The sequence below is a fragment of the Trichosurus vulpecula genome, chromosome 1 (assembly GCF_011100635.1).
Source record: "Trichosurus vulpecula isolate mTriVul1 chromosome 1, mTriVul1.pri, whole genome shotgun sequence".
Lineage (NCBI taxonomy): Eukaryota > Metazoa > Chordata > Mammalia > Diprotodontia > Phalangeridae > Trichosurus > Trichosurus vulpecula.
In genome coordinates this window covers 432,014,004-432,302,361 of record NC_050573.1, presented here as the reverse complement: position 1 = coordinate 432,302,361, position 288,358 = coordinate 432,014,004, and the positions used below count along the sequence as shown (strand labels likewise).

Here is a 288,358-nt window from a genome sequence, read left to right as displayed (position 1 = left end):
CAGTTACCTACCACATTTACTCAAAGAGAAGTTATTTCCCCCATAACAGATTCAATTAGCAATTTTATGCTGATGATTCCCAGATCTACTTATCCATCCCTAAAATTTCTCCTAACCCTCCAATCTCACATTTCCAATTGCCTGTCGGACATTTTGACCTGGATGTCCTTTGGACATCTGAAACTCAGCATGTCCAAAACTGAACTCATTATCGTTCTCTCCAAGTTCTCCTCTCTTCTTAATGTTCCTATCACTGTGAAGGACACCACCTTCCTTCCAGTCACCAAGGATCCTGAGCCAGCTGTCATCCTTAATTGCTTAATCTCCCCTATCCCATCTGGCACTGAGTCTTGTTGACTCTACTCTCTGAACGTCTATTGCATGTGCCCCCTTCTCTCCTTTGTCACTGGCACCACCATGGCTTAGGCCCCCTCATCACCCCATACCTGGATTGTTGTGTAATGGCCTTCTGGTTAGTATCTCTGCCTCAAGTTTCTCCTCACTCCAGTCTATCTTCACTTCACTTGTCAAATTGATCTTCCTAAAGTCAGACCAGCATCCAGGCGGTGCAGTGGGTAGAGTGCCAGGCCTGAAGTCAGGAAGTCTCCTCTTCTGAGTTCAAATCTGGCCTCAGATACTGACTGGCTGGGCAAGTCACTTAACCCTGTTTGCCTCAGTTTCCTCATCCATAAAGTGAGCTGGAGAAGGAAATGGCAAACCACTCCAGTTTCTTTGCCAAGAAAACCCCAAAGGGGATCATGAAGAGTTAGACATAACTGAAAAATGACTAAACAAACAAAGTTCATATGACATCATCCTCTGCCCTTCTCATTAAGTAAACTCCAGGACTCCCTGGATCAATTATAAAGTCCTCTATTTTGCATTTGAAGTTCTTAATACCCAATCCCTTCAGACCTTCCCATTCTTCCTACACCTTTCTCCCTTCCACGTACTCTTTGATCCAGAGACCCTGGCTTGCTATCCCTCACACAAGATACTCCACCTCCCAACTCTGGCCATTTTCACTGCCTGTCCTCATCGTCTTCAATTGTCTTCCTCCTCATTTCCATCTTCTGACCTCCTTGGCTTCCTTCAAGTCTCAGCTAAAATTTCACCTTCTACAATAAGCCTTTCCTGATCTCTCTTAATACTAGTGACTTCACTCTGTCCGATTTTTCCCGTACACATCTTGTTCACACATGGTGGTTTACCTGTCGTCTCCACCATTAGACTGTGAGCTTCTTGCAAGTATGGACTAGTTTTTTTTGTTTGTTTGTTTTAGGGTTGAGTTGTTTGTTTTGGTTTTTTTTGTTTTGGGTTTTGTTTTTGTTTTTTTTTTGCTTGGGAGGTGCTTTTTATTGTATCCCTTTCACTTAGCACAGTGCCTGGTATATTAATACACACTTAACAAATGCTTGCCAACTGAGTTCCTGACTATAGGAATCCAGGAGACAGAGAGAGGAAGGAGTAGTATTCCAGGCATGGGGGACAGTCAGTGAAAATGAAAGGAGATGGGAGACAGAATGTCTCATTTAGGGAACAGCATGAGGCCAGGAAAACTGGATTGCAGAGTACATGGAGAAGAGTATGATGCAAGAAGGCTGGAAAAGTAGAAAGGGACCAGGTTATGAATGGCTCTAACTACCAAACAGAGGAGTTTTGATTTGATCATGGGGTAATAGGGAGTAACTGGAGTTTACTTAATGGGTGAGGTGAGGGCAGGTGACTTAGCAAGGCCTGAACTTTAGGAAGATCAACTTGACAAATGAGTTAAGGATGGACTAGAAGGAGGAGAGACCTGGGGCAGGGAGACCAGCCAGAAGGCTACCACAACAGTCCAAGTGTGAGGTGATAAGGACCAGGTGGCAGCAGGGTCTGAGAAGGTTGCATGTGTGAGAGATGTTCAGAAGATTGACAACAGATGCGCATGACCCTACTCCCTTGCCACACCTAGTGTCCCATCAGTCCCTTTTCTGGAATAACAGCTACTACAAACTCCGTGGGGCCATGGTTTAAACTCTTTTGAACACTGTTCCATTGCAACAATTACACACACACACACACACACACACACACACACACACACACAGAGTCCTTTTGCTCCAGGTAAAAGAATTCCTAGTTACAGCTCTAGAAAAGAGTCAAAAATCACTGAATAAAGAAAAATCCACAAATTTCCTCAGTCTTCTTCCAGTCATCAGCTAGTCTTTGCTGATTGGGCATTAAGCACTCTCCTTCCCCTACACCCTCCAAAACCTATCCCCTCTTCCTCAAGCTCTTGACCTCCATTTCCCTCATTGCAGTTGAGAATACTAACACGGTTGGCTCACTGCCATCTTCGTATTGAGTTTTCCTGAAAATAATGACCTGGAGTCCTACTTGGCTTTCACCCATCCCTTGGGATATTAGGCTGACCTTGTGTAGCAGGACCAGTAACTAGGTCATTTCAAAGACCTGTTTTCTTTTGCTTTGGTTTTTCTTCCAAGCTCAAGAAATGAATTCAAAATGAGGAAAAATAAACAAACAGAACAAATAGAAAAAAAGATAGGCTTGGCAAGCAAAGGACCTTGGCTGAAGCTAATTTAGAAAGCTCAGCCTGGTTTCAGCTCACGAACTCTGCTCACATTCAAAAACAAAAACAACAAATTGGCCCAACTACGTACAGGAGCTCACAGGTACACACGTGCCATCTTTGGCACAAAGATAAAGAATCTCATCTTTTGGAGAAAGGATGGAAAGTTCCATGATATTTATGTCAGTAATTTTGTTGTTATTCAGCCATTTTTCAGTCATGTCCAACTCTTCCTGACCCCGTCTGGGGTTTTCTTGGTAGAGATGCTGGAGTGGTTTGCTATTTCCTTCTCCAGTTCATTTTACAGACAGGGTTAAGTGACTTGCCCAGGGTCACACAGCCAATAAGTTAACATTTATATAGTGCTTACTATGTGCCAGGCACTGTGCTAAGCACTTTATCATTTGGTCCTTACAACAACCTCCCACTTGATCTTCACAGCTATCCTGGGGTGGGGGGGGGTAGGAAACTGAGACAAACAGGGATAAGTGACTTGCCCAGGCTCATACAGCTAGTACATATCTGAGGCCAGATTTGAACTCAGGTCCTCCTGACTCCAGGCCCAGAACTCCATCACTACAATACCTAGCTGCCCCTAATAATAATAATAGCTTGCGTTTATATAGCACTTCAAGATTTGCAAAGCACTTTGATGATGTTACGTCATGCTATCCTCACAATAACTCTAAGAGACAGGAGCTATTATTATCCCCATTTTACAGCTGAGAAAAAAAATGAGACAGAGGTTAAGTGACTTGTTCAGGGTCATACAGCTAGAAAATATCTAAGGCCAGATCTTGGACTCAGGTCTTCCTGACTACAGGTCTGATGCTCTATCTGCTGAGCCACCTAGCTTCCTCAGTAGTTGACAGAATACTGGACTTGGAATCTGAGATTCCAACTTCAAGTCATGCTTTGACACGTAGCACCCACGTGACTTTGGACAAGTCATTTCATTTCACTGCATCTATTTCCTCATTGGTAAAATTAGTGTCTTGGATTTGATCTATAATTCCCAAGCTGTGGGCTATAGAGTTACTTCAAAGGGTCTGCAAATCCATAATTAATCAACTGTACCTTCTGCAACTGAATGTCCCATACATATGTATGAATGTATGTAAATTTTATGAATAATAAAATACAAATTCATCTAAAAGTTTCACTGAATTCGTAGTTTCTTTTTGTTATTGTATATTTTCTCAGCCGAAATGACAGCTCTATTGTGGAGGTCCATGACAATTTTCTATATTAGAAAAGGGTCTTCAGACTCAAAAAGGTAGAGGACCACTCTACCTGCTGATCTCTAAGGGCCCTTGCTGGGTCTAGATTCTGTCATCCTCTTGAATCACAACCAACTCATCAAGAACCAGTGGATGGCAATTTTCCCACCTGATTGGCCAAATTGTGACTACGGAGTCCCTTCTTTTCCCTCTCTCCTCTTCATTATTTATGTCAGGCATATCAGTGTGGTATAATGAAAAGAGAGCCAGATTTGACCCCAGAAGGCCTGGGTTTGAATGCTCGTCTTGCCACTACATGACTTGGCCAATTCGCTTCTGTCTGGATTGCAGTTTCTTCACCTTTAAATAGAGGGGCTTGACTCCTAAGATCCTTTCCAATCTTAGGAGCTTGTCCATTACACAAAGGACATACCAGTACATTCAGGCGAAACTCTGTTGCATTCTAATATCTAAAAATGCTATGCAAGATGTTCTTGCTTATGTCTAGCCTAAATTCTTGTGTAATACAAACCCGTTTCCCCTTTTCTCCAGTGATGAAGAACAACCGGTCATTGTCTTTTGTACAACGTCCCTCTGTTGTACTGAGCCTGGGGAGTTCAGCCCCCGTGAAACTTATTTACTCTCAGAACTCTAATCTCTTAATCTGCAGAAACTAGAGCATTTCTCCCCCTGGATTAATCATAATGATGTAGATGCTATAATAGGAGGAACCATGACCTAGAAGAATAAACTGAACTTGGAGTAATGGGGTCTTGACTCAAATCACACCTTAGATATATAACCTCTCAGAGACTCAATGCCCTCATCTGTAAAACTGGGATAATATATACACTACCTAACTCACAGAGTTGTTTTTTTCTTTTCTTTTTTTTAAGAAAGTTTTTTTTTCCCAATTACATGTAAAAAACAATCTTTAACATTCTTTTTTTAAATTTTGAGTTTCAAATTTTCTTCTCTCCCTTCCCCTCCCCGCTCCCTGAGAGAGTAAGCAATATAATATAGTATACATGTACAATCATCTAAAATATATTTTTATATTAGTCATTTTGTGGAAGAAACTTGAACCAAAAAAGGAGAGAGAGGAAGGAAGGAAGGAAGAAGGGAAGGAAGGAAGGAAGCAAGGAAAGAAGGAAGGAGGGAGGGAGGGGGGAGAAAAGGGAGGGAGGAAGAGAAGAAGGAAAGGAGAAAGAAAGAAAAAGAAAGGAAGGAAGGAAGGAAGGAAGGAAGGAACGAAGGAAGGAAGGGAGGGAGGGAGGGAGAAAAATAGTATGCCTCAGCCTGTATTCAGATGCCATCAGTTCTTTCTCTAGAGGTGGATAGCATTTTTCATCGTGAGTCCTTTGGAATAATGTCTTAGACCATTGTATTGCTGAGAATAGCTAAGTCATTTCCAGCTGATCATCACTGATGTTACTGTATACAGTGTTCTCCTGGTTCTGCTCACTTCACTCTCAAAGGCTTGTTTTTGTGAGGGAAGCACAGCACCAACCTGGAAGGGTTGTTCTATTACTGTTGAAGACCCAGAGTTCTTGAAGGGTCCCCTCCCTCTGCCATCCAAATACTAGCACTGGGGTTTTTTTTGTTGTTGTTGTTTGACCTAGTTTTTGATCCTTATTCATTGGCCCAGAGCACATGGTCCATGAGACCTCAGAAAAGATGACAGAAAAAAAGATCTTCCTTGAAAGGGAAGTCTGGGGGTCTAATCCTCGAAAATTCATCAGATGGAAGGAATAAATTTTTAGTTGGATACAAATGAACAACAACAAATCATCCTTTCAGTTCAGTTGAATTTAGTTCGACAAGTTTCATCAAGTGCCTTCTGTGTGCAAGGCATGGCCCTGGGTGGACTGGAGATACAAAGCCAAAAAACAGAATCACAAATCGCTTTACAATAGTATAACCATGCCTTGTCCTCCTCACCTCATGATACATCGAGAGGGCTAGCACTGTTGTTTCAGTGGAACGGAGAGTGGGGAAGTAATAGGGAATTAGGGAAGATGACACAACCCACAGTGTTCAAAACAAATTAACCCAGTAATCTGTCTGGCTTTTTGCCCTCATCAACTAACAGTGTCTGGAATCTACTTGAACCCAGGGTGGTACTCAGATCGGCTGAATTTCTCAGACCATGTTTAATGGTTATCAGGATCACACGGTGCCATGAAGCAATAGGGAGCAAAAAGCAGTAAGAAACTCACCTGTATGGGCAGGGCTCTCCCCGGAAGGATGACATCGTTATGGGCAGATGTCATTATAGGTCAAATTGAAAGTTGTCATGGATGTTCAAGTCTTCTTTTCTGTGTCCCTTTTCCCTCCGAAGCACTCCCTTCCTCTTCCTCCTCTAAATGGCTAAGGTCTTCATATTCTTCATATTTTCTTTTCTAATAAAGCCTGTCCTTGGCTGGTGCCTAGTGATTGGGGAATGGCCAAACTGTGATACATGAATGCAGTGGATGCTCATACGATAAGAAATGACCAATAAGAGGAATTCAGATAAACATGGGAAGTCATATGAAATTGATGCAGTGTTATGTAAGCAGAATCAGAAAACCGGCACGCACAACTATGACAAGAAAATGAAATGCTCACCAATGGGAAATCTAACTCAATGTGTTGCAGAACCAATGAAGGTCCCATAGAAGAGATAATGAAACATACCTCCCTCTCAGCTGAGGGGCTGGGGACTTCTATGGCAGAATATTGCACATAGTCTTAGTATCAATCATATGTTAACTGATCTTAGTTAAAAGCAAAGGTTCAATTCCAGGAGTGATGATGGGATAGGTAGGCAGAGATACGTCCAAATTGACTTCAGCGTAAAATCAAAAGGTATTAGTAAACAATTTTTTTAAAAAACCCTATTCTGAAGAAATGGTCTAACAAACTTATTTCTACTAAGCTATGACTCTGAGATCAGATTCTGCTCAAACCTCGACGTACCTTTCCAGACTGATCCTTCATTGTTTCTCTACCAGTACTTTGTGTTTCAGCCAAATTGAAGCATTTATTACTCACCATTCCCAAAACATAGTCTTGTATTTTCCTGTTTTTACATCTTTGCTTTCTCACTGGATTATTCTCCTGAAACCTGTGCTTTTGAAAACTCTGCCTACGGGGCGGTTGGGTGGAAAAGTGTATTGAACACCAGCCCTGAGTTCAAAATCTGGTCTGTGTGACCCTGGGCAAGTCGCTTAACCCTGATTGCCTCCAAAAAAAAAGAAAAAAGAATACTGCCCATCCTCCTAGGTGCTACTCAAAAGCCACCTCTCCTATGAAAAATAAACAATTCGCATTTCTATGACATTTTAACTGTATGAGATGGGTGCCGCAAGTGTTGTTACCCCACTTTACAGATAGGAAGACTGAGGTTCTGAGAAGTTACTTTCACAAGATGATACAAATAGTAAGCAATGGAGCTGTGCTTTGAACCTCGGTCTTGGCTATAAGCGCAGTTCTCCTTCCACTAAACCAATGCTGCTCCCGGTCCATGAGATAATACAAACAATCTTCTGACTCGACATCCTGCTCGTGACTACCAGCATCTTCCTCTCGCTGGGCTCTGTTTTCTCATCTCTAAAATGGGAGCACCAGCCTTTGTGATCCCTTCCTGTTCTAAAGGTATATGAGCTCCGCTGAGTTTTGTGGCCGGGAAGCTCCCTAGCCCACGAAAGAAGGAATGATAAATGATGCACCTGAACTCACCTGGCGCACAGCTCCTCAGAAGAGGAGCAAGAGAGGAACTGTTAAAGGTGCTGATAGCTGCGAAGAAATGGCTCCCTTCAGTTAGGGGAGGGCAGCATGTACTGGTGAATGTTTAACAACTGGCTCTCCTTTAGTTAGGAGAGGGCAGGGGTATAGTTGTGTTTAACAACTGGCTCTCCAGAAAGAAAATTTAAAAGTGCCCAAGAAACATTTTTTAAGCTTAATCTGCATAATTAACATTTTCTCTATCACTTTCTTAAGCCTAGATCACATGTTGTCTGACTGTGTCAAACATGACCAGCATGAGGACCATAACACTCCTGAGTATGGCTCAAACCAGATTAAAATGTAGTTCTTATTTGAATTTAATATGTTGCTGTGTTAATAGAAAGAGGCAGTTAGGTGGCCGGGTAGATAGAGTGCTGGGCCTGGACTCAGGAAGACTCATCTTTCTGAGTTCAAATTTGACCTTAGACAGTTACTAGCTATATGACCCTGGGCAAGTCACTTAACCCTGTTTGCCTCAGTTTATTCATCTATAAAATGAGCTGGAGAAGGAAATGGCAAAGCACTCCAGTTATCTTTACCAAGAAAACCCCAAACGTAGAGTAGGACATGACTGAATGACAATAATAAAATGTTGGAATTGAAAGGACCTTGTGGATCATCTAATCTAATGCCCTCATTAGAAACTGAGGAAACTTGAGGCCCAGAAAGGCAAGGAATTTACCCAAGGTCTTTAGGTGCTAGGGTTCAAATCAATATCTGGCTCAGGGAGCAAAGCATGCCAGGCTGCCTCCACAGGGCTGCTGTTGCTTTTCAGAGATGCCACTACAGTTCTGCTTTGTTTTTAAAGAAAAGGATAAATGGAGACGGATTTTGCCCATATGCAGCCTACATCCTAACCCATCACTAAAACCTGGAAGAAAAGGTAAATTCGATAATTCAGCAGAAACAGTTCAAGCCTCCAAGCACCAATGATGTGGTCCATGGAAAAGTACAGCCTTCATTTCCACAGAAATCAGTGCCCCTGGCAGCCAACATACTTTCATTCCTCTTGAGAAATCAGCTGACACCACATGGGTAATGTGATTTGTGGTGAGAGAAGTTATCCATAAAGAGTTAAGGTAAATTCATTAGAACTTAACCATTAAACTTATTAAAAAGACAAGTCTAATTTCTGGAATCACCATATTAAGGGTCATTTAATTGTATGATGAATTGACAGCAATGAAGCTTTCCTTTGCCTGATTGTAGGTTGCTCTGGTGGTTGAGAAACAATCCCTCAGCTGAAATAATTGAGGTTTGGGTTAAAGTCAGAGGATCTTGATTTTTCCTGGGGGTGAGGGGGGCCCCCCTGGGTTTGATTTCTTCTGATTTCATTGGTGTAAGAAAATCCTATCAATGCAACTTACTGACTACGCATATTCATATAACCAGTATGTGTAATAGCCAGAACTTGAACTCAGGTCTTCGTAAGCCAGAGGCCACTTCTTTATTGAGGTCACCGCGTTGTCTCTGTTAGTTGCTTTACAAAGTCCCTTATATGTATGACTTCCTTTGATCGCCTTATGACTTGTTCAAGTACACGAAGCCAGTAAGCAAAACCGGACCAGGTCCAGTAACCTCCAGCCCAGGGCCTTTTCTACTACAATAGATACACACTCACACAAAGTGACAAGGGACATTCTTAACCATCTAGCTCTAGCTAGCCTCTACTTCCTCTCACTTTTCATTTTCCTGGTGTAGAAAAAGATTAGGTCTATTTCATATGCATATTTCCTTCCACCACCACCACCACGAATCTGAGACGTAAAACAAATATTCACCACAGTATTCTCCCCACCCATCTTTCCCGGGAATGACCCGTTGGAGTGATTGCCAGTTCTTCAGCTAAGTGTCTCAATAATCGGAGATTAGAAATATTGAGAGGACCTCAGCCTCTCTTTATGCATTCAGTGCATGTGGACTTAATAGAAATCCTCAAAGCCACTCACCTCCAGGGACCTCCTGCCATCACTTCACTAACATGTAGCCTGTGTACATAACACTGACGATAGCTAAACTGACAATTCAATCCACAGGGTTTTTGCATATATATTTGAAAACCACACACATAAAAATTCAGCCACTGCTCCCCTCAGTGGATGATCTTGCTCGTGGGAGATACACACTCTCCAGGGGCCTCAAATGTGAAGAAGCAACCACCTGGGCCCCAGCCCTTGGACCAGGTGTCTGGCAGAATTCCCTTTGCTGGAAACGCCCCACGGAGCTCTCCCTTCAGGGCTCAGGTGGTCGTAGACATTCTGATTTGGATTATAAAAGCTGCTGCTATGCAGGCAGAGTAATAATACCTGCCCCCAATTCTCTGAAGGACGGTTACAGAGAGAAAATGAAACAAAGAAGTGAAATACTTTGGAAAAAACATTATACACACCTAAGATATTTTCTCCCTCATGATAGTGTCATATTCTCCAGAAATTTTTGTTGACCCTAATGACTAACAAGCATTCCAAACTTGTGCTGCCTTGGCAGAGGAAGATACTTTCAATATGTCAGTGAACTAAGGTATACAAAGTGCCCTGCAAACCCTAAAAAGCTACGTGAACTGTTGTTACCAATGCAGCTGGCATGGAAGTTTCATGCGAGTTCATGATCAGAGTTGTCGCTTTAGGGAACAGTTCATTCTAATTTGTACTAGAATCATAAATGTCAGAGCTGGAAGCGATTACACAGCCCTCTCCTCTACCTCCCCACCTCATTTCATAGCCAAGGAAATTTCAAGGCCAGAGAGTGGAAGTGATTTGCTCTGAGTCACAGAGCTGGTAAATGCAAAGGCCAAGATTAGGCAGATGGCCTCCCATTTCCTGGTTAGCATTTTTTTCTACTATGCCATGATGACTCCCCTTCTGTCTCAGGATTCTCTGGGACAGCGAAAATACTATGACCAGACTTCTAGGTAAAATGGTAATGTCAAAGCTGATAGAAGACCCCAGCTCTCCCATATATACTCCAGTAGAGATGTTAAAAAAAAAAAAAAGCATTGAATGAGGAGGGGAAGGCAGGAAGGCAGGAAAGGAGGGAGGAAGGAAGGAAAGAAGGAAGGAGGAAACAGAGGGAAGGAAGCAAGGAAGGGAGGGAAGGAGGAAAGACGGGAGGAAGAAAGGAGGGAGGGAAGGAGGAAAGAAGGAAGGATTTATTAAGTGTCTACTATGTGCCAGGAAACTGAATCGCTTTCATTTGAATTGTCTTAGGAAGATTCTGAAGATCACCTGGCAGGATAAGGTACTGCCAGACACTGAGGTCCTTACTCGAACTAAACTGCCAAGCATTCAAACTCTGCTTCAGAGAGAGCACAACTCTGATGGGTTAGCCACGTCACTCAAATGCAAAATGTCTGCTTGCCAAAAAGACTACTTTATGGAGAACTCACACAGGGCAAGCATTCACATGGAGGTCAGAAGAAGCGATACAAGGACACTCTAAAGGTCTCTCTTGAGAACTTTGGAATTGATTGTGTGACATGGGAGACACTGGCACAAGACCGCTCAGCATGGCGTGCCCATAACAGAGGTGTTGTGCTCTATAAGCACAGAATTGCAACAGCTCAAAGGAAATGCAGGATGCACAAATTTAGAGAATCCACCCCAAATGTTTATAGGGAGTATTTGTGCCCAACCTGTGGTAGAGCATTCTGAGCTCCTATTGGTCTGATCAGCCACAGTTGGACACATTGAACCGTGACTCTAGCATAGTGATGTCATTTTGGTCCTCCTCCAGAATGAAGGACAACCAACCAACCAACCATGTGCCAGGTACTATGCTAAGTGCTTTGAAAATATCTCATTTGAGCCTCACAACAACCCTAGGAGGTAGATGGTATTATCATCGTCTTTTACAGTAAAGTTGAGGACACTGAGGCAGACGGAGATTAAATTACTTCCTTAGGGTCACACAGCTAGTTAAGTGTCTGAAGCCAGATTTAAGTTCGGTTCCTTCTGACTCCAGGCCCAGCTCTCCATCCATCGTACCATCTAGCTGCCTCTAGAGAAAGAACAGTAATAGAAACAATGATAAGTACCTTTATCCAGCCTGAGACTGACAGAAAGTCAGCCAGGAACCATGGATTCCAGGGTACTGCTAGGGAAGATGGCAAGAAAGAAAAGGCCCTAAACCTCATCCTCTGACTGGGGACAACCAGAGGGGTCAGAAGACTGTAGCACTGGGTCTCACATAATGCTAGTACTCTGAGATAAACACAGATTAAGAGAAGAATTTCACAAGTGCTACCTAGCATCTGAAGAGATGGACACTGAATGTTAACCCTCTTTCAAATGGCTTTGCAAGTAGTGGTAATGAACTTGTATTGTCACTGTACCTAGTGGTCAGCCACACAAAAGGGTTGTTATATACCTTCTCTCTTATCTCAAGTCTCAGGGTTCAAGTAACATTTATGTATGAAAATGACCCATGTATCTACATCTAACTCTCTGTTCTCATCTAATCTCCATTCTATTATCACCCAATGACTGCTAACTAGCTTAGATATGGATCATTGCTTTTCCTCCCAATATCAATCATCCTTTCAGTCACCCAAGTTTACAACTTACTGTCTTTGGTTTTTCACTCTGCCACATCCTTCAATTTCCAAGACATGTCAATTCTACCTTCACAATCTCTTGCATCACTCCTGGTTCTCTCCTAGTACATGGTCACCATACTAGTTTAAGAGTTTTATCACTTAGGCCACGGACTATTGCAGTGATTTCATAGTAGTCCCTCTCATGTATTCTATTCCAAACTGGTCTATTTGCTGGTCCCCATAATATTGTCTCCTCTGTGCTTTTGCAGAATAGGATAGGATCCCATCCTCTACTCTGCCCCTGGGAACTTCTAATTCCACCTCTGAAGTTCAACTCAAGTGCTACTTCCTAAACGAGGCCTTTCTTGATCCCCCCGTTAGTGCTGTCCCCATTTCAGACTTATCTGTGTACATGTTGTTGCCCTCTCAGTAGAACAAAGACTCTTCGTTTTTATCTTTATACTCCCAGCACTGAGCATAGTCCCTGGCACATAGTAGATACGATACTTGTTGAATTGAAAATAAGTAAGGGTGAGGGGGTGAGGTAGGGAAGAGGTTTAGGTTCAACTTCTAACCATGGAACAATGAGAAAAGAATTAAGGTGGAGAAATTTGTAACACTGACTTCATTAATGCCATCCCTTGGCCAACTGCCCAAATGTCTAAATTTAAAACCATAAACTGAAATCATAACTAAATGTGCAACTTGAATTAATAACTGAGACAGAAAATTAAGAGTACTATACTGATTAACTAGTACTCCATCAGCCACTGCAAAAAATAAATGCTCTTTTCATCATAAAAATATGCCGTTTAGTAGTAGAGTTTAGTCAAAGCAACAAAGAGATTCTGTTAGTTGGATAATGGGTGTAGTTCTTACTTGTAAAAACTAAGTTTAATGTGGCAAATCACTGTTGTGCAAAATATCAACACTTGTAATGGAACTACTAAAATACATCCATCATGAAATAAAGATGGTCCAACATTCAACAGCATCAAAAGTAATTTCATACAAGAGCTATTCCCTTCATGCGGCAAGATGACCCATGGACCATGGGAAGTATGAATAAATGTCACAAAGTGATAAGATTTTTAAGAGTTTAATTTTATTAAAAATATAGCAACATAATAGCAGCATCATTGGACATAGCTTTACTAGTACCATTTAATATTGGCTCTACCCACAAATATATACCACCCATGTAGCACATTTATTTCTTTAGATGTTTAAATGTTAATCTCTCTGCTTTATAACCAAGAGAATCATGTAACAAGCATTATTTGATAAAACTAAATGAGATCAAAATGTGGGATGTTATTTAACTGTTAAACTGAACTGAATAAGCTACATAGTAAGGTCTAACCAAAAATAAACCGCTATGAAAATTAAGGAATTCTTGAGCAAATCCTTCTCTGCTTTATCCCCTAGCAATTCATTACTCACTGGTAAACTAAAACTGGCACAAACCAACTTCATTAGTTCTAGATTCTCCAAGTGATTTCCAAAAGTTTGAATTTACATCCAAAGCTGGAAGTAATTGTTTATGCTTTAAAGTTGCCTTAGAGCTAGCCTGGAGGGACCTAAAAACAATAAAGAATATGTTCTTCCATTCTTCTGTAAGTGCCTCTGAGGTGAAATGCATGCAAGGTCATTCAAAATTTGGCAGTTTTTAATTTGAAAAGTTATCAAAGCAAGGCGACATTTAATAATAAGAGACCAGAAGCCAAAATTTAAGTCATAAAAGTATCATATTTAAGACTGCTATAAATTGATAATAGAAATAAAATTTTAGGGCAGAGAATTGAATCAGAATAAAATGGGAATAGATTTATTATGAGTTAATAAATCCAACTTAACTGACCATGGTCAAAAAGTATAGCTGATTTAGTGGCTTTTGCCTTAGGAATTATTTTTATTCCAGAGCAAGGGCACTTCACCAATGAAAATATTTTTTGAAGATAACTCACTGAGCAGTCCAAGATTAAGAGGGCCCATTTCTGCCCTGAAAAGGACCTGTAAGGCAGGTAGAGGCACATTTGTTTAATATGTAAGGAATATTTAGACTTCAGTTATTCATGATGAAGGTGCCCAGAGCTGTCAATTCAGCACCTTTTGAGAGCATTTCATTTTTTTTGAAGTGTGAAAACAATCTGATGTTAAATTTTCAAATGTCATCAGCAGATGGGTATAAAATAATCCACTTTGAACTGGCTCAACAGAATATAAGAACCTACTGAATGCAGGGGTAGTGCAAAATAAAACTATGGAAACCTAGAAGGAACATTTGACACTCAATCCTACTTGAGATCCCACAGAATTAGAATCTTAAGTTAATGGTACTGAATGGTACCAAATTTATGAAAGATGAAATTATTCAAATTTATGGTTTCAATTTTTTAAAACACACCATAAAATGGCTTAGTTTCTACTACTAATTCAGCTGCTAATAATCAATCCATACACACAAATACTTCAATAGGCTAAAAAACAAACAAAAACCCTTGCTATTTGATTTCCACAGAAATAATTCATTAATTTATAAGTTCCTTCATTTGAAGACTAAACCCTAGATTTGTGTCAACGACTGTTGTTTATTCTAATCTAAAAAGATAGGTAACAGTCTGAAAAAAAAACATTAGATACTGATAGATCTGGAAATGGTTAGCACCATAGAAGAAAATCTCTTAATATCAAAAAGTATCTTAGATTGTTTGTTATTTTAAAATACATGTTGAAATCCAAGTCTATAATATTCCTGACAATAGCAAAGTACTCTAGCTTCTCCAAGAAATTAATTCCATAACATGGGGGGAAAAATGTAAACTACACAGAAAGTATTTACTATGAATTTAATTTGCATCAGATAAAAAAAATTGTACTGGTTGAAACTAGATACACATTTTTTAAAGTTAAGAAACCCAGTTTATTTATTAAACCAAACTAAGGATAGACTGATTTGTTGCTTATCTGTTCAGTATGTAAAACTGTTGAATAACAAGACTTGCCAGAAGGCAAGGCATATGTGTTATCTACTGTGGTCCCAGAAAAGAAGAATAAACTGGTTGTTTAATTAAGCTATAAGAAAACCTACAAATTAGAGAGGTATCAAATCTCAAAATGGTTGTCTCTAAACTCTTAATTCAAAATATTCCTGTCAAATGGGAAGCAAGAGACTGAGGTGATAAAATGGAAAACCAAGTCTTCAAGAAAAGTAAATTAAAAAGTAATAGAGCAGTAATGCTGAAACAGAAAATACATGCTTTTTAGGGCAATAGTGCTATCTCTGAATCTGGAAATCATTGCTATCAATCAGACTTTCTCACATCATTTAGGAAAATTATAATTTAATTTAACTTCCTGGAGCTCTTTGTTTAGGTTTGTAAATCATTTGCTATTCATTTTCCAATTTAAAAAAAAATCAGTACCTTTGATTATGAAGATTATTTTTAAAGGTGAATACCAAGAAAAACCAGCAGCAGCAGCAGCAGAAACCAAATTAATTTTAACTAACACAAGGTTCACTTACTTGAGATCAGAGTTCAACCAAAAAACAGAGCCTTAAGTGACTGTTTTATAGACAGTCTATAAGCATGCACTTTTCAAATGAAAGGTCTCTACTAAACCAAGTAGAATTAGGGCAGGATTATATTAAAATGCTTTTCTGAAATGCATAAACAAAAACTTCCCTCTGAAACACTTGGTTTTATTAGTGAAATGGTATTAAGGATAACAAACAATGTTTGCTCTACACTACTTACATATCATAAATAAGACAGTTGTTGCAAAATACACAATCCTCTGGTCTTTCCATCCACACAAGTTACTCTTTTATGAGAATAAGCTGTTTTACCAGCCAACTGAATGTGGCTGAAGCATTAAAAATGACCATCTATACTTTACACAGTAAAGCATTTTACAAAGTTTTAATGTACACAGTGGCAAAAAACTATAATTCTGAACATGTGAAGAGTGATTAAGCAGCTTCATAATCAAACCAGGATTCATTACTTGAAATACGGGCAACTTTCCATTCTCCACAAAACTTTAGTTTCAACAGTATTAACCATTAAAGGAAAATCAAATGAAAAGCAGGTAAGGAGCACACTATTCAGCTTTCTAAATTTACAGAAGTAACTTCCCATGAGGTAAGGCAACTGAGTAAATTTGATTGTATTATGTTGCATTAAAATAATTATACTTGATTTAATATTAAGAGCTAATTAAAAGGTATGACTTCTTGGGAAAATATAACAATGATGTAAGGAATTCTGAAAGCATGAGTTGAGCTTTTTGGAAAAAAATTTTCATAAATGTCATTCTCTTACGTAAGTGCTTTCTTACAAAAAGCTGACCCCAAGAATGACTAATGAGTTGTAGTTTAAACTCAAGTAAATTTAACCCTTTGGGGGAAAAAAAAGAAAAAGCCATACATACCTTTACCCCTTTCAGGTACAGTTTTTGCACATCACATAACCAGCATTAGAGAAAATGATTGCGAGGTAATGATTAAGGCCATCCAATGTAGAGAATTAAAGGGCTTCCTTTGATTTAGGCAAAATAAGAACATGCTTCACTTTCAGCTACAAGAGTATAAAACCAATGGTCCCTAAACTGTATTTTTGCTTCATGCTATAGACCTGTCCTTAAAGACCTAACCTCTTTCTTGTATTAGGTGAACTAAGAAGCTGTTCTTCCATACTATTTGCACGTTTCTCTATGGGGGTGGGTGGAATAGCTATCTAGGTTCAGTATGAACTGAGAATGACTAGCACATATAAAATACTAGAAAACACTAGAAGGCACTAAAGCTTCAGCTTGTGCTCCCATAGCCTGTTTTGAAAACCAGGTTTCCTTTTGTTAAGAACACCTATGCCATTTGCAGCTGACCAGACACAAAAATAAACTTCAAAATATTAACAAAGGTTAAAAGATACGCTCACTTTGGGAGGAAAAAAATTTAAGCATATTAGTATTCAACATGGTTGCTTTTCCTTTTTTGGAATAGAACAGTTAGCATGCACCACTAAACTACTTTTTAAAAAATCCACACATTTAAGCAATTTTAATCTGAAAAAATATTTTAGATAAAGAACTGGTGTCCCCAAATTGTGAGCAAATGAAAACCTATTAGTAGGCATTTAACACGATCACTGTAAAACCGTGAAGTAATGTCTTATTTCATTTACAGGGGTGTATTTATATATTTTGCACCATTTTCAAGCACATCATCAAACAATATATATTGAAATTAAAACAAAAAAGCAAAATACAAAATTCAATAACTAGCAGTATTTGAACAGCCTCCAATGCGTTATCTTCCGTTTTTCTGAGCATTGCAGATTTAGATCTTTGTAATGGTCCGTGGCAAACACTTAACAAATCATTTCAAAAGTAGGTCAGCCATCATGGAAATGCATGGATTTTAGATAAGTCAGTTTGGGCAATGTCCCTCGTTTTCATAATGTCCATGCTTGGTTTCCTTTCTCTATAATAAGATGACCATAAAGTCATCTGACAACTATAAGAGCTGTTCATACACATCGATATTTGACTGGACTGCTTTATTGTTGGCTTCTTAATGAGAGAATTAAAACCTTTGGATTCCACTATACAGCTGAGTTTAGTGGGACATATCTATTGGCCCTATACCGTTTCTGCCTTGGCAGTAAGGTTTTCTTCATTTGGTTGGCAATTCCCATTCTGCTGTACTTTGTTTTCTTCAGTCTTTGGAGCTTCTTTGTCATCGTCTATTTTTTCACTTCCTATATCTGGTACTTCCTTACTGTGTTCTTTCTCCTAGAATGTTAAAGACACATACATGTATTTTCAAGATTATCTATTTTTATCATTTTAACACATACATTAAGTTTTCACAAACTAACTAAAAATGGATTTTTCAACCAACTTCAAAAAAATTACAATACATTTTTAAAGTTGCTGGACAAACAAATCACGCAGTGGGGAGAAATGGTTAGTACCGGGATAGAAAAACTTAGTTAAGTGCTGCTAATCAACTAGAAGGGTAAGCCAGGTTTCAACTGCTTCAAGGAATCCAGACAGAATATGCAATCCAGAAACCAAAGGAAAGAAACTAATATATTGGGAAAGGGAGCTAGTAATTCTCATGATGAAGCCTGCTCTGGGCAAAAGAGGAGAGAAAAGAGAGAAATGAAAAAGTAAGGGAAGGGGATGCCATAAATTACTTTTACCCAGAACTACTGCAAGCATTTTAGTTTCCTACCTGTATCAGCATGAGCCTATGAGATAAAAAACCTTATCACTGACATGATTTTAAAATGCAATCATATTTTACCAACATTTTCAGAGTTAATATATTATTTCCAAAATACCTACCTTACAAACTGGGAAAAGCTCAGTCAATAGGCAGAATGTGGCCTAACACTAAATGATGTTTCTAATCCAACTAATTGGATTTTTATTTTACATTACTAAATCAATTATGTCCTGATTTTTCATCAGAATGACTACTAAAGTTTACTGAAACAAATATACTTTTAAACAGAACTGAGTATAAATAAGATAGACGCAAGATCAAAATTTTTTTCTCATTTGTATGTGCCCCAAAAATGTTTTATTTTTTTATCTACTATGTTCTTAAAAATGAGGAAGCTAGGTGGCTCAGTTGCTAGAGTGCCAGGCCTGAGTCAGAAAGACTCTAATTTGGCATCAGACACTTATTAGCTACGTGACCTTGGGCAAGTTACTTAACCCTGTTTGCCTCAGTTTCCTCATCAACAAGCTGAAAAAGGAAATGGCAAACTACTCCAGTATCTTTGTCAAGAAAGCTCAAAAAGGAATCATGAAGGATTGGACACTACTGAAAACAAATAAACAACAACAGTCTTTTTAAAATACAGTTTGCAAATTTCACTTCAGATGTCATTCAAACATTTATTAAGCAACTACAGCGTGTAAAGTTCATTTTATCTGCTTCCTTCAGAAGTCTATTTTAAAACTGACAATAAAACATTTTTGTGTACTAAATTATAAAGACATTATTGGCCATCATTAATTTAACTCTAAGTATTGGATGACTATGTTTACCTTCAATGTACTTGTGTTCTTTTCCAATTTGTCTTTTGCATCTTTGTCTTTAAAGCTCTTTTTCTTAGATGTTGAACGTTCTCTCTCTTTTCTTTCTATGTTTTGGTCCTTTTCTTTTTCCTTCTTTTTATCCTTCTTATTTCTGCTTAAGAACATTGATCAAAACCATTAAGTTCTAAAACTGCTGAAATGATGTTTTTTGTCACACTGCTATTCTTAGTCTTACTAACACAAAAATTTCATAAAATAATACCAACTGCTCCCATATGGTCATTATTTTTTTTAAAAAACCATTTTACAATGTCCTACTTTCTGTAGGTCATACACTGAGTGTTTAAAATAAAATAATTTTATTATTAATTTTAGTAAGTCTACAAAAATAAGATAATCACTTTTCTAGATTTGTGAAAAAAGGATACTCAATCACTTTTTGTTCCCCTGGGGGGGAAAACGCTCAGATAAGAAAACAATAATATAGGATCAGGCAGAAGCTATGAAAACAACTTTCAGGACTCAAGCATTATCATCATAATCCTGAAACTTCAGAAAGAGTAGGCCCAGAAGCCACCTCCCTACCATTCACTAAAGAAAAAACTCATCACTACCAGACATGCTTCTAAGGACAAATCAATAACAATGGGAAAAAAATTAAAAACTAAACTACCTGTGTGAGATCTTTAACGTAACCATATGCTTCAGAAACACTGTTCCTTTTCTAAGTAGTTTGTTATTACTATTGGTTCTAATGTTTCCATTCACTTGACTTTAAACAGAAAAATGTTTTTTTAAATTAATATCCTGTCTTTCTTTAGAAATAATAATCTTTTGGGGACGACTTCCTAATTTTCATAGCTTAATTCATACGGCATATAGTTAACAAATCTAAGTAAAATAACAAGGTAAAAATAAGAAACAGCAGCCCAAAAGAGGAATCTATATATTTGAGAATGCTCTTTGTCAGTTAAGTACAAGTACAAATCAAAGAAATAAACAAATATTTCCTACACATCAACAAAAATTTAACCAAAACATGCAAAGTATTTTTAAACAGTCCAGAGTTCAAAATGAAATGGACTACCTGAAGATTAGCAAATAAGTTATCTGCAGCACTGATATACTCCAATCAATGTAATGACCTATCTTGACCCTAAGAGACTGGTAGATAGGAAAAATATACCTCCCCTTCCCTCAGCAGGGAGGTACATAGACTATCCGAGGAAAGAGGTGTATGCATCATCAGACATGGCCAATTAGTGGGTTTATTTTGCTTTAAAATACTTCTTTTGTTATGAGAGGGACTTTAGTGGTAAGGTCACTGTGAAGTGATAAGGGGAAAACAAAAAGCAGCAACAAAACATTTTTAAAGCAGTCATAAGTAAAAGATTGTGAGTCATTAGGCTGGAATTCTATTCCTGAACCTGCCACTAATGTCTCTGAATTCATATTCTATCAGTCTATTTATTAACCTTGTAATGACACCATTAGACTAAAACGAGAAAGAATGTGAAAGCACCAAGATAGACATATAATGATTTCATTAGAGAAAAAAGTGAATCTTATGTTGTTGCTGGGTCAGTGAATTCCCTCAAAGAAAGATTCCTATTCTCCTTAATTTCCTTCAAGTCCCAGTTAAAATCCCACCTTCAATGAGAAGCTTTTCTCAATTTCCTTTAATGTTAGTGCCTCCCCTCCCCACAAATACACACACACACACATACACACACACACATCTCTTCTTTCTACCTAGTTGTCTGCAGTCCTCTATTAGACTATGACTTCCTTGAAAACAAGGGCTGCTTGTTTGTTTTTACCTTTCTTTTTTATTTCCAGAGCTTAGCAGACTGCCTTAAATACTTAATAGGGATATGTTGACTATTCACTGACTAACAAAGATGGACCAAAAAATGTAAGTCAATGCTGGAAGGGCTGTGGGGGAAAAAGAAGCATAGTAAAACAATGTTGGTAGAGAAAGTTGTGAATTGTTCCATCTTTCCTGGATGACAATCTGAAATTAGGCAAGAAAAGAGACTGAACCTTTGATTCATTACTGGGTCCCCAGCGAGGTCAGAGACAGAAACAAAGTTCCAAAATTTACAAATAGGAGCAAAGAACTGGAAACAAAGTAGGTGCGCAGTGGCGAATGGCTGAACTTGAAATATCAATGTAACCGAACATTTAGTGTGTAGTAAGATATGATATAGAAGTAGCATTGAAGAACAGTTTTGAAGTCAAGGGGTCTGGGTTCAATTCCTGCCTCTGACACATACCAACTAAATGACCATGGCAAGTCCTTAAACCTCTCAATGTCCCAGACAACTTTCTAACTACCCAAGTTAGAAATGAGTTGCTGATCTGTATCAATGATACAACAATCACAGTTTCTCTACATTCAGAGAAACACAGAAGTTCTAAATGAACTAGTATTACTTGTTGCAAAGTGGAATGAGAACCAGAAGAATTATGTATACTATTATTACAACAATGTAAATTACAATATCACTAAAAAAGAGGCCAAACTTTGAGTCTTACATAAGTCAAAACTCCCTTTAGGACTCAAAATAAAAATCATCTAGAGAACAGAAAACTAAACACATTTCCCTCCTCCTTGACACAAAAGCAAGGTAGAATCTTGTCCACAATATCTGACATGGTTACTATGAGCTATTTGTGCTTAACTGTTTTTCTTTGTTACAAGAGAGGTTTCAAACTGGGGGTGGAGGAAATATCCAGAAGTGACTACTGTTAAAAGTAAATGATATTACTAAAACTTACTTTTTTAACCCAATTAAATCTACAGATTTCCCCCTTACAAGTATAAGTACATGCTATTATATAAACTTACCTCCGGGGTGATGGAGACCGAGAAGACTTTCTTTTTAGGGTTTTTGATGTTTTTGGTGATTTAGAAGGACTTCTACTCTTCCTCCTACGTCTTTCTCTGAAAATTCCAAGATTTGGGTATTTTAAAACTAGAAATAACAAATACCATTTAAAATACCAAATTAAAAAAAAAACAAACTTGATCTGAGGATGCTGTATGGTTTCTAATTTGCTACATATGTAATAAATTAAACAGATTTATGCCACAATGAGAACAACGGAAGTAAGAAAACCCAATTTCTCTAAGTTAACGTTAAGAAAAGAAGAAAAATTATCTTTTTTTCTTGGTCTCCATTTGGGCTACTGAAGTAACAGCAGCTATTTTATATATTCTCTCATAATAATTTCTTGCCTAGAATGTGTGACTACTAAATCATCTCTTACATAAACTTTTAGCTTCTTGCTGCTCCCACCATGGAATAGTAACTTGTAAGAGACAAGGTAAGCTTTAATGAACTTAAGCTCATTGGGGAAAAAATTACAAGTTGAACTGAAATTTTTTCTTAACCAGAAGAATTAAAAAAATCTGTTTCTTTTTTGCTTGTTTTACAGAAAAACTTCCCTTTTTCACCCAAAGAGATATATCTGACCATCTTTATCCCTCCTTACAACTATTCTAGCAATAATCCAAAATTAATTATTTTTAAAAGCATATGTTATTAAAACATGGTAAAATCTTAATTTTGAATTGTGACACAAACTCAAAACAACATTTTGGAGTAACAATGTGTATTACTGTTTTAAAAATAAACAAATAATAGCATAATGAAGATCTTCAAAACTAAAGCAAAAAGAATCCACAACAATTTTAACAAGATTACACAAAGGAAAAAAAATTGCATAATCTAACCTTGACCAGCAGGAGTTATTAATTTGGGAAGCAGTGAATATTTGTGAAATTGTGTATGTGTATGTGTGTGTGTGTGTGTGTGTGTGTGTGTGTATAGTGTGTGTGTATATATATATACACACACACTATATATGTCTTAAGACAGATTCTAAAAAACATACTTTAAAAGTCTGAAAGATTCACATACAAAAGTAGAACTCAAATGACAAAACTGAACAGAAGCTTTTTTTTCCTACGTATTTAACTTCACATTGAACTTATTTAGAATTATGACCAATGGAATGAATCATGAGAAAGAAGAAACAGAACAAAAAAAAACCCCAAAAACAAAAAAGAGAGAATAAAAGGGAAAAACAAAGGCGAGCATAAAGTGTGCCCCAATCTGCATTCATACTTCGTAGTTCTTTCTCTGGATGTACATAGCATTCTCCATTGTGAGTCCTCTGGAGTTGTCTTTGCACCTTGTGTTGCTGAGAAGAGCAAAGTCTATGTGGGTTAGCCCTCACAGAATCCATACATCTGTGGTTGTGTGTAGTATTCCCCTGGTTCTGCTCTACTCACTCAGCATTATATCGTACAGGTTCTTCCAGGTTGTTATGAAGTCTGTATCATCCCCATATCTTATAGCACAATAGTATTCCATTACCTTCATATGCCACAGGTTGTTCAGCCATTCCCCAATTCATGGGCATCCCCCTGATTTCCAATCCTTAGCTACTATAAAAAGAGCTGCTATAAATATGTTTGTACATATGGGTCCTTTTCCCACTTGTGTGATCTCTTTGGGATACAACCCTAGAAGTGGTATTGCTGGGTCAAAGGGAATGAACATTTTTATAGCCCTTTGGGCATACAAACAGAAGCTTTTGACTTCCCTGAGCTTCTCCAAAACTAGCAAGAATCTTTCATTTACAAATAACAGGAATAAGATATAACAATCAAGTACTCTAGAATGTTAAATCACACACAAATAATTTCAAAAGTTGAGAACTTCAAATCTATTGTGACAGATCACTTCTAATTTCACTGCAGACTCTATTCTCCTTAACTATTTTTTTAAAAGCTCTTCTAATACCATACACTTCCTCTCTGAAGCACAGAAGCAAGGGTGCTATTTTAACAGCATGAATATTCATGAAATGTCACTGCAGACCCAAATTTTAAATTTGTTTTCTAGTTCTGCTTTGCTTAGATCAGTAGGAAGCATACTGGTCCATGGGACAAGAAACATGTCTATTACAGTTGCATGTGTGGAATCATGCACAGGATGAATAAATATTATTTGTTGATGGTAGTAAACAAAATTATTTATACTCAATGGAGTTGATGAGTCTTACTGCTATCAATTACACTTCCTTTACTGCACCTTTAATGTCAGTAAATTACATATCAAATGAATCACAACTTAATTATTTTTACATCTTCTCCATTGTCTAATCAACAAAGGAAGAAAAGAGAAGGGCTCAGAAGAAAAAAAGATACTTAATTTGGTTAGAAGGAACATGGAAGGAAAAAAATCAGGAAAGGTTTCATAAAGTAGGTGGTCTATTTATCCTTGGCCCTGAAAGTCAGTCAGAATTTCCAAAGAGACAGAAGGGGCAGTGAGGAGAGGATACTCCAAGTCAGAACACGAATAAAAGGGGAAAGAGTCAGAAAATACAAGACTTTGTTTAAACAATACTTTCAAATGGATGCTAAGGTAATATAGTAAGTACTAGGAACTAAGGCTAGAAAGTGTGCTGGAGCCAAAGACTAGAAAACCTTCAATGTTAAGCTAAGTAATTTTAAATTTATTATGTAGGTAATAAGGAATCATAAGAAGTTTCTGAACATAGCAGTGAAATAAGAGTTTCGCTTTATGAAGATTAAACTTCACCCAAAATAAGGCTATCTTATGATGTATTTGGAATGAAGAAAGTCTAAAAGTTGAGAAAACAGAGCAAAAGACTTAAAAAAAGTAGTGAGTAGCCTAGGATTTTTGAAGTATTCTTTAGAATGAGAACCAGCAAGGCTAGTTTATGGGAGAAGAAAGATGTTAAATATGACTGAGCCCAGTGATTAGAAATTGTTGACGATATAAATAAAAAAGACATCAGGAAAATATGGGTTTTAGTAAAAAGAAGACAAGTTTGAGATTTGAGGTGTCACAGGGACAGTTAGAAATGTGAGACTAGTTCTCAGGAGACATTTGAACTAAACACATAAGGATGACTAGGGAGTTATCTATATAGAAGGTATATGTGGGAGGTGTTTAAGGCTGCTGGAGAAAACAGAATGAAACCAGCAGACTGTTAGGGACAGGACCTTGATTAATTCTTACATTTCTAGGAAGAAAAAGTAAACACAGAAACAACAGTAAGAAAAAAGGACCAGGATTAAGCAGTGTCACAGAAGGCAAGGGAAAAGACTATTTCAAAAAGTGATTAACCGACAAGCAAAGGAGAACAGTAATAATTCCAACTATGTACTTCCCTCCATCCTATTTTCCCCATTTATCCTACTCTCCCTTCTCATTTTACCTCATCCACTCTCAAGTGTTTTGCTTCAGACTTTTACCTCCCCCAGACTGCCCTGCCTTCTATCAGCTACCACCCACTTTCTCTTATCCCCTTCCCACTATCTTGTAAGATAGATTTCTATACCCAAGTGAGTGTGTATACTATTCCCTCTTTGAGCCGATTCTGATGACGGTAAGGTTCATGTGCTCCGCTCCCTGCTTCCCTCATTTCCCCTTCCACTGTAAAATCTTTCAGCCACTTCTATGTAAGATAATTTATCCCATTCTACCTCTCTCTTTCTCCTTCTCCCAGTGCCTTTTTTTAATCCTTTATTCTTTTGGATAATCGTATCATCACATTCAACTCACACCTCTGCTTTCTACGTATACTCCTTCTAACTGCCCTAATAATGAGAAAGTTTTTAGGAGTTGTAAATCATTTTCCCATGTAGGAATATAAGTAGTTTAACCTCATCAAATCCCTATCCTTAAGATCTTTCTTTCCAATTTACCTTTTTTATGCTTCTTTTATATCTTGCATTTGAAAGATTTCCTATTCAGCTCTGGTGTTTTCATCAAGACTGCTTGAAAGTCTTCTATTTCATTGAATTTCCTTTTTTTTCCCCTGAAGTTTTGCAGGGTAAGTCATTACTCAGTTTTGCTGGGTAAGTGATTCTTTGTTGTAATCCTAGCTTTTTTGCCCTCCAGAATATCATATTCCAAGCCCTCTAATCTTTTAATGCAGATGCTGCTAAATCTTGCGTTAACCTGACTGTGGCTTCTCGGTTATTGAATTGTTTCTTTTTGGCTGCTTGCAGTACTTTCTCCTTAATCTGGGTCTGGAATTTGGCTATAATATTCCTAGACATTTTCATTTTGGGATCTCTTTCAGAAGGTGATTGGTGAATTCTTTCAATTTCTATTTTACCCTCTAGTTCTAGAATATCAGCGCAATTTTCCTTGATAATTTCTTGAAAGATGATGTCTAGGCTTTTTCTGGTCATGACTTTCAAGTAATCCAACAGTTCTTAAATTATCTCTCCCGGCTCTATTTTCCAGGTTAGTTATTTTTTTCCAATGAGATAGTTCACTTTTTCTTCTGTTTCTTCATTCTTTTGATTTTGATTGTTTCTTTACGTTATTAAATTATTGGTTTCCACTTGCCCAATTCTAACTTTTAAGGAATTATTTTCATCGGTGAGCTTTTGTACCTCTTTTCCAATTGGTCAATTCTATTTTTTAAAAGAGTTCTTCTCTTCAGAGAATTTTTTGTATACCTTTCTCCATTTCGCCAATTCAGCCTTTCAAGGCATTCTTCTCTTCATGGGATTTTTGTGCCTCTTTTACCATTTGACCTATTCTATTTTTTAAGGTGTTATTTTCTTCAGGTTTTTTTGGTGCCTCCTTTACCAAGCTGTTGATTTATTTTTCATGATTTTCTTGCATCACTCATTTCTCTTCCCAATTTTCTTCTCTACCTCTCTTACCTGATTTTTAAAATCCTTTTTGAGCTTTTCCATGGCTGAGACCAATTCATTTTTTTCTTGGAGGCTTTGGATGCAGGAATTTTGACTTTGTTGTCTTCTTCCAAGTGTATTTTGATCTTCCTCGTCACCATAGTAACTTTCTATGGTCAGAAGTTCTGTTGTTTGCTCATTCCACAGTCTATTTATTGACTTTTAACTCTATGCTAAAGTGAGGCTCTGCTTCCCAAGTGGAGGGGACACCCAAGCTTTAGGTTTTTTTGTGCAGCTGTTTTCAGAGGTAATTCTGGGGACTTGAAAGTTTTTGGCTCTTCCAAGGTGGCATCTTCTGGGGAAAGTGTTTATTACTCTTCTGTAGTGGGCACTGTGTTGTGAGCAAGCACCAGCATTCTTTTCAGCCCTGGAATTGTGACCAGGGTCCTTGTTCCCGTGCAGCCACAAACTCTGCTGTGCTAGTGCTCCTCCTCACACTGGGACTCAGACCTAGGACTGTGATCCACATCTAAGCATAGGCAATGCGACAGAGTCCTGCCCCTGTTGCCAGCAAAAGGAACCCTGTAAATCTGTTGTCTGATCCCCTGACTGTCTGTGGGCCAAGAGGTCTGGAAACCACCAATACTGCCACTGATTCAGTTACCTCGAGGCCTGCTCCTGGTTTGATGGGGTGAGCTGGTGTGACCTGCACTGAACTGCGCTCCTTTCTCACCCTAGCGCAACAGACCTTTCTGCCGATCTTCTAAATTGTCTTGGGCTGGAAAATTGTTTCACCCCGTCCTTTTGTGGATTCTCCCATTCTAAAATTTGTTTAGAGTAATTATTTAAAGGTATTTGAAGGGGTTCAGGGGAGAGCTCAGGAGAGTCCCCTGCTTTTACTCTGCCACCTTGGCTCTGCCTCTCCTATTTATTTTTTTTATTAGAAGGTCACTATTCATATTTAAGACAGCATCTTCAGTAGACAGAAACAAAAATCAGATTAAAATTTGGTTGAGGATGCAGACATTGAGACGATACAAGTATAAAAATGTCTTGCTTGATTTTCTGTTCTAGGACACCCTATCACTTTAAAAGAGGCAGTTTGGCACAATGGATAGCAAACTAGCTGTGAAACCAAGAAGATATGGGTTTAAATCCTGCCTAATTTATATGACTACAACATAGACCAGTAAGAGGACTTTCCTATACCAATGAAATCACAGGACACTGCAACACTCCCTTTCTGTACTAAGGGATTCTGTCGCTTTAAACTTTCTGTATCTGAGAGTTTTCAAAAGCCAAATGCTGAGAATTGCTATGGAAACCTGGATAGAAGTGTATTAATTAACCTTAAAATTATGTAAAGATAAGTCAAATAAGAAGGATAGGAGCTCTTTCTTTTCACTTGAAAGTAGATGGAAAAAGACTTCTTTCTGCGTAATGAAAAAAGTATCATGGGCAGAAAGGAAATAATGAGACCATAACACTTTCTTCCCAAATCCTCTCTGACCCTGCTCCTAAGTAGTTCCACCTTGTGGTCTCCAAGACAGGATGAAGTAGGAATAAGAAAGAAGAGGAAAAGAGATGCTCCACACACCGCTACCAAAAAAAAAATCCTAGATTTCAAATAAACTTAAAGAGCAATGAGGTGGTTAATGAATTAAAATTTCAGAATTCTAATATTAGTTCCAATCACTATAAGAATGTGTCAGAATAAACCCTAACTTTAGTGTTTTACAGTTTACAAAGTACCTTGAATGGTCTTCCTTATAATATCTATTACACAATGTTGTCTTTCCTTAGGAAATGATTGTTACTTTTAAGAAAATTCTCCACTATAAACAAAACATTAGCTAAACTCAGATTAAATGCATTGACTAATACTAGTACAAGCAGATGATCAAACATCCTTTGCTCCCCTCCTTCTCTCTAGAGTATGAAATGCTGCATGACATCAACATCACTTTGAACTGTTTTTTCTTTGTTATGGGGGGGGGGAGGAAATAGAATATCAGGAAACTACTGAGGAGTAAAAAAGAAGGCATTAGTAAAACGTGTCCTTTTTCAATCTAGTGTTTAACTAAATAAAGGAACTGTCACCTAAAATGTTATCCTTTATCTTTATTCCTTTCTAGTTCATATCTGTGACTGTGGCACCATGTTGCCACCTGGTGGCAGCAAACCTAAACAGCAGCAATTCTCAATAAGTAAATGAAGTCATCCTTTGACCCTGCAATACTACTAGGTCTGTATACAAAAGAGATCACAGGAAAAGGACCTATATATACAGAAATATTTCAAGCGGCTCTTTTTGTTGGGGCAAAGAATTAGAAATTGGAGGGTATGCCCAGCAACTGGGGAATGAGTGAACAAGTTGCAGTATACGATTGTGAAGGAATACTACTGTGCTATAAGAAATGACAAGCAGGATTTTCAGAAAAGACTTACATGAACTGATACAATGTGAAGTGAGCAGAACCAGGAGAATAATATACACAGTAACAAATATTGCACGACTGATCAACTGTGAATGACTTAGCTGTTCTCAGCAATACAATAATCCAAGACAATTTTGAAGGACCTATGATGAAAAATGCTTTTCACCTCTAGAGAAGAACTGACAGTCTGAATGTAGATTGAAGCATATTTTTGTTTTACTTTCTTTTTCTTGGTTTTGGATTTTTTTTTGGTCTGTATTTTCTTTCACAACATGGCTAATATGGAAATACATTTTGCATGACTGCACATGTATAGTCTATATCAAATTGCTTGCCTTTTCAGGGAGAGGGTAGGGAAAGGAGAGAAGGAAAGATTTTGGAATTTAATTTTAAAAAACAGACGTTAAATATCATTTTTACATGTGATTGGAAAAAAATTTTTTTAAGTAAATGATGCCTTAATGCTCAAAGGGCAAAAGCAACATAATGAAATAATACGTGGTTCTTCCCAAAGAAATTCTGAATAACCAAGTAAGTTTCAAAAATCCTATCTATGATTCTAATAATATATCCATGGAAAATTCAACTGACTTCTAAGAGCATCAACCATAAAATGACAGGGCTTCACTAGATGAACTTCTGACATTCCTCCTATCTCTAGTATTTTATAACTTTATGAAATTTATGAGGAAGATGGACCAGAATTATCTATTCTATTTTGATCTATACCAGAAACCATTTTGAAAAGCAAATACCATTCAATTTTTTAGGGGAAAAAGCAATCTAAGCAATAATAATCTCATCACAAAATCAACTCTGCATTCTATGTCTAATAAAAATAAGTAGTAAGAACAAATTTTCATAGAGCAGTTAAGACTCTAAAACTAATTTGTTTAAATTACCTCTTTCATTGGTCTAAATATACCACAGAGGTAGGATTATCTGCTACTATAGATCTCATCAAAGAATAAACAGTAAAAGAGGCCACTTTTCTGAGATTCTTTTTTGGAATTAAATTTATACTACTGTTTTCTACTTGTGCAGAATTAACTCCATTCTCCTGAAGTAAAAATTATGTTTCAATTGGCATCAACACAACTGAGAAAAATCCCAGCAAAAATTTTAAATATTAGCAAACCTGCTGGAACTACGAGATCTTCTTGATGCATTATAACTTCTGGGAGGTGTTCTGGATTTCTTATCCTTCTTTCTTTTTTCATCTATCTCTCTGGCTCTGTCCTTTTCTCGTTCTCTCTCTCTGTCCTGCTCCTTTTCTTTGTCTCGCTCCTTTTCCTGCTCTTTTTCTTGATCTTTTTCCCGATCTCTCTCTCTGTCCTTTTCTCGATCTCTTTCTTTATTTTTACTCCGTTCCTTTTCCCTTTCTCTGTCTCTATCCCTTTCTTTTTCTCTCAGTCTTTCTTTTTCTTTGATCTTTTCTCGATTTTCTTTTTCTTTTTTCTTGTCCCTGTTATTAAAAAAAAAAAGCAGAAAAGAAAGAAAAATCACCACAGAAATGCCTAACAAAAGGTACCTGGTACTCCCTCCTCTAACCAGACTAATAAAAAAAAAAGTCAATAATTGACCTACAATATTACGTAACTGGACATGCAATAATTATTAAAATGCAACATAATCCATGACTCTAGAAAACTACTGAACAAAAACTAAGTTTGGCAGGAGACAATTTTGGCAGTCTCTTGAGTGACACCGAATTAAGTTAAAATAGGATAAGGACTTTTGGACAGGGGATGTTTTTTGGAATAGAATCTCAAACCTTGGGGAGAAATAGGGATTTTCAATGTGAATTAATTATCAAGCTTAATAAAGACAACAGATGAGCAAGTAGTATGTGCTGAGTGGGAACTGCCTATTTACAGAAGATCAATCTAAAGAATGTCATTTTATTTAAAAGTACTTGACCCTAAGATCCTGGTGAGGAAATGAGATCTGGCCAGGACAAACACAAAGGGGAGGGAGAGAGAATGAGCATGTGTGCTTGGGGCAATGATCTCAAGAAGGATGACTGGCCATACCAGGCGCTTACATTAAAAAGCTGTTTTGTTACCTGGGGGCTATTTTGTGGGTGGGAGCAGATAGAGCTAACAAAATAATCAAGGCCAAATCAATCACTGCAATCTATATCAAACCTAGGTATCCAAACTTATCAAAATGAATACTTGTGTTTCACTTCAAAAAGGACAAGAAAGCTTGTTACTATTTTTAATTATACAATTTATTATGTGGTAAAATCATGTGGTCAAGGAAAACTAACTAAGGCCCAATGCCATCGGTGTAAACCCATTTATAAGCCAGAGAACACATATTCTTGTTGGTAGCAGAAAAGGTAAATGCAATTTTAGTGTGGAATTGCTATTTCAATTTTCACTTAAGGAAAAAAAACAAGACTAATTTCAGTCAAGAGTCTATTAGTTTGCTATATGAGATGTTTCTCTGGGAGGAGGACTGGGGTGAATTCTAAGGAAAACTATAATGATGCAAAAAACAAGACAGCAATAGAAACTTTTGGGGGGGGCGGGGGCTGGGCAGGGCAATTGGGGTTAAGTGACTTGCCCAAGGTCACACAGCTAGTACATGTGTCAAGTGTCTGAGGCTGCATTTGAACTCAGGTCCTCCTGACTCACTGCGCCACCTAGCTGCCCCAAAACTTTTCTTTTTTTTTTAAAGGAGGCTATTAATTAAAAATGTAATAGAAGGATTTCATGTAATTTTTTATTACTCAAAATCTGCCTAACGTAACCTTATAAAGTTTAAGTAAATTGAGTCTTTTCAAAATATTCATTAAGGCTATCATATACCTTCTAGAAAATAAAATGTGATTCGCAATTTCCTCTATACTCACCGTGACCGTGAACGAGTCCTTGACTTCCGTCTCTCCTTAGACTTAGAACGTTTTTTGTAGGGACTCTTGGATCTACGCCTATCTTTTTGTCTCGAACGTGACCTGTTATGGGATCTGCTCCTACAGTGAAAAAATACCAGATGATACTTGGACCCAATTCATGGCAACTCAAGCAGTTGGGAAAGGAAGCTTCTATTACTCTCCTTATTCCTAAAAAATATTTACTCTCAGGAAATGAAATATCTGTCGCCAAATTTTCTACTCATAGACAAAACATTGATTATTACTTTGGTTTAACAAATATAAAAATTGGCTAAAAAGTTCTTTTAAAATAAAGCTATAAATTTAAATAAAACCTTTGACTTAAAATTTTTTTCTGAAGTTTTACAATTAAGAATTTAAAGAGAGGGAAAAAAATCAAGCTATGTTTGCAAAAGATGATTTTATTAGTACAATATCTCAGTGTTTAATTTACTACTCAATCTTATATAAAATTAATGATTTTGAAGATATTTAAAATTTCAAACTACAGTTCCATATAAGTACATACGAGGTAAATATGTAAAGTGCTTTGCAAACCTTAAATCACTATGTAGTGTCGACTATTTTTAGCTATTATATATAACGCAGTAAATGTTGATGCTTTCAGAAATACATTGATATTCAATATATATCTCATATGTTTAATTTATGACTTCTGAGTGAACTTGAAATTGAACTCTGATTAATGGTAAATTAGTTAAAAAAAAAATTTGTGCAAATTTTCCAGTTAGTCAAAATGACTTCAAAAATCTTTGAGTGTCTTCATATCACTTCATCATCAATATTTAACGTTTAAAACAAATTATTCCAAGGCTATTTTCATGTTATTACTAACAACTGTCCACCATGTTGATTTCTTTTGAAGTTCCAGCTACCAGTAACTACTAATACTGTGATAATAGGCATTAAGACAGAGCTGTAGCTTTTGGTTAGTTTGCAATTATCCTTGAAAATCACAAGGAAGCAGACTAGATATGTATTTCATTCAATTTACATGTCACTGAATGTTAAACCTATTTATGAAAACCTCAAAAAAAATTAATCATTTAAAGTATTTTTTTTACTACATCTTAAATTTGACTAATTGGTTCTAACTTAGTCCTTGTCAAATGACTCTGATATTAATAAAATGAAAGGCATCAACAAAATTTAAAAGATAACTAATTTCAAAGACGAAAGTCCCCCTTAAGTTATCTTTGCTTCTAATGAATATTTTAATATAAAAATCCTTTAACATGACTTTTTTTTAAAGAACAGCCACTGCATTTTCTGGTTAGAAAGAAATTATTTAAACATCTCTCTACTTAGCAACAAAGTAACAGGTAAATACTATAATTTTCTGATTAGCTTCAAAAAAGCTAAAATCAAGAATAATTTCATCTAGAGACAATAAAGGAAAATCATAGTGAGATTTACATGTATTTTAAAAGTAAGCCCTCTAAACATTACTGAAAAGTTAATGTTTAAATAAAGACAAGTTCCTAACAACTTCTTAACAGGTTGTAATTAACCCTGCCGCTTACTAGGTCCTAACATCTCATCTCATCCCCACAGTGCTGTTCTAGGATGAGAGCAATTATGGCAGTTTTAGGACAGAGGGGAAAAGTATGCTGCCCCGTTTGACCCTATCACTTCTGCTGTCTTTCCTTTAAGAGTCTAAGTGAAAGGGTGGCATTCTGTTGCTACAGAAAAACTCAGAAAACCTTTAAAGATGTATTTCCCAGCAGGTGGTAGGAAAAAGAAACCATGGTTTCATACTGTAATAGCAGTGTAAAAGAAAATATTAAGAACAGATGGACTCAGAGAATAGAACTGAGACATATACCTTTTAGAAATGGCCAATGTGGTATTTGTTTTGCTTGACTATCTATGCATACTTGTTACAGGGATCTCAATCCTCCACACCCCCACCCCATCCCCTGCCCATTGGGAGTAGGGAGCAGAGAGAAGGAGCAAGAAAGAAATTTTTTTGTTAATTGGAAAAAAGAAAATAGTAAGAACAATTCCTACCCAATGCAATAAGCAATTCAGAAATGCCTGCTGTGTGAAAGACAAAGAGAACAAAGGCAAAAACAAAAACAAAAAACAGGACTTAAAAGAAAAGAAAGTACGTGAACTGATACAAAGTGAAGTGAGCAGAACCAGAAAAACATTGTACACAGTAAATGCAATACTATATGATTAACAACTGCGAGTGATTTAGCTATTCTCAGCAATACAATGACCCAAGAAAATCCCAAAGAACTCATGACAAAAAATGCTATCCCACTTTCAAAGAAAAAATTGATGGGAGTCTGAATACAGACCAAAGCATACTATTTTTCACCTTCTTTTTTTTCTGGTTGAGTTTTCTTCCACAAAATGACTAATGTGGAAATTATGTCCTACATGATTGCACATGTATAACCTATATCAGATTGCTTACCTGTTTCAGGGGCAAGAGATGGGAGGAAGAAATAGATAGAATTTGGAACTCAAAAAAAAAAAAAAAAAAAAAAAAAGAAAGGGGGCAAGATGGGAAGGCAGTAGAAATTCCAAAAGGAACTCATTCTCTATCTCCTTCCTTAACAAAAGAGAAAATTGAGCTACTGAATTTTAGAAGGTGTTCTCACAATTTTTCCCTTTGTTATATAATAGTTATGTTCTTTTAATTTCTATGACACGACCCACCTCAAGATATAAAATAACAGTATTTATCACTTAGGCTAGGTTTAGATCAAACAATTTAAACCATATCATTCATTTTAAATTACTTCTCATTCAGAACAGAGAAGGCGGTTTTGAAAATGAGTCATCTATTTACATTCACAAAAGCATCCTCGGGGCTGCATTTTCACATTTCCTTACTTAATGTGGCTCCATTTTCAAAAGGAAATAGACTTAAGTGGCTGACTGAAATTAAGAGAAACCACTATGATCTCTTGCAAGGAAAATTGTGCTTTAAAATTGCCCACTTTAATTAAAACTTTAAAAAGTAATATTAGTTTAGAATTAGAGTAAAATAAATACAGGTACAATTTTATCTGTTAACCGCAGTAGTAGCTACAATAATTAAATGGCATCTGAACATCAATCTGAGTATTTAGACTGTTCAACTTTGATACTTGGACCAAAATAACCTGAGTTTTAAATTTAGAACTGAAATTCTTCTCACCTGTGTTTTGATGGTGATCTTTTCCTTCTAGAATGTGATTTTGAGCTAGACCTGGATTTTGAACGAGTATGGGAACGAGATCTGCCTCCTTTTCTTTCATTGCTCTTTCCAGACTCTGAGAGGAAAAAACCACTTTGCAGTGTAAGCTCAGAACAACTAAAGATCCCAGTTAATACTCAGACACAAGTGGAATGTACCACACATAATGCAAGGGGCCTACTCTCTGTACATCCTCCTTCTTTGCAATTATCCTTCAGAAACATCCAAGAAAGTCATTGCATATACTCGTTGAGTGCAGCCATCCTGCAGCAGTACATATAAACCAGATGATTATAAACAGCTGTGCATAAGGAATGATCTGATGCTGCCATAATGCACATGATTACAACATGTCAATTTCACTATCTCAAAAGGAATGCTGAAGCCTTTTCTGATGTTTTTTTCTTTTGCTACAGTAGGAGACACAATTTGCAGAGCATTTGAAAATATGTTCAAATTGAACATTTTCAGAATGCTTCCCCCTCCCCCCCCCCAGTTAGCAGAGCACAGGTTTTAAAATGGGTAGTGTTTTTCTTAATAAGATTAAATACCTGAGTCTGTCAGGATCGTTGACTATTATGCTCTATATTTTCAGTTTAAATTTGAAAGAATGTTAATCTGCTTAATGACAAACAGGTGTAAAAACATTTACCTTTTGTAACTTCAAAATAACTTCTTTAATATTGTTTTAAACCAACTATTTAGCGAGCACTAACTTTACTAGTTTTATGTACCTTAATGCTGAAGAGAAAAAATAACATTCATTAAAAGTAACTGATCCTGAAAACCATGTCACTGAGTATCAATTTCCTCACCTACACGAAGGCTTTAGACTTCTAAGGTCCCTTTCAGCTCTAAGATTCTACCACTTCTGACATATAAGCTAAGTAACCATTCAATGAACCTACCTGGTTCAATAGCTGCTGAGATAAATGACTGCGCTTCTCGCACTCTCTTCATAACTTCTTCTAGTTCCTTAGCAGCAGCCTGAGGAGTCATCTCAGGGGGCTTTACTATTGCATTGTTGGAATGATTTATTCTAAATTTAAAAATATCAGAACGTACACACTTAAAAACACAAAACAAACTACTTTTTATGTGGTACACATACACAACAAAAAATACTTAAGCCCAATAAATAATACAACCAAACCCTTCTAACACCCAACTAATATAAGTCATCTTTGTTCAGTCACTTGTTGTTGATGAAGCCAGAATGATGAAAAGATCTACACAGTTTTAAAGGATGGGGATAGTGAACTACAAATGTTAAGTCAATATAAAGATGAACTGGTTTTGATCCTAGAGTTTAAGATTTGGCTTTTTTCCTACACCCTCTTGTACACAATCAGCTCTGAAAAACTTTGAAAGGTCAGAACACCTAATAAACAGACCTTCAGTTAGAATTCTCCTAAGAGAAACTCCCTTACTATGGAAAACAGCATTTTTACTTCCCCTCAAATCTGCCCCTCTCCTCCCAACTTCCCTCCTTCTGTTGAACCACCATGCTCTCAGTCATCTATATTCACAAACTTCAATTACCTGATTTGCCCTTTCCCCAATCCCCAAATCCAGTCCATTACCAACTCCTCTTGGTCCTACCCTTTCACAGTCTCTCACATCCACCCTCTCCTCTCCAGTCATAGTGCCACCACCCTTAGTACAAACCCTCATTACTGCTCATCAGTACTACAGGGTGTCTCTAAAGTCTGGACACATAGGCAAAGGTGAAATTTTCAACAGTTTATTTAATTGGAATATTAACAGACCTTAGCCCTCTTGACTTCTTTTTCTGGGATATGCTAAAGGAGAAGGTGTACTCAATGAAAATCACAGATGCAACACACTTGACTGAACGCATAAAGAGTGAAATGTGCTAAAATTGACTGCAAGGTGGAGTTACTGCATCAAGTTCACGTGAATCTTGCAAAGTGCATCAACCTTTGCATCACAAATGATGGAAATCATACTGAAGATGTTATTTGTTAATATTCCAACTCAATGCTGCTGAAAATTTTATTCATTTCTTGAAAATATGCATTTTTGCCTATGTGTCCAGACTTTAGGAACATCCTGTATAATAACCCCCAACTCATATCTCTACCTCTCATCTCCCCTAACCCATCCTCCATAAAGCCACCAAACTAACCTTTCTAATGTTGAGTTCAAAACACATCACACCCCTGTTCAAAAATAACAGCAGTTCCTCACTGCCAGTAGAATAAATAACAAACACCTATTCCTAACATCAGTAACACTAAAAATCTGGCTCAAATCTTCTAATCTTATTTCACACTATTTGCCTTCAAACATTCTATCTTTAACAGTCACACTCTTCAGAATTGTCAGACTGATCTTCTCAATCTCTTCTGCAGGTTCATCATCAATGTCCCACACTCTATGCCTAGACATATTCCAGGGCTCTTCCCTGAGCCCTATTCTTTCTCCATCTTCTCTTAGTGTGCACAATTTTGGCACACAGAAGTTGCTTAATAAATGGTCATTTGATTGAGCTCATTGGGTCTCACAGATTCAAATATCTTCTCTATCCAGAACTTCCAAATCTACATATCCAGGCCACAGCTCTCTCATGAGTTCTAGACCTGAATTTTCAACTGCCTACAGACATCTTCCACCTGGATGTCCCATAAGAATCTCAAACCCAGCATGTCAGAATCAGAAGTCATTGTCTTTTCCCCTAAACACTCCTCTAACTTCTCTATTTCTGTCAAGGGCACTACCACCCTTCCAGTCATCCACGTTCTCAAAATATGGGCCATCCTAGACTCTGATGTCCAATCAGTTGCCAAATCTACCTTGCCAATGTCTCTCACTTCTGTTGCCTTCTCTTCTCTCACATCAACATAGGTATCCTAGTCCAGGCTCTCATCCCTCTCACCTGACCTCATATTAGTCTCCAATCCCTTTGTTAAGTCTCTCTCTTCTACTATCTCTCCTTTCACACAAACTATCAAATTGATATTTCCACAGCTGAGGTCTGAATACGTCATACAGCAACTCAAAAGGCTTCAGTAGTTCCCCAGTGCCTTTAAGATAAAGCACAAACTCCCCTTTGGTATTTAAAGACCTTCATAATCAATCTCCAGCCTATCTTTATAGGCTGACTGTACATTCCTCTGGTCATATAATCTACATTCCAATTAAAGTTGCTACCCATTTGCTGTTCCTATGTATGCATCATTCCATCTACCACCTCCATGCCTTTTCATAGGCAGTCCTCCATGCTTGCAAGGCACTCCTCTTTTATTTTTTGACTCATAATCCCCAGGTCCCTTTAAATTACAGCTCAAGTGCTGACACCAAGGCCTTTCCATGTTCCCCCGAATATGCCCTCCTTCCTTCAACTACTGAGCCTGCTCCTTCCAGCCATCTTCATGCCCTGACTCCTTGCATTTCACCAGGCCAGAGGTGGGAAACCCGCGGATTTCTTCTGTTAAGTTTGGATTTAGTCAAAGGGCTACCCTTGAAGACCTAGAGGGCCACATGTGGCCTTGAGGCCATAGGTTACTCACCCCTGGACCAGGCTCTTCAGCCCCTAATCTACGGTCCTACTTGCTCCTAACTCATAAGAGTTCTCCGTAAGTAGACTCAGAGCCACCATACTAAATGCTGCTCTCTAGCCATCTTCTTGTACCTGATTGCTCTGCCCTGCCCTCCCTTTCCACCTCTACCTCATGGATCAATAATCAAAAGGACACTGTTATTTCTGTTAAGGACATGGGTAATCATAGGCCCTATGGTTCCATTCACCATCCCTATGACTTGCCACTCCAAAATGTCCCTCCTTCCAATGTGCTGCCCTCGAGGGCAGAAAGTCTTTTTATACTTGTAGAGCAGAGAATCTGGTACATAATAAACACCTGATAAATGTTTTTTCATTCATTCATATTTTGTATTTATCCGTGAACATGTTGCACTCCCTATCAGAATGTAAATTCTTCAAGGGCAGGTACTGTCTCACCTTTATATTTATAACCCCAGCAGCTGGCACAGTGCCTTGACTGAACAGATCCAGTAGCACCAACTATTTATCTGTTAATCTAGCAGGAACTGGGACAAATGGATAATTAAGCAAGCACCTAAGCAATTCAATAATATGTGTAATAACTTTTGGTCTGAATAACCTAAGTGACAGTGAATAAGACAGTTATCATCTGCTTGTGATACAAACTGTTAAATTTGACCTAAAAAAACTCCTGTAATTACCTGATATGCAACCAGGAGGCAGAGTGGATAGAGTGCTGGGCCTAGAGTCAGCAAGACTCACCTTCCTGAGTTCAAATCTGGCCTCAGACACTTACTAGATACGTGACGCTAAGCAAGTCACTTAACCCTGTTTGCCTCAGTTTCCTCATCTATAAAATAAGCTGAAGAAAGGAAAATGCAAATCACTCCAGTATCTTTGCCAAGAAAACTCCAAATGGGGTCACAAAGAGTCAGACGCGACTGAAACAACTGAACGGCAACAATTACTTGATATTGTACCTCTTTTATGCACTCCAAAGCAATTGAATTTAGCCAAGGTCCTAGAAGTAATCTTAAATGATTCCCCCAGGCCTCCCAAATGGCTCATATGCTTTCTTAATAGTAGGACACAAAAAATATCTGTAAAATGTGATGAAAATGCTGTGTGTGGTCAGTATTTCCATGTTAACACTAAATAAGGTCTGTAATATAAACAATGGCAACACAGACTTGGCAACTGACTGGACATCAAAGTCTAGGATGACCCCTATTTTGAGAACCTGGATGACTGAAAGGGTGTTGTGCCTTTGGCAGAAACAGAAAAGTTAGCAGGAGTGTGTAACAAGTAAATATAAGTTTCATTCCCCCTTAAATGTCAATTGCTAGAAAAAGGCACGCATTTAACAAAACCAAGAGTAATAATTAATTTTTCCAAGACCATTACAATTTCTTTTTTTAGAATTTCTTACTTCAGTGGCCTGTCTCCAAACATCACTCCATTAAAAGCAAGAGCTCGTGGTACAGAGTTCTGATCTGCAAATTCCACAAAAGCAAATCGAGTTGGCTGAGTCTCATCACCTGCCATACGAACAAACTTCACTTCTCCAACTTGTTTAAAAAATTCAAGTAGCTGATCAGCTGTGGTAGTCTAAAAAGATACAAATAAATCATAATAAATCTGTGATCTAAAGAATCAGATAGACATCAACCAATGGCAATTAAAGTAAAATGGTCATGAAGAAAAAAAAGAAAACTATTCAGTTTCTTCTTTAATTTATTACCTGGGAATTCAAGTTTCCAACGTAGACAGTCCTTCTAATCTCATCAATTTTGGAAGGATCCACATTTCCCATAAGTGGTGGCTGTGGTATCTCTCCGAGTGTTGCAAGGTTGGGGTCTAGTGCTGCTGCTGGTATAGCTCCCAAGCTGCTAAGTGAGACACTAAGCTATTTAAAAAAAAGAAAGAAAAGCACATATGTTTTTATTATTAAATGTGAGTCGACAAGTGATGAGGATACAAAGAAAAGTTTTTGTCTTCAAGTTGCTCATACTCTAGTGGGGAGACTGTGCAAATAGCATATATTAAAGATATATACAATATAAATGGAAGAGAAACTCAAAGGGATGGCATAAGTAGCAAAGAGAGTTGGAAAAGATTTTCTGGTAAAGGTGGAATTTGAGCTGAGTCTAAAAGAAGGCAGGGAAATGAGGCACTAGAGGGAGGAGAGTAGTGGAGACACACAGAACATAATACAAAGACAAAGAATCCTGCATGAAGAACTATTAAGTAGGCAGATCTAACTGAACCACAGAATACATGGAGGGTTGTAAAGAGTAAAAAGCCTGAAAGGGGCCATGTTTTAAATGTCAAAGAGAAGATTTTCTATTTGATCTTGGAATATTTCCTTATGCTAGAAAAAAGTGAGCAACACCAAGACGTCTTAACTTTAGTGCACAAATATTGTTGAATAAATACTTGTGGTCAATTAGGAGAATCACAATATGAGACTTCTCCAATAAAATAATTACTTATGACTTTGCTGGTGTGTATATTCCCCCCACCAATGAAAATCAAAAATTATCTCCTACTTATTATTTTTGAGAGCTACCTTAGTAGAGTCTCTAAGGCCTCTTGGCCTCTCTACCAAGAGCTCAGCAGAAAAATTCATCACCTAATATGAGCCTTTCTGATCCTCAGAAGAGTCTAGTTATGGAGAACTCTTATGAGTTAGAAGCAAGTAGGACCCTAGATTAGGTGCTGAAGAGCCTGGTCCAGGGGTGAGTAACCTATGGCCTCAAGGCCACATGTGGCCCTCAAGGTCTTCAAGGGTGGCCCTTTGACTAAATCCAAACTTTAACAGAACAAATCCACAGGTTTCCCACTTCTGGCCTGGTGAAATGCAAGGAGGCAGGGCATGAAGATGGCTGGAAGGAGCAGGCTGTATGACACAGTCAGACTTTGGAAATATCAATTTGATAGTTTGTGTGAAAGGAGAGATAGTAGAAGAGAGAAACTTAACAAAAGGGATTGGAGACTGATATGAGATCAGGTGAGAGGGATGAGAGCCTGGACTAGGATACCTATGTTGATGTGAGAGAAGAGAAGGCAACAGAAGTAAGAGACATTGGCAAGGTAGATTTGGCAACTGATTGGACATCAGAGTCTAGGATGGCCCATATTTTGAGAACGTGGATGACTGGAAGGGTGGTAGTGCCCTTGACAGAAATAGAGAAGTTAGAAAGAACCGAATCTGTTCACAATATAATAGTGTTTTTAAAAGGTAAATATGTCTATTATTTACTATTTTTCTCATTACTGACAGCTTGTTAGGGCTTCACACACTTTAAAAAAAAACCTATCAACCAACCAACAATTATTTATAAAAACACCTACCGTGTGCAAAAGGCACTATGGTAGACACAGGGGATACAAATACAAGGAATCAAGCTGTGCCTATGCAATAAACGTATTCTACTGGAAAGAAAACAAATATGAAAAACCGTACAGCACAAATAAGACTACACAAAGTGGTTAAATACAATGTAATTTAGTGGGAAGTGTACTATCAGTTAGCGGGGATCAGGGAAGACTCCATTAGAACAATCATGTGAGCATCCATGAGGCAGAAGTTAAGGAGGGAGGACATATTTAGGTCATGTGGAATGGAGAGTACGAAGGTGTGCTCATGGGACATGGCATACAGTAAGGGATAGAAAGAACACCAGGTTAGTGGGCATGCAGAGTGCAAGAGGAAGAGTAATGACAAATGAAGCTGGAAAAGTACTTTGGGAGCAGGGTGCATTATGGCTTTAAAAAGCAAAAAAAAAGAGGGAGTTTATGTTTAACACTAGGGCAAAAAGGGAGCCAATGGAGTTGACTGAATAAGAAAGTGATGAATTCGGATCCGTACTTAAGGAAAATCACTCTGGCAGTTATATGTAGAATGAAGTGGAATGGGAAGAAACTTAGGACAAGGAAATTAATTAGGAGGCTGCTGAAGTCAAGAGGTAATGAGGGCCTGAACTAAGTTAACAGCTATGTGCATCAGATTCAAAAAAAATTGTAGAACTAGTAAGTAGTTTACATACAGTAGTGGAAAATAATGAACACAGGATGCCAAGATTACAAATCTGAGACACTAGATAAGATAGTGGAACTCCAATCAAAACAGAAAAATTTGGAAGAGGGGAGAGTTTAGAGGAATGATAATGAATTGAGTTTTAGACATGCTGAGTTTCAGGACATCCAGCTGGAAATGTCCAATATGCAGTCTGTGACAAGGGGCCAAAGATAAGGGAGAGACAGGAGCAGGATGTGTAGACTTAGGAGATGTAGGATCTAGTCATCTGCATAGAGATGATAACTAAAGAATATAACTGAATTGTATAAGACCCAGGACTCAAACGTTGAGGAATACCTACCCCTACAGGGCATGAGCTATAGGGGGTGTGATGTGAACAAATGAGCCAGCAAAGGAGACCCTAAGGAATGGTCAGACAGGTAGGAGGTGAACCAGGGGAGAATAGCATCATAAAAACCAAGAGACAAAGGATTACCCAGGAAGAGAAAGTGGTCAGCACTGTCAAAGGCCATTGGATCTGACAATTAAGAGGTCATTGGTAACTTGGGAGAGAGCACTTTCAGTCAAGTGATGAGGATGAAAGTCAGACTGCAAAAGGATAAAGAATGAGTTGGAGGAAACAAAGTGGGACAGTGAGTGTAGACAACTTTTTCGAAGAGTTAGGCTGAGAAGTGAAGGAGAGATATAGGACAATAACTTAAGGGGATGGTTGGATATAGGGAAGGCTTTTTAAAGATACGGAGAAGACAAGCATATTTGATAAGGGAAGGAAGCATCTAAGAGGGAAAGGTTAAATTTTGGAGAAGGATTACTGAGGCTACAACTAGCTGAAGAAGACAGACAGGACTGGGATAAAGTGTATGTATACATAGAGGGGTTTTCCTTGGTAAAGATAAGGTCTATTCTTTTATCAAAGACTGGGGGTAAAGAGGAGAGAGTGGGAGATGATAATACAGGATTTAATTTTTCCTTGATTCATTCCCTATCTCACTCCCTCAGAAATAATTCCAAACCTTCCTTTGTTCTTAAAGCCTCCTTATCTTCTCCTTCTTCCTCTGAGGCTGAGGAAATTGCCTCTTACTTTCCTAAAAAACTTCACTTCTTTGTTCCCACAAGGGCCCAATTGTGGTTGGATAACATGAATATGCAGTCAACACAATTGTGGGATTTTCTCTAGCTTCATTCATCAGTTCCTGAGTAGAAGCGGAAGAGACCTCCATTCCCTCTACCCTTCAGCACTTTCTCAAGCCATTTACACTTGCTCCAACCTCAATTCAATAATTAGCCATTTCAACTCAACTTCCACCCTAGATTACTCCCACTGTCTTATATATTTTATATGATGGGCAAACTGTGATTTGAATTCACAAAGTGACCTTTAATCAAAGGATATAAACAGGGAGTTTTCAGATGAAGAAATTAAACTTATCTATAGTCATATGAAAAAATGCTCTAAATCACTATTGATTAGATAAATGCATATTAAAACAAGCCTGAGATATCATCTCACACCTATAAGATTGGCTAACATGACAAAACAGGAAAATGATAAATACTGAAGATGTGGGAAAATTGGAACACTAATACATTGTTGGTGGAGTTGTGAAATGATTCAACCATTCTGGAGAGTAATTTGGAACTATGTCCAAAGGACTATAAAAGTATGCATAGCCTTTGACCCAGCAATATCACTACTAAGTCTGTATCCCAAAGAGATTTTTTTAAAAGGATAAAAAACCTGTATGTACTATGTATACATATGTATATGCATGCATACATACATACACACACACACACACACACACACACACACATATATATTTGTAGCACTCTTTTTGTGGTGACCAAGAATTGGAAACTGAGGGGATGCCCATCAATTGAGGAATGGCTGAACAAGTTGTGGTATATGAATGTAATGGAATACTATTATTCTATAAAAAATGCGCAGGTGGATTTCAGAAAAACCTGGAAAGACATGAACTGATGCTGAGTGAAGTGAGCAGAACGAGGAGAGTGTGCAGTGACCAACTCTGATAGACCTGGCTCTTCTCAGCAATAAAATGATTTAAGACAATTCCACAAGACTCTTGATGGAAAATGCTATCCACAGCCAAAGAAAGAACTATGGAGTCTGAATGCAAATTGAAGCACACTATTTTCTCTCTTTTTTTTTCTTTCTAGTGGTTTTTACCTTTTTTTTTATGATTCTTCTTTCATAACATGACTAATGTGGAAACATGTTTAATATGATTGTATATGTATAGTCTATATCAGATTGCATGCCATCTTGGGGAGGAGGGGAAAAGAGGGAAAGAATTTTGGAACTCAAAATCTTATACAAGTGAATGCTGAAAACTAAAAATAAATAAATGAATATATGAATTTTAAGAAAGAAAGAAAGTGACCCTTAAGAATTGGTAAGGTTTTTAAAAGATCATAGAATTTGAGTTGGAACATTTCTTAGTGATCATCTAATTCAACCCAATCACTCATTTTACTGAGGTAAAAACAGGCTCAGTGGTGTTAAGTGACTTGTTAACTAAGAAGAAGATCCAAGATATGAACACAGGTCTGAGAATTACAGAATTGTAAAAGACTTCATTATAGTCAATATGTAATTATACTTCAACCCATACCCAAAAAGAAAATCCAACCCCTACTATAACATACCCAACAAGTAGCAACCAGCCTCTCTTTAAAGGCTTCTATTGAGAAGGAACCTACCTCTAAGGCAATAGGCCTCACTTTTAGATAGCTCCGTTCAGCTTTTCCTAACATAAAAGCCTAACTTCCTCCTTTTGCATTTTCTACCTATTGTTCCTGATTCTCTTCTATGAGGCCACACAGAGCAAGTATAATTCCACCTTTATGACAGCCCTTCAAATACCTGGAAGACATTAACCACATTCTCAGTATTTTCCAGGCCAAACATTCCAAATTCAAAATTTAAATCGACAGGTACCTAGACATCATTTTGTTCAATCCTCTCATTTTACAGATTATGAAATTTAGGCTGAGTGTGCTGCCCGTGGTCCTAGAACATATAAGCATCTAAAGCAGAATTTGAACTCAGGTCCTCTGAAACCAGAGCCAAGGTTCTCCACTATACTATGCTGACTCTCCTAATTTCTTCAACTAATCCTCATATCGTATGCAAGATCTTTCACTATCTGGACTGCCCTCCTCTGGATATTCTCTAGTTTATCAATATCCATCAATCCTGAAGACATTACTTTGGATATGGTCTAACCAGAAACTGTTATTCTTTTTACTATAATAAATACAGTGATTTAAGGAGATATAAGTTATTTTAAGAAATCAATCTCACACAGAATATACAAAAAGTTCCTAAACCTTGATAATTTTCTCAGACTTGAAATTCCATTGTAGCAAAATACAACCCAGTCTCCAATCGTCCCAAAATTATTATGGAGATCATCCAGCAGGGTCTAAGCTTCCTTTCTAAACTATGATCTCATATTTAAATTTTATTACAAAATGTGGTTACACTTCAGAGTTATGACTACAACAGAGGACTTGGACCAATGCTGTATGGGGAAGGAAAGAGCTGAAAGAGGTAGTCTGACCATGACTGGGGTTAAAATGGAAGGAAAGAGATCTCTTTGCTTTTGTTATCATGCCTGGTAACCAAAGGGCATTAGAACCACTTGTATAAAGCCCGAGTCACATGTTCAAAGAGAAAGGCGGACCTACCCAGATTCCTAGGTCAGAAATCAAAACAAGTATATATGCCTGGGATCTAAATATGAAAAACTTTGCTCCTTTCAAAACCAGAAGGTGACAGGTAGAAGGATTAACAAGCAAAGACAAAAGGACAAATCCCATCTTTTTCCCCTCAAGCTTAAATCAGAAAAATCTCTACTGATCTACATGGAGTCATAAATGATTTCATTCTGTAGCTTTTTGGGGAAAAAGTATACCTAAGGTATGGTGTTTTAATCATTTCCAACTTGTTGCCTTTGGGGGGGGAGGGGAAAGTTTAAATAAATTTAGACGATATCTCGCTAACTGGATGGAAGAAAAAGGGGAGAGGAGAAGATGAAGAGTGGAGACTCTATTTAACCAGAAAATTCAACCAACCAGAATTTCCATTCCATGCTATGAAACTTAGGTTCTTACTATGAAAGTGTCATAAATTATTACTTGATTTTCTAATGAATGAACATTTAAAGTAATAGTTTTCAGTATTATTTAGATGCTTCAATAATGGATAATCCTGAGAGCATTCTGCTCAGATATTAAGAAAGAAGAAAAGAAAATTTCAACAGGAGAACTTACTGATAGTATATCTTTCAAATTTGCATTTAAAAAAATGTTTGACTGAAAGACAATTTTTTTTAATAAGTCAAAGTTGGCTATTTACACATTTGAGCCATTAAATCATTTATAAATAGTTTCATCAGCTCAAAATCCTAAGAGGATTAATACTACTTACTGTAGTCAAAGGATTTGGAGTTGGTATAGGAAGCAATCCTGCACCAGGCATCAGACTTGTCATAGTTGGAGCAGGAGCCAGTAAAGAAAGGGCTTTGGATTCTTCTGGAATTTTACCTGGAGAGGCAAGTTCCACACATTACAGAGAGCAGAAACACCACATAAACTTTAGTCTATGATTTTACAATTACCCTTGCACTTAAAAAATAATAATAATAAATGAATCTATCTATCAGATCCTTAAAAAGAAATAAATAAGAACTTAAGTCTTTCCTTTACCCTGCTCTACTAGGAAAAATAAAAGTGATCAAAACTTCAAAGACTAGCAATCTCATTAATGGAATATTATTTTAAAAACTGAACAATGTAGACAATTATTTAACACTTTGAGCTATGGGTCACCTGTACTGGAAACTTAATGTTCATGAACCAAACGATATCAAGCATGGACGCTTTCCCAGGACGGTGTTTTCGCGGTGATCGAAAGTTGTGTTACACATGACAACCGTTCGTGTTGGCTGCATCACTAATAGCACACAGAACATCAGATACAGAAAAGAAGAACATTTTTTAAAGTTTAATCCCCAGAAATGGCAAATAACCAAATTAGTAAAAAAAAGAAAAAAAAAAGAAAAAAAAGAAAACAAATGTGCGAATTGAAATCTGTTCCTAAACCAATGCCCCTTTCCTATCACTGAAACTCCCTGTGATGCAAACAATACTGATGATGCCCAGATAGACTCCCTGTTTACTTCAAGTAATTAGGAGGGGGAAAAAGTGTTCCATACATGATATTTTGTCAACTTTAATTTAAATGGAGGGCATGGGAGGGAGGTGTCCTCATACATTTACTAATACAAACATGACTTCTGTGACATATTGAGATGCCTCAGAGAATCAATTTCTAGATGTTCCCCTTGAATAATTTTGCTCATAACTATGGAAGTGGAGTAATTAAACAAGAAAATGTATCTGACCCTCAAGTAATCCCTTAATGCTTGTATATTTAAAACTAATTTAAACTACACTTGCTTGAAAAGGGACAGCTGTGTCTTGTTACAAATAGCCCCAAGAAGTACTATCAATAACAGAAGTAAAAACTAATTTCCTATAAATTTAGAGGGGAGGGAAAAAACCTCAATAACTTGGTTTTAAAACTCGAAACTTCCTTTTAATCAATATCTAGCAAATGTCTAAAACCAATCACAATTTAAGGACAATGATTCATTTATGATACTGTATTCCATCTAATTCAATGTTGTTCATTTTACTGAATAAAACTGCTAACCCAAAAATTATTTCACTTTAAAAGTCTGAAACTAAGACTTAAAAAGTCTGTAAACTATTCATACCCATGGTGGCACAGAGTGGATATGTACTTAACTCCATTATAAGCTTTGAGTGACTCTTAATTCAGAGTATATAAAACCAACCCAGGGTGAAAAGTAACTGGTGTAACAAATTTTCAAAAGCACCATGCTGGGTTTTAATAGGAATAATTCTACTCAAAATAATCAAATGTACAAGGAAAATCTGAGTAATATCACCAGAACCTAGATACTCTCTCTAACCTCAGTTGGGATTGAAGATGTAAGGTTGAAACAAAAAAAAAATTGTTGTGTCTAATTCATAGGAATTGAACAGAAGTTACAGCTTCCTAGATTTATGTGTGTTGAGTTACAGCCAAGTCAACAGTGAAATATTAGTTTCCTAAATTTTGAAGCAAATTATACTAGTTAATTTGACTAGTGTAATAAAAATTACACCTAATGCTACATTATTTGAACATATGCTCATACACATGCAGTTTTAACATGCACAAAATTAAAATATAAGAGGTGGCCTTATTGATGACTTCAATTATTTATAGTCTACATTTATTAGCCACTAATGTTAGCAAATTTATCTATGCCAAATAACTACATTCCTTCTGTAGCATCTGACTGTGGACTATATATTTCATAAAAGAGACAGCATGATTTTTAAAAGTCATGAAATTTGAATAGCTCCTGAAGAGTTAATCTTCATCCTTGAATTCAGAACTTACTGTTAACATCTTCTCATTGCTACAGTAGTTATAAAAAAACAAATTTTAATTCCTATATTGTCCATTTAGTGCCTCAAATATGACACTTATTTAATAAAAAAAGGTCCATAGAAGAAAGTATGCTTAAGTTGTTGGGGGAAGGGGGAGGGAGAACGACAATAACTATCAAAAAATACATATCAAAAAGTGAATTAGTTAAGTTTTAGAAAATCTTTCATTTATACTTTGAATGCTGCCTCTCAGTAATAAATCAGAATGCACAGAAGTCAAATTGTATGCTTGGAAGTATTTTTCTTACTCTAACTGCCAAAGATGATACTTGAAAATTTAAGTTTCACTGCTTAATTCCTAAAATACAGTCCTATCAAATTATCTTCAAAATTCTTAGGTGTGTAAGAGTGCAACATAAATGGACATCTCTCTTAATCTGTGTTTATTAAAGACAATAGTTAGGAAAGACAATATGTACTTCTCTTCCTATGCCTCAGCATCCATTTACACAAACTAAAACAATGAAGATCTCAGGAATTTTCAACAAACGAACCAAGTGTGCTCGTACATACACATGCGCGCGCGCGCGCGCACACACACACACACACACACATACAGAGCAAAAAAGCCAACAGCTTTCCCCCCTCCAAGAAGCATTCCCCAAGTAGACAGCTAAAAGGCTTCCTAGTTAGAGAAAATAAGAATTTTTCTGTAATGGTTAAGTATTAAAAGTGAAAGTCTCTTCACCCCAGCCTTCATATATAATATATAGGTGCTATCTTATAAAAATGTTCTATATTACAAAAAATGGGTTGCTATATCCTTGATGCTTCTGATATGCCTAAAATTCCAGGAAAATGAAAGCAGAAACTACAAATTAGCTTTTTTCTGAAAGATGTGGTTAGTCTTAGAAAGCAGTCTGTAGAAAAAAGTTTCACTGAGATTAGAAAGTATATCAAAAGTATATTATTTATCACTGTTTTAGTACAGAATTTACTAAAACAGTTTATAAACACCAATTAAGGTCTAAGCTAAGTTTCACAACACTAAAACTGAGTTTCTGACACAAAATTTATTTGGCCTTAATATTTTAAGTTGAAAACTGCAAATATACTACCTTCCTTTCATATACAACTTTGAAACAAAATGTTATGAACTTTTAATGGAATACCATTTACAAAGAACTGGAATACCAGTTCACAAGTCAAAGTGAAAGAGATTTAACAAAACAAAAACAAAAACAAAAAGGGACAAAATAAAGAAAAAGAAATTAAAGTAAAACAATAAAAAACAGAGACAGGGCGTCCATCTTCAGCGGGTCAGACTCCGATCTCATTTCCCCCATGTAGGATTCACTTGACGGCAGGTTTAGTGGCATGGCAAACAATGCCTAACTCAGGCAAGTGTAAACAGGTCTGCCTTGGCCAGTCTAGTCATCTAATAATGCACAAATATCACATAGAGAAAACATACAAAACCAAATTAATAGTCAAAATCCATCTACCAGAAAATGTGGACATAAAGTTATGACTGATGGTTATGTGGCACCTTTATGTTTCAACCTTTTCTTTTTCTAAGTGTAACATTTAAAGAGAAATCTGGGGATGCACGCAAGGAGAAAAAAAAATCACATTTGGACAGGATAATGAAAGCTATATTTTAAAATGGCATTTTATGACTAGCAATAGCTAATGGTTAATGTGTAATGTTACACAATGAACATTATTTCCATTTAACTGAGGTTCCTCTCACATAATGCCTACACTAAAGCATCAAGTTAAAATAAACTGAAAAACACTTTCCATAAGCTTCTACAAGTTTCTCTCTTTTCTGTCACAATGCTGTTTCTAAAGTATGTAAAAACAAATGCTAGCAGTATTGACTGTTGCTTAATCATGTACAGAATCTCTCATTTTACAGTATTCAATGAGAATTCTTTCCTTTGATTTATTCTGAAGTAACATGCTATTTTTCACACAACAGTAAAGCATTACTCAGTTTGCAGTGCAAAATCTGATACATAATGTCCACTGTAAACTTCTAGATGTTTTGTATATAAACCAATCTCCTGCATATTAAACCTTTAGTTTAATTACTCTTTGAAATAAAAAATGTATCTTACTATTTTCTAATGTTCCATGGGGTAGTTTACTATCTTAAAAAAATTCATACTTACTTGTAACTAAAATGCAATAAAAATGCTGTTTTTATATTAAAATACTGTGAAAGCTTTTATCTCAAAATGGCAAAAAGTACTCAACTGTAATTAAAATTTTACTTTTAGTCTTTACTGAATACTACCCCCCCCCTCAAAAAAAAAGGAATTAGACAACTCAAAGTTAAAGCTGCTCAGGTACTAAGTTATATGCTCTCCAAGGAAGATATATACAATATACCAAAGTAAGACTGGTAATGCAATAGGTGAAATGTTTTCCTCCGATTCAGTAATGAATTAATGTAAGACCTTCTGCTACCAATGGTACAAAGAGTAGCTGTGGGTAAGGTCTGCATATTTAATCTTATTTGCTTGTTGGCCAAATTCCAGTGAGAAATATCGTCTATGGGAATTCCTCACCAAGCAATTTCTACTCGGTATAGTGCATTTGTTACCTCACTCCCAGCCTCGCAAAAACAAAAAATTATTGTTCCCTTCCCCAACTATTATAGGCTGAATACCCCTCACTGATCAGACTAAAACAGATATTACACAAATAATTAATTGCATTCCTTTCTTTGTGGAGAACACCTATTTTCAAACTCATTTGAAAAAAATTCAGAATGTTCTAACGTGGGACATACCAGATCTGTCCTCACTGCACTGGACTTTAAAAGTTTATAACATCCTGAAATAATGAATCCTGAATCATACACAAAAATCTCAAAGTATAATCTAGTCATTATCTTACAAGTAACTTTCTTTTTTTAGCAAGTTAAATTTATCTATGTAATATGAGTCCTCTAATGAAAGTATTCATTAAATATTTTAGGAATTTAATTTAAAATATTCAAACATTCCTAGATACTATAAGGCAAAATCTTCCATCAAAGGAATTATTTTAAAATGACAGCTATAGTTTTGTGCAACTATTAATAGCATAATCCTAAAGTTCTTGTATATACACCAACATGGCCTATTATAAGTGATTTAAGGAGATTAAGATATGCTACTACTTAAAAATCAATACTGATAATTACTTGTTCTTAAGATAATGGAAGGCACTTAACCTTAATGAATAGTAACCTTAAGGCCTTTGGCCTCTTTCTGATGGATTTCTTAGAAAATATTTTTTAACTTCAAAAAAAGCCTGTGAAAGTAAAAAATAAATTTGTTTTATATGAAATCAGTATCAAGAATGTCAAATTAATATCAATAACTTTAATGAAATTAATTATATTTTTATCATTAACACAGACACCATTACTTAGATAACCCCAAATTGGCAAACTGTGTCCACTCTGTTTTGTCTCAATGAAAAAATTATTAGAACTGGATGTTCTGGAGTACAAACTCCTATACAATGAAGTATTTAAATAAATACATCCCTTGTTAAGATCATAATCCTTTTAGGATACACTCTGTAATTTCTAATTACTACAAATTTTTTAATAAATATTTAGATGCATAATAAAAAACAGACAAATCAATGATTTAAATATGTATTTTACTACTAAAATGAAAACTTTTTTTTCTGTTTCCAAATTTTGTTTTTGCTTTTAAAACACACAAAACAGAGTACCAGCTACTTGCCAATTTCTGGGAAAACTAAAAGCCATCAACAAAAAAGACAGACTGACATTACAGAAAAACATCTAAAATACCAACCTTCTGCACAGGGTACAACTATCAGAGCTCTGTCAATAAAAACCGTGTTAGTTAGATGCTGGGCCACACCAACACTCGATGGGTCACGAAACTTAACATAACATACTTTGGAGGAAAAAGCAAGAGGTGCGTTGCTGCAAGATAAAAAGAAAAACAATCAGTCTTATAAACTTATTTAGATCTTTCATTGTTTCTCCTTTAAAAGCAAAATTATAAAATCTTAAATCACTGAAATTTTCACCCACTTAAGATGAGTTATTATAACATGTTTGACCAAACTGTTTATTTGCAGGCTGTTCAACACACACACACACACACACACACACACACACTTATTTTAATATGTTAATGACCAGATCCACTAGCTAGTCTGCAATGGCCACTGCCCAGTTCTTGATCAGAATGATGTTTGATCTAGAGCTAGTCAAGCTCAGTACTTAAGCACGTGTGGTCTCCTTATAATGACATTTAAAGTTTCTTTAAAAACCAGAGATGTCAAACATGACCCACACCATTCTCCAATGCAACCTGAACCACAGTAAAACATAAATGGGGGAGGGGGCAGAGCCAAGATGGTGGCTGGAAAGCAGGGACTCCCCTAAAGCTCTCCCCCAGGACCCTCCAAATACCCATAAAAATGGCTCTGAACAAATTCTAGAGCTGCAGAACCCATGAAATAGCGGAGGGAAGCAGGGTTCCAGCCCAGGATAGCGTGGATGGTTGCTGGGTAAGGTCTATCACACGGAGCTGGGAGCAGAGCTGTGAGCAGAGCCCAGTGTGGGCCACGCCCTGACCAACCAGACCAGGAGCCAGGCAGAACAGGCCCTAGCACCCTGAATCAGTGAGCTGTGGCAGTTACCAGACTTCTCAACCCACGACAGAGAAGGTTAGTGGGAAAAATTGCTGGAACTGAAAGGAGTTCGCAGTCAGCCTCTACCCCCAGGACAGCAGAGGTAATGCAGCTCTGAGGCTGCTTACAGAACTACAGCTGCAGTTGCTTCCAGCCCCACGCCCACCTGGTGGGAGGAATTAAGTGGCAGATCAGAGCAGAAGTACAGAGCCAGTTTAGATCTGAGTCACAGTCAGGGTTGGTGGTTCTTGGGGGAGGAGGAGCGCTGGGGTGGCAGAGCTTGCTGTGTAGAAATAGCTCTGAAAACAACAGCGCAGCTCCCCAAGCTTGGGACAAAGTACTCTTTACTGTACAAGCAGTCATACCCCAATGAAAAACTCAAGGGTCAAGTAGTTGGCTGGGAACATGAACAGGCAGCGAAAACGGTCTCAGATTCAGACTCTGGAATCTTTTTTGGTGATGAAGACAACCAAAACATACATCCGGAAGAAGTCAACAAAGTCACAGAGCCTACATTAAAAGCCTCCAAGAAAAACATGAACTGGTCTCAGGCCATGGAAGAGCTCCAAAAGGATTTGGAAAAGCAAGTAAGAGAAGTAGGGGAAAAATTGGGAAGAGAAATGAGAGTGATGCAAGAAAAACATGAAAAACAAGTCAACAACTTGCTAAAGGAGACCCCCCTAAAAAATACTGAAGAAAATAACACCTTAAAAAACAGACTAACTCAAATGGCAAAAGAGCTCCAAAAAGCCAATGAGGAGAAGAATGCCTTGAAAAACAGAATCAGCCAAATGGAAAAGGAGGTCCAAAAGACCACTGAAGAAACTATTACCTGAAAAATTAGAATGGAGCAAGTGGAAGCTAGTGACTTTATGAGAAATCAAGATATTATAAAACAGAACCAAAGGAATGAAAAAATGGAAGACAATGAGAAATATCTCATTGGAAAAACCACTGACCTGGAAAATAGATCCAGGAGAGATAATTTAAAAATTATTGGACTACCTGAAAGCCATGATCAAAAAGAGCCTAGATATCATCTTTCAAGAAATTATCAAGGAGAACTGCCCTGATATTCTACAGCCAGAGGGCAAAATAGAAATGGAAAGAATCCACAGATTGCCTCCTCAAAAAAATCCCAAAAAGAAACCTCCTAGGAATGTTGTCACCAAATTCCAGAGCTCCCAAATCAAGGAGAAAATATGGCAAGCAGCCAGAAAGAAACAATTTGAGTACTGTGGAAACACAATCAGGATAACACAAGATCTAGCAGCTTCTACATTAAGGGATTGAAGGACTTGGAATATGATATTCCAGAGGTCAATGCAGCTAGGATTAAAAACAAGAATCACCTACCCAGCAAAACTGAGTATCATGCTCCAAGGCAAAATATAGACTTTCAATAAAATAGAGAACTTTCAAGCTTTCTCAGTGAAAAGACCAGAACTGAATAGAAAATTTGACTTTCAAACACAAGAATCAAGAGAAGCATGAAAAGGTAAACAAGAAAGAGAAATCATAAGGGACTTACTAAAGTTGAACTGTTTTGTTTACATTCCTACATGGAAAGATGTGTATAATTCATGAGACCTCAGTATTAGGGTAGCTGAAGGGAATATACATACATACACACATACACATATACATACACACACACACAGAGGGCACAGGGTGAGTTGAATATGAAGGGATGATATCTAAAAAAAAAAATCAAATTAAGGGATGAGAGGAATATATTGAGAGAGGGAGAAAGGGAGAGATAGAATGGGGTAAATTATCTCACATAAAAGTGGCAAGAAAAACCAGTTCGGTAGGAAGGGAAGAGGGGGCAGGTGAGGAGGAATGAGTGAATCTTGCTCTCATCGGATTTGAGCTGAGGAGGGAATAACATACACACTCAATTGGGTATCTTACCCCACAGGAAAGAAGGAGGAAGAAGATAAAAAAGGGGGACCATAGAAGGGAGGGCAGATAGGGAGAAGAGGTAATCAAAAGCAAACACTTTCAAAAAGGGACAGGGTCAAGGGAGAAAATTGAACAAAGGGGGACTGGCTAGAAAGGAGCAAAATATAGTTAAGTCTTTCACAACATGAGTATTGTGGAAGGGTTTTACATAATGATACATACGTGGCTGATGTTGAATTGCTTGCCTTCTTAGGGAGGGTGGGTGGGGAGGGAAGAGGGGAGAAAATTTGGAACTCAAAGTTTTAAAAGAAGATGTTCAAAAAAAAAAGTTTTTGCATAAAACTAGGAAATAAGGTATACAGGCAATGGGGCATAGAAATCTATCTTGCCCTACAAGAAAGTAAGGGAAAAGGGGATGGGGGGAGTGGGGTGACAGAAGGGAGGGATAACTGGGGAACAGGGCAATCAGAACATATGTCATCTTGGAGTGGGGGGACAGTAGAAATGGGGAGAAAATTTGTAATTCAAACTCTTGTGGAAATCAATGCTGAAAACTAAAAATATTAAATAAATGAATAATTTTTAAGAAGTCAACAGAAAGTCATAAAAAGAGTCTTGACCCCTGAAGGGTATGCTGGAAGGGAGGGGGTTTATTTATTATTTATTCATCTGTATGTTACCCTTGTATTCTCCTCTTTTTATTTTATTTTTATAAGTTTATTTATTTTTAGTTTTCAACATTCACTTCCATAAGTTTTCTTCCCCTTCCTCTCCCTCCCCAAAATGGCATGCAATCTCATATAGGCTCTATACACACATTTCTATTAAACATATTGTCACATTAGTCATATAGAAGAATTATAATGAATGAGAAAGAAAATCATGAAAAAAAACCAAAACAAAACAAAATAAAAAAAGGAAATAATAGTCTGCTTTGATCTGCATTCAGACTTCATATGTCTTTTTCTGGATGTGGATGGCATTTTTCATCATGAGTCTTTTGGAATTATTTTAGTTCCTTGCATTGCTGAAAAGAGCTAAGTCTATTAAAGTCAGTCATTGCAAAAAAAAACATAAATAGGAAAAATTTAACAAAATAAACAAAAATACAATAAAACAAAGATACCATATTAATATATTTTAAAATTAAATCAATATGCCACTTGAAAGAAACCTCATTTAGGGATTAGAGGTCCTCTTTTCCATTTGAATTTGACACCACTACTTTATAATCCCAAAATCATTCTTACCCCCGCCCCTCCTCCCTGACATTCAGATGCCAAATATTTTTTATTATACTTTCTTCTGACCCCTTCTTTCTATTCATAAGGTCACCTCTTTAGACCTTCACTCTCTCCTTCCTATGCTATTATAATAACCTTCAAAAGGTTTCCTATATGTGCTCTCTACAACTACCCAAACAAAATTATTAAAATACTAGTCTGACCACTTCTTTGCTCAAAAATCTCCAATGCTTAGCCACTACCGGTATAGAACAAAATATAAATGAATCCATCTGGCCTTTTAAGGCTCTCTACCTGCAATTTAGCTTTCCTTGCGTAGGGATACACCCTTATTTCATGATTCCTCTTTATGGACTTTATATTCTAGCCAAACTGGTCTATTAGCTATTTCTCCAACTCACATTCCATCATCATACCTGAGTATACTTTCCTCCTAACTCTTAGTTCCTAATTTCCTTAAAGGCTTTGTTCAGGGTACCTCCCTCTAAGAGTAACCTTTCCCAACAATCTCATTTAGTGCTTTTGCTCCACAAACAAACTTGCATTTATTTATCTCTGCACAATCCTTCAATCTCCCTGGCCCCACCCCACCCTCCAAACACTTAGAAAGTAAGGGCCTTGACAGCAGGGAGTGTTTCATTTCATTGTTTTATTCCAGGCACTGAACAGAGTGCTTTGCATATCATGGGCCCTAATAAACATTTCAATGCGTCCTCAATCATAGCCAAAGGAAATCAGGGGGTCTTTTATACATGTCGGGACATGTTCTAAAGCCTATTTTGCTAAATCATCTTATAAGCAAGCAGACCACAGATACAAGAGAGGGCGGGGATGCAATTACTCTGTCACTTGATTTGGAGTAGCCACAACCATATGGATGGGTCAGCAGATTGCATGTGGGCAACAGTTCCACACTATCAACCTGTTGGGTTTCTTTTGGGGGGGGGGGGGAGGCAGGGCAATTGGGGTTAAGTGACCTGCCCAAGGTCACACAGCCAGTACATGTGTCAAGTGTCTGAGGCTAGATTTGAACTCAGGTCCTCCTGACTCCAGGGCTGGTGCTCTACTCACTGCACCACCTAGCTGCCCCAACCTATCTGGCTATACATAAAAGTCACCATCCACAAGTTGGTGACAATTTTTAAAGTCTGTGCACATAGTTTAAAGTTCAAAAATTCTTGTTAATACATGATACTTTCACCCAAAGAAAACATACTGCAAGCCACATGGGTCAAGAGAAGTCTTACAAACAGATGACTTATAAACATCATTTTAGAGTTTAAGACCTTTGAGATAATTTTATACAACATATAATAAAGCCATTCAGAAGTTTTGAAGAAAAAAAAACATTTTGGCTCAAGCCCTCCACTCTAAAAAGCAGTAAATGCCACGATGTTGATGAAAGTTAAAATTCATGTTTATTATTACAGAATAAAGTATGTTATATGAGATGGCTCAGTGGAAGCAGGATACCTGGGGTAACCATGATTATGTAAGAAACAGAAGATATAAAAAACTTACTTTAAAAAAGGAATAAGCAAAAGCTAAATTACTTTTACCAACATCAAAATTACTTATCTAGCTAGTAAGGCACACATATACTAGCAAAATAGTGGTCCTTTAGAACAGAGATATATACCCAGCCCACCACAAAACTCCCAAGTGGGTCAAGAATAAGATTAAAATGTAACTGGGAAAGGCTTAACAAAATAAAGATACAACATAATATTAATTTGTGGTTTTCTAAGTCAACAGGCAGCCAGGTATTGATTTTGATTTAACACCACTATCCCACAACAACTGCCCCTCTGTCCCACTTAACCCAACCCCAAATCAATTCTTTTTAGGCTATCCTTCTTTAAAACTCCACCTTAGCATCCCCGCCTAAGACTCCACCTTAGCATCCATCTTACTCCCTTCACCCTTCTCCCAACCCATAAAATAATTCAGACATCTATCCTGACTTTACTTCTAGTCTCTAAGAGGTTAAGGGACAAAATAGTCAAGATGCCTTTGCTGCTGCTATACTTTGTCGTCCTAAAGCCTTTCAATGAAGTATTCAGAATACAGTGCTGATGTCAACCCGAGTGTCCTCTGTTTAAATTGGAAATTTGTCCAAATTTGACAAAAAAATTTGACACACATCAGGGGCTTACCATCACGGCATATCATTGAATTAACTTATGCATTACAAATACATACAATGAAAATCACTGGTTCAATAGGAGTATTGGTTTGGATGCTGCTTTGCCAGTCTATCTGCCAAAGGTATGTCACATAATCCTCATCTATTTGCTTTATAAAGTTATCAGGTAAAAGTATACAGGCAAGTAATTGAAATTTTCAAAGAATATAAATCTAACTTTTAACATTTAGAAAAGAAATTTTAAATGCCAACAGTGGACAAAAATTTATATGAACAAATATACACTGTAATTTTTAAAAATTAGTCCAAGAAAAACATCCAAACTTCTTTTCTTTCCAAATGTATCTGACCTGTTCAATATATTTATTCTTATAATCTAAAGGGACTATAATTTTCAACTATATTTCAAACAATAAGGAATATAGCTCATTTTAAAAATTAACCTTAAATCTTAAACAGCATTTGGCAATAATTTTTTCAAAAGAAATACCTTGGGTTCCCTAGAAGAAAATGTATTAAAACAGAAAATTTTTAACACTTAGATGTCTCATTCAATAGAGATATTCAAGGCAAGAGAAAAAAAATTAGTGTAGAAATTACATAAAGATATAAATGACTGACAGCAATAAAAAATGAAAAATAACTACACATTCTCTGGAACTTAAATTAAGATATTATCTGGAACTCCCGAAAAGTGATCAGTGAAAACTCATAACATAAAATTCGAATTTTTCATCTGAGTTCAATTTTGTAAGACAACCAAATTTTTTAAAAGGATCAAAATTTTACTTTAAAAGCTTAACAGCAAAAATCATAGGACCAATTCTTTGAGTATTAACAACAACTTCTGAGTACTATGAAAAAAATTTATTTTAACAGAATGTTAAAAAGTTAAGTTTTTTCCACATTTAAACAAAACTGAAATATGTTAAATAATGTTGAAGATAGATATAAAGCAAAGACCAATAATAATTTATGGAACTCAATACAATACTGGTTTCACTTCTGGTGTTACCTGAACAAGAAGAACCAGCAGGTAAAAACAAATACAACTATGCCATGGAGTTTTTGATATAATTTTTTGTTAGATTTAAAATGTTACGGAAATTACTTTTTAAAAATAAAAATAGGAGCATCCTGTTCAATAAGGCCTGAGACTTTTTTAAAGGTTAATTAAAATGACAAAACAAAGAGTTAGAAGTTCCTTTAAAACTTTCTTGAAAAACAAAAAAATCTGAATCTCTTGACCTGTTATGAGAAAAATCTGGATGTTTACATTGCTGAAAGAAAACATGCTGTAATTTTCAACTTTATTAAAATATATTTGTCAACTCAGAGCTAAATTAATAGCTCCGTCAAGTCATATATAATCAGAAAATATAGTTTATTGATGTTCTAAATCAGAGGCTCTGGTCCTCAATATAATATTTAAAGTATCACTATGAAAATATTTATCCATCCCAGCAGGCAAAACCCCAATTTACCAAAAACAACTACTGGCTGTTAAATTCTTTTCTGAAGTCCAACTTGTATATTTTATTTAAGAATGGAAAACACTGAAGCACATCTTTCCAAAAAAAAAAAAAAAACCCAACCAGGTCTACCTCAATTTGGACAAAATATTTCAGAACTTTTTGAACTGATCCAACCAATTTGGAGAACAATTTGGAACTGTGCCCAAAGAGCTATAAAATTGTGCATACCCTTTGATCCAACAATACCACTGCTAGGTCTATATCCTAAAGACATCCAAAAAAAGGGGAAAGGACCTATTTGTACAGAAATATTTATAGCAGTTCTTTTTATGGTGGTTAAAAATTGGAAATTAAAGGGATGCCCTTCAATTGGGGAATGGCTACACAAGCTGTGGCATGACTGTAAATGGAATATTATTGTGCTGTATTAACAAATGACAAACAGGATGATCTCAGAAAAACTTGGACTTACATGAACACACAGTATAATGAAGTGAACAGAACCAACAGAACGTTGTACACATTAACAGCAATATTGCTTAATAAAGAATATGAACGACTTAGCTATTCTCAGCAACACAATGATCCAAGATAATCCCAAAGGACTAATGATGAAACATGTGATTCGCCTCCAGAGAAAGAACTTATATTGTTTGAATACAGACTGAAACATGCTATTATTCCACTTTCTTTCATTTTTTTTCTTTTATTCAAATCTCCTCGTACAAAATGAGTAACATGGAAATGTTTTACATGAAAAAAAATTTCAAACTTTAAGCTTTATGATGATTTGTTTATAATGATTTATTTTTAATGGGCAGGGGAATTTCAGCTTTTGCTTCCATGGACTTAGGTTACTTTTATTCTTACGTTTTTACAGAAGACATACTTTCAAAAGACCAGATTTTTGCTGGAATATGCTCATTACCTCTTTTAGTATGAAACCATAAGCACTAATAAATTGGTTTAATATTTACAATAAGAAAGCTTTATTTCTGGATACCTATGTTCTCCATGACACACATACACCCCATTCCTCACCCCCAGCCCATGATTCACCTAATTTAATTCAAATATTTATCAAGCGCCTTCTATTCTTACTACGCCATATATACATATGTGCATATAGTCTGCAAATTTTATATATCATACATTTATATCCATCTAAGCAGCTTGTGACACAGTGGATAGAACCTGGGCCTAGACTCAGGAAGAGCTGAGTTCAAATTCAGCCCCAGACACTGATTAGGTAAGGTTTGCATATTTCTTCAAGTATAAAACTGGGATGATAATAATAGCATCTATTCCACAGAGTTATTTTGAAGACCAAATGAATCAGTACTTGTAAAAAAGTGTTTAGCATAGTGCTTGGCATATAGTAAATGCCCTTCACCTAAGAGGGAGCTGGAAAGTCATGGTTTAAAATAATGATTTAATAGTTTCTTCAAGGAGCTTTTAATCAAATAGGGACATAAGTAAAATAGATAACTGTAACACATTATAATGGGTTGAGTATATAAAGTAGCTGTAAGATAGTATTGCGGGTTTTCTAAGAATTAATTTATGTACTAGAAGGCTATTAATATTCATATAATTAATTCATAAGCAGTGGTTTCCATCTTACAAACTTGTTAGAAATATGAAATTTTTTCTATTCATTTTAGGGGTATCAAAATGCTTTTGTACGTACAATAAAGAGCAAGAACATGTTAACCTCATCTTATAGTGTCCATTTCAAGACAAATTTTTCTATATAAGTTTTTCCTAATATGGTCATTTCTGCCCCCACTGTAAAGCCATTATGAGTTCCCAGGTCAACTTCTTCCTTCATTGTACATTTTGTGGAATTCTGTAGTGTTAGATCTACATACATTAGTGACAAATATTAGATGTAAATATGAATAAAGTATTTGTACAGGAGCATCGGGTAACTTTAAATATTAGAAGTATGTAAAAGAGATCAATGAATAAGTATGAAAGATTTTCAAGAGAAGCAGTGTGATGATGAATTCCAATAATGGCTTTACCATTTACTCCCTGAGCTAATCACTTCTCTTCCCTGGGTTCCCCGTTTCCTCATCTGTAAAATAGAGTGCTGGACAAGATGCCTCCGAAGGTCCTTTACAATTCTACATTTAAAATCCTGTAACTTCCATCAGTACCAGTGGTGTATACAAAGGGCTAAGAAGTTACTTTGTGTAGTTTTCTGTGTTCATGTTGTATTTCTCTCGTGTCCTTGATGACAGAGATTGTTTCTTTTTCTCTTTTTTTGGTCCATATACGGTTATTATTGGCAACATGTTTGCTGACTTGGTCAGAAAGGGACAAAGTAGAAACACGAACATGAGTTACAAGTCTGCTACTATAGTCCACCACCTTCAATTAAAAAAAAAAAAGTGTGGGGTTTTCCCCCCTTCCTTTGGCAACTTTCTACCAGGGAAAAATAGGTCTCCTTCCACAAAGTTAATGCCTAGGGAGCAGCCAAAGGCACAGACAAGTTAAGTAATTAGCCTAGGGTCACAAATAAAGAGATGGGATTTAAACCCAGGTCTTCAAGACCTCCAAGAACTCTAACCAATTTTAAAATATTTAAGTAAAAACACTTAAGTGTTTATGTAGTACCTAAGAGATCCTCCAAGGCCGCTATTACAAAATAATATATTAATAAGGCATCAGATTGCCTTTTCCATGAATGGGAAGAGAGGGGGAGGGGGAGAATTTGGAACTCAAAAAAAATTTTAAATGTTAAAAACAAATAAATGGACTTCTACGGGGGAGGGGGAAATAATATCTTATGTTTAAGTGGACTGGCCTGTTTTGCAAGACCAACCATAATATCAAAAACTGCAAGGAAGGACATGCTGTCAGACGACAGACTCATTAGTTGTTTTTTGTTTTAACTACTTCCTCCCCCACCTTTTTATAGACACAAGGAACTGCTAACTGAATAAAAGAAAGCTTTGTATGGAAATTAAGATTTTTTTTTAAAGAGAAAGGAATAAAAGTCATGGCTTTGAGTGAAATATACCATATAATGACCCCCAATTTTTTTTAAAGTTTCCTGTTACTAATCATAGCCCCAACCCCATTTCTGAAGACATAGGACAAAGAATGTGGGGGTCAGAGCATCCCGTTGGGCCAACCCCCCAAAACAACCAAGCCAAAGCGTAGAGGGCTCCCGACATGGGACAGAAAACAAAGTTGGGGTTTCCCGGGCGGAAATGGGAAGGGGCGGCCAAAGACGAGGAGCCCAGGTCACAAGACCGGGAAGACGCCCACCCGGGGCTGACGGCCGACCTAAGCCGAGGCAGGGGTAACGACAGGGGGGCCCGGGTTAGCCTGCCACCGGTCCGAAAGCTAACCCCAGGCTCTCGCCAAGAGTGCTCGGCCTAGGCCCGTCCGCGGCCATCTTAGATTCAGGCGAAAAAAAAAAAACCCACACACAAACCCCCACCACCATCCCCCGGAAGGGAATGAACATAGGCTTAAGGACAAAGCCCTTCTTCTGACACTATCGCGAAATGTTTCTAGTCGGACCAACATCACGATGCCCTCAATTCCGCTACAATGCCTCAACTCGAGGGAATGGAATAGAAGGCGAAAGAGGGAATCCAAGATAAAGGGAAGCCACCGACTGACGAGGGTCCCCCTTGCCCTGATCCAACATGGCCGCGGCGGCAGCCGGGAGGTCACGTGGCCCGACGCGAGCCCAGGGCGCCCCCCCCCCACCCCAGCCCGCGGTCTCTATGGCGCCCGCGCCCCGCGCCCCTCCCCCCAGCAGAGCCCAGGCACTTACTCCGGGGGGTAGAGACGCAGCTCTTCGATTTCTCCCAGGAAAGTGAACAAGGTCCGCATCTGCTCGCTGGTCACCGCCGACGACAGGTTAGTCACCTGAATCACAGCCGTGTTGGTCAGGCCGAAGCCCAGGCCCAAGGTGAAACCGCCGCCGCTATTCATCCTGATCTGGTGCTCGTTGCCTTCCCGCAGCCTCAACGTCTACTACGCCGCGTCGTCGCCGCCGACGAGAGGCGAGGAAGAGCGGAGAGCAGGCGCGGCTGTGAGCGCGCTCCCGACCGCGGAGTGGTGGCGCCGGGCAGGTCTAGCCACCCTGCTCACAACTCCCCTGCTCCTCCGGGCTGCGCGCGCCCTGGGCTCACCGCCCCCTCCGCGCTTGCGGAAGCGTCGCCCCGGCAACCCGGCGGGGGGGGGGGGCCTCACCTGGGGCGCACCTCCCCCGCGAGCCCGAGAAGTGCGTCACGGCCGCGTGCACTCCGCCTCCTACCCGGGGCTTTGAGGCAGGGCTTTTAATGCAAAGTAAACCCAACCCTCGGGGTGCCTTGGGAACGTGCGGGCCTCCGCTGGCCTCCTTTAGCCCCCGCTTTATTCTTACTGGCTGATTTTCGGATCAAATCAATAATCACTATTTTAAGGAGCTCCCAGTGGTAGGCCCTGAGCTGCAGCTGGGTACAATACGAAGACTAAAGGCGAAGAGACCCTGCCCTCAAAGAGCTTACGTTCTGTTGGTGGGGGAAGGGCCACACGTACGCGAAGATGAACAGCCTAGAAATACAAGATAACACTGCGGAAGGAGAGCAAGTAGCAGCGGGATTAGGGAAAGCTTCGTGTAGAATACGCTTCTGACCCTGGATCCGTGGACTTGTTAATGAAGGAAATTTTTACATTCAACGTAATTGGGCTCCTCTCTAATCCTACGTATTTTAGCGCTCTCTCTCTCTCTTTTGCATAGAAGGTACTAGAGTAGAGCTTTTAAGGGAACCATAAAGATAGTAGCTGACATTTGTCAAGCAATTTATGCATTATTTCATGCCCACAATAACCCTGCGAGGCGGGTGCTATTACTATCTCCACCTTACGTATAAAGAAACTGAGGCTTAGAGATGCTCATGGTCACATAGACAATAAATGTCTGCCTGACTTCAAGTCCAGCACCTAGCAGGCTGGGCGAGTAAGAGGTGGAGGTGAGGAGAATGCATTCCATGAAGGGAAAGGGGTCTTGTGAGGAAAAGCAAGGGCAAGTGGATGGTAAGGCTGAAGCTGGTGTAGGAATACTCTTAAGAATAGGCAGAAAAGCACAGAAAGGAGGAAACATTTCTTCCCACGAGGAAGAATTCCCAGATCACCAGATTCACATTATGGGTTGTATAGACTTTCGTTGGCTGGTCTAGCAATCTAGTAAGTCTATAACATTTTTATGGGGATGTTTTTGAGGTCCAAAACCAAATTAAAAATGAACTTTTGGAAAATGATCTCTTTTTAAGTGCTGGGCACTAACCAATCCTTATCAAATAACATTTAATGTTACTATATTCACAGGGTACAAGGCTGGGTCAAGTACAGGGAAAATTAAAGTGGCAGATTTTTATCTAAGACTTGACTAAATAAGATACTTTATAACTCAAGCATTTTGTTTGGTGGGGTAGTGCAGGAAGGAAGGTAAGAGGTGTTCCAAATGACACTCCCTTGTGGCTGTTGTTTTTGGCTGCAATGCTTGATTCCCAGTTCTCAGCTTCAAATTCCATAGATGGTTTCTAACAATCCCTTAGCATTCATGTGCATAGTTCCTGGGGCAAGCAGAGCCAAAAAAGAGCCCATGAGCAGGCACAAGAGAAAAAAAGCAGAGGATAAGGAATATTAAAAGGAACTAATGAACATGGGGAATAGGATTGGAGAAATGCTAGTCCGCTTGCAGGAACCCTTCCATTTCCTCTTTCCTACTGTCCTGGCAGGATTGCAATTCAGGCAGCTGATATCTTGTAGCAGAGGAAACTTATTTGCCTAGCATTAAAGACAGACACAATTAAATATCTGTACTTGGCCAGGGAAGAAGAAAAAATGGAATGTGGCATTGCAATCACCTGTGAGTGAAGCCAGTGTTGAAGGGGAGAGCTGCAGAGCATTGAAACTTTAGCCCATTCTGGCTAGAGTAATAGGGGCTACCCTTCTGGAGCTTTTGTTCTGCCTGCCACTGTGGAGTTGAGGCAAGAACTGGACAGGTCACAGGCTGGGAAAACACACCCAGTGCATGGATAACAACCTGCTTTAGTTAATTGCTGTCATTTGGATTAAAGTTCTGGTGAGTTAAGTTAATTGAAACAAAACGGGTACAAGGCAAAAGGGGGCTATTTTCCCCAGCAGTATGGTGGCTGAGTCATGCTATTTGATTGCACAGTCCAGACCTGTCATCGAGGCTGATGTAAGAACAGCCACATTAGGCACAGAGTGGAAGAAGAAAAGCGTAATGATCAGCTATTCTGTCTGAAAGCCTAGTCCCAGAGTACCCTGTGGTGCTAGATGGTGTGAATGACACTGGTGAGGCTGAGTGCTTGAACGATTTCCCCCATTCACTCAAGGCACTGACTGCTCTGCTGTAGGAGACCAAACACCCACTGGTCCCAGCACTCTGTACCAGTCACATCTCAGTTATCCCCTCTGTTACCTTCAGTCACCCCCTCCACTGAAGCCTTCCCCTTTACTTTCAAAGACAGGTATCTATATTGATAAAGATTTGTATTTGACCTATTCCATCCCTCTCACTACCAAAAGCTTTAAACTCTTAATTGCTATGATTCTGTGACTCTAATTAAGCAAAATTAAAGAGCTGTGGGGTGTATTTTAAAGAACAAGGGAAAGAGAGTAGTTAGACTATACAAACCATTCTCTGCTTAATTCAAAAAGACTACACATGAACAAGTCTTTGGAGAAGAGTAGGGAGAAGGGAGATGGCATGGCAAATTCAGACAGCCAGTTTGTTTTTCACCTGAAGTTTTAGGAAGCTGGTAAGTAGCAGTTACTATAGAAAGAGCCAGTAAGGGTAAGTACTCACATCTAAATGCTGGATCTTTAAGTTCATACAAGAATATATGATATGTTTATTAAAAAGGTAATAAAAATTTGGCAAATATTGGAGTCTGTCTTTAAGAGAACTCAACAAATCCTAACTTACCAAACTGATAAGAGCAATTTTCATATTATAACAGAATGCTTCACTATACTGTGGGATTCCCTTAAATACTAAGCTTATCACATGGAGTTAAAATGAGATTTATTTGCAAATCACTTCTATACAGTTATAGGTAATTATATTTAAATTTTAATGACCTAGCAGAACAAGGAGAACAATTTAGATGATGACCACAATAATGTGAAGAAAAGCGGCTACAAAAAGACTATGATACTGTTCAATACAATGACTATTCATGACTTCAAAAGGTGAAGGATGAAGCATATTACCTGCTTTCTTTCAGAGAAAAGGGACTAGCAGTATAGTACTGAAGGAGATATGCATTTTTGTACATAACCAATGTGGCGTCCATATTGGGGAAAAGCTGTAATACACAGTAAGAAGTGAAAGCCATTAACTTAAACTCTGTGAAAGGTGGAAGCCCAGACATAGTGACCTGTTGAAAATATAACATAGACACAAAAATTGTAATACAGACACTGTCATAACTTAGATATTGTGACCGGTACATGACAGTACATGACCAGTACCCAACCTTGAGTGCCTGGGCATTTACCCAACCAAGCTGGGTAAATGCCTGAATGTCTGGTAATCAGGTTCAATACTAAGTATGAGCTAAAATATTAGCCAAAATATTAACTAAACAGAAAAACTCAAAATATCCATCAATTCGCAGTGAAGCACTCAGTGGCTCTCCCTCCCTTTGTCTCATTTCTATAATTACCACAGGGGTGTTGGGGGTTCTTTGCGGGGAGGCACTGAATTGTCTGGCAGCAACCCCAGATTGCCCCTGTTTGTAAGTATTCATGATTGATTAAACTCCTATAATCAATCCTTTGGTATCAAACTCACCTCATGGTTATGAGGGAGGTACAGGGTTCCCTAGTCATAGGGAATTCCAGACCTTAAAACCAGTGTGTTGACTTTTTCTTTTTTTGTCTGATTATATTTGTTACAAGGTGGCACATCTATTTGGGACTGGTAATGGGCAGTGATAGAAATGCAACACAAGAAAGAAAAGGCCATCACTGAAATATTTAAAACACATCGAAGAAAACTAAAAATTCAAAAGGGAACACAATCAGAGCAGTTTTGTTTTACCATGTTACCTTTAATAAACACTTTCAAAAAACAGTAAAAGAAATTCACAATTTCATTCATAATTTCCTTTTTTTAGGTTTTATGCATTGAAATGTTCATTTTAAAATGATTCCTTATAAATTCTTAATAGAATTTATTTCAAAAACAAGAAAAATGTTTTTAGCAATATGTAAACAGCAGGATGTACTTTTGAAACTAAGAATTATAGAATATTAGATAGTTCAGTCCCCTACTTGCACATCCCCTTCCCAGAATGCCCAGCAAGTAGGTCATCCATTGATGGACCGGTTCTCATTTCATTTTCAGGTAGGTCCAATTGTTACAAAGTTCTTCCTTTGATAACAATAATAATAGCTGGCATTTGTATAATACTTGAAGTTTCACAAAAAGCTTTACAGAGATCTCATCTTATCCTCACAATAAGCCTTGGGAGATTGGTACTATTATTATCCCCATTTTATAGATGAGAAAACTCAGATTGAGAGAAGTTAAGTGAATTGCGCAGGGTCATAAAGTAAGTATCTGAGGCAGGATTTGAACTCTGATCTTCCTGACTTCAGGTAGAAATCTATCAACTTCACTACCTAGTTTCCAAAAGCTCCTTAAAGTGAGCCTCCCTGAATTCTATTTGCATAATTTCTACCCAATGGTACTACTTCTGCCCTCTGGAGCTACACAGACATGTAGCATGTCTTTCACATGACACTTCTGGAGTTTTTGAAGACAGCTATCAAACACTGTCATTCCTCACCACACCCCAGTCTTCTCCAGAATTTGCATTCCCACTTCTTTCAACCATTGATCTTAAGATTTTAAGTTTTTCAAAAGGCAAAAATGAAAAACTTAAATTTCAATGAAAAGGAATTAAGAATTTTCAATTAAACTTTTCTCTTTATATTCTAGGAAGAGGTAAATTATTTTGTAAGTCTGTTTGAAATTCAGTTGAATAGACATTTATTAAGCATCTACTACATTGTGCAAGGGAAGCCCTGTTCTGGATCATCAGGGAGAATGCACTGACTGGAAGAATTAGGAAAAACATCACAAAGATAGCCCTTGGGCTGAAACAAAGGAGGGAGGGAGAGAACAAGCATATACTAAGCTCCTACTATGTGCCAGCCACAGTGCTGAACACTTTACAGATATCTCACTTCTCAGGAAGAGAAGCAAGAAGCAAAGTAAGGAGGGAGTGTACTCCTGGCATAACGGGGTACCTTGTGTTAATACACAGGAATAGAGGAGATAGAATTTTGAGTTGGAGAAACTAGTGGTCCATTTTGGCTGGAATATGCCATGAGTGAAGGGAAAATGGTGCAGTGCATAGAGATATAGAACACTGGACCTGGAATCAGGAAGACCTGAGTTCAAATTCAACCTCAGATACTACCTGTTCGACCTTGGGCAGATCATTAACTTCCCTCAAACTGTACTCTCTGTAAAGGGAGGATAGTAATAGTACCTACCTCCCAAGGATGTTGTGAGGACAAAATGAGAGAATATTTTTAAAACATTTTGCAAATATTAAAGTGATATGGAGGAGTGGTTGTACACCCAAGGGAGTGAGAAGAAGAAGAAGAAAATGCACAAGGTGACTGGAGATTGTACTGTGCTCAAGAAGTTCCTGCTGAAAGAAATGTACTTGAAATTGCTTGTCACTGTAGCAGCCTGAGATGAAGGACTTCCATGCTTGTTCTCAGTGTCAATAAAATCCTCATAAACCTTTGGCATGGATGCAGAGAACAGGCCCACACAAAGAATGTTGGGAGAACTGCAGCAAATAAAATCAAAGAGCAATGTCCACTGCAAGCAGGATTGCATAGTAGCAGTATGTATGATACATGCATGTGGTGAAGGATCAGAACCATTGGGATTCTGGGATGCATTAGGAAGGAAAGATTGGAAAGTCCATGATTGCATGCTACAAGATCCCAGAAAGTTTAATTTTGCACCCCACCTGTTCATCCCCAGTAGTTCATCTGGAGATTTCTCAGCTACCTAATTCATGTATCTTGCACAGGATCTTTCTCTGGTCAATTCCATGCCCTTCTTACAAGACCTATACAGTGTCCCATAACCAGCACTTTTCCTTGTTGACAACCACCATGAAGTGTATCTCTGGCAAAGCTGATGGCCAGTTGAGAACAAGATAACAGGTTTTGCCAGGATTTGCTGGGCAATGACCAAAAGTGTGCCATGGAAATGGTGCTTCAGTACAGCAAAGGAAAAAAATGTCAAGAAACTCCCCCAAGTCCTACCTTCTTCATGCTGGTTTAGAGCTTCTGACCATCACCAATATGTTTCACAGTTGGAAACATAGAAAAGACATCACTGAAATCACAGAAATGGATGCAGAAGTTTCTAATCAGATAATCCTTGGGGAAGACGTGTAGCCAAGCTTTGTAAAAAACCATTTATCCACTAGCTGATCTCTTAGCCAGGCCCCTGAAGGAGTCGATCTTTTGAAGCTTGAAATTTACCTTACTGACAAAGACTTTGAAGTTGCACTAAACACGACCAGAGATAGCATGCTGCCATCTTGGAGACAGGTGAACCTTAAGAAAGCGAAAGGGCTTTTCTAAGCATCAGTGCTGCCAGTGGAAGATAAGACCATAGAAATCTTTGTTGTCACTTTCAATACCATTGGGAGAGGAAGATGGACATCTATTTGGACTGGTCTTCAAATTTTTAAAAGTCAAAGTAGAAATGATCTGAAGTTATTAGATGCTGCCTGAGTTGGAATAGTGTAATTTTGTAAATATGTAAGAGAACTCTCTGGAAACTTTCTCCCTCCTGACTCAGAGGGTACTTCCTGTTTCTAAATTTGGTCTCCTGTGCACTGAAAGCAGTAGCCACTCACAGCTGCCACCTAACCCTCCTCTAGCTCCATCCAGCCTTTGCCCATTCATCTTTGAAGATACTCTCTTTGGAAAGTATTGTTTTGTTAGCTTGTGGATTATTAAAAATAAATATTTATATAAATAGTGTATATTTCAAGCACATACTTAACAAAGAAAGTATGTATTCACTTAAAATTTTTTTTGTTGTCAAAACAATACCATGTAGATGGAGTTGCTTCTACTGAATTATCTCTCTCACCAGTATATGTATGTTATACACATTCTGACGCGTTTCCTTTGGCAAGGAGCTGTTCTAAGGACTGCTGCCAGTGCTAAAAGGAACAAAACCTTTGTACTTATGTTTGGGACTCTTGAGAAAGTCTGCAAGCTTCATACCTTAATATCTAAAAACAAATAAAAATGTGTAGTGCCTTATTAAAGAAATTATTATTAAAATGCCTTATTAAAGAAAAGTTTGGGTCTGCATTTTTGAAAATGATTTGGAACAGTATATACAATTTTCCTTTACAATGATAGAAGTTTTTTTTTAAAATTTCAGCTTATAATACTTGTAAACATGTCTTTTTGTGATATAAGATTCCAAAGTAAGAGCTTCAGAATAAAACTTTGGCAATAAATATATACTTCATATATATACTTAATGTGTAATATATATTATAAACACATATGTGGCATAACATAATATTATATCATATACAAGTATATAATAAATATGTTCACATACAATAATATGCTATAAAAAATACATAATATAAATATAAAGCTGTAAAGGTAGATTTCAGCAAGATTGTAGAAAGCCTTAAATGTCAGACTGAAAAGGTTGTATTTTATTTGTTTGTATTTGTTTTTGTGGAGTTCTTAATCTGGGATCTGTGAATTTGTTTGGTTTTTTTTTTTTGATGCTTTAAAAATACATATGTGTTTATAACTGCATTATAATGTAAATGATTTCCTTTACACTGCTATTTTTAAAAAATTTTATGAATTTAAAAACATGCTGAGGAGTCCATAGAGTTCACCAGACTGCCAAAGGGGCCTTATTAGACAAAAAAAACAAAAGGTTAAGACCCCTAACCTAGAGATTATGGAGCACAAAAGAGATGTGATCAGATCTGTATTTTAAGAACATTAATTTGGCATCTAAGTGTTAGATGGATTGAAAAAGGTAAGGACTAGAAAGAGGAAGAACAATTTGGAAAATATTGTCACCACCACCCCCCCATTAGAAGATGAATAGAGCCTGAACTAGATTTGCTGCAGTGTGAGTAAAGACAGATGTAGAAGAGACTGTGATAATCAATAACATTTAACAACTGATCAAGGCATAAATCAATAAACATTTATTAAGCTCCTACTTAGTAGGGAGGCCTATCAAATACTGACACTTAATATGCCAGGCACTATTACTGATTAGAAATGAGAAACAATAGATAAATGTTCAAAGGAAGAAATCTAAGCTAATAATCATATGAAAAGGGGCTCCAAATAATTAATAGGGAAATTCAAATGAAAGCAACCCTAAGGTTCTAAATCACAGCCATCAGACTGGCAGAGATGACAAAAGAGGGAATGGTCAATGATGGAGGGGCAGTGAATTGGTCCAGTCATTCTGGAAACCAATTTGAAACTATGCCCAGAAAAGATCCTGGATTGTTCATTCCCTTTGATAACACTTTGATATCACTTTGGTACCCAGTGATACCTCTGTAAGATATGTACCGAAAAGATATCAAAAAGAGAGGAAAAGGACTCATATGCACAAAAATGTTTATAGCATCATACATACATACATATATATATATGTGTGTGTGTGTATATATATACATAGCAAATAACTGGAAACTACATAGCGAAGAAGGGTTAAAAATGTGGTATATGAATGCAGTAGAATATCACTGCTTCATAAAGAAATTATAGTTTCAGAGAGAACTAAGAAGACCTCTTATGAAGCAATACCTAGTGAAGTGAGCAGAATTCAGAGAACAAGTTATAGAATGATAGCAGTTATAAAGAAAAACAACTTTGAAAGATGGAATGACATGCTATTATTCCAAAGGAATATGAAATGAACCACTGCAGCCTCCTCCTGACAAAGAGATTATGTACTTAAAATGCAGAATGAGGCATACATTTTTGAATATGATCAATGTGTGTTTTGCTTGTCAATGCATATTTGTTATGAAAGTTTTCTCTTTTTTATTGTTCATTGGGGGGTTAGGAGGAGAAAATAAATGCTTGTTAATTGGGGGGAAATTATAAAATTAATTTTTAAAAAGATTTGAAAGAGAAAGAAAAGTCAAGGATGACTCCAAAGTTAACTGTGGGAGGATGGCGATGCCCTCAACAGAAATCAGAAATTTGGGAGGAAAAGACATTTTCAGAGGGTAAGATAATGTGAGCTACTGATAGGACATCCAGATATCTAGTCGGTAGCAAAGGATACAGAATGAAAGTTCAAGAGAAAGATTAGAGTTAGATCTACAGATTTGGATATAATAGATTCCTATTCTTAAGGCTGAAAGAGACCTTCAGAATCATCTAGTTAAATCCCCAAATTGTACAAATGAGGAGACTGAGGCTCAGAGAGGTAGACTAACTTGTCTAAGATCACATAGGTAGTAAATGGAAGAGCTCAGACTTAAAACAAAGTCTTTTGACTCTAAATCCAGTGCTCTTTTTACTATCCCCTAAATAGAAATGATTATTGAGTCCATAAAAACTGATATCACCAAGCAATGGCTGTAGAGCAGAAGTATCAAACCGCCCATAAAAAGTTCTGGGTCTCAGAGCCAGGGGCAGGAAGGTATTCTTGTGCTTGTGGCTGCAGTAGAGCAGGGGGCCTAGTCACAGTTTCAGGTATAAGAGGAGTGGTAGCACTTGTGGCTACAGAGGACCAGGAGCCCTACTTAGGTAAAAACCAGGAGAGCAGTGACTTCACCTCTTCCTGGATTACATCATCTTGGAAGCTTGCAGACCCCCAGAACTAGCTCTGAAAAGAGTAGCATGAAAAAGCCTGAAACTTGAAACAGTGCCTCCCTGCCCCAAGGGTAGCAGAGCCCAACTTGAACATAAAGTCAAGAAATAGACTGGAAAAATTAGCAAAAAACAACAACAACAAAATAACACTTAACCATAAAAAGCTATTATGGTTTCAGGGAAGACCAAAACATAAACTCAGAAGAAGATAACAGTGTGAAAACAAATATAAGCAAAGCTTCAAAGAAAAATCCTAATTGGTCCCAAACTTAATAAGAATTCCTCCAAGAGTTAAAGAAAGAGATAAGAGTGGCAGAGGGAAAATCAGGGAAAGAAATGAGAATGATGCAAGAAAATTATGAAAAGAAAATTAACATCTTGGTAAAAGAGGCACAAAAATACTGAAGAAAATGACACCTTAAAAAACAGAATTGGTATAATGATAAAAGAGATGCAAAAATTCACAGAATTGGCCAAATGGAAAAAGAGGTGCAAAGGCTCACTGAAAAAGCAAATTCCTTAAAAATTAGAATTGGGCAAGTGGAAGTTAATGACTTCATGAGACATCAAGAAACAATAAAACAAAGTCAAAAGAATGAAAGAAAATAAAAGAAAATGGGAAATATCTCATCGGAAAAACAACTGACCTGGAAAATAGATTGAGAAAAGATAATTTAAGGATTATTGGACTATCTGAAAGCCTTAATTAAAAAAAAAAAGAACCTAAACATCACCTTTCAAGAAGGAAAACTTCCCTGATATCCAGATCCAATGGGTAAAATAGAAATTGAAAGAATCTACCAATCACCTCCTAAAAGAGATCCCCAAATGAAAACTCCCAAGAATATTATAGCTAAACTCCAAAGCTCCTAGGTCAAGGAGAAAATACTACAAGCTGCCAGGAAAAAACAATTCAAATATTGTGGAGCCACAGTCAGGATCACACAAAATTTAGCAGCTTCCATGTTAAAGGATCAGTGTCTTGGAAAATGATATTTCAGAGGGCAAAGGAACTAGGATTACAACCAAAAATAACCCACCCAGCAAAAATGAGTATGATCCTTCTGAGGGAAAATGGATATTTAATGAAATAGATGACTTTTGTGCATTCCTGAGGAAAAAACCAGACCTGAATAGAAAATTTGACTTTCAAATACAAGACTCAAGAGAAGCATAAAAAGGTAAGCATAAAAGACTAGTCATAAGGAATTCAATAAAGTTAAACAGCTTACATTCCTATATGAGAAGATGGTACATGTAACTACTAAGGACTTTATCATTATCAGGGTAGTTAGAAGGAGTCTACATAGACAGAGGCCGTGAATGTAAGTTGATTATTTTGAGATGATCTCAAAAAAAAAAAATGAAGTGGTGAGAAAGAGAGCTGCACTGAGAGAGAAAGAAGGGAAGAGAACCTTGGCCTTTTCAAGATAATGAATTTCCCAGTCTCACTTTGTCTGAGGCAATGCAGACATCATGACTACAAATTCTAGTCATCTAGCTGTCCCTTATTTTTTAAAAATAATTTAAAATGTTTTAATTTAGATTAATATTTTATTCCCCCCACCCCCAATTGCATGTAAAACAATTTTTAACATGCGTTGTTTTTTTTTTAACTTTTGAGTTCCAACCTGTATACCAAGAAAATGTCAAAAAGGATACATGATTTAGGCATAAGGGATGATACCATAAGCAAATAAGGAGAGCAAGGAATAGTTTACCTGTCAGATCTATGGAGAAGGGAAGAATTTATGACCAAACAAGAGATAGAAAGCATTACAAGATGTAAAATGGATAGTTTTGATTACATTAAAAAGGTTTTGCACAATCAAAATCAATGCAACCAAGATTAGAAGGAAAGCAGAAAGCTAGGAAACATTTTTTACAGCAAGTGTCTCTGATAAAGGCCTCATTTTTCAAACACATAGTCTAATTTATAAGGATACAAGTAATTCCCCTATCAACAAATGGTCAAAGGATATAAACAGGCAGTTTTCAGATGAAATCAAACCTTTCTATAATTTTATGAATAAATGCTCTAAATAGCTATTGATTAGAGAAATGCCAATCAAAACAATTCTAAGGTACCACCTCACATCTATCAGATTGGCTAATGTGACAGAAAAGGAAAATGATTAATGTGGGGAAACTGGGACATTAATGCATTGTTGATGGAATTGTGAACTGATAGAACCATTCTGGAGAGCAATTTGGAACCATATACACTCAAAGGGCAATCAAACTGTGCATACCTTTAGATCCAACAATACCACTTCTAAGTCTGTATCCCAAAAAGATTTTTTTTAAAAAGGGAAAAGAACCTATTTGTACGAAAATATTTATAATAGCTCTTTTAGTTGTGGCAAAGAATTGGAAATTGAGGGGATGTCCATCAACTGAGGAATGGCTGAACAAGTTGTGGTATATAAATGTAATGAAATATTATTGTGCTATAAGAAAATAATGGACAGGCAGATTTCAGAAAAACCTGAAAGACTTATATGAACTGATACAAAGTGCAATGAGTAGAACCAGGAGACCATGGTACACAGTCACAGCAACATTTTGCAATGATCATCTATAAATGACTTGTCTCTTCTCAGCAATACAGTGATCCAAGACAATTCCAAAGGGTTCATGATGGAAAATGCTATCCACATCCAGAGAAAGAGCTGTTAAAGCAGACCTGCACAACTTTGCAGTAGGTGGGGGCCAAAATTAAAATAGGCTAAATTTCTTTGGGCCACAGATAGGTTTTTAGCAGCTCACTTCCCAGGTAAAGGTATAATTAATGATTAAATGGTTTTGCAAATAAACCATATTTTAAAAGGGGAAATTTCAATTAATATACATTAATTACACTTATTACTTAAGATTTTTATTTATCATGAAACCTCTCCTCTCAGACTAGAGACAGACTGATGATGGTTGGTTACTTCAAGGTCACGTGACAAACAGGAGAGAGTGTGCAGTGGCACCCCCCACCTTGGCCCCCCATTAAATTACATGATGAGCACAATAGTGACTAGAGGAAGGTGGGTTAAATAGGGCACAGACAAAACACTCGTTACATCTTTACTTCCTTTTACGTCCTCTACTTTTTTGGCAGGCCACCTGAAATCCTTTGGCAGGCTGCAAGCAGTGTACTGGCCATATACTGTACAGGCCTGTGATAGAATCTGAATGCACATCAAGGTATACTATTTTCACTTTTGTGGTTTTCTTTTCTTTTTTTTGTTTCTTCTTTTATGACATAACTAATATGGAAATATGTTTTATATGATTGCACAGACATAACCTATTTCAAATTGCTTACCATTTTTGGGAGAGAGTAAGGGAAAAAATTTGGAACTCAAGTTTTTTTAAATTAATGCTAAAAATTGTCTTTACTGGTAATTGGAAAAAATTAAATACTATTAAAAATGTTTAGAGTTCCAAATTCTGTCCCTCCTTCCTTCCCTTTTCCCCTTCCTGATCTGATAGATGTGAAGTGGTATCTCAGAGTTCTTTTAATTTGCATTTCTCTAATTGATGGTGATTTAGAGTATTTATTCATATAATAATAGATAGCTTTGATTTCCTCAGCTTCATCTATCAGAGACGCTTGCTATAAAAATTATTTCTCAGCTTTCTGCTTTCCTATTAATCTTGGTTGCATTGATTTTGTTTGTGCAAAAACTTTTTAATTTAATATAATCAAAATTATTTATTTTACATCTTTTAATGCTCTGTATTTCATTTGGTCCTAAATTCTTCACTTCTATTCCATGTTCTTCTACTTTTTTTTAATGGTATCACCCTTTACGTCTAAATTACTTATCCATTTTAACCTTACGTTGGTACGTGGTGTGAGATGTTAGTCTATACTAAGTCTGTACCGTACAGAGGAGGCTGAGGGAGACAGTATCAGTAGAGCCTTGAGTTATCAGCCTGGTGAAATTAGAAGGTTAGCTTAACCTGGGAGGGGTATCTTGTTCTGTGGAGTAGAAACAGGCAGCACAGCAGATAATAGAGGCAGATGAAGAGTAGAGTGAGCCTATAAAAAGTCTAGTTTCTGGCCTCTATAATAGAAGGTATTAGGAGGAGTTTGGCACTCCACTCTCCATCCTTCCTGTCAGAGGGGAGAGGAGGCTGAGGGAGTGTTGTCAGTCAAGGCTCCAAAAAAAGTAATTAGACATTTAGAATTGTAGGTGTAGCCTTGGTATGGTGCCAACCCACTGATACTGACAGGGTAGCATATGGAAAGGCCTGGCAGACTGCCAACTCTCCTCAAGCTCTCTCTATTCCTGGCCTAGAGCTGATTCATTTTTTCCACCTGTACCTACAGGCCAAGGTAGTGTCACCACAGGGGCAGCCATGTAGCTAAAATTCAGAGTACTGCAAATAACAGGCAGCTAGGAGGCTCAGTGTATAGAATGGTGACCCAGCGTTGGGAAGATCTGAGTTCAAATTTGGCCTCAGATACTTACTAGTTGTGTGACCTTGGGCATGTCACTGAATCCCTATTTGCCTCAGTTTCTCAACTGTAAAATGGGGAAACACTGGAGAAGGAAATGGTAAGCCACTTTAGTATCTTTGCCAAGAAAACCCCATGACTTGTCCATGGGATCATGGGGAGTCAGACACCACTGAACAACACCTAGAGACAACCCTGATGTGGAGGGATATACTCTTATTCCTTCCCACTGTCATTCCCAAGCCCCTACTTGTGTGCTTCCTTTTCACAAAAATTCAGCCACACACAATACCATTGACTTTTAAACATCAGACATTTATTAAATGGGAAATCAAAATTAATATTAATGATAATAATAATGGCATATGATAATGACAATGATGACGATGATGATAATGATAGCATATTTTTTCAATAGAGAAGTATCTTTGTTAAGAAAACTCCAAATGGGGTCACAAAGAGTGAGATACGACTGAAACGACTGAATAATCACAATTTACTCAATAGAAGGAAAAAGCAGGAATAATAAAAATCTACTAGTCTGTACAATAATCCTGAATTACACTCTCTCACCAATGAGGCATGTATGTAAGCAAACCCATGTGCCTGGGGCAACTCATAACTGTGTAATGTGGACTGGGAAGCCAGTGGTGGATCTTCAGGAACAATAGGCATCAGGAGTCACTTGCTCCTCCTCTAAGTCTCTATTCTCCTTGTGGATGAATCTGCTTCTCTCTTTTCAACCTTTAGAGAGTTCCAAGATGCTGGCTGTTCCATGATCATTCCAGGATCTTCTTTAATTGGGTGATTTCGGTTCATTTTCCTTCATAGTTTTAATGGGTATATTCAGGTGCCTGATGGTCAGCCTTCCACTTAACTGATCTCCTAGGGAGATCCTTGACCCTGAAACTTACAGGATTGAGTCTTGACTGACATGCTAGCCCCTCCCATCCTAAGAGTTTGGGAGAGTGGAAGCCAAATGCCAGAAGAGCAGTAGCAGTAAGGGGAGAGTATGCAGGAAAGTCAGAGGGCAGCAGCCACAAGGGAGGTAGAAAAGTTGAAAAAGGAGAAACTACAAGGGGCTGCAAGAGTGGAGCTGTGGAAAGCAGTCACATAAGGAGAATGGGCTTCAGTGATGAGATCTTCAGCACTGGATTCTGGAGCTACACAGCATAATTGCACAGATCCTGATTTATTTTATTTTTATTTTGAGGTAATCAGGGTTAAATGACTTGTCCAGGGTCACATAGCTAGTAACTGTCAGAGGTCACATTTGAACTCAGGTCCTCCTGACTCCAAGGCCGGTGCTCCATCTATTGCACCACCTAGCTGCCCCCAGGGCCTCATTTATTGAAGCCTCTGTTCCTTTTGTCTTTTAAGTTGGCGTTATGATAGACATGGTTAACTATTGTGTTATAAAACTATCTATAGATGTCTTTGCTCAACTGAAATGGAGAGAGGTCACAAAGGAGTACATAGGATAAGAAAGAAAAAGATTTGAGAATGCAGTATTTGGCCAGTGATTATTTGGATGGAGGCCAAGAGCTGTAGAAATGAGAATTATTGATTCATTTTTTGGGAAGAGTCCTATTTTTTCCAGAGGTGGAAATCCTTCAGGCTCATGTGCCAGAAGTAACACCTGTCTGATTTCATTCATGGGGGCAGAAGAGAGCAAGGTGAGAGTCTTCCCAAAACTTTTGGATTAAATAATCCCAGCATCACTTCACTGCTACATGAGAATGGTCAATGTTTCTCTTAGTTTTCAGCGGTCCAGTAGTCATTTGCAAGGGATTGGTGTGTGGGATAATGTTCTATGGAGTTGAAACTGAGCAGGACCGCACATGCGAAGTGGCATTGTTTTCATTACTCTCGATAGAAAACTCTCTAAAATATATTACCCACTTCCTTGCCTTCTCAAACAGAATTTGGGCATACTCCACCTACCGTACATTCTACGTACTTGAGCCAACATTATTTTGCAGCAACGAAGTTGATGGCTTGTGGCTACATCCTTCACTAACTTTAGACAACATCTTGCTATAATGTCACTCTGGTTGGTGACTTTCTCATTCAGTAGTACAAAAGAAGTCCCTCTACCCTCTGATTGGAGGGACCTACTGAATCAGAAAATGATTCCTGTGCAAATCTCAAAGGGAACTTCCATTTTTCCTTACAGGGTGAAGAGAAAAATATTTCTAGCCTGATACAGTCCAATTTTATGTCTCCACTCTCCTTCTCTTTTAAGCTTTTATATAGTTCACATTTTGGCTGCCCAGGAAGTCATGTACCATTTAGAACAGGGCTGTCCAACCTTAGGTTATCTTAGAGCCACATTAAAATAAAATACCTATTTGAGGACCACACCCAGAATAAAAAATACAGTACACTAATAGAAAGTGGGGGAATGCACGTCATCAATACGACAGGCAAAGGCGTGTAGCACAAAAGCAAACACAAAACAACAAAGCGACAACACCACAGTATAAAGGTAGGTGCATACTGACTAACCTGCAATATACAGATGGAACGCATCCCACAGATAGATTGAAAATTCCGTGCGATATGTCTCATCCATAATACTGCTTAAAAACACCAAAGAAAATCAACATCAGCGAGATTATTTATTAGTGATGGAATTTAAAAATCTAATACACATTCCATGCAAATTATTATTTTATTTTTTCACTCATGAAAATTAAAACCCACAGGCGGGCTGCAAAAAATCTCACTGCAGGCCGTATGTGGCCCATGGGCCATATTTTGGACAGCCGTGATTTAGAACATTATTCGTATGTTACTGATTGTGCTCTATAATGCTAGTTTTTTATAAAACTAACTCAAATACGACCACCTTGCGAAGGCTTTTTACCCTGTGTAGGTGATGATGGACAGCATTTGTATAATACTTTAAGGTTTACAAAGTGGGTAAGTAGATGAGGAAACTGACACTGAGAGAGTTTGAGTGACTTGCCCACAATCACATAATAATAATTGTTAACATTTATCTAGTGCTTATTATATGCCAGGCACTGTGCTAAGCACTTTACAATTTGATCCTTACAACAATCCTGGGAGGTGGGAAAGTGAGTCAAACAGAGGTCAAGTGACTTGCCCAGGGTCACACAGCTAGTAAGTGTCTGAGGTCACATTTGAACTCAGGTCTACCTGACTCTAGGTCCAGAATTCTTCTGCTCAGCCACCTAGTTTGCCCTTAGGTGATGACCTTCCTTGAAAGCTACAATCCATAGTTACCATCACCCTTGAGTTTCACATTGCATACTGTGTTGTATCTCTTTAATGTAATTCACACACAAGTCAAGACATCGCCCTTGCGATGTCATTGGCCCTCTTTGAGAAAGAAGGACAAACAACAACAACAATTTAGCGTGCATTCTTTTATGTGATTGTCATCTGTGTATGTGTCTTACCCTCTGAGGCAGCTAGGTGGTGTAGTGGATAGCAAACTGGGCCTGGAATTAGCAAGATCCGAGTTCAAATTTAGCATCAGATACATACTAGCTGCATGACCTGGGGCAAGTCACCTAACCTCTGTTTCTTCAACCATAAAATGGGGATGATAACAGCATCTACCTCCCAGAGATAATATTTTTTTGTTTGTCTGTTTTTAAAGTGCTTAGCAGAATGTTTGGCATATGGTAGGTGTCACATAAATGTTTATTTGCTTGCTTCATTCTCCTTCTCCTCCAAACCCTATCCCTCCTTCTATACTATGAATTCCAGTTAGGCAAAGACCATGTTTTATCTCCCTCAGGCCCTAGGACAAAACATGGTGAATACTTAATAAATGTTTGAATCAGATCGATTAATGACATTAGGAATAATGTGCCTCTATGGTAAACATTGCAGGGAGCCAGCTATATCCTGTTTAGGCCTCTTAGACCTCTGCAAGGCAATTGAGAATGGGTCTATGCATGGCAAGGCCAGTTTTAGGATGAGAAGACTTGGCAAAGAAAACCCACATTCATAGCTGATTACCCACATGGGAGATGACAGAAATGTTTCAGCCTGGTTATCTATATAGGAGAGAACATAAATGTTTCAATTTGGTTAGCCTTGAGGAAAAGTAGTGTCTCACTCCCAGGAACAAGGAGATAAAAAACTTAACCAATGCTTTATTGTACTCTTCTTCGAAGTCTGGACGACTCAACAATTAACCTGTATAAAGTACTGTCAGTAACTCCATTAAAATCAGTCTATAGCTTGACTATACAACTCGCCTAGCCCCATGTCTTTGTCTTTTTGTGTCAATTACTTCATCATATATTCATGCCACTGCGGGCACAAAATATAATTTAGGTTTTTTTCCCTGGTAGTTCAGTTATCATCCATTTGGATCTACAATTTCATAATCATTATGAAGAAAAATGATTATACTCTGCTGTACTGCAGGCACGGTTTCACAAGTCATTGAGGAAGGTAGGGCTATGTCGCCCATTCAAAATGGACCCAAACTGGCACCAATCAATCAATCACTGAGAATTTATTAATCAACTGTTGTGTTCCAGACTCTGGGCTGGGTGCTGAGGATATAAAGTATTATTCATGAGAACAAACCCCAGAATCTGAAAGAAATCTATTAGGTCATTTGGTAGAGGAGTGTGAGCAGGAAAGAAGGTATGGCTTCCTCCTGTCCAGGCTCTGCAACGTTTATACTGTGTAGGATTTACACAAGGGTGCTGAGAGAGCAACTTGAAAGCAACATAGAGTGAGATAAATGTGAGTAATTGTAAATACCTAATAAAATTGGGCAAAGCCAAGATTACACTCAGCATCAGTTCATGTAAGTCTTTTCAGGTTTTTCTGAAACCATCCTGCTTATCACATCTAATAGCATAATAGTATTCCATCACAATCATATACCATATAGCATAACTTGTCCAGCCATTCCCTAATTATGGTCCATCCCCTCAATTTCCAATTCTTTGCCTCTACAAAAAGAGACATTATAGATATTTTTGTACATATTTTCTTTTTCTTTGATCTCCTTTGGGATACAGACCTAGAAGTAGTATTGCTGGGTCAAAAAGTACAAACAGTTTTATAGCCCTTTGGGCATAGTTCCAAATTGTTCTCCAAAAATGGTTGGACCAGTTCACAACTCCACCAACAATGCATTAGTGTTCCAGTTTTCTCACATCTTCTCCAACATTTATCATTTTCCTTTTCTGTTGTATCAGCCAATATGATAGGTGTGGGGTGGTACCTCAGAGTTGTTTTGATTTGAATTTCTCTAATCAATAATGATTTAGAGCATTTTTTCATATGACTATAGATAGCTTTAATTTCTTCCTCTGAAAAATACCTGTTCATATCCTTTGACCATTTATCAATTGGGTAATGGCTTGTATTCTTCTAAATTTGACTCAGTTCTCCATTTATTTGAGAAATGAGGCCTTTATCAGAAACAGTACCTTAAAAGTTGCTTTCCTTCTAATCTTGGTTGCATTGGTTTGTTTGTGCAAAACCTTTTTAATTTAATATAATCAAAATTACCCATTTTGCATTTTGTAATGTTCTCTATCTCTTGTTTGGTCATAAATTCTTCCCTTCCCCATAGATCTGACAGGCAAACTATTCTTTGCTCTCCTTGTTTGCTTATGATATCATCTCTTATGTCTAAATCATTTACCCATTTTGACCTTATCTTGGTATAGGGTGTGAGATGTTGGTCTATGCCTAGTTTCTGTCATACTGTTTTCCAGTAGTTTTTGTCAAATAAATAGTGAGTTCTTATTCCAGAAGTTGGAGTCTTTGGATTTATCAAACAGTATATTACTATAGTCATTTACTACTGTATCTTGTATATCTAATCTTTTCTACCACTCTATTTCTTAGCCAGTACCAAATAGTTTTTATGATTGCTGCTTTATAATATAGTTTTACTTCTGGAACAGCTAGGCCACCTTCCTTGGCATTTTTTTTTTCATTAATTCCCTTGATGTTCTTGAACTTTTGCTCTAACAGATGAATTTCTTAAATTATTTTTTCTAGTTCTACAAAATAATTTTTGATAGTCTGGTTGGTATGGCACTGAATTAAGCAAATTAATTTAGGTAGAATTGTCATTTTTATTATATTAGCTTGGCCTACCAATAAGCAATTCATATTTTTTCAATCGTTTAGATCTGACTTTGTGTGAACAGTGTTTTGTAATTGTGTTCCTGTAGTTCCTGGGTTTGTCCTGGCAGGTAGACTCCCAAATATTTTAGATTGTTTACAGTTATTTTAAATGGAATTTCTCTATGTCTTGTTACTGAGCTTCGTGGGTACTACATAGGAATACTGATGATTTATATGGGTTTATTGTATATCCTTCAGCTTTGCTGAAGTTTTTTAGTTGATTCTTTAGGATTCTCTGATTATACCATCAAATCCTCTTTGAAGAGTGATAGCTTTGTCTCCTCATTGCCTATTCTAAATTCCTTCAGTTTCTTTCTCTTCTTTTATGGTTAACGCTAACTTTTCTAGTATAATGTTGAATAATAGTGGTGATAATGTGCATCCTTGTTTCACCCCTGATCTTATTGGGAAGGCTTCTAGCTTAACTTTGTAAAGTCTTTAGGAGAATTAGCTATACACATGTCAAGGTTATCTTTATGAAAATATAAGATGGGAATAGGCAAATTGTTACTAGCAAAGCATATCTCTATAGTCTCAAAAATGATAGCTTCAGAGAATACAGATCACAGCTGTCTCCCTTAAACAAAGGCCCACTTTCTTACCACCAATATTCTTCTGGTGGTTTTGTATATCAGCCAGCCATTGTACTCTGACAGCAAACGACAGCTCCAATGCTCTCCTGTCTCTCTATAGGGAGAAGGGATGTGTTTCATCTTCTGTTTCCCAGGACCAAGAGTGCTGTAGGTAATCCGAATTTAGTTGCCCTTCAATGTTGTTTCCATTTACATTGTTGTAGTCATTGTGTGCGTTGTCTTTTTGGTTTTGTTTGTTGTTGCTTGCTCCGTTTCCCTTTCTCTAAGTTTCTTGTTTGTTGTTTCTGGGGCATATTAATATTCCCCATTTTACAGATGGGGAAACTGAGACCCAGAGAAGTAGATGACTTTCACACATTCAATTAAGTGGTGGGATCAGGAAATGAATTCAGATATCCTGACTCCAAGTTAAGCCCTCTTTTCACTATACCATCTTGCTTGGCTAACAAATAGGAATAGACTCTGTTTGCTGATTAATTTTGTACTCAATATTCTAAATTACCATATCTTTTAATGTAGCATTTTTGAAAAGAATGTAACAAAATGTTTTTTACATCAATTTTTCCAGAGATTATTTCTCATTGTTCTATAAACCCCTTTCCAGGGATGGAGAAATTCGTTGGCCTGTTTTGTTGCCCGCCAAAATGGAATATTTGGCTCACCCGTTGTTAAATGAAAATGCATGTGTATTTTATTTAGTCTTGCAGTTCTCCAATGAAGTCTAACTTTAATGTCTTAGTGTTACATATAGGTGACCCTGAGCTCTTGACACCTGTGCTGACAGAGGAAAAGCTCTGGACTGAGCTTTGAGCCTAACCTGATGACTTATTATTTAACCCTATGCATATTTTGGGGGTAATTTCTTTGAATTTTTTTAACAGATTATCCAAAGCAGCAGCACAGGCTTATGATTTTTAAAAACAAAATAAAACAAAAAACAAGATGGTGTTATTTTTCTCTACAAAATCTTTCCTAAAACAATTTCTATAGAAAAGGTTTCTATATGCCTCTGATTGCATACATATGTTTGGTAGAAGTAGCAAGTGTTGCTTGCTAAACTAGCAAAACTTAGTTTATTTTAAGGTCTTAAACTGAGGGGACCCAAAGTAAAGATGTTTGCTGTTATTGTAAAAAGATAATGAACATATAGTAGAACTGTGCAGAAACTCAGGGAAGAGAACAGATGGGATTTTTGGCAAATGAGTGGGAAGTCTGACGGCTGGCAGCATCAGTTGGGCTGATGCCATGGCATATGGTGCTGATAATATTTCATTCAGTTAAAGGAAGTGCCGTTAGTTATTGCCAGTCCCAAGATATCTTAACCACATTACAAAGAAAATGTAACCAGCCAGGGCAGCCGTGTCACCAAACATCTCTTCTGACAGTTTTCTGATGTCAATTTCTGATGTCCAAAGAGCGTGTTCTTTTCCAAAATCTTTGCTAATGTGAGAAGTTGCTCTTTTCTGTACTATTATGTCTGGGCTCATAGAACACACACAATACAAAGATGGTAATATTGATAGTGATTATGATCTTCAGGCATGCCTGTGGCTAAAAGTTGTGAGAACAAATAGCCCTTTACCACATTGAGCAGAGCATTCAATCCGTAACTATCATTATTCAGTGCTTACAATGTGTATAGCACAGTGCTAGGCACCATGAGAAACCACACCCAAAATTGCCTTCCTAGAGCTTACCATCCAGTGTCAGAGGAAAGACTAACACACATGAAACAGTAAACAACACAGCTTCCATACTTCAAAAGACCCATGATTTGACTGTAGTAGACACTCCCACTGTTGATATAGATTGCAACCTTTCTACACTTCAGTCGTTTCGTGAGTTTCTGAGGCCAGATATAAAAATCATGGTGGCTAACCTCCTTGTGCGAAACCTCTCTGACCTTAGGCTGATCCTCAGATGACAGACATACCATCTGTCACCAGGATCATACCTGAAAGCTTTCCAACTGGCCAGAGCTTGGTCTTGGAACTGCCTCTGAGAATCCAAGTCAATACCATGAAGCATCAAAATAGAACATTAGTGAGGAATACAAGGATATAATTACGTGCCAAGTCATATGGCAAGGAGGTGTGAGGGAAGTAAAAGGAGAGATTCAAAGTTAGGGTGAGGGGCAGTGCAGTATTATCTATTCACTCTATTCTGAGTGAGTTTTAGTTATAATGATGATGAAAAAGGAAGTAATTTAAAATTCATTTTCTTCTGAGCTAGAATCTCTGATTCCATTGCCTCAAGCTTCTTAAGAGCAATGACCATGTCTTTCTTTTATATCATCCAGAGTAGCTCATGTAGTTTTTTCCAGAAGCCAATTAGTCAGTCATTTCGGAAGCAGTGCTTGAAGCCTATCCGCAAGGTGAGCTTTCCATTCACTATTCCCTACTTTTTGCATATTTTTGAACTACAAATCCATCAACACCAAATGGCTCAAAAGACATGGTCAATACCCATAAGAAACTTAAGACAATGCAAACTTGTAAACATGGGACATAAGTGACACTCTAAAACTATTTTATATGGACTATTGGTCCCGTGACCCTAAGTAATAGTGTTTAAAATAGGTTGTCAAAGTCTACATAGGCAAGATATTTGCTATCTATAGAATTAACTATAGAGTCCTCATGGGAAACTGTACTAACATGACTCAATACAAGCCAGCTTTTTCTTCTGAGATGAAGTGAGATAGTTGTGGTCAGAGTAGCCAATAATAAACAAAATACTAATCCATACATATGATCATCTATCTAGGTATGGAAGGCCTATATGAGAGATCATATAGTCCAACCCCCTCGTTTTATACTTGAGGCCCATTGAGGTTGAGTGACACAGATGAAGTAGAACAGCCAGGATTCATTCAAGTCCCATGATTCCAAGCTCAGCATTTCTTCCACTAGACTAATATCAAGCTTAAAACATGCGAAGTGATGTGACTTCAATGCCGCACAGCTATGTATTAAAATCCAACATGGTGGTTTGGGAATTAGATACTGTGGCAAGTTTAAGTGGCTTATTCACATGTCTGTATAATATTGTTTTTATCAGAGAAAGATAATACACAATGACTTGATCCTAGGTTTGCAAATATCAAACTGAAACTTCTATTGTTTCCAGCCACATGGCTACCTCATTTGATTTAATCAAGGAGCATAAAGCCAAAATTTAAAAAAAATTGTAAAAGCTAGTTCTTGTATTCTGCTCCACATAGCATCACAATAGGACCACCAGGCTTGGTCTGTCTTCTAATTTAGAGAGGCAACTTAGGGAACTGCTGGCGGCCTTCTTGTATGGTTCATTATATGTACTACTTCCTTCTTTTCTTTTTAAAATTATTTTTTGCCTTCATTTTTAAAAAATTTTGAGCTCCAAATTCTCTCCCTACCCCCAGCTCCTCCACCACCCATCGAGAAGGCAAGCAATATAGTATCAATCATACATGAGTCGTGCATGCATGCAAAAACAAACACGAAAAGCAAGAACCTTTTTTTTTTTAAATTCTTAGCTATGGCTAGGTAAGAGAGAAAGAACTATGGGCTAGTGACACTCGGGATCAAAAGATTGATGACTGAATCTATTTATTGCGTGCAATGTCCATAAACACACTGTGCATGGTGTTTTGATAGCATTATAAAGGATTGTTGCAAGTAAAACCCTATGTAAAATCTAAAAATAATTATCATCAGCTTCTAGTGAAGCCAGCCTATCCAGAATAGCAGTATGCCCTAAGGGAAGGGTAGGAGGCTGCATGTGCCACCATAACCACCTTGAACATCACTCACCTTCCTTTAGACTCCAGATGGAAGCAGTCCAAGATCCCTCTAGACCACAGCTTTGACCATTGCGAAAGGTAGCAATCTTTGTAGAGACTGGAACTGGCATTGCTTCTGCAGGTGCTGCAATCCCACCCTTCCCCACCCCCTCCTCAGCAGCCAGTTTCTGAAGATCCAGAAAAATTTCTCACCACTGCAGTCTTTGGTACTGTCAAATGGTTCAACATTAGAAATGGTTATGGATCTATTAATGGGAATCAAACTATAGATGCATTATCATGTGCCTTGGTGCTGCACCCCAAGATCCAGGAGCCTTTCAACCTGACCTGAAGCTGAAACCTGTATCTGTTGTTTGTACAACCAGACTGAGTGTTCTTTGAGAGCAGGGACTACCTTACTTTTCTATTGGTATGCCCCGAACTTAACAGAAGCATAACCTTCCATCCATCCATCCATCCACACATCCAATCACTTCTTAGTCCTTATATAGAAGACCTCTCAAGTTCTCTTCCCCATGATGCAGAAACATCACCTTATTCAACTGATCCTTTAGGTCTGGATTTCTCAAATTCAAGACTCCCTTTCCCTCTTGGAGGATGTTATTTTTTACATAGTGGTGGATCCCATTACCTACTTTCAAATAATCTTCAATGCTTAAATACGCTCAAGGATTCAAACAACTTTTGATTTTCCCTTACCCATGTCCATTTCTCCAAAACTGAGGCTGAAGCCAGGTCTGTGGGCTACAAATAAGGTTATCTTTGCCTTCAATATAAAGGCTCTATTTTTTTTTTTGGTAATTCACAAATATTACGCTTCCCCACAGTGAGGAGGTTTAATAAAGCTGCTTTTAGTTAAAATGCTTTAGTAAAACACTACTTTTAAATTAAAAAAATAATTATGTTCCAGTCACACATCCTAGAAGTGTTATGTCAAGAATTTATTGAGGTAGTGCTGCTGCTGTCCTGCTTCTCCTCTTTCTCCTAGGCTGTGGATGGTGTCGTTGTGGATGGTGTCGTTGCTTCATTTTGCCAAGAGATTACACTTGTAGTTCTGTGCTATGTGGATAGGACAAAAGCGTGATACCTGTGTTGTACACAGGCTTCTTCTCCTGTCATCTCTTTTCTTGTTTTTCCATCCTTTATACCTTCTCCGTTTCTTATGGCTATTTCCTTCAGTATCATCAAGCATCTCAATAATTTGTACTTGTTGGTGCTTTGGTGGATCTAGAAAATACTATTATAAAGAAACTTACTCTTCAATCTTTTTTTCTTGTTATAGTTTGATATATTTCATTGAAGGTATACAGGGAAAGAATTGAGTATTTAAATGCCAGCAACATGTCAACAAGGAATTTATTTCCTAAATTTAACTTTCTTCTCTTAGTTGGTTCAGAAAAAAAACAACCCACAAACACTAATTTGTAACTCAGCCAATTGCCCTTTTCCTTGCCATGAGGAAGATAAAATTTGAAATTAAGGGTTCTGAATGTAAGAAAGAAAAAAGTTCCGTATTTCCTTTCTTTCTTGAGAATGCTACTAAGTTGATTCAGCTGACTCAGTATTAGGATATCTAATCAGGAGGATATATAAAACTTAAAAAATAAACCACACGGCTTTAAAGATCATTAGTTTATTATCTATTCTTCAGGTGTTACCTCAGAAACAATCTAGTTATATACAAAAATTTGGAATGTTGAATAAATGCTGATTGATAAAAACATTACATAGCTGCTGACACGGGAAAATTTGGGGAAAAATTACAGCAAATTAATATTAAAGGCTCAATTCTGTGTTGCTTATTGCTATGATTGTGTTCAGAAGATGCTTTCAAGTATATATAACATATATATATATATATACACACACACACACACACATACAGACACACACATATACACACATCACCACTCATACTCATTCATATCCACACCCATGCTTTTCAAAACTCCAGTCCAAAAAGGTCAGAAAAATATTTACAAAATAAATACTAGGGAAATTTCAAAATTTTTCTATCCCATTCAAACCAATTCTTTAATGAGCTGTCACAAAATATGAAGATATCTTGGGTTTGTTGAATAAATTATTGTTTTATTTTTATTAGTTTAGTAAGTCCCAGATAAGAAAAATGAACCACCGCTATTGAAAAATATTAATTCTGGTTTAAGATTTTCTATCATATATTCATTAAAATGAAATTAAGTAATTTGGGGGTGATGGTCCTTACATGGACTGGATTTTAAACTAAGAATGACTTTACAACTTTCTTAAACTACTTATACCTATAGGTTTCCTTTCTCTTTCCAAATGGAAACAATCATCAGAACACTATAATTATATAAAAATCTTTACTTGCTAAGCAAAATAACATTTTATGTTAAGATTTTTAATATTTTGGGAATGAGTTTGGGGTTGAACAATAAATAATGTGGAAGCTGTGCAGTTTTTCATCTCATTGCACATTTCTGGTAAGAAAAACTGGGGTACTCTATGAATTATTGGTTAAATTGAAATAAAAAGTTTAGAAACCATTAATTTAATACAGAATAATAATGTATAACTGCTTGCACTTATAGTATTTAAATCAGTCATATGGTATATGGAAAATTAATTTAAGGCCAGCTCAGCAAAGAATCATTTCTTTTGGACTTTCTTTCACTCTCTAACATTATAGGCTGCGTAGATGATCAAATTAAATTAGCAGATGCAGAAAAAAACCACACATATTCTGTGTATTCCCTTTTCAAAGGCAGAATGTGATTTAAAGTAATGAAATGTGAAGATTTTAGGCAAATGCCAAAATAAAGAAAAGTCAGAAAAGAAATCTGAGAATAAAGGGAACACTGAGGCTTGTATTATAGAAGCTCTGTCATTCTTTTCTTTAGAGAGATTACAACACACATACAATAAGTGAATTTTATCAAAATACAGCACATTTCTTCTAATATATCCAAAAAATCAATTCCTATGTAAATATTACTGAAAATCAACTAAAATGAGTTAAAATATACAAAGAGTTGTTAAAGGGTTTCAATTAAAATTTTTAAAACTATACAGTACAATAAGCCATAACAACTTGAAAGAAGTGCAATAATATTTGAGTTCATGTATTTAAAAAGTACTGCCTATTTACTTTATTTTGACTAGCAAAGAAGGAACATTTCTTTCCAACTCACTTTTCCGAAAAAACAAAGTAGGTTGGTTTTTTTTTTTCACTAGCCCTATATAAAAAGTCTTCATTACATTTGGGTTGAAGAACAATGTGTATCAGTTTAAAATCATCAACTTACATTTCTTAATAATTAAAAATGAATTGCAATAACTGAATATTGCTCTCATGAAAGGCTAATGATTAGCCTTGGTTAAAAACAGTTATTGGTCTTCTATGGCACTTTTCCCTGGTCCAAACAACCATGCATTAATTCTTACCACTGCACATTATTCAATCTCTACTCAATTACAAAGGAGAAATGATAAAATAAAATAATTCTGGTGAACAAAATTAATAAACATACCATCAAATATTTTATACAGTAATAAGGAACAAAGGCAGCCGGTGGTAAATCACAATTACATTAATAGTTAGAAACCCTTTAATGACTCTGAAGTGTCTAGTTCACATTTAATGTTACCTGTAGGAACAGCCCTTAATTGAAGATCATTACAAACCGGTAGGTCTAAGGGACCCATCCCTTTGCTAAATAACTTTCCACAGCAATTCTCCATCACTGTGCCACTGTTTCACAAACTTGCTTTGGTTACCTAGCTCCATGCGTATTGTTTCTTTTTAATTTAACAAGGCAATGCAAGGCCAAACAAAATCAAGATGGCTTTCCTAACCCTTTCTGCATCATGCATTCCATGAGTGTTACAGGTAACACGTCTTAAAAACTGGCCATTTCAGTTTCATTTAAAAACAAAAACAAAACAAAACAAAACAAATCTATAAATAAGCTTAAAATGGAGTACTGATTACAGATCAGATTAAAAAGTACCACCATTTGCACAAATCAGGGGATTTTCATGGCAAAGAAAAATGTATGAGGATATAGATAATAAGAGGTAAAAAATTTTATGTGACTAAAAAAATAAAACTTCAATCACCAATAGCAGATGAATAGTCAATGGCTACGGCAAGAACAGATCCTGTAGAGCTCATAAAATGTAATTACAGTCTTTTTATTTTTTTTTTAAAAAGACATCACATGTTTTATTGCATTATTCTTTTGGTAGACAAGCATTTTTTTTTTCATTCTCTGCTTCCAGACTGTGACAGGAAATAACTTTTATCTAGCCTTGGAAATGAACCCAACCAGCACCACCTTCATCTACCCATTCATCTTTACAATGTGCACGTAGCAAAAACCAACATTTCAAATCTCTTGCCCACATTTACATAAGTGGTTTCAGCAGAAAATATTAATACCAGGTGAGGTGAATAAAAATAAAGGCATAAACAGCTACAGGACAGACAGCCTTGCCATCAGTCCAAAGCCTTGCAAAAAGTTTAGTAATGTGTATGCGTTATCAAAAAATAAATCTACAATCTATACAAGAACACAGGTTTGTTCTTGTAACCTTGATTGTTATAATGTTTAAAAATCTAATGAGATTTATTCACCAGATGATTCTCCGAACAGTTTTCCTGTATGTTCCATACAGTGGTTCTTGCCCTCTAAACACAAGTTCAGAATTTCATTAATGTACAAATTTTTCACATAATCTTTCAAGTTCCTTTTCATATATAAAAATAGTCTATTCAGTTCCCCCACAGATGTCTTGCAATGAATCTTGCTGACTTTTCCTTTAGTCCACAGTGCTTATGAAGAAACCTCTCGAATAATGATGAGTTCAACTGTGTTCTGGAAAGTTTTTAGCAAGGATACTGCTTGTCCATGATCAATATTGATAAAACTGTAGCCATTAGCCTAAAATGAGAAAGAAAATTTGTTTCTGAAAAACACTCCCACTGTAACTTATTTGCATATATTCTGCCAATAAATACCTCTAGATGGTTCATCCTGCTAACAGATACTTCTAGATGGTTTATCACATGAGAAGAAATGAATGACAAGCTAGAACACTAACTACTCAGTCATTTTTTACGCAACACTGATTTTCTAAGGAATCACCTATTGTCAGGATTCACTACAGTATTCCCAGTAATCTTTTCAATAAAGATGTATAGTTCTTATCTGGTTCCACCCATGTTTCATTCAGAAGATTACAACTGAGACTGTACTTAGAATGCCTGTTCTTGGGACAGGGATGGGAAATACAAGAAGCAGTTTGCTTGTTTTTTCCCTAGCAGGAATCAAAAGTGGGTTATCCAGGTTGCGTACTTTTTTCTCCCACTTTCCCCCACTTGGTGAAACCGTACAAAGTGCCCTGGCAATAGTGGCCAAATCTCAGCCTCCCTTCTGGTGTGCCAAGAACACCTGGGAGCAACAGAAGGATTTCCCAGGGGTTTTTTCCTTCATTTTGGCTTTGTAAATTTACTTACCTTAAAGTCATTAGAAGAAACAATGGATTTAAGGGAATCCATCTGTAATCTCTACTCCTGCCTAACTGTGAGCCCCATTTCTGTTTCCGATCACCCAGAGGGGGGGGGGAGATGCCTTTCCACAGCTAGAAATGGATGTAAGACTTTCCAAGATATGTGTCTCCCTCCCCCTTTTTTTTACTTTGCTCAGCTCTGATCAGATAATATAGCCCAGACCTATTTGAACCCTAATCGTCATTTCCTTTAGACAGTGTTCAGTTTTGAGCCTTAGCAAAATCCCAGAAAAAAAATCCAAGCACCTGTTTGTTATACAAATTGTTATAAGTAATTTTCCAAAGTATGGGAAAGAATTTCAAACTTGAAAATATTAAATCAATCAGTTAAAACACCAGTAAATACAGGAAATACTACTTTCCTGACTCTGCTTATTAACTATATTAAATGACTATTTTCAGGCTGATACATAATATGCAACTCCATAAGAAATTTTAGGACAGAAACATGAAAAAAATGATAAAAGATGTATAATAATTACCTGGATAATTTTATCTCCAGGTTGCAATAGTTTTGATGCTGGTCCTTCAGGCTGTACCCTGGTAACAAATATGCCCTTTAACCAAGAAAAAAAGATAAGGAAAATTTAACTGAAAACATAAATAACAAGGTAGTGAGAAGTGCTCTTTTCTTTCTCTTGAGTTAACGTAATGTTTAATAACTTTTCTATTTCTACATTAGCATCTTATCTCTATATCATTACAGTTGTTGTCCATCCTTTTTTAAAGAGGCCCAATGACATCACAGGGTGATATCTTGACTTGTGCATGAATTAGATTTGAGTGAGGCAGAGTTGCACAAAGTTATCAGCCTCATTCTCTCTTTCTGAGTCATCAAAGTCTAGTGGCAGGTAGCGATAGCCCGGGACCAAGTGGACAACCGTGGTGGCTTTAATGTCTGACCAAGCCCTGAGTACTCCAGAGTGCCTATTTCACCTACCGTCATGTCACAGATGAGAGCTGGGTGACAGGTGGACACCAAAGGTGGATGAACAGCCCTGAAAAGGGCTAAGCAAGCCCTCATACCAGAGGGGCTAGTCCTCCACCCTATCATAATAGTGACTGGTAAGCAGAATGGCAGAATGGTAGAATGAATAGAAGACTGGCCTAAAGAGGCAAGAACTGAGTCTAAGACCTATCTGTAACACACACTAGATCTGTGTGTTGCCATGGACCAAGTTGCTTAATCTTTCTGTGTTCTAGGAAATTCTCAAAGACTACAAGTTATAGATAAATTTTAATCTATATAAATGGAGGGAGTTTGTCCACGAGGAATTCCCTACACAAATTAAATCACTGTAGATAAAAAGAGAATGAGTGTTTGTGTTGTTTATCTAACTTAAAACAAATGTCTCTGTCTCTTTAGAACAGAGGGTGTACCTTATACGTTATGGTATCTCACAGGGAGCCTTGTACTCACAGCTGCTCCTTAAATACTTGTAGAGCTGAACTGAAGGAACTGGGGTTTCTGAGTCTAGAGAAGCCTTGGAGGAGATCTCCGCAGCTGCCTACAAACCAGGCCTGACCAATATCAGAAGCAGGGGGACCTCTGAAAGGCTGAACATCTCCTTGTCTTGTGAAAGCAGAGATGACTTGCCAAAGCCATGCACCTAATTATCAGCAGAACCAAGGTCATTGGGGACTAAGTCACCATTTTTGAGGGAATGTTACAAATAAGAGAGAACAGACCTGATTTTGTCTATCCCAGAAGGCAGAACTAAGACCAAAGGGTAGAAATTACAAGTGAGGCTGAAGAGTCTCAGGGCTATTCAGAAATTCTTTGATTAAATTCAAATTAGCGCCTTATTAAGTTATGCATAGCAACTTTTTCTCAGTCCTCCTTAGCTCTCCTTCCTACCAGCAGGGATCTTTTAGCGCCTACTTTACTGAAAACATCAAGGCCTTCTAACATAAGTTCCCTCAGCAACTCAAAATTTCTCTACATCTTGATAAAGTTTACTTCCTTCCCTTTTGAGGTGTATCCCTCCTTTTCCCTAAGGCTGACAATTCTGCTTATGTCTGTTCATATTCAAATCTACTCCACTTAAAACCCCTTTTCTTTTACTCTGCAGCCCCTTGAATTACCACTCAATGTTTTATTGTCAAACTTCTAATAAAATTAGCCTCTATTCAATCAATCCATAAGTATTTATTTAGTGCCTACTTCAGGGAGGTGCTAGGGATACAAAGAATGAAATCATCTCCCCATGCAAGGAGCTTACATGCGGTCAGCAAAGACAGGTATATATAGAAAAATATAAAGAGAAAAAGAGAAGTACTCTGGGAAGGAAAGTACTAGCAATCAGGGAATCAGGGAAGCTTCACGTGGTGGTGCAGACTCAAGGGGGTGGGGGTGAGTGAGGAGGGCACCACGGGCAGAGGGAATGACAAGTGCAAAGGCAGAAAGGTGGGAGAAGCAGAGGTGTAGTGAAGCACCAAGAGAAAGTCAGTGGGGCTGAACTCCAGAATATAGGAATAATGTGCAACAGGGATGGAGAGACTGGTTGGGGCCAGGGTATGATAAGGTTATATTTGATATTAGAGGCCACCGGGAGCCACTGAAGTTGAAAGAGTAGGGAACTAAGGTGGAAAGAAGGGGATTCCAGAGAGACATGGTGGAGAGACAAGATGACCTGATGTGTGGGTGAGGGTGAGGAAGCAGAGTCAATAATTCTGGGGTTGGGAACCTGGGAGACTGAAGTAGTGGTGGGGCTTTTGGGAGAGATGGGGCAATCAGGGAGAGAAGCGGGTGTGAGGTGTGTGGGTAGGAGAATAAGCTCAGTTTTGCACATGCTGAGTTTGGGATTTCTCTAGCACAGCCAGCTGGAATTGGCTTTTATTCCTCATCCTTTTGGACTTCTCTGCACCCTCTTGGAACTGTGTCATTTCTCACACCATAAGAGAAAGAGTGCTGTACCCCTGAGTACTATTCTTGATTCTTCAAATAAGGATGACTTGAGAAAGGATGATGGATGAGATAATTTCTTAGGTCTTCTCCAGCTCAGAATTTCTAGGATTCTATGAATTATCCTGACTCTTTTAATGACTGCATTTCCAGTATGCTTTCCTGGTTCTTTTTTTCTGTCCTTGACTTTCTTCTCTTCTTCACACTCTCTCCTGTGGTGGTCCCATTGGCTTCAAATATCCAGATAATTCACCAATGTGTTACATTAGCCCAACCATCATCTCAAGTTCCAGACTTGAGCTAAAATCTTTCCTGGATGTCACGTCAGCACCTGAATCTGAACATGTCTAATACTGAACTTCTTATCTTTTCTCCCAAACCTGCTTACTGCTTGCATTTCCTTAATTTTACATGAAATTTATTATACATTCAATCAATTATCAAGGCTCAAAATCTCAGAATCCAATCATTATTCCTTCTTCTTTAACCAATGCCCTCCCAAATCGAGTCCCCAAATTCTGCCAGTTCTGCCCTGCAAAAGTCTTTCACAAAAAGTCTTTCATCTAATTCTTCTTTTTTATTCCCACTGCCCTAGTTCAGGTGCTTACTACCTCTTGGCTACTGCAATAGCTTCCTAATTTGTTTCTCTGCCTTGAGTCTCTCCCCCACCTGTCTGAGTCACTTTGTAAAAAGCATTAAGCTTTATCATGTTCTTATAATCTTCAATGTCTTTTTCATTGCCTATAGAATAATGGATCCAGACTGCTAAGCGTATTATTCAAGGTCTTCCATTATTTGGTATAGACCTCCATTAATTTTCCACTATTCTTCCACTATATACCCAGTAGTTCAATGATACATGACAACTCATTATTTCTCAAACACACCTCACATTTTTCCCATACTTATATTTTTAGTCAAAAGTATTTTTTGCCTGGAATGATCTTATACATCAAAATTCTACCTATCCTTTTAAGGAATAGCTTATTTGTACCTTTACACATGAAACCTTCCCTGAGTGAATGAGCCAGGGATAGTCTCTCCTTTCTCTATGAACTTGAGTTGTTCCTTTCATTCTACTTATTACAATCCATATATCATTATAGTTGTTACATACATATCTCTTTTGCTCTAGTTTAAGCTTTTTGGTCTTCTTCCTCTCTTCCATACAGTCTAATACAATACAATCCTTTGCATATAACAAACATTCAATAACTGTTTAAAAACTGAAATAACATAAAGGGCTTTCTTAAAGGAGTAATGAAGCTCATCGCCACAGCAAAGGCTAGACTGCTGGTCAGAGATGGCATAAGAGAGGATTCTAAACCTTAAGACCCTTTTGAATCTGACCTTCAGAAAATCACTTTCCTTCTTCAAGACTAGCTTCTTGAAAGTGAGAAGGTTAGAATGGATACCCTCGAAGGTCCCTACTAGCCTCCAATTTATAAACCTTTTAATCAAAGACTTTATGATTCTAATATACAACTCTTATGGCCAATGGTATCAAAACAACTTGCCAAAACTCATTATCTGATATATGTAAATTTGGACAAATTTTCAAAAACATTTTTAAAATTAAGGTTTTCAATATTTTAAAATTCTCATTCCATTAAAATTAACTTCCCACCAAAATATCACCATTAATAATAATGATTATTATTATTATATTGGTGGTATTAAATTTAAAATATTCTTTATAAAATAAAACCAAGGGTAATGATGATAGAATCTAAAAGATAAAATCTTTCCTGTTAGTTCACACCTTAGAGGCATGATGATGTAGTGGAAAGCTCACTAGATTTAATTACATAAGACTTGAGTTCAAGTGCTAGTTCTGTTATTTTTTAAATGTGTTCTTGTAAACAAGTTATTTAACCTGAGTTCCAGGTTCCTCATCTGTAAAAAAGAATCTCAGATCACATATTTGTGAATGGAAGATACACCTAATCTAGAAGTAGTCATCCAGTATATAACTCCCTCATTTTATAAATGAGGAAACTGAGACTCGAGATGTTAAATGATTTGCCTAAGGTCACCTATGCAGTGATCAGCAGAACCAGGATATGATCTCAGGTTTTCTGACTCCAAATTCAGAAATCACTTCACTGTACAATGATAATAATACTTGCATAACTTAGCTCATAAAGTTGTTACAAACTTTTAGAGATAATTAAGTCATTTTTTAAAAAGACATGTATGTAGATGGTGAAGATACACAGGATATTTTGAAAACAAATACACATAAAACTTACATCATCATCAGGTCTGAAAGGATTTCCTCTCCCCCCAACTCCTCCTGATATGCTAAATCCAAGCTCAGGATCCTTTTCAACTCTTACACGAATCTGAGTTAATGAAAATAAAACAAGCTCTTATTAATTGTTTTGTTTCAAAGAGACTCACAGAAAACTGAATACTTACCATCTAACACACCTTTAACTTCTGTAAAATTCCAAATTTAAAATTTGTCTGAAAATGACAGTATCTATAGATGCTTTTAAATTGAATAATTAGGTCACTGACAATGTGAAACTAAGGCATACAATAAATTAAATAATATGCTGTTAGTTAGTGAGTTAATAGCATTGCTGGGATTATAAAGCATGGCTTCTAAATTTGTCTACTGCTTAGAGTTCATAAAAATATGCTATCAGTTAATAGTAGCCCTATTATATTTTTTACATTTAATGGACTTAGATTAAAAGCAATAGACTTTCATTATATGAGCATTCAGGGTATCAGATACAGAACATGGAAGTATACATGCACATGGCCATTTTCTACTTATTATGGAACTAATGTGTCATACTCTGTTTGCTGTTTTGCGAAATGTCCACTTAAAGATCCCTAGGTGGTTTTTGAAGAGTTCATTTTTGGGGGGATTTGAATATGTGCTTTCAAAGAGTTGGGTGTTTTGAACTTAATAAGCTGATAATTATTCCCATAAACTAGCTAGCTATGTTAATTAGATGATGAGTTGAACTTTTATGTTGCTGGAGAAGAATCAAACAAAAAGCCAACAGCATTTTTTTTTCTTTCCTGAATTTCCAATGACAGTGATAGCTCACCATCACTCCAGGATACAAAAGAATGACTGAGAACATTTTTTTAAAATTTTGTTCTCAGGGAGGGTGTGGAAAACATAATGAAATCCCCAAATCTAACAAACAAATCTAACAAAATCTACCAATTTTTAAAAAATAGCCCACAATGCTCAATATTCTGCTATTCAGTTTGAATTTAGCAGGTCAAATCACTGTTATAAGCAGGTCAGAACTTGAAAACATCTGCCTTCTAAGACACAGATTGATGCCTAAGATTCTAAACTCCCTGAGTAAATCAGAGAGTAATAAAGGGAAAATAGGGGGAAACTTATCTTCCAGAGAAGCCTATGGACTCATGTACAAAATTTAACATATGAAAACACTTTATGTGTCCAGACAAATACAGTTAACTATGCTAATGAGAATCCTATACGGATTTATTTACAATAACATTAATAAGTTATCAATGTTTATAATTCCTAGGTGAAATATACATTAAAGGCTCATTCTAATATTTGAAATGTTTTTTTTAAATTGTTCTTACCTCTTGTTTTGCCAGTTCATGAACTTGTCTAGGAGAACATTGGGACTGTATATATGGAGGCTGGTGGGCCACCTTCAGCATCAAGTAATCAATTAGTTGTTCTCTAGAGGGATGCCTTGCCACAGATGCCTGAGGAGGGGGGTGATGGACTTGACTATAATTTGCCTGAGGCCTGGGAGGCTGGCACATCTGTCCATTACTCAAAGGCATCTAAGGAAAACATGGAAGTGTCTTCAAATGACCAATAATAATGTTTAACACATTCTTTGGAATTTCTTCTTAGAATAATGAAAATATTTGTGTTTAGCATCATACAAACACAAGATGTCATTTAGTAACACTTTTAGTATAATTTTAAGCATTAAAATATTAAGAAAAAAACTAAATTGTTTTCCCTATTATCTTAACATAAAAATATCAACCCCTTAGCCTAAAATAAGCACTCAATAAATACTTGATTGTTAATTGCAGAAAGGTAAAATTTCTCCCCACATGTAACTTCTCTTAGCCTCCTACTAACAAGGATTAATTTTATGGAAACAGGCTTGCCTTAGAATCACTATATTTTCTAATTCAATTAATATCTTCAAAACACCTCTATTTCCCCATCACAGAAAAATCTTTGATTCAGCCAACTAGGTAATTTGAAATTGACTTACTTTTCCCAAACATGATTAATCAGTGATTCTAAATTCCTCAAGTTCTAATGGACAATAACTACATTCTTTAAATTGGTGAAGCTTTCAGGAGATTACTTTATTTTACAGAATAAGTTGGAAAGAAAAGAACAACCCTTACCATATAGCAATCCCTACTTTGTGGACTGAATGAATTCTGTACTCAATTTTTAGAAATGACTGAAAACTGCCTTTGTAAGAAGTGACACTAACAATTTACACAGGCTAGTGGAAGAAAGCCATAATTTTGAAACATCATTCACATATTCTTTGTTAAATATAACTAACCTTTTCTATATGAGAGGAAACAAAATGGCTTGGGTATTCTTAGAGATCTAAGGTTTTCTTAATGATCAGGAACAACAGCAATACCTCTTCCATATGAAGACAAAGCCAGAATAAAGATAATATAATAAGCCCCTTCCCCCTAAGTGAGTAGAGGTAGACAAAATTTATCATGGAAATCTCAGAGAAGCATGCTCCTTCGAAGTGAATTTCCTTCTCCTCTAAAGAGCAAAAGTTAATGGGGAGGTTAACTCAGGACTAGGGTTATGAAAGAAAAACTGCTATTTTGTAAAAAGGGCATAGAAAGAATAATACCCCTTTTCCTACTTCATAACTATAAGATATAGGGGATATTTCTTATGTCTATGAGAAAAAAAAACTGTACTGGCTGGTTTTAATATGCCTACTATAGATTTAATGTAATTTATCTGTACTGGTACAACTTTGAATTTTCCTATTTATTATAAATTTTCAGTATATGACAATTACTTTCTAGCCAAGATTGTTCCTGTAAATATTAGATATTGATCCTATGTCTCTTGTTGATATACTATTTTTTTGCCAAAAAATTTTATATATATGAACTCATTTGATCCTCACTAAATTTCTACTTAGTAGATGGTAAAACAATTATTCCTTTTTTTAAAAGATAAAGAAATTGGTGTTCTGAGAAGCTGAGGAGCACAGACCTAATACTCTCAAACCTGGGACTTAACTAGGTCCTACAACTACAAATTCTGAGTTCTGTCCACTGCACCATTTAGGAGAGAAGTTATGCTCACACAGGAAGAGAAAACTAACCCTGTAAGAGAGAACATAGGTATTCACCAAATGAGTGGTCTAGAGAGCTATAGAAGCTCACAGGAGGAAGGGATCCTTGAAGTGATGAAGGACTGATGGAAGTGTCAGATATAACTGCGGATCCCTCTGTCAGTAAGGAAAGTGATTGTAGAGAATGAGAAGAGTCTATCAGAGTCTGTGGATGGAAGTTAATTTCAGTTCATGGCAATATGGTTGTAATATGATGAAAGGAATGCTTGACAAACATTTAGAAAAGGAAGCTACGATCATTAGAGAGCACAGTTTCATCAAAAACAGGTCATGACAAAGTAACCTAAAGTTTGCTTTTTCTTGACAGGGTCATTATACTGGTAGATGGGGGAATCCAACTGACAGAATTTACCTAAATTTCAGTGTAATGGAGAGCTCTAGTCAAAGAAGGGTTTGTCCTTAAGAGTATGCTCAATATCCTCTGTCTACTGCCAATTCACATGAAGGCTTGGTGAATTGGCTTTCAATAAGGAGTGGTAGAGGGCACCTTCCCCTCTTAAACAGGTATTCTCTGTTTCTTGTTAGCTTACTATAGGAGATGAGAACACTGTCTAGGTGGCAAATGAGGCAACAATTGCTAAGCCCAACCCTGCCACTCCAAGCTGATTGGCACCCCCCTCACGTCCCCCAGCCCCTGCTGCTGGCTGCCTGATCTCCCCACCCAGTGGCCATGTACCCTGAATGCATAATTATTGATTAGATGCAAATTAAAACAACTCTGAGCTACTTACCTCACACCTATCAGACTGGCTAAAATGATGTAAAGGGAAATGACAAATATTGGAAGAGATGTGGAAAAACTGGGACACTAATACACTGCTGGTGGAATTGTGAAATAATCCAACCAAACTGGAGAGCAATTTGGTGTTATGTGCAAAATGTTATAAAAGTGTGTATACCTTTTGACCCAGCAATACTACTATTAGGCCTATTGCCACGGTGATCAGGAAAAAAGGAAAAGAACCTATATGTTCTAAAATATTTATAGTAGCTCTACCTTTGTCTTGGCAAAGAACTGGAAATTGGGGGATGCTCATCAATTGGGGAATGGCTGAATAAACTGTGGTATATGGTTGTGATGCAATACTATTACGTTGTAAGAAATGACAAGCAGGTTGGTTTTAGAAAGAAATGTTAAGACTTGCATGAAATAATGCAGTGAAACAAGGAGAACAAAAAAACATTGTATACAGTAAGAACAATATTGTTCGAGGAGTATCTGTGAATGACTAAGCTATTCTGAGTAACATGATCATTCATGTCAACTATAAAGCACTTATGAAGGAAAATGCTACCCACCTCCAGAGAAAGAACTGATGTATAGAAGTATGTATTTTATGGTTCTACATATATATCTATATAAAATGTTGGCCTTCTCTAATGTGAGGCTGGGAGACAGACAACTCAGAAATCAAAATGTAACCAAAAAGAAAATAACTGTAATTTTAAATGAAAAATTAAGATATGAAAGAAGATGGATCATAGAATTTAACTATTAACCAAGAATGATGGAGGCTAAGGGGGGGAGGGAAGCAGATAGAAAAACACTTAAACATCTAAGCTGGTTAGGTAACTATTTTCAAAATGAATGCTCCTGGTTTTACATTAAGTATATTACATTAAATATTAAACATGTATGTACTAGCATTTCAGAAACACTGAATGTTTAAGATTCTTTGGGAACATAATTAAGGAAAAACAACCTGACCACATACATTCTATGCTCAAGATCCTTCAGAGGTTCCTGAATTACCTAGAGAATAAAATGGAAACTCCAAGACCTTCCTACCTTGTATCCAAATCTATTTGTTCATCTTTCTCCCTTATTAGACTGTGAGCTCCTTGGAGGCAAGGAGTCGGTCATTTTTCATCTCCAATGCCTAGCATAGTGCTTTGCTCCAAGCAAGATTTACCCTAGAAATACTACCATCTATACGACTAAAAGAAAAACCAAATCAATCCAGAAAGTTGAAGAATAATGAGTGGGAAACTCAAATTTACTGCTTCAAATTTACAAAAGCCTTCAAATTTACTCAAATTTCGAAACAGTTTATAAATTAAGGTAACTTGAAAATACAGAAATATCTTAAACCCAGTTTCATGGGACCAAAGATTCATCTACTCCAGCCCCCTCATTACACAGATGGGGGCTGCATCCCAGAGACATGAAGTGATTTGTTCAAGGTAACAAATCTAGTAAGAGCTAAAATTCAAACCCACCTCCTTTGATTAAATCTTAGCAGTCTTCCATTGTATCGAGCTGCCTTAGGAACACTGATCTAATCAGGTATGTAAAGTAGGACTCTATTCAAGGGGATTTAGCTACATAAGTAGGAAAAGGACTTCATCAAGATGACTCTGGCAATACCCAGGACACAGGCTCCAAAGAGAACACTACTTACGTCTATCATATTAACACCTGAAGTCTTTGAAGACATTGGGAAGCAGCACTGCAGTAAAATCAAAATCCTACTTTAACTTTTCAATTATGAAAGATATGTCCACTATTTAGAAAATCTTAAATAGCTAATTTCAATGTCAAATTCTACAGTATTTTTATGGCTTATAACCTAAGAAGTATAAGCTTACAGATACTATACTGTTTATTTCCTGAACACCTACTTTCTTCAAGCTGTCTGGAGGAACATCTTTGTGACTATGTGTAGCAGATGAGTAGTTCTGCTGTCCTGAAAGGAATACATCATCTTGGCATGGATCTCCAGGACTATCGCATGTCTGGGGATGCTTGAAATGAGGGGGAAAAATAAAAAAAAATTAAATAAACGTGCCTTTAAAATGTTAAAGCGGTAAGATGATTCTGAAGAAAAAGTTAGAAAATGATGGGTGATTAATCAATAAGGTGGTATGGATCCAAATCAAATATTCAATCACTTCTACACTGATAAAGTTATTACTATACTTTCAAAATTACATGACAAGGTTTATTCTAACAAAGCATACCTGTTCGGCAAATAGGTATATACATATATAGATTAAAACAGATTTCTTTGTAATATTATTTTTGGTTCGATTGGTTGGTTGAATGAGTGGTTGAAAGGTTTGAAAAGAGCTTATATCCTATTAAATTAAGTGGTCTTATGAACTTTTTTGGGTGGGGAGGTGTCCCACAATAGTTTATTATTTAACTATTATCTGATTATTTCCATACAACACAAGAATAACAAAACCTGGGTGATAACAGAATTTAAAAAAAATTATGACCTAGGTAGTTCTGAAGATAAATAGCTACAAAATATATACATATAAAAAATATATATATATACATATATATGGTTTTAGATAAGTGAGCAGATTCTGTTGTTCTTTCAAGAAAAGTATAAAACCAACTTTGTACAATTCAATATTACAGTTAACATTTTAGGAAATCCACTTCATATTAAAATCCCACAGGTTATTTATAAACCCTTATGTGTTTGGTTTGATTTAGAAACTACGTACCAACCCTGCCCACTGTGGCTGCTAGTTTAAACTCTGGCACTAATGTTCAAGTTGAAGTTTCAACGAGTTTTAACAGTCCTTGTTAACACTGCTTCTCCCTGTTCTAAGAATGATTAATTTAAATCACCAGCATAAATTTCAAGTTCAAATTCAAACTTTGTAACTATTTTCTTACCCTTCAAAGAGGCAGAAAGATCATCTAAAAGCAAAACAAGAAATTGGGCTCAAAGCTCCAGAGTAAAAAAGGGCATAAACATGGCTGATGGCAGAGGTTCAGTAAATCTAAACCAGCTGTTTTAGGATTTTCATTTCCCCCTCTGTCTTTTTTTCCCATATTTGAAATTTTTAACCTCAGGTAGACACTTGTGGTCAAGGAAATTAAGAAAGAGTGAATTCTACCCAAGATAGAATGAATCCAGGAACCATACTGTGGAGGGTGGACAGAGGAAGCCACCAGGAAGAGAAAATCAAAAAGGAAATGCTGGACCCATCCTAGCACGGGGGCTGAGTAGGTCAATCCCTTAAAGTGGGACAAAGGTGAGATTACAAAGTCTCATTGTAGGACAGATTAAGAAAAGGAAAGGTCCTATCACATAGGAGAGAAGTTCTTTCAGAAACTTGTTTGCAGACCTCAAATTCTTGCTATGCCACTAGCTGTTTGAAGGTTGATAGAGAGAACATTAAAATGGACCTTGGTTTATGTGCCTCTAACCTTTCTCCAACTCAGGATAGCCAAGAATTATGGGTTAGAGATAATGAGGATGGGCACCATGGGCTGTAGTCTTTCCATAGTACGTAAGATTTACCTTATCCAGTCTCATATTTAACCATATTTAGAAACTTCTAAGGTTTTTTGACATTCACTTATTAATTCTCGAAAACTCTGGGTACTAGGTCATACTTTTACTACCTTAAATTCTAGACAGGTTTTTCTTTACTGCTAAGTATATTCCTGGAAAGTAGACAGGGAATGAAAATAAATTTTAAAATTAGAAGACAGAAATACTGCCAAAATAAAAAAATTTCCAAGTTAAAAAGAATTTTCAAAGAAATTTTACTAGTCTTTGCATATACCAGTGTGGATAAGTGATAGCTCTCTTATAACTGAAATTGAAAGCTAAGGAGTTTAAATAAAGCTTGAATGTTCAGTGCTGAGCAACAGCATAACTGGTAGGACATTAGGATTCCTAACTAAAAGAAGAAAAAGTCACTTTATTAGTGATGAACAGAACACTTTAAACTTCTTTTTCTTCTATGTATAGAAAAGACTGATCTACTATAGGTACTCACACGAAAAATGTGCCCACCAGAACCTCTTCCGTCTGCAACACTCAAGGCAAGACTGCCTTGGCTGCCGTGCAGATCCCTAGAGCTGCCATAGTGAAAGCTGCTTACTGCAGCAAAATTGGAATTAAAGGACCTAGACAGCATGCTCTGAATAAAGAGGGGACAGATTTAACAGAGATTAGTGCAGCATGCAAAAACCACAGGACATGTTATATACACAGACTTATACACAAATATACTCAATGTCATGCAGAAGTAATACCATGCAAATAAGTTAACTGTCAATGCCATTGTGACATATAACTTTGGTGCCTATTACAAATTAAGACATACAAAGTACACAGAAATTACATGTAAATAAAATAATTTACATATTTGAACATTAAAGGAGACAATACATGAAATAGTGCTTATTTACTTAATAATGATAATTTATTTATTCCCAACATGTCTTATACATAAGTATTAGGAAGCAGAAACTGAAGCCACATCTGAAAGACATTCATCCAGCCGTATTTATAGCTATAAACATTTAAATATATACTCCCCACCCCAGGGCACACAATATAGTTTTGAAAGTTACTTGGTTCTTACTTACTTCAGTTACTTTTTAAAAAATGTTTCTACCCAAGAAAAATATCTTGAGGTGGAAACAAGTTTTGACAAACATACTGTTATACGATGATTAAAATGAGATTTTTCTGTGCTTTGACCACCAAGGCTAAAAGAAATAGAAATCTGATGAATAGGAACAATTTTTCCTTCTACATAAGTTTTTTACATGAAAGAAAATAATGATAAATAGCTTTGTCTTTTATAAATCACACATTATTACCACTTAAAGAATCTGGGAATCATTTTTTTTCTCAAAGGGACAAGAATAGTGTAGAGATAAGAGTTGATCTGAAAAGAATAGGTTTATAGGAATGAAGTAACCCGTTTCACAATCAGAAATGGTTTTATCAATGTGAGAAGGGAACTAAAGGTATACTAATATAATGTACATGATTGCTTACTGTTTCTTTCTGATTAAAATTATGGTATTCAAAAGAAAACTTTCAAGAAGCAAAGAAAAGACGGACAGCTCTCAATACAATGTGCAGTATTTATTACATAGGCTTTCTTGAAATGGAAATTTATTGTTGTATATTTTGAATCCTCTTTCACATTCTGCTGTGCACATGGTAATGCATTTTAAATTTTTTTTTATTTTGTATTATTTATATTTTGGTATTTAAGTTTGTTTCTTTTTTCTTTTCTTATTTTGTGTTTAAGTTTAAAATAAAAAAAATTACAAATAAAAAAATTTTAAAAAGTAAAATTATGGCAGTGAATAAGCTGCTTATTTAACTGGCCTTTCACATAGATTTGTCTAGAAGAAAAAAGAATACTGGTGGTCAAGATGCTGTTCGTAATGAGCTCGGTTACCAAAGAGAGGACGGCCAGATTTGTGGCCTATTTAATATATATAACTATCACTTCAAGAATGTACTAAGTTAGTATGCAAGAACTTCTCAATTTAGTGGGGGTGGTTATGCAACTTCTAGAATATTTTAATATCAAACTCAAGTACTGTGAAAAATTAATCTTGACACTCCTCTCTTAGTTTTTAGAAAAAAATTGGGTAAATTATCATTTGACTTTGAAAAACAAATCAAAGAAAATATTTACATAAAAGACTAGCTCTATTTTATTCTCAGTTACTTGTCTGTTACTCTAATAACATTAAACTCCTAGGACGGATAGCTATTTTTGTTTTTAGGAAGCAAAAAGATAAAATATAAAGCAGTTTAACAGTAACATAACACTGAAGCCATGAAATATCATTTTGATCAATACATTCAACCATAGAACAGGTATGTGGTTTAGAAGGATTGTAAGGGCAGTTATGCTACCAAAAAAGTATTATTAAAAGTACTATTATGTTATTGTACAACGTTTTTGAACCTTTTAAATAATATATTTAAGTGATAGAACCTTTCAGTCAATCAAAAGTATGTTCTAAAGTTTTCCAAGTTCTATTTAATAGCAGGCAAGAGGTCTTTTGAGAAATAAAATGTGCCAACTTTACATGCACATCATCAAGCATATTCCAATATGCTACAAATGTGTTGCTGATCAAAATTATTATTTCTTTTTAAAGTAGCTGGCAAAGAAAGGGGGGGATGGATTAATCTCTGGCCCATATTCCATGTCATTTTGAGGACAGAACTTTAAAAACTAATATAAGAAAAAAACTTTTTAAAGTTAAAAAAATTGCTACATGTAAAGTTTCTCTTTTATCTAAGCCCCTTTCTCTTCTCTTGATACACTTACTTTCATGCAGACTTCATCTAATTATATGTATTTGATTTATATTTCTAGGTATCTGATTCTAACATCTATACTTGCACATATACTCAAATCCTTTATTTTCAATCCATCACTTTAAACAACATATTTCCACAGTCAATTCATTATATGTCCTCCTGTTCTCTTCTTAGTTTATATCTATAGTGTACCAGTATCAGCCCAATAGGTTGGAAAGATTTGGAACACTTCCTTTGCCCTTCAATCTCTATAACTAAGTATCACCTATTGTTTACACAGTTGTTTCTTAGCTGATTTCTGAGTTCAGTCTTTCTATATACTAATCCAACTCCTTCTGATTGCCAGACAAATATTTCAAAAACCTATGCATATGCCCTAACCTTCCTCTCAGTCCCCAAAAGCCTCTGACTTCAGCCATGCTTGTCACTTTTGTACATATGGTGCTCCCTTGGCCTGGAATTCTCTTTTTTGTCTCCATCTCCCCATATTCTACCTATTCTTACAGGCTTTGTTCAAGTTCCATCTCCTGAATGAAATAAACCTATCTCCAAGTACTTGTATTGGCAACTAAAAATGGGCTCCTTAGCACTTAGTCAACAAGTGCCCTTGACTAGTTTGGCTTTTTCCCCTGAACTGAATGCTGTTTGTATGTTGGACTGGAGTAAGCTTGTCGGCCCCTTCACCTTGCTTCCCTTGCTTAAGCTGATGGAAAGAACCTGTGCTTTCCCGGTCAACCCCTTCACCTTGCTTAAGCAGATTGAAAGAACCTGTGCTTTCCCCGGCGTACCTTACACCCCCGCAGAAGCTGGATGGTTAAAAGCAGCTCCCGTTGGAGCCAGAGGCTGTCACAGCCACAGCCACAGCCACAGCCACAGCCACAGCCGAGGAGCTGCCAGTAGCAGAGCTGACCTACAGGAGGAAGCTGAACAAAGACTTCAGGCCAGTGGGTAATCTTTTTACCATAGAAGGGGAAGCATGATTTTGCTTTACGCAATCATGCTTCTCTGTAGCCACCTGGTTACTCTTTCAAGGCGTACTTATTGGGCCTGGAAGCTTTTGATCAATATATCAAAATGGGGTTGCTGGTTCATGGGTTGGTTACTGTGGAGCCTAAATATATGTTTTGATTCTTCTACCTTCTACTTTGAGAGTTTCTTATATCCGGCGGTTCCGAACCTTTCAGACATGTTTATGATCCTCTTTGAGATTATAAACTCTGCCCTCCTAATACAGTACTCTATCCTACCTGTGATCACTCCCTTCTCTGAACATTTAGTATCTGTATTCCTATCACTTTTAGTACTTGATCTTAATTGGCCATTAATGCAAACTGAATAGAGACAAAACAATAAATTTGCTTCTTATAAATTCTCACCTTTAGACTTATATTATTTTGAATCAATTTACAAGTACAAATTTAAAGTAACAGCAGTGCCTAGGCCAACTGATAAACAAGAATTTTGCTAAATGATAGATGTTAAATTTTGACAAAGTTAAAAGTTTATTTGCGTAGTTTTAGAGGTAGTGAAATTTTTGGCAGCAATTAACCTATCTACAATTTTTCCCTGAATTTTACCTCAGGTAGTGAACATTAACAAGTATAAATATATGGAGAAAAATGTAAAATGATTTTGTGTGGGATGAAAGACCCTCACCAATTAAAAAGTTAATTTATAATAAGGAGCCATCTCAGGGTAGGAACAGAAATAAATTTTACTCAATTCTCGAGAATAGGGCATCCTCTGCTAGCACAGAACAGAACCAGCAAAGGAAGCAGAGTACAAGGGGCAAAGCACCAATAATTATACCTAAGGCAAGAGAATTCCCGCCCATCTCTGACCCTTCTCACCACTGGCTGGGAGGCGGGCTTACAATCTGAGCACGAAAAACTAGACAAAGAACCGGGAAATCGAGGTACAGAAACTCCAATTCCCATTCCCTTAGTTAATGATTACAACTGAGGTGACATCTATAAATCTAAAGAAGGAGAACAGGATAAGGGGAGGGGGAGACCCTCTCCATTCTTCTGCAGTACTTTTTCAGTAAAGGAAAGCAGGTCACAGTGACCCTATTCTTACTGAGAAAATCTTTAAACCAGAACCAGAAGAAAGAACAAAAAGTTTCAGGGTAAACTCTCCCAGAGGCTGAGCCATCAGACTCTCACAGCCTCAGAATTTTTCCACTTCCCTATTTCTTGATTTTTAAACATTTTTTAGTATAGATGTAGATATATTTCTACTTATCTTCCCTATGAAGTCTTCACATTTTATTTACCTCACACAATTTAACTATTATTGTTAAACAATTGAGATAAATTTAAGGTGACTAACCAAGGATCACAACACTTCACAAGCTCCACTGAATCAAAAGTCAAATAAGGAGAAAACATATCAGAAAAAACAGACAACTAGTTCCCAGAATTGTTATTCTACAATGTGGAACGTCTACAACCATCGTCTAGATATATGTTGTTACTTAGTCTATGAAGTTGTACCCTGGGGTCGTTGTTCCCCTTAAAACTATAACTGTCTAAAAGCAGAAGCATTAGCAAGAAAAAAATAATCAAATACTACATCTTGACACTCTTTTTACAAAATTTGTATACTTTCATAATCCTTTAAACTGCAGTTTAAAATGTTGAGTTTTTTGCAATTGGTAAGTTCAGTTCAGGAAGATACACACACACACACACAGATCAAGTATTTTAGACTGTGTATGTGTGTAGATAGAGAGAAAGATAGATAGATATGGATAACCACTTTCACTACTATAAGGTCTTTTAGAGTATAAAATATAATAGTGTATAATGTAGTATATCATAGGAGTTGAAAAATAGGTGTGTGTGTGTATGTACACAACAGGGTCCTCTCTTCACAAGTTACAATTAAATCCACTCCAAAAGACAAAATTTAAAAGAACAGAAGTGGAGAGATTACAGTACTTGAATATTCTTCCTGAAGCAAGGAGCCAGATCACAGTATGTTGAATTTATGAGTGATCCTTTACTTTCTAGCAGTCATGAAGAAGAAAGGGAGTTCTGGCATGTATTAAGAGAACTAATATTAACATTGATTATTGAGGCTAAGTGACCCCTTGAAATTCATATGCATTGCCAGCTTTCACAAGCTAGGAAGGCAGTAGGAAGACAAAACTCTCTCCCTTGTAGTCTACAGTGTGCACATTCAGTCTTCTCTTCTCTCCAAGTTTCTACATCCTACTTCCAAATCATCAATATTTATCAGAAGGGTGTGAGGACAATTCTAATCACATCTTTTCCGGACACTTGAAATAGCCTCAGTTTTAGTCTCTTTGCTTCAGGTCTCTCCCCATTCTAATCCATTTCCCACACAGCTACCAAAGTGATTTTCCTAAAACAAAGGTCTGATCATGTTAAACAATCCCTCAAATAAGAACTGGACTGTTTGGCATTTAAAATCACTTAACAATCTGGCCTGATTCTACCCTTCTAGTCTCAAACAATGCAACATCCTCCACCTCTGTGCTGCTGAAAGTCATGTTCCTCATGCTTGAATGCCTTCTCTCTTCACCTCTGCCTCTTCAAATCCCTGCTTTCCTTCAAGACACAAGACAAGAAGCCTTTAATGGTCCCCTTATAGCAACAGTGCTCCTTCCCCAAACCTTATATTCATTCTATAGCTATACATGGTGTCTGTTGCCTTTCTCATTACAATGAGTTTCTTGAGCGATTAAAGCCACTGTGCCATGCATATATTAAGCACTTAATAAATGCTTACTAACTGATCTTGTGCCCTCTGTGTAGTCTATGATAAATTTTAAAACTTCATAAACAGGTCACTGGAATAAAAAAAAAAGGCAGAAAAACACTGCCCATACAGAGTAACAGGATTGGGGGCAGCTAGTTGGCACTGTGAGTAGAACACCGGCCCTGGAGTCAGGAGGACCTCAGTTCAAATCTGGCCTCAGACATCTGACACACTTACTAGCTCTATGACCTTGGGCAAGTCACTTAACCCCAATTGCCCTGCCTTCCTCCCTCCAAAAAACAAAACAAATATGCGATTGTTATGTGTAACAACAATGCTGCTAGCAGCTGTTGTGGGGGTGAAAGATCAACAACAACAGCCCACAGAAGGGCTACTAGCACAGGTTCTTCGATCTGCTTTTCTAAGGAGAGCAACTTTAAGGAGTTAACAATCTTACTTTAATTAAACATACATATATCATTCACTTAGTTCAGGGGAAAAAACCAGCACCCTGAACTTCAGAAAGAAATTACAAGCACACAACATATAAACAGAACAAACACAAATCAGTATATAGGCTTCTATCCGTCCAGAGCAATACATAGTTACTAGAGAGAGATGCACCAACATCCGGGGGGGAGGGACGGCTTTCAACAGCTACCCAGAGTCTCCTCACCAACACTCTTTCAATGAGTGTACCCCCAAAGGCAAAATGCTAACCTCTGAGTATATATATATATATGTATATATATATATATGTATACACACACACACACACACACACACACACACACACACACACACACACACACACACTTCTTCAGGGTCAAAAGGCATCACAACCATTCGACTCAAACCCATGAGAACTAGCCTTCCCTTGCTGTAAGCAGGTCATCAAAGACTCCCTATTCAATCTAAGATTCCTTAGTGCTGAGCACTTCAAAACAAAGGCAACAAAAGGTCCTACTTTACCTGCCCTATACAAACAAAGGCAAGACTCAAAGGTGCTTGACTGCCTTAGTATTCCAAAAGAGAACACAACAAAAAAGTCCTAATTACCATAAAATTATGTTCACCACATTAAAATATATAAAACTCATTTAAAAACACTGCTCAAGAAGCTGCCAATTATTTATAGATAAAATCAGTACACAAATGTCGTGAGTTTTGAGCTTTCACAATGTTCCCTGGAAGGAAGGCTATATAAGGAACTTAGAGGTTATTTCCCCTGCTCCCTCTATCACACTCCCAGGTTACTGATGTTACCCATGCTGGAGGGAAGGCAGTGGCCTTCTAATGCTGGGTGTGGGTGGCCATATACCTTTTAGGCTCATGGCTACAGAACCCCACCGTCTCACAAGTTAGCAGCAGCAGCACAATAGAATACACAGGAATGACATAAAATGTCATTTATGACAACTGTCTGTATTGTACTATTTCTCTACTTCCTCTATAGTTCTCTTTTGATGCTTCACTGTGAAATGAAAGTGATCTTTAATTCCTGAAGGCTGTAATAGCACAGTTATAACAGGAGCAGCTAGGTGGTGGAATGGATAGAGCTCTAGGCCTGGCGTTCGGAAGATCTGGGTTCAAATCTGGCCTCAGACACTTACTAGCTGTGTGACCCTAGGCAAGTCACTCTACTGTTTGCCTCAGTTTCCTCATCTGTAAAATGAGCTGGAGAAGGAAATGGCAAATTATTCTAGTATCTTTGTCACTAAAACTCCAAATGGTGTCATGGAGAGTTGGATATGACTGAAACAACTCAACAACATTATAGCACGGTGTATACTCTGGCAAATCCTACTAAACTAGAAATCCTTCAGATACATATCTGGTGGTGAATTCTATGTTTGTTGTCTAAACATTGGCCTAGTTAAGTGCAAAGAGGTCTGTCACACTGTCCTGCCATAACATTCTTGAAATATCAGCAATTAGGTTAAATAAGGAATTATGATCAATATCAATGATACAACCAAGCTGAAAAAAATCACAGATCTTCAAAGGATTTAGGTACTCTTCTGAATTTTTTGATATGTATAAATCTTGTCTTCTGAACAAGATAGGAAGAGAATTTGAGGTTGAAAACCTGGTACTATATTTCTTTTGTTTATCTCATAGTACTCAATTAACATTCTAAAGGGGGAGACAATATGTAAATATTTAGGTACGTACAAGATATATGGAGAATATATGAGGGTAATCTGAAAGGATATAATACACTTAATAAGTTATTTTCAAAGCTGTTCTGCTTAGCTGGGTTTTTGACTTACCTTCATTTTGTCTTCTCCTCTGTATTTCTGAAATGCCTTGATGACCCATTTTTTTTCTTTTTTTAAATTCTAGTAACCCTTGCTCCTTCCAAACAGTCTCTTCCCCCTAATTCTTAAAACTTTCACCTTTATTCTCACTCTGCCAAGGGTGGTCACACCTTAAACTTCCCTCAAACTTCTATTATAAAAATCCCAAACTCAGAACTTTCTTTCTGATCATAATCTCTTTTCCTTTCCCACTCCACCTCTACATGTACTCTTCAGTTTTATTGTGACTGCTGGTGCTCTTTTGATTCCTCCCTTTTCCCCCAGTTCATTAATGGTGTTATGGTTTCACTTCTCTCTCAACAACGATATCGTGACCGTGTCATGAAATCATGTTGACTAGGTCAACTACAGAATTCATTCTTTCCCCACAACTGTCTCCTCATAGCTTCATCTCTTACAAGTTTCACAAGTGCATCCCTCACTTACTCCAAGCTCTCTTTATTTTACTCAAATCTGTAAACCAATCTGTCAGCATGAGTTTTCCTCTTATTTGATTGAAAAGATCTTTACATAAAAAATTACATGACTAATTTTTTTTCTTTTTCTCTCCTATTGAGGCAAGTGAAGTGGTCTTCTTCCTTGTCAAAGCTAATCTGTGCTCTTGATGCCATCCATAATCTAATGTCTCATCTAGGATCGTATTCCTTCAGTCATCCTCCCTTTCATCTTTCTTCATCTTCAATCTCTCTATTGGCTCCTTTCCTTCTTATCTATCATTGATCACCTCTCTTCTGAACACTCCCTCTGCTTGAGCTATCCTTTCTAGGATTCCATGGTGTTTCTTAGCTCACTTTTCTTCCGCTTGTTTTGTAAATGTGGGCATTCTCCCCATCCCTCCCCCTAAATCTGTCCTTTCTGATTTCTTTAAACTCTTACATTTAGAAACCAATTCAATCATAGCTTTAATGATCACATCTATTAAGATGATTACCAAATCTATATCTCCAGCTCTTTGTTGGATATCTTACTGTCACCTCAAACTCAACATACAGAAAACTAAAATCATTTTGCCTCCTTAACTCTACTGATCTCGTAATCTGACTTTTTCATGGACAATTGACTCTTTTCCCTCAACCTCCATATCCATTTTGTTGCTAAGTCTCATAATTTTTATCTTTACAATATCTTTTACTTCTTCCTGTCCTTCCTTCCCTTTCCTCCTCTTCTTTTTACTTCCCATTGCTGTCACTCTAGTTCAGGTCCTCATTACTTCTTACCTGAAGTACTGTAATAAGCCTCTTAGCTGATCTCCTTCCCTCTGGTTTTTCAGTCTTTCCAATGTACTCTACATACAACTGACAGCGTAATTTTTCTAATGTGCAGGTCTCACTACATCCCTTCTCTTTTCAAAAACCTTCAATAGTTGTTTATTTTTTTTTAATCAAAAAGAATCACAAACTCTTCACTTGACAAGGGCCACTCATCCTTCACACCTTCCAAAAAAAAAATTGGCTCCAAACTATCTTTCCATACTCTACATCCCAGCCAAACTTGACTGCATGCTATTCCCTTGATCTCACCCTGCCCCATCTTGACCCTGTGCCTGTGTTTAAGCCATTGCTCATTCTTTGCATATTTTTCCTCTTGAAATTCTTCCTTTCTAACAATACCTAGCTTGGAAGCCATCTCTTCCATGAAACCTTCCCTGTTTCCCCAAAATGATTTCTCTCTCCTTGATGTTCTCACTATGCCTGGATCCCTCCTATGCTCTTTAACACAGTATAATCTGTTTAACAGTAATAAATGCATATGTCTCATCTATACTACTAGGCAGGTATTATCCTTTATTTCAACTCTGAATAATTAAATGATTGTAATTGTGCAATTAATAGATGTTTGTTAAACTGGGGGCACTAACTGTGGCAGATGCTATGCAAAGAACAGGCTGTGCTCTCTCCTCTGAGACAGGATCATTGCTGTTGTGGTTTCATTTTTCAACTGTAATACTCTGTTTTGACTTAGTGATGAACCACTTCCACAAAGCCCTCTCCCCCCCTCAACTTTCTACTACTTCCATTCTGTTAATGGTTGACCCTACCTAATCCTACCCAACTTGCACTGCTACTCCCAAGTGCCTGGGCAGTGCTGGAGGAAGTAAAGGTAACATGCTAACCAGGATGAATACAAATGTCTTGCTTTCAACCCTAATTGGACCATCATTGCTTCATCTTATAGAGTCCTTATCTCATTCTGCAGTGGCTACTCAAGATCTCTTCTCTTACTACTTCAATTTCCTAACTCCATCACCTAAAGAAGTCCCTGTCTTGATGAAACCCACCTTTATTGGAAGTACTCTGGTCAAAGATGGAAAGAAGGAGGGTGCAGTTGGATTGTTCTATTGAAATTGTAATAATAGTTTTGAATGAGGAAAAGCCTATAAAAAGGTTTTAATACTTTTATTAGCAGAAAATCCCTATTTCTCTCTTTTTTCAGAGTAGGGAAAAGAACCAAGGTTTCCATGGAGTCTGAAAAGCTTTAAGGACATCCCTGTCCTAACTCAAATAACCTGCAAAATGTGTATTTACCACTTTTCACTAAGAGAAAGAAACTGGCTCATGTTGAAAGATCAAAGATGCTTTGAAACTGAGCTAACTCCAAAGCTAAGGCCTTCCTGATGACAAATCTCTGTTTTTAAGATAAGACTTAAGCTGGTAAAGAAAAACTAAGGGTTAGTGAAGAAAATATTCAGTTATACTACAGGTTTTCATAAAATTTAGCTAAAATATAATTTTAAGCATGATTGTTTAAGGTTACTTAGGCATTCAGCTGCTTTTACAGTTTTATTTTAGATGGGTTAGCTATAGAAAATAAACAGTTTTAAATCAGTAGGTATTTGAATCAACTACAGGCAAAGTATTTGACATCTTGCACTTTGGATTTTGTAAATGACACATTCTCTCCACTTGATGGCAGCACAGCAGAGTTGCATTTCTACGGTTGTTTTCTAGGAAGTGAATGTCTTTTAAAGATTGAACTCATAAATTCATAGATATAGTGTCCACAAACATCCCACTGGCCATAAAGTTAGGTGAAATAAAATAAGCTAGGATTACGGTCTAATGAATTGAAGTCCCTACAAGTTTTTAATAGGCACAAAACCACAGAGGTGTCAGCAAGAGGGTTAGTTTGTATAACATGAAAGAGGCAACATGAAAATAATTATAAAAGCTATTTGCATTTGTGATAATTTTTTTGTTTTGTTAACTGGTATTTTTGACTTTCAGCATTAAAATCCTACATCATCTTATAATGTAATATATTGATCAACTCCCCTTTATATTCATTTTGATGGAAAACAGTAGGCAAATGTTAATGCAAAACAGAAAATTCATAACTCCCTGACCCATTAGCATGTGCTAAGAAAAATGAGGGATGAAAGGACTAGGAAGGAAAATCTGTTCTGAACCTACCTTAACAGATGTAACCCACATGAATGTGCCTTAATGGTCAAATGAATCAGAGTTGATGGAATCTTAGAATTTGAAAGTTGGAAGTAACCTCTGGGGTCAATCCACACACAAAAGGAATTCCCAATGTTATATCTCAATCCAGAATAAATAAGTTTAACTACCGTTTTACTTTGTCTTAACACACAGATGTACACCTGTGCATGCAGTGCAAAATCATTTTGATTAGGAGAAAACAAAAAATAAGTTCATGAAGAAAATGAGTAATTAAGTTACCTTTTCTAGTTTTTTAGCCTCAATGTGTCGCAGTACTTGTTCTCTCCAATCATGAGGGACTTTACTTTTTCCTGGAGGTTCTAACAAAGAATGCTCAGAGCTGACTCTTGGATTTGGTCTTCTTGAAGGACTAGTCCGTGAATAATTAAAATCACTAATTGACATAGTTCTTTCTGGTATTTCATTAACAGAGGGTCGAGCACTCTGAGGCCGAGGTACATTTGGACCATCTATGCTATAGGCTCTTGCAGAAAGGGGTCTCTGTGATCCTGACATCATGAGTGGAGCTCTTCCTACCGAATGCAATTCTCGATATGTTAAATAGTCTCCCTCAGGAATCTGGGGTCTCCTGGTGGGACCTGGCTCACCAAGATTTACAGAGGCTGTAGAGGAGATGCTACTTTGTCTCTGAAGCGTATTTCGGCCTGCTCCAGGAACAAGTCTGTCACTTGGTGGGACTGCCCACATCTCCATGTGCCTTGCTGGTCCCATTCTTTGATGTAAGTTGTATGAAGCATTAGCTCGAACATTGTTATGGTTAGAGAAATTCATATTTGCAGAATGTTTAGCATAATTAGGGTTTTCTGTGCTTTCTGATCTAAGAAGACGTGGAGGAGGTAAACTGCCTTGATCAACTTGGGCATTCTGTTTGGAGTGCCACAAAGTATCTTTGCCTGCAGCATTGCTACTGTACTGGACGTTATATTGTGGGGGACCATACATGTGAGGTGCAAACTGTGTACCAGATGTTCCAGAACTCCTTCCTACATTAACATCTTCTGGGTTGTGATTTGAATCAAACTTGTATATGGCTTTTGTACACGACATTAAGTCAGAAGATGAGGAGGAGCCAGCAAACACTTGCAAAGGCTGATCATAGAGAAGCGTAGCTGACTTACTCCGGACTATGTTTTTTCCATCAATGCTGGATGACACTGCTTTTACTGCTGAGTTTGGCTGCTGTGGGCCATTATCACTCAAAATTTCATATATTTTCAGTCCTCCAGTCTCCATATTTGTTATGCTATGAGATTTTATAACAGCTCCTACTGGTCCACTTCGTTGGGGGGACAAATCTTCACTACTTTTGGAAACACATATATCCACAGAAGGCTCAGAATCGATGGCAGGGTCCTTTAGCTGTTCAGTCCTCTGAGGAGACTCTGCAAGGTCTACAGAATGTCCATTAAGCTTATTTATAGTATCTAAATTTGGATATTTATTTCCATTTTCCAAGTGCTCAGTTTCCTCTTTAGCATTATTAATTAAAAGGCCTTTCCCTGATCCTAGTTCTTGCGTTATCTTTGATCTTTCCATTGTATCTGACTGAAATGTATTATTAATTGTGAGTTTATTAAGATTACTGTTGATTTGGTCTAACTTTTGAGAATCTTCAGTAGTGGTTTTTAAATCAACATCCTTCTCTAATAGAGCCAATCTTTCTTCAATGTTCAAATCATATTCAGTCAAATTGAAAATTTTTTTCTCATGGACTTTGCATTTTTCTTCTGTTGAGTTGCTTAAATCACTACCATTTTGCAAAAGGTTATTAAAGTTTTCATCTTCTTGCCTAAAACAAAGAACAATGTTTTGAAATGACAAAACAGTTTTTATAAAATGATGGCAATTAAGATCTAGTAATCTGTCTTTAGTTTTTAAAAATCAAAACTATAGAGTCAGATTAAAGCAACAGTATAAATCTAAGAGATATTATCAATAAGCTTTTGTCACATAAGAAACAAAAAGGACTTAATTTCTTCTGTTTTTACTGCATTCATGAATGTACTAAAGCCAAGAAATACTATAAAATGAGACAGTTTAAAATAGGGAGAGAAAAGGGGCAAATGCCTTCATGAGGTTAAGAGACTGCTATCTGATACTTTTATGATATTAAAGAGGAAAAACATCATGGAAAATTGCTGGATCCTCAAATTATTCATGTCAAATAGTTTTTAATTATGCCAATATGCGGATGATGAAATTAGCAATTAATAGCCTAGATAATTTTCTAAACACCTATAATAAGGAATAGAAGGGAACTTAAGTCTTTTAATTCCATATTACTATGCTGTACTTAACTGCCCACAAATGTTGTTCCAAAATTATACAAGATATATACTTACATAATGAAACAAATAAAATACCTGTACAGTCTTAACATGAATATTTAAATTATTGATCTTCAAAACATCCTTTGGTAGCTTATCTTCCCCTTTGGCAGCACGGAATAAAACAAATATTCTTTAGTGATAAGCCACCAGGGAACTAGCACCACAGAAATATAGTAGTGAGCTCTCTTACTTCACTATACGAATAACATGATTCATAGAAGAGTATAAACATTTGCATGTCAAACAGTTAACTTAACAGAAAAATTCATAGGTCAGTTACACTGTTGCTGAATCAAAATCCCTATTTTGTGGCAAACAAAATGAACAATTTCTACCTCTGCTTAAATAATAGTACAGGACAAGAGTCAATATGTGAAATGTATACAGATATGCTTCTCCCTAGATAAGGTTTTTAACCTGTGGCCTAGCTACAAAAGGGGCTGTTTTGGGGGCTCTCTATTCCTAAGGATGGAAAAATATCACATCTTTATTTTCATTAACTGCTTATGTCTCTTTTAAAACTATTCAAATCAAAGGATTCAAAATAGTTTTCCTTCAGAATGCCTGAAAAAATAAGAATATAATTTAGTAGTAAAATACTGCATAATATTAACTTGATATAAACTTTTAGTTCAATAGTTATTAGACTTTGGTGTTTAAATTAAACAGCTATTTCTCCCTTGCTTCAGAGTGTTTAACTGGCACATTAATTAATGCGGCCTTAAAATTATTATCATTATTAACTGTTACTAGGTCAAAATTACGAATTTCCTCTATGCTTTAGTTTGTTTTTAAAAGGTCACATTTAATAAACACCAACATAAAGGAATTATTGATCACATAATAATCAATCTTTAAAGGAGGAGTTTGACTAACAAATTCTTCCCCTTAATCATACTGATTACGAAGCTCAACAAGTAATGATGGCCAATCGTGACATGAGCTTGAATTAATAGTCCATGATACTTCCCCTTCCCCCAAATTTTTTTAAATTCGAAAATTAAAAAAAAATTTCTGTCAGGATTTGCCAGACTGGCTATTAATAGCACACCAGGCAGATGCACTAGCTAACTATTTAACTGTCTGTTCCATTTTGGCTATCTATACCTAGTTTAAGAGGAACATATACCAAAAATCTGTTTTTAGTTTTTAGTCATTTAGAAGGCACTAAAGACTAAAAACTTATAAGTACAGTTACGATAAAATAAAGAAATCATACAAGTAATTGTTTGAAAAACTTTATAGCATTTAACAGTAGTGGGCCTTAATTTTTGAGCATTATTTTTATTTACCACCTTATGACATATAAGCCATTTTATTCTAAAGACGTCCACAGACCTTATTTTGGAAATAACAGCAATATGTGTTTCTTTCAATGGAGAGCACAATGAAATGTCTTGGCTACTATCAGTATTAAGAGAAACTGAATCTGACATTCGAGACGGAGAGGAGCAATTGCTGTTATTTTGGTTGCTGTTGTGTGTGGCTTCATCTGATAAAGAATCAGTATCCTTATCATCTGGAAGAAAAATTTATAACATCAGTACAACATACCACCATGTGATTTTAGGCAGTGCATTTTACAGAAAAATACAATTAAATTCATGTTTCTCTAATTTGTGGGGAAAAAAATCTTCATAGATAAGGGCAAGTACTTTATAAAAGGAAACCTTAAAAACTATTATATCTTATTCATACAAAGATAAAGAAATAATAAGTCATTGACCATACTTACTTGTTAAAGAAAACATTCCAATTGTTACTAATCAAATAATAAAGCTATTGTATGGTACATTTCCAAAATGTCACGAAATATATTATGACATCTATTACACATTTTTTCTAATTCTGCTTATAAATCATATTGGGGGAGAAAGAAAACTTTTAACATACAACTAATATAGAGAGTATGAAGTAAGGCAGTTGGAAATAACAATGGGAATGATCAGTACAAGTCACATGATACAATACTGGGGACTGGGGCACTCATGGCCTATGCTATCATACAACTTATGAAGCCTATGATAATGAATACTGTGAAATAGAGAGCTTAACTAAAGGAGATAAAATGGACTTTAATACCACTGAGCTCGCAAACAAATATGCACAATACCATCCTCTGAGTCACCCAGGTTCACAACTTTAGTATCAGGCTCAACTCCTCACTCAATTTCATCCCTACACATCCAAATCTGTTGTCAAATATTATCATGGATATTTTTACGTCTACTATCATATGGCCTCATTCCACCTTTAAATAGTTTAGGCCTATAATTAAATTACATAAGGACTCTTTGTGTGCTTTATAATCTTGTTTATAAACTTATAATCCTTCTTACTATGCAATCTGTAGGTCACAGTATTACTCTTCTTCCTCCCTCAAATAATCTCAACCATGTTCCCCCTCTCTGGTTCATGGATTTCCACAATGGAGTACATATTCTCAATATATTGGCTATTTCACTTCCCTTTTATCTGGTCTGTTAGCTTTCATCCAGATAGATGCTTATATTTGCTAACTCAGCTATGAGTGAGGGGTGAGGAGGGCATAACCTCATATGGCAGCTGTACGTGGAGGAAAAGGACCATAGATAAGGGATGTTGCAGAAGTAGTAAAGGTAAGAACTGGCAATAGGCCAAATATGTGCAAGGATCTGAACTGAAACCAAGACTTCAAGCCAAAGTGTTAAACCTCCTAAGATAATAACTGTACTAAAGAGCTCAACTGATATTCAAAATAATTACTCTCAATTTATCTAGTTAGGGTTAAATTATAAACAATTTAATGTGCTGGGGAATTGCATATAAATAGCTTTTATAAAAGTTCCCATGTAAAATGGTTAAAAATAAAAGCCTTGGTATTTAAAAGAGTAAACTCTCAACTATCTGGGAAGAAAAAGAAAAAAAAAACTTACTGAAAAATGTCTATCAGGTATGGGTTCGCAATATTTGAAGTAATTTTTCTTTTAATATAATTTGAAGTTTAAGTCAAGATGACTTACTCCTGGTAAGTAACCTAGTAAAATAGGATACTTTCTAGCTATATACACCATCGTTTTCTAGCTAGTGATCCTAGGTCAAGTCACTAAAACTCCCTATGTGCCACAGACACCTCTCTAGGTATCATTAACTAAGACATTATTTTTGGAGTTTCTTAATACTGACTAAATTATAGGTCTTTCAAATATATTTTTAAGAGGATATGACATTGTTATTAGTTACAACATTAACTTGCAAAATTGATACAAGGAGAATTACTAGACATCATTTTATAAAATTTTCTTCTTTACATATCTAATGAATCATATAAGAGAAAGGATAGGAAGTTAAGAAAAACTTAATAAAATTAAATAAATTTCCTGGAAATGAACTGACATAACCTTTCTTTAAAGTGAGGAAGGCAAAGAATCAAAACTTTTAGAGAAGCAAATCCTAGCTAAATCAAGTTTTTAAAGTAATGCCATTACTTTAAAATACATTATACTCATAAAATCCCAATGGTACATAACCTCAATCATTTACTGTTGGTATTTTGTTTCAACATCTAACCTTTTTTGTTATTGCTAAGTGCCACCACTTTGGGCTGATTGATGGAAGTTTCAATTAATGGCGGTCGCATCTCTGCCATTTTCATCTCTTCATCAGAAGAAAGTTCTTCAGACTCCTGTTTTAAAAAGGAAAAATATCTAATTAAACTTCTACTTGAGTTTCTTAAGAACTTTTCAAATTAAATGTATGGTTATCAAGGTAAAAGAACTACCAAAATAGAGAGATAGAATGCCTATGACATGATTTGAGTTTTTGGGATATATGATACAACTACAAGCATCTTTAGCACACATGGCAAAAGGCTGGCTACTTCTCATTGTATACTAAACAGCTGGTGACAACAGGTCCTAAGCCAAATTAGGTGGTCACTGAAATCTATCTTTAGTGCTTTCTTACTTCTTCTATACCTGACTTTCCTATTTTTTTTCTAGCCCTCCCTCTCCACTTTGCTCAATGCTCTTTCAGGTTATTTATGCTACCTAAAGGTCCCTCTATAGACCTGCCTTTCCTCAAACTCCAAAATTACCCTTTTCCTTACTCTTGTATGGATAATCAAAGCTACATGTTATGGATTCTAATTAGCTGATTAAAACTGTTCACATTACAGAGTCTATAACATATATCTTAAAGGCTTATTATTAGCCCAAATGAATCTTTAATCGGAAGAATGTGTCAGTGAGATATTTCTGATTAGGGCACAACTCTTCAGGTGCCCCTTGTCTATTATGTTACTATTAATACTTGAGCATCTATACAGCATCATGAAATTTACCAATAATTTGAGTTTTTTTGTTGCTAAACTCTATCCAGAGGTGCTCCAACTTCTCATTTTTGGTGATGTTTTAGTTTGAATCTAAATATCCCTAATCATCTAATAAACTCCTGTCCAATTCAATATTTGGATGCTCTACCAAAACCCGTAATAAAATAAAAAATCTTTTTCTTCTACCTAATGCACAAAGACTGATTCTATGAGGAAAGAAACCAGGATTTGAACCCACATCCTCTGACTCCAATGTCCAATTTCCATTAGAGTTTGCTGCCTCCTAGATGCCTGAAGTAAAAGTGGGACTCATTAGAATGTCAGCAGGTTGCCTTTCTGTCAGGCCCAAAGTTGGTTTCCTTTGTTGGAGAAGTGTAAACTCTTTATCTAGTACTGTATGGCTAGAGGCTGATACTGAGGCGAATGCAGGGCTAACCAGAAAGGGGAGAAAACTGAATGTTTATGGGCTACTCTCAGTCTTTCTGCAAAAGGCCCTGCTGGTCCCCCTAATTGTTAGTGACCTTCCTCCTAAGATTTTATTGGTGTGTCCCCCCCCCCTTTCTCCTTCCATGCGTGTATGTGAACAAGCGCGCGTGCATACACACGCATGCATGTGCATACACACACACACACACACTAGTTTATTTGTACCCCCAATGCTTAGCATAGTGTCTGGCACACAGCACGTGCTTAATAAATGTTTACTGACTATATGTAAAGCCTAAATATAAAGATAAAACTTCTAATGGTGGATTTTTATTTAAATTTTTTGGGGGAGGATACCCCACCCCAGCAAGCATGAAAGACTTCCAGTATTTCTTAAAGCACATACCATGGGAAACTGATGATACCTAAGACCAGCCTTACAAATGGAGATATAAATCAGTATTTCTTCTTCGGGCACAATGCAATCTATTTCGAAGCCAACTCCTCTCCTCTGTTTTTTGCACTACTAGGTGACAGATCCCTAGGTCTAGCTTGAGTTGGGCAGTGGGATACAAAGAGGAAACTCCCTTGAGATTAGGGAAGCTCTAGTATCCTAGCACAAGTCAGAGAATAGAAAGGGAAGACAAAGTATAGTTTCATCCCACACCCTCCTATGGCTCTAGAACTGAAGCCCCAGCAGATCAGATGAGACTAGAAACACACCATCCCCTCTATACAATAGCAATGCTCCATTCATCATGCATTCTATTAAGATCCTCTTAAATAAAAAAAAAAAGCACTGAAGTAGTCACTGAGAATAATCTCATGGAGCTCATTTGTAATAATTAGGGGACAAAACTGGAATGTACTTAAATGAAGTGGTGTTACAGGTTTACTATATGCTTAAATTTGAAGGGATGGGATCTGACATAACACACAGACAAAATTCATGTAATAAAGACCATTTTAACAGAGATCTATAAATATCACTTCCTATCTCACAAATTAGCAGAGAATCAGAAAGTCCTGGGTTCAATTCTAGTTTCAGACAGAGACTAATTGTGTGACCAGAGGCAAGACATGTAATTTCTCAGTTCAGGGCAACTTTAAAGACTGCAAATTACAGAAAGGAGGTCAGTCAGCATTTGTGGAGACATCTACACTCGAAGTCCTCATACCAATTAAATTGAAAGTCTCCTTTCTCTCTCCACCTTCCCTCTCCCTAATCTCACAGGTACTATAAAGATAAATGAAAAGTTTCTGAAAGCACTCTGAAACTCCCAGATTCACAGGAACAAAGGTATACTTGTAAGTCCCCAGCATTATTGTAAACAAAAATATGCTTAAAGACTCCAAAATGGAAAAAAGCATAATGACTTATGTTCGTCTTTCAGGAAAAACTCCCTTTTAAATAAACTGCGGAAATATTTTTAAAAAAATGAACTTCATATTTTGGTGATTGCAAGAAAGGGCACTTAATTGCGAAATATGTTGCATCATACTGATATTATTTTTCCTTGCTTTCAGTTGAAATAGGTGAAATAAAAACTATACTGGTTGTCCAGTATTTTAGAAAGTTAGATGATTAAACTTCTGTCAAATTGCTTATCTTCTGTATTTTCAAGTACAAGAATAAAATCTGAGTTCAAAACTACTAAGTTTAAAGCAATACAATGATACATTAGCAGTCATGTTAATTCTCATATACTGTTGGTTCTATAATATTAATACTTCTGTGCTTAAGGGCAACAAATGCAATATGACACTAAAGGGACTCCCCTTATCATTACCGCAGAAAAGTGAACACAGACAGTGTCATACCTCAAGTAAGTCCTCTTGGTTGACAATTTTCTTTGTGTTCTCAGAAGTTTTACCCTGGGGGATCATTTGTGGACTTCCAGCACTGTTCTCACCTTCAGGCTCACTGATCTTTTGTACACAATTTCCCATTATATACTTTTCTCTGTCTTCTGCTTTGCTTTTTATTGGAGTAGTTTCTGAAGTCTAATAAAAGAAAACACAAACACAAACAATTTTGGTTCAAAATTCAATTAAGAATTTTAAAATTAATTTAATATCTCATTCTGGGAGGAAAATGTCACCAATATTAAAATGGATTTCTTTATGCTTCAATAAGCAAAAATATATTGTATGAAAACTAAAAAATTAGTGGTCCAAAGTTACTTGTCATGCACGCTTTCCTCCAGGATGTAAAAAAGGCTCCATGTAGCATTACCTCTTGGTCTTTTGGGTTATCAGTTATTCTGAAACCAAACAACTTTTTCTTTCTGAAATGCATATTCCCTCCAAGTAAACTATTTAGGTTGTATAATCCTTCCTGGCAAAGCTGATAAGGGATCTGTTAATCTCATTAGAAAAGCAAAGAGCTCTGAATGTGTAGAACTGCCCTGACTTCAGTCAAGAATGTTTCATCAAGACTATATTTGACATGGTTGATTAGTAAGAATTAGGGTGAAATAACTAGCTTTTTGTAAAAACTATATCCCATGTTCCTGAAAAGTATAAATATTTTTTCTTTTTAGATCTAATTTAAATGTATTAAATGAATTTACAATTTCAAAAGGAAACCTAGAGAACTAAGAGTTGCTCTTTAATTTGAATTTAAAAACAGATATCAGGTTCGCTTAAAGTGAACAACAAAATTTATTGCCACAAAATAAAATTCTACAACTATTTTCCTACAAATATGAAACTACATATTAAATTATTAAGTGTAGTGTTTTTACTTTTAAGCTGCTCAAAACAATAGTTATACTGAAATAATTAAATAGTTGTATAAGCACCTATTGAGAATGGTGTATGTCCAGGAAGATGGGAAAAAGTACATATGGATGGGTGAGTGGGAGATTTAAATAGTGAGTAAATACAACTACATCAAGACAGAATCAGATCTACGAAGAAAGCTGGGTTCCCACAGGTCTCATAAGACATGTTAAATAGCTACCTATATCACATCAGGGAGTTCTTGAGGATGGCATCATTAAAACATCAGCAAATTAAGTTACTGAAATTTAGCACAGGAGTGCACCTGGCATATATTTTTCAGATGGGTAATTCAGGATAAGCAGATAACAATGTTAGAAAAAAGCTACCACAGCAGGCATTGGTAATCACTGGAATGAGAGCTTATTACTATTAACTTTTCCTCTTCTTTACCCCAACACTCACTATTCCTTATCACAATTTTTGTTGATCACCCCACTATCAGAGTGAGTTGCTTTACTCAGGCACACCAGTTGACGCATCTTTGGCATATTTCTTTTCAAAAGTTATTAATTTCTGAAATACTGTATTTCTACAGGTGGTTGTTATAGCACCCCTCCCCACAAGTCCCACCCCAACCCCAACAACATTTTCCCTTTTTGCTCATGCCCTTCTTTCAGATGAGCAGTTGCAGGAGCAGACTTGGGAGCCCTGAAGAGTAAAGGTGAAATTTAGTTTAATGAAGGATAATTATACCAACTGTCGTTTCTTTAAAAAAAGATTAAGCAGGTTTTTGTTTCTCATTCAGAATTTCAAGGTGACATTTCTCTAACCTTCACACCAACATCTCTTATGGCATTTTGTTGATCGTCATGTGGCTGTGAATCTTTCCCAGAGTTCTCAGTCATTTCTTCCTCTTTTAATCTATGGACAATTGTTTGAACTGTTTTGACCATGTTTTTAAGTTCATCTGGATATGGTGTTGGATATCTCTTCAGATTTCCCTCCTACATGTATAAGGAAATAAAAACAAAACAAAGGAAAGTAAAAACACCAACAGTTTTACTGTGATAAAATGAAATTTATCTTTTATGTATTACAAAGATTATGCTTCAAAATGTTAAAGTTGAATTAGCTAGTACTCAAAAATTAATCTCATCACAAGACAGTAAATCATTTCAAAAGACATTAAAATGCAACTTCATAGTTTCTTAAAAAAAAAGCAAGCATAATTGACTTTCGATTGTCCATTTCTTTCTGGAGGGAAGTGAATGAAGTTAGACTTGACTCCAAGTTACACACAGACAACTTTACGTTTCAAAGATTAATATGCATACATTCTTTGTGCCAGTGCCCAAATACTTTCCGACTTAGTTTTTATTAGCGTTGACTGGGATCTGGGTTAGTTCACGATGGGCAAAAAATTAAAATTTTCCTCTAAAATTTTTAAGTATATCAATAATAGTTTTTGGTAATACACATATAAAATATCACTTCTGCTACTTATATTCTATTACTTCTATTCTATTGCTCAACAACTAAAACAGAAGAGTACAGAGAAAGAAAATTCAGGGTGAAAATAACAACCCTAGGGGCAGCTAGGTGGTGCAGTGAGTAGAGCACTGGCTCTGGAGGCAGGAGGACCTGAGTTCAAATCCAGCCTCAGACCTATGACATACTTACTAGCTGTGTGACCTTGGGCAAGTCACTTAACCCCAACTGCCCTGCCTTCCCCCCTCCAAAAAAAAAGCATCAATAAAAAAAAGAAAATAACAACCCTAGTTCATACTAATTTCTCTCTTCTTTTAACTCATGATAGTTGTCTATACAATCCCTTTGCTTTTCACTCACTTCAGTTGTGCAAGGGCTTCCAACAAGAGTAGATGTTCCCTGAGGGATTCTCTTTTTCAATCTCCTAACTACTCAGGACAGTGTTAGGCACATGGTATTGACTAAATGTTTGCTGATTTAACTTCACATTTGGAAAGAGAAGAGGAAATACTAACCCTGGGAGGTGCTTCCCTTTCATCTTTGTCTTCATCACATTCAAAAGCCACTTGGGCCCGCTGCTTCCTTTGTTCCTCCCACAAAGAAGGATTAAAACTTTCATTATCTGATATGAACGTAACTAAAGAGAAAGGAGAGAAAACAGTAATTATTATTTACTATGATCATAGGAAGTCATTTCTTACTTATTATTTTGAGTAATTCACGTAAATATACGTCTAGGCCAGTCAAAGCTAAGCCAGGCCAGAAGCCTTAGGCCATCAGCACCTACACTGCACAATGTCTTTCATAATAATGTAGACACAAATTCTGATTGAGAGAAAATCCTCCCTAAAGCTGTACTTGTGTCAGTGCTCTGTCATCATATTCCTGAATGGAAATGGTCAACTGTAACAAATTACATATGCTGCTTTCATACTGCAGCTTGTTAAAGAGAATATGACAGCATTTAAGCTATTTTGCTCAGGTTTTGGGACATTGGAAATCCTAATATTGTTATATAAATATAAGACACATAGAGAATACGACAACGTGCCATATAATAAGTAGGAAAGTTTTATGAAGATGAGAAGTCATAGGAATTGGAAATGACCTCAGAGATCACAGTATCACAGATTTAGAATTGGAAGTCCTGAGAGATGGAAGAGGGCAGCACTTAGGAGTAAGATGACCTGGAATGGATTCCTGACTTTCCCACCTATTACTTTGTGATGTTAGGCAAAACTCTGTTTCCTCAATCGTATAACGAGGATTGGATGACCACCATGGCGCCTTCCCATTATAAATCTATGATTCTCAAAGGTCATGTTGTCTAGTACTTTTGTTAAAGTACATAGTAACATAAATATAAACAGATTATATTGTGTCTAACTACATCTTGAAATCATATATACAGAATAAAGATTTCAATTAATGCAGACTTTTCACAGCTTTCCATTTATAATTTATTAGAATATCTTTTAGATTTGCTGTGTCCTAAGATTTCATCAGTTTGAAGCCAACCTGGTGATATATTTCTCTGAACTTAGTTACATTTGTCCATGGATGGTAGATATATTTATTATCTGTCACCAGACTCGCAGTTAAAATAAGTAATTCTATGTTTCATATTAGCAGCTAAACTACCCATTAAAAAAGTCAAGTAAAAAATAAAAATCAATACAAAATGTAAATATGTATTATAGGTTTTGTTATTTAACACGACACGGAGATAGCATAGAGCTAAGTAACGGGATTTTCTTGGTAAAAGCAAAGCAAAAAGAGATGCTAAAAATTTGGAAAGAAAAAAAGGGAAGAGGAATTCCTAAGGATTAATTAACATCATTAATTAATATCACTTCCTCTTAGTACTGTAAAATTAGGTCCAAGCTTGTCTTTTAAATACAAAACAAATTATTCATGCAGATAAAACTAAAAGACATTACTATACTTTAAAGAAGTTAATATAAAATCTTTAGTTCCTTTATCGTTAAACATAGTCAAATCCAATCTAAATTATTATTGTCAATAGTTTAAAGAATCCAAATCATCAGATAATACAATTGGTTGTGTATTTTAGACATACATTCATCTTTTCCATCCCTTCTTATTTTCAAATTCATACCAAGAGGGGCCTTCTGACAAAGTATTGGAAAGGCTATAGAATTGGGGGTAGGAGGAAATTGGTTCTAATTATTTTGCTTAAGGTTTTTTTTTTCCTTTTCAGTCATTTTATATTCTTGGTTTCTTTCTCATGTTACCTTTGCACTAGTGGAAATGCCTTTAAAGGTGAGACCTCTGTCATGTACCTTACTAATAGCAGTTTAAAATTTGGATATATATATATATATAGAGAGAGAGAGAGAGAGAGCAACCAAATATCAATTTCTTTCACCCTGATGTAATATGTCGGTCTAGGAACTATTTTATAACTCAAGTATTTCTAAGATACAGGGGAAGCATGTTCAGGATTAAAGTGTTTGGGATTGAAAGGGTTTTTCTAAGAGTTAAAAAGAACATCATTGTTGAACTGGAATTTAACAAGAAATAAAGAGCCAACTTTTACCTCACACGTTAATAATAAAAGATGATATTTATAGTGAGATGTTGCTTTTGATCATCAGAACAACCAGTTATGTTGATAAGTTATCATCATTTTATAGGTGAAGAAACTGAGACCATTTGATTGGTTATGTGTCTTGCCTAAGATCACATAGCTGATGTCAGGCTTGAACCCAGGTCTTTCAACTTGAAAACCAGTGAGTGCTTTTTCCCACTATACTACCCACCCCAGCATGATAGCTGTTGTCAACTACCATAAAGGCTGTCAAAAGGACAGAACTAAGAATAATGGGAAGAAGTAGCAAAGAAAAAATTTAGGCTTGGCAGGCTGCCTTGGAAGGTAGTAGTAGATTTCCTCTCATTGAAAGTATTAAAAAAGGAATCATCAACAGGCAATCACAACATCAGGAGACTTATGTGAAAACCAGATTTATTACAAGAAAAATGAACATGCATGTGGAACCCAAAGGGTTCCCAGTCTTTATTGAACTTTACATTTGTGTAATAGCAGGACAAAAGGAGGAAGGCATACCAAGAAGGGGCATGACCTTGGCAGGGGAACTGTACAGCAAAGGTGGGAAAAAAGGCAAGATCACTTTCCACCGGAAGGAGTAAGGTGATGGCAAAAGCCTCATTCTCTTCCCTTGGGAACTGCTAGACTCTGAAGATAGGAGGGTCCAATCATCTGCAAAAGACCCCAGCTGCACAAGCATTATCCTAGCCTGGCACAGACTAGCTGTTACCTATCTTGCCGCCCAAGGACACCCAAGGAGTCCAGCTTGAGATGCAACAACGAATTATGTCAGTTCAGGGGGAGCTTTGTCCTTGGTATGTTCAGGACCCTCTGCATGCTTTGGGTTCAATGTTTCTGGAAAACAGGGCAACTCAAAAAGACAAGTTCAGGGAACCCCTTAACAGCTCTTAACAGAATCATTTCATTCTTTGTACTTGTAACATTTCACCCAAGGGATGCATGTGCTAAGAACTGACATATGTAAGACATTTAAATGTTAGTTGATTGACTAAAATATAAGCTTCCTGATTATGTTGCAGAGGGCATTTTTTGTGCACGTACAGGTTATATTAGATGGATTCTGAAGGCATTTCCAGTTGTGAAATTCTGTGATTTGAACTATCTTCACAGGCTTGCTAAGCACAAAGTCATGGAAAAAAAAAATCAAGCTGTGTAGGATAAATTCACAGCATGATATGCAAAACTTTCTCATTTTTGATATATGTAAATATTTGTGTTTGTTGATGACGGTGAAGTTTGTAATTTTAAAAAACATATTTAAAAAAATTTTTTAAAGAAAGAGTATTGCCTAATTGCTTTTGCTGTTACTAGATGGCTAGATAGGGGAATATTAAATTAATATACCTGGATTTTAAGAAGGCTTTTTACAAGATCCTGGCAAAAAAGATGGAGAGGTAGGGTGGGACAAGAGGAAAGTCAGATGCATTTGGTATTAATTCAATTATTGAACTGAAAAGAATAATTACTAAGATCAATGTGGAGTGCTACAGGGCACAGTCTTTGACTTTAGTTCTGTCATTATTTTCATTAATGCTTTGGATGATATAGATATGGCATGTTTATAAAACTTTCTAATTACATAAATCTGGGAAAGATGGAGAATAAACTGGATGACTCAGAATCCAAAAAGAATTCGAGGGGTACATGACTTTTAAGATATTTGAAGGGTCATAATACGTAAGAGGTATTGGATTTTTACTACTCAGTAACAGAGGGAAAATTGAGACCAGAGGGGACAAGTTAACAAGAACAGAGATTTCAAATAAAGTTAAGAAAACTTCCTAAAAATCAGAACTGACTAAATATGTAATGTGCAACCTAGACAAACGGGATCTCAAGTTAAGGTTGGCTAGATTAGCACTGATCTACAGGATGCTTTCTCAGTCAGTCAGTCAATAAGCACCAATTAAGCATGAGCCAGGTACTGTGCCAAGTCCTGGAAATCCAAAGAAAGGCAAAAACAGCCCTTGCCCTTAAGAAGCTCACACTCTAACAGACAAGATGGCACTGGGAACAACCAGGTAAGGAAACCCCTTCTATTAAGGTAGGTCTGTAATGTCTCTTCCTCTAGAGAGGGGTTGGGGGAGTCCAACTCAAACAGAAACAGAGGCCACTAAATGTACATAAGGATCCTTGGGGGCATACGTGGACTTAGGAAATCATATATTAACACTACCTATGTTCTATGGTATTTTCATTTATTTTGTTGAACACTTCCCCATTACATTTTAATCTATGTTGGGCTGCAACACTGAGTAATGTAGACCACACATGTGTTTGATACCTCTGACCTAGAGCCATGACAGGTTAAGTAACTTGCCAGAGTGATGCAGACAATGTGTGTCAAAGGCAGAAACTGAACATGGGTCTTCCTGGCTTCAAGGCTAGCTTTACTTATCTAACAATTGTTGACTTTTAGTGAGAGAGACAACATGAAAATGAATACATAGAAAATTTGTAAACAATCAATGGAAGGTAACCCTAGAGAGAAAGGACCCAACAGCCAGACAGAGAGCCTGGCAAAGGTGGGAAAATCTTGAAGATTTCTGGGAATTCTACCAGTCAGGGTGAGGGGGAAAGCATTTCACGCATGGGGAACACACAGGGACAAAACATGGATTGCTATGTACAAGGAACAGCAAGGAAGCCTGCGTAGGCTGCAGGGAACAACTACAAAAAGCCAGCAAAGGGAAGGAGAAAAAGGACATGAAGGGCTTTAAATGCTAAATAGAGTAAAGAGAATTTATTGCCATCACATGAACAAGACTTTTATATCCACAGGGATAGAAAAATAGTTTTATTATTTAAATACCTTTGTTTAGAACAGAATCTTATCCATATTCAATCCTCTCTAGTTCCTTTGTATTTTAAACCTGAAACTATGATGTGGCTACAATGGTGACAAGACAGAAACAGATGGCAAAAAGGCAAAGAAACATGTCCTTGTTCTGAATACACCACTGAAGAGTCCTTTATTCTACTAAAGTGAATGGGTATTTGTGTCCAAGTAGGAGACCTCTGATGGATTTTGTTTTCCATTTCTTGAAATTTTCTAATTGTGTGCAACAGGGAACAAAACTGAGTAAAAGAAGATACTAATAACCTGTTAATGAACTCTTTACTTGCACATTATTTAGCCAGGCATTTCTGATGAACTCCCCAAATTCCCTTTAAAAGATCTTAGGTCTTAGACTGGAAAAAAAAAAAAACTTTATAAGCTTGCTTTTAAATGGTCAAGCATGTAAAAAAATTAAACTCCTACCATCCTCAGTCCTTGGCTGCTGAGGGAACATGTAGTTTGTAAGCACCATTTTCTGTGTCTCTGGATCAGTCTCTTTTTGAAGAGGTATCAGGGGTTTGGACTAGAAAAAGAAAATAGGTGATTAAATATTAATTTTCCAATAATGTTCCTACTCAGATTTTTCCAAGTAACTAACTACCCTCCAACTCTCCCAAGGTGCCTACACATGCTACTTTTTAGTAACTTTTTTTTAGCAATATTTATAAAAATCTGTTAGATAAAATCTGAATTAGTTTTCTAAAAAAGCAAGCACACGTTAATACATCATCTTCAATGAAGTAATAATACATTTATAGCTAATATTCATTCAGCAAATATTATGCACATAGCATTATTACTAAACCCTGGGGAAGATAAAAGGTTTAGATAAAGACATAGCTTATAGTCTAACAGGGCATATCTAATAGTAAGAAAAATAAAAGCAGCTTTATGGTTCAAAGCACTTTCAGATGCACTGTATCATCTGTGACACAAAACAAGCCTATGAGAAAGAGTGCATTATCCTTATTTTATAAATCAGGAAACTGAGGCTCGAAAGTGAAGATACTCAGTTATCTCTCAACTCTCTTTAACTATGAATTCTACGACCTACCAATCACAATGGGTGGGAGACAATCTCACCAATTTACACACAGAAAAGTACACCATCTCCAAGATCCAAATGTTACAATCCGAATTCAATCTCTTCTATTTTTTGCCTCACTCGTTTTCTTATCAACATTAAAACTGCTTTTTTTCTTCACCAGGATGTCAAAAATCACTGTCCTTCCTCATTACCCTGATCCATCTCCCCAGTCTCCCTTCACCTCCCATGCACAGGCTTGATCTACCCAGGCTGCCATGTAGGCATTTCACTGGAAACTGTCATGGAATTTTAAACCCTGAATATTCCCAATGAGTGATTAAAATGCACATCCCTAAGCAACTCCCACCATGAGATTTCTCCACTTCTACTCTAGGGCTGGTGAACATTGCTAGATAAAGTCAGGCTGCTCTTTCTCTGAATATGGCTCAACAACAAGATACCTTTATTCATATAAATCCCCATATCAACCACTGGAAACCTTTCTTCTCAAGCTTGAACTTATCCTCTCCCCACATCCCAAACCATGACGGAAGATGAGCTTCCTACTTGACCGACAAATCTTAAGAAATCTAAAACTAACCCTTCTAACTCTCCTCCTCCAATCTTCAGAATTCCTCAGGTACATCACCTACTCTCTCTTCCTCTGTTGTTTCAGAGGAAGAGCTTCCCCTACTGCTTGATACGGAGAATGCCTCTAATCTATCCCCTTGATACCCACTCACCTCTACCTCCTGTAAGATCTTCCTTCGGCACTGTCTTCTCCTTGTATTTTCACACACATGCATGCACGCACGCATGCGCGCATCCCTCTACAAAGATGCCCAGGCCTACCATCCTCCCTGCTCTTCCCTTTCCAAAATACTAGGAAAAATTTTCAACACTTGGTCTTAACTTTTTCCCATCTCTCCTCTCCTCAACTCCTAGCAGTTCTTCCACCACCATTCTATGAAAATGGCTCCACACAGATCATCAATGACCACTAATGACCAAATTCAAAATGAGCTTTTTTTCAGTAGTTAACAGAAGTTCATGCTCATAAAGATTTAAAAATATATAACAAATTTTAAAATTATAAATAAATTTACAAATAAAATGTTTAAAAAGATATAAAACTGGATAAAGAGGGAGAAGAACCAAAAAAGGAGTATCTCTGAAGCCAAGTTTTCTTCTTGGTCCTCTTCTCCTTCCTGATATTTACTCCCTTGACAGTCTCATTCACTTGACAGCTTCAACTAGTATTTCTACATAATTAACTCCAAAATCTCTTTCTCTAGCCAAGATTTGTCTAAGGTACCAAACTTGCATCTCCAATTACTTAAAGAATACTTTCTTGATGTCCTAATGATAACTCAAACTCAACATGGCCAAAGGGAGACATGAGAGCTTTCCCTTTAAACTTATTATTCTTAACTTGTAGCAATTTTCTTTTTTGGCCCATCTTCCCTAATCTAATTAACAAAACTGAATAGTAGTAGCAACTGGTAACCTTAGCCACTAATTTTAAAGCCCTTCTCAAAATAAAACTTTTAAGATCCTCAAAAGAAGTAAGATTTTCAGTGTTCTATTTCAGGCTAAAATGAAATCTATTTATCATTAACCCTCTCCTACCTTGGAAAGTAACCAAAAAGAACAAATCTTACTTTTAAAGAACTAGAGAAAGAAAACGATGCTGTTTGCTTAAAATTTATAATGTGCTCATATTGACGCTCAATAACATAATTCAAAAATGGCACAGTTAGTAAACATTCATTCCCCTCCTTTTTAATGCAAATGTTTTGCTAATAAAATTGTAAAGAAAAAAGAGAAGACACAAAATATAGCTTTTACATGTAAAATACTCCTGAATGTTTCATTGCTTAGTGAGATCCCTGAGTTTATAACTGCTGGGAAAATAATTACTATCTTCCTTCTCTCTCAATTCTTACTTTGACACTCCTACCTGCTCCTAAAAAGACTTAATCACAGCAAGTAACCACAGTTAACAACATTTTTGCTTTTGCTTGAGGTAACTATACCCATATCTCTTCAGTGGCTCAAACTAAGCCTTCAGAATTGTGACTATTGACAACTAATACTGCAATTCAAGGAGAAAATACGACAGAAAAGTGAAAAACCCCAATTTTCTTAAAATTAAGAGAGGGGGCAGTAGCTAGGGTAAACAAATGAGTGACAACATGTAAGAAAATGTTTCATTATCTTCTCTGACTTTTGCCCTAAGAGTATGCAACAGAAAATTCTGTTATATGAATGCCACAATGAAAATAAAACTTAAAAATAGTAAATATGCAGGTAATATTTTCAACATTTTTCAAGGTGAATATATTCACACATATTAATTGTGGAGAACACAGAGTAACTGAACTCTTCATGACCATGAATGCACTATTTACTATGTGGCAATGAGCCATCCAGTATATTCCTTTCTACTATTAAGAAAAATGTGTATTCACTATAATCCTAAAGTTTCAATTGTAAGTAAATTAATTCAAAAATATTTTCAAAATTGAAGGAATTAATAAAAATTACAAAATGCTGTAGTGTGAATATGCATGTAATATGGACTTCAGTACCATGGACCTATGCTCTACTGCCATCCCCCATATGCCATAGTAAACAGATAATTGAGCTGCTGTGGCTAAAAATATTCTTCACCAACTGGCTAACCTTTTAATGGATAAGCATTTCAAAAAGCTGGCTTTTGGATCAAGTTCACTGCTAGGCTAGTTTTCTAATGCTTACACTCTGGGTCTTAAAGAGGTCTTCACCAGCTGTGGGTCACATCTACACCAGAATATACTAGTAAATTTATATACAGCTTTAAAGATTAAAAAAAAAAAACTTAACCTACATTATATCTCACTTGAGCACACATTATCTTAGTGAGGCATCTGAGTAAAACTTTAGTAGAAGATACTTGTAATACACATTTACAACGGTGCAGTGGAAAGAGTACCAGGCCTAGAATCAGGAAGACTCATCTTCTTGAGTTCAAATCCAGCTTCAGACACTTACTGTGTGACCCTAGGCAAGAAATTTAATCCTGTTTGCTTCAGTTTCCTTATCTATAAAATGAGTTGGCGAAGGAAATGGCAAAGCACTTCTGTACCTTTGCCAAGAAAACTCCAAATAGGGTCACAGAGACGACTGAACAAACAAAACATGAATAATAACTATAAGAAAATTACTTTCCAGTTTCATGATTGGGAAAGCATATATTCCAGATATAATACAGTATCAAATTAATATGCTAGCAAAATGAAAGAAACGTATCAACATCTGCCAAAGAGAAATATTCTATTGTAAGTCCTTTTTTGTATCTCACATGTTAAGTAAACTGACAATAATAGTAGTGTGAATCATAAAAAATTAATGCTTGTAATCCACCCTAACTATATAAATGTTAATATAATCATTAACTCAGATAATTTAAATGAATCATTAAAATGATACCTGTGATTCTCAGCCCCCACAAAACACTCTGGAGATTAATTCAATTCTATAGTTGGGAAATCTAAATATACTACATTTAACTGATGTACCTAAGGCACAGAATGAATCAGAAAGGTGAAAAAAAATTTAAAGATGACTTTGGAGATTATATTTGGTCAAAATAATGATGCTTCTCACAAGTTAAAAAAACAAACTTTACCAAAAGTGACATTCTAAGGAACTGAACAGTAAGAAAATATGTAATTATACAAATTAAAATCTAGCTAGAATAGCATAGGTATTTTTAGCTATAGGAAAACTACGATGAGACTTTAAGAGATTGAATTCTCCTGCCAAGGTTGGCTGCCACAGTAGTACACTATATCCCAACATACTGATAAAAATCTAACCTAATTTTGTCTCAAAAATAACACTGATATTGGCAATCACTAACGTAACTTTTTCAGAATGAAGATCTCTTGTCACTTATTATTTCTGTCAATTTCACCACTCTGACCCTCAGTTTCTTCATCTGTAAAATGAGGATCTTGGACTGGATGACATTTAAGTTTTCTCTTCTAGCTCTAAATCTCAAGATATGATGGTCCTAAATTTGCCATCACTAGAAAGACTTTCCCTGCTTAATTTACAAGTTATATAAGAAGATGGTTCACTTTTGAAAAGTTTTAAGTATTATTCAAATGTAATAAGGTGAATAATAGTATACTGGTCTGCAGTTCTGAACTTTTTCCCTCGTGCAATATGGCTTATATGAAACCTGAGTATAGCCTACAATAGTATTCTAAGGACATAATACAGCTTAAGCTTCTCTTGTCTCTGTAGTTTCCCAAATGAACTGCATACATATTCTAAGTGCCTTTGTCAAATGTCCTTGATGGTACTACAAGGTCCTTCCTACCTACCAACTCCAAGGGGTTACCTGTATCTCTGATCCAAGTCCCTTAAAGACAAGGGTGTCACTCATCAACATAACTCTTCCTTTTCACACCCCTAACGCTAGAGGGGACTGCTGAGAATAGATTATTAGGATCATCTCCTTCCCAAAGGGTTTACATTTTGTGCAACAGTCTTTACCATCACTCCCCAATAAATAACTTCAGAAATGCTACCTGATGATGTAAAGATGGCTCCATGGAGTTCTAAGTCAGAGTGGAAAAGCAGACAGAGGAGTGGATCCCACAGAACAAAATGGAGCTAAAATCTAGTACAATTCTATCATTTTAAAGAAGAGGAAACTGAGGCCTAGGGAAATTAAATGGCTTGCCCAAAGTCACACAGGATTGGAGTAGCAGAGCAGGGATGCAAACCAAAGTATTCTCAACTCCATATTCACTGCTCTTTCCACTCTGTCATATTTCAGTTGAGCAATGGACTGTCCTGAGAGTATCATGAGAAGAAGGCATGTGGGAAGGACCCATTGTGTTTGGTCTTGGTTGAAAAAACATTAAGTTCAGAGGTCCAAGTACACTGTCTGAAAAACTGGAGAGCTGTGGAAAATAATAATGTTTCATATATCTATTTGTGGATTCTTTTTTCTATCCAAGAGACTTGATGTTAGGGAAAGAGCCTATTTTATTAATTACCAAAGAATCACAGGGCCAAAATGGTATCTTTGTCTACTACAGATCGTTTAAAAAGATGCTAAGCCTGCTATGATGACATCACAAGCAAGCTTATTATATATCTGCATGGTGACTTGAGATACCATCTGTAAAGCATTTAGCAGAATGCCTGTCACAGAGCAGGCATTTAATGCTTATTCCCTCCTGCTCTCCCCTGTCCTTCATCGTCAGATGCCAGACTGCTCAATAGGTTCAGACTAAAAGTGTAATACAGAGAATCCTCACCTTAATTCTCTTTCAGGAAGAACAAACTGTTCTTAAAAGTTCTGTACCTACCCAATAGCAAAATAGTTTAAACCACATGTTCTCAGTTACTTGAAGGGTAGGAAGATCACAGAACCTCAGTAAAGGCCTATACCAAGGCCAGTGTTTCCCTCACAATCCATGTATCAGATCACTCTTAAAGAAAAGACTTAGGTTACTCTAATATGATGTGCCTTTCACAAAACCCTGTATCCCTTTAATTCATACTATGGCAGAACTACTCTTAAATACCTTCTTTATAAAATAATTAGAATAATAATATACTAGTGAAGTAGCAAAACTGGTTCTCCTACCTGGTTATCTGAGAGCCACATAGCAGTCAGCTGTTGTAGCTTTGTAAAACTAAAGGGCAAATTCTTCATCCTGTCAAAGAAGAAAAAGAAAACTGAACACAAATGTGGGAATGTCCTTCAATATTTTAATACACAACAATGCTGCACTTGCAGTATATAAAAAGCTTGGAAAACATTAATTAACAATAATATAGGATCTTACTACTGCTTTAAAGGTGTGCAAAACACTTTATATATATTGTCTCATTTGAGCATATTCACAACCTTGTGAGATAAACTTCACAAGTATTACTATCTTCATTTTGCAAACAAGAAAACAGTGGCTCAATGGGACCAAGTGACTTGACAAGAGTCACACCGCTAATAACGGTAAGGAACATGATTAAAACTCAGATTTCTTCTGACTCCAAATTTAGGAATCTTTCCATTACACCAATGTTTTAAGGCACAAATTACACTGGAATGTTCAATAGACATGTGAATCATGCACAGCTGGGTCATAATATAACTATGGATAGTGCCTAGACAAAACAGTATCTAATATCTAATAGTCTTTAGAAAAGCTATTATTTTTTACTGTTGTACTAATTCAAGTATAGCTAAGAAAGCGATGGTGGTGTTTTATAAAATTAGCCAATGTTGATTCAGAGTGAAGACAAACAAAATATTACGTGTAGTAACATAAAAGGTGCAATGGAAGATTTTTTAAAAAATAAATATTTTTTGCTTAGAGATGTCCATACTTGCTGCTGAGCACTGCCTAAAGCTATTTACATTTCTTTATATCATAGAATTGTACAAAGGTGACATTATTTAGGTGAATAGGTATTTTATACTTATGACTAATTTCCAGACTGATACTGAACCAGAGTAAAATGAAAAGGTTCAATAAAATCTCCTAAGCTAAAATGTCAACACCTAAGCATTCTTTGAAATATTCCTATCTAGTAAGTGTGAGATTAATTCAAAGTTCTAGTTCTTACACAGGAAATCTGGATTAAAGCTGGATAGAACTGAATAATGATTACTAGGGGTATGGGATAGACAGTATTTCTTTACTAATCTGTCATCCCATCTGGTAAATTTGTTGTCACTGCTATACAGAGAAATGCCAAATCTCATCTATGGCCAGAAATATCTTGGATTCAAGAGCAGTACTGTTCAATAGAGTAACAATGTGATATTTTCTGTCACAATGTGTCACAAAAATAACCTCATACAACGAAATTTCCACAATATATTCCAGGAAAAGAGTGGCAAGTAAAACTGCTTGTAATATGGTAAATAACCAATATCAGGTAAACCAGGATAGTTCTTTCATATGAAAACCAAATCTACCAAGCAGAGTAAAAACACTATTCAAGAAACTACAAGGATTACATTTCATTTCATTTAGGTTCTAATAAAGTTTTAAAAAAATTGATAGTAATACTTATTTCTATTCAGTATTTATACCATCATAAGGCATATAGAACCACAAACCTGTTGTCACTCAAATTGATGACTTTTAATTTTTGCATATCACCCATTTCTTCTGGAAGAGTCTCAAGTTTATTAGAATGGAGAAAAAGCACAGTAACATGCTTCCAGCTGCCAATCTGAAACAGCAAAATGATGAATTTTTCAATGGCAGAGATAAAGAATTTAGAGTTATATTTTATATTCAATAATATTTTAATTAATAACAATTTAATGACTTTTAAATTAAAAGAATACTATCTAGTTTCTTAAAAAGCATGTTTCCTTTTCAAAGTTATTTTGTTTATGAAGAAAAATATTTTTAACTTTCTACTAAATAACTCATGGTTAATTAGTTTAGAAGACAAACTAATAAAGGTTTATTTAAAAATATTCATGAATCATTCACATTTCAGTATATTTCAGTAATTTCTCTAGACAAACAGTAAAATAAAAATTACAAGCTGACCAAAATTGCATTTTTCTAGTTAAATATTAAACACAAGGTATTATAAAAAGGTGAATAAGCTCTAAAATATATAAATCTACTTCAAGAAATATTTATTGTACCTCTGGTGGTAACTGCTGTAAGTAATTATGATCTGCAGCAAAAGTTCTGATGTTAGAAAGCTGCCCAATGGAGGAGGGCAAAGCTTCTATTTCATTGAAACTACAGTCCAATTCTTCTACTGATACAAGTCTGGAATAAGAAAATTAAAAGTTTGAATTTTTCAAACATGCATAATCCAAATTCTAATATTCTTACACATATAAGAATCCTTTGACTCTTTATCTTGTTCTTAACCTAACGTGTCAATCCTATGTTTTCAAACTGTAGGCTGGCCCAATATTGACAAAAAATAACAAAGCCTCATTACTACACATATCCATTTATCTTAGTAATTCCTGTACTTCTATGGCTCTGCAATTTCATCAATTTATCACAGATTCAGACTGTAACCTCTCTATTCCATCTCATCCTGTGCAATTTCTTTTCCTGATTTTCCATGAATCCTCCACACAGAACTTACCCCATACCATGGAGATCTCTTATCTCCATTGTATCAATATACTACTCCTGCTGTCTAGTTTCTTCAATGTTTCCCAAGCACATCTATTTTATTCAAATACATGCTAATGGTGCTTTGCCTTTATATCAGTCATTTCCAAACATAACTGACAAACTGAAGTCTCTTTCAGACAAAGGAAAACAATGAAGGTAAAGACTCTTGATGCAGAAACCTTTGTATAACAGTATATAAAATATCATGTTCTAGTAGTCTTTCACCTTTGTGCTGTGAATGAAGAGGATTACATCATCTCTTCAGTACTTTGTTGGTTTTTAACTATTCAAAGTTAAACTTCTTTTTAATGTTATAGTTACATTGTTTAATTGTAACATATACTGGTTTTTTTGCTTCTACTCATTTTGTTCTGTATCACTTTGCATATACTTGTCATTTCTTAAAATACAATGATATTCTACTACTCATCTACCTTAGCTTTTTTTTAAAGTCATTCCTACACTGAAGGGCACTTTATTTCCAATTCTGTTATCAAAAAGTGCTGCAATGGTGTGTGTCTATGTGTGTATGTGCACACGTGCATCTACACACCCCTTTTCTATATTTGACTTCCTTGGGTCAGTGGGATAGCTGAGTTGAAATGTAAAGGGAGTTTAGTCACTCTTCTTCTAGAATTCCAAACTCAGAGCTCCAAGAGTTGTACTACGCAAACTTAACAAACAATAGAGTTCCAAAATAAGGATGACAAACGGGGGAAGAGAGGCTCTTGGGAAACAGATCTTGTATTTAATGCTAGATGGCCCACAGACAAGGACTCTTAAGTGTCTAATGATGAGAAAAAGAGCCCTAGGATAGGCTCCAAATAACATGTATCTCTACAGACCAGAGGCATCAATTCACATGTAGCCTGGACCAGATTAAAATGTTACTTGGGGAATGTTCAACAGAATAAGTAAAAATACAATACATAGATAACGTTAAGTTGTGGTTTTCTAAATCCCCATGTGGCCACAACTCTGAGTTTGACACCACTGCTCTAGACCACAGTGCTTTGTGTTAGAGGGATGGGCCAAATGACTGCTGTGGACTCATCTTTGCACAGCTGATTTTGCATGCCACCAGTCTAGATTCCAAGGAAGTTCTCTGCTGTAGAGAAAAGATTTCTCTATACATATCTACACATTGCTGCTAAAAAGGAAATAAGCCCAAGTCTTCCTACTTTTCCCCAAAGAATGTAGTCCCAAGGTATCAAGGTGAGAGATAGGAGGTCTCATAACTCATGATATAAGAAATCATGAAAAAAAAAAGGGGGGGGGGAAGGGAGGCTGCTGTACTCCTATGATATTCTAACTAAGATGTTCCTTCTTCCTGTTCCTCATTCAGTTTCCAACAGTATTAAAGCACCTGGTTTCCCATCAGTAACTTCAGGACAGGACCAAATCCTACCAATTATTCTATTCTCAAATCACCAGTTATTTACAAAGTGAGATGAGGAGCTAGAATATGCTAACTCATGAAAAAATGACAGTGATTGCATGGCTTAGAAGAGCATCCAAATCCACACCCAGTGTGACTGTCAGTTAGCAACCCCACTTAAGTATCTTCAGGAATTTGGGGTTAAAGGTTCAGCAGAATGGAAAAGGAATGCTTATGGAGTCCAAATGGAAAGGAGCAGCTCTGGAGGATAATGGCTAAGAGAAGAGGGTTCAGTGTCTATGCAACACCTTCTCTTTAACCTGATTCTCCTCATCCTTCAGAACTGAGTATTTTTACACATCGAGAGAGAATTGTTATTCAGTCATTTCAGTCATGTCTGATTTTTTGTGACCTCATTTAGGGTTTTCTTGGCAAAGACACTGGAGTGATTTGCCATTTCCTTCTCCAGCTCATTTTACAGATAAGGAAACTGAGGCAAAATTAGATGACTTGCCCAGGGTCACACAGCTAGTAAGTGTCTGAGGCCATATTTGAACTTAGGAGGTTGAACCCTGCTGACTCTAGGACTGGCTTTCTATCCACTGTGCCACCTAGCTTAGCCCTCCCTGCCACCCCAGCAAAAAGTCGTAACATGGAATATCATGCTCCCTCTTTTTGTGACTAATGCTATTTGTAGAGTATGAAATTATTTTGTAGAAAGCAAATTTTTTTTTTACTTTAAATTTCTCCTATTGAGTAAATTGAGAAACAAAACAAAAAATAAAGTACTTAATACATAGATGCACATTACCACAAAATAAATTCCCACAGTGGCCATGTGCAAAAAAATATCTCTTTCTGCATTTTAAATTTGTCACCTCTTTGGCAGAAGGTGATGTCATCTTCATCCTTTTGAATTCATGGTTTATCACTGCACCAATCAGTGTTCTCACTGTATAAAGTGATCTTCTACTTCAGTTCAGAGTTCTTCAGTTCCCTCTTAAACTTCACGTTGTCATTTCTTATGATACAATAATATTCTGTTACATTGACATGCCATAAGTTTTTTTGGCCATTCCTAACAGAAGACAGCATCTTAGTCTCCAACTTTTGGCTACAATAAAAATAGCTGTGTAATGACAAGCAAAGTGGGACTTTTTGTTTTGCTCTTTTTTTCTTTTGGAGTTTCAGTTCTTCTCAGCATGAAGATAATCAAGTGCCTCTGATTGAGACTTGCTTTTGTTTGAATCAAGAGTCTGATTAATCAAGAATCTTGGCTGACCTGCTTAAGTCACAAGAAAGCCTAAGTCACATGAATTTGCATCACATTTTCATGTGAAGCCCTCAGTGGGCTGACCCTGAAGAAGTGTATATATACTCTGACGTTAGCATTTTGCTTTGGGGGCTCACTCATTGGAAGACTGTTCCTGTGATTTGACCAGACTCTGGGTAGCCATACAGGAACACTCCCGACCCTGGCTTTGAAAACCTAGATGTTGGTACTTCTCTCTCTGGTAACTATGTATGTGTTGCTATGCACAGACAGAAGGCCTGTCTGCTGATTTGTGTTATTTGTTCTGTTTATATAATTTCTGTGCGTTTTCTCTGAAGTTCAGGGTGCTGACTTTTTCCCCTGAGCTAAATGAATGATATATGTATGTTTAATTAAAGTGAGATTGTAAACCCTGCCCCCCCCAAGTTGTTTTCCTTAGAAAAGCAGATCAAAGAATCTGTGCTAGCAGCCCTCCTGTGTGCTGGTGTTGTTGGTCCTACACCTCCACAAGAGCTGCTAGCAGTATGGTTGTTACAAGCTGCTGTAGGTATCTTTGTGTACATAAATCCTTTTCCTCTTTCTTTGATTTCTTGTAGCATAGGCCTAAGTAGTGACATAAGCTGGGTATTCCAAATTGCTTTACAAAATTGCTGGATCAGACTTGTGCACATTCAAACTTTCATCATTTTTGTCTTTTGTCTTCTTTGCCAGGTTTATGGGAATGAGCTAGAATATCAAAATTCTTTGAATTTGCACTTCTCTATTAGTTATTTAGAGCATTTTTTGGCATAAATTTGTTGATAGCTTGGATTTCTTCCTTTGAAAACTGCCTGTTCACAGCCTTCGATTGTTTAATCTATTGGGGAATGGCTATTAGTCTTATGAATTTGAATTAGTACCTCGTACATCTTGAATAGTTGGATCTAGAGATATGCAACTAGCTATAAGGATTTTTTTCCTCAATTACCTTTCTCCTCTCATTTTAACTATATTAAATTTCTTTGTGCAAAAACTTAAATTACTTTAAATTATTATTATTATAAATTATTATAAAATGATAATCAAAGTGTCCATTTTATTTTGCGATCCACTGTCACTTGTTTAGTCATGATCCACACATGTTACAATATTAAATTAAGTTAATGGGAAAAGGTGCACAGTTCAACTCAATTCAGCAAACTTTGCCCATCTTAGGTGTGGAGGGCTAGCAAGACAAAAATGAAACCTTCCCTATCCTTGTGGAATTTATATTCTACTTTTGTGTTTTTATACTTAAACAAAGAGATTTCCAGCATCGAATATATTAGAATCTTATGTAATTTTTAACATATGCATGAAGTCATTTTTTTTTAAGGAAAGATTTCAATGACTATAGTGAATCAACTGCTTTTTTAAACAACAGTTAATATTTATATAGCATTTCAAGTTTTGCAAAGCGCTTTATATATATTATCTCATTTTATCCTCACAACAACTTTGTAAGGTAGGTGGTATTATTACCCCTATTTTACAGATGAGGAAACTGAGGCTTAGAGAAGTGACCACCCAAGATTACATAGCTAGTTAAGTGTCGGTGGCAAGATTCAAACAGGTCTTAATTGACTTTTAATGCTCTATTCATTGCTCTGAACTGTCTCAAAATTTAATAGACCAACAATTCTCAAACTTTTTTTCAACTTAGGAATTCTTATACTCAATTCATTTAAAAAGTAATAACTAAAAAACCATTACTAGCAAACATAACATATTTTTTAATATATTTTCAAAACATATAACTATATATACTTTAAAAAAATAGTGAGAACAGTGGCTTTGCTTTACATATTTCTGCCAATCTCTGCATTCAATCTGTTGTAACAACAATCTGTTGCTGTTTTGGTTGAAAATGTGCCCTGACACAGGCATGGAGTTGGAAAAGAAGTGAATATTTTAATAGACAGATAACATCTCAGAATTTCTTTGAAGTTCGTTTTGACATCTTGAACTGTTGTGAAAGGTTCCGGGGGTGCTCCCAAGGATATGGACCATGCTTTAAGAACCAGTGCAACAGCTAAGAGACATAGTGGGATCATGCCTTTTCCATTAATTCTTTCAGATGCCCAGAATGCTGTGGTTTGCTGTAGAAAACCACCTACCAAAAACCTGCCTGTTCCCTTCTTAAAAATCAAGTATATTCATAAAGCAGGCCTGTACAATTCTCAAAGATTTTAGAGATGAGAAAACAAGAATATGGGGTCAGCAATTGCTGATGTCACCTTTTTCCTCCCAGTGGCAACTTCATCTGTCAACTTTTCCATTCTTAATGCCTTGAAAATTAATCTCTAAGGGTTTTTTAATTTGTGCCTCCTTCAGCATAGACTGTCAAGTTGAACTATTACTCTCGATTACACCTTTTTAAGTGTTGCTTTCACTACTGTACATAAAGTATCAGGAAATTAGTTCAGTGTTGAGTAGCATGAAAGCTAATATTGACTATCATCATTTTAAGATCAGATTAGAAGATGCAAAACTTCAATACAAGAAAGCCTAAAGAGTTAAAAAAAAAAAAGCTAAAAAAAAAACCCCAAAGAACAAACTAAGTGAGCTATCTATTTTCTAAATGTAAAAGCATGGCAAACAAAAGTCATACTGCTTTAGAGTACATATTTATTTATATGTAAAATGTATGTGAGATGAGGGTGTTAAGACTATGAACATGAAAAGTACTCGTGAAACATTAAAAAGCAATTAGGAAGAAAGTAAGTCTGAAAAGAGCTAAAGAAAACAGCTAAACCAGTTCATCCTGAGGTCATTTGCAAATGACAACATAAGAAAAATAAACAGGCATGAAATGGAAAAGACCTACTGGCTCTCTTATACTAATTTATTTTCATAAGAGAATTAGAACCAACGTCTTTGTCCAATGTACTGTATATGAAGAAGTGTCTATGGCATTCAAGAAGGTGAAGAACACCTATCAATCAATCAATCATTTTAATATGTATGGAATCTCCTTTGATGATTCATTATAAAAACAAATAAATGCTGATCTAAAAATATTTAGGGCCTGCTGGATTGAATGAAAGTTCTTTCTAACCCTGGTATTTCATGAAAAACTTACCCTCCTATTGAGTCTGGTAAATACATTAACTGGTTTTCATCTATTTTAAGTGTTGTTAATTTCTTTAATGATCCTGTTGAAAAAAGACAGAGAATACTATATAAAATAAAGTTAAATGTGCTTTCTTTGCATAAAAAGCACCTTCTAGATAGCAGTAGTTATTTTATATTGGATTTCTATAACTTGGTCAAAACAGGCAACTAGAACTAAAAACACTCTATTAGCATTAAGTTCTAACATTCAACACTAAAATTTAAAAAAATCTGTGGTACATCCCTATAGAAAGTAGGGCAATTCAAAGACAACACATGTGAAAGAAGTTATTAACATTTTAATTGCCAATAAGTGATAAGACTTAGGCAGTAAACTGGAAATAATAAAGTTTTCCATCTGTGAAGGAATGAATTCTAATTCATGGAGAGAATGGAAAAAGTCTAGTGTTGAGAACGGTAAATAATGACATCTCCAAAGAAAGTTAAAATCGATACTCTTAAACTCTTACTTTGAACTCCATGTATACCAAGAATGAAAATTTTAAAAATGGATTTTTAGTGAGAAGATAAGTGTTCGTTAGATTGGATTAGAAGAAAATTCTCAATAAAACTATACTTGTAGGCTACAAGGAAAGAGGAAATGACTTACATTACGAAATTCAAATGATAAATTCCTAAATTCTTTTTGCTTTAGTAAAAGAAAGATGAAATTGATGATGCTGTAGATTTTGATCATTTCACCAACATAATTCAGTCCAAGAATTAAATTTAATTCAAATACATTATAAGAGCAACTATTGTGTCCAAGATAAATTCTCCATCTTCCAGATTTATAAGAGTTACTAGATTGGGTTATGTTCTCTTACCAGAATCTTTTGGTAAGTTAATGTTTTAAAAATGAGCTATGAAATAAAAGGGAATTAGGCTTTACATCAAAGTCCTCAGAAATCACTTTCTGTAGGGGAAAACTGTATTTAATATAGCTCAGATATAAAAACAATTTACTTATATTAGAGTAAAAACATTTTATTTCAGGAAAGCCTAGAGAGGAAATGGGTTTCACTGAAAGAGGCATTAGAATCAAGGAACACAATTTAATTGGTACACTATGTTTTAAACTTTTGAATATATAGCAATGGAAATTTGTACTAACATAATTCAAAAAAAGGTTAACAAGAAGACTAAAAAAATCAGATTACATCTTAAATACACCTTGTATTTAGATTTTTATATGGAAATACTTAATGTTCTAAGAATCAACCACACTTCTAAATAATTAAATGATGCTTTTAAAATCATTTTGGAGAACTAGTAAGGTGCCAAACTTTTCTATTCTGGGGAGGAAGAGATAGATCTCTAAAGAGAGATGGCAAAGCATTAAGTACTAAAAAGATCAATGGAAATAAATGTGTGTAAAGTGCTTTGCAAAATTTAAAATGCTATATTAAAGCTAATAATTACTATTATTACTAATATACACTCTTCTTTTAGATTGTGATTTTTTCCCCCCTGGTTTGCCCAGTAAACTCTTTTCCTTGGGAATGGGAAAGTCCATTATGTGATCTGGTTTTCAGTTATTTTCATGGTAACTACACAAGGACAGTGAGGAAACATGGCCTAAACGACTTTTTCCCCCTCAGTTCCTGAAGGAATGATACTACCACAGAAAGTAAAACTACCATGGAAAGTAAAGGAAACCAACCAATGATGGTAAATGTCAACAAAGTAGTTAAATAATGAATGGGAGCGGAAAATGTCACACAAAAAAATTAAAGCAAAATTTCCTGCTATGAAATATAAATGATTCACCTTAAAAAACAATGAGACTTTAGATTTAGTACAGGTATAGCAGCTAAATGTATATGTCTTTATTTTAGTAAAGGATGAATATATTAATTAGTAGGCAATACAAACCAATAGACTCTGGCAGTTGTTGAAGTGAATTGCTAGACAGCAGCAGGTCTTCAAGACTTTCACATCCTGAAATTCCTTCTTCAACTATTTCAATGTTGTTCTTTGAAACATCCAAATAAGTTAACTGCTTCAAACTACCCATCAACTATGAGTGAAAAAGAATTGATTAACTTGAAATAATTTGATCCACAACAAAAGCAGTGAGAAAAGTTTAGGTATCAAGAAGAACACTAACTTAAAACCCAAAATTAAGTTCAAAAGAGAAATTTAAGTAATTTTTAAAACATATAACCATGAGAGGACTATTAACAATTTTTTTAAAAAGTCAAAGACTTTCACATCCCGAAATTCCTTCAACAATTTCAATGTTGTTCTTTAAAACATCCAAATAAGTTAACTGCTTCAAACTACCTGCTTCAAAATAATATACAAAGGACAAAAAAGAGGACTGTATATAGAATTGTGAATCTGTTATATTCAGCTTGCATTTAAATACAAACACATATCCTCTTATCCATCTCCTTTTCATCTTCCTACTCTTTTCTGTGTATTTCTTAATGTTTCAATAAGTGTTGTTTTTTTTTCTGCATCATTATCCCAAAATCTTCCCCCACAAATTTTCTCCTTCCTTCCTGCCATTACAAAGTCCTTCCTTGTGAAAAATAAGTGCCTATTTTTAACATTTCAAGTAACAGTAAGGAAGACTCAGAATTTTCAGCCAATGTAATGAGGGCAAATGTTTGTCCAGAAATTAGGCTAAGGGTACCTGTTACTGTCAGTCCATTTGTGGGCAAAGAACATACTCTTTTGAACCTTCTGCAAAAATTAGGCTTTGGGCAGGCAGGCTGCTGCATACTTGGAAAAAAAAATATATATATATATGTGGCCTTTTTGGTTCTGTGAATTTATTAGCCTGTCAATTGAGAGGCAGCACAATGAGAAAAGTACAAACCTAATCACTCCAGGGTAAATGTCCTTAGGACTAGTTCTGAGTCATCTTGAGTGCATCTTTTTAGCAGTTAGGACAATGGTGAGACTCACAGGCTACCAATACTGATAGTATCCATCTTACTCCCTGGAAAATGGATATGGTGCAAGGGGACATGGCATGGCTAGTACACTCCATCTAGGCTAGCTTAAACATTTGGAAACCAGAAGTACTATTTGAAACACCCCGTGAATGACAAAACTAGGAAAAATTAGGCAAATGTTGTTAATTACACATCAAACTAGTATGGTTCATATGGAAAGAAGGGGCTGGGAGTAAAGAAATCTGAATTCTAGTTCCAATTTGGCAGAATCATAGTCATTTAGAGCAAGTCATTTAAATTTTCTGGGTTTTACTTATCTGTAAAACAAAAACGTTGTACTAGATGATGCCAGAGATCTTTTGCAGCTCTAAGAGTCTATGACAAAATTATTAATATCAATTCTCAAACTATATATACATTACGTGAATTAAAAAATCAATAGAACTTATGGTTGTTACTACAGACAGAGTAGCACTGAAAACTACCATGTCATTTATAAGGTTTGTTGGGGGTAGTTTAAGATTTCATTATTACTTTATAAAGTAGAATTATTTTCCAACAGATAAAGTAACTGAAAATTAACTAAAAATTTCCAATTATGTGGAGGAAAATTCTCAATGTACTAGAAACATGTTCTACGAAAAATTTATAGTAATGCATGGACAAGAATCAGACAGGATAAGAAAATCTGGAGGCACTGTGATCTGTGTTGTCAAAAGGAATATCTAAACCAGGGAAATCAAAGATCACTTAAAGTATAATGATAACTACTAAAAGAGTAGAGGAAGAACATTTATAGAAACAAGTTGAGAAAGATAAAATAAAAAGCTGATTGGAAAGATTAGGACAAGTATAAAATAGTTAAACTTATCTTGCTTTACTATTTTATAACTTGCCTTTTTATGTCTTAAAATTTTTTTATTCATTCATTTAGTTTTAGCATTCATTTTTTAAAATTTCAAGTTCCAAGTTTTCTCCCTACCTGTTACTCCACCCCCATCCACTGAGAGGACAAGCAATATACCGATTATACATGTAAAGTCATACAAAACATATTTCCATACTGGCCAACAAACCAAACCTCCCTCCACACCCTCCCACCACAAAGGTGAAAAGTAATGAATAAAAAAAGTATGTTTCAATTTGTACTGAGTTAATCAGTTTTCTCTATGTGTGGACAGATTTCTCATCATGGATCCTCTAGAACTGTCTTGGATCTTTGTCTTGATCAGAGTAGTTTACATCTTTCACAGTTGATTATCATTACAATATTGCTGCTACTGTGTACAACGTTCTTCTGGTTCTGCTTATTCACTTCACAACAGTTCATATAAGTCTTTCCAGATTTATCTGAAACCATCTGGCTCATCATTTCTTACAGCACCACAGTATCCTATCACAATCATATACAATAACTTGTTCATCCATTCCCCAACTGATAGGCATCCTTTAATTCAGCAAGTTTTACATTCAAATAATTTATTAAAGACAAATGCAGGTTAACGCACCTGTAAAGGTAAGCTAATGACAAAAAGGAGAGCGTTCAACAATGAAATGAACTACGGAAGAAAAATCACTATCCTGGGTTACATAGATATAAGCCTATCTCCTCACTTGGGTATAATTTGCTTTTGATACACAGCCCATATAATTGGTAAAAATAACTAGTATAAAATAGGACATTCATAACTTCAGATACATACCCCTGGAATAAAAGTCAGTCTATTACCATCCATCCAAAATTCTTTTAATCCATTAAGTTGTTCAAGTACTTCAGGCTGTTTGGAAAGAAAAGTATAAATAACAATATAGTCAAATATACATAAGAAATATCTGGGAAATTTGTTTAGAACATTTCAGGGGCAATGTGGCATAGTGAATAGCGAATCAGCATTGTAGCTAGTAACACTGGTCCTTTATTGGTAGAAATGTATGGTAGGGCATTCCAAGGGGGAATAATGTACATCAAAATTTGGGTACAGGGTGCAAGCATATGTCATATTCAATTTGGCTCGATATAAGGTACATAAGGGGAAATGGCTGATAAGGCTAGAATGGTAGCTTGGCATCAAATTGTAGACCATGATGCTTGTTAAACTGAAGAGTTTGAATTTTAGTATATATCCCAGAGGAATCAAACAGGTCCAGGACACTTTCAAGCAAGAACTAGAAAAAAATATAATATGGTAATATCTAACAAAATAAACAAAAATACAATAGAACACAGATACTCTTAAATGTGTGGTTTCTGAAGTCAGTTAGTGGTTCCCTTTTCTGAGTTTGACCCTGCTGCTCTAAGCAATTGAGAGCCATTAAACTAGGTGTTTGAGCTATTGCATGGTGACAGGAATAGAGCTATCCTTTAGGAAATTATTTTGACAACAGCATCAAGGAAAAGTTGGCAGGGGCAGAGACTAGAGGAAGTGATATCATAAAAGATTTCTGCCATAGTCAAGTTTGAATTGGGGTAGTAGGAATGAAATAAAATAGCATGGTGCACCAGAAAGAACACTGGATCAGCAGTCAGGGGATCTGAGTTCAAATTCTAGTCCTACTACTTAACAGTAAGACCATGTGGGAGTAATTTTATCTCTGTAGGCCTTGATTTCCTCATCTGTGAAATGAAGGTGTTAGACTAGGATCATGTCTCTAACCCTATGATCTTGTGGAGGATGACTGGATATGAAAGCCACTGCTGAATTAAAACTGAAAGGATTTGGCAAATGCCTGGATGTAAGAAACAAGGGAGAGACAGCAAGGGATTCTTAGATTTTTGAGCCTCAGTGATGTGAAGAATGGTGACATCATTGACAAAATTAGAGAAGTCAGGAGAATCAGCTGATTCAGGGACAAAAATGAAATCAATTTTGTACATATTAACCGAGTTGCAAAATGGACACACTTGTAGATCCTAAGATCACAGATTTAGAACTTGAAGGCACAGGCTAGAGTCCAACTCATCGTTTTATAGATGAGATAACAGAGGTCCTGAGGTTGAGTGGTCTGCCCAAGATCATAAATGGAGTAAATGGAGGATAACTACAAATGTTAAATCTTAGACTAGCCAGAATCTGAATCCAGGTTCTCTGCTTCCAATCCTAGTCTTCTTTCCACTGCAATATGGTAGGGAAACCGACTTATATTTGACCACAATTTTTTTTTTTAATTTATTTTTTATTTATTTTTAGTTTACCACACACAGTTCTACATAGTTTTGAGTTCCAGTTTTTCTCCCCTCCCTCCCCCCTCCCTCCCCAAGACGGCATGAAGTCTCATATAACTGTCATGTATAACTTCGCATTGAATTAATTTATGCTCTAGTCAAGTCGTGGAGAAGAATTTTGACCCAATGGAATGAATCATGAGAAAGAAGAAACAGAACCAAAAAAAAAAAATAAAAAAAAACCCCAAAACCAAAAACAAAAGAGAAGCAGAAAAGGCGAGCACGTAGTAGTGTGCCTCAGTCTGTATTCAAACTTCGCAGTTCTTTCTCTGAATGAAGATAGCATTCTCCATCGTGAGTCCCCTGGAGTTTTGACCACAATTTTAATGCCTCTCGACAGCGACTTCATTTACATTGTGGGAAATATTGTGTATGTTGTTCTCTTGCCTAAGGCAGACGTGGTACACTAGAAAGAAGCTGTAACAGACTGAAGGATCATATAGAACGTGGACAACAGATCTTTGGGGAAAACCTATGGTCAGGAGGTAGATTCTACAAAACTGATTTATACTCAATCATTTTGCTTAAGGTGACATTAAATTTAATGTAATTGCTGGCAAATTTATGAAATAATGGCCTGAGTTTTTGGCTCAGAGGGCCTGCTACATGGCAGAGAAGCTAATCTAGAATTTTAAATTTGCAACAGACATTTCCACTAAGTAGGTATTCAAGTGTTGTTTTTTCAAAAAAAATGTCAAATGCCTAAAATCAGATTTTGTACCACACTGAAGAATTTTCTTTAATTATGGCTACTTGTTCTTGATGATTTCTTTTTGTCTCATCTGTAACTCAAACAGACCCATTCTTTATCTGTCTTCTCAGATTCCAGAGGAATGCATACCTTCTTATCACTGAATGAGAGTAAAAGGGGAGAGAGTGTGAAGAAGAAATAATTTTGGTTTGTAGTTGTGCTGTCCCAAGACACTGAATTAGACATAAATTTGAATGCTTTAACTTTTACCATCTTTTCCCAAATCTTCCTTCTTTTAATTTCTAAATAAGAAAGTCCAGTTCTTGGTCATCCTTTAAATGGAACTTCCTTTTTTATTCTTATTTTTAGGTCCTAGATCCTTGTTCATAGTTTTCCATTTTCCCTATAAGATATTTTATCTTTAGTCTTTTGGTAAATCTATGAATACATTTATTTAAATTTGCAAGTCTTATTAAGTCTAAAAGCTTTACAATAGGGAAAAGGGGGAACAAAGAAGACAATGTAATCATTTTAAAGACATCTGAAAAAGCTTTACAAACAACATTTATTTAGTCAAGTATTTGCTTATATGGTAATTTTAATATCGTATTTTTTATTATAAAATATATTTTTAGTACTATTTAGTTTAACTTACCACTTCTGTGAATTCATTACTTCCCAAATCCAGTCTCTCTAGCTGAGTCAGTCTATTCATGGTTCTGTGTGAACAGATTAAAAAGGAATTATTTTAAATGTTCAGCATCTAATGGATTATTGAAGTCAGCAGTATTCTGTAATGAACAGATAATTTCAGAGTCAGAGAACCTGGGTTCAATACTTATTTCTAACACTTAATGGGCAAATCGCTTCACTTGTCAATTCCCCAGGCAGTTCACCAAGACTAAAAGAAATGGATCTTAATGTTCAGTTTATATAAAGTTGGTTCAACTTTGGTTGATTCAAAATTGAATTAAAATAAATTTAGTACTATTGTCTCTAATTTTGGTCTTTTAAAATTTCTCTCAAACGAAATCAAGTAACAATAAGAAAAACCAGCCACAGCCATTATACTTAAATATATTTAGAATGAAATTTTCAGAGAACGGATTATTTTAATTCCACAGTCCAGCCAACAGATGCTCAAAAGTTTGGGGTAAATACTATAGTCCTTTTCAAGGTGGCTAATAATCTTTTACTTATGCATGTTCCTTTGAAAATCCACAATCTCAAGAAAAAGAAGTGATTACCTCCCTAAATATTAGAGGCAGTGTGGTACAAAGCATACAATGTGTTGACAAAGGATTTATAACTGAATCCTATCTCTTTCACTCAGTATACCTTTATGCCTGGGCAAAATATTTCATCTTTCTAGCTTCAGTTTCCTCATTGGCAAAAAACGAGAAACTAGGTACCCTCTAAGATTCTTCTAAGATCTAAATCCACAATTCTCTGGGATTCTAAAGTATTATCCAATAATTTTTTAAGTCATTCAAAAGAAAACTAGTAAAGAGCAAGTATGTTTAGCTGACAATAAGGTCTAACTAATTCAAAACTATAATAAGCACATCTTTCTTTCCTCTAACAACACCCACATTTTCTCTGTAACTACCTGAACTTGAACAATGCAAAAGTATCCAAATGGTTTCATAACAGAATAATTCAAGAGTTGTACTTTAATGTCTCCTTATTTGGAAGGTATCTATTTCATCTAAACTCACTTAAATAAGTTGGCTGCTTATGCTACTGAAGTATTATTTTATGTGAAAACTATCATGTAACATACTGACTATACTAAAAACCACTTGCCAATAGGAAGTGCTATTTTTTAAAGAAGTTTTTCCCCTCTATTTTCTAGGTTGTATCAAATTGATAACTTTATAGGAAATACAAATACATGGCAGCAATATCACACTACCACAAATAACATAAAAATATCAATGAGACTTGACCCATTGAGTTGCCATGTAGACAAAGTTTATGAATTGGAATAACTAAAAGATTCACTAAAAATTATTTTAGCATTTTGAGGGTAAAAGTATAAGAAAATAAACTGTAACAAAGTATGTTATGACCCTATAGATGCAAATGAATCTACTTTCCTCCCTAACCTTTTACTTTCATCCATACCATTTTATTTATAGCTCTTTTCCAACTTAAATTTCCTCATCATTCTTGTACTCAATTCTTTTTCTATTTTCTTTCTATAGGAGATGACAAGATGACTGTAAGAATGTTGATGTTAGTAAATGAAATGGGTAAATCAGAAATACCAACTTGATTGAGGGCAATTTGTAAACAAGCATTTACAAAGCACCTACCATGTGTTAAGCTAAGTGCTGGGGATAGAATGACATGCAAAACATTCCCTGCTCTCAAGGAACTTACATTCTAATGGGAAAGACCATGTGTACATATATGTATATATAAGATGCATACAAAGTAGATACAAGTGAACATGAGAGAAGAAAGGCATTAGCAAAGACTTCATGAAGATAGTGTATTATCTGAGCCTAGAAGAAAACCAGGGATCATTGTCAGATATTAGGGTTTTTGTAAGCCCTAATGCATCTTATAAATGTGAATTATCAAAAGATGTTGACCAAATGAGAAAGACATGATTTCATGCAAGCCTTTGCAAGAATAAGGGAGGGGGAACTAGTACTGGTAGAATGAGTAAAAATACAATTAGAATATAGTATTCTACCCTGCTGTTTGGAGGTAGGAAAGAAATGAAGCAGCAAACCAAGTTCCCCCTTGAAAAAGTCCTTTGCCCTTGGTGCTTCCAACTGAGTCATGCTCCTCATTATCTTCTAAAATGTAGCAATATGGCTTCCAAGCTCATTCCCTCAAATAAACCTCCCATCTCCAAAGTTACCAGTCCTCTCTTAATTGCCAAATATAATGGTCTTTTCTTAATCCTCATCCTGCCTGACCTTCCTTTCAGCATTTACATTCTCCAGGGTTCAATTACTATCTGGATACAGATAATCCTACATCCTGAACTATGTCTCATAAGTAGTTTTTTTTTTAAAAAAACATGTCAAATACAAAACTTAGTTTCTCTCAAACCTACCCCATTTCCAAACTTCTCTGTTCCTTTCACAGGCACTACCATGCTTCTAGCCCCTCAGGTTTGCAACCCTGGTTTCATCCTCAACTCCTAATTCACACTTATCCCACATATCCAATCAGGTGTCAAATTTCATCTCTACAACATCTTTCATGTGCTCCTTTTTTCCTATTCATGTAGCAACCACTCTAGTTTAAGTCCTCATCACCAGTAACCAGGATTACTGGCAATAATCTTTCCAATTGTTCTACTTGCCTCATCTCAATCCAGTCCAAGCTATTCTCCACCTAGCTACCCAAATGATTTTCCAGTGGCACAGGTCTGACCTTGTCAATCACTCCTCTACTACCTTAGAGACAATAAGATAGTGCAGTATATAAGCACGCTAGGTCTGGAGGAAGATCTGAATTCAAATCTGGCCTCAGACTCTTAACCAACTATAACCCCAGGCAAGGCAATGAACCCCTATCTGCCTCAGTTTCCTCAACTGTAAAATGGTGATAGTAACAGCACCTACCCTCACAGGGCTGTTGTGAGGATCAATAATACTAATAAAGTGTACAGCACAGTGCCTGGCACATGGTAGGTCCTTAATAAATATTAGTTGACTATCATGGCCTCCATCCCAATTTCATGTTATACAAAATCTGGAGATCATTATTAATGACTTTGGGGTTTCAGTTACATCATTTCATTGTGCAAATTGGCATAAAAAAATGAATGAAATATTTATTGACCATCAAGGCAAAAGATAAAACTACAACAAGTTTGATAAAAATCAAAAGTGAGATAACAGATAATTGCAACAATCAGAGCAACCAAAAATTCTTCTTATATGAAACTTACAATTTACTGCTCTGTAATACAATTATACATACAGTGGACCTTACCTCTGGACTACAGAGTAAACTCCTTTAGAGTAAGGGCTTTATGTCTTTAAATCCACGTGCAAAATAAGCACTAAAAAATATGTGAAGAATGAATGAAAATTAAGTGCTATCCAGGTTAAAAAAGAGTAGGTACTGAGAAGCAGAAGTATAGATTGCAGACAACTGGGGATGCAAATACACTGAAGTGAAAGAAAATCTGGAATTAGAGAAGCAAAAAGCAACAACGTTAAAAGATAATATGATCTCAATATAAGCTAAATATGTTGACCCTGAAGACAGATGTGTAGGTACAACCTAAGGATTACAAAACTCCCAGAAGAACATAACAAATCCAAAAATCTGAACACCATAATACAAAAAAGAAAACTGCCCCAAACTTCTCAACAAAATAAACAAAGTACCAACCAAAAGAATACACAGGTCACCTCCAGAAAAAAAAAAAATCCTATGCTGCAAATTCCAAGATATCTATGGTTAAATTTAATAATTCCAGTGAGGAGCAAAAAAATTCTGCAAGCAACCAAGAGAAAGACCTTTGAATATAAAAGAAAGAAAATTCAAATGATACAAAACTATTCTGTCCCCACTAGAAACAATATGAGGGATCCAAGGAGGAAAGGGGCTCAAAATGTAATCCAAGGTGAACCACCCTGCATAACCATTAATGAAAAGAGATGGACATTAAACAGTAACAGACATATTTGAAACATTCCTAGAAAGAAATCAGGCCTGAAGAAATTATTTGCTTCCCAAATACCGGAGAAAAAAGAAACACAAGAAAGATATAAAAACAGTAACTCTCTTTTAAATGCACACCAGGAGACAAGGGTAAAAAGAATCAAAAAGAAGTGATAGTACAGAAACAGGCCTGAAACATTATGGATAAACCTCACAACATACCGCCTACAAGTGAAATCACTATTTTTTGTGGGAATAAATTACAGCATGGGAGGGGTACATAAAAGGAGGGACAGGAGTAAGATGATAGAGGAAAATATGAGAGAAACTCTAATCAAGGAAAAACCTAATGACAAAGGGAAAATAATTCCTGTAGTCTCTCAGGATGAAGAGAAATGTGTGAGGAAACAAAGAAAGGGATAAAAAGGGGGGAAGAAATGGGGTGGCATCTTCCTTCAGTTGTGAGAATGGGTACCACTGACAAATGTTCCCATGGGAGATGTTCTAGAAAGTGAGATCAGGGCTTTACAATGGCTATAATCTACAGAGATTGGTGCTCAAAGAGGTCATTCATCCTACCTGAGGAAAGGAGGAATCAGAGCTCTGTAGGGTATGTGTGTATACACAACCCACATACACATGCACAAATGACATCCAGAAGGGTGGGAGGACATGAATGCAGGGAGGAGATTGTATGGCAAAGGGGGAAAATGACCATGGAGAGGGCAATAATGAACTGCACAGTCAAGGGACATAGGACAATTCCTACCATGAGGAAACATTCATTCTATCACCTGAGAAATTGGCATTCTAAAAAGGGAACCTAGAGACAAAATCTACAAGGTAAAAACACAGAAATTGTTAGGAAGAAAAAATTCCAAATGTGCATCTTAGAAGTTTTAATTACATAAGGAATATAGAGAATGAAGGACTAAACAAATACAAATGCCACAAATCAAAAAATGAAAGTTTAGAATTAACAGAAAAGGTAAGAGAAATAATGAAGAGAAAGAGGGAAAGAAATGCTTTTTAGAAAAAGGAGCAAAAATTAAAGTTTAAAAGCTAACAAAACAAGTTGAAGGAAAGGAGAAGAAATGAAGATTTTACTTGACTACTTAACTGAGAGGGGGAAAAAAGAGGAAAAATTAAATAACTACGTGAAATGAAGAAAGCAAAAGGAACTAGAAAGCAAAACTGAAAAACTAGGGAAAGAAGTAACAAGTGGGAGAGGTGGGAGACTTGAGGGTAAGGGTAATTAGAGTGGAAGTAGGGTTAATTTATAAGAGCTTAAGCCAAAAAAACTAAAGAGACACAGAAGTGTGTATACAGATGTATAGGGATATGAATATAAAGGAAGAGATAATCGCAACTTGCAAGAAGCTTCCATTTCAATATAGGTAACAACATATACACATATCACACATACACATAGCATTTAAGTATAACGTAATTTGGGAGGGGAGCAGCAGGAGTTGGGGGGGAGAGAGGGAAGATTAGTTCCCTATCGCTTAGAAAAGGTTCAAGCAAAGGTCTTCAAAGAGAAGATGGATGGTCACCTAATGGTACTGTTGGAGTAAGGAGTGATTCTTTGTTTAAGAGCTACATTATATGACTTTTGATGTACTCTGTAATTCTATAATTCAATTATATCTGTGCAGCAGTGCCATTCCTCCCTTTTAATTTTTTGCTTCTGACCTGCTATAAGGCCTGGAAATCAAATAGTTAAATTCCTTTTAAAATTGTGTATATAAAACAGTGACTACTAAATGAAGTTGATGAGAAAAAGGTACATAAGATTCGGGGCATGGAATTTGTGACCCTAAGTTGCTTGGAAATCTTTTTTGCTTCCTTCCTGGTTCACGTTGTCTATTATGGATGGATCAGGTTTCTGGTAGCTGAATTACAAATAATACATACATAATATAATATGTACTATTCATACTGAAGCATGAAATTTTTAAATTATAACATCACTAGTGACCACAAACAACAAATTAATATTCACTGAAATACATAATTTTTTCCCTTAAATAATGTATATTTTTACTTGGATAAAAAGCCATAATCTTATAACATGACCAAATATAACCACAAATTTCATTGAAAATTTTTTAAGGGAATCATACATTAGTATCAAATTACCAAAGGATTACTTTACAGAAGTAGAAAAAATAATAACTAAATTCATCTAAAGGAAAAGGACAAGATTCTTAAGGGAAGTAAGAGGGGGGGAAAGTGGGAAGGAAAGGGACCTGGCAGAATTAAATGGCAAATATACTACAAACAACAAGAAGCAAAACAATCTAGTACTGATTAAAAAATAAGAAAGTTCAATCAACCTAACAGATTAAGTACACAACTACAGAAACATACAAATCTAATAGATCAATGTTTGACAAACTCAAAGATCCCAGCTACTGGACAAAAATATAGTATTTGACAAAAACTGCTGGAAAAACCAGATCACATTTGGAAAGAAATTAGATTTAGAATAATACCTCACACCATATAGAAAGAGAATCTCCAAATGGATACATGACCTAGATATAAGAGGTTACACTATAAATATATTAAAGGAACAGGGATGAATTTACCTTTGGGATGTATGGATAGGAGAACAGTACATGACCGAATAAATAATAGAGAGGATAACAGAATATAAAATGGACAATTTTGATTATATAAAATTTTAAAGTGTTTGCATAAACAGATCCAATGCAGTTAAGAAAACAAGTAAAAGGTAAAAACTCATATGCAGCAAATTTCTCTGAAAAAAAAGTCTCATTTCAAAGATATAAGGAATGATTCAAATTTATGAAAATAAAAACCATTTGTCAATTGATAAATGATCAAAGAATATGAAGTTCTTAAGGAAATATATTATCAAAGCTATCTATAGCTGTTTGGAAAAATGTTTCAAGTCACTAGTAATTAAAGAAATACACATTAAACAACTCTGAGGTTCTACTTAAACTTAAGATTAACAAAGATTAACAAAGATGACAAAAAAAGAAAATGAAAACTGTTGGAAGAGGCATTCCTGGTAGAGGTGCAAACTGATCCAGCCACTGTGCAAAGCAATTTGAAACTATGCTAGCAAGGTTACTAGCATAGGCATACTCTTTGACGCACAGATACAACTACTATGCCTGTTAAACATCAAAGAAAGGGGGAAAAATTCTACGAAATCTTGTATAAAAATTGTGTACAAAAATTTTAATAGCTGATCCTTTCATAATAGCAAATATGTGGAAATTAAGAGGGTGCTCACTGGTTAGGGAATTATAGTACAAACTATAAGAATGTGATGGAATATTAATGTGCTAGAAGAAATGGAGAATCTGTTTCAGAGAAACCTGTGAAGATTTGTATAAACTGATACATTATGCAGTGAGCAGAAGTAGGGAAAAAAATTACATTGTAACATAAAAAAGAACAATTCTGAAAAATTTAAGAACTCTGACCAATGAAATGATTAACCATGATTCCAAAGAAATCAAAGATGAAGCTCAATATTCAAAATGTGACACATTTTGGGATATAGCCAGTAAGAATTGTTTTGCTTGACAATGTTTGTTTGTTACAAAGGTTCTGTTTTACTTTGCTTTGCCCACAGTGTGATAGGGAATGGGGGGAAAACAGAATGAAAAAAAAAGTTTTACAATTTAAAAGAAAGTTAATTTAAAAAGGAAATCACATAAATTTAATGGTATATCTTTACTTACTTTGGTAACATTTTTAACTGGTTTTCTCTAAGTTCCAAAATCTGAAGTTTTGTTAATCTGTTAAATTAAAACAGTGAGAGAGAGAGATTAAAACCAAAATCTGGTTATTTTTATAGAACAATGGCCAACAAAGGGACTAAATTAAGGCTATGCTATAATATAAATAGATTTAAATAAAGCATTTATTATGTATTCACTAAGTGCCGCCATACACTTCCTAAGTAAAAAGTTTTTGTTGTATAACTACAAGATACATATATAATACAGTGACAGAAACTTACAACCCTTAAAAGCTGAGGAGCAAAAATATACTTAATATAATTAAGAATACTTTCAAAGATATCTTTTTGAGGGCCTCCTTTTCTCACTGCTCATTCATGTTTAACTTTTTATGTTTCTTTCATTCCTTTGAACTTCAAAGTTTCTACACAGTTCTGGTCTTTTCATCAGGACTAGTAGGAAGTCCTCTACCTCATTAAATGTCCATTTTTTCCTCCTGTAGTATTACACTCAATTTTGATAGGTAAGTTATTTTTGGCCATTAAGTACTCTACTCCTTTAAAGTGGTGGTTGCTAAATTGTGTACAGTCTTGACTGTGGCTCCTTAGTACTTGAATTCCTTTTCTTGTTGCAGTATTTTTTTCTGAACAGGATGGTCTGGATTTTAACTATGATGTTCCTGGGACTTTTCATTTGGAAACTTCTTTCAGGAGGTGACTGCTTGATTCTATTTCCATGTTCCCACTGGTTCTAAAAGATTTGTTGAAATATTATGCCTAGGCTCTTTTTTTTTGTTCATGACAATCAGATAGTCCAATGATTCTTGACTGTTTTTCTCCTCAACCTATTTTCCAGGTCAGTTGTTTCTACTACTATGAAATCTATTTTTTTCTCTTTTTCAGCCTTTTTATTTTGTTTTATTATCTTCTGTTGCTTCACAGATTGACAATTTGGGTTTAGAGATAAGTCTCCTCTTTGGAAATGAGACCACTGAACCAGAGATGTCCTTTGAAATCCCTTTTAACTCAAGATCTAAAAATTCTACTCTAAATAACTATAAGTAACAATCTCAAACCAAAAGAACTGATGAGAAAACACAGCTTCCTTTCAGGAGAGGGGTAAGAGCCTATGTAAGTAGAATATGGTATAAATTGTCAGACCTAGTCTCCATGTGGGTTGGTTGTCTTAAGAGGAAGATATTGTATGCAATTACAAAGCAATTTATAAATACAAGGAAGAGTTAAAGGAAAATGACTAGTATAAAAAACAAAAGGTAACTATAACACTTAAAAATATGCTGATTCAAAATAACTGATTAATAATATGGAAGTCATTTCCAAATCAGCTGTCTTTGTACACTCAACTTATTAAAGCAAAGTCAAAAGCAATACCAAATTAGAATAAAAATGAGATAAATATAGGGTATGTGCAATTGAGGCAACTCCAAACTGAACTATTTAAATGGAGAAAAACTATTTAAATGGAGTAAAAATGGGAAACAGAAAAATGGACAGACATTGATATATGCTATCATAATTTGTTTAGGAAATTTAACTTATATAAGTCAATGGGAACAATGAGTACAATTAAAGAACCTAGAAACTGCCTTAGTCAGGAAACATTTTTATGTCACTGCTAAGTAGAGAAACATGAATTTAAAACCTTTGTAAAACGTTGCAAAGAAGAATGATCTAAGATCATACAGGGCAATATCTTACAAAACAGCAAGAAAGAGTGAAAGGAATAAATACGTGAAAGTGAAAGAAAGCTGGGCAAGATATCCAATTAAGCCAGCTCATGAGTATTCAAAACCAGCAAGTGAAAAACAAAAGAAAATCTGTCAATACTTATATATAATTATATTCTGAATCAATGACAGTGGAGTAAATACATTTGAAGGAAGAGGAAGTAGAAATTCAAGCATGTAGAGAGTAAGAGAAGTTCCAACAGAACCAATACACAAAGAGTACCACGCTGAAGGACAATTTTGAAACTGTTGGGAAATAAATTCGCTAAGAATAATTTATTAAGCACTGATTATGTGCCAAGCAAGACACCTGAAAGAGGGAAAAATATCAAATACTTGAAAAAAAACAGAGAACTTATTACCAACAAGAACAAAAAAGCAACTGAGAAAACATCCAGTTTTTCCTTTCATACACAGATAAGCATAATACAAGGTAAACTGAAGAGAAAGATGACTGACAATTTGGGGGTTGGCAACAAGTTTTCAGAGAACTATCATTTGACTTAAATAGTAAAGGAAGACACAAACTTTGAGAGGCAGAGAAGAGTTAGGAAGGCATTTAAGTCAATCTGTTAATAGTCAATGGAGGAGACAACATGAAAATAACTAGGTATATGAAAGATACACAGAGTAGATGGAAGACAGTCTCAGAGAGGAAGGTACTAGTTGGGGGACTGGGAAAAGCCTCCTGAAAGTGGAATATGAGCTGAGTCTTAAGGAAGCTGAGGAAACTACAAGTTGGCAGTAAGGCAGTACAGCTCTCCAGGGATGGAGGGGCAGCCAGTGCAAGGGAAGTGAAAAAAGAGAGGGAGTGTTCTGTTTGACGAACATGAAGCAGGCCAATATGGATGGAATGCCAAGGAAACAGAGGTAAGACAGGAATAAAGGCAGGAAGAGGCCAGGTAATGGAGAGTTTTAAATGCCAAAGTTAGGAGTTTATATTTGACCCTGGAGTTAAAAAAGAGCCAACAGAGTTATTAAATAGGAGGGAGTGACATAGTTAGACCCACACTTTATAAAAAACACGTTAGCAGCTGTGTGGAGGACAGATGAGAGAAGGAAGAGACTTGAGGCACAGAGACCAATTAGAAACCGACAAAGATTATTATCCAGGAGAGAAGTAAGGAGGGCTTGAACTAGGATGCTAACTGTGTTAAGTAGAGAAAAGGAGCTATAAATAAGTGATGGTGTATACATAACAAGGTTTGACAAAAGACACCAAATGCAAGCCTGGGTGACTGGAGGACCCTTGACGGTAACAGGAAAGCTGGGAAGAATTGAGAGGTTTGGGGTTGGGGAAGAAATAATGAGTTCTGTTTTAGTTATTTTGATTATAAAAAGCCTACAGGCTATCTAAGTGGAGATGTTGTTAATGCGGAACGGAACTAAGGAAAGAAATTAGAAGGCTGAATATAGATCTGTGAAACTTTTGTAAAGAGGTGATAACGAAACCCACAGGAGCTAATGTATATGCATAATGTATACATAATGTATAATGTATATAGTACAAAAACAGAAGAGGGCCCAATAAAGAAGCTGGAGTGACACACACCTAAAGTTAGCGAGACTGACCTGAAGAACCAACAAAGGGTACTAGGAAGGAGTATCTGGAGAATAGTGTCACAAGAACCTCAAGAAGGAGAGTATACTGGATAAGCAAATTATCATCAGTGTCAAGTGCTGAACAGAGGTCAAGAAGGGTAAGAACTGAGGAAAAGCCATGAGATATAATGAATAAAAGTTGCTTGATAAATTTGGAGATGAGAGTTTCAGCTGAAAGGTGAGGGCAGAAGCCCAACTACAGGCTGTTTAAAAGAGTGAGAGGAAGTGGAGATATAGGGAACCATCTTTCTCAAGGAGCTTAGGCAAGAAGGAAGAACAGTATGATCAAATAAAGGCTTCATAAGATAGGGTAGACATGTGGATTCCGTGAGGACCAACCCTGACATACTGCGCTTCTCTCAGCAACCTAAAGGGGCAAGGACAACTCCAGGGGACTCACGATGGAGAATGCTATCTTCATTCAGAGAAAGAACTGCGAAGTTTGAATACAGACTGAGGCACACTACATGCTCGCCTCTTCTGCTTCTCTTTTGTTTTTGTTTTTGGGTTTTTTTTTTTTTTGGTTCTGTTTCTTCTTTCTCATGATTCATTCCATTGGTCAAAATTCTTCTCCACGACTTGACTAGAGCATAAATTAATTCAATGCGAAGTTATACATGACAGTTATATGAGACTTCATGCCGTCTTGGGGAGGGAGGGGAGAAAAACTGGAACTCAAAACTATGTAGAACCGTGTGTGGTAAACTAAAAAAAAAATAAAGGAAAAAAAAAAAGATAGGGTAGACACAGAAGTGTCTGCAGGCACCTGGGAATAAGTCAGAGCTGGAGAGACTGAAGAGAAAAAACAGGGAATACAGAGGGGGTGATGTGTGGAAAAAGAGGGGAGAGGTTTGAATCAATAGCGCATGTAGAGGGGGGGGCCTGTGCAAGGAGAATGGCCTAAGACCAGAAAGAAAGGAGAGATACTGGGGGGGCAATGTCTGAGTGATGTAAGATGACAATGACAGAAGAGCGAGCCCTTAGCCTCAATTTTGTATGAGGCAAAGTCCTCAGCAAAGACACCAAAGGGAGTGGTGATGTTGGAACTTGGGGACAGAAATCTGGTACAGTCCCTGTGAAGAGTGGTATAATGACTCAATTAAGGAAAAGTCGAATGAGTACCTGGCACTAGTGAGGGCCCAGCTATGATTAGATAACATAAATTTGTAATGGAGTCAATGAACATGGTTTCATTTCTTCCAGGTCCAATTAGAATATGAACATGAATAGGATTGAAGGAGGAAGACACAAGAAATTCAGAGCTGGATTTTGGCAAGGTGTATTCAGTGATAAGACAAGAAAGCAAGGCATTTGAGAAGATGATACTGTAGAACTGAACTGTTTGACCAAAGGTCCAGGATAATGAAAAGATAAGGGAACAGCCAATGTTGGAGTGAAGGCCTAAAAAAGAGCTATGGGCTGGAAGGAAATGAAGTCATGGTGCTGAGGAAGAACAAGGCCACTCCTATAGAAAGTATGCTAACCACCAACGAATGAGGAGAGACAGAATACTGGTGGCTGAAGAGAAGTCTGTTGACTGTAACATGTACAAGTACCTTTCTCAAGATTTAACCTCATGGCAGGTGGTAATGGCTAAGTCCACCAGGAAGTCTGCCTCAGATGAGGTGAGAACAGGAGAGATCACAACCAGGAAGTAATTACCCACGGTTAAGTGGATGGAAGTCAGCAATTAAGTTCTTCTCTGAGAAAAGACCTCAAGGGCCAACCATGGAAGAAGACTCTAGGGCAGAGCCAAACGAAGCAGGGAACTTGCCTGGGGGATGGCTGCAGGGACCAGGTTTTGTACAAAGTCCTGAGAAAGAGCCCAGCGAAACTAAGTGGTAAAATCTGTGCAAATCTACAGAAGTAAGAGACAGTGAGTCAAGTTTAAGAAATATTGAGTTGTCTAGTTTGGCTAGCACACAGAAATAAGAATGTAGAGGTACAAGTCAGACTGTGACATCCCTTAAAAGCCTGAGGCGTTTGAATTTTAATCTAAGAACATTGTAGAGACATTGAAAAGTTTAGAGAAGAGAAGAGAAATGAAGGAACACTCAAACTTATACATTAGGAAGAAGAGAACATTTTCCACTAATGATCACTTTCTATTTCACATTCAACCACAAATTTGCTGGAGGCCAGGCCAGGGGAGCTCTGTTTTCCAATTCTTGGTTGTTGGGGGTTTTGGTGGTTTCATTTTGTTGTGGAAGAAGGACAGGTAGAGAAAAAGAAAGACATTCATGTTTCTCGTCAATTAAGCAATATGGTTTAGTAGAGGCCCCTCATTTCTAGTCCCAACTTGATTCCTGATTCAATAGGTAAACTTCATTGCCTAATTGGGCCTCAGTTTTCCCATCTGTGAAATAAGAACAAGAGGATAAAATGAGAATACATGGCAAATTGTAATGATTATAATGAAATAGGAACCAATGGAAATCACCAACAATAGCTATGTTGGGATGACTGTTGGGGAGAGAAGAACAATGTGCAAAGAAATGATTAGAAAAATACTGTATCTGCTATTTGAAAAAACACTTTGTGGGAAGCCTGATAACACCCTTTGGTGTAGATAGGAAATGAAATTTACTATGTTTTTTTTTTAAAAAAGGAAAAATCTATTATTACAAGCCGAAAAGCAAGATGACACAGTGGAAAGAGCACTGAAATTGGAGTAAGTCCTGCTGCCCACCCAGAACCTCTGTGGGCCCGGATAAGTCATTTGCATCCTATGGGCCTCACTTTGTCCATCTGTAAAAGGATGACATAGTTGGATCTTACAATCTATGAAGTCCTTTTTAAACTCTAGCATCCCGCAATCTAACTATTCAGAGCATACAGTGCAATAATACACATATCAAAAGTAACCACTCAGCTGGGTTTTTTCTGCATTACAATTTACTTAGGAAAATGGACAAAAGAATAACAGTGCAGGCAAACTAAAGGAAAAAAAAAAAGAAAAATATAAAAATAATAACATCAAAAATATAATTGGAAAAATGACATTAATTTTAATAAACTAAAACCTTTGAAAAGTTAATTAAAAGAATTAACAGACATACTTCTGTTATTATATGTATCTGAAAAAATAAAATGTATATATAAATGCAACCTACCTGCCAAAATTGGCTGGCAAGAACTCAAGGAAAGCATCATTCAGATACAGCTGAGTTAGGTTTAACAGTTGAGAAAATCCATCAGGAAGTCTGTATGAAAAACAATATCTTCAATTTGATTCATGTGCAGTATTTTAATGTGAATTTTTTGTAGCATTAAAATCATCAAGATTTTTTAAGCATACATGATACTGGTATGCATCTCCTTTAATTCTTTTATCTGTGCTTCTCCAGTTGAGATTCCTTTTTGTTGTGATTTAATAATAAAACAGATACATTTAAACAACATTTGAAAATTTATGACAAACTTTCTTCTTCGTCTTTAGGATACTAAAATTATACCAAGTAGCCATCTGTGGCAATTCAGGGCAAATTTAAGACAAATCCCACAAATAAACTCCAAACTTCTTTCAAAGATCAATGACTTACTTCATTGGTACTTTATTGGCATCTATCAATACAGATGAGAATCATTCCATAATCTGACAGGTGGTTTAACAAAAATAATTACCCAAGTACAGCAAATATAGTTCAGCTGAAAAGCAGTGTGGCATGGCAGATAAAGGGCCAGCCTTCATGGAGTAAGGAAGGCCTGCATTCAAAGTCCTCCAACTGACACATATTAGCTCATAACATTTCAGAGTCCCTTCAGCTATCAATCGAACAATATGCATTTATTAAGCACCTATTATACACACTAGGTGCTAGAGATATACTAGATGCCAGAGATACAAATGAAAAGAAAGAATCCCTACTTATAAGAACCTTATAATTTGGTGAAGATGACAAGGAGACAAATACATACAAAACGTATAGACAACAAATAAAAGGTGTTTAGAAAAGGAAGGCCTGAGCAGTTGAGGGGATAGGGAAAGGGTTCACATGCAGGAGGTGTTACTTGAACCATGGCTGAAAAAGAGAGGTATTCAATAAAGTGGAGGTGGGGAGGGAGAACCTTCTAAACAAAGGGGATAGAAAATGAAGTTCTATGTGGGAGGAAGAGAGATAAGGCCAATATGGCTGGGGAAGGGGAAGGAGAGGGAGAGGGAGAGCAAAAGCAAAATCTGGGGAATTATTAGATATGCAGGGTGAGTGGAAGAGGAGTCAAAAAGAAAGCAAAAGTTGAAAACTTTTGAGATTGGAAGGATGGTAGTGTCCTCAACAGAAACAGGAAACTTTGGAAGAGAGGTACATTTCAGGGGAAGGAGTTTTGTTTCGGACATGTTAACCTTGAGATGTCTCTAGGACATCCACTCTGAAATAGCCAGTAGGTAGTTGGTGACCAAGAACTAAAGTTCAGGGGATAGACTGCAGTTGGATACAGAGATCTTTTTAGTTGATCTTTACTTTATCTTCAGTTGTCTGGAGATAATAATTAAACCATAAAAGATGATAAGTCACCAAGAGAGTGGCATGCAGGGACAGAAGAGGGTAATATCCATAGCCAGAGGGCATGATATAAATAAGCCAGTAAAGGATACTAAGCCATTATATAGGGAGAAAGATAATCAAGAGACAGTAGTGCCATGAAAACCCAGAAAGGAGAGAAGATCTAGGAGAATGTGATCAATAGTGTTAAATGGGGCAAAGCAGTCCAAAAGAATGAGGACTGAGAAAAGACAACCAGATTTGATAACTAAAAGATCATTGATAACCCTGGAGAAAACAATTTCAGCTGGGTAATGGGTCAGAGCCAGATAAGAGAGGAGGTAGAGGCAATGAGTACAGACAATTTCAAAGAATTTAGAAAAGAAACGATGAAAAATAGAGTGATAGCTTAAAAAAATGCTAGGGTCTAAGGATATATCTGAAGGCAGCTGGGAAAGAATCAATAGATAGATGGTTGAAAATTAAGGATGGAAGAAGTATGTAAGAAGAATGACTTCAGAGGAAATCAACTGAAGAAGATAGGATGGTTCTAGATAAATTGCCCATGTGCATAGGTAAAGAAGCTCACTCGGAATTCCTCACATTGAGGGATTACCACATTTGGATTGCCCCCTAACTCCTTCTCCAAAGTGTTGCCACTTTGTAGTATGTCCCAAGTACAAAGAAAGATTACTAAGAAACATACTCAATACACAATGATTAAAAATATCTAAGCAGATAGGAAAAATAACAATGAGATTTAGCAATTAATTTTAATGTAAAATTGATTGGTGCTAGTCAAAAAGCTGATAAATCATAATACAAAATTAACTTTGGTTATAACATTTAAAATTAAATTTAATTGGACTTAAGAGCACAAATTTTATTGGTTTCTAATAATTATTGTTGGTTCTATATAAAAACCAGAGAGGCAAGATAGTGCAGAGGCTAGAGTCAGTATCATGAGTCAGAAATGAATGAAAATAAATGAAAAAGCAATCATTAAATACTACGTGCTAAACACTGGGAATATAAATAGAAAAACAGATGCCTCTAATATATGCAATCTCTAACACTGGGCAAATGGTTTAACCTTTTCAGTATGCCCTGAGGCAATGCTCTAAGACAGAGCACACTGCAAAAATAAGTGAAGTACAATGGCAGATGGAAGTTTCTTCTTCAGCAGCTCCCCTATACCAATGAAATAACAAGTCTAGTCCAGCAAATAAAAATGCTAATGCTTGTAGCCTATAAGTTTACTAAGAAGACAAGGTAACAATCATATAATAGCTAAATAGTTAAAAAATAGTCTGTTAAAAGTTCTGCAGGTGAATTCTGATAAAGATAAACTGAATAAAAAGTAATTTTATCAGTACAAATACTCATAAACTGTTGTTAAAAGCAAAAGATAAAGTCCTATGTAAAAAATCCTAAGTTGAATCATAATTCTTATTTTAAATAGTACTATGTGAAATATGAATATTTTTAACCCAACATGCAATGTCAACGTCCTGCAGATATCTCAAACTCAGCATGGTCAAAAAAGAACTAATAATCTTTCCCCATAAATCTACACCCTCTATTGACCTTCCCTATTTCTGCTGAAGGAACCATCTGACTTCCAGTCACTCAGATTCATAATCTTGCCATCACTATTAACTCCTCATGTTTCTTCACCCCACAGTGATTTCTAGCCCTATGACAGCTACATCTATCCCTTCTTCTCTACTGACAAGGCGACAATTCTAATTTTCAAGCTTCCATTATCTCTAGCCTAAACAATTTCAATGGCCTCTAATTTACCTCTATACCTCAAGTCTATGCCCATGCAAATGATCCTCCACATAGCTGCTAAAGAGATTTTCAAGTGCTGGACTGCCCAAGCCACTCTCCTTTTCAAACTCCAGGGATTCTCTGCTGCCTTTAAGATCAGATATGAATTATGGTTTGGCTTTTAAAGTCCTTCACATCTTGGCCCTAATATGCCTTCTCAACTTTCCTACACTCATTGGTCAAGTCAGACGGGCCTTTTTGCTATTATTCATCATATGTTCTACCCTATCTCCCATCATTGTGCGTTTGCTCAGTGGCTTTTCTTCATGTCTAGAATGCAGTCCCAACTAATCTCTGCCTTTTCAAAGCCCTTGTTGCCTTTGAAACTGAGATCAAGTACCACTTCTATATGAAGCTTTTTCCCTGATCTCCCACAGATGCTACTGCCATCGTTGTGATATTTTTATGTACATGTTGTTTACTCCTATAGAATGTAAGCTTCTTGAGGCAGCTAGGTGCCGCAGTGAGTAAAGCACTGGCCCTGGAGTCAGGAGGACCTGAGTTCAAATCCAACCTCTTGACGCACTAGCTGTGTGACCTTGGGCAAGTCACTTAGCTCCAATTGCCCTGCCTTCCTCCCTCCAAAAAAAAAAAAAGTAAGCTTCTTGAGGACAGGGTTAATTTCACTTCTGTGTTTGTATCCCCTCTGCCTTAGCACAGTATCTGGCACATAATAAGCATTTAACAAATGCTTGTTTATGCACATATAAATATCCCTCTGTGTATACAAACAGACAGACATTTATAATACCTTTGACTACATAGTAAATGAAGCAGAATTACTGCACAGCTGCTGTTGAGTTTTGATAAAATGTTTAAAATGGGGCTGGGGGGGCTTCACACTCAATTTTGATCCTAATAGATAAGGATTTGATTATTAAAACTTATTAGAGTAAATGAGCTTTGTCTTGCTTTCATATTTTTACTGACACTTTCACCCACATAGTAGGAGTAACAGAAGAACTTTTAAGTGAAAACAATTCTGAAGATAAAAACCTATATATTTATAAAGAAAGGGTACAGTTCTGGAAAGGTGAGGCAATCTATACTCATGAAGTAGGCAACCAAAGAAGGTTGTAAAAGAGGGAGAGGAAAAGGACAGACCATAAGCTAGTGGGTCAAGATCTTCACTATTTCAATTAAATGCAATTTCATTCCATCTAAACATTTATAAGACAAATACACAATGTGAAGGGAACCATACTAGGTATACAACAAATACTACTACTACTACAACTACTATGACAGCTACCACCACTAGCCATTAACATTTGAAGGTTTGTAAAGGTCTTCACATTATCATATGTTTATGTTAGTATTATCTCATTTGTTCCTCAAAACAAACCTGTAAATAGTTGTTATTGTTATCTCTGTTTACAAGAGGAACGTGAAAGTGGGAGAGCTGAAGTGAATTGACCAGTGTCACACAGCTGGCATTTTCTGAAGTAGCATTTGAACTTCATTCTTCTTGACTTCCTAGTCTAGCACTTTATCCACCAAAACTCACACACACAGTTAACCTCAGACATAGTCTCTGAATTCAAGAATCTAACAATGCAGAAAGGGATAGGGAAGAGGATCACAATTATTTGGTTTGGCCCCAGAACACAAGCCTAGGAACAATGTTAAGAGTTGGAAAGGAGTAAACTTAGGCTTGATTTTAGGGGAAATTCTCTAACAGTTATTTGTCCAAAACAAAAATGGGTTGTTGGAGGAGGTAACAGGCTCCCCACCTCAATGTAGTTCATCAAGCAGGCACTAGTTAACCACTTAAGTTGAGGTGTATACATTTTTTACTATAATTTAGACTAGCTAGCCACTGAGGTCCCTTCCCACTGAAATTCTGTGATGTGAAAAATAACTATAATAAAAATTAGGAAAGTGTACAAAGCAGAGACTCAGACAAAGTGCTGTAAGAAATTTGAGGAGAAACAGCTCACATTTTAAGTTGGGAATACTTCAAGATGGCTTTACAAAGAAAAATGAGACCTAGGTTGTGCCTTAAAGGAAGGGAAATATTTCAAAAGGCAGGAATGGGGAGCTGTCCCTTCCATGTAGGGGAAGAATATGAGCAAAAGCAGCAACATGTCATATGGCAAGAGAACAAAGGAAAATAAGTTTGGCTAGAATATAGAGGCATGAATGATAAGAGTATGAAAAGATGCCTGACAGGAATGCTGGAGACAAACCATTGAGGTTTGTTAAGACAATGGAATTTGGAATCTTCTCAGTAGGCAAAAGGGAGGCATGAAAGGTATAGTGGGGAATGATGTGGTTAGTCACAGCATTAGAATGTTTATGCAGAGTGGTGACAGAGATAGACAGAAGACCCACCAGTGGAAACTGTGAAGTTAGAAGGATGGGGAAGCTTTGGGCATAGTGAAACTCATATATCAAAGGGATATATAGATTGACTGTAATATATATCCAGGAGAATGGAAGATGTGGGGGTGGGGAGAAGAGGGAAGGATAAGACTTAGAACTTGAGAGCTAACTTTAAGTACATGAAAAGCTGTCGTGCAGAAGAGGGATAAATCAGCCATCTGCTTAGCCCTAGAAGGCAGAACTAAGAAGAATGGGTAAAATTTGCAGAAGAGCCAATTTAATCAATTTGGTTAGAAAAATTTCCTAACACTTGGCACTATCCAAAAATGGAATAGGGTCACCTATTCCAGGGATATTGTATTCAGCGATATTGTAAAAGTATACTTTCAGGGATATTGTAAAAGTATACTTTAGAGGAGACATATTTGGTAATACAAATTCAACTGATTGTCTCTACTGTTTTGGTGCAACACAAAATCAGTTAAAGTTTACAGTAGCTGAACTCTGGAGTCCTTGCAGTACTAAGACTCTGTGCTCTGTGATCCCATGGAAATGGGTAACTCGATGTTGGTGGAGGTTACAATCCACAAGCTTTCTTTTACTGTGTGTTTTTTGTCCAGAGAGCCTATCTTGAGGGGGATCTAACTAATGAATTCAAAATCTTCTTTAATGATTTTGGGATAGCAATATAAGATACCAAGTATCTATTATTCCTTGTTCTTGCAACTTGACTATGCTACTTCCTTCTCTGGTCATATCTTTGTTTTTTGAAAGGGGGAAAGCAGGGCAATTGGGGTTAAGTGGCTTGCCCAAGGCCACACAGCTAGTAAGTGTGTCATGTGTCTGAGGCTGAATTTGAAAACTCTGGTCCTCCCGACTCCAGGGCTAGTGCTCCACTCACTTCACCACCTCACTGCCCATGGTAATATGTTTTTGTTTTTTTTGCAGGGGGTAAGGCCGGGCAATTGGGGTTAAGTGACTTGCCCAAGGTCACACAGTGTGTCGAGTGTCTGAGGCTGGATTTGAACTCAGGTCCTCCTGACGTCAGGGCTACTCACTGCGCCACCTAGCTGCCCCGGTCATATATTTTTTTATGCCACTTCCTGTGCATTAGTCATAATCAGTAATAGGCTACCAGCTATTTATACCCACCATAGATTTCTATGTACTGCCCTTTGGGTCATCTGCAATTATCAAAATATTCAGAGATACTGAAACTTCATTACTTTTAGCTATATAACAACAGCAGGAAAATACAAGAGTTGAAAAGATGCTTAGGTGCCAAAGTGGCTTAGGGTCACTAAAAAGCCTGGTGCTTTTAGACCTTAAATGCTTCAAATGCAAATCAGTTTTGCATCCTCCTCCTTCCGACAGACTGAATCAAATGGCTAACTGTGTAAATCATTATAAAAATGTTAAGTATGACTATGGTGATTTTTTTATTCTTATGATTTTGTCTGATTTTTATAGAATGGCAAAAACTAAGAGATGCCATACGTCTTGACATTCAGCAGCTTGGAAGTCAATTTGTAACAACAATGTGGGGGAAAAAAGCATTTAATGGAAAAATAATAAATTGGTAACATATTTTAAAATAAAGATAATTTCATCAGCAAATCAAGTTATAACATTTGCATTTAAAACTTTATTTTGAATTAAATTTAATTTTCTATACTAAAAAGAAAAAAGAAAGAAAACTTACTTTGAAATGGGATTTACGCTGGCCTCAACAACCGTCAGAACCTTACAATTCTTTATATTTTCTGGAAACTCCTGAATTCCTAGAAAATGAACCAAAAAAAAAAAAAAAAAAAACCAAAAACCTAAATTTACATGGAAAACCATGCCCCTTATCCCAATGATTTCATTGCTAGGAAGATACTCTGAAAACGTCATTAAGAACAAAACAGACTATCTGTACAAATATTTTCATTAATGTTTTCAGCATTATATGTATTTTTTTTCAAGTAAGCAACCTAATGCCCAATGAAGAGGGATGAGTTAAATAAATTTTGGTAATGTAATGAAACCAAAAGGCATAAAAAATACAAGGAAATCAGGGAAAAAACCATTAAATAATGCAAAAGGGAGAAGAAAGATAGAGAGCAAGGACCAGTGGACAGAAAACTGGCCTTGGAACCAGGAATAACTAGAGTCAAGCCTCACTGCTGACACATATTTATTGTGTGATCCTAGGCAAGTCACCTAACTTCCCAGTGGTCTAGATCAGAGGTGCCAAACTAACAGGCCCATCAAAGCTCTTGAGCGTAGTGGAGCTAGATTAAGATGTAATTGAGAAATGTTTAACAAAATAAATAAAATATAACAAGACACATATAATATTATTTTGGGTTTTTTTTTAAGTCAACATGTGGCCTGCAGGGACCCATTTCTATTCAACACCATCGGTCTAGGGGACTTTCTAAGACTCTAAGTTATAGAAGAGCGATAGATCTGCTTTGGTAGAAAAAATTCGTTTAGAGGAAGTTCACTATACCAACAAAATCACAGGCCCAGTACTTATGAAAAGAACTCTACTAGGGACACTTAAAAGTCAATGTCGCAGCTAATATGTATATGGCACTTGAAGGTTTACACTGTATTTTATTTATATGTATTATCTTATTTAATTCTTGAAGTAACTTTGTAAAGTAGTAGTTTCTAGCATTCTAGGCATGGAGAAAAGTCACTGAGCAAAGGCACAATAATAGGAGACAGGGTAGAACATATGAGGAATAACAGCAAAAAGGCCCATCTGACTTGACCAATGAGTGCAGGAAAGTTGAAAAGGCAGATTAGGGCCAAGATGTGAAGGACTTCAAAAGCTAAACCATAATTCACATCTGATCTTAAAGGCAACAGAGAATCCTTGGAATTTGAGAAGGCGAGCAGCCTGGGCAGTCCAGCACTTGAAAATCTCTTTAGCAGCTATGTGGAGGATCATTTGCATGGGCAGAGACTTGAGGTGTAGAGGTAAATTAAGAGGACAGTGAAAATGTCCCCAGAGGAGCCATGATGAAGCATGTCATCCACCTCCTGACAGAAAGATGACAGACTCCCAGCTACAGAAGAAAAATACATTTATAGGTATAATAAAAATATATTTATAAATTATTTATATGATGCACATACTTTTATATGATAAACATATTTCCAGATATCACCACTATGTGGATTGATTTTGTTTCACCGCACTCACTTACAAGTATTTGATTTTCCTTATCTCTACTTCTAATTGGGGGTGGAAGCTGAAGAAGAAAAGGGAATAGCAAAAGTGATTAAAAACAAAAGGCATTAAAACATTTTTTAAGGCACTCAGAAAGGAACAGAAGAAAGTTGAGAAGGAGGCACAAACACAAGTCAAATTTGAAAGTAATATGTGGAATTATTAGATACTTTTTAAAAAAAGCAAGTAGTATAAAGTACTGTGTACTGTGATACAAAGTTTCATATAGAATTCTATTTTTAAGCTTAGATTATATATATGAATATTAAAGAAGAGCCAATGACGTGTGCCTATGTGGAAGGTTTCTAGAGTATACTAGGAACTCTTTACCTACATGAACTAGAAGGAAACAGAACTATACAGGTGAGGATGGTTTACTGGAGAAGATGTGTTTGGGTGATATGTTCTTGCAATACGATTACACTTAGAAGCTTACATTTAAATAACATTTTGCAGTTTAAGACACCATCTCAGATTGAGGCAGGCTGCACAAGGATTGTCATTCACAATTTAAAGATAAGGCAAAGGAAGGGAAATTATTACTTGCTTTAAGCTAAACAGCTAGTCAAATGAAATGGCAAAGATTCAAAATTAGTTTTCCTGATACAAAGTCCAGTTATCTTAAAGCAAAGTCATAACATCCTTCTCTGAACACACATGAATGTGTATACACATAAAAAGGTCTGTCAATCTAAAACAGAGCATAACAATTTATTGCTAAAATTGGAGACTATATTTCTAAGGCCCATTTCAAGCTGAAGAGCTCACAAACTTAAATGGGGATAGTTAACTATAGTTCTTACTGACTTTAGAGATAATAGCTCTTATATGAATAATGAAGAACTCTTTATAAGTTTATAAAAAAAAAGTTGTCATTTCCCAACAGATAAATGAGCATAGAATATGAACAGGCAAAGTAAAAAATACAAATAATCAACAACCACAGAAATAATTTAAATAATTAATAGAGAGATGCAAATTAAAACAACTCTGAGATCCCACCTTACTCATCAGACTGGCAAAGATGACAAGAAAGGAAAATGACAATTCCTGCAGGGGACTTGGCAAGATAGGAACACAATTGCATTACAAGAAGACCTGTGAACTAGTCTAGCTTGTTAGAAAGTAATTTGGAACTATAGCACACAAATCACTAAAGGGTGCATACTAAACAGCAATATTAGGCCTATACCCTCAAAGAGGTCAAAGAAAGAGTAGAAGGATACATAGATTCAAAAACATTTGTAACTACTCTTTTTGTTGTTGTTTGTCCTTTGTTCTTGTCTTTTTTATTATTTAATATATTTAGTTTTCAGCATTGATTTTCACAAGAGTTTGAATTACAAATTTCCTCCCCATTTCTACCTTCCCCCCCACTCCAAGATGGTGTATATTCTGGTTGCCCTGTTCCCCAGTCAGCCCTCCCTTCTGTCACCCCACTCCCCTCCCATCCTCTTTTCCCTTCCTTTCTTGTAGGGCAAGATAAATTTCTACACCCCATTGCCTGTGTATCTTATTTTCTAGTTGCATGCAAAAACTTTTTTGTTGTTGTTTTTGAACATCTGTTTTTAAAACTTTGAGTTCCAAATTCTCTCCCCTCTTCCCTTCCTACCCACCCTCCCTAAGAAGTCAAGCAATTCAACATAGGCCACATGTGTATCATTATGTATAACCTTTCCACAATACTCATGTTGTGAAAGACTAACTATATTTTGCTCCTTCCTAACCTATCCCCCTTTATTGAATTTTCTCCCTTGACCCTGTCCCCTTTTGAAAGTGTTTATTTTGATTACCTCCATTCCCATCTGCCCTCCCTTCTATCAACCCCCACTTTTTTTTTATCTTCTTCCTCCTTCTTTCCTGTGGGGTAAGATACCCAATTGAGTATGTATGGTATTCCCTCCTCAGGTCAAATCTGATGAGAGCAAGATTCTCCCTTAATTTGATTTTATTTCTTTTAGATATCTTCCCTTCATCTTCAACTCACCCTGTGCCCACGACGCTCTCCCTCTCTCTCTCTCTCTCTCTCTCTCTCTCTCTCTCTCTCCACATACATATATACATACATACACATTCACTTATACATATATATACATAAACACACACACACACACACACACACACACACACACACACACACACACACACACACATATGCATATTCCCTTCAGCTACCCTAATACTGAGGTCTCATGAATCATACACATCATCTTTCCATGTAGGAATGTAAACAAAACAGTTCAACTTTAGTAAGTCCCTTGCAATTTCTTTTTCTTGTTCTTTTTCTTGACTACCTTTTCATGCTTCTTTTGATTCTTGTGTTTGAAAGTCAAATTCTCTATTCAGTTCTGGTCTTTTCACTGAGAAAGCTTGAAAGTACTCTATTTTATTGAAAATCCATATTTTGCCTTGGAGCATGATACTCAGTTTTGCTGAGTAGGTGATTCTAGGTTTTAATCCTAGCTCCATTGACCTCCAGAATATTGTATTCCAAGCCCTTCGATCTCTAAATGTAGAAACTGCTAGATCTTGGGTTATTCTGATTGTGTTTCCACAATACTCAAATTGTTTCTTTCTGGCTGCTTGCAATATTTTCTCCTTGATCTGGGAGCTCTGGAATTTGGCAACAGTATTCCTAGGAGATTTCTTTTTGGGATGTATTTGAGGAGGCGATTGATGGATTCTTTCAATTTCTATTTTGCCCTGTGGCTCTAGAATATCAGGGCAGTTTTCCTTGATAATTTCTTGAAAGATGATATCTAGGCTCTTTTTTTGATCATGGCTTTCAGGTAGTCCAATAATTTTTAAATTATCTCTCCTGGATCTATTTTCCAGGTCAGTGGTTTTTCCAATGAGATATTTCACATTGTCTTCCATTTTTTTATTCCTTTGGTTCTGTTTTATAATATCTTGATTTCTCATCAAGTCACTAGCTTCTACTTGCAACAATCTAATTTTTCAGGTAGTATTTTCTTCAGTGGTCTTTTGGACCTCCTTTTCCATTTGGCTAATTCTGCCTTTCAAGGCATTCTTCTCCTCATTGGCTTTTTGGAGCTCTTTTGCCATTTGAGTTAGTCTATTTTTTAAGGTGTTGTTTTCTTCAGTATATTTTGCAGTATTTTTTGGTGTCTCCTTTAGCAAGTCATTGACTTGTTTTTCATGGTTTTCTCGCATCCTTCTCATTTCTCTTCCCAATTTTTCCTCTACTTCTCTAACTTGTTTTTCCAAATCCTTTTTGAGCTCTTCCATTGCCTAACCACTCTTTCTGTAGTGGCAAAGAAAACGGACACTAAAGGGTGATGAGCAACTAGGAAATAAACAAATTTATGGTCTTTGAATGTAATGGAATGTTATTTGTAAGAAATGATTAAAGAAAAGTTTCAAAGAAAGCTAGAAAGACTTATATGAAATGATAAAAAGTAAAATGAACGGAACCAAAAGAATACTTTATGCAGTATTGGCAATTCTTTTGAGAAAAAAACAACTAAGAAGAATTTAGGAATTCTAATCAATGCAAAGACTGACCATTATTCTAGAGGAATGATGATGAAACATGATGATGAAGTGTTTCACCATTATCCCCCTGTCCCCACCCTCTGACAGGGAGTGACAGACTTACAGTATAAAATTGTTGTGCCATTTTATTAGTTTTTTTAAGGCCTATGTGTATTTTTCTTTTTCTAGTATATTATTCCTTTTTTTCCTAGGGTATTTTACTATGTTTCTTACATATTCCTTGGCTGATCTGTTTTATAGGGAATTTGCAAAGCAATTAATCCGCTCAAATATGGTGTTTGAGGGATAGGAATGCTACAATGGCCTCCCTTTAGTTAAATTTTTCATTGATAATTAGGCTCAGGACTGCAGGGAATACTTCTCAGCTCTATAATTATTATTATTATATTAACACATTATTCTATACCTTTCTATAATTTCTGGTGGTGCAAAGTAGACTTGTGATACTTGAAATTCCTTTAATTTATATTTTAAATGCTTCCTCCGCATCACTTTGGGATTTGTTATTTGTCACTGGAACTGTTAAATTTAACTATTACGGGAGGAGGAGTCAAGATGGTGAAGAAAAGGCAGTGACTCACCTGAGCTTTCCCCAAAACCCCTCCAAACACCTTGAAATAATGTCATAACACAATTCCTGAAGCCACAGAACCCACAAAAAGACAAGATGAAATAATTTTCCAGCCCAACACAACTTAGAAGGTCGGCAGGAAAAGTCTGTTGTACCTGGGTGAGAGTGGAGCACAATCTCACTCAGGCAGCAACAGCACAGCATAGACCAGGCCCCAGCAAACAAGAAGCAAGACTTAGGAGCGACTGAATCAGCAGCAGCTGCTTCTGAAGTTCTCAGCCCACAGATGGTAAGGGGGGGATGAGCTTACAGGGGCCTATTTGCTGGCATTAGGGGCAAATCTGTTGCTTTGCCCATACTCAGATCTGGGTCAAAGTCCTGAGTGGCAGTCCCAAAGTGAGGAGGTGCATTAGCACACCACAGCTTGAGGCCTCAGTGGAGCTGGGACCCTTGTCCACAGTTCCAGGGCAGAAAAGAGTGCTTGTGGTCACTCACAGGCAAGATTATTAAACACAGTTTTTCTTAGATCATACCACCATGGAAGAGCTGAAAATTTTAAGGTTCCTAGAAGTATCTCTGAAAACAGCTGCACAAAAACTCTTAAGCTTGGGACAGTTCACCTTCCACCCTGGAAGAAGAGCCCCCTTCAACAAAGAGTATTTTGAAGGGGTTATAGGAAAACATGAAGGTCACTAATGAGAGTCCCAAAATATACCAAAATTTTTACAGCAACACTTTTTTTGTAGTAGCAAAGAACTAGGAATTGCTAAATGAATTGTGATATATGAAAGCAATGGAATATTGCTGTTTGTAACTGATGAATACAGAAGTATGAGAAGATTTATATGATCTGAGACAGAATAAAATAAGCAAAAAAAAAGAAGAAAACATTATATATAATGACTACAACAATTTGAGTGGAAAGAACAACCAAAAAAAACCCCAAGCAAAAGCAAATGTTATAAAATTACAAAGAAGCAGCATGGCCCCAACAAAGAAATGAGAAGGCACTCTCACCTGTTCTTCGTAGACATAAGTGTGGCATATTTTAAGGCTCTTGCAATATACTGATTAGTTTTGTTGTTCTCTCTTTTCATTTAAAAAATAGTATTTATTATAGAAGATGGCTCTCTGGGAGAGGCAAAAGGGCAATGGGAGAAATTCTGGAGATGTAAAAACCAAAATATATATAAACAATTAATTTTTAAAATAATTTGCAATTCTTCGAGGATTGTTTCTTCATATTCTTTGACTACTTATCTAAAAGGAAATAGCTCATGGTTTTATATATTTTACTCATTCTCTACATTATTTGGGATATTAGACCGATATCATGGATTCTAAAGATTGGTTTTCCCAACTGAGATTTTTTTCATTGTTATCTCAAATTTGTTTCTGAAAAAAAAAAAAAGCTTTTCTTTTTTTAAAATTTCATGGAATAAAGCTTTTCTCTTAGCTTTTGTGGCCCCCCTCTGCCCTGTATGGTCAAGAACTGTCCTGCTAGCCACTAACTGAGAAAAAATCTCTTTTGTTCCAGTTATTTTAAATGAAGTGACCTTTTCACATTTAGGTTTCTATCTTATGATCTTATTGGAGCATACTGTATAACATGGTTATCTAAACCTTTTTTTTAAACCAAATTGTTTTCAAGTTTCCTAAACTTAATCATTTTCTTTAGGAAAAAAAAGGTTATTGATGCCTTTTCTCTTTATATCACAGTCATTTCAACTGCTCCTTATTTATAGACAACTTGCTTTTGTGATAAAGAAAAACAAGCAAAAAATATCTGACAGATTAACTTAATCTGACAATGTATACAATATATTACACTTCATTCTTTGTGTGTTAGCCTGACATGGACAGGAATGCATTAGAGGCCAGAGGAACAATGTGGTTATCTGGGACTAATGAAAGTGTTACAGGCTATATCAGAGGAGACCGAAGGAAAAAAAAAGGTTTTCAAATAAAAAGTAAGGAAAAACAATACATTCAAATAGCAAAGTTGCCTCAAACTTCAAGTCTCACACTAAATTAAAAGAACTCCCATTTAGTGATTTTACTTGTAATTATAGTCACAACACCTGAAAAGAATGAAGATGAAACCTTAGTTACTGGCAATCAGGAATTACATGTTCTACCTTTATGCGTTCTAAATTTCAAGAGAAGATATGAGAGGACTTTGGTTTGTCAACGACTTCTGTTTCCTATTCTGTGTTTTCTCATTCAAACTAGAGCCAAAGAGAGACACCGGAGCAGGAAAACGTATGGACACAGAACCTATTACCTCTTAGTAAATTAACAGGGTGCTCACATTAATAGGAAATAGGAGTATAGACACAGGGAAAATAGAAATTTTGTTAGAGAGAGATAAGTGAATAAGGCTATAGACTTTAATTGTCTGTTTAAAGTCTTTATAAAAACTTTTTTATAAAATAAAAAGTCAGTTCTCTTACACAGTATCTTTTTCACTTAGGCTAAGATTTATGTAATTTTGAAGCAAAGTTTCTTAAAAGCTATATATCACTGCTTTTCAATTCAATCTCTATTAAAAAACAAAAAAACTAGTACATTTCACCAGCACCTAGCTATTATAGTTGATAAGAACTGGATGGTATTAATCATTAATACATTTTCCTGTATCAACTTAAAGGAAGCATTTAAAAAGTATTATTTGACTAAAATCAATAGGCCTGTCATGTCATTCAATAATATTTAATTCATTTGAGGGAAAGATTATATCCTAGGAAAAAATTACTGCATAATTTGTTGAGGTTTTGATTAATTCATTTTTGCCCATACCTTTTCAGAGGTAATGATTTTCAAATAGTTCTTTATATACAGAGATACAGAGTATAATTTACTCATATCCCTATTGAGCTTTACAAATGCCATGTGTTAACTAGTTAATTTATTGTAGTGTAAACCAGAGGCAAGAAGCAACGTGGTATGGTGAAGACCTAGCTTTCTTCTGACATTAAATTTGACCTCTGACACATATTCACTGTGTGAACCTGAGAACATTATACACAGTAACAGCAATATTATATGAAGAAGAACTGTGAATGGCTTAGCTATTCTCAGCAATACAATGATCCAAGACAATCTCAAGAACTAATGATGAAACATGCTATCTGCCTTCAGAGAAGAACTGATATTATCTGAATAGAGACTGAAGCATACTACTTTTTCTTTCTTTTTTTTTGCTTTGAGTCTTCTTGTACAAAATGACTAATGGAAATGTTTTGCATATTGAACACATATAACCTATATCAGATTACTTTCCATCTCAGGACAGGGGAAGGGAGGGAAGAATAGAATCTGGAACTCAAAACTTTAAAAAAAACCCAAATGTTAAAAATTGTTTTAGCATATAATTGGGGAAAAAATAAAATACTATTTAAAAAATAAAGTAGGTAGAAAAAATCTTTATTTAGGCCATAAATTCTTGAAAGCTTATGATATAATTTGAAAGGCTGTAGTGAAGAACTTTTCTCTAACCTTATAACAAAGTCTTTTTATAAAGTCCTTTTCTTTCCTGGCATACCAGTGTTTTATGAAGGTCACTTAACACTTCTAAAATCAGTAGTTTATATTCTCCACTTAATAAATAATGGTGATAAATTTATGCTATATAAAAATGAATCATAAGTACAAAATGTGAAGTGTGTTTCTGTAGATCATCTTTGGTTAATGTCAATCCAGTTACAAATTGCTGGAATTAATAAACAGTTCAACTAATATTTATTAAACATCTACCATACAAGGAATCATACTAGATACTTAATGCAGGAACTATATTTCTGTAAATTGTGATTTAGAAGGAAAACATAATAAAATGAGAGGATTAAAAATCAGAAAAGGGGACTATCTTGTTTAACCTAACATTTTACACATGAGAAAACTATGGCCCAGTGAAGCTAAGTGAGTCATCCTAGATCACAGTGATAATCAGTAACAGAAATGGAATACATTAGAGAAGGAGGGAAATATAGTTCATAGTTCACTGTTGATCTTTCAGTATACAGATACTGGCATATTTGAGAGAAACAAGAAAAAGGAAGTACAAAATGATCTGCAAATTTTGACAAAAGATATTCTTTCCTTTAAAACTTTCTTCCTAGAAATATAAATTAACTTAGATGAATTTCAAATAGATGTCCTGTTTCTGCCAGTAAAGCAAATCTGGGCAGGTGCTGCAGGTCCAACATCCTTCCATACAGTTGGAGGTATGTAAGAATAGCTTACTCAAAATTTGGCCAAGCATTGCACCTTCAGCTGAAGACCCTGCTGTTACTGCTATGATGATTGTAGTTTCCTTCAACTGTCAGACATCTCAGGTAAGAGAAAGAATAAAGGTAAGGAAGAAGCTGGGCAGAAGTAAAAAGAAGTGAAAAAGAAGATCTCGTATTACTCCAAGTAGGTAGAAACAGCTAGGAACTACATGTTGTTCCTTACCTTAATACACAAGACTATCAAGTACTCGAAGGCAAGGTCAGGGTCATATCTATTTATCCTTTGTATAAAAAAAAATGCCCTAATAGAAAAAATACATGATAGTGGATGGAGCCAAGATGAAGGAGTAGAGGAAGTTCTTTATACCCAAGCTCTGTCAACATTCCGCTCCAAACAACTTTAAAGTAAAGCCTCAAATCAAATTCTGGAGTGGAAAAGTCAGCAAAAGGATGAAACAGTTTTCCAGTGCAAGACTGTAATAACAATGTTGCTAGCAGCTGCTGTGGAGGTGAGAAACCAATAACACCAGCACACAGGAAGGCTACTAGCACAGGTTCTTTGATCTGCTTTTCTAAGGAAAGCAACTTCAAGGGGTTTACAATCTCACTTTCATTAAACATACATATATCATTCACTTAGTTCAGGAGGAAAGGCCAGCACCCTGAACTTCAGAGAGTACACAAAAAGAAATTACAAGCATATATTATATAAACAGAACAAATAACACAAACCAGCAGACAAGCTTCTAGCTGTCTGTCCAACATCTCAATACATAGATAACAGAGAAGCACCAACATCTAGGGTTTTCCAGGGAGGGAGAGGGAGTGTGTGTTTCAAGGCTTACCCAGAGTCTTGTCACCAACAGTCTCAAAGAGTGTGCCCCCAAAGGCAAAACCCCAACCCTAGAGGTCTTATATCCTGTACAGGGCCCTAAGGGCTCAGAGCAAGCCTCAAACCTAGTTAGTGAAAGGGTGTGGGCCTGTCTCTAATTAGGCCTCCCTTTGTTGGCCCCACCTATTCAATGGGAGGGAAAGATCTTTCACTTACAGATTGGCCTTACAAAGACCTATATGAACTGATTCAAAACAAAGTGACCACAACCAGGAAAACACAGTACACGGTAACAGTAATAATGTAATGATGACCAACTGTGAAAAACTTGGTTACTCTTATGAATACAAAGATCCAAGACAATTCCAAAGGAACCATGTTGAAAAATAGTGTCAACCTCCAGAGAGAGAACTGATGAACTGAGTGGATACTGCAACATACATTTTTTTTAACTTCATTTTTCTTGCCTGGGGGGGAGGTACTAATGAACATAAAACTACAGAAATGTTTCCCATGACTTCACATGTATAATGGGGGCATCATATTGCTTGCATTCTTAGTGGATGAGGGATGGCCTGGAGGGAAGGAGATAATTTGGAACTAAAAGTTTTTTTAAATAAATGTTAAAATATATATAAGTGAATAATTAAAAAAAAAAAAAGATTGTCCCTGCTCTCAAGGAATTTACATTCTATGTGAGGGGTGGGGTGGGGGGGAGGTGTGTGCATGTAAATAGAGAAGTATATAAAAATTAATATAATGTAATTTCAAGACAGCAAAAAAAAAAGGGGGGGGGTGGGAGGAGGGAAAGATCTATAAAAGTGTCATGTAAAGGTCCACCACAGCCATCTTCTATAGAAGGTAGGAACTCCGTGCAATAAACATGAAAAGGGACAAAAGCAAGGAGGCAGCAGATAGAACAGTGTATATGGGAATCAAGGTCAACATTTAGCATCCCCGTTTGTCTAGAGGAGAGCCTATAATGGGGAAAAAGTGAGTGCCAAATTTTGGAGAGTTTTAATTAACAGACTGATGATTTTGTATTTTGAGTGGCAGTAGGGACACATTAAAGATTTTTCATTTGGGAGAGGGGAGAAGTCAGTTGGATATATCTCAGGAATAGTCTCAGGAATAGTGACTACTTTCAATAACTTTGGAGGAAGGTTGAATTTTGAGGAAAACATAATGAGATCCATTTTTGGATAAAGTACCATAGATTTAGAGCAAGAAAGAAAAACTCAGAAATCCTCATGTCCAGTACTCTTTACATAAGAAGAAACTGAAGGCAAGATGTTAAGTGATTTGCCCAGAGTCACATAGCTAGAAAAGTCTAAGGAAGGATTTGAATCCAGCTCTTCCTGACTTCCTGAGGATTAGATGAAGAATAGAATTTTCCTTATTGGTTCTTTCAGTTTTGGAGGATGAAATGCGCATCAAAGCAAGTAAATGACATGCTTTTGAAATGTTTTCTTAAAAGGTTACAGAAATATAGTTTTAGATACTACTTAGCAGACAGAATGCCAATATGGTGATATGTTAAATAGCAGAGCTATTACTTTCTGTTTTATTTAGACAGTATTTTAGCCAATAATCTTATGTAAAAAAGCAAAAATTGAAAAAAATTTTTTTCTGGTTTACAGTCCTTCAGGAGCTTTTCACTTTTTAACATATTCAGCTATGAAAGATTAAGTAACTTACCATTTTTGCTGACATCTAGTTCCCTGAGATTTATGAGATTTGCAATGGATGCTGGCAATGTTGTTAAATCATTGTCTGGCAAACTCAGTTTGTGTAGAGACTGACAGTTAAAAAGTTGCTGATGAAAAAAAAGGAAAGAAAATTACGTTTTCTTCCAGAATTTTTGAAATATACACACACAATCTTTTTTTTTATAATAAAAAAACAACCTCTTCTACCCTCCCAGATAGTGAATATTAATAGTCTGAGAGAGAGAGAGAGAGAGAGAGAGAGAGAGAGAGAGAGAGAGAGAGAGAGAGAGAAAGAGAGAGAGAGAGAGAGAGAGAGAGAGAGAGAGCAAGTGCACCATGGATCAAACAAATATTATGACCTGGATTTTATTATCTACTGCTACTTCCTGAGTTGGAAAACCCCTAGCCTTGGGTCTGGAGTCTAAATTCCTTTAACTCTCTCTAAAATGTGAGTCTATGGAATGCCACTTCCCTAGTCATCTTACCAAAAAACTTAAGAAACTTCATCATGCAGCTTATTTCTTCTATGCAGATTTGGGACCAGTCACCTACAACAGAAGGAGGCCAAGGACTTTTCCTTCCCAACTCAATGTGTGGCAGAGAGAGACCAGCAACATTTACTGACACAAAAGGGAGCCATGGCTTTTTCACTTCCCAAAGGTCAAGTTCCCGCCAGGTGCAGAAGCCCGATCCAAATCCATGGATGCTGATCCCATGATCCCTACTAGAGAGAAACCAGAGCCCCTCTAACCCTTGAACCCACCATGTTCTTGGTAGGGGCACATTATGCCCCAAGATCCTCAAGGTCTTGCCATCTGCCCTGATACTTCCTCTACCTACCTGGGTTTTCAATCTATCAGGAACTAAATATAAATGTTAACTTTTTTTACATGCTGTCACCCCCAATTAGAATGTGAGCTCCCTGCGAGTGACGACTTTCTCAATTTTATATTTGTATCCTCAACACTTAGACTAGTGTATGGCACAGAGTAGTTGCTGAATAAAGGCTTTTTTTTTATTAACTTCATTCTAATTCTCTATGGAGAATCAGCAACCTATGGCCAGTACCAACCTTTTTATGTATGACTCACAAGCTAAGAGTGGTTTTTACATACATAAATACAACAAAGCTTCCATTTTAAAACGCATAAAAATTATTTACCTTGCAGGCCAAAAAAAAAAGCAAGCATTGGGTCAATCTTCTAAAGTAGTTTGCTAATCCCTGCTCTATACTTTGTTCCCACTAGTTACAGGCTTTCTAACTTCCTTTCACTATTCTAAGGTAGAAAATCAGGAATAATTATCCTTTCTATAATATAAATGGGCATATATAGGAATAAAATAATATGGACAATTATAATAAGGGTTGTGAGTGGCTTTATGCATTAAACTTCAAGTCTTTCCTTTCCAAATGAACGGTCTGTGAAACAAATTAATTTGTAGGTCCCCACTATAATCCATATTAAATTGGGGGACCAGTTGTATTATATAATTAGAATATACGGTGAGTAAGGAGAGCACATGAAATAAGGCTAGGTAGGCTAATTCAAAATAAAGGAAAGGAAGCAGATAATGTTTTGCATTAAATGTTAGGAAAAGGAGTAGTTACAGCACTGTACATTGCAAAGAGTTAGAACATCTGAATTCAAATCCTATCTCTTGATAGCCTGTATGATCTAGGTTCTAGGACAATAACTTAACCTCCTAGGACTTATTTTCTTAAATTTATAAAATGAAGATGTCAAATCCATTTGCTTCTAAGGTCCCTTGCAGCTCTAGACCTGTGATTCTATTATGTCCCATCCTGCTTTAGGTCTATAACTCTATGATAGTATTTTACTGATAGCAGAAAGCCATATAAGGTTTTAGAGAAGGACGGTAACATGATCAGAACTGCAACTGGGTACCTCAGTGGGTGGAGTGCCAGGCCTGGAGCCAGTTAGACCAGAGTTTAAATATGGCCTCAGACACTTTCTAGCTGTGTAACCCTGGACAAGTCACTCAAATTCTATTAGCCATAGTTTCTTCATCTGTAAAATGGAGATAAGAATAGTACCATGTTCTGAGGGTTTTTGTGAGGATAAGATAGTATTTATAAAATGTGACTTTTTTTAACTTGTGCCTGGTCACATAGTAGGCACTCTGTAAATGTTAGTTGCTTTCATTATTATTGCTGTTAGTGTTGTCATTAAAGAGATTCAGCTTTGTGAAGGATGGAGAGGAGAAATCCTGGAATGGTGGGGACAGTTGAGAGTTTATTACAGCTTATATAAGAAGCAATGAGAGCCAGTAATGATGTGGTAGAATAAGTAGAGAGAAAGCAATGAATGAAAGATATTACAGAATTAGAAACCAGTTTTCCAAGTGTGATCCAAGGAAGACAGAGGAAATCAATTCCCTCAGTTTGGCTCATATTTCTATTAATTCAGCTGAATAACCTATTATCTATTTTGGCATCTGCATAACATTACACATGGAAGTCATTTAGGAGTACAGGGATACTCCATTTTATTGTGCTTTGCTTTGTTGCACTTCACAGATACCGTGTTTTTTACAAAGTGAAGGTTTGTGGCAATCCTGTATCAAGCAAGTCTATTGGTGCCATTTTTCCAACAGCACATGGTCACACGGCATCTCTATCACATTTTATCTCTTATCACATTTATCTGTTACCATGATCTGTGATCTTTGATGTTCCTATTGTATTGTTTTGGGGTACCACAAACCACACCCATATAAAGCAGTGAACTCAATCAATAAATGTTGTATGTGTATTGACTGCTCCACCGACCACTTTTCTTTCTCTCTCCCTCTCCTCCAGTCTCCCTATACCCTGAGACACAATAATATTGAAATTAGGCCAATTTATGAGTCTATAATGGCCCCTAAGTGTTCAAGTGAAAGGAAGACTCAATCAATGGGACAAACTTCATTGTTCTCTTATTTTAAGAAATTGCCACAGCCACCCCAACCTTCAGCAACCACTACCCTAATCAGTCAGAAGCCACCAACATCAAGGCAAAACCCTCCATGAGCAAAAAGATTAAGACTCACTGAAGGTTCAGATTAGCAGTTTTTAGCAATAAAGTTTTTAATTAAGCTACGTATACTTTTTTAGACATAATACTATTGCACACCTAATAGATTGCAATATAGTATAAATATAACCTTCATACGGTCTAGGAAACCAAGAAATTCATGTAACTCATTCAGTGTGATCATTGTTTTATTGCAGTGGTCTGGAACCAAACATATACTATCTCTTATGTATAACTGTATATCACAAAAATTAGAAATGAGACATGTGAAAAGAGAACTATATTTCTGAAGTTATTTCATTTTCTTTTATTCTCTATTGTACACTCTCCACTCCCACCTCCAATATCTTATGTAGCTTTAACACTGGCATTCCATTAGGGAGCAAACTAGATGAAAAGACAAATAAATCCAAGGCAAATCAAAAAGGAAGAGAGATCTAAGGATGGGAGGGTAAAAGTAGGGTTAAGCAATGAGAGAATAGACATAAACCTGGAAGGAAACAAAGGATTCTAATAGGCAAAGGTGAGAAGGAGATGCATGTCAGGAATAAGGCACAATATATACAAAGGCAAGGAGGCAGAAGATTATCATCTGGTGAAAATTAGTTGATTGTTATGGCCCTAACCCCCATTTCAGTACCATTACAGTTAACTTTCCTTCTTTCTTATTCTTCATTCCTACTGTCTTGTTCCACATTCCAACCTCCTTATGAGGAGGTAATTAAAAAATGTCTTCATTCTACTGTGCTATAGATAACAGGGCACTCTCCCAATGACATCCTATTGGCACTTCATCTAAAATGATTTATAAGACCAAGCCCTCAGGGTCTCTGTGCTTTCTACTGCAGCATGGATTACCTGCCTCTGTCCCTCAGTTTGCTGCCAACTGTGCACATGGAATGCCACACAGAGACTGTCCCTGATGCAGCTTTTTCCCCCTTTCCTTTGTTAGTAGCAATAAAGTTTGTTAAAGCTATCTCTATAAGGGATGATGCTTTTCATCTGAACTTACCTACACTACAAAAATGGAAGCTAAGTTTGGGAATAGCAAGTTTCAATGTGGCTAGAATACAGACACTGTCAAGGAGGATGATAAGAAAGAAGTTTACAAATACAAGCTGGAGTCACAACATAAAGGGCTCTAAATGCTAAAATGAGAATTCTGTATTTTATCTTAAAGGCAGCAAGACCTGAGCCCTGAGAAGATTATTTTGGTGGTTGCATGGAAGATGAAGGATGAAATAGAAAGGAGAGATATTAGAGGCAGAGAGGACAATCAGGAGGTTATGGTCATTGTAAAGGCCAGAGGTGATGGGAGGCTAAACAGGAGAGATGGACTTGTGAACAGAGAAAAGGTGTGGCTGTAAAATTGACAAGACCTGACAAATAGTAAAATATATGAGCTGAGAAAGAAAGAAGAGTCAAAGAATATAATGAAATCACGAACAAAAGTGATTAAAAGAGGGTGCCTATAACAGAAATAAATATGAAGGAGGACTTGGAAGAGATTTTATATATATACACATACATATATATACCTATACATATATATACATATACATATATATGTGTATATACATATATACACATATACATATATATGTATATATATACAGATATACATACACACACACACACACACACACACACATATATAAATAAAACTTTAGGGAGTATTGTTTTAGACATAATTTTGGACTGTCTGGGGTGCTTATTGGACAGCCAGATGAAGTGGTCTAGCAGGCACTTGGCAATGCTGCACTTGGATTTAAGGAGGAGGATGAGAACTGATTTTTAAGTCATGAGCAGAGGAATAATTAAACACACAGGAGCTGATGAGATGATCAAAAGAGAGGATGCAGGGAGAAAAGAATAGAGGGTCCAGGACAGTATCATGTGGACCCACCCAGGTGGGGCAGGTAATGGATTATGATAGCAGCTCAAGAGACTGAGAGACTGAGAGGGATCAGACAGACAGAATGAAAATCAAGAGACAGCAGAGTCACAGATGTTGGGGTGGGAGCAGGGAGAAAGGAGCACTGGTTACTCAACAGTGTCAAAGGCTACTCAGAGGTCAAAAGGGTTGAGTAAGAAAAGGTCACAGATTTCAGCAATGAAATAATGAGTATGAATGAGGAAGAAAGGAATCAAATTATAAGAAAGCAAGTATGAGAAAATTTTGCAGTGAAAAACATGTGTAATAGTAGCATCCTATCAATATTAAAATTAAATGATATCCATCATGTTGACTATTCAACTGCATCCAGAAATAATACATTCCCATAATGACCACATGAATGATGCTAAACTGCAGATTTCAAGGTCATTTGTAAGATAATCTAAAGGTCTCCAAAACAACAAAAAAAAATGTTCTTTTCTAAAGTCTTTTGGTGTACTCTAAGACATAAAAAAGAAAGTAAACTCTAGACCCAAATGGTAATTAAATATAGCATATGGACGTTATTGTATTGTTACTCTCAAAGAGGCATAAAGTAACCAGAGTAAAATCAGGAAATAAAAGAAAAACATACCTTAGGAAGCTCTTCAATCTGATTAGCATCTAAATAAAGTTCTTCCAAGGTTTTTTCAAAAGTGAAAATTTCCTTGGGCACCTGTTCCAAACTGCAGTGAGAGTAATCGAGGGTGGTGACTGGTTCTTCTTCTCCTCGAAGACAACGACATGGCACCAACCGCACAAACAAATTTCGCTTTGTAGTCATTTTCAGGCACTGCAAAATCCAAAACAAAAATAAAACTTAAAATAAGACTGAAAATATCTTTTACCAAAACCTTATACCAGTGCCTCATTAGGGCAAAGTATTAATTTTCAAAGGCTACACAATGGGTGGCAAGCTGTGCCAGATCCTACAACAAGCTGAAAATAACTGCAAAGCATGGGTCCAGCCATATACTATGTATCCCTTGTCTGAGAACAAGTATTACTAAATTCAGAAAAGATAAACACCAGAAGGCTGGGTCCCAAATGAGGCTGTTTTTTTTTAATCTGGCTACTGAAGGGGTTCATCAAATCAAGTCAAGTCTAGAAGCATTATTTCCAGGCAAGGTTCTTAACATTTTGTGCATCATGGATCCCTTTGAAGAATGTTTTTAAATAAGAAAAACAGGATTACAAAGGAAATCAGTTATATCAATATAGTTATCTAAATTTTTAAAAATTAAAATGTATATGTACAGAGACCTCTTGAAATCAATTTGTGGACCCCTTAGAGGTCTGTAGACTCCTAGTTAAGAACCCATGAACTACAGCAACTCATGAAAGCCATCTACTAAGGCATAGAAGGTTGTAATCTTTGTCAGTGGGGAAAATAACTGCATTGATAATAACAGAGGTCTTTGGAAATACTGAGGTAAATTGGAAAACAAATTATTACTTAGAATTAAAAATAAAACAATTACCAATAAATGATTACACCAAAACCCAAAAAAGTGGAATGCAAATTACTTTTCTGATCAAATTCCCACCCAGTCTCAAATAAAATTCAAGCGCTTTTCCATTTTTATGGCAACTATCAATATTATAGAATGTTCTGTGTGTTAATAGATAAATGTAATTTAACAAAAAAAATAAGAAAATCAAAAAAGAGGCACATTCTGAAACATTCATATCTTTAAAATAGCTGATTATCATGGTGACTTGAAAAATGGGGTTTTGACTGTACCTTATTTTAGGTATAATTAAGATTTACTATAAAATTGCATTTTACATGAAGGAGAGGCATTGTAGAGAGGGAAACTGGGCTTTGAATTTGGAAGACCTGGGTTCAAAATCCTGCCTCTGATACATGCTAGCTATATGATCACAGGTCTAACTAGGCACAACCCCTCAGTGCCTCAGGTAACTCTCTACGCCTACAAGTTATTCATGACTTGCCAATTTACACCAGTGTGTGAAAAGTTTCTATACTATGATACTGGAAAAAAAAAATCACAGGTGAGGTGATATAATAAAAAAACTTTACAAATTTATGTAAGAAGATAGACTTGGTGCAAAATGACATACTTTTTAAAAAAAATACAACCAATGTGACAGTATATTTGGCTAGACTATATATCTGTATCACAAATGTTTTGTTGTTTTTAAAGAAATAAGTGGAAGAGAAAATTAATTCTCGTTAAACCAACAAAAAGTAAAATAAAAGTTACTTTAAAAAAAGAGGTAATGACTGAATGCAGAGAGACTATTAGGAGGTTATCATAATAATTCAGAAAAGAGAAGATGAAGTCCTTTATTAGAGTAGTGGCTGTATGAATGGACAGAAGGGATAGATGTGAGAAATATGAAAATGAAATCAATTGTAGGCAACTGATTAAATACTGAGATGAGAGAGAGAAGACTCCAAGTTGATGTGAAGGCTGCAAACTTCAACAGAAATAGCAAAGTCTGGAGGAAAAATAAGATTTGTGGGTTAATGTGAGTTCTGTTTTAAACATGTTAAATTTGAGATTCCTACATGTCATCCAGATGGACATGTCCTGTGAGCAGCCAGTACTACAGGACTGGAGTTCAATATTACAGGAACATCCAAGATGGCACCCCCTCTCCTCTCCACTAAACAAAATTCTTCCTCACAATCAATAATCAAAAAGCACAAATATTCCTTTAAGTCATACATCTGACTTAAAAAATGCGGTTTCCTGTGGAATATCACAAGTGAAAGGCTGACAGTTCCCCTCTTATACCTGAATCAAAAATGCCCTCAAGATATATGCAGATTATCTTAAAGATTTTGTAGAAACAGGAAAGCAGGAATATAAGTTCATATTAATTGCTTTTTTTGATCATCTTCTGGCAGTAGAATAAAACAAATGATTTCCCACAGATCCCTAGTATTTTCCTCCCCTTGCTCCTCTCCCTAAAAATTGATTTTCTATGTGCCCCAAACTGTGTCAGCTTCAGCACACATCCTTCCATCCACACACAGACAAGTCCAACTCTTTTCCCCATCTGATCTCTTAAAAGTGTCTAGCTTTTGGCTTCCACATTATACAGACTGATTTATACTAACTCAACTTTCTTAGGAAATGGTAGTAATGTTCGTTGATGTCTGTTTTTTTATTCATCTCCCATTTTTGGCACCAACAATATATTTATAAATAGGTCAGGTTAAAACGGTTTTTATTAAAAATGACATTTTCTCATCTTAAAAAGTTTGCATGAATGGATATTATAAAAGACAAGGAAAAATAAGCCATTTTCCATATCCAAGAACTAGTATTATACCTTACTTTTATAAGCACATTGTAACTAGAATATAAGATTTGAGGTCAGTAAGGACTAGATTCAAATCCTAACTCTGACACTAGCTGTCTGACTGTGGGCAAGTCATTTAACCTCTGTGAGTCTCAGTTCCCCCATTTGTAAAAAAATAAAATAAATTATTGTTCAGTTGTTTCAGTCATATTAGACTCTGTCATCCCATTTGGGCTTTCTTGGCAAAGATATTGGAGTAGTTTGTCATATCCTTTTCCAGCTCATTTTACAGATGAAGAAACTGAGGCAAACAGGGTTAAATGACTTCACCAGGATCACTTAGCTAGTAAGCGTCTGAGGCCGGATTCCAACTCAGGTCTTCCTGACTCTGGGCCTGGTACTCTACCCACTAAACCATGAAGCTGTAAAATTATATCTTAATAGCCATGTGTCTAAACACTAACACATACACATATATGTATACACACATATACATACATAGTTTAGAAAAGTTTAAAACCTTACATAAAGTCAGCTGTTATTACAATCCAGCATTGGACAGTTTTCAAAGCACCTTCATATGCCTTATCTTGTTCAGTTTGGTTCCCACAACAGCTTCATGGTATATTTGTAGAACTAGTGTATTTACAGTTTACAGTGTATAGTTTATGCTCTGAGATACTTTCATAATTTAGTAAAGATTATATACTTAAACATTATTATATACCTAAGCATAGGAGAGGTGTGATACCACCAGAAAAAAAAAAGCTATAAACCCAAACATATTTCTTCAAAGGTAAATATGGTGTTTACTTCCCCCCGGTGGCAGCAGAGAACTAGGCAGGGAAACATTAAGTGGCAGCTGAGCTTAAGGTCTGTGGGATTGCAAATTGTATTTCCTTACGGAAAGAAAAAAAATCACCTTGCTCCAACAGTTTATTAGTTGCCTAAGTTAAAAAGAATGTCATACATTTTCTTTAGTATTGGAATATTGTCTGTGTGTGTATGGCTGAAGAAAATGAGATGCGGTAAAATAACCTTTTCTCATTACAGACAAGTGCCTCATTCCTCATTCTTGTCTACCAGGCAGATATCCTAAAAGCAATATATTTAGTTACACAGTTTTACTTGAAGTTGTACTTATAAGAATTTCGCTGTCTTAATCCTAACTGTGTTTGTTCCATTTTTGTTCAGCAAAAAAAAGTGCTGAGCCAGCTTGCAACTCATTTCACATGCAGGTCTAGCCCAAGGAAAACATACTTTCAGATAAACACTGATTCTCAGTTGGTAGATTGGCTACCATTAAGAACCACCTCATTAGTGATGCTATGCTTCAACTTATTATTCACTTAAATCATAGTAGATTGTCTACTATTTTTTAAATAACTTACATTCCTGTAAGAATACAGGTTCACAAAACCCTTCCTTAATAACAATTCTGTAAGGAAAGCAGTGAAATCATTATCATTGCCCTTATTTTATAGATGACACATAAAAAAGGATCAAATAGGATGACTTCACGAAAATCACATACAGCTAGCAAATGGAAGAGCTAGAATAATATATTATAAAGAAATATATAAATACCTAAAAACTACCTAGCACTCTATAAACTGCAGCATGGGGTCATGAAAAATCACATGATAAGGGTGGGTATTACAGCCAGCTGTCATTAAACGGTTGTTAGAACCTGGGTAAATTATTTAAGACCATCTGTAAAATTAAGAGGTTGAATTATTCAAAACCAGAATAGATTTTTGAGATTATCTAAGATTTTGTAATTTCTGAGGTAATTTTCACTATTAAAATTATATGACTGGTAGAGGGCTCTTCTGAGTCTTGAAGCTATAGCTCCACCTTAGCACTGAACCAGTCTGACTCCTTTTATGCCCTACTCCAACTATGTGAATAATGATGCTAAAAATACTGACAATTCATAAATTCTGGGGGGAGGCAAAAAAAGAAATAAGCTAGATTTACGGATTTTCAAAGATTTCCATTAATTGTGCTTAAAGGGGTTTATTCGCTCACTCCTAAAGTTGAACTTTATGGAATTTTATTTTCCTTCAGGAACAATTTTTGAAATAGGTTATCTGTTATACTTTAAACTAGATTTTCTAAAGTTAACTTCTATAATGAAGTCTTATTTCTACTGTATATTTTCTCAAGAAAAAAAGCATAATCCAACCCGTCAACATTCATCTACTACTTGAACACTCAATACTTTTTAACTTTAGAATTAAATGTTATACAGAAACAGCATTGGGAGAGAAGTAAAAATTCTTAAGGCGCTAAAGCTTCAACAGATGAAGAACTGAAATAGCTAAGTTATTGAAATTTGAGTATCAATAGGTGCATGAAGATTGCTTACTGTACTAGGTGTTATGAACCCATACGTCTATGGAAATATAAAAATGTTCTTTTAAATTTACATATTCATTACAATTGGCTATGATGTTTCAACTAAAAGAAATTCAAGTTACTCACCACTGGATTGCGGTTATCTCCCTGATGTTACTTCCCTGAGCTCTAAAAGCCAACATTCTATAAAGAGCAAAGAAAGACAAGTTTAGCTCGGCAGTACCAAAAGTGAAACTATACTATGTACAAAGCAATAATCATCAAAACTATTTGATATTGGTTAAAAACTAGAGAGGTTATCAGTGGAGTGTATTAGGTATGCAACAAACAAAAGCAAACAAAGTAGCATTTTGTTTAATATACTCAAAGACCCCAGCTACTAGAACAAGAACTCACTATTCTACAAAAACTACTGGGAAAACTAGAAAGCTGGAGTTAGGTATACCATTCACATGACGTATAGACTTCAAACAGTTATAAAACTTGAATATAAAAGGTCACACCACAAAGCTATTAGGAAGAAGGAAAGATATACCCTTCACAAACATGCATAAATGAAGAGTTCATTATCCAATAAAAAACAGAGAGGATAAACTGAAAAGGTGAAAATCTATTATTATATAAAATTAAAAATGTTTTTTGCAAACAGTCAATGCAGTTAAAATTAGAAGAGAAAAATTTAACTTTGGAAAAAATCTTTGCAGGCAGTTTCTCTTATAAAGGCCTCACAAAAAAAATGACAACCATTCCCTTATAGATAAATGGTCAAAGGTTATGAATAGGCAGTTGTTAAAGGAAGAAATCAAGCAATCAACAACTTTATGAAAATCACAAGAGAAATACAAATTAAACTCTTGAAATACGACTTCACCTTCTTCCTTCTTGACCTCTCTTCAGCCTTTGATACCATAAATCACCATCAACCTCTTCTCCTTCACGCTCTCTTCTAGGTTTTTTTGACAAGAATTTCTCCTGGTTTACTTCCTATCTGTCTGTCTGTTCCATCTCAGTCTCTTTTGGTCATACAAAGGTGACCCCCCCACCCCAAAGCTCTGTTCTGAGCTCTTCTCCCTGTATTTACATTATTTCATTCGGTGATCTTATCAGCTCCCATAGATTCAACTATCATCTGTATTTAGATGATTCTCAGATTTATTTAAACCACTCCTGACCTCCATCACATATCCAACTACAAAATGAACATCTCAAACTAGATATTCCCCCACAGACATCTTAAAATCAGCATGTCCAAAACTGAACTTATTATCTTTTCCCCCAAACCATCTTCCTACCTGCCCCATTACAGCTAAGGATACAATCCTCCTCACCAAGGTTCAAAATCTAGGATCATCCTTGACTCCTCACATTCTTTCATTCCCCATAACCAACTGGTTGTCAGGTCTGTTGATTCTACCTTTGAAACCTCTCACATTTGCTGTCTCACCTCCTCCAACACTGTCACCACTCTGGTACAGGCCAACATCTTACACCAGGACTACCGCACTAGTCTACCTATCCCAAGTCTTTCCCTACTCCAGTCTATCGTCCTCTAAGTTAAGAAAGTGATCTTCCTAAAATGCAAGTCTATTCATGTCACACTGCACTCCCTCTTCAATAAACTCTGGTGGATCCCTATTACATCCAGGATCAAATATAAAATCTTCATTTGGCTTTTAAAGCCCCTTATAACCTGTATCCTTCCTATTTTTCCTACACCTTACTACCCTATGTCCTTTATGATCCAATGATGTTGGCTTCCTTGCTGTTCACACAAGACATTCCATTTCCAGACTCCAAATATTTTCACTGGCTGTCTTCCATACCTGGAATGCTCCCCCTCCCTCATCTCTAACTCCTGGCTTCCCTTGCTTCCTTCAAGTCCTATATAAAATCCAACCTCCTGCAAAAAGGCTTTCTTAGTCCCACTTAATGTTAGTTCCTTCCCTCTAAAATCATCTCCAATTTATCCTAAACATATTCTGCTTGTGAATAGCTGTTTACATGTTATCTGTCCCTATTTTTCTATGAGCTCCTTGAGTGCAGGAGATTTTTTTGTTTTGTTTTGTTTTCCCTTTAGTATCCCCAGCATTTAGCATAGTGACTGGCATATAGTAGGAACATAATAAATACTTGTTAACTTGAACGATTAAATTGGCAAAGATGACAAAAAAAAAAGGAAAAGTACTGGAAGGGCTATGGGAAAAAAGGTCCATTGATACACTATTGGTTAAGTTGTGAAAATGGTGGTTATTATTCTGAAAAGCAATTCAGAACTAGGCCAGAAAGTCTTTAAACCAGACCTGTATAACATGCAGGCTACTAAAGGATTTCGGGCACCCTGTGAAAAATGTAGAGGATGTAAATACAGGCCTGTACAACATACCACCCACAGGCTGCTTTGGCAGGCCACAAGTGGCCCCAGGCCATATGCTGTGCAAGCCTGCTCTTTAACCAAGTGATATCCCTATTTGGTCTGTACCTCAAAGAACAAAGACCCCATCAAAGAATCCATACACACAAAAATACTTAGAGCAGTTCTTTTTGTATTGACAAAGAACTGAAAAAGAAGGGAATGCCAATTAATTGGGGAATGGCTGAATACATTATGGTATATGAATTAATGTAAATTTTGATAGACTTAAGGATTTTCACCAACGAAATCTCCAACTGTGATTCCAGAGGATGGATGATCATCATCTACATTACCCACCTCCTTACAGACAGGTGATGGGTTCAAGAAGAATGAAAACAAAAAGGTAATAAAGAACTACTGTGATGTAATTAGTAGGGAAGTAATATGGTCAGACCTGAGCTTTAGGAATATCACCTTGGTAGCAGAATAAATGAGAATATGGGGAGGGAAGATCAATTAGGTAGCTACTACAATAGTTCAGGTGAGAGGCAATGAGATGCTAAACTACAGTGGTAGCTACGTGAGCAGTGAGACAGATGTAATATATGTTGTTCAGGTAAGATTACCAAGATTTGGTGATTGACTGGTGATGTTGATTAAAAATGAGTGAAAAGTCAAAGATGGTTCTAAGGCTGTGAACACCTTGGCATCCAGAAGGATGGTGCTACTTATCCTCCAGAGAATCAAGGAAGTCTTGGAAAAGGGAGCCTTTATGGAGTGAGGGGGTGTTAAAAAATTCTGTTAGCATATTAACTATTAATGTAATGTCCAACATAAATTTTCAAGTATAAAAAAAGAGCCAGTCATGGTAGCATATGCATGCTAACCCCTGATAAACAGGGAGGTTGAGGTTGGTAGATGATTTGAATGAAGGAGTTCTGCACTATAGCGGACTGAGACAATTGGGGACACCACCATGAAGTCCAGCACCAATATGGTCAGCCCCTTGAGAGCAGGAGACACCAATCTGCATAAGGAAGGTGCCCCAGCTCAGCCAGGGTAGGTCAAATGCAGATAGTTAGATTAGGGTGTGATAAGCCTAGGTGAGCTAGGGAGACCCATTCTCAAAAAAACCCCAAAATACCATTCTCTTTCTCTCTCTCTCTCTCTCTCTCTCTCTCTCTCTCTCTCTCTCTCACACACACACACACACACACACACACACACACACACACGCCAATAAATAATTTTTAAAAAGTAGGAATGTATACGGCATAGAATTACAGAATGCAAACACTATAAAGTAGTAATTATTAAAATATTTGGCACTGTTTAAAAAATAGAAAAATGTGGTCAATAAAGAAACTCATAAACAAAATACAGATTCCTTATTCAACAAAAACTATTAGGAAAACTAGAAAACAATCTTGAACAAATTAAGTTTTAGACTAGGGTGTCTTAACACTTTTTGAGTCACAGATTCATCGTTGAATAATGTTTTTAAATGCAAACGCATGTGTGTGTTGGGGGGGCGGTTATCAGCATATATTTTTTAAGTATGTGGATGCCAAGTTAAGAACCCTTGCTTAAGTCAACGATTCACACCATATGGCATACATGTGATAAATACTAAATGGGTATATGTGATAAATACTAAAAAATAATATAAAAATTGGAGGAAAATGGAAGGAGATAACTTTCTCAACTATGGCTAGTGAAACAAATAGCTAACATACATAGCCATGTATATAGAAGACTTAAAGGTTCTGAAAGTGCTTTCCATACATATCTCATTTGATTCAAGACAATCCTGTGAGGTTGATGCTATTATCCCCATTTTATAAATGAGAAAACTGGGATCAAAAGAAGAAAAGTGATTTGGCCAAGATCACACAGCTATAGTTACCTCATGCCTAGACAATTTGCAACAGCCTTCTTAGTTAAGTCTACTTGCTTCCAGTCTATCCTGCCAAAAATGATCACCCTTTCAATAAATCCCAATGACTATTATTTCCAGTACCAAATATAAAATCCTCCGTTTTGTATACAAAGCTCTTCATAACCTGGCCCCCTCCTACTATTCCACTCTTCTTACACCTTACTCCCCCATCAATGTATTCTGCAATCTAGTGACACAGGCCTCTTTGAAGTTTCTTAAAATTTCCAGACACCATACATTTTCAGTGCTTGTCCCCCATGCCTCAAATGTTTAGCATTCTCATTTCCCAACTTCCCTGGCTTCTTCAAATCTTAGCAAAAAAGATTTCTGACTTAACAATATTGTCATGTTTTAGTTGAAGAGAAATATTTTGGCAATGCAATGACTAGCGTAGTACAGGAATTGACAAATCTATTCTCAAAAATGAGTCACATACTACCCTTCACAAATTCTATACTTCAGCCACTAGCCTCTCTATTCCATATACAATACAACACTCCATCTCTCATCTTTATGTCTTTGTACTATAACTGCTCCTCATTTTTATCTTATAGAATCCCTAACTTCTTGCAAAATTTAACTAAAAGATGGTGTCCTACTTGATGTCTTTCCTGATAACCCCCAAAATGCTAGTGCTCTCTCTTACTTTCTTGCTTTTATTTTGAATTTACTCCATATATATTTACTTAATAATTAAATCTGTTCCTTTCTCCCTTGACAGAATCAAAGCTCGATGAGAACACTTTCCCATTTTGTCTTTATATTTCTAGAGGGCAGCACAGTGCTTGGCACAAGGTAACCACTTAAAAACTGCTTGTTGTTTAAGAGGCATCCACAGCATCATCATAAAGTCACCAGAACACTGAATGACTGCTATCAAATAGGTGAACAGATTTTAATCTTTATATGCCTTAGATGGTATATTGCCCTCTTAAGCCATAAATTGTAAATTCCCCCTTCACGAGTCAAAGATCGTCTAGCTAATAGAGGTAAAATCTTATAGCAATGAATATCATTACCCCCACAGTCAGTGTATTTCACTGAAAGTTTCAAGGTTCTCTTGATCCGATAGCAAAACAGTTTTGTAAAATGAATAATCTTACATAGAAAATAACTTCTTTTGATGTTAACTCCTTAATAGTCATATTCTCTAACAAACATAAATGATACAGGTTATTTTTATTACAGGTTAGAAAAAGGGAAGAAACCTAGGTTTTTTTTTAATGTCCTAATATCCAGTGATTCTGCCACAAAGAGGTAATTTTCCTAACTCTACTTCACAACTATTCTTTAATAAGAATAAGTAAAAAACAAAGTCACCTATACAGAGAAAAAAAGACAAAAAAGAGAATCAGGAAATTTTAAAAAGGTGCTTTGTATATAGCACTTCTCACTTCCAAGGACTGAGTTCAGACCCATCAGTTACTAACCTGCATTTCCAAAATGAATGGGCGAATAAATGAAATGAACAACCAGAAAAGCATTTATTAAGTCTTTAATTTGTACCAAGTGTTTGTGTTAAGAGGTGAGAATACAAACAGAAAACCGAAACAATCCTTTTTCTCAAGGAGATCCCATTTTAATTGGGGGAAAGGACATAAAAAGTAGACTTGAGCTTCAGGGCAGAAAAAAAGGACAGATGGTCTTTGGAATGCCATGAAAGGGCAAAGAGAAAGGCCCAGGAAAACTTGTCAGCTCACATGACAATGAACCAACCGTCTGGGGAAGGGAGAGAAGTAATGAGTGTATAGTAAATAAGGGCAGACAGATGATAAGGCCCAGTGATCCCCCATCTTACCAGAAAGAGATGATAACTCCCTGCCCATTCAAGTGACATGTGTATTTATGTCCAACCCAAAGGGGAGGGAGTGAGGGTAAAGAGAGGGGTCCAACCCAATACACAATAGGAAGGGGGGAGGAAGGTGCTGAAGATCAAGTAGATGGGGGTTATTATTAGCAAATCAGTCCATAGGATGACAAGAATTAGAAATGAAAGGGCCCTTAAAGATCATCTGAACAATTTTTCCCAAGAAAATAATTGTTTAAAAGTAAACTGCCCAGGCCAATACAAAAAATCTTTAATACCTGAAATATTTTGCACAATTGCAACAAAAATTAATAGACATTACAATACTAATTAACAATAAGAAGTTGAAACAAAATATAATAATAATATATACACAATATTTATAACATAAAAAACTAGAAAAATAAATTTAAAATTAACTGGTGATTTTAAGAATCACTTGCATGCCAGAAGAAAAACAGGTTTAACTTAGCTATAATAGGAAGGCTAGGAAACTTATAGAGGTTTGAAATGGTGCTTCTGTGAATTTCCCTGGGCTTTCAACTAAACTCTATGGCTGGTTGGTTTTTTTTTTTTTTTAAACAATGGCTAATTTTAGTTTAAGTCTTATGGCTTTCCTTTTCCTCAGGAGAACAATGTCATGGCATAAATTACGAGGCAAAAAGCCTGAGGTTCAAATTCTGACTCTATCACATACCACTGTGACTTCAGGCAAATCTGTTAACCTTTCTATGAGGACAAATTTCCTCAACTTATTGTGAAGATTGAATGAGACAGGAGATAGTAAAATATGGAAGGCACTTCATGATGATAGATTAATATGGGCTATGATTCTTCTTATTAGCCATGACTGGCTCACAAATACTAGAGGGAAGTCACAATAGGAATATAGATTTTTGTGAATTAACCAAGAAAGAAAGTGCTGAGATTGGAAGGAAGGATACAGAACTAAGAAAAAGAGATTGAATTAAGCAGAACTAAGCAATATTGTTAGTGACAGAAAAGTGTGTCAAATAGTTCACCACTCTGGCCACAAGGTGGGTCTGTGTGCCCAAGAACAACTGGGCTTTTTATTTTGACAGTTTTTAGAAGGGGTTGAGATGCAGGCAATGAAAAATTTGGGTGCAAGGGAAGAGAAAGGGAAAAAAGTTGCCAAGTGGTAGGTAGGATACATTCACAAGTAAACTCTTCATAATTTTTAAGTGCCTATATTTAGTTTCACTTTGCTAATTTCCAGACAAATTGGGTGTCTGTTATTTTGTTTCATAAAGTGGGAAGCTGATTTCTAGAGATGTCACATGGTATAGTGGAAAGAGGAGGTTTGAATCATGGCTCTGCTACTTAGCATCTCTTATGACCTTGGGCAAATCATTTAACCTCTCAACCCTCAGTCCTCTCAGCTATAAATAAAAGACTGCACTAGATAATCTAGTACAGTGACCTACATGGACACTTTATATTTGTCAACAGGTTTGTTAATTACCTCTATGATCCCTTCTAATGTCAAAATCTCTTATCCCAGAAGTATTAGCAAAAATTCCTCTCTAACAACAACAGCAAAGAAATGTCCTGTGGAGTACACCATATGTATACTGACACATTTCCCCAGCAAACTGTTTTCAGAAACCTGAGTATTTTTTTTAATAACCTTAAGTCTAGGTACAAAACAAGTTCCCTTTTGTAAGACATTACTATTTATTTTATGCTTTCTACTTTAAATTGTTGCAAGATCTGATTATTCTCTATGACATGAGACAAAAACTATTTTGAATGTTAAATATAAAAGAAGGTATTTCACTACCTGACAGTTGTTTCCTGGTCACATACACTCTTAGACAATCAAACATCTATTAAAGCACTGTTTTAAACAGACAAGAAAAGTAGTAATAGCAACTAACTTCTTATTTGTTTTTCCTTATCTGTTTTTATTGAAAATAAAACAAACTGTCCGAGTATCAAAATCTTCCTTGCATAATACGCACTTCTAAGCTTCATAGCCAAAAGATATTATCAGAAAAGTGGCTCATTAAAAAATGTTTAGCCATTTCTTCTTAAATTATTTCTATCAGCATAATCATAGTCAGTCTCTGGTATACAGGTAGCTAGGTAGCACGGGAGATAAAGTACTACAAGTATCAGGAAGACCTAACAGCAAATTCTGCCTCTGACACTAGCTGTGTGGCTCTGAGCAAATCACTTAACTGCTGTCTGCCTCAGTTTCCCCATCTATAAAATGGGAATAATAATAACACCTACTTCCTAGGGCTGTTGTGAGGATAACAGGAGATATCTGTAAAGCACATATAAATACAATCATTATCATCCTCATCATTATAGCCCCAAGGAGGTCAAGTAATAATCATCATCTTATGACAACTCCTCACTTTAGATCTCCCAATATATGCTAGCACCTCTCCAATTTTTGTTACCTTCATAGGGTCCAATGGAGCACTTGTGCGATGAAAAAGATACGGATCTGTGTGCAAAAGAGTAGAAAATACTGCCCAGTAGTTTCTCTCACTTTCACTAGAACCCTGCTGCTATCTCTCACACTACTCTTCTCTACTCACTTCCCCACTCCCTATCTCTTCAGACACAGCTATACCACAATGGTCTTCCTGCTGTTCTTCACACAGGACCTTCCACCTCCCATTTCCATGCCACTCAATGCACTGACACTCCCCAAAGTGGAATGCCTTACTTCTCCTCCATTCCACCTCTTCACATGCTTAATATTCTTCAAAAATCAGCTCAAACACTACTTTCTACATGAAGTCTTTCCCAATCACCAAGTTCCCTCCTCCACAAAATTACCTTTTATTTAATTTTCTTTAAGTTCTGTGCAGGTATTTTTGTTCTTGTAACCTCCAGTGCCTACTAAAATGACTGGTAAACAGCATGTTCTTAATACATGCTTGTTGACTGATTGAAAGGGACAAGGGAAATAGAATGAGGTAGAAATGTGTCTTGGGAAATGATGAAGCACAATACACAGAAATCAGGAGTACACAGTACAGGAGATATCCCAAGGCTAGAAAGGGGTAGAGTTCTTAGAACATTATCCAGGTACAAAAACTGTATTTTTGCCTTCAAAGACCACCTAGTACATTCCAAAGTCAAGGTGTTAAAGATACAAAGCAAAAAATAAATTGTCCTTCCCCTTAAAATGAGTCCCTCATTAGTTCCTTCTCCCCTACCTGATAGCATAAAGTGCTATATTGTTCCATTTTCTCTTCCCTAAATGCACTCTGATCTTTCTTTGTATAAAGATCCGTGCCAATGCCTACACCCCTCCTGATCTCATCTTCTCTTACCTTCTCTGGGATACAGTCCCTTTAAACATTCCCCTTCTCTCATTTTCAGTGTCTCCGTATCTCTTTCCTCAAGGCCTATAAAGCAGAGACCTTCCCCAACCATTAAAAACAAAAAAAACCCCAAAAACCAACCAAACAAAAAAATCCTCTGCATTTGATTCTACAATCTTTTTAAGCTATTGCCTCTTCCCTCCTCAACAATCAAATTATTTAAAAGACTCCCCTACAATTGCAGTCTCTACTTACTCACTTAAACCCCTGGCAATCAAGGCTCCTGACTAACTCCACTGAATCTGTTCTCTCAACGATAAACAAGGAATTCTTTAACTATCCAATGGCCTTTTATCATCCTACCTCACTCCCCAATAGGTACCAAAACTGTCAACCACCTTCCCCTCCTTCATACTTTCTCCTCCCTAAGTTTTTGTGATACTCCTATCTCTTCTGTCTCCTCTAACCTATCATGTCAAGGATCCTCTCTGATGGATTCCTCATTTTTTTCTTACCCCCTCACTGGGTATGATAGTCAACCATCAACAAAGTGCTTACTATGTGTTAAGTATTATAGTCCTGGCTAAAACATTCCCTGCCCTCAAGGAGCTCACATTCTTTTTTTTTTTTAATATTTTTTAAAAATATATTTAGTTTTCAGCATTGATTTTCACAAGAGTTTGAATTACAAATTTTCTCCCCATTTCTACCTTCTCCCCACTCCAAGATGGTGTATATTCTGGTTGCCCTGTTCCCCAGTCAGCCCTCCCTTCTGTAACCCCACTCCCCTCCCATCCCCTTTTCCCTTTCTTTCTTGTAGGGCAAGATAAATTTCTACACCCCACTGCCTGTGTATCTTATTTTCTAGTTGCATGCAAAAACTTTTTTTTTTTGGTTTTTGAACATCTGTTTTCAAAACTTTGAGTTCCAAATTCTCTCCCCTCTTCCCTCCCCACCCACCCTCCCTAAAAAGTCAAGCAATTCAACATAGGCCACATGCGTATCATTATGTATAACCCTTCCACAATACTCATGTTGTGAAAGACTAACTATATTTTGCTCCTTCCTAACCTATCCCCCTTTATTGAATTTTCTCCCTTGATCCTATCCCCTTTCGAAAATGTTTGTTTTTGATTACCTCCACCCCATCTGCCCTCCCTTCTATCATCCCCCCTTTTTTTTATCTTCTTCTTCCTCCTTTTTTCCTGTGGGGTAAGTTACCCAATTGAGTATGTATGGTATTCCCTCCTCAGGTCAAATCTGATGAGAGCAAGATTCACTCATTCCCCCTCACCTGACTTCTCTTCCCTTCCTACAGAACTGCTTTTTCTTGCCACTTTTATGTGAGATAATTTACCCCATTCTGTCTCTCCCTATCTCCCTGTCTCAATATATTCCTCTCTCATTCCTTAATTTTATTCTATTTCTTTTAGACATCTTCCCTTCATCTTCAACTCACCCTGTGCCCTCTCTCTCTCTGTCTATATATATATGTATAGTTCAAGAAGTGGGTTGAGAAGTCTGCTAACTGCTGCAGCTCACTGATTCAGTGTGCTAGGGCACGCTCCTCCCAGCTCCTGGTCTGGTTGGTCCGCGCTGCTCATGCTGGGCTCTGCTCCACTCTGCTCTGCTCCCAGCTCCGTGCAGGAATAGACCTCACCCAGAAACCATCCAGGCTGTCCTGGGCTGGAGACCTGCTTCCCTCTGCTCTTTTGTGGGTTCTGCAGTTCTAGAATTGGTTTAGAGCCATTTTTTTTAGGTTTTTGGAGGAACTCGGCAGGGAGCTCACACTAGTCCCTACTTTTCAGCCACCATCTTGGCTCCACCCCCTCAAGGAGCTCACATTCTAAAGAGAAAGACATCATTCGAACAATGATGATATAATCAATACTGATATGATCAGGTAAATAAAAGAGAAGGTACTGATGGAATCAGGAAATTTGGCTTTTTGCAGCAGGTAAAACATTACCTAAGATTTGAAAGAAACCATGGAAGCCAGTAGTGAGAAATGAGAATTTTTAAATTAACCTAGAAGAAAGGATTGAGAGTGGAAGGAAAGACAGCCATTTTAAGAGAAAGAGATAGACTCAACTGGAATTAAGGAATATGGGTGGTGAAAGAAGTAGTGTGAGGATCATAGCGATAGTTAACATTTATTAAGTAACCATGTAAGGCACTGTGCGAGATTATTCAGTACCATCTCTTATTTATAGATGGGAGAGCATCTGGGGCATGAGGGACAGCCAGTGAAAAAAACAGGATGGCGTCTGAAGATGGAATGCTTTGTTTGAAGAACAGCAAGGAGGCCACTACCAGTGGGCTGCAGAGGGGACATAAGGAGGGGAGGAGACATGGTCAGACCTGTACTTTAGGAAGATCACATAGGTAGCTGAGGAATGGAGTGGGGAGACCTAAGACAGGCAAATTAGCGAGAAGGCTACTGCAATAGCCCAGGCACGAAGTGATGATGAGCCTACACCGGGGTCCTGGGAACATCAGAAGTAAAAAAGATGTATAAGTGATACTGCAAAGGCAGAAGAATCAAGAAGACCTAGCAATCGATCAGATTGGGGGGAGAGGGAGGGCGCAGCAGTGAGGAAAGTAACAAGTCACAGATGGCATAGAAGTGATGAGTCCGGGAGACTGAGAGAATGGCAGTGCCTTCTACAGTAATAGGGAAGTTTGGAATAGGGGAGAGTTTGAGGGGAAAGATAATGCATTCTGTTTTGGACACACAGAACGCAAGACATCCAGTTCAGTATGTTCAACAGGCAGTTGGAGATGTAAGACTAGAGAGCAAGAGAGAGGTTAATTCTGTATAAAATGGCCTGAAGAGATGTCTCCAAAGTTTTGTGTCAGGCACTTTTTTCTCTAAAGATGTCATCCACTATTATAGGTTCAAAATATCTCTATGCAGATAACTTCCAAGTTTATATATTCAACCATAATCTCTCTTCAACTCTAGTACTGCGTTACCACAAATTTGTTGGGCATCTCCAACTGGATTTCCCATCACCATCTTAAATTTGACACCTTGGAAAAACAGAAGTCATCTTTCTCCCCTCCCCATCCACGTGTCTTAGTTTCTGAATTTCTCTTCACAGCATCAGGATGTTTTGGTCATTTATCTTTACAATCTTTTACTCAAACTAGATGCTTCTTTTTCCTTCACTCCCATATACAAAAAGTTGCCAATCTCGTCAATTCTGCCTACACAAAATGTCATACCTGTTTCCTTCTCTGTATTTCCAAGGCCATTACCCTTGTTCAGGTACTCATCATTCACCAATAGCCCTGTACTGGTGACTCCTAACTGGTATTTTTCTTTCTAGCATCTCCCTTTGTCCTCTCCACCCAGCTGCCAAAATAATTTTCCTAGGAGAGGTTTAACTACAAGGATCCTGTAATTCAAGAAGCTTTAGTGGCTCTCCATTTTAACTAAGGCAAAATATATACTGCTCGAACTAGCATTTAAAGACTTCCAAAGTCTGGTTTTCAACTACTTTTTCAGACGTTTCATATTTTTCCATTTTACACACTCATGTTTCAGCCAAACTGCATGCCTAGCTAACTCTTCCCTGAACCTGGCATTCTATTTTCCATCTCTGTGACTATGGCACCAGTTCTCCTTTGTGGCATGAATTAGACTCCCACTTTACCTCTACATCTTAAAAGTCCTCCTCTGAGCTTAAAGCTTCCTAAACTGAAAAATGAAGGCAGGGTGGGGGGCGGGGGTGGGAAAAGGGGGGGTGGAATTCTATCTCAACAGCATATTTAAATAAGAAATAATGAAAAAATTAAGTATTTATCTCAACCCTGGAAGAAAAATGACTGTTTAAAATACAGAATTAGAAAGAATTATTAAGACAATATTGATGCGCTTGCCTATATAAAAACATATATACAAATTAAAGGAAGAGTAAGATTTGTGAGAATATGCATATCCACCAAATTGAAAAAGATGTTAAAAAGATGAAACAAGTCAATGTTAGAGAAGCTATAGGAAGGTAGTTACACTAATGCACTGTTGGAAAAGCTATGATTTTCAACCTTCTGAAAAACCTTGGAATTATTCAAGAACAGTTGATATTGTCTCCATAATCCCACTACTGGGCATCTGTCCTAGGAGTTATTAGTGGCAGAAAGATCCCATATATCAAAAAATATTTGAAGTAATACTGTTCGTGGTAGCAAAAATTTGAAAACAAAATATGTGCTCAATGATCGGGAACAACTAATCTTTGATTTATGAACATAACAGAATATTATTGTTCTGTTAAAAATAAGAAATTCACAAAGACTTGTGTGAAGTATGACATGGAATTGTTTGCATAAAATGACAAAGCACAACAAAAATAAAACAGGAGAACCTACACACATTCACATGAGAAACACACACACACACACACATACACACACACACACACACACACACACAAAAATGACTATAACTTATAAATTTAAAAAAACATCAAGAGGTAAGTGAATTCAAATTAATTTCCATTAACAATCTTAGTTCCAGAGAGCAAAGAATGAAATGTATATCCTGTCTCATGGTAGGTAGAGAGGGTAATAATGTGGGAATAAAATGTATGGGCCATTAGACTCAGATGCTTTGTCAGAAAGTTTATATAATTTTTTTCTTTGTTTCAAGGAAGCATGTAATTGGGGGGTGTGGAGGGCATGACGGATGTAAAAATGAAAAGGTATCGTAAAACATTTTTACAAAAGAAAAATATTTACAATAAATGACAAAAACCTGACAACTAAAATAAACAATTGTTTCATTTTTACAAAATGAATTTTCAATCAAAAAAAAAAGTTTAAAGAATATGAAGACAATTCTCAAAAGAGAAAATAAATTAAATAATAATCACCTGAAAAAAGCAACAGATAATAAGATATAAATCAAAATAATTAAGAGGCAACACATTCTGTTCCCTAATTTGTTAAAATAATTAAAAGCAATGAATTTCAGTGAGCATGAGGCTATGGACAAATACTTAAAAATTCCACGACAAGGAAATTACAAGCCAGTAGAATTTGGAATATTGTAGTTTGGCTCTATGAAGTAAAAGTTTAAAAAATAACCATATCTTTTATCCTACAAGTAGTTTCAGTGCTAGAAAAAAAATCTAAAAGAATTATAAAATAAAAATGAAACAAAAAAAATAGTTAAAAGATTTCCACAGCAACATTATTTTTAATTTTGAAAGAGTGGAAATAACATAAGTGTCTAACAACAGCAAAATGGTTAATGATTCCTCTATTAATATAATGGAACACTATAATACAATTAAGAAGTACAAGTATAAGGAACAAAAAAAGTCTAGAGAGAATTTCATGAAATAATACAAAGTAAAAAAAGTAGAATCAAAACAAAAGAGTACATACTAACTACAATCATATAAGAGGAAAATAATAAGAATGAACGGAGGGGAAATTATAAAAGAGACAAAAAGAGTGGCTGAAGAATGATGATATATTATGCAATGAAAATGATTCTGAACAGTTGCAAAATTTAACTACTAGTCACAAAATTAATACCATTAATTATCTATGAAATAACTTTTAAAGTTGATCTGAGTGTATCATCATGTGATCTTTGGAGTAAAAACTACCTGATATGCTCATTTTAACCTTACAGATACAGGTCTTAGTTTTTTATATACAATAACATTAAAGAAAATACTTTTCCTACCACTATGTTTCACACAAACATGCACCATCTGCTACTCTGGAATTATCCTGTATGATCTTCTATGTGGAATTATCTCTTTTGCTTGAGAAGAATAATGCTACAGTTTAATCCCATTACTATAGCCAATTTACAAACATCAATCCTTGGCTCTGCTCCAAAATTCCCAGTTATGTGACCCATAAACAATCCAATGGGTGAAATAGTTGCCTTTTACCATGCAATTTCTTGCAATTCTAGAGTGGAATAATAATATTCAATCAAGATAGAAAGTTCTTTTAAAAAAAAAACAGCATATGAAAATAATTAATGATCAATATAAATAAATCCTGTGACCCTGACTTTTTACAAAGTAAATTCTGTGAAGTCTTTCTTGTTTCATGAGTTATATTCATATATAGAAAACAACTGTTTATAATAGGCACTGATACAAAGAAACATATTGACTTTCAGTCAATTTGTATCAAAACATAAATTAAACCAAGGATATTAAATTGTTCAAGAAATAAACTATTGATGTTCTGCTAACACTGTAGCTAAGGCCAATTTCTATTAGCTACATGGGACAGATCACCCCTGTACATCCCCAGACTGTAAACCTGATCTGGAGAGCAAGATGCTTTAAATATCCACAGAGTAGACTCTCAATTAGTGGAACAAGGCTAAACTTTCTATACTCTTGGAGAAACAAAATCAAAGGATGAAAGACGCATAAACAACACAATAGGAGATCTGATATGGAAATAACCAGAGCAGGAAGTTGGCAATATTAGTAAATCTATAGAACTGTTCATGAAATTAATGTACCAAGCACTATGGTAAACTTTAAGGAAACAAGTCCCTGTTCTTGAAGAGCTTACAGTCTAGTCCAAAACTTTCAAAGAAAGAAACAGTATTAACAGATAATGGATTATCAAAATTGTACACGCAATTAGAATAAGTCTTTCACTATTCTTAGGGGAAAAGGGAGGATTTATTAAGCATCTATATGCCAGGTACTGTTCTAGTGACTTTATAAATATTATCTCATATGATCCTCACACAAACAACCCTTGGACGTAGGTATTATTATTACTTCCATTTAACAGTTGAGGAAACTGAGACAAACAAGTCAAATGACCTGACTAGAGTCAGCTAACCAGTAACTGTCTGAGCCTGTATTTGAATTCAGGCCCAGTGATCTTTCCACAAAACCACCTACCTACCTCTAAGCAAAAAGGTTTCCCTTAGCTTCTTCAGGCAAGATTAATATTGTCCAGCAGTTCCCAACTTTTTGGTCTCAAGATCCATTTACACTCTTAAATATTATTGAGGATTCTCCCTACCCCAGCAAAGAGCTTTTGTTTTATGGATTATATTTATTAGTCTTTATTGTATTAGAAATTAAAACACTTTAGTATTATTATGAAAATAGTTTTGATCTTGCAGACTCCCTGAAAGGATCTTTGGAAGCCCCAAGGGTACCTGGACCACACTCTGAGAACCACTAATTTAGTCTAATCATCAATCTTTATGACAATACAAGCTTTTTAGAAGCATCACAGGATAAGGTAGGCCTTGAGTCCTGATTCCACTGCTGTGTTTTGATTGAAGTGCTTTTAAAATTAATATTTTAAAAACTTCAAAACTTACAGCAATTTTCTAAAAAAGAAATTTAAAGTTATACTATTAGAGCATTATTTCATTTTCAAATGGTAATTTCCAGAAAGAACATTTGACATAATCATCACATGTTAAGACAGCAGTAACCAATCAAGCTTTATTAAGCATTTAACTGCCAAGCACTATACTAAATAATGGGGGTATAAAGAGAAAACAGTCTCTTTCCTCAAAGACCTTACATTCTAAAGGAGAGATAATATATATATCTATATCTATCTATCTATCTATCTATCTATATATATATAAACCGACAAGATAAACATGACATAAATGGAAGGTCAGCAACAAATGTAAAATGTTATACTAAGACATTTAGCATTACTATAAGAAAACAGAATATATATAAAAAAAACCAGAATATTACCTCCCATCCTATGTGTAAAAATTGTTAGTTGATTCAGCAAAATGTGGGTAGTTTACTTTCTTAAAAATTTTATCTTTGTAAGGGAAGAATTTGTGACCAAATAAGAATTAGAGAGCATTGTGAGATACAAAATTATAGTTTGATTAATTTAAGCTAAAAAGGTTTTGCACAAACAAAATCAGTGCAACCAAGATTAAAAGAAAGCAGAAAGCTGGAAAGGTTTTTTACAGTAAGTGTCTCTGATAAAGGATTCATTTCTCATAGAGATAGAGAACTGAGTTAAATATATAAGACTGCAAGTCATTCCCCAATTGATAAATGGTCAGAGGATATGAAAAGGCAGTTTTGAGATGAAGAAACCAAAGCTATCTACAGTCATATGAAAAAATGATCTAAATCATTATTGACTAGAGAAATGCAAACTTAAATGATTATGATGTACCACACACCTATCGGACTGGAAATATGACAGAAAAGAAAAATAGATATTAGATGGGATGTGGGAAAATTGGGACATTGTTGGTACAATTGTCAACTGATCCAACCATTCTGGAGAGTAATTTGGAACTATGCCCAAAGCATTACAAAACTGCATACCCTTTGATTCAGCAATATCACTACTAAGTCTGTATCCCAGAGATTTTTTTAGAAGAGTAAAGAACCTATATGTACTATATATCATAAACTGATGCAATGTGAAATGAGCAGAATCAGGAGACCACTGTACACAATACTGAACAGTGATTAACTGTGAATGACTTAACAATTCTCAGTAATAGAAAGATCCAAGACAATTCCAAAGGACTCATGATGAAAAAAGCTATCCCCCTCCACAGAAAGAACTCATAAGAGTCAATGCAGATTGGGCATACTACTTCTCACTTTATTTTTTTCATGCGTTTTTTGGGGGGCAGTCTGTGTTTTCTTTTACAACATGACTAATATGGAAATATGTTTTACATGGTTACACATGTATACCCTACATCAAATTGCTAACCATGTCAGGGAGGGGTGAGAGAAAGAATTTGGAACTCAAAATTTAAAAAACAAATGTTAAAAATTGTTTTTTTACATATAATTAGGGGAAATATCATGAAGTATTATTTTTAAAAAGAATTTTATCATTGCCCACAAGAAACAGAATGTGATCCTTTAATAAATAACCAAAACTGAAGAAAATACTGGTAATACCTAATTCTATTCAACAAACAACTATTAAGTGCTGAGAAGGTAGGTGCTGAGAACAACAAAGACCCATTCTCTATCTTCAAAGACTTTCCTTTCTACTATGAGGATATATAACATATGCACTAATAATAAATATAGGGACTAGACACTTGTAACTTTGCTAGTAAAGGGAACCCCTACAAATTTAGGTCAGCATTTTCTCTCAGTGGCCCTGAGTAACTTGTACAGGGTTGATCAGCAAGTGCGTGCCAGAAGTAGGACTTGAACACAGGTGGTCTCCCTGGCAGGTTCTCTACCCACTCTACCACATTACCTACAAAACTACTAATAATCCCTTGAAGGACATGTTGTGAGGAAATGAGAACTCACAATAGCCAAAGTAAAGGAATGATGCCAGGAATGCATAAAAAGGACTCTGTGTACCTTAAGTCTACTATAGTGTCTGTGAAGGATGAGAAGGAACTCAGTTCTTAAGCTTTGGTCACACCACTGACTAGGTTAGTACCCTGCTCAGTAAGACACTGTTCTTGTAAATCTTAAAAAGAGAGAGAGAGAGAGAGAGAGAGAGAGAGAGAGAGAGAGAGAGAGAGAGAGAGACATAAGACAGTAGGAATTTGAGGAATGGTCCTATTAGAAATCATCTTGATGATCAACTTAGCCCAAAAGTAAGAGTGGCACTTTGTGTTATAGTATCTCAAGTAGGCAAAAACACACTAGAACAAAACAGAAATAACCCCACCTACTGTAAAATGCTACATTGTAAATGATGCTGACAACTTTAACAGGCAAACTACAAAGGACTGAAGACATGAATTCTTTCATTATGTGTCAGTACTATAACTAAACTGAAAATAGATATAATTATAGGGAAAGGCTGCACGCTGTTTTTTTGTCCATGATACATACCCTCAGGTAGAAGTCACACAATGTATTCCTGATTAATGCAAGGCAATCATATTTTAAGTATCCCTAAATCTGAAAGGAAGTTGAGAAACTACTAAAAATCTTAAGAGGGTAAAAAGCTAGGATTGCTGAAAATCTTCACTTAATGAAAACTCTAAAAATTATACCTAATAATGACATAATAAAAACATCACTGATGTCCCAAATGATCTTAAAAAGGAAATGAGAAAACTTTGATTGGAGTTCAGAAGAGCCCATTATAAGTTTGATGGTATGAATCAAACTATCAGATCAATTATCCCAAACCTTAGTAATCTTCAAAAGTTGTCAACTGCAATAAACATAATAAACAAATATATTCTTTCACAGTGTTTGATGAGCATAAAAGCATTTTAGAGCCTGAACACAACAGCATATGAATCAGCTGCTGCCCCAGTAAGAGATGTAGGGCAAAAGGCAGAGTTATTAAGGAAGACCCCAAGGATAGGCATAAACCACTGCCAGGGCAAAAGAGACTTCAAAAGCTACCAAAAGGAATTGGAAGATTATATCAATATTTGGCTGGTATATGCAACAATAGATAATGTGAACATCATACCGCCCAATAAAAAGCAAAATAAGAAGCATACAGAAAGACCTGGAAACTAAAAGCATATCAGAAATCTTAGCTACCCTTAATCAGAAATTAAAAGCAAAAATCAAAAAGCTAAGGTAAGAGAAAACATTACATATCTATAACACCAGCAACCTATCCAAAGATAGGCCACTTTTGTGCTTATGTATTTATAGAGAACATTCATAGTTTGTAGAACTAAATATATAAATGCTTAAAAAAAACCAACCTGTTTGATTAAGAGCAAAAAGGGTGTGTCCCATAAGTCAAAAGTGAATTAAGGACAACTCATCACCTATCCAGTAATTAATGAACAAGCTATCCAACCTTTGACTCAATTCCATTTTCTGGCTTATTCGAGTACTACAAATAAATAAAAAAAGACCACAGTTTAGTAAGGACATTAAGAGTTTGATGTCTGCCTGGAAAACGTTTCTCTATTTAAAACATGACCTCAATATATAATGTCATGAACAATTCAAGTAAAACTGGTATTTTTCAGGGAGATCATGTAAGCCCATTATGGTTCATTCTGTCTTGCCTTAAATCCATTATCATTTCTTCTAAGCAGAACTAAGCATTGGCTTCCAAAATAAAGAGGAAGCCAAACCAAAACATTCAATTAATCACTTGATTTTCACATAGATAACATCAAGCCAAATGGCTCCACAAACATATTAAACAGCTCCTCTAGCTCATCCTCCAATGATATTCCTCCAAATATTATTTGGACTCAGTAAGAAATTTGGAACCTACACAAAGAAAAGATTGAACTAATCAATAAAGGCAATGCCTACAAATGCTTTGGTCTCCTCTAGTCAAGACACAGAGCATAACACAGTATGAAAGAGTAGTCTGTGGATGAATCTATTAAGAGGCTCACTGGCATACTAAAACCAAAACTGAATGGGAAGAACAGATTTAAAGCAATTAACATCAATACAATCTGAAGCAACTCTAAAGTGGACATTAACACAGCAAAAATTACCCTAACAACAACCGATTCATTATCAACAAAAGCTAGCGCTCTTCATGCTAAGGCAGCAACAGAAACAATAAATAACACTTCCTCACCAAAAAAGAAAAAAGAATAAGACTTCTAAAAGTATATAATAAACAGCAACATTTTTGGAATAAGCAGACATCATTTCACCAAGAAATAGTAAAGGCTGATGAAATGGGACATATAACTGGATTTGTCTAATACAAATGAAAGTGGTTTACCTCTAGGTGGAGACTGAAATAGCTAAGATGTAATAATAAAACCAAAAGGACCTCCAAGGGCAACGTCCACATAAACTTAGCCAATGATATATCAACAAAGAAGCATTTACCAAATGGCTGGATCATGAAGATTTATTTGTGGCAAATGAAAGGGTTTATATGACAATTCAGGATAAGGATACTGTCACCAGAAATTATGTAAATATTAGTTAACTTTAAAGAACCCTTGGAATTACTGATCAGTGTAGACTGTGCAAGCAAACAACGAAAACTGCTTAGCACATCATTGCAGGCTGTAAAAATTTAGCATCTGCCAATTATCTAGCAAGATGTGACCTACTGGATAGAATTACACACCAGAGGCTTGCTATCACTATCAGTCATAGATTGACAAATGCCAAATCCTCATGCTACAAGTGCAAATTTCAAAATATCCTGGAGAACCCAACTAATAAACTGGACAGGAACAGGACCATTACTGTACACTGAAACTGTAGGCCAAAACTTCCTAGACATAATAATTTACAAAGCCTTCAAGAACAATGTTTTAAATAAATGTTGACATACCAATTCCCCATAAAACAATATGAAATATAGAGCCCTAGCAGAAGAAATCAAAATCATGGAATAAAAGGATAAGGTGTATGATCCCTATTGTTCTGGCTACAACTAGAGTAGTACTAAGGAGGACTCCAATGAGCCTACAGAGACATCCTAATACTTTTATTGAACTACAAAAAGCAATTATTTTATCCACCAGTGCAAAAGTTTAATGAACATTATATATAAATTAAAGGATAGCAATTTGTTTCTATCTGTATACATTAGAAAAAGATAAGAGGCAATAATAAAAGAATCTTATATTTATAAGGTTTGCAAGGTGCTTTATATACATTATTTTAATTTTCAAAACATGAGGCTGTGTACTGTTATCATGCCCATTTTACAGATGAAGGAATGAAGGCTCACAGAAATTAAACTGACTTGCCACAACTAAAAAGTGTTTGAGACATTTTTTCCTGACTCCAGGTCAAGTGTTTTATACACAAAAAATAAGGTAATCTGAGGAGGGAGAGAACACTCACACAGGGGGATGGAATGAAGTTTAGGAGGTAGCACCTGAGCTGAACCTGGAAGAAAGTAAAATATTTGAGCCTGTGAGGATAATATTTAACTAAATTATGGAATTTGTTCATGGTTAGAAAGGACCTCAGATCATGTAGCTCTGATTTTACAGTCATTCATATTAGAAAATCAAGATCAAACAAGTTTTTGCCTTTCTGCTATGAAGGCAATTGCTGACTTCCTCCTCCCATACTATGCAATAAATGTTAATAGAAACTCCATTTGAGGATCTTCACTACTTTCTCTATGGTAGCCCATTCCACTAATTCTGGAGACTAAATGGGCCCTAAGGATTAATAGGAGCCAGAAGAGTAAGCAGTACAGGACTCTTCATTTGAGCCAAGTCAGAACGTTTTCCTTATTCCTCAAATACAAAGAAAATTCTTCAGTCCTGTCCCTGCAGTATCATCCTAAGCCTCAAGAGAAGCACTAGTGCAGATCAATACCAACAAGCAGTGAGAGCCCAGACAAGGAGGGAGAAAGGATATTTAACAGTCAGTGTAGTTGTTTCTGCCCCTCTGACAGGAGGGCTGGAGGGTAAAGCAAAAACCTCTACCCTCCACAGCCAGCCTCCTTTTTTGGAGGGCTCAGGAGCTATAGTAACCTCTTCTGTTCTGTTTGGTTTCAACTACACCAACGTCATGTCCTACCAAGTAAAATGGGTACCTGCAGGAAGCTCCCTACTGCATTGAGCCTTTTTAGTTCTCTTTTGTGTATCTTCTTCCTTTAGACTAAAAGCTCCCTAAGGGCGAAAGACAGCCTTTTTTTTTACTTCCCCACTCCCAGCCCCCAGGCTTAAAAAAGCACAGGGTCTAGTTAGCACATAGTAGACACTTAATGACAGCTAGCAGTTATATGGTGTTTTAAGGTTTGCAAAGTGCTTTACAACACACACACAGACACACACACACACACACAAACTGTAACCTCACAACAACCCTGGGAAGTAACTGATATTACTATCATCCTCACTTCTCAGATAAGAAAATAGGTAGTCTGGTTAGAAGACCTGCCTGGAGTTACACAGCTAGTAACTATCTTAGGCCAGATTTAAATTCAGGTTTTCATATTTCCAGGTCTCACATTCTATCCAATGCAACACCTAGCTGCCTTATAAGTATAATTGCTTACAAATCATGTATTTTCACTGCTATATTAATATACCACGTACATTAGTAATCATACACAAAAGACAGAAACTAAAAAGAATGAAATAAAGCTTTGTATTTTTGCTTTAACTTTTTATTCTGTGCCTTATTTTAAATATAGGGTAGTATTGCAGTAGAAATACTTAGAATATAAATATTTAATCATAATTCCCTTAAATATATTATTTTAAAACTTGAAATAATTTTATTAATAGAAAAGACCTTTTGCTCAGCAAAAATATTAACGCCTTAATATGTGGGGGGGAGAATATGCTTCATTATTTATGAAAATCTTAGTGTAATAATTTTTAATACATCAAATCAAATATTTAAGTTGTTTATTTTGATATCTAGTTTTAATGGCTGTCACAACTAACTGAAAAAGCTACCTTGAAAAAATATTAAAAAATCAGACTGTCCACTAATTTTGCAGAAGTATTTTTCTAAACAGGTTAGTAAGTGTCCACCTTCTCTGATATTAGGGAGAGAAGGGACAAGCTATCTGAAGGTAAGGAGCTCAATTCGAAGAGTTGGCTGTTTCAAATAGATAGAAAAGTACAACAGAAGAGCAGGTGACAAGATGCCCAGGTAGGTCCTGAAAGCAGATATCCTAATAAAGTTTTGTTTTGGTGTCTTCTTTTTTGCTTTTGCTTTTATTTTTTAAATTGGGGTTGAGGGAGGGGGTATTCTTGGGAGCAGAGTTGTAGATCTAGGATAGTTATATACCTGGCCACTTAAGCCCTAAGTCCAGTGGCTGTGAGTAGCTACCACTGCCTTTCATTGCTTTGCCCCTTCATTTTTCTAGTAAGGGAAGAGAGAAAAGCCTGGGTGGGCAGCAGGGAGCTGATGCTAATGCTGATGCAGCTACAGTAGGGGCAAGAAAAGGGAGGACAGAGATATTTAAGACCCAGTTGAGGAATGACTGCCTAGGGAGGAGCTAACCAACACAGCCCAAGCTAGGTACAAGCCAAAGGAAAAGAGTACAGAATTCACCCGGTCCTCTCTTATCCTCCTCCTCTACTAGAATATTTCATGGCTCTTTATTTCTCACTAACATACCTCTTACAGGTCTCAGCACCATAGCAACAAGAAGGCTTGGATGGATTATCTATGGCAATGTCCATTCTCTATTAAATGAATTTTTAAAAGACTGCCTATATATGGCAGCTGGTGGTGCAGTGGGGAGAGCCTGGGCCTGTAGTCAAGAAGACCTAAGTTCAAAAGCATCCTCAGACACTTAAAAGCTGTGTAACTTGAGGCAGGTAACTAAACCTCCAAAAACTAAGCCTCCAGAAGACTCAGTCTTCTCATCTACAAAATGAAGGTAATACTACCAGCTACTCCCAGGGTCCTGGTAAAGATAAAATGAAGTATTTGTATGCAAAGTGCTTAGCACAATGGTGAGGACACAGTTGTTGTCGTTTGTCCTTCGTTCTCAAAGAGGACCATGACATCAGGAAGATGAAGCCATGACTTGCAAGTGAATTGGATTTAAGTGAGGCAGAGCTGTGGAAACTTACCAGCCTCACTTTCTCCTCTGGAGCTATCTGGGTCCAGGGGCCAGATATAGATCAGGATGACTTGAGATGGCCCGCATACAGTGGGAGACCTTGGCCTTTTTAAAGTCCTTCCCAGATCTCAGTCTGATTGAGGCAATGCCCTGATTAGGGTAGGTAAGAAATGAAGCAAAGAACGACCTCTTTTACTTAAGTCAAAAAAAATCATTCCGGGAAAGGAAGACCTTCAGAGTTTCTGGCCAAAACAGAACTAATTTACATTTACATTCACTATTTACATTCACTCTGAGTCACCAAATCCTAAGGATCAAGTGAGGCTAGGGCTGGGATATATTGTTGGCCAATCAGTAAGGGCCTAGCAGAATAACAGCTGACTGAATGAGCTGGTGTTTCCCATGTAGGGTTGTTGTTCTTGTTGTTCAGTTGTGTCCTACTCTTTGTGACCCCATTTGAGGTTTTCTTGGAAGAGATAATGGTGTGGTTTGCAATTTCCTTCTCTAGATGATTTTAGAGATGAGGAACTAAGGCAAACAGGTGACTTGCCCAGGGTCACACAGTTAATAAGTGTCTGAGGCCAGATTTGAATTCAGAACAATGAGTCTTCCTGACTCCAGGCCTATAGCTCTATTTACTCTGCCACCTAGCTGTACGCCCATAGAGGGTACCACAGCATATTGTTTTTTGAATGCCATCTTCTATTTCAAATGCTTTAACATACCCTACCAATCATGGCAGGTTCTCAGGGTTATCTATTCCAGTGGCATGGCAGACATTTCCCATTACCCTTTCCATCTTGAGAGAGGCTTAATAATCAGACATTATGACTACAAATTCTAGTCATCTAGCTATCCCTTTTTTAAAATTATATTTTATTTTCCCCCCAATTACATGTGAGAACAATTTTTAACATTCATTGTTTTGTTCTAAGTTTTCAGTTTCTACACTGTGTACCAAGATAAAGTCAAAATGGAACATGATTTAGACATAAAAGGAGAACAAGGAATAGTTTATGTGTCAGGTCTATAGAGAAGGGAAGAATTTATGATCAAACCAGACATAGAGAGGATTATAAGATGTAAAATGTATAATTTTGATTGTATTAAATTTAAAAGGTTTTGCACAATCAAAACCAATGCAACCAAGATTAGTAGGAAAGCAGAAAGCTGGGAAACAATTTTTATAGCAAGTGTCTCTGCTAATGGTCTCATTTCTCAAATACATAGAGAACTGAGTCAAATTTATAAGGATACAAGTCATTCCCCAAATAACAAATGGTCAAAGAATATGAATAGGTGGTTTTTAGATGAAGAAATCAAAGCTATCTATAATTACATGAAAAAGTACTCTAAATCACTATTGATTAGAAAAATGTAAATAAAGACAATTCTGAGGAGCTACCTCATACTTATCAGATTGGCTAATTCAACAGAAAAGGAAAATGACAAATGTTGGAGGGGATGTGGGAAAACTGGGATACTAATATATTGTTGGTGGAGCTGTGAAGTGACTGAACCATTTTGGAGAGTGTAACAACAATGTGGCTAGCAGCTACCCTGGCTGTGTAAAACCAACAACAACCAGCACACAGAGGGCTGCTAACAGAGGATCTTTGATCTGCTTTACTAAGGAAAGTAACTTTAAGGGGTTAACAATCTCACTTTAATGAAACATACAAACATACATTATATAAACAGAGCAAATAACACAATTCAATCTATAACAATACATAGTTACCAGGAGAGAGGTATCAACATCTGGGTTTTTCTAAAGGGGGGGGAGGGCACATCAACACTCTTCCAGAGAGTGAGAGCCCCAAACAAAATGCTAACCCCTGAGTTTATATACTCCTCTTAAGGCCCAAAGACTTCACACCTAATCAGCGAAAGGGTGTGGGCATGGGGCTTAGTACCTAGTTAGCAACAGGGTGTAGGCCTGTGGCTTTGCACCTAGTAAGACTTAATCAAAGGCACTTGATTACTTTAGCATTCTAAAAGAGAAAACAGTAAAAAAAAAGTCCCACCTTAATTACCAATACAGAGAGCAATTTGGAACTATGCCCAAAGGGCTATAAAACTGCTTACCTTTTGATCCACCAGACAGACTGAAGAGAAGTAGGAATAGAGATGACAGGAGAGGCAATCTGCTGAAGGAGCAAGGATGGAAGAGAATCAATATGCAAGTAGAGGAATTTGTCTTGGAAAGAAAGAAAAGCTACCCTTTCAGTGTGATACAAAGGTGAAGGAGAAGAGGGTGGCTGAAGGCATCATCTGAAGGAAGTGAGATGAAAAGAGAGAGCTCTCAGCAAATGGCCTTCATTTTTCTTTTCAATAAAATATGAGACAGACTTCTCAGCTGAGAGGGTGGGAGGAATGGGAACCATAGCAGGTTTGAGGAAGGATGAAAAGGTTTCGAAAGGCAGCTGTGGTGAGTGGAATAATCAGGGAGGTATAAAAAAAGACTGTCTTGATGCAGTAAGGATCCAGAAGGAGGTTGTGTAACATAAATATGAAGTGGACCCAATCAACATGGTTTTATGGTTTTCTCCACCTTTATTTAACAGCATGTGTGCAGAAGCAAAAGCAGTAGATAATGGAAATGATTCGAGGCTAAGATCTGGCAGGGAAAATTCATCAATATGATAAGGGCCTGGCAAGGAACTCAAGAGTAGAAGACTGTGTGGAGCTGAACTGGCTCCCCAAAGGGCCAAGAGGGGAAAGGAGGAAAATATAATTAATGAAAGGGTGATAGCCTGGGAAAAAACTGAGGGGTCAAGGGACTAAAAGTCATAGCATAGATCAGGGCTGCCTAACCTTAGGTTTTTATTGAAACAATAGACAATATATTTTGATTTGCCATTTTAGTGAGAGCTCTGAGGTAGCTGGGCTTCATTTACTAAAGCATTTATGTAAATTTCTATGCCTGTAGGCAGGCTGCATAAATCCTACTGTGGCCTGTGGGCTGCATTTTGGACAGCCCTGGCATAGATGAAGAGCAAGATTTGGAATTAAAAGGCAGAAAGGAAAAGGTTTATTCCTATTGTGAACTCACTTAGAGTGAGGTCAGCTTGCTTTTTATCTAGGAACAGGACTATTTCTTCCAGTCAACATTAGAAATACCCTGTGCCTCAGCATTCCTCCAATGGTCACCACCTGATAATCCCTTCAAATGTACTGATGACCTTCAAATTAATTATTGACTAATATTGTCCTACAATCTATTATGTTTCATGTTATCAAGAAACTCCTTCACACTCTTAATCCAGTTACCCAGCAGAACTCTCTGACTTGAATAGGAACTTCCTCTGATAAAAACCAACTTTATATTATTTTAGTTTTTGTTTTTTACCTCTCCAAAAGTGTTACCTATCTTCATTACCCACCTCATTCATCAAATTTGCATCCAAATTACTTTTAGCCACTTCCAAAGGTCATTCACCAATATTTGCCATCACTGAGGTTGCATCTTACTTGAAGGTAATTTCTTCAAAAAAAAAAAAATTTTTTTTTTCTGAAAATATTTTGAATAAATGCAAACTTCATAAAGTGTAAAGCCTCCTAAACTGGTGAATGACACAATGTTCATTTGGATTTCTGGCATGAGTTGTGTTATGTTTTAAAACTTCACATTTATTCCTATTAAATTTCATCTTATTAGATTCAGTCTATTGTTCTAGCCTGTCAAGATATTTTTGGATCCTAGGTTAATCACCCAACATGGTAGTATCCTTTCCAGATTTCTGTCATCTGTAAATGACAAGCATAGCTTTATTCAAGATATTAATATAAATTTTATACAGTAAAGGGCCAAGCATATATCCCTAGGGAACTTCACCAGAGACCTCCAAGTTGACACTGATTCATTAATGACTACTCTGGAGTCATTCAACCAGTACTGAATCCATATAATTAGCTATAACCTAGTCCATACCTCTCTAACTTTCCATAAGGTCAAAATGAGATATTAAATACATTCTGAAATCTAGGGTATCTGGATTTATAGAATTCCCCCCATCTAAGAACTTCATCTAAAAAGAAATGAAGTTTAATCTGAACACTAGCCCTTGGTTACCATTCCTTCCCTTTTAAATGTTCACAAACCACCACCTCTAAAAAGTGGCCCTAAAATTCTGTCACGAATCAAAATCAAGTCCTTCAGCATAGAGTTTTTAGGCTCCACTCTCTTCTACTAGTGGAGAGTGAGGTGCAGAGATCAAGATATTTACCCTGCTCTCCAGTCCTGTGGAACTTCTCCCCTTCTCAATAATCTTTCAAATATTGTTAACAACAGCTCAGCAGTTACTCCTACCTGTTATTTCATTACCCTACAATGTAACTGGCACAAGCCTGAAGACTTGAGCTCATAAAGATTAGCTAAGTTCTCTTTATTCATCTTATGTCTAAAGTCTAAAGATTAGTCTCCATGGCAGAGAAAGTTGAAGCAAAATAAGAAATATATAGTTTTTCTTTCCCTCAGATATCAATCTTGTTGTTTCATCACTCTCTTTAACCAACATCAGCTGATTTAATGATCTTGCCACTGTATTTATCCTTTGTCTTTTTGTTTTCTCATAGGGAAAGGCTTCCAAGTTTGATGGGTGAATACTGTGAGGAAGATTTGGAGAACATGAACAAAAATTATGCAGGAAGTATAGCTGGATTACAATCTACACATTCAAGAGAATATTCTTGAAGTACTGAAATGGCCATAGCATTTTTTTGTTGTCAATCATCCACTGAAGCACCATAAATGAAGAAAAAACATCTATGTGTATCTTGTGCTTGAGAAGCAAAATATTTCAAAAAGCTTAAAAGTTTTTTTCAAAGTATCTAGTAACAATAAATCAGTTACATACCATTCTTAAGGTCTATTAAGTTATTCACATCAGCCCTGCCAAGTAGATGGGAGAGATATTACTTTCCCCATTTTATAGCTAATAGATCTGAGCTTAAGAGTAGTGAAATCAATTCACTAAACCTTTTCCCTCAAAGCCAAGTACAACTGAAGGTTTTCAACAAACCAAAATACAAATTTTAACAAAACAAAATATAAATTAATAATTAATATATTAACAAACAAATGCACTAAGAAAATAGGAATGGAGCAACAGCATGGTGAAAAGGATGACGAGACTTGAGCTCAAGTGATGATTCCTACAAATATACATGAACATGTATATATGCAAGTGTATGTACACACACATATATACACACCATACATACACATTTTTAAAAACTGAATCCCAGGAGTTTCATCTCTAATACAGAAATGGTTAAGAGCATGCTAGAATTTAATGAGACTTTTTTTTTTAAATAATGCTGCTTCTGTTCTCTTGCTCTAACGGTCTGAAAAATCTGCCAAGGTCACTATTAAAGTGAGAAATCCCAGACCCTTTCAAGACCTAGGCCTTAGAACTTAATGCCTGCTCTGTTTTTATGTCTTTCAGTTCCTTAAGACTTTAAAATCACACAAGGTAAATGAGATTGAGAACTATTTTTACTACCAAAAATGTTTGCTTTGTCTTAACATTTTCACAAATAAAAGTAGCACCTCCACAACACAGCAGCTCTGTAAACGCTACAGTTTGCAAAGTGTTTTCCTCCTAATAACTTGTACAAGTAGCACAGCTGTTATTCACAAATGAAGGAACTGAGGCTCAGTGGGGCCGCGTGGCTTGTCCTGGGTCACAGAAATAGGTCAGTGTGGGAGGCAGGTCAAAGGAAAGAAAAATAACTTTAAAGACTTAAGATCTGCAGTCATTTCAATGACCAAATGAAATTTCAGAATCAGTCAGCCAACAAGCATTTATCATTAAAGTGCTTACTGTGTGCCAGGTACTATGCTAAGGTTCAGAGATAGAAAAAAAAAGGTCCCTATGTTCTCAAGGAGCTCACAGTCAATGGGGAAGGTAAAACACAAAGAACTACATGCAAATGAGACATATACATGATAAACTGGAGATAATCTCAGAAGGAATCACAAAGAGGAAAACTTTGAAAGCAACATGCTGAAATTTGTTACGAATTACTTAAAAATAAAAGCAAACTATACATAACGGAGAGTCACAGTTTCAAGTATAACCCTCTCTTTATTCTTAGTTTGTATGTGGACACGTTTATTTTCAGAACAAAATAAATGGGAAAAATATAAATCATTTGAACTGATAAAGCAGACTTTATAAAAGACTAATACTTCACTCCTAAAACAAATCAAAGTATAATTTTTCTTTCCCAAATGATAATTACATAGACAATATTTATTTACAAAAAAGTTTAGCTAATTTTGCCTGACTCTGGTCAAGTAATCCCATTCATCTCTACTAATAACCTCCAGGTTACAGAAGGATGAGAACCGGTTACTTATTTTACAAGAAATACACAAAAGCTCTTGAACCGAAGTAAAAAGTTATGTCCAGAATGGAGTAACATCTCCACTTTCTGGCTGAGGTTCTATATTTATTATCATAAGCCCTTGCCCATGCTCTGACCTCAGGGTCCACACATGCCATGGAAAAGATAGACTTCCATATACTTCTGTATGTGTTGATATCGGCTATTGAGGACCCATCCTAAGAAACTTCCAAATTTCTGTACACTTTACTCCACATATCTTAACCCCACATAGCAAAGTCAGGAGGAACACACACTTGTTCCAAGAAAATATTCTGCCTTACTCGTCCATCAGTAAGGAACTCTAGACCTAAGGCTGCTTTCCCTCTGGCCATCCACAATCCCTTTTGCCATACTTCACTCAGTGCCAATCATCAAAATTCCTTTCCTTTCCTCCGCCCTCAATGTTATAAAAATAAACAATTCTGGTCTCCTGCATTCAATTCGGCTAGGTATTAAGAGAACAGAGTGGCCTTAATTTAAACAAAATTTATTACATCTAGATGTAATACATACCTGTAGATACCTAGATATTACATCTAGGGTCTCTCACATAGTATATTGATTAATCTGAAATCTATAATTGATAGAATTTCACGAAGTTTTTAGACTGAAATGGCCTTCCTTTAAAGTCCTACCACTTAATCCATTCTGCCTATGTCAAATGTATACCTTGAGAAGAGGATGAGAAATGAGCAGAGCTGCTCTGAAATTCCTCTTAAAATTCCCTAAATAAGCAATTTCAGGGGTTAGGCAGAGAAACTGGAAGAGGAACAGAAAGATAATTCACCACGCCCAGTCCCTTCCTTGAGAAGTCCACACCCCAGTTTTAAATGTTTCTTCATCCCTCAATGAAGAGGCAAAACCTATCACAGAAGGGAAGTGCTATGCCACATTAATGGAGGCAGATTCTCTACTCCTAATCATCTTCCCTGTTCTAGATAACAAAAAAAAGGTAAAGGGAAAAACTAGGGAGGCCCCCCGAGGAGCTTTCTCCTCCACTTATGTCTCTGTTCTCCTTCATGATGCAAGAAGAGTTTTTAGTTTGACTGTATAAAAGTCATCACAATTCTTTTACTCAAGAGGCTCACCCTGCATGCCTAGTTACTTTGCAACCAAGTAAGGATTAAGTGTTTTATGTTCTATTTGATTATAACATTGAAGCCGATCATCCTATGAAAAGTTTGCTCATGTCATACTCCTCCATTTATGATTCAGTGATATTAGTTCTGGCCCCTTTTTTGCTTTCTTGCCCTAGTTTCTCACTACTGCTGACTAGTCTACTGTCCACTTTGTGTGATGCAGCACTACCCGGCCCCCAATCCAGTTTATCAGGCTCCTTTCTGACCACTGGCCATATGTTTCTGGATTATTATTATAACTACTATTATTATGCTTTCCTGATCCTATGACATTCTGTCTACATCTGGCCCCAATTTCTCTATGATCCTATAAAAAATTGGCTGTGTGGGTAAGCAGGGACTAGCCTGAGCTCCGTACCAAGTCCCAACAAAAACCTATAAAAAACGGCTCTGAACCAATTCTAGATCGGCAGAACCCACAAAACAGCAGAGGGAAGCAGGGCTCCAGCCCAGGACAGCCTGCAGGGTCTCTGGGTGAGGTCTATCCCACACAGAGCTGGGAGCTGGGAACGGAGTGGAGCAGAGCCCAGCCTGAGCGGCCTGGACCAACAAGACCAGCAACCGGGCAGAGCATGCCCTAGCACCCTGAATCAGTGAGCCGCGGCAGTTATGAGACTTCTCAACCCACAAACACCAAAGACTGCGGAGAAGGTTAGTGGGAAAAGCTGCTGGAGTGGAAGGAGTTCGAGGTTCGGCTTCCAGCCCCGGGGGCAGCGGAGGTGGGGCAGCTACAGCTGTTGTTGCCTCCGGCTCTGGGCCCACCTGGTGGGAGGAATTAAGTGGCGGATCAGAGCAGGAGTGCAACAGCCTGCTGAAGATCTAAGCCCAGTTCGGGTTGGGGGTCCTTGGGGAAGGAGCAGTGCTGATGTGGCAGAGCTGGCACCTCCCCCCAAACGTGGAACATAGAACTCTCTAGTCTACAAGCAGTCATACCCCACTGAAAAACGCAAAGGTCAAGTTAGTTGGCTGGGAATATGGCCAGGCAGCGAAAACGCGCCGAGATTCAGTCTCAGACTTTGCATTCTTTCTTTGCTGACAAAGAAGACCAAAACATACAGCCTAAAGAAGTCAATAAAGTGCAAGAGCCTACACCAAAAGCTTCCAAGAAAAACATGAACTGGTCCCAGGCCATGGAAGAGCTCAAAAAGGATTTGGAAAAGCAAGTTAGAGAAGTAGAGGAAAAATTGGGAAGAGAAATGAGGAGGATGCAAGAAAACCATGAAAAACAAGTCAATGACTTGCTAAAGGAGACCCAAAAAAATACTGAAAAATACACTGAAGAAAACAACACCTTAAAAAACAGACTAACTCAAATGGCAGAAGAGCTCCCAAAAGCCAATAAGGAGAAGAATGCCTTGAAAGGCAGAATTAGCCAAATGGAAAAGGAGGTCCAAAAGACCACTGAAGAAAATACTACTTTAAAAATTAGATTGGAGCAAGTGGAAGCTAGTGTCTCTATAAGAAATCAAGATATTATAAAACAGAACCAAAGGAATGAAAAAATGGAAGACAATGTGAAACATCTCCTTGGAAAAACCACTGACCTGGAAAACAGATCCAGGAGAGATAATTTAAAAATTATTGGACTACCTGAAAGCCATGATCAAAAAAAGAGCCTAGATATCATCTTTCAAGAAATTATCAAGGAGAACTGCCCTGATATTCTAGAGCCACAGGGCAAAATAGAAATTGAAAGAATCCATCGATTGCCTCCTCAAATAGATCCCAAAAAGAGATCTCCTAGGAATATTGTTGCCAAATTTCAGAGCTCCCAGATCAAGGAGAAAATACTGTAAGCAGCCAGAAAGAAACAATTTGAGTATTGTGGAAACACAATCAGAATAACCCAAGATCTGGCAGCCTCTACATTAAGAGATCGAAGGGCTTGGAATACAATATTCCGGAGGTCAATGGAGCTAGGATTAAAACCTAGAATCACCTACTCAGCAAAACTGAGTATCATGCTCCAAGGCAAAATATGGATTTTCAATAAAATAGAGGACTTTCAAGCTTTCTCAGTGAAAAGACCAGAACTGAATAGAAAATTTGACTTTCAAACACATGAATCAAGAGAAGCATGAAAAGGTAATCAAGAAAAAGAACAAGAAAAAGAAATTGCAAGGGACTTTCTAAAGGTGAACTGTTTTGTTGACATTCCTACATGGAAAGAGGACGAGTATGATTCATGAGATCTCAGTATTAGGGTAGCTGAAGGGAATATGCATACATATATGCTTATGTATATATATGGGTGAATGTGTATGTATGTATATATCTGTGTGTGTGTGTGTGTGTGTCTGTGTGTGTGTGTGTGTGTATATATATATATATATATATAGAGAGAGAGAGAGAGAGAGAGAGAGAGAAAGAGAGAGAGAGAGAGAGAGAGAGAGGACACAGGGTGAGTTGAAGAAGAAGGGAAGATATCTAAAAGAAATAAAATCAAATTAAGGGATGAGAGAGCAACGTACTGAGAGAGGGAGATAAGGAGAGATAGAATGGGGTGGATTATCCCGCATAAAGGTGGCAAGAGCAAGCAGTTCTGTGGGAGGAGGGGAGAGGGCGGATGAGGGGGGAATGAGTGAACATTGCTCTCATCAGATTTGGCCTAAGGAGGGAATACCATACATACCCAATTGGGAATCTTACCCCACAGGAAAGAAGAGGGAAGAAGACAAAAAAAAAAAATGGGGGGGGATGATGGAGGGGAGGGCTGATGGGGGTGGAGGTAGTCAAAAACAAACACTTTCGAAAGGGGACAGGGTCAAGGGAGAAAATTCAATAAAGGGGGATGGGTTGGGAAGGAGCAAAATATAGTTAGTCTTTCACAACATGAGTATTATGGAAGGGTTATACATAATGATACACATGTGGCCTATGTTGAATTGCTTGACTTCTTAGGAAGGGTGGGTGGGAAGGGAAGAGGGGAGAGAATTTGGAACTCAAAGTTTTAAAAACAGATGTTCAAAAACAAACAAAAATGTTTTTGCATGCAACTAGAAAATAAGATACACAGACAATGGGGTGTAGAAATTTATCTTGCCCTACAAGAAAGGAAGGGAAAAGGGGATGGGAGGGGAGTGGGGTAACAGAGGGGAGCACTGACTGGGGAACAGGGCAACCAGAATATACGCCATCTTGGAGTGTGTGGGAGGGTAGAAATGGGGAGAAAATTTATAATTCAAACTCTTGTGAAAATCAATGCTGAAAACTAAATATGTTAAATAAATTAAAAAAAATTGGCTGTGTATAGCAATATTGCATGAATGTATATTAATAATGTAAATACTTTGCCAGAAGAATTCTAAGTTTCTGAAAATTTCCAGGTTTTCAGGCTCAAATTCCATATTAACCCTATTTTAGAGCACCTTGGATCCACTCAAACATGGCTTTGGACCTTTAGGTCTCAGATTAGTAAGACCCCTTAGATTCACCCTGAAACAGATTAGAATAAAAATCAAAACCTTAGAACAGAGTAGGCAGAGTAACATGAACCAGATCACTCCTCATCAATACAGATACATGTTCCTAACGCTGCAAAACAATCTGGGACACTGGAGTGTAAGAATAGGGAATAACGATTTCTTATTCCACTTGAATACTGTGCACTAGGATATCAAATTATCCCTCTAAAAAATCTTCCTGTTTAAGTCAGTGAGGAAAAGATAACGACTTTTCCAAATTTTTCTTATAAAGAGAGCAGAAACATTAAATAAAATCAAATCTATTGCATCAAACCCATGATTAAATTATCACCATTTTCAAATGACTACATAGGCAAGTCTTACCCGATTGCTCCACTTCTTCTCATTCACAACCAAGGATTCAGAGTTGATTGGGATCTTAGATCTCAGACCTCCAATTCATCATAAAATTGGAGATGTTCATATAAGCTTCCACTGATAGCTGTCCTGGTCCCTGCATTAAAAAAAGAAACAAGTATAAATGCTTCTTATTATATAACCATATTAGCAGCCCTCCATCACTAAAAAAGAAATGATGTGGGATTCTAAAGTCAACCTAGCTTAACAGCAACTTAAGTGATAAAAGATAAATTCTAATGTCCATGAGATTACAGCAACAGCATCAACATGAGGCCTCAGATATTTAGTCCTGGCTTTGCCACTAAATAGTTATACAACTCTGGACAAGTTACCTAAGTTCTCTGGACCATAGTTTCCTTCATGTGTATCCCAATCTTGGCAATTTTTTTTACTGTCAACACATCTGTAATTTGTAGAACCTACAAATATTTTTTTTTCCTTTTCCCTACCTGGATTCTGCTTCTCCCACTCCCAACTCCCTATGCCTGTCTCACAAGCTGAGGCTGCAGATAGAATGGTCTACAGTAGCAAATTTAGATATTTTATCATTCCAGGGTATAGCTTAGGTCAGGAAACATGGAGAGACTCTGAAGTTCCTTTTAGCTCTTTATAACAACTTAACAAATTCTTTCTCCAAGTGTCCAAATGTAATTTCTACTACTGCCATCCTCCATCTCTAGCATGCATTCTCCCTTGAATTCCACCTCAGAGAGTCCTTCTCTTTAAGATGCAGCTCAGGCACTATCTTCTACATTAAGCTTTTCCTGATTTCTTCAATTGCTAATGCCCCGCCCTCCCAAACTACCTTTACTTAACTACGCTGTGTATGTGTGTATAGGTGTGTATGTATATAGTATTAATTTTATATTTATGCTATGTTTGTATGTATGTATCTTAATGTATTTGTTTCCCAGTTAGGACCTAAGTTCATCATGACTAAGGAATGTTTCATTTTTTATACTTGTATCCCCTGGTATATAATGGCTTCCTAATAAATACCTGTTTGTTGATAGATAATAAATTAAACCTCATGGTGCAGGGAACACAGGGATTGGAGAAATGGGATAGCAATTCACCTACATTCTCAAAATAATTCAAGTTGTAAATGAGTATACTTCCCAGATATAAACCACTAGTTATTGAAAGCCTGGGTGAAAATACCCAATTGTAACAGCATTATAAAATAGAATCTTTAGTGAAAACTTCAAACATTTAAAATCCTATTAAAGCAAAGGCTTTTGTAACAAAAACCTAGCTGATGCCTAATTTGTTTTGAGCAATATAATACTAAAAAAATTATATAAATTAAAATAGTATTTATATACTAAAATTTAAGTATCACGTGTACATAATATATAAATAACCACTGGTTTGACATAAATCTTTTCTCTCTACTCATACACCAAGATCCCAATATATTTACTGAATTCTATAATACCAAGCAGAATCAAACCCCAAGCTCTAGTGTTTTCAATCCCTTTCCTACTTTACCCCCTCAGCTTTCAGATCTCTCAGAACCTTTGATACAGCAGGACACAAAAGAGAAATGGGGGAATGGGGGTGGGGGATGTTAGAAGAGCTTAGGGAGGAAGAAATATGGATATGAAGACAGGTTAAGTTAATGATTCCAAACAGAGGAAGTCTAGCTCAAGGGTTCTTAACTTTTGTGTCATGGACACCTTTAACAATCCAGTGAAACCTGTAGATCCATTCTCAAAATATTTTCAAATAACTGAAGAAAATGCTGAATTTCAGTTTAGGGTTTAGTGGAAATAAATATTTAACCCAATCCAAATTCATAGACTCCTCTTCAATCTATCCAAAGATGACTTTGTGGGTTGCTAACAATAAATTCACACCAAGAAAACTATTTTTCAACTAAAATTTGCCATTCCAAATATTTTAAATTTGTCAGGTTCTATTACTTTCCCCTCAAACTCCCAACATACAAAATATTAAACTATCAATAAAACTGTTCTTTTCTAATGTAACTTATATCAACATAGTATGTTGATGATAAATTGAGTAGCTATGTGTGTATGTATACATGTGTGTGTATATAATTACTGATTAAAAATCATTAACAAACCAAAGAATCACAGAAAGGCAGAACAGGAAGAAACCATAGAAATTATCAAAGATGAAGATATTTATAATGGCAGCTACAAAATTCACTTGACTAAGAAAAAAGGCAATTGCCCCTGAGCTTGATCTTCTCTCCCTATAAATTGCTCAAAAGTCCTTGACATTACTTCATTGAGATCCTTGTGAAGATGTGTCCCTTCTTACTGGGTCAACTCCCCTTTGATTCCATCCTCTTGTCTTTTCAGTAATTTGTTCCTACAACCATCCTTTCTCTAATTTTCAAACTTTCTCTTTTCTACTGGTTTCTTCCTTGCCACCTACAAATATGCCCAGGGTACCCCCATATTTAAAAAACCCCTCACGACCTTTCCATCATTTCAAGTTATCATCCTATCTTTCTACTACCTTTTTTCAAAGTCCTAGAAAAAAAATGTTTACACTCACCAACTCCAATTCCTCTCCTCTCATTCACTTCTCTACCCTTTGTAATCTGGCAAGACCATCACTCAAATGAAACTGTTCTCTCTAAAACTGCCAATAATTTCAATTGCCGAATCTGAAAGCCCTTTTTGTCCGTCTTTGACTGTTCTACACACAACACTGTTTACCACTTTCTTGTCCAACTGTCTTCTTTGGGCTTTCTAGATACTGTTTTCTCTTGGGTCTCTTCTCACCTCACTACTCCTCAGTTTTCTTTCCTGAAATATCATCCATATCATGCCCATACCTGTGTGTTTATCCCAGGAGTCCATCTGAGGCCTCTTCTTTCCATACGCTCTCATTTATTGATCTCATTGGCTTACCATTGTTTTGCTATTCACCACTTTGCAGATGACTCCCATATCAATATATAGCCCACCGCAGCCTCCTTCCTGAGTTCAAGTCTGGCACTATCTGCTGCCTATTGAACATTTTGGACTGGATGTCTTATAGGCATCTCAAACTCAGGAGGGAATTCATCATCGTCCCTTCTCCTAAGCCCACTACAAAGATGTGGTCCTCAGGTATAAAGAAGGAAATCCCTGCACAACTTGATACCCTCAGATGAGATTTTCTCCTGGACTTCAGGTCTACTGAAAAACTTATATTTCCCCCACCTCATGCTAGATTCTCTGGCTAAGGACCTAGGAGAACTGTGTGCTCTTGCCTTGAGCCTTTTTTTCTTTTTAAAGACCTTCTCACAAAGATTTCTTCCCCATGGTTTCAAGCATATGGTTCTAACCCCTGTCCATCTACCGCACCCATATTCTCTATTTATCCGGAGTGGTTTGCCAACAGCAAATTTCACAGATAAAGTGTAATGACAGATTCCACCTTTTGTGGCAAAATTGCATAATACATACTGATCTAGGCTGGTTGCCAGACAACTACTTCTATGGAGTCATGAGATTAGATTCTTTATGATTCCCACTTCAGAGTCTGGTAGTCCCAAAGTTTCTTCCAGCACAGTATTTCCTCCCAGAGAGACTACCATCCTTCCTTCTATTCTCCTCTTCTACCCCACGCCTTCCCACAACTATAACCCTGTTGTCCTAACCTTGTCTGCTCTCGTTCCCAGCTCACTGGCAGAACTTAAATGACAGCACATCATAGAGCCAACGAATAACTAATATCACTCCCTAAATCAATGTGTTAACCATCTAACAATTTCCCCTTGTGTTCATGTTGTGGTGTCATGGCTCACAGGGAAAGCAATTTACATCTTGCTACTTAAGTAGTTTACTAAAATCCAGATTCACAATTAGAAAAACTTTTTTAAACTTCAATTACAAAAACTTAACTCCATAAATCATATCATAAATATCAATATTTTTTCTCTTTACCAAAATTCAATTAGTGTTCTATGAGATATTTCTCCTTAAAATGAACCCTTTTCTAGTATTTCTTCCTTTTCAGGAAATTTAATTCTACTTTCAGTGGTGAAAAACTATTATATTAGTCACCCAAATCCTTAATTTTCACTTCTCAATATTTTCTTTGCCCACCATGATCAAAGGAAAACAGCCTAAAATAAGTTGTTAAAACATAAAATCTATAGCCATGAAATATGATACTCATTTCCATAAGTAATCTAAGACTTCCCTCCCAGGAAACAGCATGATATTCACACTTAGTCCCTAGAAGACGTTATCTGAAGTCTTTCCTTAACTGGCTTCTTAATATAGAATCTCTATGCTAGTTTCATACAGAGCATGCCTTTCTACTTCTTAGACTTTAAGCATAATACAAGCAAAGAATGACTTCCTAAAGTGGAAATGAGTCATCAACCTCTGGCAGGAAGTACAACATAATCAAAATAACCCTTCTCATCTTGGGTAAAGGCCAATTAAGGGTAGATATCTATAAAATTTTGCCTCTAGTCACTGAAGAATCTCTAAAAAAAAAGTTTAAAAATTTTAAGTGGAAATCATGCTAAAAGTTAAGAATCGCTTTGTATGATCATAAAACATGCCCCCAAACTGGCTGGCTGATTTCCTTTAAGAATCTCATTTAGAAAATTAAGAGCTAAGAACACTAGAGATAAAATGGTGTTTAACATACTGTTTATGTGAAAAACAGAAAGACATTAATATGATGGATGTAAGGAGAAGCCTGGGAAGTCAGGAGACATAAGTTCTAAGTCCTAACTACTCTTTGACTATTTTGCCATGTGATGAGGAACAAGTCAGTCTCTGTTACTAATCTATAAAACATCTACCTTCTCTAACTGATATATGGCTCACAGAAATATCCTGAGGATGAAATAAGGTACACGAAAGTGCTGAAACAAAAATTAAAGCACTAGAGAAATATGAAGTGGTATTATTAGCAGAAAGATTACTAACTAGATTATATCCTTAGGAACTCATATCTATTAATCCTAACCTTGCATAGCTTCTTGTCAATCACTTATTGCCTTGTTTCCAAAAGTTTAACTTGATATTATCGAATAAAATTAAAATCCAGACATGAAATCAGTCCATCAACAAGCATTTATTAAACATATACTATATGCCAGGCACTGTGCTAAGTGCTAGGAATACAAAAGAAAGCCAGCCCCCACTCCCAAAAAATCCCTACTCTTAAGCAGCTCACATTTTAATGGGGAAGATAACATGCAAATAATAACTGTGTAACACACACACACACACACACACACACACGATGAATTGGAGATAATCATAGAAGGAAGGGACTAAGATTAAGGAGAAATAGGAGAGGCTTCTGACAGAAAGTAATACATGAAGAAAGACTGAAAAGTCAAGAGGAAGGAGTGTTCCAGGCATGGGGGGATAACAAGTAAAATAGGAGATGGGAGTGTCCAGTTTGAGGCCATCATCACTGGATCACAGAGTGAGTGGAGAGCAATAAGTATAAGACTGGAAATGGGGGGGGGGGGGGTGGCAGCGGCAAGTGGCACAGTTTAGAAAGGGCTTTGAATGGCAAGCAGTATATTATAGTCAATTCCTGATTAAATAAAGGTAGTGGGAGATACACAAGTACAAATAACCCAATTACATTAAACAATTATTTATTATGTATTTACTATGTTCAAGGAACTGAAAATACTCTAATAGTAACTTTCTCTTCTTAATCTCTGTATCTTTCAGTTATTTCAATCTTGAAACAACTAGACACACAACAATTAAAAAAAAAAACCGTCCCGAACTTCAAGAAAGTTACAATGTAATAGGAAGAATCAGACACAGAAAAACAAGTATGATACAGATAGAGTGTTATTGGGTCAAAAGAGCGAACAAAAAAAAAAGCTCTAAGAATATTTCAGGAAATATCACTTTGATTTGGCAGAAAATTTGGGAGAAGTTTCATGGAAGATATGGCATTTGAGCTAAGAGAGATTTCAAGGGGAGGAACTGAGTAAATATAATTTAGTAATAAGATCAAAGCAAATGATTTAAAAAGCAACAGAGTAATAAATGTGATCATGGAATAGCTAGAAGTCCTTTTCACATAATACAACAATCCTACAAAGTAAACAAAGGGAAATAATATGAAATAAGGCTAGAAAGGTAACTAGTGGCCTGAATGAAACAGTTTAACAGTAGAAGGACCAAGCAGATCAACTGACACAAAATCTTTTTAGACACCTGAAATTTGAGTCTTAGGTATTTATATACTTCAAACTATGGCTTTTTCTTTGTTGTCAGTATACCTTAGCATTTTTAAGACTTTTTGAATAATGAAAGAAGAAACATGTTGTTCTACCTATAGACCAGCTGTGTCAAATGACAAGATTATTCTTCTGGGCTATTCTTAAATTTCAGTTCTTCTAGTGTACTTATCAGGTTAAGAAGCATTCCATCAAAAAGACCCACATGTACAAAAATATGTTTAGCAGCTCTTTTCGTGATGGCCAAGAATTGGAAATTGAGGGGATGCCCATCAATTGGGGAATGGCTGAACAAGTTGTGGTATATGAATGGTAATGGGATACTATTGTGCTATAAGAAACGATGAACAGGAGGACTTCAGAAAAACCTAGAAAGAATTATGTGAAATGACACCGAGTGAAGTGAGCAGAATCAGGAGAACATTGTACACCATAACAGCTACAGTGTTCAATGGCTGACTGATAGACTTAGCCCTTCTCAGCAATGCAAGGACCTAAAACTTTTCCAAAGGACTCATGATGGAAAATGCCAGCCACATCCAGAGAAAGAACTATGGAGTCTGAACGCAGAGCAAAGCAGACTATTTTCTTTTTGTTGTTGTTGTTTTGGTTTGTTTTTTTTTCTTTCTCATGGTTTCTCCCACTCGTTATAATTGTCCTATACAACATGACTAATGTGAAAATATATTTAATAGGAATGTATAAGTAGAGCTTATATCAGATTGCAGGCCATCTTGGGGGAGGGAGGTAGGGGGAGAAAATTTAAAACTTATGGAAGTGAATGTTAAAAACTAAAATTAAATTAACTAATTTAAAAAAAAAAAGCATTCCATCTCCATTTTTACAAGTTTGTCTCCAGGACCTGGAATGTACTTCCCTTCTGGCCTCTATTAGAAACCATAGTTTCCTTTAAAGATCAGCTTTATATGTGGCCACATTTCCCAGAAGCCCTTTCTGATGATCCCTCTAGTTATTTTCTTCTCTCTCTCTCTCCCTCCCTCCCTCACCCCTCATATTTTAGAAAGGGGTGGATTTAGAGTAAAATATAATGAGTTCTATTTTAGACATGTTGAGTTTGAGATATTTCCAGGACATTCACTTTGAAAGGGAAATGGTAATGCAGGACTAAAGCTCCGTGGCGAGACTGGGGAAGGATATCATAGAGGTGGGAGTCATCAGAAATGACAATTAAACCTATTGGATCTGATAAGGTCAGCAAGAGAGTGTAGTTAAGGGTAAGGGGCCCAGGATAGAGCCTTAGGTAGAACATCCACAGTTAGACTGTGTGATACAGTTAAAGATTGAGTACAGGTGGGAGGAAGGTGTGAAGAGAGGAAGCAGAGGCACTGATCACAGCAGGCTTTTCCAAGTATGCTGGATTAGCAAGGCATGTGATTATAGAAACAAGGAGCCAAGGACCCCAGACCATTCATTTCTACACAATTAATATATGATTTTGAAGGAGTGAAAAACAGCAAAAATAGAATCAAAGGGATTGAGGTACTTGGTTTCTTACTGGTAGAGAGGATGGGGAGACACTAAGGTGAGGATAGTTTTGTGAAATTCCTTAAGTCAGGTGACCTTGTGACTGCTTAAAAAATCATGTGACTTAAAAAGTGCTGAAATTTAGCTTCACTAAAGAGTGGATTAAGGCAAAATGGAGTCACCAATGCTATTTTTTAATAGATACTGTATGATAAAGTGAGGGGATAAAAAAAATCTAGTTAAGGTATTTTGCTGTTTGTAAAGAGAAGAGGCTTGGGGAAGTTTGAAGGGAGTAGGGAAGGAAGGTTGAAAATCTGAGAGAAGAGGAATGACTGACTGAACTTTCAATAGGCTGGAGATTATGGAAAGGAGCACATGGTATCGGCAGTACATGCAGAGAAAGGGCTTAGTCTTGGCAAGGAAAAAAGCAAAGTCATTGTCAAACATGGAGGAAAGGAAAGGAGAAAAGGGAGGATAATGTCATGGAGAGGCTGAGATAAAAGCAAGAGAGGATTTGATTTCAAATGGCCTCACTTTTTTTTTAGTAAAGTAAGAACTTAGGTCTCCAAGACAGCAGGGAGGGAGAGGTGGGGAAGAAGGTGTGGGAGGCTCAAGTAGAGAAAAAAAGGTTTGGAAACCCTTCTGTGGGGAGTAAGATAGGGGATAAATTAAGGAGGAATAGAAGGACTTGCCTTCTTAAATAAATAGCTTGTTTGTGGACCAAAAGGCTAATATAAATCAAAGCAATCTTCATGTCTGTCTAAACAATGGACACTCTTCATTTAGTGGAGTTTTTTTCCCCATGGAGACTATCTGGTTTATTTCTTTATTCATTTGCCTGGTTGTTAATGCTTTTCAACTACCCCCAGATATTTGTATTTAATTATTTGAATACATATTATATCCTCAAAATACAATATAACATGCTTGAAAACAGGGTCTTTTGTTTTTGTTTTTATATCTGCCTAGCAAAGTGACTGGCACATAGTATGCACTTAATAAATGGTCACTGAATTAAAATGAATTGTGGTAATGCCACAATACACAGTGTTGTCCATGTACTAGGAAACCTGTGGGGCTCAGCATTTATAAGGCATCTTCTTCAATTTGGACTCTGTGCAGTACATTCACAAGTGGCAAACACTTCTGGTAAGCATATGCCTCGCTTTTTTTATATCTTGCTGATGTTAGTAAATAGTATCAGTAAACCAAGTTATCTCTGGAGTTGCTCTTATCAAGGATGTTTGTATGATACAAACACAGGAATAGGAGACATCTTGTGGGAGGAGAGCTTTGGAAGCTATGCTCTGGTTTACCAAGTCAAATGCTTCTTAAAAATAATCATCACTGCAGGATCTCTATACAGGAAGGCACTGAAGCTTATTGAGTGGAGGGGTGACATGATTAGATATATGCTTTAGGAAAACCACTTTGGCAGCTATGTAGAAGACAGAGACAAAAAACAATTAGGAGGCTGTTATTCTGGTAAAGTAATGAGGGCCTGAGTTTAAGTGCTGACTGTGCAAGTAGAGAGAAGGCAAAAGATACAATTGATGTTGTAGAGGTAGAAACAACAAGAAGGAAGACTGAGAAGCCAAAGATCATCTCAAAGTTCTAAACCAGAGTGACTGGAAGGATAGTAATGCCCTAAACAAAAATAGAGCAGATTTGAAGGGAAAGATAATGTAATAAGATCACCCATGTATGCTGCAAGCGTGTCCACACTAGTTCAGAATCATTCTCTCCCAATCAAAATGAAAATGGGGGAGTAGAGACCTTACTAGTCACTGAGCCAAAGCCAGAGCCTGCCCTCTAAGGGTAGTTTGATGCACTGGGGGGGAGGGGGCAAGTGCTGGTTAGAGAATAAGGGTAGGAGTGATAGGCTAGGTCCTATATAGGTTAGAGTAGTTTTCCCATAACTTCAAAGTTAAGTGGTCAACTCTAGAAGAAATAATGATGCAGGATAGAACAGAAAACTAAATCTAAGACAGCTAGACACAGATATGAAGATAATAAAAACTGGCATTGTCATGGTCAATACCTAGCAATCACTTATCCAAGTCTAATCCTTCCTTCCAGATCTTACAGAGGAGTTTTGCCAAAGTAAGCAGTCTTCCCTCCTCATAGTCAACTATGTCAAACCCAGAAGATAAAGCTGAGGCTGCACTGACCTCAGACATGGAACAAGTCAAATGAATATTTGAAGCACCACACATTTGGCTTTCTGCCAGCGAGCATAATACTATGAACTCTGCAGATATATCAATGATCACAAAAAGGAGCAATGCCCTCTGAAACACTAGTGAGATTAACTTTACTTTGTGTTTGAGATATACTCTCTTGATAGCAAACTTAAGGAAGCCAAAAAGTTTTGAAGGGTCCTTTCATATCTGCAGCAACTTGAATAAGCATCTTCATGCAAGATAATGAGATTTTATGCTGCCTAAAGTTATACTTAATTATGTAATTTCGCATGATAAATTAAAATGTCATGTTTTCTTCTATTACTGATTCAATTAGATTTTTGGAACACTGGCAGAAATTATTTTACTCCCAATGTAATGACCTTGTTTAAAATATTTCATATTAAACTAAATGTCTTTTAAAGTAAATGCTTCAAAGTGTTTCTCCAAAGGTGGCTATTTCTATCAGATAATTAAAGAGTCACCCCCTTCCCTTAACAATATTGGGGGACCTATAACCATAGAATTTAGGAGAAATGCTCTCTGAGGACATAACATTTTAGGCTAAATGGGATAGCTTCTACTAGAAAGAGAAGAGAGTGAGGTTATAATATTCCTCCCAATCTTGTCCAAGGCTTAGACTTGCCATGAGTTAGAGATGAATCAATGGTACAGGGAATAGATAAAGGCCATAATATAGCATATCATCTATACCATAAGTGGGCCACTTGTCCACAGGATTCTTTATTCAGGAAAGTACTTTCAAATATGCTAGTTTAATTGCCATTTAAAGAGGTCTTGCCTCTTATCATCTGTGATTTACTCTTTTTTTTTCCTTTGGGGGTAGAATCTGAGAGTGATTGTGTTTTTGTTTTTTTAATTGTTAGAGAACTTATTTTCAGACCACCCTTAAGAAGGGAGCAAGTATTTTCCATCTACCCCATGAAGACTTATGCTGCCTCTAAAATAATTAGAAAATTAATACATTTTATAGATATTGGGTCAAAGGTGGAAAAAACTTTCTAGACTTTGCTTCATGTTCTTTCTCAAGTTTAGAAAACAAGTGTGAAAAAGTATTACAGGATGTGGTCTGACTAAATGAAAGACACCCATTCTAAGGAAGTGCAAAGTAGGCATTTACAACAAGAAAAAGGATGCTTTTACTGCTGAAAGAAAAATTGTTTTTTAATCGGTAAATTAACTTATTAGGTTAAAAACAATGGGAAACTAAAAATACAAACAGAAAACTTATGAAACTTTTGAAGGTAACAACTATGTTATGTATTAACCATATCATGAATTTAATCTATATAGTAATGTTTGAAGGAACAATATTTTACGTCAGAGAAGCAGTAGGATATAACGGATAAGAAAGCTGGTCTCTGACTTAGCATGAATGCCCCAGCAGATAGTCATTCTGCCCATCCACATAAAGGAAAGACAGTGAGCTGAAGGAGGTAAAGATGTAGTAGGTATATGTGAAGTAGGTAGCTTAGTGGATAACTGCAGACTAGAGAGAAAGAACTTCTGCCTTCTAAAGGGAAAAAAAGACTGATGGGACAAAAGTCCTGAAGTCAGTACTCTTTCCCAAGAGTTTATTCTGAGCAGTTTATTCTACACTCCAGTAAGTAGGCTAAGGACACCCAGCATAGGGATCCATGTAGCCTGAAGACAGACAGCCCAAAGAGTAGAAAGAAACTCTCTCTAAGGAGGTATATGAGAGAGGAGGAAAAACCAAAAGGCCAAGGAACAAAGCCGTAATAAAAATTTCACTCACAAGCAGATAAAACAGAGAGGCTAAAAAACAAAATGAAGTTTGAGGAAAACTTAGAAAGGGAGCCAGAACACTATAAATAAATATTATATCATGAAGGAAAAGGAGCCAAAAATCTTCAATCAAGAAAAAAATTCTGTGGACTGCTTAAAAATCACTGAATAGTAAATTCCAGAATGGTTCCAAAAGAGAAATACAACTGTAGGAAGAAAATATGAGAAATCAAATTAGGTCAGAAAACTGTTTCTAACTAAAAAAACTGGGTGGGAAAAAAAAAACCCAAAAGCAGAATACATTATCTTGGAATACACAATGACATTCTCTCTAAAGAAGCAGAAGACAAAAAATAAAACAGATTTGAAATAAAATTTGGCTGAGGAGAAACAAAAGGCTACAACATTAAAAATACAAGAATTAAGACAAGCCAAAGCAAGGGCCATTAAAGGCAAAGATGAGAGGGGGGGAAATATTACACTGAAGGAAATAATACAGGAAAATTGCCCAGAACTTCTGAATATAAACTAAGTACTGATTGATCAAAGTAATAAGATTGCCACCAGCAAAACCAAACAAAAACAGAACCCATATTTCAAACTCCAAGGCACACAGTAGCTAAAACTCACAATTTAAGTAACAAGAAAGTCTGCAAGCAGCCAGGAGAAAAGACCTTCACATATGAAGGACCATAAATCCGAATAACCTCAAATTACCATACAGTCATCAGAAATCAGAGGAAAAGAACAGGATATTTTAAAAAACAAAGGAGCTCAAGCTGTGTGGATGGATAGATGGATGGATGGATACAGACAGATCTACATATCTAAAATTCTTCTTTCTCCCTCCCTCACCCCCAATTCCCGCCCTCAAAGTAAGGCTCTTCAAATATACAATATTGATGCTACTTCAAATACTCAATTTTCATGACCCTACTGCCTCATTCCACCCTATAGCTCTGCAGAGAGATGATTATACTCTTGATCTTGCTATCCATCCACAAATGTTCTACTTTCCATCTTTCTCCATCCTATCCATCAATTCCATCTTTCTCCATCCTATCCTTCAATTCCTTCCTCAATTCTTTCCTGGGCCATCACTGTTGGACTTGCACTCTCCCTCCCCCCAGCCTAGCTGGACTCCATGGTGAATAAATTCTCTACTCCTGAATCCTTTTCCCCCTTCTGTCACAAACCATGCCTTACCAAATCCAAACTTTATGTTACTTTCTATCTACCTCATTCATTCTCCTATATGTACTACTGAACAGTGCTAGAAGTCATGAAACCATGCTGATTAGATTTTGTGTTCTCTGATCTAATCTAATCTAAATCTAATCTCACCAGAGCTTCACTTAAAGCCAGGCAAATCATTCTACTCCTCCCTAATCAATTCACTATTCCACCTTCTCATCTCTCCTAAATCATCCCTCCACATCACCCCTGACTCCCACTGTCTCTGAAGACCTTGAGTCATACTTCAACGAAAAAGTTGATGCCATTCACCAAGAGCTCCTTCTTCTCCCCTCCTGGCCTCACATTCAGAGGTCTTTCCCCACTATCTCCTCTCTAATCCTGAATAACAAAATGGCCCTTTCCAAGGATAATGCCTCTACATTCACCCTTGATCTCATCCCCTCCCATCTTTTCAGGAAGATTGTCCCCACAATCAAACCCTGACCTACTGGCTTCCTCCTTGCTTCCTAGAAATACACCCATGTCTACCCCAAATTTTAAAACCCTCACTTGATCTTACCATATCCACCAGCGATCATCTCCTATCTTGCTCTTCACTCCCCTTCGACGCTAACTTCTTGAGAAAGTTTGGTGCCTCCACTTCCTCTTTCATTCCCTTCTAAATCTTCTGGCACACTGGCTTCAGACCTCATCATTCAACTGAAACTACTCTCTAAAGTTTGGAATGATCTCATTAACTGGCTAATTTAATAGCCTTTTCTCTTTACTCATCCTTCTTGACCTCCCTATAGCATCTGACACTTTTGATCAAAATTCCCCAGCCCTCTTATACTTTCTCCTCTCCACACTTTTTCTTGACATTGCCCTCTATTGGGTTTCCTCCTACCTAACTGTTAGTTTTTCAAACTCTTCTGGTAGACTAGACCCTGTTCTCTTTACCCTCTCTACTCTCTCATTTGGTGATCTCATCAAGCTCCCATGGCTTCAATTACCATCTCTATAATGATGATTCCCAGATTTAAGTATCTAACCACAGTCTCTCTCCTGAACTCTATACAAACTACAGTGGTTCTCTGTTACCCGTAGGATCAAATAAAAAATCCTCTTTTGGGCATATAAAGCCCTTTACAATGTGGCTCCTTCCTACCTTTCTAGTCTTCTCACACTATGTTCCTATCCACACATTCTATGATCCAGCCATACTGGTCTACTTGCTGTTGTGTCTTGTTCTTCAATTCCCTTCTCTGTGTCTTTAAACTGGCTGTCCTATTTGGCTTCCTGTCCTGGCTTCCTTCAAGTGTCATCCCAAATCCCACCTTCCACATAAGATCCCTTCTGATCCCCCAGCTACTAGTATCATGCCCTCTGTGATTACCTCCCTTCTCCTTTATATAGAGTATTTCAAAGTCTTAATGCAGTTCTAAGCTATTAATAAAAGCTGAGAACTGCACTAAGACTTTTCAGACATCCTGTATATCTTGTCTGTGCCTAGCTGGGTTAGTGAGAATCATAAAAAATGAACATTTATTAAGTGCCTATTCTGCATGTGCTAAGCACTGAGGATACGAAGGCACAAGACAGGGGCCGTGCCTGTAAGTGGCTGAGGCGTTTGTAGCCTAGAATTATAGAGCATTAACTATGATCACAAGACAAGAGGATGAGAGATATGGAGGAAAAACTCTCTCTCTGAAAACATTTATTACCAAAACAAGAAAGAGTGGATTAATTTGTTTTTTATGGGGGGGGGGGGGGAGCGTCACCCTATCCCACTCAGAGTAATTCATCAATTACTGGGCAGACTGTAAGCATGACCAAGTAGGAATTAACAGCACATATGAAAGCTTTGAAGGCAACATTATAGGAAGATATAAAGAATGGATCCAAAGAAAGTAAATGAACATCTACAAAAGGATAAATAAACTATTCCATTTAAGTAATCTCTCCCATAGAAATAATGCATTCCAAGTAAAGAATAAAAAGAAAAAACTTATCTGAATCAAGATGTAATGGGTTCACGGAATACCTAGGACAGAACTCATTGGTGGCTCAAAATAGGAAGATGACAGCAGCAGATAGGTAGAAATACGAAAAGAAATAGCAATTGCTTTTTTTTAAAAAGATAGCCATTGAGGAGAGGATTCTGGGAAGATGGTGGAGTAGGTCAGAAAATTCCAAGCTCTCAAGATTTTCCCCCACAAAAGAGTTAAAATAGCACCTTAGGGCAAATAAAGTGTGGGTGAAGACAAAGAAAAATAGGGGCACAACCAGGGTCTTCCTCTGGCAGTTTGAGAAGATCGAACATCGGAAGAAAAACCCCAGAACCAGGTTTGGTCCCAGCCAGGAGTAAACACCTCCAGGCTTGGTTACGATTTAAGAACAAGCCAGGAAGCCGCTTAAACAACTAGCAGTAAGCCCCAGGGTTAGTTGGTTTGAGAGGCTGCCTCAGCCGCAGCCACTGGAACTTTTCTCCCCGGGATAGTGAGGGGAGTCTTGCATTGAGTCCAGGAAGATTGCAGGAACCTCTGCTGACGAGGAACGCCAGACTCAGCTGTGCTGCGAAGGGCGGTGGGGGGCGAGAAGGAACTAGCACAGGCCTGGTGAGTGCAGAAGCAGTGGGGTAGAAAGCCTCTGGCTGTGGGCACTTACAGAAGGCTGGAGGTTTGGCTTTGGTTCCAGGATAGAGGAGAGAACTGAAGATCTGGGGCAAAAGGCACCAGTTCCCATACCCCAGAGCTAGAGGTGATTACAAAGATCAAGTTATTACCACAAAAAAAAAAAATGCACAGGAAAAGGAGAAAGAATACAACCATAGAAGCCTATTATGAGAATAGAGATCACCAGGGTTCATCTTTACAGGAGGATATTGAAGTAAAGAAACCCCCAAAGAGCAACGTCAAATGGTCACTCACCCAAAAAGAATTTATAGAAGATCTTAAAAAAGATTTTAAAAATCAAATAAGAGATGGAGGAAAAACTAAAAAAAAAAAAAAAAAAAATCCAAGAAAAACAAGAAGGTTAGGAAAGGAAAGTCAACCAATTAGAAAAGGAGATCTAGAATCTCAAGGAGGAAAATGACACCTTGAAAATTAGAATTGGGCAAAGTGAAGCCAGTGAAATTATAAGAGATCAAGAAATAATTAAACAAAACATGAATAATGAAAAAATAGAAGAGGAGAAAATGAAACATCTTATAAGAAAAACAACAGATTTGGAGAATAGATCAAGAAGAGAAAATATAAAAATAATTGGAGTAACTGAAAGTTATGATCAAAAAAAGAATCTTGATATCCTGAAGCATTAGAACAAGGCAGGCAAGTCGGAATAGAAAAAATTCCTACAAGGAAAACTCATAGGAATATCATAGTCAAATTCCGGAACCCCCTGCTCAAGGATAAAATATTAAAACTATCAAGATTAAAACAATTTAAATATGATAGTGCCACAACTAGAATTACACAAGACCTAGCAGCAGAGACATTAAAGGACCGCAAGTCTTGGAACACAATATATCGAAGAGCACTGGGGCTCCGGCCAAAAATTTCAGTATTAGCTTGAATGAAAAAAAAAATGGACATTTGACAAACCCTCAGACTTTTAAGATTTTGTTTGTTAAAAAAAATCCTCAACTTAATAGAAGATTTGACATATAAGAACCAAGAGAAGCATAAAGACTGACTATAAGGAATTCATAAGAACAGACTGCTTATCTTTTATATATAACATAAAATGTAAAATGTATGTCTAACATTCTTATTAATAATTGTTGAGCTCATAAGAAAGAGGGGGATAAACCTATGATATGAATTTAAAAAGTAAAACCATTTAGAAACAGCTAAAAACAGCAACTATTTTATATAAGAGAGGTGCAAGAGGAAGAAAGGATACAGAAGATTTAGATGGGGGAGGAGGGCTGGTAGTTCTGGAAACGTACTTTCATCAGGAATGGGTTTAAGAAGGAACAATACATACATATTCAGAAGAGTATAAAAGTCTTCTAAATTTAGAAAAAATAAAATGGTAGGGGTATAAATGAGGGGGAAGAGGACAAGGAAGGGATTAGGACACGGGAGGAATTTTTAGAGGGGAAAATGAAGGAAAAGGTAAAGGGTGTTTAGATCAATGGGAACGGGAAGATAGGGGACGAATCCTTGGAGGGGGGAAAGCAAGTTAACAGGAGGGCAGGGTGGTTGGTGGAGGAGGGGGCTAGGCAAGTAATAGGAGGGTGATGTAGTGAGTAGAAATAAAGTAGAGGAGGCAGGAGCGATAGGAAACAAGAGATATGTACAAACATAAAAAAAGATCAGGAGTAGAGTATGTTTGGGAAAGTATATGTCTATAAAATACATGTATATATGTATAAGTGTATGTATATATCGAGAAACATATCTAAACTATGCACATGACATGCTTTTTTTTCTTTCTTACTTTGTATTTAAGTTTACAGTATGTTTTTGTTTCTTTTCTCTATTATGTATTTATGTTCTGCTAAAATTAAATTATTTTTTAAAAGATAGTCATTGAGAAAGAAGGTTGAAAAGGAAAAAAAATAAAGAAAAATGCGAAAGTTTGTTATCACTACAGAAAACAAGACAAAAAATACAGACTGCCCAGCTATCCTTGAGAGTGAAGACATGGGCACTGAAATCTCTCATCAGTTTGAATCCAATGAACATGAAATCATCGAATGTAAATTCAAAGTAGATCCAGGCATGGGGGAATTTTCTTTTACAAAATGTTCCCTTTGTGGAGAGATGAGGTACCTACTTAGATTTTTGTCCCAATAATCCAAAAGGTGATTGTTGTAGATTTTGGAGTTTACTTGTATATTTTAAGAATACCCTGAAAATCAGAATTCAGATAAAATAGTCACAGGTGATCAATCTCTTGAATGAGGAGATGAGAGTAGATTATGAAGAAATTTGGGCTGCTAACAAACTACAAAAACCCAAAACATTAGTGTCAGGATTGTTCCTTTTTGATAGAAGAGCTATCTTTTTTGTTGCCACCTTACATATATATAGTCCAAACTAGGACTTCCCCAAAGAGTTAAAACCAGGTTGAACAAATAAGGATACAATTACTGAACATCTACTCTAAAAGAAACTTAAAGCACAGTATTGCAAGCAATCAGAATGTAGCCAAAATGCATTTTCTAATACTACTAGTATGAAACCGTTAAATACAATAACTGGATGCTGAAAATGGAATTTCTGGGGAAGGCATAGTTCTTAAAAGGACCTGCAAAGCATGAATGATACTAATTGATAACAATCTTGTTGCAGTAATTTGAACAATTCAAAAAGCAAGACATATGTATTAAGGTGAGTGCTTTAAAAGTTTCATTTCTTTATGTAATTTATTTCAATACAATGGCATTTTAAAAGGTCAAGTTTTTCCAGCACCTTGAAATTTATTCTCCTTTTGAATTTAATAAAAATGACCTTACCTACAAAGAAAAAAGGAACCCACAAAAACACGATTGTATCAATAAATGCAGAAAAGGCTCTTGTCTGATAAAGTACAACTAACATAATTTTTAAAAAAAGCTTAAATAGCAGAGTCATAGAAAGGTCATTTTTGATATAATACAAAGGCTCTATCTAAAACCAAAAGTCAAGCCATTGTCTACAATGGGAAAACACTATAAGCTCTCCAAATAAGAACAGGCATAAAGCAAGAATGACCCTTCTCCCCACGATTATCTGGCATAGTTCTAGAAATATGATACCACTAAGAATAAACAATGGCAAAGAGGAGACAAAATCATATAATTGTAATATTGTAATTGTAATAACAGGGAAGTACTATTAAAAATAATTACAACATGCATTAATACCTGGGAGTCAATCTACAAAGAAACATTCAAACCCTCTACAAATAAAATTAAAAATTGCTTTTTAAAGACTTAATTGAAAAATTATTCTTTAATCATTAACACAGTATTCAGATTTGGTGCCATACCAAGCTACTTTACAGAGCTAGCAAAATAAAAATAAATTTGAAGGAACAACAAAAGGTCTATAATCTTAAGTAAAATAATTTTTAAAAGCAGAAATTTTTAAAAATCTGCTTCAGAAAGCAGAAAAGGGGAAATGGTACTTGTAGACTTTACATTACAAAGCAATAATCAAAACTAATAGACAGTAATTAAAATAAATCAATAATGAAACATTCACACAGAAAATGAGATTTACTATAGGTATGAATCTGAAACAAATAAGCCAGTGTTTGATAAACAGGGCAATATAGACTACTTAGGGAAGAGTTCCCTACCTGGAATGTGCTGAAGAAAAACTAGAAAGCAAGCAGAAATCAGGTTTCGGTCAAATACAAACTACCATGGGTCACAATAAGCTCAAAAGAAATATAAAACTTGAATATAAATGATCACATCATGAAAAAATTAGAAGAGAATTATAACAGATACTTTTCACAACCTATGACTAGGGAGATAATTTTTATACAAGATCATAAAAGATAAAATTTTGATTACATGACACTGAAAAGCCTTTACAAGAGCAAAATCAATGTAGGTAGGGGTAAGAATGAAAGCTACTGACTTGGAGGCAGGGGGGATCTTTGTTTCAAATATCTCTGATAGGAGTTTGACAGAGGCCTAAGACATCTAGACAATTAGCACAAATACATTGCTCCAAATCACTAATAATAAGAAAAATGCAATAAAAACAACTCTGAAATATCACCTCTCACTCAGCAAGTTGGCAAAGATGACCAAAAAAAAAAAATAGAACTAACCAGTGTTGGAGAAGCTATAATAATATGGTTACAGTAAAACACTGTTAGTGGACCAGTGTGAACTGGTCCAATCATTTTAGAAAAGAATCTGGAATTATGCTTAATTTTTTTTTAAACTACAATGTCTATACTTAGAGATCCCACTCTAAGGCATATATCCAAAGGAAGTCAAAAACATAAAAAGAAAGTTCCCATAAACTCCAAAATATTCATTACATCACTGTCTGAGTAATAAAGAATTTAATATAAAGTTAGGTATAAATCAATTGGGGGAGATGACAAACAAATAGTGGTAAAAGGATGCAATCAATGGAATACTACTGTGCTGTAAGAAATAATGAACATGAAGACTTCATAGAAGCATAGGAAGAAAGGAATGGATGCAGAGTGGAGTGAAATAAGCAAAAAACCAAAATCTATGACAACAAAATGAATTTCCACCCCAGTTCCTAAAAAACAATCCTCTAAATGGGTTTCTTACACTGTCTCACTTCTTATTAACTGTCACCGCCAACATTCAGACTTCCCACCCCACCAAACAACAGAATCAGCTCTTTTCAAGAAGGTTACAAAACATATCTTAATTGCCAAATTCAATGACCAAAAAGGTCATTGAAACTCAGTCCTCGAACTTAGAACAGCTTTCAATATCAGCAACCATACCCTTTTCTCAGAGTTTCCACAAAATAGCCCAGTCTCCATTCTACTCAAGAGACTTTTCTGTTTCTCTGACTGAAAGTGGTAGCAATTTAGATTTGAAGATCTTTCCCACCCACTAATAGGCCATGTGACCTGCTACATCACAAGAACCCTAAGTTACATGTGGTAGGAGGAGCTTCCTGACAGAAAAAGGAAGTTATGTCACAGGAAATGCTGACAGGGAGAGAGAGAGAGAGATCAGTTATGGCTGCTAATGGCTGCCCTTGTGATCCTTAGAGCTGAACAGGCTGACTTAGCTGTACTGTGAGTTTGTTTTGGGGAAGATCCCAGAAAGGGGTCAGAGAGGTTTTGAGATGGAGAGGCTCCAAGTTGTGATACTGTGTATTGAATGTTTTACTGCACTGATAGATTGGGTAGATGGCTTGTGGGATATGGTTCTCTGGTGCCTGAATAAATGGTTTACTTCTTCTACCTTCTATGTGGAGAGTCGCATATACTTTGAGATGCAGAACCACATAGGCATTTTGACAATTATCATCTACATTGTGTTTATTGCCTTACTGATGCACTGAATCAATCATCTACCTCTAATACCCTAAGCATTATTATTGTGGTCGAAGGAGTTTTCTTGGCAAATATCCCCACAGTGGTTTGCCATTTCCTTCTCTAGCTCATTTTACAGATGAGGGGCAAACACGGTTCAGTGACTTGCCTAGGGTCACACAGCTACTAAGTGTCTGAGGCCACATTTGAACTCAGGTTTTCCTGATGCTAGGACCAGCAAGGAGCCACCTAGTTCCCAGATAGCTATAAAATCTCAGGTCTCTTTTCTCCACCCCTCCCACCCCGCAACTCCAGTTCCACACTGCTAACAACAAGCTGCTGGAACTCACCACATAATGTCCTATCAACAGTTCAAATTCAGTAAGTCTAAAATGGACTGAAATCTATTCTTCCCCACATCCCAAAAACAATTCTAACCTCCAAATTTCATTATTTCATGTACTGTGTACAAAGCAACAGCAATACTGTAAAATGATCAGCTGTGAATGGCTTAGCTATTCTGCTATTCTCAGCGATCCAAGAAGACTTTGAAGGACTTATGATGAAAAATGCTATCTATCCCCAGAGAAAGAACTGATGGTGTCTGAATACAAATTGAAGCATGCTTCTTTTTACTTTCTTTATTTTTCTTGAATTTGTCTTTTTTTAAAATCTGTATTTTCTTTTACAACATGACTATTATGAAAATGTTTTGTTTGCATGACTACACATATATAACCTATATTGCTTGCCTTCTCAATGAGGGGAGGTGGGGGGAGGAAGAGAGAGAAACTGGAACTCAAGATTTTAAAAGTGAATGTTAAACATTGCTTTTCATGTAAATGGTGAAAAATAAAATACAAAAAAAAAAAAAACCAAAAACATTTCATTATTTCATTTAATAATGTTCTATTCACTATTTTTCTGGTCACTCAGGTTCACAATTTTAAGAGTCATCTTCAATTCTTCCCATTTCATCCCAAATTCGATCCTTTTCTAGGTTTATTAATTATACATCTACCATGTATTTCCCATCAATCCTCTTCTCTCCACTCACACTGCCATCAACTAACCTACCCTCATCACAATTTGCTCCTAGACACAGGATCCTAACTGGTTCCAGTCTCTCTTCCCCTCCAAGCAACTCTCCACACAACTGTCAAATGGATGTTTCTAAACCACAGGTCTGACCATGCCTGTCACTTGCCTGCTTAAGCATTTTCAGTAGTTTAAGGAAAAATACCTACTCCTCTGCCTGTCATTTAAGTCCCTCCAAAATTAACCTCTCTAGAATTCTTTCATACTTTTCATATGCTCTGAATTTTAGCCAAAATAGTCCTACTAGCTGTTTCCAATGGGGTAGAGTTGAAAATGTGTTGAATTTGGAGTGAAAGAATTTGGGTTCCAAAACCTTTCTGCACCACTTAGTGCCTCCCATCTGTGGAAATAAGAAGTAGGAAGGGTCAAGTCATTTAACCATTTCAGGGCCTCTTTTCTCATCTGTAAAATGAAGGGACTGGGATAAATGCCCTCTGATGTTTCTAAATCTATGATCTTAAACTCAACTTCCTATCTCTAGCCTTTGCGCCTCTGCAAAAGCTACCTTATATACAGAATGTACTCCCTAAGGGCACATTCTCCTTTAAGAATCTCTAGCTTCCCATACTATATGCCTGCAGAGAAAGAACTGGTATTGTTTGAATACAGATGGAAGCATGCTATTTTTCACTTTCTTTCTTTTCCTTTTGAGTCTTCTTGTACAAAATGACTAATATGTAAATGTTTTACATGATTGTACATGTATAACCTATATCAGATTGCTTACCATCTCAGTTAGGGGGGTGGGAGGAATAGAATTTGGAACCCAAACCTTTTTTTTAAATGTTAAAAGATTATTTTGACATGTAATTTTGGAAAAAAAAATATATTAAAGAATAAAAAGGATCCCTACCTTTCTTCAAAGCTCATCTGAAACCTTTTCTGCATCTGTCACTTGTTAGTGGGCTCTCTCCTAAAATTGCCATTTTGTGTATGTTATACTTTCCCAGTAGAATATAACATGCTTGAGGGCAAGAATATTTGTTTATATAAGTGTATTCACAGCACCTACTACAGGGCCATTCACAGATAACTTAATAAATAGGTGATGATTTGAAAAATTATTCGATATAAAGAACAGAAAACCTTGTTTAATGAGCCTCTCCTCTGATTACTAATATCAAGACATGTCTATCATCCTAATAAAGGAAATCCAATAAAGAATACAAATGGAAGAGGATTTAGCTATCTAATAAAGTCTTCTAGATGTACCTATTTAAAGGTAATATTTAAATGATTACATCAAGCCCTCAGAACACTGCAGGCAACTACTAAATGAGGTTCATAATCACTTACAGACAGATAGAAGAACTAGAAAGAACTTAAGAGTTCCAGTCCAATTTCAAAAAGGAAACAAAGATTTTGGCCCACCTATCATAAAGTAAAAACCAAACTGACGTAACATGCCTATTACTCAATCTATGATATCCACTTGGGCAAAGAATGCGTAATGTCAGTCCAATAACACATATGTTTTGGGAGAAGCACTGAAGATGGATTAACAAACTAGAACTAAAACTGAATAGGAGGAAAAGTGGCTTTTACTGCATTTGGGGAAAATGTTCAGCACTGACAGTGCTAATAAGCTTCTGCCTAAAACAAAATCCCATTTTTTAAGGTGAATATTCTTTCGATGATGATATAAAGCTCCAGATCATTACATCCAAAGAATCAAGACTTCATGTCACCAAAAGGTAATGACAAGGCACATGGCAGATATAAAAAAAACTCCAACATATAATTGACAATGATTTGCACACACAAAGCAGCATAAGAAAATATCAGAAATATATGACCAGAAAAAGTGGTGAGCCAGTCATGGACAGAAAATGAAGGATAACAGATGAACACTAGTGTATAAGCACTACACTAGCACCCATGAAATATAAAAAGATCTAAGGAATAGTTCCCATTATAGCACAGAGATAGACTACTTGTAGAGGACATGACAAAGAGTCACATGATAAGACATCAATAAAGTTGCAATCTATACCTTCGGAAGCAATACAATAATGTGAACTCAGATCCTCTGAAGTACTTAAGTATTATTCAGGAATCTTCCTTTGGAGACAGATAAGTGAACATCCAATCTGTCACTAAAACAACTAGCCAACTGACACAAGTTTCTATAATATACAGTGGCTGTACATCATGGCTGGTCATACCAAGCTAGGAAAGTTTCAAACATGGGACAAAGGGATGGATGAAGAATGGATATTATATCAAAGGGCCTACTTAGAGAGGCTCATCTACTTAGAGTGTCCATGGGGTAATTATTTTTTCAGCAATTTTTTAACCATAGCAATTATAAGACTCTAAGACCAGTCAGAGGAATTGCCATCTATGCTAATGGAAGAAACCTCTATGCATATGAAACTATAGATCCGTGAAATACTGAAGAATTATCTCTAACCTTAAGGTCAGTGGCATAAGGGTGGTAACCATAAAGTACAAGCTTTGAGATGATTATGTATACTGTTATAATATGGGTCAATATGGTATAGCAGAAAGAACAACATGTAGCAAGGGTGAAGGACTTGGGGAGTCAGAAGATCTAGAACTGAATTGAATCCCCTAAATCTTAAACCTACTAGCATGTATCACTTTTTCCTCACAAGTCAATGGAAGTGATAAAAACTGTGTCAGTCATGTTTAGTACATTAGATCACAGAATCAACCTCAGAATCAAGTTCCAACTCTGAATCTAAGATAGGGGTGCTTAACCTCTTCTATGTCTTGTGTGTCTATTTGAGTCATCACTTAAGTGGTTTCCCTTTTAACCAAAGATACACATTTCTAAGAGAACTGGTCAGTATTTGAGTTCTGTGATCACTGAACAAATTAAAGTTACTAGGCCTATATGGGAAAATAAAGACTGGAAAGAATACACAAAAAGTATACAATTAAAATAGGTACTAGAAGGCTAAAATTCACAATATGCAAATGTAATTCTCTGCAAAATGACTTTAAAAAATCCAGGACCACAACAGAAGTACTTGCTATTTCTTGCAACTAATTCCTTTGCATCTTTCTATGTTACCAGATGGGAAAATAACTGATGATATATTAAAGGAATATTGAGGCTTAAAAAGAATAGCTTAGGAGGAAATATGACAACTATCTTCATATATATGAAGGGCAAGAATGTGGAAGAAGGGTTAAACTTATTCTATGCAGGTCCCAAAGGGTAAAGGTAGTAAGCCATCTTATTATTCTAATCTACACAGAAACATTAAGTTCTTCCTTAGATATAACAAAGTATTCTACCAATACAATGTTTGTTCAAGGAATTAGTGAATTCCTTATCCTAAAAGATTATGGAAGCGATGGCGGCACTGTGTGGGGAGATAAGATAAATCAATAAGCATCTATGAAGCATATACTATCTGCCAGCATTATAATAAGCATTTAGGATACAAAAAAGGCAAAAAACTATCAGGCAAAGCCATAGTTATAAATCATAACTATGTGTAAACTATATAAATATTCAAATATTTTATATTTATAAACATGCAAATATATAAATAGCTATAAACCATAAAGGCAAAGCACTCTCAAGGAGTTGTGGATCACTGGAATAATTAGGTACACAATGTACTGTGTAGTAAATGACCATAGTAACCTAGTGTTTGATAAACCCAAAGATCTAAGCTTTTGGGACAAAAACTGCTGGGAAAAATGGAAAACAGTATGGCAGAAACTAGGTATAGACCAACATCTCACAACATATACCAAGATAAGGTCAAAATGGATGATTTATGCATAAAGAGTGATACGATACGCAAATTAGGAGAGCACAGAATAGTTTACCTGTCAGATCTATGGAGACAGGAAGAATTTAGGACCAAACAAGAAATAGAGAACATTACAAGATGTAAAATGGGTAATTTTGATTATGTTAAAGTTTTTGCACAAACAGAAACAATGCAACCAAAATTAGAAGGAGAGTAGAAAACTGGAGGGAAAATTTTACAAGTATCTTTGATTAAGGCCTCATTTCTCAAATATGTAGAAAACTGAGTCAAATTTATAAGAATGCAAGTCATTCCCCAATTGATAAATGGTCTAAGGGTATGAACAGGCACTTCTCAAAAGAAATCAATGCTATTTATAGTCATATGAAAAAAATGATCTAAATCACTACTGATTTGAGAAATGCAAATTAAAACAACTCTGAGGTACCATCTCACACCTATAAGACTGTCTAATATGACAAAAAGGGAAAATGATAAATGTCAGAGGGGATATGGGAAAACTGGGACACTAATGCATTGTTGATGGAGTTGTAAACTAATCTAACCATTCTGGAAAACAATTTGGAACTATGCCCAAAGGACTATAAAACTGTGTATTTGATACAGCAAGACCACTGCTAGGTCTGTATCCCAAAGAGATTTTTTTTAAAAAGAGAGAGAAAAGAGAAAAGGACCTATTTGTACAAAATTATTTATAGTAGCTCTTTTTGCGGTAGATTAGAATTGGAAACTGAGGGGATGCCCTCAGTTGAATGGCTGAACAAGGTGTGGCATATGATTGTTAATAGGATATTACTGTGCTATAAGAAATGACAAGTAAGATGATTTCAGAGAAACCTGGAAAGACTTACATGAACTGATAACAAAGCAAGCTGAGCAGAACCAAAAATATACTGTACACAGTAACAGCAATACTGTACAAGAACTGTGAATGACTTGGTTATTCTCAGCAATACAATGATCTAAGACAATCCCAAAGGACTCATGATGAAATATGCTGCCTCCAGAAAAAGAACTGATGTTGTCTGAATATAGATTGAAGCATACTATCTTTCACTTTTCTTTTTCTTCCTTTCTTTTTTTGTTCAAGTCTTCTTGCACAAAATGACTAATATGGAAATGTTTTACATGACTGTACATGTGTAATCCATATCAGATTGCTTACTGTCTGGGGGTGGGGGCGGAATAGAATTTGGAACTCAAAACTTTAAAAAAAATGTTAAAAATTGTTTTTTACATATAATCGTGGTGAAAATAAAAAAAAAATTTTAAAAACACTCTCAAGAAACTCATGGTTTTAATTAAGGAGACAGTGTGCAACCAACTAGTTATCCCTTCTACACCTCAATTTTCCCCACCACAATTTCAATATATAGCAGGCTAGCATAAGAAATTAAATGGGAATTTGGGAGAGTTTTGTGGAAGTCACAGACAGACATGAGAAGGCCAGCGGATGACACAGAAAAAGTCTGGAAACTCCAACGTGCATAAAATATATGTATAGCATTGTATAATATAGCCTATGACCAAATACTTAACCCACATTTTACAATATAGTATTATAAACATCCCACAAAAGAAAAAAAAATTCAAACTTCTTCTCTGATTCAAAGGGAGGGCCAAGAAAATCTTAATGCAGATTTTCCAGATCGCAGGGGCTCCACATCCTTAACCCTGGTGATGTAGAATTCTAGCAATAACTATATACAAACAAATACACAGTAGAAATAGGAAATTATCATCAGGAAAGACATAAGCATTAAAGGGAATCTGCAAAGGCTTCTTGTATAAGATAGGATTTTATCTGGAACCTAAAAAAAACCAAAGAAGCCAGGGAATAGATGTGAGGAGAGAGGGGGAGTGCCAGGCATGAGGGACAGCCAGGGAAAAATGCCTGAAGTAGGGAGATGGAGTGTCTTATACAACAGTAATGAAGCCAGTGTCACTGGATTGAAGAATACCTGGGGAGAATAAGCTATAAGTCTGAAAGGCAGGAAAGGGCTAAGTTACATGGATGGCTTTAAAAGCCAAAGAGAATTTTATATTTTGTCCTGGAGGTGACAGGGAGCCACTGGAATTTACTGAATAGTGGACAAATACTTGAGGCAAGGAGACCAACCAGAAATCTACTGGAAGATATCAAGAGCCTTGCTTATTTAATGAACTTTGCTTCTTCAAAAAGCAACCAAAAACTATACAATCAACCGATTGTTATTATAAGAGCTCCTAGATATATCATACTATCTTTTCTATGATAAAAGATATGAATGCATTCCCTTCCCCTCTTCCTTCCCCCCCAACCAGCTCTTCTCTTGCTTTCCATGAATTCTTCCAAGAGTTTAGCAATTAAATGGCAAAATAATCAATATTAACACATTTCAAGACTCATCAAACAATAGAAAAAACTCTTTGAGTTCTTCAATTATGGATAGCTAGTAACTTTGACAGATCAATTAGACATATACAAATATTAGAATTAGACAGATACAGATATTAGATGTGTATAACAGATAATGAGAGAGAGAAAGAGAAAGAGAAAGAGAGAGATGGAGGTGCATATGAGACAGACAGACTCACACTATGAGGATTGACAGGACTACTCAGTCATTAACAATAAATCATAGCTTGGAAACTTAGACACAGAGGTACAATCTTAATAATAACACTACCACAAAAGACAATAACTCCTCTTCCTACAAAGCATAGTATCATTATTCCTTTAACCAGTGAATTCTAAGAAAAAGCTGGCCAAAGACAATTCTATTCCTATAGCCAAACAAAATAAACTCAGAGGCTGTGCTGATTCTCTCAAGAAAAATCAATTCCAAATACTGTCACCATTTGAATTATACTTCTTTGAAAACAAAGGCAAACATAGAACCAGGCAAAGAGCAACAAAGTTTAACATTTCTAACTCTGCAAGGGCTTGACAGAAGTAAAGTTCCTAAATGCTTTCCATTTTTTACATAATTATTCCTTTTAATTGCACTGTTAACCCTACTTTGCCCCTTTATTCAAACTTCTATTAGGAATTATTTGTACTGAAGAGACTACATACTACCAGTGTTTCTTCTGTTTCCATTAGTCCCGTATTTAGTTGAGTGTGTATGTATGACTTTCCTGCTGAATCTGTTTCCGGTTCCATTTTAACACTTCCATCACTGGCCAATTGCCAATTTCACAAATCACATTCTGAGAAATCTATAAAAGCTGTCCAATTTTCCTACATATGCAAACTGTAAATGAAAAATAATTGGGTGGGGGAGCTTTCAGATTCCTATTATGCCCAAGAATTCTGAACAAGATTAAGAAACACAAGTTAAACAACACTCGTTCATTCCACAGGCATCTAAGTGCAAAGCATAGTGCTAGGTAGGCACTGGGGGAAATACAAAGTTATTTAAAACAGGGTCTCTTCCCCAATGCAACTCAACAGCAGGGGAGGAGTCTATTTTGAATGAATGTTGAGTAGAAGAATGTAATCTCGACTTCTTAATTTACTTTTGAGTTGCAATGAAATGGAGATTTTGGGATTATGAAAATACAGTGACTAAAATATCCATACCTTTTACCAAAGGTCCAAATACTGGGCTTAGGACTCAAGGAGGCCACTGATAAGAAGAAAGTCCTCATATACAGCAAAATATTTATAGCAGCACTTTTTGTGAAAGCAAAGAATTAGAGGCAAAGTAGATGCCCAGCATTTGGGGAATGGCTAAACTAATTGTGGCACAAGAACATAAAGGAATATTAAGTATGCTGCAAGAAATGATGACAGTGATAAATATAAAGAAGCATGGAAAAATCTACATGAACTGATGCAGAGTGAAATAAGCAGAGCCAAGAAAATAATCCATACAATGACTACAATAATATAAAAGAATGATTACATAGCACACACAAAATTGAAAGTGAATACTGCAAAATTATAAGAATAAGCATAGCTAGAAAGAAGACACATGAGAAGACACTCCTAACTTACCCCTCTGCAGAAGTAGGAGGTCCATTAATTGTTGAACACTGTATGTATTTGCAGACTTTTTCAATATATTGATCAGTTATACTGACTTTTTTCTCCTTTCTTGCCTTTAAAAAATATTGTCTGTTATATGAGATGGCTCTCTGGGAGACAGGGATACTGGGGGAATATTTGTTATCAGTTCATGAACAACTGAACGACTGAGGGGGATGGGAGGTAATAACAGAGAGTCAACCCAGCAAAATCAAACTCTAGATTACCAGTAGAGTACAAATACAAAACATAATCCAGATAGGAATTCTAGATAATCCAGGAAGATGCTTTTTGGATGTTGAAGAAGATAGGTTGCAAAAGAAATATATGAATCAGAGGATATACCCTTCTATAGAGTACACACTGAGAATTCTTCAATTTGCCTTCAGTTCTGAGGTGGCAAGAATTTCAGTGGCAAGCAACTGAAGAAAGTTTCTATTACAAACTGTATTATATGATTGAAAAATATGTGTGTGTGTGTGTGTGTGTGTGTGTGTGTGTGTGTGTGTAAAAAGGTACAGGATATCTGGAAAAAGAAGGTGGACTATCAGTTAGTTTGATTCTGAATGCAAATTAAATCCACAGAACTAAAAAAACAGTTAAATGTTTATTAAGCACTATGTCCACAATACTATACTAGAGTGACATGGGGAACACAAAATAGGGAGTCATGATCTTTGCCCTCCACGGGCCTACAATTTAGCTCTGCAGTTGACATGACAATTATAGAAAAATGAAACTCACTACAAGTAATCCCCAATGTAAAAATAATTTTATTCCAAGTTGGAATTTAAAGGGGAAATGAATTTTTCCAAAAATCAATGTCATACATGGTGATTAGGTTCTTAGGCCAATCCAAAAAAGTCTTACAGAAACAAAAATAATCTAAGGCAGAGCCTTTCCCCACCTCATCTACTGAACAAGTGAGGTCTCTCTACCCAGTACAATGTCAACTCCTTGAGTGTAGACCTTTTGTGTGAGTACCCCTAGCTCCCAGCCAAATGGAATGCATGTAAGTATGCACGTAATGTTTGTGTAGTATGAGAACTATTGCTTCCTTTCTGAGCAACTGGAACAGGACTTTATAAGGTACAAGTAACTGGTGGTGGCTCCCATGATCTGAAATAGGAGCTTCAACTAAAAACCAACTAAAAACAGAAGGGAAAAAGTAGAACAAAAGGCTCTTAATCAGGAATAAGAATAACCTATGACCTCATGCCAGTGTCAATCCCTTAAAGTACTTCTCAGTTACCTTTTCTCTTCAGATCCCAGAAAGGAGCTGTCTCCTATTTTCAATAATACCATTTATCGCTGACCATGGTTTCTACCCTTTCTTAATCCGAAAGAGAAAATCTTGAAACTACTACGTATACAAGGATACAAACTACGTATACGTATACAAGGATACGTAGATGCAATTTTTTAAATTCCCTAACCTCAAGAAGACTATATTCTACTGGGGAAAATGGGTTACAAGTCAAACACAAATGTGTATGTTACAAGGAAAACTGAGGAGAGAGAAAGCACTCAACATGTGGGTGTGGAGGGTAAAGATAATGGAAGATAACACCTAAGTTGAAGCCTAAAGGAAGACAAGGATTTTAAGAGGCAGAAATGAAAAATGGAGTAAATTCCAGACTTGGTGAAAGACTTACAAAAGGGGCAGGAGTTCAGGAAACCAGTGGGATGCAGATTTCATAAAGGGCAGTAATGTGAAATATGCTAGAAAGTGAGGCAAGCTAGACTGTGGTGGGATTTTAAAATACCAAGCTATAAGAAGTTTGTATTTTATCCTAAGGCTACAAGAAACTACTAATGGACATAAAGCTGGGGGCATGTCTGGAGTTAACTGTCTCATCCAAAGAGAGAGGCCCTCTCCTGCAATGTTATCCTTCTACCTGAATAATTATAAATAGTGAAGTCATTATTTTGCAAGGTAGCCCATTCTTTTAGGACAGTTCTAATTTTAATGAATTTCTTCCCCTGCATTGACATGAAATCTGTCTCCTCCTAACTTGGACCTACTGGTACTAATTCTGTCATATGGAACCACACAGGTTAAGTCTTGTTTCTCTTCCATGTAACTACTTTTAAATATGGGAAAGGTGGTTATGAAACCTAAATATCTACTTCTCTGAGCTAAATATTGCAGATTCTTCATCCCCTTCTTCAGTTAGGTGTCAGAATATTAGATAATTGGAGTAATTTAGAGTAAACGGCAAATAATTAAAAAAGAAGAGTAAATTAAAATAAATTTCCAGAACAAGCTATCAGTGATCAAGTTCAATTCCTCTCGACCTGTCTGCTACAGCACATAACACATGAAATCTGAATGTGCCACACTTCTCTCTAACCAACTTCATTAAGTCTGCAAGGGTAACACTGAGAAAAGAGGTATAACATTGAACATATGCACTGTATAACACTGAACATATGCACTGTTTCTATTTCCTTGAATCTCTGGTGCCCTTCTCTTTCCTTTGGCTGAGAAAGTAGAGCAGTTATTAGGAAGGCAATGATTAAGAATAACCTAACTTACAAGACTTCTATACTTCTGGCCCTCTCACACTTCAAAGCCATATACTTCAAAGCTACAGGAATTTCCAATCAGGAATGTTCCACCAGGACCTGAAAGTCAACAAGTACCAAAAAGAACTTTATATTCTGTCCCATCTCCCAAGGCATTCTTCGATTTCACACATGATTCAAAACCATGGGGTAAACTTGGTCTCTTCCCTCTCACTCACAGTTTGGTATAGTACAAAAAGCTCTGGAGTCAGCAGATCTGAGGTCAAAGCCCACAAATGATATTTGCTGCTATTACCTCTGGAACCATTGGACAATTCACAAGCTCTGCTATTTCTTCATCTTCAAAAATGAAGGGGTTAATATAGAGAGCCAAGTAAATAATTGATTGAAACAAAAACTTCGGCAAAGTTACAAGATATAAAGTAAAACCCACATAAATCATTAGCATTTCTGTATATTACCAATAGTAAGAAATAGATAAAAGTGACAACACAAATTAATTTATTTGGTACCATACCAAACTACCAAAATATTACTTTAAAAAGCTACTAAAAATAACAAAATTAATCAGGAGGAACAAAACATCAAGAATATGAAGGGAAATGCGTAGAAGTACTAGACTTCAAACTATATACTAAAAATCGTCAAAACCATTTGGTACTGGTTAAGAAACAGAGAGGTCAATCAGTGGAACAAATTAAGTTATACTAGCCTGCAGGTCCCCAGCATGTCAGTGAGATCCTAGAATAACACAACACTCAATAACTCAAGAAATAACAGAACTATCCAAGACCTTCCTTCTAGAAGTGCACAGAGCCCAAGTCCAAGGTCAGGAAGTAGGCTAGAAGGACAAGCAAACAAAAAAGCAAACTGAACTGAGAGTGCTTGAGGGAAAAATTGGAAAATAAATGAGAATTATGGAAGGAGGAAGAACTCAAATGGGAATTAACAGATTAGAACAAACAGCACAAACCCTTGCTCAAGCAATAAACTCCTTGAAGATTAGAATGGACCAAAGAGAAGCCAATGACTCCATGAGGCAACCAGAGATATTACAACAAATTTAAAAGGCTAAAAAGAGAGAGAAAGAAGAAGAAGAAGAAGGAGAAGAAGAAGAAGAAGAAGAAAATGTAAGATATCACATAACAAGAACAATAACAAGGCTAAAACAGATTTCATGGTTCTTATTTTAGTACTCGTATAAAGACTTAGTCTTTAAAAAAAAAAGAGGTTATTAAGGTAACATTCTGGCTGAAAAATATGAATTTAACATGGAGGTATTCCTTAACCAGGGGTCATAACAGATGAACTAGTTACATTTGATAAGTATAGGTGCCATCTTATTGGCCAAGCATTTCTTCCACAATCTTGTTCTGATTTGTATATTTGCTGGCAGAAAATCACTAAGAATTATATATCTCAGTTACTTGGCAGATAATTTTTTCTTGGTATTCAAATGTCAAATAGACTGTTTTTCCTTTTCAACACCAAATTCAGTTCACTAATAATGTCATGCTTGTAATATCTCCCCATTGCTTTTTAAGATCCTTCAGGCCAGCAACTATTTTTCACCTTTGTATCTCAACCACATTTCACATGGGGTATATGGAGTGTTCAGGGATGACATGCACCTCTGTGTGAGGGCTTGCTGAACCTTCTCAATGCTGCTCATTTTTGGTTTCCACCTGGCACTCAACTCTCACCTGGGGCTCCAAGAAGCTGTAGCATGTGCAACAGCTACACCTCGATAAAACCATCTCAGCAGAAGGGCTAAACCAGGTTGAGGATAGTTGATAGTCCTCAAACATGGGGGATGTCTATCCCAACATGTGAAGACTTCTTCCCGGCAGAATGGTCGTAGATGAGAACAATTTGTTCCAATGGCCATGAAGGCAGCTAAAGCAGGCGCCGTGGAACACTAAGCGCTTGGTCAGACACTGAAGACGCCAAAGTCGTCCACTTCATCCCAGGCCATCACCAGTCATCTTGACTTTGTCTTGCCACTGGACTTCAATGACTCTGGAAAAGAGAGTGAGGCTGACAAGTTTGTGCAACTCTGCCTCACTTAAATCCAATTCATGCTGGAGTCAAGACTTAACCCTGTAACTTCACAGGTCCTCTTCCAAAACAAAGGACAGGCAACAACAACAAATGGTCAAAGGCTATGAACAGGCAGTTTTCAAAGGAAAATTATCAACCATACAAAAAAGTGCTCCAAATCAATAATCGTTAAGAGAAAAGCAAATTAAAACAATTCTGAGTTCCTACTTCATGCCTATCAGATTGGCTAAACTGGCAAAAAAAAGGAAAATGACAGATGCTAGAGGGACTGTGGAAAAACAGGTACATGTAATGCTGTGAACTGGTCCAGCCATTCTGAAGAGCAATTTGGAACTATGCCCAAAATACTATTAAACTATGTATAACCTTTGACCCAATGATGCTGCATACTAGATCTATATCCCAAAGAGAACAAAGAAAGAGGAAAATGACACATATACAAAAATAATGTATAGTAGTTCTCCTTGTAAGGGCTAACTGGAAACTAAGGGAGAATCCATCAATTAAGGAATGACTTGATAAAATTATAGCATAAGAATCTGATGGAATACTATTGTGCTATAAGAAACCACAAATGATATGGTCCTGTAACCAGAACAATTCATAAATACAAACACTGTAAAGACAACTTTGAAAACCATGGCAACTGTAATCAACATAATGGCCAACCATTGCTATTCACCTCCAGATAAGATAGCTTATAGACTCTGACTCAGATTGAGGCTTATTGTTTTGGAGTTTTGTTTGGTTTTGGTCATGGCCAAAGCAGGAATCTGTTTTGTTCAACAGTACATGCTCCTAACCATTTTGTTTTTCCTGCTTCCTCAAGGGGGGTGGGGGGGTGGGGGGGTTGTGAAGCAATTTTGGACCGGAAAACAATTTAATTAAAAAAAATTATGCCCCCCAAATTACAAAACTGTACAAACTCACTGACTCTGAGTTACCACTGCTAGGCCTATATTCCAGAGATATCAAACAATGGGGAAAATAACCTATATCTTTAAAAAAAAGTATTTAAAGTAGCTCTTTTTTTGTAGTGGCAAAGAATTAGAAACTGATGAGGTGCCCATCAATTGAGAAATGGCTAAACAAATTATGGCCTATGAATATAATAGAATACTACTGTACTATAAGTAGTAAAGAAGGTGACAGTTTCAGAGAAACCTGGGAAGATTTCTATGAACTGATGCCAAGTGAAGTGAGCTGAACCAAGGGAACAATTAGAGACAACTCTGAAAGACTCAGGAATGCTGATCAATATAGTAACCAACCACAATTCCATAGGACTCATGACATAAAACATGCTACCCACCTCCTAACAGAGTTGACAGAGTAATTTTTTAGATATCGCCAATGTAAGAATTTGTTTTGCGTAACTATACATGTTTGTAAAAGTTTTGTTTTTCTTGTTTTATCAAAGGGGAGTAAGAGAGGGGAAATGTGGGAGAGAAAGAGATTATAGATTTGAAAAGAAAATAAAATTTAATAACATGAGCTAGCTATGAATATTCTGGGAGACTCCCTTGTACGTGGGTGTACCTAAAGTGTCTCCTTGAATGAATCAGAAGCCATAGGGAAGGACCAAAAAAGAAAATCTGCTTCCAGGATGCTGGAGGTTGGGGCTAGGACAAGTCCATAGCGAGCTCTCTGGAGGTTTCAGGCTTCTTAGACTGATCTTCATACTAATATGAAATACTAGTGATCTGCCAAAGAGTTTCCAGTAGTATAAAGAAATCAAACACTGCATTATAGGAGAGGATCATTCTCTTTAAACTTGCTCCCAACAGAGGAAGAACACAGCTAACTGTCAAAGCCACTCTCACGTAAAACTAGAACTCGGAAGACTATCTTCTCCAATATGTAAGCCCGTAAAAGGCAAGAGAAGTGGGTTTTTTTTAACATACTTTTAAAATACATATTTATTTCACTATGATTCAATAAATCATCAAATTAGAAAGAATCTGAGATCCAGTCCAACCTTTAAAGATGAGAAAACTGAGGTCCCAAGAAACTAAGTAATCTACACCAAGTCACACAGCTCATTTGTGGATGGCCTATAACAAAACCAAGGTTTCAATACTTCCAGCTGAATGTTATACCAAAAGACTTTACTGTTGGTGAATGAGGTATTTCACAATCCCAAGCAAATCTTCCAGATAACTAAAGCTTACACTTTAAGGAAAAACTTTTTAAAAATGTTAACCAAATGGAGGCAGCTAGGTGGCGCGGTGAGTAGAACACGGGCCCTGGAGTCAGGAGGACCTGGGTTCAAATCCAGCCTCAGACACTTGGTCCACTTACTAGCTCTGTCACTTAACCCCAACTGCCCTGCCTTCCCCCTCCAAAAAAAACTTTAACCAAATGTATTATGTATTCCCACGTCTTCTTAAAGAGAGTACAATGAATATAATTTAAGTTTTTCTTAATGACGATAGGTCACCATAGAATTAACTATTATATTGAGCTGTAATGCAATGATAGCCCAATAACTAAGTGACCAAAGTCAACAATGTTTTTTCATTTGTCTACTTTTTTGTAATTTTTCTCTTTCTGCTCCTTATCATCTCCTGTCATTTCTTGCTGAAGTCTATGTTTGCTTCTCTCAAACACCTCAATTTCCCTTTTAATTTGCTACTTCTAATCTGACATGGCGCAGGAAGCCAGAAAAGCCAGCTTATTAGAATTCTTTGTAAAGTCAAAATTAAATAGACTGAGTTTTCAAAGTTCTCATAAATAAAGTATAAGTTTTACTTTACCATAACTGTGTGTCTGCTATGTAGGCTGCTCAGGTCTTTTTTAACTTATCCCTAGATTTCTCCACTGTCTCCTGGATAATTCAAATCACTGAATAAGTGATCTCCGGATAAATGAAATTACTGTGCTTGCTTATCACTATCTATCTATAGATAACTCTCTAAGTCACAGAAGTGCCAAACCACATTGGTAGATGGAATTTCCTCATCCTGGAGTTCCCTAGACCATTGAAATTATAGTTTCGGTCCCAGACCCAATTTGTTTATAGCACCTATTTTAGATTACAAGACAAGAAGTGGCCTGTACCTTCGGTTTTATGCCTAATCCCCTGTCACACAATGATGCCTAGTACAGTGTTTTGAGATCTTCTAGGTGAGGGGTATTTAGCCTGAGGTAACTAAACTTGTTTGTTTTTTCAATATGTAAATGTGTATTTCAACATAATTGGTTTCCTTTATAATGCTATGTTTGTTACTGTATGCATTTAAAAACATTACTCTGAGAAACAGTCCATAGGCTTCACCAGTCAAATTCCTTCATTTTACAGGGGAGAAAACTGAAGCACAGTGAAGCTAAGTAACTTGCCCAGGGTCACCCTAGTAGTTAGAATTCTTAAGGTAAAAGTAATAATGATTTGATATAGAGACAAAGAATGCTATCATGGAAGTAATAACGATTTTTTTTTAAAAAGACCAGAGGAAAGAGAGATAAAAATATAAGGTGACCCGATGTCACACTATTTCTGACTTCCAGGAGTTTACAATCTAGATAGAAAACAAAACACATGCAAAAATGATGACAAGTTACTATGTTAAATCATAAACTAGGAATTTAAATGAAGAGAAGATACAAAATCAGATTGGTTTAGGAAGCAAAACCTTCTTGGGAGAATTTTTTAACAGGACCTTCAACACAACTAGGGACATGAGGCATGGAACAGTGAAGAAGAGATGGGCAAGCAGCAGTTCAAGTGAATACAAGACAGTCCCAAGAGAAAGCAAGCTCAGAGACATCCAAAGCACTGAATAGAGAAAGGGAAATGCAAATGACTGTCAAATAAAGCAGTCAGAGGAAGAAGAGGGAAAGGAATTAGGTAGGGTAACAACAACTGAAGTTTCCAGAAAATGGAAAAGAAAGTCAAACGATCAATCTGAGTGACAGAAGGAAAATGGACGTGATATGTGATTCTTATCATAGCAACCTAGGAAGGAACAGAAGATAAATACATCACCTAAGCCTTGGAAGAGGAAATGTCTAAGTGGAGAAAACAAAAATTCTCTTGGCATTCCAAGCTTGGAACTTAAGCTTATAAAAAGCAAAATGTATATCAATTATACTTTCTTTATGGTACCTAGCATATTATGAGTACTAAATAATTAAATTATGTTCCTGATTAAGAAATCACATGCCACAATTTAAAATACCAAAAATTGCCAAGCATGTTAAGAAAATTAAAAAATGCATCTGAAAGAGTAAGCAAGCATTCTAGAGGTTTATATGCATTAAGGGGTGTTCCAGGAGAAAGAGAAAAAGTGGTAGAGAAAGGTTAAAGTGCAAAGTAAGGTGGAAATGGATTGAAGTTCATTAAGAAAATCATTTCAATTTCAAAAACAAATTGGGTTAATAATTTTTGTTTAAACCTTTTCATTCTTGCATAGGAGAAACATATACAGTGCAAACTTATCACAAGGAGTTAAACGAAACAATTAAGATCACAGATTCAGAGCCGGAAAGGATCCTAGAGGTCTTCTAGTCCAAACCCCCTCAGTTTAAAGATGAGGAGACAGAGGACCAAGGAGTTTGGAAAATTTGCCAACAATCATACAAGTTGCAAAGTGGCAGGGCCCAAGTCCTCTTAACTCCAAATCCAGTACTCATTCCCCCACAGTATGCTGCTTCCACCTTCATTACTAAACCCAAGACAACTAAAACCACAAAATCAAAATTTGGCTTCCACCCTTTGGCATAAGCTTTTTCATGCACTCAAATGTTAGAATGACATCATCTAAAACTGCAAATTGTTCTTTATTACTTAACACTCAAACCACATAACTAGCAAGTGGAAGTAAATCCACATTTAAATTTTCTATTTTCAACAAACCAAATAAAAATCACTAACTATATTTTATGCACCATAAGCAAAATTTTCAGGGATGTCTGCCACTGATCAAATACTGCAAAAGAGTTCTAAGTATTTATATACATATGCACTAAGCTTTGAGACCATTTTAAAAATATTTGAACCACTGCAGACAACTGATAACAGTATTTAGGAGAAATGTAATTTTTATAAATATGCTCATACTCCCTCCAAAAAAAAAAATATGCTCACACAAAAAAAGCAAGAATTACAAAATGCTAGAATGTAAAGATGGAAGGGGACTTAGAAATCATCCTGTCAGGCTCCTTCATTTTACGAGTGAGGAAAAAAGCCTAGGGAAGTTAAGTGAATTGGGATTGTGTCTACTCTCTATTTCTAGGCTGTCAGAAGAAAATAGTCTCATAAATTCATCAAGTTAGTATCCAACAAGCTTAATGGACCTGTGGAATTCTAAGATCTATACTTACTAAGTGGATTATGCTTTTATTAAAGAAAAAAAGAAAAATAGGCAACATGACTAGAGAGTTGGTCTCAAGGTAAGACCTGTAATTCAAGTCAAGCCTTGGACACACACTTGGCTAAGTGACTTGGTGCAAATCATCAGTGGCCCAGGAAATTCTACAAATTATAAACTGCAAAATAATGGAGGTTCTGCAATGGTACAGTTTCCTAACAGAAGGTGGGGGGGCAGGAGAGGTAAGGAACATTTATTCAAAAAACACTAATAACACCGGTTTAAAAAGTTCTTGACTCAAAACCTAGACTCTTTATTTGTGGCTCCCCCAAGAGGAGATAAACAAAAATTACATAAAAAAACAAAAACTGGTTCATAGACATTGCTGGATATAACAATTTTCTTCTGTAAGTTACTGGGACAGAGAAACAAAACTCTGGAAAGCACTCTTTCTTTGTAAGAGGACTGCTGCTCTATTTAGGCTTTGTTGCTTTTGTGCCAAGGATATGCCATATAAGGAATCTCAAGTTCAATGTCATTTATTTTGTTCAGCTTTTTCAGATGTCCAGGAATAACCTCTTTGGCTAGGTAATAATATGCATTTTATATTCCTTAAGCAAGCTAGTTTGATTTAGTATTTACTTACAGAACTAACTAACTAGCAAGAAAATAACTATCTGGAGAGAAAAGTTTCTTTACTGATAAAGGCCAACTTAACATGTAGCAGTAAAATTTTAATATTTGTCTTTTTGCATTTAATACAGATCAAAGCTGTTAGGAAGAAGTAATAAATAATACATTTGATCGAAATATTTTAAACTTGAACTTTCTCCTTTCCCTAAGGAAGCTACCATCTTTTCCAATTGCCACCAATTATCTGAGATCTGATAAGTAAACTATGTATCAACTGACATTTTAAAGGGAAATTACCTACAGAATTTTCCTTGTACTCAAAAAGACAACCTTTTTGCTCCTTAGCCCCCTAAGTACTACCGACAAAAGTTAAACTATCCTTTCACACTAACAAATTCGGATCTGCTGAAACCCAAGAACCAACTGATAGAATCTGTGAAGTCTACTAATTGTTTCGAACACTTGGACTGAACTAGGTGGCCTCTGACATCTCTTCCAACTCAGATTTTGTGACTCTTTAAATCAGAGAATACAATAAATTTTTGCCATGTTTTAGTCCAGCCTCCAAATTAAATTTGATAACAACTCTTCCTAAACAGAAATCCATTATATACAATAATATAATATAAAATATTTATGCCAAAATGGTAAAATCCTCAAAAAATCAAGTATAAATACGAGAAAAGCTGTGCATAAATGTGTACTGTGGCTGTCATGCAGATAAAGATTATCAAAGGCTTATCAACCCAGTTGCAGGTGTTTTTCAAAACTTACACCTTCCTCTTTACTCGAAAGAACAAGGAATCATATCCCTTATTTCCGTTCATTTCTAAACTGGGCACTAACAGGAAAAATCCGATTAAGATAATTGTTTTTTAATAAACTTGTTAAACAAGTCTTTGTCATATGGTTCCTTAAAGGGCCAAAATAAATGCCCTCTCTTGCGGACAAGAAAACGCAGGCTAAATTTTACCAAAACCTCCTTAAACCCCATCCCTACCCTCAAATTAAACAAGGAGTTTTTGTTGTTGTAGTCATTTTGTTAAAAAGCCAGCAGCCGCACGCACGGCGACTGTCAGGGGACCGACCCTCCTGGAGAACTTAACTTAAACGCCCTCGAATAGTTAACAGTGTAAACAAACGTGGCAGACAATCTCCACGGCAAACCACTAAGGAGCGACATCTTCCTGCCTAATTGGCAAATCCAAAGTTGCTAGATTCAGTCCACTTAAAAGAAAAAATTCCGGAGAATGCATTTTAGGAGCGGCCAAGTGGTTACCTACTTCGGGACCCCGGGCAGAACAAAGGAATCCTATGTCTTCAAGGGCTTAACAAAAAAAAAAAAAAAAAAACAACAACCAACTTTGCGTTTCCCCCCTTCCCCGGAATCCTCCGACCTCTCCCCTAATATTACGTGAGGCCAGAAGGTGGACGAGAGGCAGCCCCGATATTTCACGGATCCAGGGCAGTCGGACTTCCAAAGGGGACGAGGACAGAAAAATCCTCCTGCCCCCCTCCCCACGCTCGCCCCCCATTACCTCTCCGGAGTCCTCGGCCTCTTCTTCAGGCTCCCAGCGGGAGCATGATGGGGCTCGCTTTCTCCCCAAGACGCGGCTCCCCAGCCAGCCCTCGCGGGGTCTTTTCTCTCGGGGAGGGCGGATGTGAATGGGGCTGCGGGGCGGCCTCTCGCAAGAGGAAGAGGAGGCTGGTTTCGGCTTTTGGGGTGGAAGGGGGGTGTTGCAGGCCGGTTTCCTGGTCTCAAGTTTTGACACGAGTTTCCCAGCCGCCCCAACCAGGATCCCCCGAGGAAAAGGGGAAGGCAAAAAAAAAAGTTTTCTCTCGTGACACCGCCCGGAATTACTGCATGAAACTCACTTCCTGCCCGGGCGAAGAAGCAGAATCCAGGTTCTCGCAGGGGAACCCGGAAAACCAGCTCGACCTAAGCCGGGGAGCAGGAGGCGGGCGGAGGAGGGGGGAGGGTGTCTGTCTGTCTATCGGTCGGTCTCTCCCGCCGCCGCCGAGGACCGTCCGAGCTCCAGCTCCAGAGATGGACGATCCGAATGCAATCCTGCAAAGCCGCCGAGTGCGCTCGCGGTGCCACCGGGTGGGCAGAAGCCGACGACGCGCCCCGCACCGGGCCCCTCCCGGGCCCCACGAGCGAGGCTGCACCGCGCCCCTTCCTCCTGCTGCTGCCGCCGCCGAGGCCCTCGCTAGGCCACCTCCTGCAGCCGCTGCCGCCGCCGCCGGGGTTATTGTCTCGATCGCGCCTGCCGCGCCCTTCGCTTGCGCTGCCGCTGCCGCTGCCGCCACCGGGTCCCGAATCCAGGGAGAAAGAGGGAGGGGGCAGGCACGCGGGTCGGCCCCCGGCCGTCGGTCCGCCCGGCCCGGGTCTCCGTCCCCTCCTCCTCCCCACCCCCCTGCCCTCTCCTAGAGCTTGCGGTTTCCCGCCCGCGCTCCGCTCCCGCAGCCCCGGACCGCTGTGGCGGCGGCGGAGGAGGCTCCGCGACCGCGGGCGGGGTGGGAGGGAGAGACACGGACGACGACGCCGAGCTTGACGCCGAAATTAACGCCGGGGCCGAGGCAGCCGCGGCTAGCCGCGCCACATTCACTAGACACCGACCGGAGGGGAGGGGAAGAAGGCGGAGGAGGGGGGAGGGACCGGGCTGGAGCTGAAGCAGGAGGGGAGCGCAGCCTCTCCGGCGGAGGCTGGCGGGGAGCAGGCGGCAACAGCGCCCCCCGACCAGGACTGAAGGGAAGGCACTGCGCACCGCAGGCTCGAGCGGCGGAGGGGGAGGGGAAGGGGGCGGGGCCGCCGCTGCGAGCGGCCTCCAGCCGGCTCTCACCCCAACTGCCAGCCGCGGCGGGGCGGCTGGAGGCCGGCGCGAGCCAGTCAGTTCGCGGGGGCGGTGGGACGGCCCAATGGCTCGCCTGGGCCTCTGGGGAGGGGAAAGGAATGAAAGGATCTGGGGAGGGAGGGGGAACGAAGTGCGGGGTGGGGGAGGGGCCGCCCGCGGCAGGTTCGAGGGAGAAGTGTACCGAGGAGAAGCCACGGAGCGTGTCCGGGCTACCTCCCCCATCCCGCGCCCCCGCCGGGCCCAGGGTGGCCCCACGGGGAGCTGTGCAATGCTAACTTTTTTTTTTTTTGCATAAACCCAGTTCCCTTCGGAGGGCTCCTCCAGGCCTCCAGCTGCTAGGAGCATGCAAAGACCGAAGTAGCAAAAGGGCCCCGGGGGCGCCCGACGGACTCCTCCAGGAGCCGAGCCAAGGGCTTGTATTTTTCCTGGGTCTGTTTCCCGGGCTGCGAGCAGCAGGCCCTGGGACTCGCCCGCCCGGCCCCGCCGGCCCTCCAGCCTCGAGTAGTGGGGGTGTCAACTGCAAGGTGCGAAGGGGCAGGGGAGGCTTCCTTCCAGCCGGGATTTCGAGCCGGCAGGTATCCCTTTCTGCTGGAGCATTCCCGGCCACCGTGAAGCTCACACTCGGGCTGCACGGGAACAGCAGCTCTGGATCCCTTCCCGTGCACGGCCCGCTTTGCTGCTAGTCTGCCCCCTGAGCAGTTCGTTGAGTCGTCTCCAGGCCTCCGATTCCGACCGACAGCCAGACAAAACTTGAGCTGGGGTGGGGGAAGGCGGCTCCAAAAATTGCTTTTGTTATTACACGGTGCCCTCATTAGAAGAAGGATTTGACTCACCGCAAACAGCTTCTTTCTGTACTGCAGCTGTTGGATTATGTCTAGCCGTAATCATTCGGTTGCATAAAGCATCTGCATTTATTATTAAGAGAGATACCAAAACATTCAGTTTCATTGCATCTGGAAAAAACGAAAAAGCCTCAACCATAACAGTGGAGTTGTATAGCTTTTTGCATTCCTTGGCTCTTGCTTTTGATATGTTAACAAACTAAAAGATGATCTTGTTTCACTACTGAAGAGGAACAGAAAAAAGAGATATGGTGCACATTTTATCCCCAGCCTTCAACGAAGCTGCATCATTTCTATTTTGGTAACTAATTTCTGGGCCACTTGAAGTCACTTGCTTAACCAAACCTTGCATATGACAGGGAATTATTTATTAAATAGTTTGAATAAAAAGTCTTATATACCGTATTATCTAATAGATGGTTTTAAGCTTTTATCCAGAAAGTACACATGAATTGTCCCCAACAACTTATTTGCCAACGTGAATGTTTACTATTGAAAATGCCTTCGAATAAATTCATCCTCTATACGTGTCCAAAACATAATTAGAGTGGGGGCAGTTATAATTTCTGGAGAACTACCAGGATTAACATATTATTTCGCTGATCTAAAGCTGATTTTAGAAGGGTTTACAGAAAAATTCATTAAATCTCTGGTCCCTGGGGAGTGTGTTTTTTTAAGGATTACAACTAAAACAACTTTACAACTAGATGGCATCTTAGATGTCAACTTCTCCAACTTCTTCATTATACAGATGGGGAAACTGAGGCTCTGAGATTTGCCCAAATTCACATAATACATCTTTGGGACCAGAAAAATCCCTTGTCCCCTGATTGCAAATTCAGCTTTTCCCCCCACAATATACCTTACATTTGTTTAAGATCACATAGGGAAAGTCATCCTTGCAAGTCAGAGATCTAGGTTCCAACTGTTTCTCTGGCATTTACTATGGATGTGGCCATGGGCAAGTCACTGGATTTCAGTTTCTGCTTCTATAAAATGGAGATAGTAACATTTGCACTATTTACTTTATAAAGGCTATTAGAAAAACATTTTGAAAGCTGTTATAGAAATGTGAATTATTATGCCATACCAGAAACTAGAACCTTCATCTATCTCTTTTTTAATTTATTTTTATTTCGCTAGAAATCTTCCAATTACATGTAAAAAAAGATTTAATAATCATTTTTTAAAATTTTAAGTTCCAAATTCTCACCCTCCTTCCTAATCCTATCCCCTCTTTGAGAAAGCAAGAAATTTAATTTTGATTATACATGTGAGGCTATACAAAACATACTTCCATAGTCCAGGTTGCAAAAGAAAACACAAACAAAAAAAATTTAAAAATCAAGACAGTAAAAAGAATTGTGCTTCAATCTACATCCAGAGTTCATCAGTTCTCTCCCTGGAGGTGGATAGTGCTTTTCATTGTGGGTCCTTTGGAATCGTCTTTGATCATTATCTTGATCAGTGTAAGCTAGTCTTTCACAATTGATCATCCTTATAATATTGCTGCCACTGTGTACAGTCTTCTGGTTCTGCTTACTTCACTTTGCATGAGTTCTTAAAAGCTTCCCAGGTTTTTCTGAAACCATTCTGCTCATCATTTCTTATAACACAGTAGTATTCCATCACCTGTATTTCTTTTCAAAAAGAAGCTTTCAAGTCCAGGAAGCAGCTGATGCATACCATTAACCCAAAGCTAGGTTCTCAGTATATCATGATTATGTCAATAGACATAATATAAAGTCTGCATAATAATATTTATGAAATGCTTTAAGGTTTGCAAAGGGCCTTCCTCTCTAAGGTAGTGTAAATATTATCCCCACTTTACATATGAGAAAACAAATTCAGATAAAATGGCATACCCAAAGTCATACATGTTTCAGAGCCAAGATTTGAACCTAAAACTGTCCTGACTTTCCAAGTCCACCTCAACAGTTAAAATATTTCCTGGGATGATAAATATTTACATAATTAAGCTCTAGCTCATCCTGGACCTCTAAGGGCTGATGAAATTCTGACCAATACTTAATAATGTTGATTGGAATTATAATGGGTCATATGAGATCCAGTTCTACTCTACATCATCCCCATTTCAAAGGCTCCAATCTTTCCAAAGGAGACCAGCCTGATTTAGGATCTCTAAAGTTTGGATCTCTTCTTAAGTAGATCTAAGAGTCTCATTCATCCTACACCCAGTAGTACCACCTTTGGGAACATCCCTTACTCCAGGGTTCCTGTGTCTGCACCTATGGGAAGTATGAGGGCCCTGTGGTTACAAGGCTTGAAACAAGTCTAGAGAGGAAAATCAACATGTCCAAAAACTCACAAGCCCATAAGTGGGAGGACTGGAACTTAAAAACCAAGTATTCTGACTAATGTCCTTTACCACAATGTGGAATACAGTGCCTTAACCTGAGACTGAAAGAACTGACTTCCTATAGGGGATGCAGATTTAATTCTCAGAGTAAAGACGCCTGCAGAGATGAAGTCCATTTCCTTGAGTGTCCCAATTCTCATTCCACATAAACAAGACAAGTTCTTAAAAGTAGATGTGATGATGGACTCAGTATGCAGACTAAAACACATTTTGGGGAGATGGCCAATGAAGGAATTATTTTTTGCAGATTTGTTACAAGGGTTTTGTTGGAGTCGGAAAGAGAAAGATTTTTGTTAATTAAAAAATTCAACAACAAATTTTAAAGGAAACGAAATTGGATTGCCTAGGGATCAGGAAAACACCCTTGGAGGAAAGACATTTGACTTGGAGGATTTCTGCTTCAAATTGTTTCAATAACCAGAAATGTCAGGGCCCCATGAGGCTCTGAGTCAACTATATGTCATCAGCGACTGAGGCCAGAGAGCTCCACAAAGGAACAGATCCTAGAGATACTAGTGTTGGAGTAATATCTGACTATTCTCCTGAGGGATATGAAGACTTACGTAAATCCACAACTTCCAGAAAACAGTGAGGAGGTGGTGACATAAATGCTTGAGAAGGGGGAAACTTCCTTGTGTAGGTTCTAAACTTTCTCAAGGGAAGAACAGAGAGAAGGTGGGAATAGTGCTTGTTTTCCACACACTAGGTCACAATCTAACTTGCAAGTTTATTGTTCCCTGGAATGAGACATTCCATCTCCTGCCTTTGCACAAGCTATCCTTCTTACCTAGAATGTATTCCTCCAGCTCAGTATTCCCAGCTTCTTTCAAGACTCACCTGAAATGCTATCTCCTACATGAGGCCAGTTATGATCTTTTCCCATCCCCATCCCTCTTGCTAGAAACCTCTAACCTGAAATTACTTTATGTGTCTTGTAAACCCCACCAACCACCTAGAGCTAGATCTGGTACATAATAGATTCTTATAAAATACTTGTTGAATGAATGAACCAACCCAAATGTCAAAAACCCTTTACTAGCCTGAATGAATAGATCTGGCTAAGTCATCCAGGCCAAAGCCTTCCTCCTTCCCCATCCCTCATGGGCCTCTTCATTTCTGGAATTATGCTTAGTGCTTACCCAAGTGTCTTCCCGCATAATATAATTTCAGAGACTAGAAAAATCATCTGGCCCCCCAAATACCTCTCCCACATTTGACCTATGCTAGATGATCCCTAAAAATTTTACTTCATTCTTTAACTCTTCCATCTTTTAAAATCCAGCCTCAGGTGCTTATTAGCTGTGTGACCCTGGGCAAGTCACTTAACCTTGTTTACCTCAGTTTCCTCATCTGTAAAATGAGCTGGAGAAGGAAATATAAACCACTCCAGTATCTTTGCCAAGAAAACCCCAAATGGGGTCATGAGGAATTGGACAGAACTAAAACGATTGAACAGCAACAATAAAAAAGCAAATAGCCCTTGGAGAGGTCTTATTGGTCACATTATACTTTTTAACTTGAATTAATTTGTCAGATCCTTCCCTGAAAATAAGTTTTATTGAGAGGCACCTCCTCCCCACCCCATTAACAGATAAAGAAACGGATTCAGAGATGATTCTAGGCCCTAGGAATATGATACTAAGTATCTGGCACTAGAATAGAAAGAGAAGGTGGGAGGGTAACAAAGACACATTGCACTTAACTTTGCAATTTTGATCAGGGTTTGCTCTTTTCTACATTGCAAGAATAATCCCCAAACTAGATGGATCTTTAGAAGTTGAGAGATAAGATCCATTTACATAAAGCCTTCTATTGTTGTTATATTGCCTTAGTCTCATCCTACATTAAATGATCAATTCCGATAGAGCTTTATATTGACTGAAATTTAGTATCTGCACACTTTCAAGAAAATGAACATATATCACAAGTGGGAACTACACAGCTCGATAGCCAAGTTATAAATATAATGAATTAAAAATACTTGATTTATCTTAGTTATTAATTATTACGACTAGCTACTTGTTTCTCACTCAAAGGAACAGCAAGATAAATCAGATCTTAGTCTTACACACTCATATTTTAAAGATATTACGTTATTTTGAATGTGTTTCTCCAGCACTTCAAATTAAAATGGATTTCACTTTTAGATTATGACC

The 288,358-nt window shown here is 36.7% G+C and overlaps 2 protein-coding genes across 9 annotated transcripts; both read right to left on the bottom strand.

Moving 5' to 3' along the window:
* Positions 1-15,779: 15,779 nt before the first annotated feature.
* Positions 15,780-64,966, bottom strand: SREK1 (splicing regulatory glutamic acid and lysine rich protein 1). Of its 3 annotated transcripts, none has more exons than XM_036762203.1 (12): positions 64,680-64,966; positions 53,264-53,397; positions 47,404-47,519; positions 40,647-40,811; positions 40,335-40,513; positions 36,288-36,418; positions 35,341-35,455; positions 32,145-32,264; positions 30,423-30,749; positions 22,005-22,100; positions 19,163-19,307; positions 15,780-17,893 (listed from the first exon to the last, which is right to left on the bottom strand). In XM_036762203.1, exons 1-12 carry the CDS (start codon positions 64,838-64,840, stop codon positions 17,741-17,743), a joined length of 1,842 nt encoding a protein of 613 aa, XP_036618098.1. In that variant the 5' UTR covers positions 64,841-64,966; the 3' UTR covers positions 15,780-17,740. The 3 variants fall into 3 exon arrangements, with proteins under 3 accessions (XP_036618098.1, XP_036618099.1, XP_036618105.1); XM_036762204.1 differs by having other exon boundaries at positions 19,163-19,304; XM_036762210.1 differs by lacking the exons at positions 53,264-53,397; positions 64,680-64,966 and adding an exon at positions 47,805-47,928.
* A 26,425-nt stretch (positions 64,967-91,391) lies between these two features.
* ERBIN (erbb2 interacting protein) lies at positions 91,392-282,420 on the bottom strand. 6 transcript variants are annotated; one of them, XM_036762182.1, is made up of 29 exons: positions 281,664-282,420; positions 239,906-240,035; positions 230,671-230,732; positions 203,870-203,926; positions 198,702-198,899; positions 193,122-193,239; positions 180,749-180,827; positions 173,521-173,610; positions 167,059-167,115; positions 159,351-159,414; positions 156,485-156,559; positions 153,751-153,895; positions 151,844-151,916; positions 145,600-145,729; positions 145,054-145,169; positions 143,572-143,641; positions 137,318-137,417; positions 131,981-132,102; positions 130,808-130,981; positions 129,072-129,254; positions 126,062-126,176; positions 123,851-124,031; positions 120,402-121,971; positions 108,366-108,509; positions 106,239-106,361; positions 101,824-102,033; positions 100,488-100,580; positions 95,813-95,887; positions 91,392-94,702 (listed from the first exon to the last, which is right to left on the bottom strand). In XM_036762182.1, exons 5-29 carry the CDS (start codon positions 198,888-198,890, stop codon positions 94,595-94,597), a joined length of 4,404 nt encoding a protein of 1,467 aa, XP_036618077.1. In that variant the 5' UTR covers positions 198,891-198,899; positions 203,870-203,926; positions 230,671-230,732; positions 239,906-240,035; positions 281,664-282,420; the 3' UTR covers positions 91,392-94,594. The 6 variants fall into 6 exon arrangements, with proteins under 6 accessions (XP_036618077.1, XP_036618071.1, XP_036618085.1 ...); XM_036762176.1 differs by lacking the exon at positions 230,671-230,732; XM_036762190.1 differs by lacking the exons at positions 106,239-106,361; positions 230,671-230,732.
* Positions 282,421-288,358: the final 5,938 nt, after the last annotated feature.

Coding starts and splice junctions, on each gene's coding strand:
- SREK1 (XM_036762203.1), bottom strand. CDS start 64,840: ATGAATAGCGGCGGCGGTTTCACCTTGGGCCTGGGCTTCGGCCTGACC. Junction 40,514..40,646: donor TTGGAAACTTGAATTCCCAG/GTAATAAATTAA, acceptor GTATCTTTTTAG/ACTACCACAGCTGATCAGCT. Junction 17,894..19,162: donor AGAACACAAGTACATTGAAG/GTAAACATAGTC, acceptor TTAACATTCTAG/GAGAAAGAACACAGTAAGGA.
- ERBIN (XM_036762182.1), bottom strand. CDS start 198,890: ATGACTACAAAGCGAAATTTGTTTGTGCGGTTGGTGCCATGTCGTTGT. Junction 156,560..159,350: donor GTAATGAATTCACAGAAGTG/GTAAGTTAAACT, acceptor CTTTCCAAACAG/CCTGAAGTACTTGAACAACT. Junction 95,888..100,487: donor CTTTCAGACCTGATGATGAT/GTAAGTTTTATG, acceptor TCTTGGTTAAAG/GGCATATTTGTTACCAGGGT.